The sequence below is a fragment of the Poeciliopsis prolifica genome, unplaced genomic scaffold (genome assembly GCF_027474105.1).
Source record: "Poeciliopsis prolifica strain line A6 unplaced genomic scaffold, Auburn_PproV2 SCAFFOLD026, whole genome shotgun sequence".
Taxonomy (NCBI): domain Eukaryota; kingdom Metazoa; phylum Chordata; class Actinopteri; order Cyprinodontiformes; family Poeciliidae; genus Poeciliopsis; species Poeciliopsis prolifica.
This window is the reverse complement of record NW_026562401.1, coordinates 1,777,873-2,016,837: the sequence shown is the minus strand read 5'-3', so window position 1 is coordinate 2,016,837 and position 238,965 is coordinate 1,777,873. Positions and strand designations below refer to the sequence as shown.

The 238,965-nt window shown below is 38.9% G+C and overlaps 13 protein-coding genes across 20 annotated transcripts; 4 read left to right on the top strand and 9 right to left on the bottom strand.

Annotated features, from left to right (window-relative positions):
- Positions 1–7,499: 7,499 nt before the first annotated feature.
- Positions 7,500–38,439, bottom strand: si:dkey-12j5.1 (uncharacterized). Its single transcript, XM_055048171.1, has 11 exons — positions 38,261–38,439; positions 38,027–38,136; positions 37,800–37,945; positions 37,526–37,676; positions 36,178–36,281; positions 35,931–36,054; positions 33,996–34,088; positions 32,136–32,204; positions 24,178–24,231; positions 17,766–17,918; positions 7,500–10,322 (listed from the first exon to the last, which is right to left on the bottom strand). Exons 1-11 carry the CDS (start codon positions 38,325–38,327, stop codon positions 10,152–10,154), a joined length of 1,242 nt encoding a protein of 413 aa, XP_054904146.1. The 5' UTR covers positions 38,328–38,439; the 3' UTR covers positions 7,500–10,151.
- A 724-nt stretch (positions 38,440–39,163) lies between these two features.
- On the top strand, positions 39,164–73,323 carry mindy3 (MINDY lysine 48 deubiquitinase 3). 4 transcript variants are annotated; one of them, XM_055048170.1, is made up of 18 exons: positions 39,164–39,321; positions 40,769–40,858; positions 40,945–41,078; positions 41,379–41,458; positions 41,597–41,657; positions 41,747–41,953; positions 42,073–42,124; positions 42,871–42,985; positions 43,214–43,287; positions 43,705–43,746; positions 44,087–44,166; positions 44,365–44,435; positions 46,498–46,578; positions 62,050–62,122; positions 65,896–65,968; positions 68,166–68,253; positions 70,182–70,253; positions 72,299–73,323. In XM_055048170.1, the coding sequence occupies exons 3-18, from the start codon at positions 40,985–40,987 to the stop codon at positions 72,446–72,448; spliced, it is 1,413 nt and encodes a 470-aa protein (XP_054904145.1). In that variant the 5' UTR covers positions 39,164–39,321; positions 40,769–40,858; positions 40,945–40,984; the 3' UTR covers positions 72,449–73,323. The 4 variants fall into 4 exon arrangements, with proteins under 4 accessions (XP_054904145.1, XP_054904143.1, XP_054904142.1 ...); XM_055048168.1 differs by having other exon boundaries at positions 40,804–41,078; positions 72,299–73,322; XM_055048167.1 differs by having other exon boundaries at positions 40,769–41,078; positions 72,299–73,322.
- A 2,720-nt stretch (positions 73,324–76,043) lies between these two features.
- Positions 76,044–124,136, top strand: itga8 (integrin, alpha 8). Its single transcript, XM_055048166.1, has 30 exons — positions 76,044–76,410; positions 76,629–76,759; positions 79,114–79,214; positions 79,295–79,418; positions 82,503–82,564; positions 82,955–83,000; positions 85,328–85,453; positions 85,587–85,631; positions 88,215–88,258; positions 91,584–91,640; positions 91,754–91,806; positions 91,901–92,106; positions 97,776–97,973; positions 102,825–102,870; positions 102,961–103,068; positions 107,460–107,515; positions 108,593–108,750; positions 108,866–108,997; positions 110,292–110,359; positions 110,827–110,974; positions 112,319–112,411; positions 114,520–114,599; positions 115,748–115,828; positions 117,027–117,132; positions 118,207–118,365; positions 120,611–120,727; positions 120,826–120,939; positions 121,026–121,127; positions 121,218–121,340; positions 122,914–124,136. The coding sequence occupies exons 1-30, from the start codon at positions 76,190–76,192 to the stop codon at positions 123,001–123,003; spliced, it is 3,195 nt and encodes a 1,064-aa protein (XP_054904141.1). The 5' UTR covers positions 76,044–76,189; the 3' UTR covers positions 123,004–124,136.
- Positions 124,137–125,310: 1,174 nt separating this feature from the next.
- Positions 125,311–140,000, bottom strand: LOC129371243 (ataxin-1-like). Its single transcript, XM_055047740.1, has 3 exons — positions 139,689–140,000; positions 133,556–135,592; positions 125,311–133,360 (listed from the first exon to the last, which is right to left on the bottom strand). Exons 2-3 carry the CDS (start codon positions 135,344–135,346, stop codon positions 132,677–132,679), a joined length of 2,475 nt encoding a protein of 824 aa, XP_054903715.1. The 5' UTR covers positions 135,347–135,592; positions 139,689–140,000; the 3' UTR covers positions 125,311–132,676.
- Positions 140,001–152,015: 12,015 nt separating this feature from the next.
- On the bottom strand, positions 152,016–157,048 carry LOC129371541 (protein FAM8A1-like). The gene is made up of 5 exons (XM_055048162.1): positions 155,554–157,048; positions 154,670–154,790; positions 153,981–154,104; positions 153,742–153,881; positions 152,016–153,643 (listed from the first exon to the last, which is right to left on the bottom strand). The coding sequence occupies exons 1-5, from the start codon at positions 156,020–156,022 to the stop codon at positions 153,499–153,501; spliced, it is 999 nt and encodes a 332-aa protein (XP_054904137.1). The 5' UTR covers positions 156,023–157,048; the 3' UTR covers positions 152,016–153,498.
- Positions 157,049–157,630: 582 nt separating this feature from the next.
- fabp4b (fatty acid binding protein 4b) lies at positions 157,631–158,688 on the bottom strand. Its single transcript, XM_055047829.1, has 4 exons — positions 158,408–158,688; positions 158,131–158,306; positions 157,947–158,048; positions 157,631–157,752 (listed from the first exon to the last, which is right to left on the bottom strand). Exons 1-4 carry the CDS (start codon positions 158,478–158,480, stop codon positions 157,699–157,701), a joined length of 405 nt encoding a protein of 134 aa, XP_054903804.1. The 5' UTR covers positions 158,481–158,688; the 3' UTR covers positions 157,631–157,698.
- A 9,702-nt stretch (positions 158,689–168,390) lies between these two features.
- LOC129371306 (hairy/enhancer-of-split related with YRPW motif protein 1-like) lies at positions 168,391–171,056 on the top strand. Its single transcript, XM_055047853.1, has 5 exons — positions 168,391–168,555; positions 168,748–168,823; positions 168,996–169,079; positions 169,208–169,289; positions 169,392–171,056. The coding sequence occupies exons 1-5, from the start codon at positions 168,470–168,472 to the stop codon at positions 170,000–170,002; spliced, it is 939 nt and encodes a 312-aa protein (XP_054903828.1). The 5' UTR covers positions 168,391–168,469; the 3' UTR covers positions 170,003–171,056.
- A 1,291-nt stretch (positions 171,057–172,347) lies between these two features.
- stmn2a (stathmin 2a) lies at positions 172,348–177,837 on the bottom strand. Its single transcript, XM_055047855.1, has 5 exons — positions 177,694–177,837; positions 174,622–174,717; positions 174,301–174,473; positions 174,032–174,223; positions 172,348–173,923 (listed from the first exon to the last, which is right to left on the bottom strand). The coding sequence occupies exons 1-5, from the start codon at positions 177,710–177,712 to the stop codon at positions 173,861–173,863; spliced, it is 543 nt and encodes a 180-aa protein (XP_054903830.1). The 5' UTR covers positions 177,713–177,837; the 3' UTR covers positions 172,348–173,860.
- A 743-nt stretch (positions 177,838–178,580) lies between these two features.
- Positions 178,581–182,878, bottom strand: upp1 (uridine phosphorylase 1). Its single transcript, XM_055047854.1, has 8 exons — positions 182,532–182,878; positions 182,187–182,267; positions 181,278–181,389; positions 180,847–181,005; positions 180,622–180,736; positions 179,920–180,129; positions 179,664–179,810; positions 178,581–179,545 (listed from the first exon to the last, which is right to left on the bottom strand). The coding sequence occupies exons 2-8, from the start codon at positions 182,222–182,224 to the stop codon at positions 179,394–179,396; spliced, it is 933 nt and encodes a 310-aa protein (XP_054903829.1). The 5' UTR covers positions 182,225–182,267; positions 182,532–182,878; the 3' UTR covers positions 178,581–179,393.
- Positions 182,879–183,422: 544 nt separating this feature from the next.
- gra (granulito) lies at positions 183,423–188,517 on the bottom strand. Its single transcript, XM_055047559.1, has 7 exons — positions 187,497–188,517; positions 186,175–186,257; positions 186,054–186,103; positions 185,779–185,836; positions 185,558–185,667; positions 185,409–185,471; positions 183,423–183,795 (listed from the first exon to the last, which is right to left on the bottom strand). Exons 2-6 carry the CDS (start codon positions 186,254–186,256, stop codon positions 185,409–185,411), a joined length of 363 nt encoding a protein of 120 aa, XP_054903534.1. The 5' UTR covers position 186,257; positions 187,497–188,517; the 3' UTR covers positions 183,423–183,795.
- A 99-nt stretch (positions 188,518–188,616) lies between these two features.
- Positions 188,617–193,399, bottom strand: rbm12bb (RNA binding motif protein 12Bb). Of its 2 annotated transcripts, none has more exons than XM_055047558.1 (2): positions 193,281–193,399; positions 188,617–190,818 (listed from the first exon to the last, which is right to left on the bottom strand). In XM_055047558.1, exon 2 carries the CDS (start codon positions 190,794–190,796, stop codon positions 188,889–188,891), a length of 1,908 nt encoding a protein of 635 aa, XP_054903533.1. In that variant the 5' UTR covers positions 190,797–190,818; positions 193,281–193,399; the 3' UTR covers positions 188,617–188,888. The 2 variants fall into 2 exon arrangements, with proteins under 2 accessions (XP_054903533.1, XP_054903532.1); XM_055047557.1 differs by lacking the exon at positions 193,281–193,399 and adding an exon at positions 191,660–192,041.
- A 2,171-nt stretch (positions 193,400–195,570) lies between these two features.
- Positions 195,571–218,512, top strand: setd2 (SET domain containing 2, histone lysine methyltransferase). 4 transcript variants are annotated; one of them, XM_055047555.1, is made up of 23 exons: positions 195,571–195,850; positions 198,681–198,796; positions 199,807–199,895; positions 200,739–200,760; positions 200,868–204,775; positions 204,881–205,012; positions 205,624–205,752; positions 205,885–206,008; positions 206,085–206,162; positions 206,255–206,352; positions 206,469–206,601; positions 206,751–206,885; positions 206,967–207,095; positions 207,965–208,990; positions 209,083–209,131; positions 209,214–209,496; positions 209,979–210,708; positions 211,659–211,784; positions 212,750–212,886; positions 213,054–213,165; positions 214,961–215,035; positions 215,132–215,233; positions 216,677–218,512. In XM_055047555.1, exons 5-23 carry the CDS (start codon positions 200,925–200,927, stop codon positions 216,836–216,838), a joined length of 7,611 nt encoding a protein of 2,536 aa, XP_054903530.1. In that variant the 5' UTR covers positions 195,571–195,850; positions 198,681–198,796; positions 199,807–199,895; positions 200,739–200,760; positions 200,868–200,924; the 3' UTR covers positions 216,839–218,512. The 4 variants fall into 4 exon arrangements, with proteins under 4 accessions (XP_054903530.1, XP_054903531.1, XP_054903527.1 ...); XM_055047556.1 differs by having other exon boundaries at positions 200,739–200,773; XM_055047552.1 differs by lacking the exon at positions 199,807–199,895.
- A 2,949-nt stretch (positions 218,513–221,461) lies between these two features.
- Positions 221,462–235,329, bottom strand: nradd (neurotrophin receptor associated death domain). The gene is made up of 6 exons (XM_055048197.1): positions 234,662–235,329; positions 227,688–227,820; positions 226,977–227,330; positions 225,604–225,820; positions 225,374–225,516; positions 221,462–223,466 (listed from the first exon to the last, which is right to left on the bottom strand). Exons 1-6 carry the CDS (start codon positions 234,698–234,700, stop codon positions 223,153–223,155), a joined length of 1,200 nt encoding a protein of 399 aa, XP_054904172.1. The 5' UTR covers positions 234,701–235,329; the 3' UTR covers positions 221,462–223,152.
- Positions 235,330–238,965: the final 3,636 nt, after the last annotated feature.

Sequence of the window (238,965 nt, the reverse complement as noted above, 5' to 3'; positions counted from 1 at the left end):
CATATTATAAATCAATATGACGGCTGGGTTTTAGTTTTCAGATAGAATCCACCTGAGTGTTAGAATCCATTTCAACAAGGTTTCAAGGTCCTTTGGAAGAAAAACATGCCCAAAACACAACAAATCCTCAATCGTATTTTACAAGCCTTTTTATATCCCAAGCACAAAAGACTTCATGGATTACAAATTAGAAATTTGAAGCATACGGCTTAGCCATGTTACCCATCAACCTTGGATGGGCTGAGGTTGAAGAGTAAATTTCATTCTTTCAATGTGTGACTCTGCGACGTAGAAAAGATGAGACGTGTTGAGATTTCTTTTGCATCTAACAGGAAGATTTATTCGTCTTCTTCACAATGAAAATAATCAATATACAATACTTCATGTATCAAATACTTCAGGCATCACTGAGTAACTCCAACAGATAACTATTTGATTCAGTACATCACAAATGACTATAATATCCCTTTAGACCAAACAAGGTTTCTTTTAACATGCTCCATTTAACGTTATGAATTTTATGAAATGACAAAATCTATTCACAAATGGCTTTTAATTCTCTAAACTATATTAGCTTTTTTAGTTAGTGCTTTAACTCTAATACTCTCAGAATTTTTGCTATTTTTAATATATAAATTTACTTAACCATGTTAAATAGCTTTTACAGCTTTTATTTTGCACAAATAAAACATATTTTAACATTTAAGCATTTTAGCTTTTAATTGTATTCATTGCTTTAAAACAATAACAGTGTGTTATTTCTCACACAAAAACAACTCTTTAACCACAAAAGTAAATACTCAGAAAATAGGTCAAAGCACTTGTAAAAAATGTTATATTTTGGTGCCAATGAATCATAAAGTTTCAATTAAGAAAGTTGTGAAACCCATTTTTTAAATTTAAACGCAAAGGACAACTCTGCCCTTTACAAGTTAACACATTTTGTATATGGAATGCATCTTATTGCCAAACATTAAAGTGATTTTGTCTAATGACAGATTTTTCCGGCCTCATTTCAAGCTGCTTTCGAACAGCAGAAAATACATTAAATGGTAGAAAAAACCCAACCTTTTGCATCATTAATAAAATAGATGAGTTTAATTCTTGTATCTCTTGCCAAGGGTTATGGATGATGGTAACTGTTGCCATGCATTCAAGCCTGGTAATAAAGCTGCTTGCCAAATAGTTGATAGCTGCAGCGGCCGGCTCCCAGGGAACAGAACGCAGACAAGAACAGAGCGGCATCCAGATGGCGTACGGACTCAGACTACCCAGAGTGCTTTGAGAAATTGAATTGATTTTCCCTCCATGATTTCACTGAGCACAGCCTTGCACACAGTTTTAGGGGTGGGTATAGGAGAGAGAGCGATATTAATGCAAAGAAAAAGACAAGGCACAAAATATGTTCTCCCTGCCTGGAGGTGGTGGCAAAAAGTATTGGAGAGATTCTGTAATTAGAGCCTAAGTCTGTTTTCTCCTCCTTGTGACCCTTTAAGTTTCATTTAGAGATACCAGATTTGTGCTGCAACATTCTCTGTGCTCTCAAACTGATAATAAGAAAGATGATACAAAATCAACTGAATGTTTCTTTTCCCCCTCTTCTCTACACTTCATTGGAATTCAAATCACTGCAGCAATCTAAGAGCAAATGCTGAAAAAATTACACATTAGCCAAAAAAGGGTTCTTCAGAAGAAAATAATAAGGTGGCGCCGAGAACTTTTATTATAGAAGAAGAAATCCAACTCTCTTACACTCTCGCAATGCGGTCATGTGGAAATTAGTAATCACAATATCAGTGTACTTCCTGTCAGTGACTGATTAAACCATTACCTAAGCCCCAAGATTTGCCCCCTGGTGAGTTCATGTTTTGCTGCTGCGTGTGCACGCTCCCAGAGAGCAGGTTGATTTATGACGGAGAGGAAGCAGTTTGCTCAATCAATCAGCTTCTGAGAACTAATGAGGAATAAAAACTAAATCTGGCACTCAGTCAGACACATCAGCAGCCCCAAAGAGCTCTCTGCTTGGGCAGAAATTTTTTTTATTGGCACCACATCTGACTCTTAGTGTGCAGTGTGGAACGCCACGGATTGTAATCAGGAAAAAGTGCCCCTCACTGCGACTGAGGCTATCAGCTTATCCAAACTTTCAATGTTAAACGTGGTAAAAACATATTTTGAATCCTTTATACAGTTTTGATTTTATGAAATGGACCAAACGTTGCAGCAGCCAGACAGAACAGTGAATTTGAGGATCATTTTTTTCTTCTTTTTTTTTAATATCATTTTTCTATAGCACACATCAGACCCAATGTGCGCTTGAGTGGTTTTATATAAGAGCATAAATCATACAACTTACTGGGAGAATTTTGTTGTAACATAGAAATTTTTCCTCTTCCAAATTTTCCCTTGAAATTGTCTTCAACCTAAAAATGATTTCATTTTATGAGCTATGAAAGTGATTGCATTTTTGATAACCAATGAACCTGGTTGACTTTTAGACATGAAAGTCATGTGAGGTAGCTGATAGTTGTTTCAGTGCCACGACAATGTTTCACCATTGTGATGGCAACTTCATGGAGAAGTCCAGTGTTTACATTTAGGGCAAAATATTCACATTTAAGCAGACCCCATATATATAGCATGCTTGCTGAGTCCCCTATGAATCTCAAAGGCAAATTTTTTTATGGTTTTTGTATGACAAAAGTTTTATAGAGGTCAATTACTATGGTAGGTACTGTATTTGAGGTTGTGTAAGATCTCTAAGTTACTTCCTCTCTTTATTTTCCATGGTTTGAATCTGACCCTCTTAGGCCACGTCAGCAGGACTCCCACTGTGTTCTTTGGCTGTGCAAAAGAAAAGGAACCATCATCCCTTCAATCCAACTCATTCAAAACTGTTTGAATGCTGTTTTTACTGTATGGTCTTGCAAAGCATATACAACATTATCACTTTTCAAAAAAAGCAATTTTTCTCCCACAGTGGCATTCATTAAAAGTTTCATTTAGTTTTGATGCACAGAAAACACGCTTTTCAATTTAAATGTATCCCCGTTTTAATGAATGTCTGCAGCTGCACCAATAAATGAGAATAAAAGTTCAAAAGAACCCGAATGACAGGGTTAAAGCTGAAATTCTGGTCTCCATTACCTAAACAGTCTGTGACCTCTTAGTTGGGTCGTTATTTTGAGATGCTTTCTGCATATCCCATGATTTCTTTTTCATGCATCACCTTGTTAACTCTTCCTGAGCTTTTGAACTTCCCCTAAAAGTACAGTTCAAAGAGTAATCTGCCACCACTGATGTGTCAAGAGACATTGCTCTGCCTGCAGGTGCGATATGTGGAGCGATAATTGGATGCTGACTGGTTAGAGCATTTACTTCAAAACAATGCATCACTATGCATAATTCAGAGCCAGAAAAAGCTCTGAATTATACCCTTATCCAACAGAACACCACCTCATTTTTTATCCAATCGCTGTTTACTCGGCTCTGCCACTGAGCCAAAACATGATTCTGCAAGACTTTTCTCTACAGCAGAAAGCGGTTATGTTGCCAAAGTTGAGACACTTGTCTATACACACAAATTGAGTTTAATAATATCCCTTTCTTAAATGTTTGATACAATGTTGGCTCAACAACCTTTAAAACCTCCAGCTCCAAGATGTTTGTGGACATATTTTGTCATTTTGTCAGCAGAGTATTTGTGACCTGCTGCTCAACTCAAGTAAGGTTAAAACTCCACACAAATTACTTCATAGCAAACATGTCCAACTATGTCCATGTTCAATTGTTTTTCCCCGTTTTCATGACAGACTGAGCACATGGAAGCAAAGTTTGGAGGTGAAAGTGTCTATAGTATGGGTATTATTTTTTCTTTCTGACTGGCGTAACACAGACACACCATATCTGAATTTTGTTCCAATGATAACGAAAATATTCATTATTCTCAAAGTAACGAATGCTGTGGTACTTTGGTGGTCAGTGTTTGGTTGTCTTTTTTGATTTAAACTTGGTCTTATTCATTTATATTCAATAGCTCTTGGCCTATTACAATAATTTCTCTGTGTTCAGAAGTGTTAGAAACCTGTTGCCATATAGATTAAATCCTTTTCGTTAGGTTTCTTTGTTCTGTTCTTTGTTCTCATGTATTCTCATAGATTTGTGTGAGAATACACACATATCTCATAATGTTTGAAAAGAAAACAAACAAAAAAACTAATTTATGAATGTGTGAATTCATAAATTTGAATACACACATATTCAAATCTGTGAATATTTGTGTACTAAGGGATACCAAGTCTGTATCCCTTGTATGTAGTTTCTTTTTTAGTCATGTTGTTTCCCTCTCCCTATTTTCCTGCTTTCCCTCTACCATACCGTCTCCACATCTTTTATGATTAGTTAATCTAGTTCCTTTGTTATTTTCCATCCATGCCTCAGTAATTCAGTTTTTTGTCTTTGCTGGATTCTTCTTTCACTCTGGGTGTGTTCAAGAATCTACTTTTTTCTGGGATCCTCCATAAATTCACCTTGTCTTTCTAGCTGAAAGAACTCTGTTGCCACATCTCTATACTTGGATCTTTAACAAAGCCCCAATGTGACAGAGTTTGTCGAAAATGTCTTTATACGTCACAGAAAATCAATTGTTTTCACCAAGCCTTGGGGGCAAACCCCAAAACTGAAAAAAAGTCTATCACAACCCCTTATTGCAAGACAGGAATGTTTAATGCTAACTTCAGTAACAACTGAGCATTATTTAAGCACTGCAGCCTTCCTTACTATTGTTTCTTATCATGTCCATAGAATTATAACTGCATGGTTCTCTACTTCCAGCAGGATAATTCACCATGTCACAAAGCTGCACTCATCTCAAACTGTTTTCTTCAACACAAGAATGAGCTGACTGTGCTATAATGGTCTCCGCAATCTCCAGATCTCCATTCAGTAAAGCACCTTTAGGATTTGGCATAATGACATATTTGTATCACAGATGTGCAGTTGAGAAATGTGCAGCAAATGCATGATGCTATCATGTCAATATTGATCAAAATGTGAGGAATGTTTCCTGCGCCTTGTAGAATCTAAATCAAGGTTCTGTGGCCAAAACTCAGAGTCCAGTCCAGGTGTTCGCATGTGAACCTAATAAACCGACTAGTGAGTGGAGTGTCCACATTGCATTTACAGATTAGATGTAGCATGCTTGGTATGGTATTATTCTTAAACTTGGCATGGACCTATCCCCAAGGACCCAACACTGTCAGCACATTGCTTCCACTCATCTGCACAAACACAGAGGTGTAACAGAGGAGAATTAAGGAGGCTGTAATAGTGAGATGTGATGCTTGGTTGTAAGACAGCATGGCTAATTCCCTGGCTTGTGTTATCTCTGAAAGACAGATGTTTCCAGCCAAGATTACGGTGTGTGCACACATAAGACAAAGAAAAGAAAAAAAAAACTCACACACAAACTGGGAAGATGTATGAACATGGAGAAATGCAGTTTTGTCAATAAAATAATTTTATTGACAAAAAAACAGAGATCAATGATTAAGATAACATTTATGTGCTTCATTAAAGGACACAATGTATTTCTGCAGAGTAAACAAAATAGAAAAAACTATTATTCTTAAAGGAAGTTTTTCTGGCAGGACAATGATTCACAGCAGAGGATAAAGATCATTTGATACACGGCTTCCCCTGTGGCTGTCAACCTCCTGGGTGAGATAACCATCCATCCTATTATGCCATTAATTCAGTTAGAATGCATGGCCACATCCTAAAATACATCAATCTAGATGGATGAGACAAAGCTTCCTGTCAATGCACAGTCAGGGGTGTCAATTTCATCCTCTGCATCCTCTTGTCCCGCTTGTCTAAATTTCTGTCTCCTTTCCAGGCTCTTTGTCACATCTGAGAATATTCATAAACTGCTCCTGCAACCAGGCACAGTATCCATGATTCACAGAGCAGCCTTAACAGCCTCATTGAAAGGTTCAACAAATTGTTTATAGGCATTGAAGCAAACGCGAGTGGATGAGTGTGACTTCAAGGAGGCTTTTTCCACAAATGAACATATGAAAGTATGTACAAACATTAGAGCTGCCTCTCGTATTCCTTTATTGTCCTCTCAGCTCAGCTCTCCCTCCTGTTTCCGTTTAAACGGCTTCAGCCTTAAGTCTCCATATTCAGATAATTTCCTCCTTAATCCCTTCAGAGGAGCTCCTCGCTTAACTTTCTAGTTAAGTCAGTGAGACACACTAATACAGGATAAACAGCACACACACACACACATACATTTAGCAAATTTCACTTATCTGATGCAAGTACAACTGTTGGTTGCTTTGTTCAGCTGGTGTGTGTTTGAGTATGCTCATTGGCTGTATTAGGGAATTTTAATGATTAGGGTCCAATCAAGTTGTTGTTTTCAAACACGTGCCTTTTAAAGCTGTTAATCCAGGATTATTTCCCCTCCCCTCATTTTATTACTGTCGATTACAAAGAGGGGAAAAAAAAAGTCACATACACGAACACACACACACAAACAAACACTAATTAAGGTTTGGTTTCCCCAGAGAATGAGCATGAGCATACTGCTGAGGTCTCTAAACATAGCTCCACATAGCCTTGAGGTTGAAAAAGACAAATTTGGTTTATGTATGACTACACACAAGGAATTAGCTAGCACTGCAAGATGATGTATGTCTTTTAGTCGGTTCAGATATTTACTTTGTATCCAGTTATTGCCAGGTACTTTATTTTTTACAATGCACAAATACAGGTTTATGGTATTTCTGGGCATTGAGAACCATTTTAACCTTTAGGCTAAGATAGGTTTCTGACACTTTTCATTTAAAAGCAAATCCATTGATTTTGAGATGGATGTATGTATGTATGGATGGACAAACAGGTAAACATGGATGTTCCGTATTCCTTTTAAAAACATCCCATTTATCACTTGTTGCATACTGCCTCCAGAAATAGGCCTATTCAGGAAATGTTCAGAGATTTTCAGAACATGCAACAATCTGGATTTTCAGAAAACATTTTTTAGTAATTCACAATGTTCACATGACGATGCATATCTAGAAAAACAAATATTATTTCTTATTCCATTTTCTTTTACTTATCAGAGTAAAAAAAATTACCCCAAATTTCATAACTGGAAAGAACCCTGGAGAAACAGATGCCAACCAGTGCTGGCAAAACATCCTAGAAAAGAATGTGCAGTCTTTCCCTAGTGACCTCTAAGCAAGTGAAAATACCCCAGCAGTTCTAAAGCTGATGTACAGGTGAGATTATGTGGAAGGATTTTTAGATCACCTGAGGCTTTGTTTGTCCACAGAGGCCCCTCTCATACTGGGTCAGCTTAGAATGATCAGACATGGCTGACCGCCTGAGTTCACTCACCCCCACAGGAGTCATTAATCAGACGTTGTTGCGGATGAGCCGTCCAGACACATGCCACAACACACAGGCGAAACCACAAAAATGCACAGACGTATTAGAGCCTGCTTTAATTAGAAAAAAAAATGGTGGATGACAGAATGGCTTCAGGTAGTCGTTCTTCAAGGCCTGCAGAGGTGCATCCTTGCACACTAACCACAGCAGACATGGATATGGGAGAAAAAAGTCCAGTCCACAAATAAAGCATCTCATAAATCTGCAAAACTTTTACAACATGGACACCTACACACACAGAAAACGTTATATCGACAATTTTTTACCTCCTGGGGTATATTTAATGCTCCATAAATAAATAATAATAATAAAAAAACTGAATCACATCAGGGTATCAAACAGCTGCCAGGCCTCTCAGCTTGCAGCAGGGTCACTATCTGCAACAGGATCTCTGATAACGCTCTTTTTATATATATTTTTTCAGGGTTGGGATTTTTCAAAGACACCACGCTGCTGTGGATGTTCCTGGTGTGTTGTGTCTATTAACAGAGACGGGACATGGATAGATACCTAACTAAACAAACAAAAATTTACAAACACTCATCATCATCATCACGTTGCTATATCTGAGCCTTTTAATGATTTATTTTTGCAGTTCTTTAGTCAACTTTGGAGAATTTTAAAAACAAGTTAATTTAAATTTATAGCAGACTTTCTCTATTCCAAGAGGAAAACTAAAACATTTATGCACCCCGGTACTATTTGGTGAAATGTCCCTCAGCAAGGGTCAGAGAACCAGGTGTCTTCTAACAACTTCCAACATAATACACACTGAATATCAGAAATGGTAATGAGTTAAACATGAATGCTTTGCTGATGCAGACAGTGCTTTTAGGAAAAGTTTCCAAATGTTTTGCTTGTGTATGGTATGGACAATTGCAGAAGCATTTTTTCTACCTGATCCATCCGTTCCAAAAACATTCACTTAAGAAACATATCACTTCTGTCTACATTTAAAACATTTATATTGAGGCTCTACGTTTTTTCATACCCTTAAATGAGATATCTATCTCTCAATACATAATAAAGCAATATAAAGGAGCATCTTTTTTTGTTAAATTGTCTTTCATTAAAAAAAAATGGATTAAAAAAGTAATTCATTTACCTCTGTCTCAAAGATCCATGGAAAAATCTTTAGTAGTATTTTAGGGTATATCAATTAAGTTAAACATTTAATAGACAAAAAAAAAATCAAGAAAATATTTATTATTCCAAAGGATCACAAACTGAATTGGTTTCTCACTCTGTTTAGAAGTGATAAAATAAATCTGGTTTATTTGTCTATAACTATTAAATAACCACTTTTTTGCCAGAGTCATCAGTGCACTGAACTATAATGTCCAAGAACATTTTAAGTGGATCAGTTTCATCAATCTTGACACATTTTATAGTTTGCATTTTAATACTTTTATGAATCTGCTTTCATAGCCTTTTAACAGGTTTATGTGAGCAGTGTCTCATGTTACCCTACGGTTCTTTTGGCATTCTGAAGCTGTAGCACCAGTAACCAAATACACACAGCACCTAAGAAATGTTTCTCCATTCTGTTTGTCACATCACAACTTCAAACCTTGTTTGGAAATGTTTTCTTGCACCAGATTTGAATTATTAGTACAAAATAGTTAAGACAAGAATTGTATCAAAATCTAATCTAGTCTTGTTAAATTTGAGTTTGAACAGATACTAATTAAACTGTGCAGCAAAGGCAATTGTTCTCATTTATCTTTTAGATTTGAAGCCAGAAGTGGCTGTACAGCTTATAGTAGAGATTTGAAAACATTTCAGACTCGAGTAAATTGGTACACAGTCAATACTTGCTTTAGAGCTGCTGGCGCCAAAGACATTCTCAAACGCCCTTGGCCACAAACGGCAAACATATTTATAGGACTAAGCCTTTATTTGGTGCTGCACTACATATTTCATACATTGTAGGAAATAATTGTATGTCACAATGTACAGACCCAGGCTTTTATGTCGTTAACACTGCGACTATTAAAAGGACGTGATGTGAAGTCTTGTGTTAAAAAGCCAGTTGCTCGTTTCTCGGTTATGCAAGTCACTTTGAAAACCCGAGCAGCAACAGAGTGAGCGAGAGTTGTACTCTGCATGAGTTCATGTCAGATTCACTCTATTGTCTTAAGTTACTGAGTCTAACCCCCCAAAAATGAAAAAAAAAAAGACGCAAGAACCATAAACTGAATTCCATAAAAATTCAAGCATTTACATAAACACTAGGCATTAAAATCACAGCGCATGTAAAAATAGCGTGAAGTGTTAATAACTGGGCTTCTCTGACAATGCTTAGAGGGAAAAGCAGCTTGTTTTGCTGAGGAAAAAGGAATAGAGTAATTAACATGCTTCTTTTGTGTTTTTGTGTTATGTTCGTGCGGTACATTCCCGCTCATTCAAAACTGTGTGGGTGTGCAGTGAAGGTAAAGCATTCAAGGGCTGCTGGTGAGAATTAAACCTCTGAAAACTAATTTCTGTCATCGGCATCTGTCGATAAGATTAGGGAAGCATTACTCAAGTATGCACTTATTTCGACAAAAGCATTTAGCAACTTAACTGAAAGAGATTGAGTAGATTTTTTTATACCTCTCTGTTTGTGCAAATCAATTTAATCTTTGAAAAGCCAGTACAAAAAGGCACTTTGAAGAGGGCACAAAAACTCAAGGAAAACATGATGGGTGCAGTCAGTGCTCCATGGGGGCCTCGGCTTCCTCTTCATCGTCACTGCAAGGTTCGTAGTCGTCATCCTCGGCTGGGTCTTCATCTTCTTCCTCGATTTCTCCTCCCAGTTCACCCAGCAGCTGTTCTGCATGCTCCAGCATCGGCTGGTCGTCGCATCGCAGCTTATTGTACAGCTGCAAGGAGACAAAAGCAGATAATGCGAGTGCTTGAAGGATGGAAATTTCTGTGGAGCAGAAAAAGGGAATGTTTTCATACAGCTGCGTCTAATGAGTCAATTTATCTCAGCAGCCTTGTGGTCATGTTTGTAACTGAGAAGTGGCTCTCAAAGTGTTTACCTGGATAAATCAAGGCTAAATAAAAAATGCAGAAATACTGAAGTGAAGCGACGAGTCATTTTCTGGTATGAAGTTCTTCTATGATATGCTAAAAATATACCACGGTTTCCCTAGAGGGAAACCGTGGTATATTTTTATTTTATTAAAATGAGGTTTTAATAGTAATGATAATATCAGTTTTAGTAACAATAAACCAAACATTGCATAACAACATTGAGATGTAACCTCAAACCGACCTCTGAGGTAACTGGAACACAGCATGAAACTTTACATCCAGTGAGGCTAAGGCAGCAGTATTGCAAAAGTACGAAATACTGACACCTGCAAGTGGGAATAGGCAGTGGTGATCTGCTGATTTTGTGTGAGAAACTGGAGGGACCGGTTTATGAAATAGCCTCATTGGACAAATCTTGACCAGCAGCTGAAAGCTTACAGAAGCAGCCCTAATCACTGACCCATGGACCTACAACTGAAGGGGGGCCAGGAAGTATGCATTACAGGTCAGTCGTATGGGCTTCTTTTATAATTGAAATGGACAAACTAGTGTACCAAACCGTACTGGCCTGTGCTGTACCGCTAAGTCGTTAGACTTAAGCATTTCAGCATCAGGCTGCTGTGAAATTCCCAGTCAAATCTGTGATCTGTCAGTGGCTACCTCAGCTTTGCCAAAGCCTTTTTGTCCTTCATTTGTCAAATTAACACATTTGGATACACAGTTTAGCAGCACAAGAGACAAAAGAAATCTCCCATTTTTCTTCCTCTTGCTGTTGTGAGATGCTTGCACTCCTGTAGGCACACAAAGACAGTTAAATGTGATTTGAAAAAACAAAACTAAACAAAAATGTAGAGCTGTTCAAAACTGCCGGCAGATTTAGCTCTGTAAAATAACCTTCTTGTGTGGAATTACTGAACTCGGAAAAAGGGGCTGGATGATGAGATTGTGGTTTTGTACGCACATTCAGAGTATGGAAAAATAATGCAGCCATTTAAATTTAACTACCGTTTCTAGAAACATGGAAAAAGCATGATGATTGTGTTCAATGCAGAGAATCTTATTTAGTTTTAAAAATGTGTAGCATAGAGCACACACTCACGTAAGCTCATGGACAATACCCAGCAGAGCGCCATCATTCTTAGTAAAAGTGTAACGAGGCCAGGGGAGTGAGTGAATGTGACTGCTTTGCCCCAGGACCAGTCTCTAAGCAACAGCAGGTCCTGACAGGAGACACGCAGTCCTATGGGAACTCATTTGGAGTGGTAAAATGTGTGCTCTGTGTGTGTGTGTGTAAATTTAAGCGGATGCTGTCTCTGCAGATCGGCGCTCCGGGGATGCAGAGCGTGACCCAGGTCCAGGCACAGAAACAGATACCAGGGGGGAGAGGTGACCCTGCCAGACTCTTTCAGAACACCACTGCTGCACACATACACAGCCACACAAACCAAGGGATTTTCATTACAGCGATGTCACTTTCAAATGCCTAGAGATGTATACCTGCAAAAAGGGAGGCTTGCTTTACAATGGGTTTGGCAATAGTCTTGGCTCAGAGCAGAGAATACTCACATGTTGCAGCCTAGGGCAAAAAAAAAGAGTGGCGTATTTCACATGAGCTTCATTTGAGCAATAATGAAATACATGAGGCAAACATTTGCAAACTTTGTCTGCTTTCTAAGCCACTAGATGCTCCCTGGAAATTCTATCTGCAGGTAGTAGATATTTTCTGCAAATCAATAGCACATTGTGTCTACGGGACGGGACGCGATTATTCTTTGTGAAGGTTTGAGAGAGGAAAACAAACAGGAGCTATTCTTTACGCATCCCACAATGAGTGCTGCTTAGATCAGCATGGCTGTCGCTAAAAAAACCCCGAAAAGACAAAACACAGGCATTTCTCATTTAGAGCAGCCAGGGTTTTTTTTTCTCTTCTCACTTTCACGGCCCAGAGAGCTGCCTACAGAGGGAGAGTGTGTGCGGGTGTGTGATCGTATAACTTTTTCATGCTTTTTCTTGCTCCACTTTAAAGTCATGGACCAAAGCGCACCTGACCACTACTATAACTGCTCGCATGTTTCATGCAGTTGTACAGGTAGGAATGCACGAACACAACCACTGTCGATATGTGCTCCTGCATTTTGAAGTGACTTTGGCTTTAACAAGTCGCTGCTATTGCCTTAGGTTACAGTTCTTGTCAGTTTTGGGCTTTGATTTAATGCTTTTGAGTCATTTTTTCCAGGGTAGGATGATTATGTAACATAACTTCAATTACTTTTTTAGGGAAGAAAAATCGATGAACAAGTCTGAATTTATCTCTTATCCACACAAGGTTGAAATTATAGATACAAGATTAAAAGCAGAGTGGCATTTCTCTCATATGCTCTCACTAATATCAGTCCCATAAAGCTCTCGAGAAGTGGTTGAATTGATATAAATTTGAATTGATCAAAAAATTATTTTTTGGAACCCCACTTTTGTGGATTGCGTTGAATTACAATAGCTTGTAGCCTGATTTTCTTATTCGGAAACCAGTTTTGTTGTGTTTTGGACCATTTTAGTGTTGGAAAACACAGCTGTGTTCAACTTTCAAAAGTGAGCTAAGTAATTTTGAAGAAATCATTTTTCTTTGTCGAAGTTTGTAGAAAATTAGGTGCACAATGTAACCTCTGTAGGTAGACGGTGGGTTAGAATGCCCTTGCAGTCACTTTCTTCTTATTCTTAAAATTAAAACAGATTTTACCATAAAATACGAGTGAATAATATGTTTTTAATTATCTCCCCTTTTTATAAGATGTAGTATAAATGATCTGTATTGTATCTGTATTATAACCCGGTATGAAGAAGACAAATGTGTAAAAGCTACACACCATTCGACCCTGTGTCCAACAATGTACTCTTTTCCTTCCACTGCCTGGTAGGCAATTTCTTTAAATTGCCTACCAGGCATATGGTAGATAAAAGACAGGCTGATTATGTGGTAAAAGCCTAATCATTCCATCATTGTTCGGCCTCTGCTCTACACCTATGCTTAACTTCCACTTTCATTTCACCTTTTCTTTTATTTCATTTGCTAATACCGCTGCATTTCTCTTGTCCACTTTTTTTTCCTTTTCAGCTTTGCACACTTACACTCCCCTTAGACGACCTTGCAGTCAAGGAGACGGATGTCTCTGCTCGCTCTCATCTATATATTCGTACAAAGAGCACACAATCGTCTTCCATTTTGGCAGAATAGTGCCAAGTCCTCTCAATGAACTCCTTAAGGTCTGAATATTTCTTCATTAGACCATCTTTTAGTTCCTCCCAACTTATCTGCTGGATCTCACTGTTTTATGAACACTTCTACCCTGGCAAGGGTGTGACAGTGGGTGAGATTAGAGCTTCTGGAGTGTGAACAGGGCATGTCGCTAAAAATCTCCAGAGAGTTGACTGCAAAACTCACACTCACATAACTTAACACCCCAGGTCCTCCAGTCACATCCTTGTAAGGGAAAAGCATTAAAATTACACGACTAGCCCCCTGCCCACAATCTGTGCTCGTGGGATACCCTTTCAACCACTTCAAATGGCTAAGCTTTTGACCTCTCTTTGCCCTAGCTTCCTTTGCTGCACACACACATCCCACGCCTTCACACAATCATACATAACACTGTCCCTGTGTGCATACACCGCAGATCCCTCCTCAAATCGCACCCTATCTCGAATTCCATTTCACGTCCGGTTTACTATTGATTTTACCCAGACCCACTATTCACACCCCCTGCCTCAACACACACCAAGTCTAATTCATTCCCTTTCCCGGTCCCCCCCTCTCTTCTTTTGCTCTCCAACTCACTCTGCTGGTCATCTCCTACTCTTTTTTTCCAATCAATTTTCCCCCATTGTTCTCTTTTGCAAAGCACTTTGCACCTGATGCATTTGGCAAAAAACCCACAGATATCATATAATACACACAATTCAGCAAAGTTGAGCATACATGAAGAAATAGTGCTTTTTTCTCATTTTATCATTTACAATTACAAACTTCCATATATTGTCCTGACATTGCATGTAATGGAGATTATTGTATAATTGTACAAAAAAGACTTCCTTTTACTTCTGTTTACTTCATAAACAAAAACCTGAAAAGTATTAAAATGAATTTGTACTTAGACATTGTGAGTTAATCATTTGTAGAGCCACCATTTGCTTCACTTCCATCAGCAAATACATGTCTCTACCAGCTTTGCCTGATCAAACATTTTTTGACCATCACTTGCAAAATAGATAAACCAACATAACATTGGATAGAAAACAGACGTGAACAACATTTTAGGTTGCACCACACGTGCTTGGCTGGACTTAGGGTCTACTTTGTGGTATTCTAAAACATAAATATGCTTTGGTCTAAACCATGGATGCTCAATACGTCGATTCGGAAGGTTTTGAGTCGATCTTGGCAGTAGGTGACAAACTGAATGCCACCGGGACGCTGAGACCAGCACTTCCTCTTCTGACAGGCTTATCAAAATATTCACTAAGATCCTAAATGTTTATGTCTTCATTAAAGAATAATAATTTTAAAAAAATCAATGGAACATGTTAAAATTAATAATCTCAGTAATTATTGTTTCAACACGGTGTTGTGCAATTCAGTGTGTTTCGATTCCATTTACAAAAAAAAAGGCGACTCAAAGACCGACTGACAGGCAGAGCAAGAGTTTAAATTAGCTACTCAACCACCGCTGTGTTCATGAGAGGCTTATTAATAATCGCAAAATAAATATCAAGCCTGAAAATCTAATATTGTAACGGACTGAATGTTATGCTTTTAACATAATCTCTGCTCGGCTCGAGGGGCGCAGGCGGCTGCCAGGGCAACAGGTGTGCAAAAACGACAGAGAGAGAGAGTAAAAAGGTACGAGTGGTTTTGAGTTGATCACCTGTTTGGGTTGTTTCACCTTTGTTTACCTTTGCTGTGGCACATCAGAGCCGCTGAAGTTTCCGAACGTTCAATAACCGCCAAACTTGGACTAATTACCTCGTTTGTTTGTGAGTATTCACAACAAACATCAAATAGAACAAATATATTTCATTAAGTTTTAACAAACAAATGGCTACTACTGCAATAATTATGTGAAATGAAATTACTTAGGTGACACTTTATTTGATGGGTTGTGGATAACACTGTCATGAAACCATCATAAACATGACATAACACTTGTCATGAAGTCTTCATGAATATTTATGACTCTTGTCATAAAGTGTCATTCAGTAAATCATGACACTTTTAATGCAAAGTTGACATCATTCAAAATGTCTTTGTTCTGACAACTTCTCATTAACCAAGAAATCCTGATCTGACATAAATTTGTTATAAAAGTATCACTGGTTAAACTTTAGTTTTAATAATATAAAGCCACATCATTTTAAAAGTTTAGCTTTAATAACATAATGCTGCCTAATTTTTAAAGTCTCCTTGGTCAACTTGTCAATCTAGGTGATCGTCATGTATTTGGGGGTATGCATTAGATTGTTTTTAGATGATGGATTTAGGTGTCTTCTTAAAACCTTGGGGCACCAAATGTTATTTAGTAATTAATACGAAGTCGTACCACACTTTCAAGATTTTTCTGTGTAATATTTTTAAAAAGAAATCAATCACCTCCTTCCATTTGATAAACACATGATAATCTCATAAAACTGCAATTAAAGACTTTAGCTATAACAAGACAAAACCTGGAAATGTTCAGTATGTATGAGTACCTTTGCGAGACTCTGCATGTGCATGTGCCTGTCTCACACAACGCCCCCCTGCACACTTAACTTACCAGGGTCATAAAGTATGCAGAGGAGAAGTGGACTGGTGCCAAATCCAGCCGCTGGGCTTTGTGGGCCTCATTTCCAAGTTGGAACCCATTTTAACTAGCAGAGAAACTTATCGTCAATAATTAAAACTCAAGCTGAGGCTTCGAAATAAAGCTCAGGTTCAATCTAGATCGCATCTAAACAATGGACGGATGTGCACACATGCAATGCTACAGAATTGAATGTGCTGTGAGGGAGCCGGAACACAATCCAACTCACCTTTCCAAGGTCTTTGTGCTTTACCGTTCACATTATTCTTATGCTCGACTCGCCCTGGAGAGAAACTGCTATGCTGTTTATCCGTCACGCTCCGACATCTCGCTCAGTTCTTTCACAAGACTTTCATCTCATTTTATTTGCCTTCTTTCTCGTCAAGCAACCCATCTAAGTACTTAATTTATCCCTTTTCTTGTTGCATTTTTCCAATTGTCTCATACTCCCCATTGCTAGCAACTATGATCAATATGTACAAGATTCCCATGCTCTCTCTCTGTTGTCTGTTGCAAACTTACTGCCTCTCTGTCTCAGTTGAAGACGAATGTCTTAAGATGCTTAGGAAACAGTCAAGTCAATATACCGCCAGTCCAGAAAGAACAAACATCAATGTATTGTCACTAACCTGCTGCTACTCATTTCTAAGAGCACATTTTGGTGTGGCACATGGGTAGAGAAGATGCATAGCAGGAGGCAATGGGGGTGGAGGGAGTCAGAGAAAAAAATAGTAGGTGGGGCCTGCCATCCTTTAGCCCAGGCTGCCTGATTTACAAGGCTATTGGATTTTAGACTAACATGAATCACTGCTCCACAGAGGTATTACTCCCTGACAGAATGACAGAATAAATGAGACACATCACTTGGTCTGTGTGTGTCTGTTTGTGGGAAAGAGGGAGGGGGGCGAAGGGAGCTGGGTGAAAACTTTAACATCTTTGAGATTCTGCACAGCTATTTCTGATGCAACAATGAAGCTTAGTAAGAATGGGCTCATGTTCATGGTGCTGCATAAGCTATTTCTCTGACAAGAACCAAGTCATCGGAGAATAACCTATTGTGGCAGCTTACTGGACGTTAACTATCTGCACTCACTGTTGATGCACATAATAGAGGGAGAAACTGCACTCTGTTCATAATAATGTTGGAGCACCATGCAGACTTATAGGGAAGTCTATAAGTACATTTTTAAGAATAAACATGGTACAAAAAGTTATTAATTTTTATATTTTATATTTTGGAGAAATTTTTTATTGATATCTTAAGTGTTCAATGAGTGTGAATTATTATTTGTTTGGTTTTGGATCTGCTGGTTTTTCTCCTACAAGCATGTTTACATTGAGTTAACATAGCCTATTAACTCAAAACCTTAAGATACAAAACATTGACATATTACTTTATTAAAATTGAACAAAGAGAATGATATTGCTTATTTTTGTTTTTAACAAAATTACCTTTTTAGCATTAGTCAGGTACGACCTTGCAGCATCCTGTAAAGCCTTCCACTCCTCCTTATTCTCCTCCGATGCCTCACTTCCTTCTCTTTCTTGGTGTTGTTTTGCCTTGTCCCACTGGAGGTAGCACACCCAGCCAGACAGATACCAAACCTAAGAGATACAGATCGAGAAGGGTAAGCTGGAGAGACCTCAGTTGCAAAAAGCAAGCGCTCCTAATTTCAGTTAGATTTCTGCATTAAGAGAGAGGGATTTCAGAATTGATGATACATGACAGGAAGGATACTTTATTGGTTGTATGTACACCATTATCAGACTGAAAGCTGCAGCTGCAGCAACAAAGGCTCTTTGTGCCAGGGAACTTTCTTAAAATATGTTACTGTACAATCATTCCTCTTCTTATCTTATAGGAGATGAACCTGGAGTCACCTTCTGCTGCTGCTGCTATTGTTCCAGGTGTTCAGAGATGATATTAAACAAACTTAGGTTTGTTTAACAAAGGGTTATTTGAGCTAAGGATGGACATTTTATCAGTAAAGGGGGAGAAATGCAATATTAGTTTTGCAAACCTAAAAATAAAATAGTATGGCATTGAGCAGGTGAATCTAATAAAGTACATACTGATTGTACATGTCATTTGTATCCCAGTAAAAAAAGCTGTTGATTTGGGTATTTTTGTCCTCAAATATTTAACTGACACAGAGGCAGAAACAAGCAGGAGATGCCAAAACAACATGAGCAGATGCCGTTTTTTTTATTTTCCTCGGAAATCAGATTTTGAAGCTTAGAATATGTATCACTGTGTGTTCACTGTTGCACTTGCTGACCACCCCAAATATCAGTTGGTAGAGATAAAAAACAAGGGAAAAAAATTAATGCTATTAATCAACAAAGTTCACACAGAGGTAGAATATTTTAACTCTAAGTACCTGCTCAGAAATCATCTAGTTTTCTTTACTTCCAATAATCATGCTTCTTAACTCTGGATAATCACATCAACAGAGCTGCACCAAGCCTCCCACCTTTAAAAACAATCACATCTAACTCACTCCAAACTCAGAGGTGTGTGCGCCTCTCATCTGAGGCCGAAGATCACCCACCCACTGTTCTTCAAGCACCAAGAAACAAATATTAGCTTTATTCATTATTCATTGAGGGTAGCGGCAGTGGGAGACCCAGCACCTTTGACAAATCAACCATTTAGCTAACAAACACATCGTGGCATAGCACGCTGAATCCAGAATTGTCACCCAGCAGGCTGAGTAGGAGGCTGCCCCCACCCCCTGCAGCTGTGCTTATCACAACAGCAGCAATGATACAGAAATAGTACTCTGGTGTTGTTCCTCATTGTGGCATTTACTTAGAATGCAAATCAGCAAAAAGCGTGAGAATATCATTGGAATAAATGATGTTTGAATTAAATTCAAACATTAGTTATCTTAAAAAATGTGAAATTTTCACATTTTTTATGACAGACTGTCCAACACGTGACACATGGAGGACACAAAAATGACTGAACATCTATATAAAAAATTGTTAAAAAGTGAGCTAATTAAGAACTTAGAGAAATCTATTCCACTCAGCTACAACTTCACACAAAATCACACATATTAGAAGGAATTCTGTGTGTCAATCAAATCGCAGGCTCTGTTATAATTTTAAAGTCAAGTCGCATCTTAGCTCCCATATGGCGCCACTGAGGGAAGAACAAAGCGATCATGAATCAAGCGAATACCTTTGAAACAAGATTGGCAAAGAACCAGCTCAGTTGTTTGTGCAGACTTAATGTTATGTAAGTAGGGTTCCAAGCTTTGAGATGCAAGAGTGCAAGCAGGCAGATGTGAGAGCTCAACACTTATCAGCTGCACAGAGGAGGAATTGACACAAGGAAGGAAGCGCAAGGACAAGGGGAGTGAGTTACTGCCATGCTTAAATATGTTTCCCTTATGCATTTCTTGTCTTGTCATTTCTTGTCTGTAAAATGAACAGAAAAAGAAAATTTACCATTTAGACCAGTTTTTTGTTTGTTTGTTTGTGTGACTTGGTGGAGGTCCGCTCAAATCAACTGTCTCAGGAGTGAGTTTAAAAGTTCAGCTCCCCAAAGGCTGCTCTCAACCCGGCTATGGAGGGGTTTGTGTGGGAGGATGAGCCTGAGGGTGGAGTGCAGGGGGAAAAAAATAGAGAAAGGAAGAGTGCTCTTCTGTGTAACGCTAAGCGACAAACTCCCATTTTCTGCTACTGACGGGATTTTTTAGAGCAGATTGGCACATACTTTTTACTGAACCAAGAATACAGCTATTTAGTCCACCATGGAATAGGTTCAGTGCCAAGTCCAATATAAGAATGCTTTCGGTCTTGGTTATAAATTGGCACACCTAAATTATGGACTGTTATTCGCTGTATGTATAAAAATTAACACACGTTATTGCCAGTCCATCAAAGAGCAACACAGAAACAAACAGCCATGCACACACACACACGCACACACACACACCTAAGGAGAATTTAGAGACCAATTAATCTGACATTCATGTTTTTGGTCTGTGGGAAGAAGCCGGAGTACCCGGAGAGAACCCATGCATGATAAACTCCATGTAGAAAAACTCAAGACCCAGGAATCAAACCCAGGACCTTCTTGCTGCAAGGCAACAATGCCACCAACTTCTCCACTGTGCAGCCCCCATTGTCATTATGAATGACGCTAACTAGAACCATAAATCAAGTCCTTTTTCTTTTTGTCAATTTTTTTAATAGAAACTTTTCTTCATTTTTTTACAAGTTTCAATCAGTTTGCAGCAATTTTTCTGTATCTGTGTGTGCATATTGCTCACATCAGATGACCTCAATTCCAGTCACTGATTGGCTCAGATAAATCAACAGTTTCAAAAAGATAGAGCTTTACTATTTTCCTTTAAAATTCCACTCATAACTGATAAGCGGCCTATTTTAGTTTATTTCTATTTCAATCTGATCATTTTCAGCATTATAAATTGAATCTCAATCTTGGGAAAGTGAAACACTCAAAATTAATCTTCGATACATAAGGGTCTAATACCAGTGTTCTGGATACACATTTGCCAGTGTTCTTTCACCCTTATATGGCCATAATTTATTATAACAAGGCGTGACATTAATACCTGCTTATATTTCTGTTTTTCAATAAAACCAATCAGACCTTGATTTATATTTTTGTTCATACATTTCCTGCAAGCTATGATATGGTATGAACCTAATTTCTAAATCTAATCAGAATTATTTTCATTTTTTATCAGATCAGTAATTGCAATAATCCTGTGCCTGTCAAGAAATCCACTAACATTCAGAAAAAAATATATATACCCAGACCCTGCCTGTCATAGCCTGCTCTTGGTTTGTACGATTTATCTTCTATTGATCCTTTGAAGTTTAAAGTTGGCATTTTCCCCCCTACAATGGTAAATGAGGCCTCATAGTTGGATACTATATAACAAGCTGCTCCTTTTCCACTGTCCCTTTGTGCAGTAACATGTATGATTGGGTCCTGCTTTTATGCCTCTTTGAAAGAGCCTGGAACTTCATCTGAGACCTAGTTTTCAGACACGGGGGCACAAATTGTTCTAAATTGTAGTGTAATTGTCTGTCCTTATCATACTTATCATACCTTTGATACATTCAGTTCCTCCACTTGAACCAGCAATGAGTTGGGCAGTATAGGAAAAATTTCCACAACTTTGATGGTCTTTTGCTTTAAAGCTGCAGAAGGTAACTTTTATAAAACTTGCTAAAACTGTCAGTATATTCTGACAGTACAGTGTGAGACAGATGCACAATAAAAAAAATATATATATATATAAATCATGAAGCTTCTTTGCCTCCTCCCTGTAGAGAAATACACCACACCTGGTTATAAAGAAAACAATCAGTCAGGAGGAGGGTCTTAGCAATGTTCAATATGCTTGTGTACATGCTTCAACAGTAACAAAATCGGCCTTCTATCACCTGAAGAACATCTCCAGGATTAGAGGACTAATGTCTCAGCCAGATCTAGAGAAACTCATTCATGCGTTTGTCTTTAGTCGCATTGATTATTGCAACAGCATCTTCACAGGCCTGTCCAACAAATTAATCAAACAGCTGCAACTGATCCAGAATGCTGCTGCTCGCGTTCTCACTAGAACCAGGAAGATAGAGCACATAACACCAGTTTTAAAGTCCCTCCACTGGCTCCCTGTAGCTCAAAGAATAGACTTTAAAATACTGTTGTTAGTTTACAAATCACTGAATGGTTTAGCACCACAATACAGCAAAGAGCTGCTGTTGTTGTATCAACCTTCCAGACCTCTCAGGTCTTCTGGTTCTGGTCTGCTCTGCATCCCCAGAACCAGAACCAAGAGAGGAGAAGCAGCTTTCAGCATCTATGGACCAAAAATTTGGAACAAACTTCCAGAAAACTGTAAAACAGCGGAAACCCTGACTTCCTTCAAATCTCAAGTAAAAACGCACCTGTTTAGAGTTGCATTTGAATGTAATATGTATGGATTTGATTTTGTGGATATGTATGTAATTTTTTATTTTTTTAAAAAATTTTTCCTGTTGTGGGCAACGGGGCCCGGCGAATACCCGTGGTTAAACGGACGGCGGAGTCCGGCGGTAACAGGCGCTTAAATTCCGTGTCAAAGGGAAGGGGGAAGAAAGGGAAAAAAGAGGGAAAAAACAAAACAAAAAAAAAAAACCTTGGTATTTTATTCTATGTTGCATGCCTTTGTGTTTTGTGTTTATGATGTAAAGCACTTTGAAATGCCTTGTAGCTGAAATGTGCTATACAAATAAAATTTGATTGATTGATTGATTGCCAGTTCGCTGCAGCTGTGCTAACGGCAGAGAAAAAACATACTGTTACAGGAAAATTGTTGATCCTTTGTCATTGGTGGCCATGTTCACAACACTGTAAGGAAGGAGCTGTGGTAGCTGAGAGCAAAGGAAGGATGTGAGCAGTGTGTACATGTGCATGATTGACAATGCCAATGGCTCTAATTCATTTTCTATAAACAAACTGAAGCACCACATTCTCATAAATATACACCGACCATTATTACCTAGGAATCTTCTGGATATGGATCCTTATCCAATTTGGTGAAAAACCATGTTTTTTAAGAAAGTTGGAGAACTGCATCACAAAGCAAAAGTCATAACTAAGTGGCCCAAGGATCCAGACAAGGACATTTCAGGTTAATGGCAAGACAATTGTATAGATCTTAATTCCAATAAAAGCCTACAGTCATTTCTCAAACAGTGAATGGACCCAAAAAAAAGCAATTTCAAGTACTTATGGAGCAAGAATAGTTCACCATGTGCCAAGATTTGGCCCAGAGGTTTTCATCTAAACTGGCATTATGGATGAATTGTAGAAATCTTTAAAAAGAATTGCTGATATTGTAAATACAGAAGCTTTGCTTAAAACTGATGTGTTTATCAATAAAAGTGGATGAAACTTAAAAAGATTTATTATTAAATGGCCATATACCCTAGAAGCAAATCTAAGACTAAGACTGGGTAATAATGAAGCAGCAACATTTCTCAGAAACTGAAGTAATTGTCACTTTCAAAATATTTGGCAATGGCCAACTTAAGATAGCATTACTGGATACTGAAGTATCTCCTTTAAGTTCCCAGTGTTAAGCAAACAGAAATACAACTAGTACATTAGTAGAGTGTAAGCCACTATTAATGTAAAATCCCCCTGTGTCTCCCCATTTTTAATCCTCCCATATGTCCCATATTAAATCCACCTATATGTCCCATATTAAGTCCACCTATATGTCCTATATTAAATCCACTTATATGTCCCATATTAAATCCACCTATATTCTTTAAATCTGACAAAAGCTTTGACTGGGGTTAGCTCTTGCAGCTCATTAAATCATAGCAAACTATGGACTGTGAAGTCTTTTTTGTGGGCTTGATGATTATTCTTAGCATACCTGGTGTTTGTCTTGCAGGCTGAATAATAGGTGGCACTTGAGAACATAAAGTCAATTCATTTTGACAATGTGAAAGTTCCAAAATATCTGATTTGAAATAGCTTCTTTTGTGAAGTTGTCAGAGTTTTTTTGTGTCTGAATGATTCCTAGGTTGGAGTAATTTAGCCTAACAAAAAAAAAAATACCAGTGGAAAAACCAAGTGAAAGAAGAGGCTAAAGTAAAAGGTAAATTAAGTCTTTATGATCACAAGTCTATGAATTTAAAGATAGAAACTGCAAAAACACCAGCAACAGGAAAATGGATAGAACACCTTAAGAAAGTCTTGCAACTTGCAAAAAAACTATATAGATGATACTTGACAACGCAAGACCTTTACACAGTAATATAAATGTCTCAAATTCCCTTAAGCATGTTTTATTTATTTATTTCATAAAGTCAATGCATTATTTACCTGAACAACTTCATCATCTTCTTCCAGAAGACCCTCCAAGACATCTACCGCCATCTAATAAAGAAAGAGAAAATAAGATAATGAAACAGAATTAAAAAAAAGAACATACAACTGCTCATTCAATAGTGAAATAAGCAAAATGTAGTGTGAGCAATGGCTTTCAACAAATTTTCAGTAACCAGTAACATTGTTGTTGGCGCTGTTGTGCATCTTCAAGGCAGCTCAATCAATGACAGTGATCAGAGGGTCTGATAAGCATCAAGGGGGTCAGCGTCCCCATTCACAATGTCATCAATACCAACAAGACAACAGATACGGCAGTCAATATACACACTCATGAGTGCTTATCGCACAGTCAATAATCACTGCAGACACTGTTTCCGATGGCCCTTTTAATCATTTTACTGACAAACTACTCATACCCTCCCTTCACCTCATAGAGCAAGAGGCCCAAATAAATCTAAAGATCAACTTGACACATTATCCACATTCCCCCCCACTTTCAGGGTGTTTGTCTGAGTCACTCTCTGTAGTGTCGTGGAGAGGCGGTTTGAGGTCTCAAAGGAGCCAAATGTTAGCTGACCTTTGTTGGAGCGTTGTCTGTGGGAAGTTTCCATTACAGAAATCAGAGCTCAACTAAAGTAGGCAGCGTGTTTGTTTAGCTCCGACTCTCTCCATGTGGAATCTGTGGTTTGTGCTACCTTTGTGAGTCTCTTTGTGTGTGTGTAAGGCCCCAGGTGATGATATATTGATTTTTGTCAACTTCAGGTTGAAGGCGACCGCTAGCCAATCACCCGTGGTGAAGGGCAAGAATAAAAGACATACACGCACCCTCGCAATTGCACACATACACACACCGACAGCAAAAGCTCAACAAAAATGTGACTTCAACAAGCTGCACTTGTTTTTTTTTTTTTTTTTTTTTTTTGCTAAGGCAAAATTATTAGCTGGAGAACTTCCTAGTTTTTTTTTTTTTTTTTCTCCTACTGCTCTATGGAGTTTCTTTTCATTAAGGCAACATGGTTCCGGTGATGATAAAGAGGCCCGCCGCCTGCACAGACTGAGTGAGTCGGGTTAATTGAGAGTATCTCGTTAAGACTGCTCAAACGTGCATGTCAGAGAGTCAGATGATTGATTGCTAGACCAATTATGAGCAGAGAACCTATTGTCCTAAATTAATTAATGACTGATTAAAAACACACAAAACAAAAACACCCAATCTTCACCGATGAGGGATGGATTTATGCCAAGCACCACAATTATCTCCTCTACTGTCATTGTCTCACTGCAGCACGAGCACAAAGATAAAGTGCCAAACGATAAATATTTAGTGTTTCCATTCTGTGAATAGTTCGCAATCTGTTATGCGACAAACATAAACTTTCATGAATGTGATTGAGCTTATATGTCACACACAAATTGAAAGAAGTGCTTGTGAACTCAGTGAACTATTTAGATTTTCAAAACCTCTTTTTCCAAACCGTCCGTATTCGCATTCAGCATTCACATACTTAGAGGCATGTGAATTGTCATCCCTCTAAGTAATATCTAGTGAAACCAAATACCTGACAAGTCATTTAGTGAGAACATGGAGTCCACTGGGGTGTAAATTTTTCTCAGTATAAATCAAGATGTTCTACGAAGGCCTAAGCGGTTTGTTAGAGAGCATTATGAGCAACGCATCATGAAGACAAAAAATCACACCAAACAGGTCAGGAGTAACATGTGGAGAGGTTTAAGTGAGGATTGGTTTGTGGAACACTATCCCAAACCTAAAAACCTACCAAAATATTTTAGTCGTCCTAAATAAGTCGGATATGGAAAGCATTAATTACAGAAGCAGCTCTTTGCATCTCTGGAGAATCTACAGGGGTTGGTGCTGGTGAGAAAATGTGTAAACAGGATCTATTAGAGGTTATAAAACAACTGAGATTGGAACTGAGGATCAACTTCCAGCACGACAATGAACATAAAACCACATTCACATGTATGCCCAGATACACATTAATATTTTAATGATCTGAGATGCTTTCTGTCCATTCTGACTAAGCTTAAACTATTTTGTAATAAGAATAAGCAAATATCCTGGCCACTTAATAGCAGAAAACGGTAGTTCTACAAAGTACAAAGTAGCATTCATTTGATTCACACATATTTGCAACTATTTGCTACTTCGCGTTACTCTGCCAAATAAAATCTCAATAAAAAAACATTGAAGTTTGTTGTTGTGACATGACAAAATGTGGTAAAGTTCATTCTACTAGATGGGACAAAAGAGCTGCTGGAGTATTAAACAACAGTTAGAACAGGCAGTTTTAGAGCAGCAAAAATAGAACAAGAGATATATCTGGAAGCGAGGACAAGTGAGCAATGATAACCATTATATCGTCTCCAACTTCTTAACTACACTGGTCAGCCCAGGGGCAAGTGATTAAAGATTCAGAGTTTTTTAAGCTGCTTCACGCTCTAAACAACAACAAGATTAATATTCCTGTGAAGATAAGAGAAAAATAGGGAGTGATGCAAATTAAAAGAGGGATAAAGTTGGAAAGGAGAGGCAAAAAAAAAAAAACAAGATGCACATAAACACTAAAAACAATAAAAACAATACAATCATGCTGTCCTCTTTATTTCAAGACTTCTATAACAAAAAAAAAAAGCAGGACTCTGGGGAGGAACTCATTTATAATGTTCACCGTGCTCAAGTGCAGTTTGTGTGTTTGTGTGTCGTCTTCAGGCAATGCTGTTTAACAGAATCATTTTACTGGAGCGTGCAGCAGAGACTGGAGAAAGACAAATCACTTTACAAGTGAGGGCGCGCCATAGCTCACACACATGCAGACACACAAACAGGGATAGCTACAGCGAAGTAAATTAATCTAGGAGAAGTCTATGCAAACTGCTCGTGAGCAATATGGGAGACACAAGCAACACGAGAGTCTAAATTTAATGACAGAAGCGTTTAGTAAATAAATAAATGTGAACACAAGTGACAAGGTGAGAAGGTACGATACTATCCACCAGCTTGTGTGACAACTGCACTGAAAGATGCCTTAATGGCTGTCAGGAGAAGGTAGCTGTCCGTTTCCCCGTCTGCTGTGTGACAAGTAAATCAGCAGCAATGATGGATGATGATGATGACATTTGTGTTTGTGAGAGTGTGTCAATGTAAGTGAGAAAGAAGGGAACTCTGCAGGACACTTATAAAAACAGAGAAACAAAACTTTTTTTTTTTTCCCCAATTAAAACAAATAGCTTAAATGCAGGTCAGTTGGTCCTTCACAATGCATGATACAGTACTGTATTGCAATAGAACTGGATTTGCCTTGAACTTGTATTTATATCAGTATATATATATATATATTATCTTGGCTTTATTCTGTATATTGATTGTGTCTTTGGGGTGAAAGTTATGCACTTTTTCAGTTGGATGTCTTGACATTTTCATGTTTTTTTCCTTCAAAACTAATTTATTGTTTATAAAATAATAGAATAGATTTTGAAGTGAAAAATATACAGTAAAACTATATTTCCACAGATTTATCCATGAAAATTTCACACAGTTTTATTACTTTGAATCCAGGGTTTAAAATGCTCTAAATGTATTATTCTTTAAATTCTACACTTATAGACGAAAAGCAAATGACTGAACCTAAAATGTAAACATTTAAAAATATATAGTTTAAAACAATTATGAAAACAGCCACTTTTTTACTTTATAAAGATGGACTATTGCACTATCCAGTCTTTGTCACACATGGCAAAGATGCAAAACATGCCTTAAAATCGACGTTCTTTGCAATAGCACGGCTAATGCAACTTCCTTAACATTTCCCGTGTCCAACCTGTTTTTTTCACAGTTTTGCTCACTGTAAACTCTAATCATTGCTTTAACTCTACATAAAGGCTGACTGGGAAAATAACCTATTTTCTTGTTGCCACATCTTATTTATGAAGACCACCATACCTTTTGCCTTATTTGAATGATATGTTTTATAGTCTTTATGATTTTAAACAGTGCCTATAAGAAATAGGCTTTGTCATTCAATTTTTAAATTTTCAAAAAATTCTGTAAATTTTTGAACAAACAACAAAAATGAACAAACAACAAAAATGCTTTAGTTTGAATTATTCCACAGGAGTTTGTAGTGGTGAAAATAAATGTGGCAACTGTTATTTTGTTTGAAAAATATATTTCTTGGCATGTTTGTTTCTTTTGATAATATGCTTAATTGAAATGTTTGATTTGTTTAAAATGATCAGTGTGAAATTACATGCTACTGCAATAAAATTTATTTTATGGCTTTTAACACATTTTTAGCAGGGGCACTAATAAATGTAGAGGGCTCTGTAATTATCTTTGAGCTCATATTCCATTAGCACTGTGAAAGATGACATTTCTAGTATGCATTCATGTTGTGAAATGAATCAAAAGGGGGGGACGGATTTGAAGAAGTATTTTTGGCTCATTTTCTTTCCCAAATTAAGTAGCAAAGACCATAAAATGTGAAATCCACTCATGTGGGAAAACTTTTTTCTTGTTCTTTTTTCCAAGCCACATTTTTGGAAAAACTAATTTTGAGGTCCAGCCATCATTCAAATCCCTTGTTTAGAAGCTTTTTACAATTTTTAGGGAGTTTTAATGTGTTGTCAACAAAATTAAGTAAAAGCTCCATCTTAAAATATATTTTTAAACCACCTTAGAAATTCTGTTTCACACTTCCTGGCCAAAAAAGGAGGAACAAAAATCTTTTTGCATTGCATTTAACATTAGTTTTATGAAACACACCAATTTTTATGTCTATAGCCGAATTAACTTTTTGTCTGGCTCTGGTATTTATGAGGATAGAGTCAGTGTGCTGTGAGGAGTCTTCAGTAGATCTTAAATCTTCTTAATGGGGTTGAAGCAAGAGATCTTGGGTGGCCAATCAATGACTGAAAATTATGTTTTATCCTCCCTAAATGACTCTATAGATGTTTCAGCCAGTTGAATACTGGCATTAAATCATGCTCCTCTCTCAGTAAAATTTGCTTAGTTTATATGTCTGCTTGATAGACGAGAACATTTTGAGCTCAGCAGAAAAGTAATTTTTTTTATATATATGAATATCAGAAATACAAGATGTGTATCTTAATGTTGCTTTTCAGGAATACGGTGCAACTCATATCAATCATGTCAAAGAGCACTTCAATAAATTAAAATGTTGAAAAGTTGGGTGCCATGTAACCTGTCCAGGGTGTACCTTAGTGGCTGCTGGATATAGGTATCGGGAAGATCTCAAAAGAAAGTTGAGTGGAAGGAAAATGTGTACAAGCTAAACCAGGACTTCATCTGGAGTCGGCACGTTAAGAACCACCACATAGAGACATACCTAGGACAAGTATTGCATACAGTATGTCGCCCTCCTTGTGTTAAGCCACGCCTGAACACCAGAGTTGAAAGTGTCTTACTGGAGGCAAGGAGAAAGAAAGTGTGAATTGTTGCTCAGTGTACCAAAATCCTGTTTTAAGACAGTCATTTTTGATTTTGACAATCAAGGTACCAGAGAAAAGTGGAGAGGTACAGAATTCAAGCTGATTGATGTCCACCGTGAAGCTTCAAGTTCGGGATAATTTTGGGAACCATGTCATCTGCTTATGTTGGTCCATTGGACTTTATGTCAGGATACTGGCCTGGCCTAAGCCCTCTAGAGTCTATAAGACATAGGACAGATGATGAGAGGGAGAATTCCCAAAAATGCAGATGAGATGAAGGTTGGTATTACAGTAACTTATGCTCAACATCTCAGCAGAGCCAGATGGACCATCTCAATGGCATATTTCATGCAAAAAGAGCCAAGACCACATACTGAGTGTATTACTGTAAATTACATAATTGCACTTTTTAATTGCTCTGACATTTCTGCAATAGGAATCATTTTTTAAGGTATAATGTCATATTCAAATTTTCTGAGAATTAAAATTTAGGGTGTTAATTAGCTCTAAACAATAATCATAAAAAGAAGCATATAAGGGCTTGAAATATGTCACGCTTTAGTGAGTGTATGCATCACACAAGTTGCACATTTTATTTAAATTGTAGAATTGGACCAAAGCACTTGTATTATAAGAAGGACTTTTTACCTATTTGGTGGATTGTTTTCTGTTTTTTTTTTTCTGTTTAGATCCCTGCTGACGAGACAGTGTCAACGGGGTAATGGGAGCAGAGGTGTTATTTTACTGAGCCAAAGGTCGTGGTGTGTTAGCTTCTTGTTTAAACTGTCATCCACTGAAGAGTTCACAGCTGATGAAGTGCTGTCTGACACCAACACAGAAGGGGGAAAAAAATCATTTTTGGAGATTGAATCTGTCACCCGCATGCAATACAGAAACACATTTCTCCCCTAACTTACTAACAAGAAAATATATTGCACAGGCAAAGACGATGTGGCACAAGCCATAACATGCAGGGTTTTTTTTTTGAAACAACATAAATGAGAATGTACAAAGTTAAAGTCTATTATGAGCCAAAAAAGTGAGAGTAAGACATAATTTTTAGATTAAACATCAGTACTATTGAGCCTAAGCCAAAAGACTGTTGCAGCTTATTTGCATTTAAAGAAGAAACTTAGATTTAGGTCTTCATCACTAAGTCAACAGATTGGAGAACAAATCAGATTTTATACCAGAAGGAAACAGTTATTACAGACTGAAAAAAAAAAAAACTGAAAAAAACAAAGTTATAATATAAGTGGGTAGATAACATGCAGATGGATTAAATAGACCAACAAATAGAACAAGGGGTGGATGGAGGAATGGACAAGCAGATCTAACTGAACTGACAGATAAGATGGTTGGACACGGATGGGATTAAAACAGAGAAAAACAGATATACAAAGGTAAATGGAAATACAAACATTTTTTATACTTAAAGTAAACTCTATACTTTTCCAGATTGTGTATGAACCTTTTAAATAAAGCATATCTACATGTTACACAGTAAAACATGAAGCAATGAGAAACAGTGTTCCCTCCTAATTCGTCTAAAACGAGTCTGGGACTTGACTCCAGGAAAAACATAAAGCTCAACTTGCATCAAAAAATTTCAGACTTCTAATTTGACTGAACAATACATTCTCTTGGGATACATACCCATGTTGGTATATATGGTAAATTATGTGACATTATAAAGCTCTGAGCACAGCCGAGGTTCAGGTTTCAGGCTTGATGACACCAACAGGAGGATGAAGACAAATGACATGTCAGAAACTATGGACTGAAACGCTGTCATTTCACTGATGCACCTGACAGCACATCTCCCACTCCCACTTCCACTCCCACATACACACACACACATACAAAAAGATGCAACTGCCGCTGAGCTGTGTGGGTGGAAGAGTAAAAAAACTTTGAAAAGGGACACTGCTCATTTCCTGTCAGTAATAACCATAAACCACCCAACAAGATTGACTAGAAATTAATCATTGGATCACAACAGAAAATTGCTACACTGCTGTTGGTGGCAGTAATCATAGAAAATGACTTCAAGCGTTAATGATTGTTAGGAGGTTCAGTACCGAACTGAAGGCAGCGAGCCACTGAAATTGAGGCCATTTAAACTGGAAATTGATGAGTGATTTAGCAGATGAGTGTGCCGTTTCAAAGATATGGCAGCAATTCATCAAAACAGAGGTTCATTGTGATTTTTTTCCCCCTCCATTTTTCCTCCTCCATCTCCTCGCTTCTGCAGCCCCCCATCCCACCTCAGCCCGTCTCTGTAAATACCACTCTTCAATTATTGACACTAAACTCTGAAGGGCATAAAGACCAGGCATGGCCTTCCCACCTCCAGCGCTATTCAGCAGAAAGAAAAGCACACATACACACATAAAGAAATGCCAGGCCGGCCTCCTGCCGCGAATCACGCACTGACTGGCCAAAACAGAGCGTGCAAGCACAACAACCTGCAAACACATTACCTCATACTCCTCTGACTCGATAAGCAGTTTGGCTGTGGTGATGCGAGACTCGTACGGAGGGATTTCATTCTGGAGGAAGTGGGGAGAAAAAAAACAGAAAATAACAATAAAGGACGATGTGACCACCTTTGGAGGAGTGTTTACACGAGAAAAATCAAACAGAGTTCTTCCTTCCTTTGTCTGATAATAACACGATCCAATTTCAGGCTGCAAAATGCTCCACAGCTGCATGGCTGTTAATCTCAGTCAAAGTGTCAGCAGGCTGAGTTCGGATCAACCTGCAGGTGAAGATAAGAGTCATAACTGTGGAGTCACAGGGGGTTTGTTCTACCAAATCATCACAAACCCTTTCCTGTATCACATTTTTCTTTTTTAAAATGAACCCTGATGTAATTTATTTGGTGATATTAAAATCTAGCACTGCAGCCATTATTTTTCCCCATTAGTGTGACTCCTGGTGCTGCCTTTCATATCAGTTTTTTTCACGCACTTTGACTTAACAGCACACGTTTGTGAAGGGCTTGTCTCATCTTTTTTTTTTTTTTAATGTTCGCCAGTTCATTATCTCTTACTTCTTTTTTTTCTGTCTTTGCTGATGTCCTTAACGTCCGCTGCAAAGCACACTTTGACAGCCAGTATAGTTTAAAAAGGCTTTTTGAAATAAACCTGAATAAAGATGCACCAATAAAATTGGATGGTGACATAATACCACCAGTTTTCCAGCTTAACCAGCGAATCAGGAGCTCAGTTAAGACACCACCCTGAGGCTCCAAGGACAAACAAAAATCATTTTTAATACTTTAGAGACATCTATATGTCTGGATTTGTTTTTAAAAATTAAGTGAAGACAAAGCAGTTTGTGATCATCTTATGGTGTCTGTAAGATACAAAAAAGTGCTTAAGCATACTTTGCATTCAGTATATTTATCACCAAACCATCACTTCATGAGAATAACAATTTTTCTTGTTATTCTCATGAATTCAATTGAATTCCTATGTAAACTTTAAAACTTTGAAAAATCCCCAGAGTGAAAGCAAAAAAAGCAAAAGAGGCTATCAGAAGATTTATGTTGTCTTATAGAAATAATAATTAGAGCCATCGCAATACAATAATGATGCAGAACGTAGATTTCCTTACACCGCTGCCAACAGCAACACTTTTCAGTGTGGCTGATGATAGTAAAGTTCAGAGGAACATGGAGCTTATTAAGACAGGTTTGAAGAGGTTAAGAGTGAAGCAAAATTCCTCTAATTTATTATTTTGAGCTTTTAAACTTCTGATGCTATTGAAGACATTGGATTTGAAAAGTTTATGCTTTGGGACATCTTACAGTTAAGCTAAGTAGCTACATTGTCCAGGGAATAAAGTTGTGTTTCTGTAAGGCTAAGTTTGCTAAGTGATGCTGTTGTCCTTTCGGCACTTCTCTCTGACGGATTGCCACAATACAGCACCTGCCTCCATACGAATTTGGCAGATTTTTTAAAGACCAAACGCCATTCCCTATGCAAACCCCTGATTATCCCCAGGTAGGAACAGGATTCGAATGGGGAGCCTCGAGGGCCATGGCCACCTGCTCCACTACCTGAGTCACTGCTGCCTGCCAAGGGGCCCAAAAGTTCTGGCTGCTAAAAAAGAGTAAAGATGCTAAAGTTACATTAAAAGTTACATGGCCTCTGTGATAATGCTTTCTTTTTTGTCTTCTTCTTTTTTTAAAGGCTGTTAATCCTAACACTTAATATGTTAAAATTAACATCAAAGCCAGAGATCTGAACTTGGCCACAAAATTCTGATCAGTGCATTTCTTAACCTGATTATTATTTGTGGCAGTGAGAGAAACAGCTACCAGACAACAAGCTTACTTGTGTTTCTTCTTCTGTTGTAGAGGAAGCTGCACTTTGCTTCTGCACAGGTAACCACATCCCAACACTTTTCAACAGGTATTCCTTCCCTTCCTAAAAACAAAAGAAAGATCCATGTGATGATCAATTTGTGTAAAATCTTTCAGATATGTCTTTTACGAACATGAAGAAATGTAAATATTCTTGTATTACACATTGGTTAATTGATTCTCCACAGAGATTAATGACCAATTATTATGATTTAATTTAATTATTGTAAATAATAATCAAAGCAGCTTGGCTGAAAAAAATACACAAAAAAATTCATGTTGGTCTGAGGATGTATGGATAGCTAAAAAAAAACTGGGGCAAGCCTGATCCCTAAAGGCTTCATCAGGTACTGCATTGGTTGAACTCTTGACTACTTCCCAACAATTTAAAGATTTGAGATATTGTTGAAAACGTACTCAAACCTGTTGAATCTCGATCATATTTGAAGCTCAAGGCTGTTTCCTGCTCTCGACACGGCTAAGTGGAACAACATAGCGAAAAAGCTACGTGAGCTATAATTAAAATGTTACTTTCATGCTTCGTTAAAACTTCATTAACTCACAGGAATCCATTGACATAGATGGAAGATATAATGTAAATGCTCCTCTTTAATCTTTATTGTTAATTTTAACCCATGATAACCCACAGTGATAACTAATCAACCTCCTGCTGCGGTCAAGAGTTTGTGATTTCAAAACATTAACGAAATGAGAATGTGCCTCGCCAGGGGTGGCGGCGAGACTGTTTTCTGTAACTAAAGATACATTTTTATTCATGTAAAAGCTACAACACATGAAAGAGAAATATGTAGTTCCTCTAGCATGTGTTGTAGCTTTCAGTTTCTCTAGAGTAAGAAAAATAAATGTTTTGTCACCTACATCCAACTCAGTGTAAAATAATTATGGATTATTCCTCACAATATAACAAAAAATAAAGAGTTTGATTTAGAATGTTTTAGTTTCTATTTATAAGATCAATATGTTAACACACTGAAATAGTAAAAAGACATCAAAGTAATCAGATTTGTTTTTCTTTTTATTCACAGCAGGCATCTAAATTAATAGCTAATTAATAATTAACAATTTTTGGTTTATGATCAAATCAAAAGCAGAAAATATACCCCAGAAAGTTTAAGGTTGCATACTCTGATAGATTCTTTTTAATTTACAAAAGGTAGAAAAAGTGACTTGGACCACGTTTTTGTTTCTCTTTGTTGCAAAACTATCTTTTGAAACTAAAACTAGACAGGGTACATTACACTTCAAAGAAAATCAGAAATTGTCACTAAATAGGAAAACGTGAGCAGTGCATATCAACAAGAGTTATTGCACTTGTAAATTTTTAGTAAAAAAAAAATATAAAACTACACTTTCAAGAGATATTATTTCAGCTATGTAACACAATATTTTCATGTATGAATAGAGAAATATTCAGTCACAAATGGCATTGTTTCAATAATATATATTCACAATCAAGTAATTTACAACACTGATTAATGAATAAATAATAATTTATTAAATACCTCACATTGCATTAGGTGGGGTGATGGATTTATGACTATATTATTTTTAATAAATATAATTAAGGGTCCATTTAGTTTACACAAATCCTCTATGTTCTTCCAGGATAAAACTGTAAGGTTGATGCAGCAGTTTTCTCGGAAACTGAGTCCAACATGCTTCCTCGTCTCTTTCAATTTATCAGATGACTACATGACCTCAATGATCTGCCCAGTAATTAACATTCCTATTGGCTTTACCCATCTGTGTGTGCGTGTTAATGTAAGTGTCCATCTGCTGATTAATGGCATACAATTCAATCTGCTCAGAATAATTAACTCGGCAGATTCCTGCTTTAATGTGGCGATAATTCATCTGGAGTCCCTGTGTGAGTGCGTGGACTGACCTGGTTTCTCTCTGTACTAAACAGGTAACTGGCCATAAGCTGGAGAGCCTCTGGGTTCTCATGGTGATACTGTAAAGCTTTTTCAATGAACTCTCGGCACTTGTCTGCAGCTCCCTCCTCCATGCTACGATCAGAGGAGCAGAAAGAACCAAATGTGGAGTTATCAGAAATTACTAAAATGTGAGAGTGAATTTCTAGTTGTCAGCAGTGCAGGTTGTCAGCAGTGCAGGTTGTTCTGCTGCGGTACCAGAGGTCTGTTAAGTAGATCTCAGCCAGGGAGCAGTAGGCCACGCTGACATCCTTCCCTGAAGGGACCTCGTTGTTCTCTTCCGTTGTTCCAGCGGCACCAGCCTGAGCAGGACAAGACAGACTTCCTGACTTAGAAATTATCATATAAACTATTTAAACTGAAAACATAACAGGAAAGTATTTTTACATTAATAGTTACATAATGTTAGAAAACACTTGTCTATGCTCCCAGAGGAACTTCAGTTGAATAGGCCATTTATGTTGAAAACATGGTTGTGTCAAGCAGAAAAAAATCTGAGTTATAAATGAGTAACTAACAAAAAAGCCTCAAATGTCCTCTTCTTGTTCAGTGAGCGTATACACATTCTGCAGAATGACTTATTTCAACACAGAGATTGTTTTTTTTCTGTTAGTTCATCAGTCTTAATAGAGACATCTGTACTTTACTGAAGAAAGACATAAACACCCAAATATTTTCAGAACCAATTTACATGTAAAATTAGTTTTGAACATTTTAGTCTCATTAAAAAAAATGTACATGAAATTATCAAATACTCTTTTTTTCAGCATTTATTTGATCTGCTTTTAAGATTTAAAAAAAGACACTTTTCTGTCACACTGTTTAGGATTTTTCAAGTGACTCCAGAACATTTTAGTTAATTGTATCAAAAATCAAACACATATGTCCACACTATTGTTCTGGCTTTTTATTCCGAACAAGACATCTAGTTTATTTTATAAGAAATAACACACATTTTTTACTAAACACAGGTAAACATTCTTGGTGAAAGAAACAACGCCTCGGCTTCTTAAAGAAGATGATCACATGAAGACCCTTCATCATCATGTAACTTGTTTATAGAACCTATTCTTAATGGGAGGGGTAGTCTAGACCACAGTACCCTCTTGTGGACAAAGCATAAATTGTCTTAAATCACAACTAGAATGAAATTTTTAGAACATTCATCTTAAAAATACACACACAAGATGCATCATTATAGGGCATATTTAGATACATTGAAGATATTCACATTTTACTTCACACATGTGGTCAGACCCCACTTGTTTTACATCAAGGAATATCCATCTGTTAGAAAGGTTGAGTCAGAGACAGACCTAACTGTAATTGAGAAACTGGAAAGACATGAACATTGTTTAGTGTATTAGTATGAGCTTTCTTGTGAGGATGAATTTGCAAAAATGTTAGTCTTGAGCTGTGCAAAGCTGGTAGACGTATACACAGAAGAGTGACAGCTGTTACTGCAGGAAAAGATTTTTCTGCAGTCATCAATCAGAATGGTTGAAATGTGGATATGTTCAAAGGGTATGAAGTTGTTCTCACTAACCTCTGTTTCCTGTTTCTCTAGAACCGACAGAAGAACTTGTATTCCTCTTGTGTAGTAGTCCACAGCCTCCTGGCCGGTGTGAATTTGTCCCAGATACATGTATTTGCTATGACCAACATCCGGGCTCAGTTCTATTGCCCTGAGAAACACTTGGGTGTTGGTAAAGGAAGCCCAAACCATTCCCATTTCATGACAGAGTGAACAAAATACACAATGCTTTAGTGACTAATCAGTAGATAATGTATAAAGAAAATAAAGTCACAAAAAGGATATTGATTTAGCTTTCTGCATGTCTCCTAATTCAGAGCAAATGTGTCCCAGCATGTCAAGAGCTTGTAGGTTGTTGGAGTCCACATCCAAAGCTCTCTGACAGAAAAGGCCAGCCATCTCAAAGTCAAAACTGTCCATGTAATCCTGAGTCTGAACACACAAGATAAATAAATGTACAGATTACATTTACTAGCCACTTTCTACTGTGATATGTTTCATTTTTAAAGGCACCTTCTCTAGTAGTTGCTGTACTGAGTACTTTTCAGCTGTCTTCTTCTTGGCTTTCTCATGCATTCTTACTTTCATCCTTTCTTGAGGTGACAAATCAACAAATCCCCCATCTGTGGAGATGAAACATAGGCGCGAATGAAAAGTTGCTCGTGTCTCATTTACTGATAAATGGGACGAACAAATTTCACACTGGATATAGCAAAAAAACATAAGTAGAATAACTGCACAGCTGACCCCTGTTTTGACGGTTGTCCTTCCTCTTGGGTTTATTTTTCTTCTTGTTCTTAGCCTGACCTCCCATACTGATAAATAACGTTCGTTGCTCGTTGCAATAAATGTTTCCCCTTAATCAAAAAGCTTTTCCCAAATTACGCGTGCTAAAGAACTCCGAACAGCAGGCGGCATGCAACACGCATGCGGTAAGTGCTGAAGCTGGGTGCGCCCCATTTGCGACTTGACGAGGCAGTAGGGACGCCGTGCTGGAGGGGTTTGTACACAGTCGGTCTCAAACAGTGCATCTGTCGTGACATATCCATATCTCAACCGCCATGCTCGACCTACCCCTCTTTCACTGTCATTGATATTTAAGCATATTTCTAAATAAAGTTATTTGATCTGCAGATTTTGATTCCCACTCGGCTGTTTATGCGTCGGGAGGTGAGGTATGTATGTAATTTATGCTTTTTGTCAACGGCTGTTGATATTATAATCCAGGATCGGTTTGACAGGTTGCCTCTAACCTTCTTCAGCTAACACAAATATTCATAATTTTCCCTATATTAGAAAGGAAAATACTCTTCTCATTGCGATCATTTTCACCCAGATTATTCACCGGCTGATTGTTAAGAAACGCATCCAAAGCCACAGCTACGGAGACAGATGATGAACAAAATACCAAATATACTGAATCCATTTTCAAAACTTAGCAAGTAGAAACGTAAAATATTTCAGATCTAGTGTTATGTTTGTTGTTGCGGAAATATTCTGAAAGCTATGATAAAAAAAATTAAGTCATAAACTTTGTTTTAAATTTACCGATCCATTTTTGAGGATGCGCTACACTTGATCGACAAGGTGATGAGCCAATCAGACAATACGTCGAGACAACGCCTAGTGACGCATCTGGAACTTTCTCGATTTCAACCAATGGTATAATACGTCAAATGGACGCAGTATTTTTTTCTTCATTTTACAATTTGTTGTAAATAAACGAATGACAGAATTGCGGTTGGCGTTGAAATTGCTCAACAAAATACAGCCTACACAGACCTCCTAATACTCGAGTCTATTTTGAGGTAAGTGTAGAATATTTACGTCGAAATAATGACAAACTACAGCCTCTCACGACCGTTATATCTGCCGCCGCCCTGGAGTGACAAGAAATGTAATGATAAAGCAATGTAAGGTTAGCTGAAAGGTGTTAATGCTAATGCTTGATGGTGCCACACCAAGTTGTCTAATATTTTAACTTTTGCTTCGCCATACTGCAATAACAACGAGCTCTTCGCTCGTTGTTAAATATTTTGTTGTTTATTATCCGTTATAACCACCTGACGTTAACGAAGCCGCTAGCCTTTTAGCTTGGCTGCAGAGCAAGCAAGTGTTCAAATAACTATTATCGCCAGGTTATGTAAATACTTAAAATGTGATTTGTACGATCATTGTGTATATAATGCAGCTTGCAATTTTTAAGTTTCATTAGAAATGTAATTCAAGAACACTTGCCGAGCTAAATTGTGTAGTACAATTAGTAAACGCCCAAAAATCTTTCTGAAATTTTCTTCTTAATGTATCACTTCTCATAGCTCAAAAGTTTTGCTTTTTCTTCAACAGCAACATAGGAAGCAGAATCCCAGAGAATACTTTGTGATGGCAAAGTAATCTTTGTGTCTTTATGTTGTCTTTAAATGTTAAATATCGAAGAGCTGTATATGAAAAGAAGTAACTTAATTTCAAAAGCCAATAAAATATATTTTAAGCAATACAATCATTAATACAGGATAAATAATGAGGAAGCTACATTATTATTTATTATTAATAAATAATTAAGATGAAACTATTGGATACTTTACATATGGCCAGTTTAAAAATCCAGTTATACAGAAATGTAAAATCCTTACTTAATTAAAAACAAAACAGAAATTATGATTTTGAACAAACGGTCTTTCAAGTATATACTTTTTCAGTGTTCAATGGGTACAGTCGCATTTCTTGCTGTAGAATAAATTTCCAAAATTAAAATCCGTGACAGAGAATATGATTTCACAAAACAAGTTTATGCAATGCTTTTTTATATTTTATTAAAAAAACTAAAAAAAAATATTCTATGAATTAACTATAACTTGAAAACTGAAGAAAACAACTAGATCTCATCAGAAAGTGACAATAAAATGTGCCTCTTTTGTGGAACATTTTGTATTCCCATGTATGGTGGAAGATTATTTTTGGAAAAAACATTGAAAGCTACTTTTTTGCAGACATGCAGAAAAGTCATCAAGACAGAAGATGACTTTTCTGGCTTAAAAAAAAGACTTTTTTTTTTTCAGAAAGCTTTTTTCCCTTAGATGGTCAGTTTTGTTAATTTAAATTACTGAATTAAAATAACATATACATAGGTGACTATGATGGATATTAGAAAAAATATATATCTGTTACTAAATATAACAGTTGTTTAGTCTGTTCTTGAACTCACCTTAACAGAAGGCAAATCTGGATTTGTGTTTGTGTGCTGTTGCCTGGTAGATTGATGTCATACCTACGCTTCATTTTGCTGCCAGTCCCTGAGCTCAGACGAAGTTGGACCACAGAGAGAAGTTGTGGCTAATGCCACAGGTACAGACTGCCCTGGGAAGTGGAGTGTTGCCATTTGGAAAAGACTGCATTAAGAACAAACAGTCTCTCTTGTCCCTGCATGAAAGTCGGACAGAAGAGGGCGTTACTAAGGATTTGAAGCCCATCATGTCAGAGTTGAATAAGGAGGTGGTTGATTTGGTTTGGGGAAAACCATCGGGGGGAGGAGTTTCCACTTCGATCTTCCGAAGATGGTCTCAAGGTAAGGCTTTTGTTGTGATAACCGCGATGAGTTCATGTCCATGTTTTCAGTTGTTTAGAAATTGGCAAACATTTGATATTTTATTGGAAGAATATCTCTTTCTGCCAGGCTAGATAGGCTAGAGTATATCAAAGTATGTTGAACATTTTAAATCTTCCTCTTTTATTTTTTATGTATATGTCTGTTGTCAATCCTTGTTTTACTAAAGATCCAGACAAAATGTTGTTTATTGTGTGCTTAAATATGTATACAGGATGAATTATTGGCTCACTATTGAATGTAGGCTTCCCTTTTTTACAGGATTTGTTTTTAGTGACCATGAGCAAACGGCTCTGAAGCAGTTTGAAGGAGGACCATGTGCTGTGATTGCACCTGTTCAGGTACGTTTCTCATTGCACAACAGCCTGAATATTAGTTCATTCAGTGGCAACAAGGTAAGCTCACTGAATATTAGATAAGGGGCGAACATGACATGTTACTAAAATTCCAGTTTCTGTAAATTGAGTTTTTCTTTACAGGCTTTTCTCCTAAAGAACATTCTTTTTAACAGAGAAAATTCCACATGGAGACAAATGTCAGGTAGCTTCCCCCCAAAAAAATGTATTGGTTTTACTGTTTTTCTTATGTCTAACCAAAACAATTGATATTTTCATGTTTGTCTCTGTTAGAGGAAGAGCAGAAGATGGCCCTGTGTTCAACACTGAGTGAAATCCTTGAGTCTGCCTGTGCCAGCCCCTCCACAGGGTTCTGTTTTGTGACCTGGGCCAAGGGACAGAGCCCATGTAGTAGCACGCTTTCTAAGACCCAGACACAGTCTCAAACACAGGACATGCCAAGACCAGAGAGCAGTCAGTCGCCACAGGAACAGCAGCCAAGTTAGTCTCGTATCATCACCCGCTCACTGACTGCATCTTTGGCTGCCCAACTAAACACATTTTACTGAAGTTTGACAGACTAACTCTATCAGTCTGTGATTGTGTTTTCTTGTGTCTAGCTGCTTTGGCTGCTGAGGACCTTGGCTTTGAACAATTTCACAGCATACTTCAGTAAGTGAAGATTATTATTTTTTTTTATCAAATATCATACTCATCATAAATACCTCTTTGAATATAGTCTGGTAAAATGATGAATATTGTGGAGGGAAGGATTTAAAACAAACAATGAGGTTTGACATTGCTAAAGTGCAAGATTTTTATAGTCTGCTGCATTTTTCTCAGAAGCATGAGGAGCATAAAAAGGAGGTCTCAATTTATCTGTCTTGGCTTTTAAAGTGAACTTTCAATTTCACTCTCCTTACAATATGCCAGCTCTCTGCTTTTATTGATTACCTTGTTGAAAGAACGCTTACACATAAGATGTCTGTTAAAGACACACCAGCAAATTAAATATATGCACGGTTGAACTTGCTGTGAGAAACATTGAAATTTCATCACATAGCTCCCTGACAGCTTAGACTACAGTCAGCAAAACGCAAAGCTTGCTCAAAGCAATGAGGTGCATGCTAAATAAGACAGACAGCTTCACTGGTATTTTTTTAATGAGCAGTAGGATGGGAAGCATGCATGCTAATCCCTTGCAGTCTAATTTTTCTTTGTCCTGTTTTGTCTTGCGTCATATTTTTTTATCTTTACACAATAAGGACTGGCAAACACAATCCATGTCGTGTGACATTTTACAACCTGACACCCTTGGAATTAGCTTTATGTTGTTTCATTTTATTTTCTTATGATTTTTATATATGCATATATATATATATGTACATTTACTTTCCCACCTCCCCTTTATCCTGCAGCAAGCGAACTGTCCTGTCAGTGTCTGATCTCAGAGAAGAGGTGCTGTCTCTATACCAGTCCTGGAGGGGGTGCTGTGGGGTTTTGCTTTTCCTTTACTCTGTCATCCTCACTAAGGTAAGGTGAAAAATGTAGCAGAGAGAGAAAAATGGTAATTTCTAATACTGATGGCGGTGATATGATTTCTGAGATTAAGGGGATTTTAAAAAACAAAGTTAATTAGGTACAAATCGAATATTAGATACTTATTAAAAAATATGTAATGTTCAAACAAAAAATGTAATGTAGAGGTTCCAAAGATTTCTAAATCTTGAACAAATGTTCTCTTTTGCTCTTTTTTTGCAGGGCATAGAGAATATTAGAAATGAAATCCAGGACCCAACAGAGCCCCTCATAGACCCTATACATGGTCACGGAAGGTATACAAATCCATCTTTTTATTAAGCATTAAGGTGACTTAAAATGATTTGCTGTTTAGTTTACATTATAAAAACAAGTAATACAAAGTAGATTTTTGTTTTTATTAAAATTTTATTGCTAATTAAAGACTTTGCTGTTCTTTTATCTATAATTCTCTTTATGATGGTGAGAGCCCAAAATTAGAAGTGATGGAATGCCTTAAGCTGAATTTTTCATCCTGTTTATTGCCGTTTAATACATTGGGGTCTTTTGTCAGCAAAATGTAAAGGATTTTGTTATCTTAACACTTTTCCATTCATTTCTTGTAAAGCACATTTCGTTTGTGTAAACCACATATATGACTGGTTTCATACAAATACATTATCCTTGCCTACTGCACCTCTAAACCCGCTGCTGGTGTCTCTCCCTGCCTGCAGCATATTCCCACATATTGACAAGATAAAAGGGATGCAGAACAAGTGAGAATAATATCTCTGTTTTCATGATCATAGCATGAGCCTTAAGTTTAATTTGGGCTAAATGTTGATCATTGTCTCTATGGGAACTTCTGTGACTCTCAGCTGCACAAAATCAGTTTAAGTTTTAGTTTATGGATGCGAGGGAGAGCTGAACACATCGTGTACATGACCAGCATTGTGAAGTTCAAAGTTTCTATCAGAAATGTTAGTGGCTCTTAAGAACATATTTATTTTAATATTTTATGCAGAGCTCTCCCTATTTTCTTCACAAAGCACAAATGTGCACAGTAGATTTTGTTTCTTATATAAACATTGTTTTTCTTGTCCCTTTCTCGTTCAGTCAGAGCCTGGTGAACCTCCTTATAACCGGCCACGCCGTCTCTAATGTATGGGATGGAGACAGGGAATGCTCTGGCATGAGTAAGAGCTGGCACTGATGTTGAAAAATAAATCTCATTAACACATAGAACAAGTAGTAATCCTAGATTTAACCATACTTTTCTGAGATGAGTCACTGGTTTAATTTCATATCTTCACATATTAACAGTAAATGACTCAATCTTCCATCAGTAATATCAATTTTCACCTCTCTTTTTAATTCTGTTTAATTTCTTGTAGAGTTGCATGGAATTCATAAACAAGCATCTGTTGGTTTCCTCACGCTTATGGAGTCACTGCGCTACTGCAAGGTACAAACACATGCAGAAGATAAATGAGAAGTATAAGCAAACTGTCAAGCTCTTGCTAAGTGTGCTGAAAACTTGTTTTTTTTTTGTTTTTAAACTACAGTTTACTTTGATCGAGAATTCAAGATGAACACAATTGAGTTTAGCAAAAAAACTTACGAGTAAATAGACATTTGATTCATGTTACGTTTAACTCTTAGATCTGGTAAGTTTCCAGTAAATGTAACAAACTACAACACTTTTGAAAAGATTTAGAAGTAAACTGTTCAAACAAATCAAAAGGACACAATATACTTTCTCACTTAAATTTTCTGCTTTTATGTGAAACATAGATAAGTACCTAAAACCTAATTGCTATTTGAACTAAAACACTAGATAGACATCACTCTTAATGCACAATTTCCATCTTGAAACATGGGAGCAACATCACACTTTGGGGAAGCTTCCCTTAAGTGGAAAGACTTAAGGGACGAACATAGTCAGAGAAATGAGAACATAGTCAGAGAAATGAGAAGGTAGATGAAGCTAAATATTGTTGTGCTGGCAGAAAACTTGCAGGAGGCTGCAAAAGACTTGTGACTGTAGCAGAGGTTCACCTTCCAGCTGGAGAGAAAAGAAAACATTCAGCCAGAGCTGGAGATGGTGATGAAAGCAAATTTATACCTTAAAAGTGTAAAACTTAAATACAATTAAGGAGGTGGGGGATATATTGCAATCAAGCAACTGTGTTACCTTCAGTTGTTATGAAAATGTTGTATATATTGAAACAACCTTAGAAATTTGACTTTACACCCAGTAGTTGTATCTGACTCCTTAAAATTGGCTTCTGTCTTTTTAAGAACTTCCTATGCTCTCCAACACTTGACCTTCAGCATGTCATCACAACAATGCTTCTCCATACGATCCATTGATGCCATTTGTAACTTTCCTTAGAAGTGTCGCGATTTGTATAATAAGTTCATCAGATGTGCAGTTCCACCAGGGTTTTGCTGATTGTTGCTGCCGCTAGTATGATAGAGCTGTGTGGAGGAGGACCGGGGGATGGGTGCTTTGCTTAGGCGACTGAAGCTCCAAGGCAAAGCTTTGGGTAAATGAGTGCTGTATTGCAGGAACAGGCATTGAGGCACCCCCAAATTACCGCCCTGGGGTGTTCAAGAATTTCTCTAACATGCATGAAGGGATTAAAGCAATAGTCTGGATATGTATTTGATAAGGAAATAATATCTTAACATGATATAAAGCCAAAAAAGTGGATTTTGTATGACATCTTAAGAATGTGTTTGCCTTCAGTCACCTAAGCAAAGACTTGAAAAATGTTAAAACCATCTCCATCCAAACTGATTTGCAGGTGAAAAAATGTAGAGACTTGCTTTCAAAGATTTACAACTCAAACTGGAACTGAACTGGATCTTGAGTTTTGACTCGGAGGGAATGAATACATGTTCATTCCACACTGTTCAGAGTTTCATTTGCAAAAAGTAATTTTCCCTGTTCCTTTCTCTTCATGTTGGTTTGTCGCATAACATTCTAAAAAAAATACATTTAGTGTGGGAGGGAATCGTGTTCAAAATGTAAGAAATATTTAGGGCACTTAGACATCTATATATTTAAGCTTTTTGATTGAGGCAAATTCAATTTACACAAAATAAGTAAGCTATTTTCTAAAACAATTGTGAGATCATAAATCTTGGGATTTTAACATACTGTTGCAACTTTGTAACTCTTTGCAACTAAAGTTACAAAGAGTTAAAATTTTAAAATCAAGCTGTCACACAAATATGGAAGTCAGTCTTCAAATTGAGATAATGAACCTGTTTACAATGTGCACATGTTCCCATACATACACAACATGCACGTTCTCCTAACAAGAGGAAAGATGATTTTGGTGAATATGAGTTTTTAATTTAATCCTGATGGTGTTTGGAGAGTTTATTTTTTCTGTTCAGTTAGTCAGTTCATTTTTCTACCGAAAAAGACATGTTTGATTGGAAGCAAATGTTAAATCATAGTGGTACTTGCCAAAAATAGATTCTCTCCTCTTATAATCTATTCTTTTTTTTTTTAGGTCGGGACATTCCTCAAATCTCCAAAGTTCCCTATTTGGATTCTTGGCAGTGAAACGCATCTCTCTGTATTTTTCACCAAGGCAAGTTGAGTGCACTCATCCAGCACATATTTCACACACCGACACAGAGTGTGCAACAGAGGCTGATATTTCTGAGCAGGTTAGAAAAACAAAAATAAGGAATGTGCTCAAGTTTTAGTTTTGTGTAGATCAAATATCAGTGCGTGTGGAAAAACAGGTGAGGCAGAGAAGGAGGGAGAAGGAATGTGAACACTGGAGATTGTCTTATATGGCAGGTGCTGTATGTTGGGTTGTCACCAATCTAGTATCAAGTGGGGATGAAGAGAGTTAAATAGTACATTTGTTATATTGTACGATGTAAAAGTCTGCTTGGCTTCAGTAAAAGACACCAGGTTTACCTTTGCTGTCAGGTCAATGATAACAATGTGGATTAATGTTCCAGATTTTTTTTTTTTTTCTTAGAAGAGTTCAGTCTCAGACTCTCTCAGCATTCATATTTGACTAAATAGATAATCAAGAATGAGACAATTATGTAAGTTGAATCAATTATTTTGTGCTATGAGAGTGTGGCTATTAGTGTAGTGTGAATCACAAACTTGCTGCAAATGCAAACAAAGATATTTAACTTTACAAAACTTTTCTGCTGTGTTTGCACCCTTTCTCCACATGCAAACATGTTTTTCATGGAAAATAAATATTTTAATAAGGCAATTTAAAAAATGCAGATTAAAAATAAAATGGATATTTGTATGCACTTTATATCTGGAAATAATTGATTGTGACGATTATGTCTGAAATAATAATTATCACAAATTGTGCTAGAAGCTACAATAGTAGAACGTTTTATGTTTTGTTTAGTATTTTCTGTGGATGCGTGTGTGTGTGTGTTTATGCTTATTTTTTTCCTCTCTCTTTGTCTAGTTTTTTATTTTCTTTTTTCCTTGCGTTGGCTTACTTTGTCCTGCCTGTTTTGGCAAAACAGAGAAAGCTGAGAGGCTAAAAGGTTCCAAAGAAAATACAAGGCTCTTTAGTCTGCCACAGCTTTAGTAATGCTCAGAATCTCCTTAAATGTTGGTGTCATTTACACCTCCTGTCTGGTCAGCATTATGCATTACAGTGATTTTGACCTCAATCCTATAGTGTGTACCACTAAAATTTGTTTTTACATCCTTTTTTACAAGATTTAGGTTTGTAAACCTAATAAATGTGAGAGATGAGATGCAGCCAAAATGGTTTCTGTTGAATCTCAGTTTTACAGGAGCAATGGACAGAAACATAGTCTTGTTGTGAAAATAACATGCTAAAATGCTGCGGTTTTCATGCTAAAATGCTGCGGTTTTCAGTAATAAAACTAACCAATAATTCTGTTGTAGCAATTATGCTTATTAACTTGCGAAATCATTACTTACTTACCGAGTTAATGTTGTACGACATTAACAAACTTTGCTGCGCCTGTTGTAATTTTACAGCTTTTAATCTCTTTCTGGACTGCATTGTTGCAAGAGCAGAGCTCTGTGTTCTTGGTTCACAAAACTCCAGCTGGTTGAAAAAACACAAGACTTTTTCTGACCTTTTCTACTCAGTGTTCCAGAAATGTTGTAACTGGTTAAGCCCATATTACAGTTGAAACAATGTTAGGGCCTGGTACAGAAACCTGAGGAGAGTGCTGTCATGTGTGTTTTCTCATACAGGTGTGTGTGAATGCATTCACCTTTTACTAAACCAGGTTATCACGCTCATCAGTGAGACAGTAACTATATACAGCAAAAGATTGAGAATTAAATCATGGGTCTAAGATGTCATCTCTATTATTACAACACACCCTAAATATAAAATTGATTAAAAGCTCTATTACATGACTAAAGCTCCACCCGCCAGTCCTAGTGTATCAAATGTTGGATCTGTGATGAACCAATCATGTATGTGCTAATGAGTCACCGATTGATACAACTCCCCGAGGCTGCCGATATGTTTGTATTACATTCACATTGCAGAGCAGAAGAAATTTAACCCTGATTAGTGTTAGTAGTGTGTGCATGTGGTAGGTGTATTCCAAGGAATTTGATTCTAAAGTTCCATTAGATCCATTAAGCACACAAAAACTGGTTAAGATACACAGATAGAGCTACGTTTTGATGTTTGTCATCTGCTTCACAAGCTAAAGACCAACTGGAGAGAAAAGTAGACTTGTTGGAGATGCTTTGAAAAAGTTTTCCTTTTAAAGAAAGTCCAAATGAAATTTGTCAGGTTTACAAACTAATTTGAAACTTATTTTCTATTTTTTTGTTAAACAAAACAAAATCATACCTAATTATGATGCTTTTAACTCCAGCAAACCCTCTCATGGTTGTTACCCTGAACAATTGTCAGTGTATGACCATTGCTTTTAAATTGTCATCTTAATTGCATTTTTGTTTTTATTTAATTTGCCTACACAAAATAAATATTGCCATTTCTCTTTCACATTTCCTGTATTAAGGTTTGTCTGTGTGCTAGAAAAAGTCATAGTGACTGTATATTGGATTGTAATAAGGTGTACACTGATTTATCAGCCAGTAAATTTATTGGCACTTCTTTTCTTAATTTTGGCAAAGCAGTGATTGACCAATACTTGCATATGAAGCCAATTGCATCCTCTGATTGTATCTACCTCAGAAAATGTCTAAAAATCAACCACCAGCTGTCCTCTTCTGCTCTTCCATGAGAGAGGTTTTATAGATAGACTGGCCCACCAGGTCATGCCTGTACATTTGGAGTTAACAATAGTGACCCCACTGTTGCCAACTCAGTGACTTTCTTGCTGTAATTTGTAACATTTCAAACAAAAAAAATGGTATTGGCCAAATTGAGATTCAGCAGGTCCAGTCTTTTTAAAGATTTGTATTTAGTGACTGGAGAATGAAGTTGACTGGAGTTTTTAGTATGCAAGTAGAGGAGAAAGATAAAAAACAGTCATATTCCAGATAATCAGTCTACTTTTTTAAGTTTCTTTCCATTCCAGTTTTTAGTGACAAGGCTGCCCAACTGAAGCATTATCCTGCAAATCTTATTCTTTACCTTTGTAGTCCCTCATGGGATGAAAAGGGAAGGGAAGGAAGTTGAGAGGAAGGATGCACTTAAAAAGGGCACTGCAGTGGTCACTCAGGAAAGGGGCTTAGGGGAGGGGGATCCTCTTGTGACATTTCTCATCAGTCTTTACTCTACTTTCACTGAGTGATGAGGTTCACAGGCTGTATCCAAACTTCTCCTGGGACTTGCATGTGTGTGTTTGTGTGACTGTGTGTACAGTAGTTGTGCTCAGGGTCAGTGATTTACTTGAAGAGGTAACGGCCGCTATGGCGCTCTCTGTCTTCTAAGACTTCCACCTCTGTCTGCACACAAGACGTCTTAACGGCTAGTAAAAAAGAAGAAAGTGGGCTGACAGAGAAGAAATAAATCTCCCTTGAAAATGATTGAATGATATGCTGCCATGCACAACCAACTTGTATTCATTTATGAAGGAAACTCAATAGATTTAGGCAATTGAAACGTGGAACTATCTACTTCCTGGAGACTGGGCAACTTCCCTCCATTGTCACAATGTAACCACTGGAAGAAAAGTCGGACCCAGGGACATAGTCATATGTTCAAATTTTTAGGATTTTGGACCATCTGAAATTGGGACAAATCTGGTTACACAACTGTTTTATAGACATTCTTTAAAACCTGGTTTCATTTTATGGAACCTTTTTCTATTTAAAACGAGAATATAAATGTATTGCTTGCAGAATAAGAGGCTTTTCTACGATGCCATTATTGCCAGTACTGCTGCTGACCCATTAAATCATTCCTAAAAGATGCAATAAAAAGATAAGAGTAAGATTTCTATAGAACACCACAGGCACATTTAAGGATCTTTTTTCCTCTAAACCGGATTGCTCTCTTGTTCATTTGATCAGTGGGTGCAGGTCATATGTAAACACAAAACAACAAAGCGGTGTACATTAACAGTCATTAATAACCTTTGACGGGTCAGACCAAAGGTCATTGTAATGGGATAAAGGATTGTCATCGGAAGTGTGTATGTGCTGCATTATTCTTCGTCCACCCTTAGGGGTTTGTCAATGTTATAGGAGCCATCAGTGTGTTATACAACTACTCACTGGTGTCTCATCTCTTTTCACAGAGACGCACTTTTGGTTATCGAAGACGGCTTCATAAATCATTGTTTTGTTCTGTCTGTCACACTTGAGGCTCATGCTCATACCCACAGACTTCCAGCAGAAACTGCACTCTCATTATGTGACAGGAGAAAAGCTTTCCTTTGTTTCATGTGATTTCCTGTGATGTCTTGAGTCATATGCTTTTATATGACCCACGTTTTTAGATTAACTAAAAACTATAAAGCGCAAACACAGTAATGACACATTTACATAACAATCTCTTGCATGTTGACCTTCTCCTAAATGTGTCTTGTAGTAAGGCTATCTGTACCTGCTCTGAACAAGATTGGAGACATTATCCAAGACCTGTGCTTTGTTTTGAAACTGAGACCTTTAAATATACTCCATGTCCACTCACAGTCTCTCAGCACACACAATACCTCTTTAGGAGAACAGGAGGGAAAGAAAGTGTAATTCTAGTAAAAGGCTATGTCTACCTGTCTTACCTGAAGTAGCTACCTTGATGTGGAGATAAAGTCTGAAAGGAAGAAGGAAGAATGAACAAAAAGTGGAGGGCAGAAAGAGGGGAAATACTACAAAACTGGAGTACCTACTTATCCCAGGAAAAGGTAGGCAACAAGGGCAAGAGACAAAGTGAAAGGGGAAACTAGATGAGTGAGAGATCTTCTCTGCTTGAAGAACCCCCAGAAATGCTGTTGAAGGTTTTGCCCATTCAAATACATTCCATGAAGTGACACAAGTGCTGAAAGGGTCAAATTACTTTCAGACAAGCTTTTGTGCTTTATCTAGCAGACCATGATGCAGGAAACCCAACCAGATTATAACAAAGAAAGATAACAGTCAACAGCACTTCAGATCTATTGTAGGCCAGTCGAGATCTCTTGGTTAATAAATAAGGTTCTTATACAATCTCAAAAGTTGCTTAAGGTTTTTGAAGCGTATTTATATTTCCAAACTGTAGCCTGTGTCATTATTTTAAAAGTTTTATATAGTCCACCATTCATCTGTCCTTGCATCCATCCAGGTATTCTCTGGTATAGCTTCACATACAGCATGCCTGTCCATTTACTGTCCTAAAAAACAATCCATATTTCCACTATTTTTTACATTTCCTCGTTTGCCCTTCTATCATCCATTTACAATACTTTGGCAATATTTTTTCAAAGCACAGGCTCTTTCTAGTTTAATGCAAAAATAGGATTAATATGCAAGGCTAAGTAGAGGACAATTGAACCCTTCTTTATAAAATTATATAATTTAAGTGTCACTTCACTGTTTGGTCTGGCAGTAAACATGATAACGCTTTGTAAGTTGTAATATCCTTTTTGAAGTGTGTACCATTTTGATTCAATTGTGTGCATGTTTCACCTTTAATATTGCTTGTCATTAGTTTACCAGTGTGTGCTTGCATTTGCCTGTCAATTTAATGTTAGTACAAATTGATTTTACTACTCTGGAAGAGTCACGCTATACTAAAATAACCTGACTGAAAACAGACCTATATCTAGTTCATGCAAAACCTATTACAAGCATAAACAAGATCCAATAAAATGTATTCAGCAAAAAAAAAAGACCAGTACAATTTCTGTCTTTCTGGTCACTGAAGAATATTTTCTTGGGTGACTAAATACAGCATGGTTGGTCGCTGTGGCTCCTACTGCGTTTTCTTGTCAGGTACCACCATATCACCATAACCTTTATTGTTATCACCCATATTGTCTCCAATGTCTTTACAACTAAATGCAAGGGAAACACTGGTTTGTTTTGTGGCTTGAGTAATTGGTAGTCTACCAAGCCATGTGCTGATTAACATCTTCCGGTATTAACTCATACCACAGTAGAACAGAGTGTTACGTGCAGAACTGGTGGGCCACCAGTTCTCCAGCAGATGCCCTGGAAACGCTTAAGATTTTTTTTTTTGTCTTGACTGTCCACATCAGAGGAGAAAATACCTCATAACAACACTTTTATGTTTCCATTGTCAGCTTAAGAAGGTTGCATATGTTGTTGTTGTTTGTTTTTTGGGGAAAATACCCTCGCCATGTTGGAATTTACAACTTCTAATAAGCCTCCCATTGTTTTGGTAGGTGTGCGCCTGTTTTGGGAGGGGACTGAGTGTCTCTGCTTTTGCAGCTTTTCTAAGAGAACTGCCATAATTTGGGCAAATTAGAGAACAAATTAATTCTGTTTTTTTTTTTTTCTTTTTAAATAATTTTTTGTTTTGATATATCAACTATTTTGACGGCCCTATTTGTATTTTCCCTGTCTATCCGTTTGCCCTCCGTCTATCAAATCAATAGTCTGGTTTCCATCTTCCTGTTTCTTTTCCTTCTCTCTGTCTCTGTTGACTCCCCTTTTATTCTTCCATTTGCCCATAATCTTTATCCAACATCCATCTATCCATCTGTTTTCCTTATGCCTTCATCTATCCATTTTGACTAGTTTAATTCCTATCCACCCATTTATATGAATTTATTATTCCATCCTTCTGTTTGTCCTTCTTATTTCCTCTTTAAAAATTGTCTACAGCTTTTATTCTGGAAAAGTATAGAATTTAAATGTGAAAAAATTGGAAACTAACTACTCAAAAACGCACTCACTCTTCATCCTGCATTAAGCAATTAAATAAGTTCATAAATACAATCTTTTTTTAATCCCGTTTACTTCTACTTTGAATTGGAGAAAATAATCCCACAGTATAATTTGTTTTCTTAATCAGTTGGGAAGTGTGTATCTGTATGTTCATCTTTTAGTTATCTGGGGTATATTGTTGTTGCGTTGTCATGCAGGTCAAGGGTTTGTGCATAAAAGGTCAAATTGCAGAGTTTGGAATGTGCTCCTTGATTTCATTAGCCACACTTAAAGAGAGTTGGCCTTAGTGCTGCAGTCTGTGTCTCTGTGTTGTTTTGTGTGTTTTTGTAGGAGCTCTAAGCAGAAAAAGAATTCAATGCTCCCGTATAAGCAAACATTGGGTATCATGGGATGCAGTGTGTTTATTGCTCAGATCCTGTCTTACTAACATGTTCATGGTGGAGAAAGAAGAAACACCAAGTAGACAGGCGCACACTTCCAAACCTCCCTGCAGAGAGTGTTAGCTCCGTGACTTGTTTTCCAACTCAGCAGCATTTTCCTGAGGCCTCTAATAAAACACAGATCAAAGACAAGCAAGCAGACATGTCATCGTATACAGAGACAGACACAGTTCTGTCATTTCTGCAGCTGTTATTAGTGCCTGTACTTATCTGCACAATCTTTTGTAACAATGAGTCACAGTGGTCTCTGTTCCTTTCAACATGCTCATTTTGGTGGGTTTAAAAAAAACACCATAAAGGCTTGTCCCTCTTAGTTCCCTGATGACCAATTTATAATGTTTTTCCTCTGATAAAGCCAGTATCATGTTGCAATTGTTAGTAAACATGATTTACATAAAAACTGTTTCAGTTCACGAACTTTGAGCATGAAGTTTTTTACTTTGGGAAGAACTTATTTTATTTGTTAGGGAATATAGTATAAAGTGGCATGTAAAAGTATTCATACTCTATACTTTCCCAGATTTTGTCACATTAGATCCACAAATTACAATGTGTTTCAAATGTATTTCTTCTGCAAATGAAAATGGCCAATTTTCATTTGCAGGAATGTTTTTCTTCTTGCTTTGCATATCAGGCAACTACAACTACAGTCAATTCCACGTGATGAAGTAACTCAAGCACTCAACTTGAACAGAGAAGATCTGTGAACATAATTTTTTTAAGGCTTGACACAGAATTTCGATTGGGTTTATGTCTGGACTTTGACTAGACCATTCCAAAAACTACATCATGTTTTAGTATTGTTTGTTCGAAAGTGAATCTCTGTTCTGTACCCTGCAACAAATTGTCTTCCAATGTATCCCTGCATTTCGCTTAGGGCTGCACAATAAATCGCTATTCACTGTACGCAATATCAACAGAACAAATAACTGTTTGGACTAAAATAAATATTAGCTTATGAATACAACAGAGTCAGGTTGTCAATGCTAGTAGTGTGCTCGGTTCTGTTTGCAGAAAATATTTTAGGAGAACATAAAGATATTCTCGTAAAGTCTAAGAAGCTTCAATTGAATTGTTTCTTTGCCAAAAAAGCAGATGGAGCCAGATGCAACTTTTAAACCATGTTGTTTAGATAAAAATTAGGAAAAACAATTTTTTTTTTTTTTTTTCCCAATTGATGGCTGCATTACACACAATCGTGGGCCTTTATGTTTGCAATAAACTTTAAGCACAAAGAAACCCAGTATTTTGGTTACATGTTTGTTTATCTTCCACAAGCTATGATGTCATCTGAACATGCAACACCATTACCAGATATCTTTTTTCTCGTAATCTAGCTCCATCCATCTTCCCCTGAACTCAGTTTCCTGATTCTTCCACTTCTGTTTCAATATTGGGAATGTTTTTCTCCACGCAAAGTATTGCGCTTGTATGCTGCTATGCTGTATGTGAACCCTACAAAATATTGTAATATTTAAAGTTGTAATATAGAAACAACTTTCTTTCAGCAACAACTTTCTCTGTGCCTTTCTTCCTTTGCAGTTCAGATACGGTGAATAAATTGGATACAAATGGACTCCATGGACCAGCTAGTTTTCTTGTCAAGGGAGTTGAACAGGATATCGGAGTAAAAAGAACTGAATACAAATTGGTTTATCTATTTAAATTCCAATTTGCCATAATATGTGGCAAATAGTATGTGGTTGTAGAAAAACAAAATTATAAATTTTTCAAAGGGTATGATTACTTTTGCAGGTCATTGAACTTAAAGGTAGACTGATTTGTTTGTTTTTAGATACTAAAGAGCTTTTCATCACTTTTTCTCCTGCAAACCATTGTTCACAATCATCAGTGCAACACTGACATATTCTGCTTATGACAAAAATGCTGTCGGCTTTATGGAGCCTGTAATGTTAACATGTCTGCTCCTTTGCGATAGTTTGTGTGACAGAACGGTATGTGAGCATATATTCTCTGGCGTGTGAGTGTTTTTCTTTACATTTGAAGAGCCAGCAGCTGGGAGTCATCTCTTCTTGATGTGTCTGCTTGAACACCCCTCTCACGCTGAGTAAGCCCCGAATACAGTAATAAGTGGACTGTGAAACCCAAGCAGGCTGTGTGGATCTGAGGCTCTAGGTTTAATAAAGAGGCCAGCTAAAAGGAGATGAGCAGGGTTCATTTGTTCTCTCAAAACATTATGTGTTTGTCCAGCGATTTGTTGTCATAAATACTTGCCCTCCCACACTCAAGTAAGAACAGGGAGACCCTTTCTGCTTTCGTCTACAATTTTGGACATGTTTTAGCTGGAATTTAAAAAATGGCATATTTTTCAAAATGTTTAAAAGTTTATTCTCTTAATTTTCCGCTCTTCTTATCATGTTTTTAGGTTTTTATTTTTAATCTGGTGGCCTCCTATGCTTTAAAAAAAAAAGTTTTTTCTTGCAAGAACTCATTAGTTCTTTTTTGTCAGGTTTCTGATAATCTTTCAAGCAAATTGGAGTCTTAAGTTTTTTTTTAAATAACTTCAAATTTTTTATGAAAAATAAGACTTAAGCTTAAGAAATCGTGTTGTACAAGTTAAGTTATGAGTTTAAAGCCTTCAGAATAGAACTACCAAGAATAGAATGTTATCAAGGCTTTAAAAAAGGTTTTTTTACTTTAGTGTTTTGTTCTGTTGCAGCTGAATTTTATTTTTATGTATGTTTGGAGGATTTTTATGTGCTAGATCTGCACAGGATGCAGTTTTATTTTACATCGTATTCAGTCCGCTTTTGAAAAATTAATACATGTTGGAAACCATTTTCTGTGTAATTTCTCTGTAATTTGTCTAACCCATCTGCATATGTCGCTACAAGCTTTGCATATCTTGTAGCGACATATGCAAATCTACCATAATAGATTTACCATAATAGATTTGGGTAGATGAGGATCCCTGTGTAACTCTTGCTGAATGTGTTGTTTTGTTTGAAAATGTGAACCAGCTCTCAATTTTTTTGTCAGCCTCCACTTTTTCCCTGCCGAATAAAAATCATCGCCACAGCGTGATGCATGTTTCACCATAGGGATACTCTGTTCAGTGAAACACTAAGTATCATTTTTCTGCCCCATACAGAGTTTTGCATGTATCACAGATTTCAAATTTTGTCTTGTTGGACTCAAAATATGCATTCTTTTTCCACTTCAGTTATTTAAGATTTTTTGCTTTTCTATCATTTGAAGTCCCAATGAGAAATATTGACGTTTTCTCTGTATAACTTGGATTATGTACACTTCCCGAAGGCAAATATGTACTGTAGATTGTAGGCCTGTTATTGAAGGCATCAAAATGTGTAGCTCAACAAACACATTTCACTTGTGAAGTGCACAATTCAGAGACTGAGATCCAGACAAAAGTCAGGGAGCAAAAACAATCTTTAATACATCTGCAGACGGAGAGCAAGAAATACACTGCATTAGGCACAAATTAGGATCCGCTCTGAGGAACCCAGAGTTGCATAGTTACTTTATTCATCTCTCTTTACTACCGAGGCGGAGACTCGATCTTCGAAGACCAAACAAAAGAAACAAAGGAAAACATACGAAACCTTGTATGCTCATTCACTGTAGTGTTTACGGGAGGTGAAAACTAAACACTCTGTCTCCATAGAGGGAAGGTCAAACAGCGAGTTCCCAAATAACTGTCTGAGGAAGTTCAGCAACTCTGGAAACTTGCTTCAGTAGACACATCTTGGTTCATTAGTTTGTACACCGTTTCCAGCTGCACAGAAAAACACCTTGACTATGATTCAAAAAACATTACATTTATATGACACATAAAGGAACATCATTTAATACGAATAAAACCTCTTCACAATTTCACCCTTTTTTTTTTTTTTTTTTTTTTTTTTTTTTTTTTTGGGAGCAAAAAACAATCAAGTGAATGAAATCCATAAATGATAAAATGTCTTGAATGGTAAAATGAAGCAACTGATAAAATGATAAAATGAATTTAATATAAAATGAGTATAAATTGTAATAATAATGGAGTAATGCAACAAAACAGGTTGAAACACAAAACATCAGGTCACCTTTGCCATCAAGTAATGGTTGCAAATATGAACATCATAGGAGTGTTTCAGCAAGTATTTTGACCTCTTGTGACATTAAGCAAAGCAAAAACCTGGAAGCAAAAATTTCACATTAAAGATAAAAATCAAAAGAAAGTGTCAATTTACTTGTACTTGGGATAATGAGAAAATCTTGGTCGCTAGAGAAAACAAATTCAACCTCAACATCAGGCGAGTTAGGAGGCCCATGGAACTGGGCCACAGTTGTAGTCAACAAAGCATTTGAGACAGAATCAGAAACGGACGACTGCACAGGATTATTATCCAACCGGGCATAAGTATGCACAGTTTTTTGCAAGGGGGTGTTGAGAATATAAGTCTAGTTAGCATAACTATAGAGATAGTAAACCTTTAGACGTATGAAATATTAGATATAGCATGAACATTTAGAGTAGATTCCAAGTTAGGGAAACTTAGATAAAGATCCAAACTAATATAACTGGTGTCTCTCGGAACTTACATAAATTTCTAAGGAGGGTTTTTTTGTTGTACGTTGCCAGTTAGATAAGAGAAACTGGAAAACGGTCCAGACCATTAGTCGCATCTTTAACCTGCATCCTATAAATAGAAACTGGTAACAAGAGTGTTACGAGTGCACACAGACCAGCTGAGTTTTTTGGTAACCCATCAAATAATCTGTAATAATCATCACACCACCACCAAACATCGCTTCTGGAAATGGTTTAAAATCTGCTGGCACCCGAATTATATTTGAACAATTTTGTGAATAGAGATTTCCTAATTTAAGAGTTCTGGTCATAATAATGCATGTGAAATTAGCTTTTGCTAGTTTTTGAAAACACCGGTTTTCTAAGATCAGTTTTAGTGAGAGGGTAAACACTGCCCCACTGGTTACAATGGGAAGATGGATTAGTTTTAGACATGACATCGAGAAAGAAAGAAGAAAAGAAAGAAGGGCCGGGATTATCCTAAGCACAGGACGTGGTCCCATGCAGACAACACAGATTAGTATTAGATACATTCACAGCACTTTCAGCCAATAATAACCAATTATTTGTAGAAAATGATATACTTGTCGTTACTCTGAACCAGTCATCAGCCGTGAGTTTGTCTAAAACAGTAATACCTGTGGGAGAATAGGTGAGACAACAGTAACATCCCCCCTCACAAAGAACAAAAAGAAATTGTGGATCCTTTCCTGATGAATGAGTATAGATAAAACCTCCAACAGTTAGATAATATGGGCAAAGATGAGGGTGGTATGATTGAACCTTTCACTGTGTTTACCGTGATGTGTAGTCTTTGCGTCGTTTTACCCATCGTAAAAAGTTTCATATGTTGTCTGGCGTAGGGAGTTGTTCCCCATTTCGGCGTCCAGATGTTTCCCTCATCTGCTACGAGTGCAGACGTGATCCTAACCTCATTCGTCATGTACCACTTACATTTTTTGTAGTTCTGTCCGTTACCTGATCCAGTATGGTGTTCAAGGCTGACCAGGGAATCATGAGGCCAACTGAAGAATCAAAGGGCACACACACCTGAAGGCCCCCTTTGAAGCCTGCTTTTGTTCACACAATTGTATCTCACGGTTGGTAGAGCGTCTGCTCCTGTTGAGTTCTGCTGGGCCTATTGGAACTGCATGCATGTGATCAGCATAGTATGGCATCCTTAATCCACGTCGGTGTTCTGTGACGCTGCCTCGGCCGATCCATGTTCTTAATGCTGCCTCAGCTAGGCGTGGTCCAACCTACTGAGTGAGCTGTGTTGGCAACTCTATTTTTTCAGAGGTGCTTGGTGGAGCCTCGTTCTCTAGGCTCTGGACTGGTCCCGCAGGATGTGACGATGGAACCCGCAGGATGTGAACTTCTTACAGTGGCTGGTGTGAACCAGATCGACCCCCTCCGCGACCTTAAGAGTGGTGTGTGTCGTCAAAAGCACTTGAAACGGTTCCAGCCAGCTGTGGGAACGCCGGTTCTTCCTCCTGAAATTTTTAGTAAACAAAAATCTCCAGGCTGGACATTATGTAATGGTTTGCTCGCTGGCCCAAGTCATCCTCCTTGGGCCTGTCGTCTTTAATCGATCTGTTAGAGAAATTCAGTAGTTAATCATGTTGTCATTACATGTTATTAAAACAATTCCAGGTTTCATCAGCGGTCCCATTCCGGTGTTTGAGAAATCCTGCAAATAAGATTGTGTTTTTATCTTCTTCGCATGCGCATATTAGTTCAATGTTTATTAAACACAGAACATGTAGACAAACATTACATGTAAACAAACATTCACTCCAACATGAAACAGACACAAACAAACGTTGGACGCCATCAGAAGTCAGTCAGTCAGTTTTGCATTACAGTCAAATACTTACAGTCAGTGCTCATTTTATGTACATATTTTCTTAAATTGAAATGGCCAAATTTACATGAAGCTTCAAATAGAAAAAAAAAGTACTTTTAACATATATCAATGTTTAAATTCAACTCTAATGTACAGGATCCCGTTTTAAAATTCAGCTTTGTGTACACATACAGAAGAGATCTCAATATAATATAGAATTGCAGTACCTAATTTATCATGTTTCTGCTGAAGCACTTCATTAATAAAAAAAAAAACTGTTTTGTTATAACTGATAGTTCCTGGACAACGAAAGGTATTTTAATCTGTCTAAGTTCAAATTTATCACAGCTGTATGTTATAGGAATTTCCCTCTGTTCAATTGAAATGTAACCAAAATATAATATGGTATACCAACGCGTATATAACGCAGCCTATCTGACAGCAGATAGGTGCTCAAAATTAGTGTGACATCGTAGGAAGCGTACAAAATCAGATTAGAATACCCACGATGTCTGGAGATGCCATAACAGCCCTTTCTGCACTTGCCACTGCGCGCAAACTTTGTAGCAATGCGGCTGCTACAGAATCTAATTTGGAAAATAGGTGACCAATTTCAATTTATCACCATGTTTTGGAGCAAAACAAAAATCCCTCTTCTCATCTAACCATCTTTATGAAACATTCAGGAAAGATCGGGAAAAATCCCAGAGTTTGAGGTGTCTGCAGGTGTTTTTTTCAGCGCTTTGAATGACGTCAAACCAACTTCAAATCACATTTTACTTCAATCCTATGTAAAATGTGTGAGCTCATTAATAATCCAAATCCCTTGTCATGACATACTTCTCTCAGAGGTTTCTCAATCTCAGCATAACCCGGTATGAAATGCCTACAATAGCCACAGAGTCCTAAAAAGGACATCAGTTGTTTCTTCGTTTGAGGGAGAGTATGTTCACAATCGCTTCAATGCGGTTGCTGGAGATAGCTCTGCCTTCGGAGGAAATCACATGACCCAGAAAAGACACAGAAGGCTGCACAAACTGCAATTTGCTTCTTTTAACTTTATGACCATTTTCTGCTAGAAATGAAGTAATTTCATGCTTTCAGAAACACAGATTTTGATTGGGAGCCGCCAATAATAAATCATCAACATACTGCAAAAGAGCTGTCTGTGGTGCGAGTGTCAAATGTGAAAGATTGTCATTTAATGCTTGGTGAAAAATGGTTGGACTCTCACAGTAGCCCTGACAAAGTCTTGTGAATGTGTAAAGTTTATCATTAAACTGAAAAGTGAACCAGAACTGGCTTTCTGTTCATTCCCTTCCATCACTGCTTTACTTTAAAGTCAACAAACAGTAAAGTAAAAATCAGTAAAGTTTATCACAGAACATGGTCTATATGTGTAAGGCTTGATTTCCTGATTGAGTGTTTGGACTGAAAACAAGTTGTCTAAGTTTATCAGCGTATCAGTCAATTACCCAGTACTCTCTGCTGATTGCTTCAGCCCGTCTCACTGCACAGATTTAGTCTCACATCAAATACATGTTTAACATACATTACTGGTGCACCACAAAGTCACGAGTGACTGACAAAATATGCTGACCTCATGTAAAATTTATGTGTAGTACTTTGGTTATATTTTCTTCCTTAACCTTGGAAATCCTAATTGTATATTTTAATGTTCTGCCATGTTTTCTCTCTTTGTTGTAGTACTCCCTCTGTACAATTGTTGAAGTTCTTTTCTTTGAAAAACCAATTTAAAATCTGCTCCATTTTTTGAGATTTGTCCCTCTCTCTCCTCTTATTTGTTAAAAATCTTATACATTTCCTCCAGTTTGTTATCCAGAGCTTGTTTTTTTTTTAACTTTTGCTATTCTTCTCTCCCTGTTTTTCTTTCTTTTCTCTTCCTCTTTTGGCTATTTGGCTGTTTCCCAATAGGAACTGTCGTTGGTAGGTCCAGAATCTCCATCAGAACAAGCAAGAAGGGTTTTCCAGTCATTTGATCCGGAAGGTAAATAAGCAACAAGTGTTTGCATCATTTGCTCTGCACATGTGATCATAATCTTGCATCCCACTCCTTATGGGCTTTCTTTTTTCCCAATGTTTCAGATTAATTGAAAACTTCCCCTGCCCGTCTCTCCCTTCTTAGTCACTCTTTCCTTTTCTTCAACATGGGGAACAAGATGGCTCTCTGATCTCTGCTGTTATTGTTGAAGTTAGTCAGATCAGCCTCTAACAGCTGAGTCAACCATCCTGCCTCTTTCTTCTTTTCCCCTTTTTCTCTCCATTATTGCTGCGTCCAGCTGATGGGGGTAAAAGGCAGTGGGAAGGACATGACTGGTTTCTTTTATCTGCATTTTGAAGTTGAAAGTTTTTTGTTTGTTTTTTTTCATCTGGCGTTAATTTGTATAAGATGCGACTAAAATGTCCTATTTAGAGGACATATTATTTACAAACAGCTGTTTCTGCTTAAAAAGAAGAGAACATGTCTAGAAAGGCAGCCAAAAAGACATGAAGGAGCAATCAGCCATAGGTCCTTTTCTTACTTTTCACTTAGCCAGCACATCTTGTTTTGTTTGCATCTTCTGCCCAGAGGATTTTTCCACATCTACTTTGTTTATTACAGCCATGCACTATGTACCACACCGGTGTGGCATTCACAGTACGAACCTAAACAGCCTATTTATTTTCAAAGACCGGTTAATTTATTTCTGTCAAATACAGCTTACCTTTGTAAAAAGGATTGTTTTTTATAATTACAAGCACAAATCAGGAAGAAAAGGTTCTGTAATTAAAAAAAGTTTTGTTTTTTTTATATTATTATTTAAGTTGTTTGAACATGTCCAACAAAGTTTGATCTGGTCTAAGCTGAATTTGATGCTTAACGATGACTTTCAACTTTAAAATGTAGCTTGAAATTTATCCAATTATTTTTACTCTGTTCATAAAAACACAAAAGGAAGCTTTTTATTTTTTTCTTCTTTTTTGTGCTTTTGTATTAGGACTTGTGGGCACACACTGCACAATATTTGCAGTTGTATTCAGCTCCAGCTCAAACTGACTACATTGCAGAGTTTAGTATACTAATCATGTTCTCTCACTGTACAACCAGAAGCTCAAGTGTGAGTTGATTGCTCAAGCTGTACGTCGAAGCAACACGTGAGAATCTTGAATCTGTAGTTTCAAAGAGAGTATACTGCGTGATGCACGATGCAATTAAGCTGAAACTCTGCCCAATCCCATAACTTGTCACACGAATGATAAAATCAATTCAAAATGGGTCAGAAATTGCAGCAGTCATATTCAGATTGACAAACATGAAAACACCACTTTGATCAGTGCTATCCTTCACTTAATGAAGAGTCTTTAAAATAGCGTTTTTGGTTTGTAAAACCTACACATTTTATGTGATTTCAAGTCTGTAACATCACAATTTTGAAGGACTGTTTGGATCCAATATATATTAAAATATTATTTTTCAAGTATTATGTTTTCACAGTTGGATGTGCCTTCACCATAAACTCCTGTGTAATTATTTTTATTACATCAGGAATTAATTATTGTTTAATAATCAAACAAGAACATGAAAATTATTATTATTATTTTTTGTTTTGGTTTTATGAGCCCAATGTCGTATATTGTCTCATTGAATAGTCCAGACACAGCCCATAGATGAAACTTTTTTTGTTCATATACAGTTGTTAAATAAAGCGTGCCATTCTCAGCTGCGTTAAGCAGCCCTGTAGACTTTTGTGGTCCTTTGGAACACGTTCTGATTTGTGGACCATATTCTGAATGTAATTCTAGGACGGGTCGGCAACCCGCTGCTCTTTAGCGCCGCCCTAGTGGCTCTTTGGAGCTTCATCAAAAATGTTTGAAAATGGGACAAGATGGGTGTGGGAAATATATTTTTTGTTTTAATATGGTTTCTGTAGGAGTACAAACACGACACAATCATTCTTAACGTTTTCCAATGCTATAAAAATATCTAGAAGAAATATTGCCTGAATGTTTGCGCTGTAGCGACAAGTTGTCAAATGACTAAAAGAGTACCGTACTTTGGAGCACACCTTAATAAAAGCCGAACCTACAGATTTTTTGGAAAAAAATTAAAAACTGAAAACATACATAAATAAGCGATATAGTAATTTTCATCAGTATACATTTAGAATGACACTTAGCGATATTATTTTGTGTCGTTGCTCAGGTCGGGTTGCTCATGGCTGTGTGTCAGAAGAGAAGAGGAAGCTGCTATGTGTTACTAATGCACTGCCTTACTTTGCATTTGCACAGAAATTGAACTTAAACTCTATTAATTTAATTTTATATACTTTACGTTTTCAAAAGGCTGCCGTTTTATTACACTCCGTTTGTTGTTTTTTTGATCACACGATTAACGGTGATTATTCACAAAGAGCGATCGTCGTTATCCAAACTGCATTTGGGGGCAGATTTTCCGTGTTCCAAAAGGGGGGAAAAATAACACTTTCCCTGTCGCTCTTCATAATAAAAATGATGTCAAAAATCTGATTTCTTTATTGCGTTTCTTTAATTTTGTAAATAATTCATATTGTAACAGAAGGTTAACTTAAAGCACCATCGTATAACAGAAGAGTCACGTGGTGCGTCATTCCTTCCATCATGATTATTAATTATGTGTACACTTAGTCATTTTGATAATACGCTAATATAAACACCTAGAGCCTGTTTTGCCTTATATAAAAGCCTTAAATAAGGCTTTTACTTTTTTCAAAAGTAAAGTGGCTCCAAACAGATTTGTTTTTCGTTTTTTGGGTCCAATATGGCTCTTTCAACATGATGGGTTGCCGACCTCTGTTCTAGGATAATGCTGAGATTAACCCTTACAGCCAGAAACCTTCCACTATAGATCTATAAACATAACTGTCATTTGTTCTTACTTAGTCATCATTTGTTCCTTCCTGTTGCACAGTACAGCAGTGCCGCTGTCATCTGCCAGCAGGTTCTGCATACCATATGGTCTGCTCTCATGCACACGCGCACATGCTTTGTCTACTGTCGGTGAACCCACACACTTAACGGCATATGCACACATGAAAGGAGAATACTGTACACAACACGCATATCCATGCAGTGTACAGTTAAGCGCTGCGGTAAGGGATGTAAAACTGTCTGTCACATGTAGAGTCAGCACAGCTCCTTTTGTTATGGAAAAAGCTCTGCCACACACAATCACCCACAATACCACTGACTCATAAGTTGTCTCAGAAATTCCCCGTCTCTGTCGCAGTTGAATATTAGCATGTCATGTCCCCACACTGCGTTGTTTGTGTGTGCCTGCATCCTCTTACTTCACAGCCAATATCAGTTGTCGCTGTGGGAGCGACATCTGGTTTTGGACTGAGAAGAAAAAAGCGGCTTGTGAGAGAGCAAGCTCCGCAATCGTCAATTAATCCCCACAACACAGTTGGGGAATATGCAGGCGTCTGAACAAGATAACCCACTAGCTCTCAGTGACATAAACCTATAAGTATCCAGCCAGAGAAAATGGGCAAAAACACATGTTTGCATTTAAAGTTACTGCTTTCAGGTAACACAATCACGCAGTTCCAATCAGAGCGAAAGGACCAAGGGTTTTATATGAGAGTTGTCAGATGACTTCATTGCACAAGATCTGTAACTTGATGTGCCAATGTGTGCGTGTGTGTGTGTGTTTCTAAAAGCTTTGCCCTGTCCCAACTTCATGTGTTATTTGTCTGATGTACCAATGTCTTCTTATGCCTCCTTTTGTTTGCCTCTTTCTAGATAATGGCTTCATACCAGAGTCTCTTTTGGAGGATGTAATGAAAGCTCTTGACCTTGTCTCAGAGCCTGAATAGTAAGTCCTCGCCCGTTCAAGGCTTAATATAAGATTGTGTGTGTGTGTCAGGAGAGCGTTAGCTTGTGTGGTTGAACGTCGCACCTGTGGACCTTCTAAAGTTCTACCTCCTGAGTCAAGGCCAGGCCATGTCAGTGACCCTGCACTCAGGTTTCACTACCAAGCTGCCGTAAAGTAAAGCAAGAGAGAGTGTCGCTATAAAAGCTTAGGAGTAAGGAGGAAAAAGTCAGAAACTGGCTTAGAGGGAGATCTTTAACAGCAGGAACAAAGACAAAGAGATCGAAGAAATGCTTAAAAGCGCCGCTTGAAACAGAAGCATGTTTTCTCTCTCTGAGGAACAGTAAGCCGAATCCTGCAGTCGGGGAGCTTTGCCAAATACTGGACCACCAATCAGGTCTGCAGACCCCCAGATGGCCAATAGATCACAACAAACGTAGCAAACAGGAGGGAAACTCCCAGTGCAAATTCTCACAAATAAAGAGTTTGTCCATTGATTCCTACAGTTAAAAAAAAGGAGCAGGGTAAATAATTTAACAGGATCATCTAGATTGTTTTTCTTAATTATAAAGACTGAGGGAGGATACTGTTTTTAAAGGAATCTGGAAATAACTTTTGACTGTCTAAGTTTCAAACCAACTTTGTTGAGAGATTTATTCACAGTCACAGAACCTTTTATTTGTTTGTCTACTGCACCTTGAACACTTATAAGCAACCCTGGTGGAGATGCTGCAAGACACTTAGAAGATATGCTTTAAGATGCATTTTTTATCAGCCTTCTAGACCACTCAGATCTTTCTGGTTCTGATCTGCTCTGCATCCCCAGAACCAGAACCAAACATGGAAAAGCAGCATTCTGCTTCTTTGCACCATAAATCTAGAATAAACTTCAAACAAATTAATCTTACACTAAAAATTTCCTAATTGTCTACTTTTTTTAGTCTATTTCATTAGGGTTAAAGGGATTATAAAAGGATGTTGTTGAACAATGTCTTTGTTGATTTGGTCATATGTTTTAATAATTATTGTGTTTAGCCATCCAGTAATGGCTCGATTTTTATTTTTTCATTTTTTTTTTTTTTTATGAAGTTATTTATTAAAGATCTCCTGGTGACATCCTCCACTCAATCTTAGAATTGGCCTGAGGTTGTTTTTAGATTTTTATCTTTTGTATCTCATCTAGCCAACTTTGCTGGTTTTCTAAGAAAAAAATAAATACAAATCTGGTCTGAAGTGCCCAAAACACAAGATTCCAGGTGAAGTCATGGTGAGGGTTTTTGTGCAGTCTGGTGGCCAATTGCTTTAAGAAATAAGACCATGTATCCAACTATGGATTTAATGAGTGGAGCTTCCTGTTACTCTTATCAACTAATTTTGCCTGCGGTATCTTATGCTACTATTGGAAAAGGTTAATTTATTTGTAGGTTTTCTTGCACATGTTTACTGGAGGTGCCAATAAATGTGGCCTGCTGTGTTATATCAGTCAGTGTTTTGATTCTATAAATATCATCTGACTGCATTTAAGAACAAATCAATAATCATTAAAAATGTAAATGGTCCTGAGAGTTTTTTTTTTTTATTGTGTGTATTTATATATAGATAAATAAACTACAAATACTTTTCAAACTTTTCACAACCATGTTTTTTTAATAAATATATATAATTATAATTTTTGTGGTTGTTTTGTTTGCTACTGTTAATACATTGGTAAACTATTGTAATTCAATTACATAACATAGTGTAAAGATTTAAGAGCCTCCGTTGCTCTGTAGCAGCTTCTGCAGTAGTTTGAGGAATCATGTCTCTGCTGTGTGTCTGAGTAAAACCCTCTCTTCCCTCTTTTCTCCCTTAAAAGGACAATCTGTTCAATTTTTTATCGTAGTGGATAATAATAACACTGATCCAACACAGGAATGTCTGGAAAAGAGGTATATTTAGTTGTACCACAGTATTTGTGAAAAACAGGCGCACACTGACCAAAACATGCATCTCAAGTCCACACTGAGTGATGAGGTGATTGTAAGTTTGGCTCAGTTGTCATATACAAAGCTTGTTATTTTGTGCTGCACTGATGCATTCTTCCCACTGCCTCCTCCTGTTTTTTTTTTTTTATATGCTTGTTTCATTTTCCTGTTTCTGTTTTGTCTGCTGAGTTTTTGTTGATTTCACGTCTCTGTTCTCCATGTCTGTACCTTCTCAGCGTCAGCCTGGTGAAGAGTAAGCTTGATCCAGAAAGCTTGGGCATAATTCTTCTGGGCCCTTTTCTCTTGGAGTTTTTCCCAGATCAGGTATGTGTGTGTGAGAGAGTGTCTGGAAATCAGCTTTCACTTCAAAAGATACTGTGTATGACGCATGCCTTCCACATATCACATGATCCAAATCATGGCTAAAACATATTGAGAGAGGTCTGCGTTTACAGCACGTTGCCAAGGAGCTTTTCTTTTTTAAAACTTTGTGACACATTTTCAAGTTAGAACCACAAACTCTGGGAGGTTTACTGCTTTGCTGTGTTTTATTGGAAATTGGTTATATAGAGGGAGAAGGAAGCTTGAGTACACAGTTAATTTCTACTTTTAAAGCAGTTTGCTTCATGACACTTGCACATCCACATATCCTGTGCAAACCTGTTCAGATTAGAAGGTTGAATTTTGAAGTCCTGCCATAGATTTTGGATTTAGGTCTGTACTTTGACTGGGTCACCATGGATATGTTTTTATTGCTTTTAAGAGGCTTTATTCATTTGACCCGCTTTCAAAGTCTAATGGCCTTGTCTTCCTCCTGAAGAAAAGTGTCCTTTTAACATGATGCAGCCTCCAAAGTGTTTGCCCATTGGAATAATGTGTTTGTAATGTGTAAATTTAAGACTTTATTAATCCTATGTATCTATTATATCATTATATTTAAATGCATAAATTTAAATAGCTAACATATCAATACAGGAATGTCAAGAAGCAGACATTGTAATTTTTTTTTTGTTGTCAAATGATAATTGTCTCAAGTACATCGGTCTTGACATAAATGTTATTTGTGCACATAAACCTTAGTATACATATGCATTTAAAGGGATCTGGAAATTAGTTATGGCTTTCCTACCCTATGTTGATCTACCCTTAGATCAACGTACAAAATTGTGCATGTTGATGTAAGTAGCATTTTGGTCTCATCTGATTAGAGCTTTTTAATCAATTTTTGGCTCCATTTAATGTTCTCCCTGCCTTCCCTATCAGATTAAACACAGGTTGACTTAATTTACTAATTAGAAGAGTTGTAATTAGAACAGACTTTGTTGAACTGAATGTTGTTATAATAGATGGGGCTTAATAGAAATGCAATGAAAATATATAAAGTCTGGCCACTTAAGAGTTCTATTTTTTTTGAAAACCATATACAACTTTTCTTAGATTTTACAATTATGCACTACTTTGATTATGTACTTCTTTGTTTTATTTGAAAATCAAAATCACAATAAAATACATTGAAATTTAGTATCTGAATGTAAGCAAATGTGAAAAAGCTCTGGGAGGTTTACTACTTTTGGACAGACTGTGCACACATGGATGGCACAAACGTTCTTGTTGCCAAGCATAAGCATAGTGCTGTTTCAAACATTCCTGTGGCGTCTCATATGAAACGTGTGTGTGTTCACAATCATCTGAGATTACTTTTTGAGGAGCTTAGAAAATGGAGTAAGATGCTTTTATGAGGCAGAACTGGTAAAGAAGACGGAGTAGAAGAGATGGAGGGGAACTGTGTTAAAGTGATCAGGGCTTTAGGGAATCACCAGAGGAATGGTTCAGAGCCGCAAAGAAATTACGCTACCATTAGCCAACTGGACCCACACACACTCAGACACACGTGGGATTGTTGCAAGGGTTAGGGTTTCATATATAGGCATACAAACACGAGAAGCTGGACAACACACCCTGTTAGTCCTCTCTGCGCCTTCAAAAAAATTGAATGCGAAGTGTCTTTACTTGCAGTCATTGTTTAAGCTTTTGGAGTTAGTGGAGTTGAGCTTCACAGTGCACAAATAAACACACAATAGGTTTAACACATGGGATTTACTATAAATCCTATTGCAGGCAATGGATGTCACTGTTTGACTTTTTGCTTTATGAATGTTATGCCACTGCCAGTCTTCACCTCCATGTCTGTGAGAACAGACTGCTTAGAGCCTCATTTGACAACCAAGCATGTTTTTTACTCTTTGTTTCAGGATTCAGGAATCCCAGACTCGTTTCCCATCTACCACTACAATGGACTTAAACAGTCCAACCACAAAGAGAGGGTAAGCCACTCTTTCATATGGTTTTTTCCATTATAAGTAATGATGGTGGTTCCTTTTAATATTCCCAGTCTCTCTCCCAATTACCTCTCTTCTTTTCCTGTCATCATTCATACACACTCACACTCGTGCATATACACAGCCGGAGGCAGCAAGCCACTCCAGAATAAACAGTAGCTGTTGCTAGTCTAATGGCCTGTCCATCTATTCGAAGGCCCAGCTAAACCCTCCTATTTATTCGAATCGGTTCAGTGCGAAGGCGACCGTCAGCAGACTTGCCTTGAAAAATGGTGGAACACAAACTTATTAAGCAGCCTCAATTTGATGGATGATTGTCAGTGGACGTAGTTGGTGGCTTTGCATAAAATTCGTATTCAGGAATATTAGTTTTCCCTTCCATCAACACTGCCATGTCTCTGGAAGTTCTCCTTTTCTACCCTGCTACCTGAAGTTGAAGAAATGGCACATTTTGTGTGCTCCCACAAAACTGCACACATACACACACATGCAGTAGCAAGGCGCCTATAAGATGAGGATGTTAAAACCATTCCCAAAGCTCAAGATGGAAACAGCAGACCCTCTGACAGCCGTCTCCTACACATGTCTCTTTGAGAGGACCCGCTGTATATGTTTATGCATCCCTCTGACCCCTCCAGTCAGAGGGATGCAGATGAAGTGTCTGCTATGAGATGAAGTGAATAGCTTTATCTGTTTTGTGTGTGCAGATTGACCGTGAATAAAAAGTATTTCAAAAACTTGAGATCAAGCAGGTTAAAACTGAATTCTGCCACGTTCATAGTTCAGCCTCTAAGTATTCTGAACTACGGTCACAGCCCCAACATAACTAATTATAACCCCTTTTCAAGGTAAATATAAATATATAAAGTAGAACAAATTAGCAATAATGTCATCCTGCAACAATTGGCATACTGAATGTGTCATTGACTCTCATTGCAGTTGTACCTTTACCAGCTTCTTTAAGACAATTTGAGAGAGTTGGCCAAACCTAATCCTGTTTAACTCGTTCTTGTTCCATTTGCTCACTTAAGCTGTATCTTACCTTAATAATAGCGTTTCCTTTACAGACTTTTCTGTTTGCATTTTCAATTGACTAATTATGTCTGAAAAGTGACACTTCAAGAATACATTTCAGGCCACATTGTCGTCAACCAGAGATGTCCCTACAGCCATGTTTTGTTTGTGGTCTTCAGAGAGAATAACTCAAGGGAAGAGAGAAGAAAGATGTTTGGTTTGGGAATCTCAGGTTCTTATCTATGTTTTGGGGGTTTTTTTGGTTTTGTTTTTTTATATTGTCTGATCTGTTCACATCTTCAAGCCATGAATTGACACGTGTTGTGAATTGTTTCTATATAAATAACTTTAATGACACTCAATTCATAGTGCAGAATGAAATACCTCTTCTCCAAGTTTGAATCTTCTAATGGTATAGAGTTCTCCTTACAGACAATCAAACAGGAGTTTATGTATCTTTATGTCATGTTCACAAGTAATTGTGGGATGGAGCAAGAGATGGATAGTTTTCGAGCCTCTGGGGTAAGGCAGGAGCTGCTCTGGCCTATTGTGTTAAAACAAGAGCTGATTCAAAAACTAACTATGGTGATGACTAAAAGAACAAGATCCTGCATACAAGTAGCTACATAAAGTCCTGTGGGGTAGTTTGCACTCATTCTTGTAAAGCTTTCAGCTCATATCAAGTTTAAAGTGGGAGGAGAAGTACATCGTCAGTAGCACATGCCCACAAAGCTAGATGTCTTGTCTTTCTAACGACCTGAACTTCAAACACACAGCAGTCACCATATTCTTACCTTCAGGGGTAAATGTTGCAATGTTGTTGTGTACATGGTTGCTAATCTTTGTCCTGTGACTTTCATTGTTTGTCTCGTTTTGTTTAAATAGTATGTCACCTGAGAAAGTTGTGCTCACTTACGTTTTGACATAGAAAACTCAGCATCAGTAGATTAAAGTTATCTAAAAACAGAAACACATTTTTGATTCTGCTCCTGAACACCCCTGACTCTTTCTTCTAGGTTGAATATGTGGAGGGGACAGCTCTGGTGCTTGGTTTCGAAGACCCGATGGTCCGGACCGACGACACACCAGTGAAGCGCTGCCTGCAGACCAAGTGGCCCTACATTGAGCTCCTGTGGACCACCAACCTCTCACCGTCAATGAACTAGCACTGAAACATTTGGTGTGTCTTCGCATGTGGTCGGACCACTGCTGCCCCTGCCACATGGCCCTCCTCAGCTTCCCCTGTGCACACTGACCACAGAAGGTCAGCAGACCTCAGAGACTTACACACATGCAACAGAGACCTATAACAACTAAAGAAACCCAATGCACACAGGGGACAAACATGTTAATGGAAAAAGCACTCAAGCCTGAGATCCATTTCTTACATCTACATTCACACATTCCACATAAATGCAGACTCTGCTGTGCAGTCACCATTGATTGTATTTAAGACACAGGATGTTTGTGATGAGATCATCTTGAAAAAGAAAAGAATGATTTCCGTAACAGCACTGTGCTGTGGTGATAACTTCTGTTACAGTTTAGCAGCAGACATGTAAACACTGTTTAGAAATCCAAATTTGGTTCAACAAGCGTGTTGTTAAATGTCACACTGAACCACATGTAGAGCCAGTCGACTGTGAAACCCTAATCTTACACCAGAGCTACAGAACTGTTCAAACTTACCAAAGCTTCCTCTAATGAGAACACAAACTCACACGCCCGCCAACAGCCACTTCCACTGCTCGGAGTTTACAGCATTAAAAGGGACCAACCCCGAAGGAGAGATCCTAACTGGAGGTTTTCTGCATTTCAACCAAGTTCAAATTGGTTTAGGTGCTCTGTGGGAGCTTTATGCATTATTGCATGGTGGTTAAGTGCTTGTATTTATTATCACGCTCAAAAGTTCTGGAATAAACACTGTTTTTTTCTTTTGTTCAAATGTTGTGTGATTTTTTTTTTGTTTAAGCTTTAAACAACTTCCTCCTTGATACCTGGCCATCCATTTGCCCATCATATTTTCTTCCATTTGTTTGAACGTCATCATTCATTTATCCATCCATCAATTTCTCAATCATTTCTCAAATTGCTTACCTATCATAAATCTATTTGTTCTTCAGAGATTTGTAGATCCATCTGTTTCATTTGTCCATTATCCTTCTGTTCGTTCATCCATCCATTCTGTTGCCTGTTGTATATCCATGACCTTTATGACCTTTATTACTATCAATCCATCTGTCCAAATATACAGTTTCTTCATTTCTGTGATGTTTGCAGGTTGCAGAGCTCAACGGCTGGAGAAGTATGAAATTTTAAACATGGAAAAACACCAAAGAACCCTGTATAAATTTGTCATGACCCAACAGGAGATGACCTCTGGTTTCAAATGTCTAAGCTCCTTTTTGTAGCTTTGGTAGTAAATCAGCACAAACCTATGTTGTGCGTCCCAGAGAGAATCTAAATCAGTATCTTAATAAATCCCCAAGACACTAATGGCGACTTAAGTGGTTCTCTGTAAACAGAAAGTAATCCCATTCAGACAGAAGATGGTGTTTATCGAGCACCAAAACTTCCATAAAAAAAGACTAATCAAACTACACTTTTACTTCCAACACAATGCCACACTGTTGGCTCGTATGAAACACAGGCATAATTTGCATTTTCAACAATTGTAGGTTGCAGATTAGTTTAATTAAACTTAGCTTATTAATGTATTAATTTGCAGGGAACTGTTCTCCCACTCTGTCCATACACATTAGTGTTGTAGTCTAGTCCGCATGTTTTTTAATAAAGAAAAAATGCAATTCAATGAGTTTATAAAGATGGAAAAGGAGTAAGGGCTTGATGTGAAAGAAGTAGACCACAACTGTTGCTGTGCTGCAATCACCGGCAGTAAATCTGATCAGAGCACACCGGCAGACTGACAGCATACAGCCTGATCAACGAGTTTGTATTCCTGGTAATGCTGTACTGGGAGATTCTGCTAGACTTGAAGACAGATGTTAAAGTCTGCACCAACACACTTCTACACTAGACACCTGATAAATGGCATTGTGTCATGATTGCCTTAAAGTGAAACCATTGTTTTCACATTTGATCATCCTCCTCATCTCTCTTTTATTTTTCTAATGGTCACAGGGAAAAGAAATAAAAAATAAAAACATCTGCAGCTGATCCCATTGTTCATGTTGTGCAGTTCTTTTTCTCCTCTCTGTTCATTTAGATTTTCAAAGAAACACCTGAGATAGACCAGACCCTCTTCTGTTGCTTGTTCTCTCTCTTTAGTCTGACACCCTCTTTATTGCTCTGAGGGAGATAAACCAAGCCTATGTTAAATTTAAAAAAATGGAGGACGGAGTGAATGGACTGGTGTGAAACATTTTGGGTCACATGAAGGTCTCCGCTTGGCAGGTAGGAGTTTCACTTCTGTTCTGGCCACACTTTCCTGATTTTTATTTTGCTTAAAGTGTTAATTTATTACTTGAACCTGGGCTGACTCAAGGTATAGGCAGACCTTGAACTCAACAATGGCTCCCTGGAGGACTAAGGGGAATTTGAATTCACAAAAACCAAGGCAAACCTTTATCCATGAACGTGTTTGCACCCTGTTAATACTTGCAGGGTGATAAGGTGTCTATTTTGAGTGGTAACCAGTTCGGAAAATGTTATTGTTTAAAGATTAGGTCAAAGAGCGCTGGATATGTGATTTGGTGACTCCAGGGCCACATCCTCACCTTTTGCAGATGATCATTGTGCTGATGTCCTCAGGTTCAGCACACACTGGAACAGTTGATGGGTGGGATGAAAGTCAGTGCCATAGTCTTCATTGGCCAAATGGAAACTATAAAATGGGTTTTACATGCTGAATTGAAAATAATCAAGCCTAGATAACCTAAACGGTGTTTAGTTGCCTTAATAGTTGCAGGCTTAACTAGAGGCGTGCTCCAAAATCAAATTCTACTCAAGACCCCATACAACATTGGACCACTAATGTAAATTAGCCCCTCCTGCGTTTATAAAGGGGGCGCAACAGTTTTCTCGTCAGCATACCAAAGATTTTACAAGACAAAGGCTCCTAAGTGTGCAAAACTAAATATACAGAGCCAGTCTGGTGTGGCCTGTCATCTCTAGACGGCTTTTCACTGGAGGATATTATTTCCAACATGAAGGAAGTTTGTTACCTCAGCGGTCAAAGGGAGGGTAAAAATCGCCTGGTGTTGAGTGAAACGGTGATGCGGAGGTGTGATGGGGTCACACCAGACTGCTTCAAAACGTCCTATAACTTGAGAGATTTCTGCTGTGAGCCGACCTAATAATTAGCGACATAATTACAAGAGATTATTCTCAACGGAAGGAAACGCGGCCCAGTTTTAGGGGTATGGATGGCTTGTTAAAAAGGAGGACTGACTGAAAGGTGTTTCAATTCACTAATTATGCGCGTGCGCGCCCACTATTTGCGCGTGCTCTGTGCGCAGGCATGGTTAACCGGAGTATTACATAAATGTTGCTTTAATACAATAAATTACTTCGGGATGGGGTTTATAAATTAGCTGTGCTGTAAAATGAGCGGTGAAGCGCCAACCTCCCTTTGCGCGCTTGGATGTGGTTTGTGCCTGGTGTGTGTGCGTGCGTGCGTGCGTGGGCGTGTGTGCGTGTGTGTGCGTGTCTGTCTGTGTGTGTGTGCTGGAGGGGTGAGGGGGGGTTAACGTTTTGTGCAGAGGGTGGGAGCCCGGCGGTGCAGTCTTGTGTAGCGGAGGCTCTGGCTGGATCTGGTGGTTTACGGGTGTCAAGAGGCAGATCTGACTGAGCGCAGCAGTGCGATCTTCACATTCTGGACAAACGCGTAAACTTCTCCCTCACCTGCACACAGGGAGCCCTCTGTATTTCTCCTCCTTTTCTGGGGAATGCCGCGCAGCCTGCTGTCCTTCAGGATGGAGCGTGTGTGGGATTGTGCCTCCTCCGCTGGGATGTTTATGCTGGGGGTGCTTTCTGTGCTGTGGCCGGCGCCAAACCGCGTTTGGAGTTTTAACCTTTACGCAGAGCATCCCACGGTTTACAGCGGACCCGACGGGAGTTATTTCGGATATTCTGTTGACTTCTATCAAGCAAGCACCGAGAGGAACACGTGAGTGACCAAGTCAGCTCCAGTAGACTCCTTAAAAGTTTGTTTTCTTTTTTTTTTTTTTTTTCAATTATTCATTATAAAATGGTTAAATTGGAAAATGTGAGGTGGATAGTGTTTGTATTATCCCCCTATACTCATCATGTTAAATGATCAATTAGCTGTTTCTGTCTTGTATCTGCCTTGTCCCCTTTCTTCTCCTCCCCCCTTGTGCCCACCAGGATTAGTGTGCTGGTGGGGGCTCCTAAAGCGAACACCTCCCAGCCGGGCATCGTGGAGGCTGGAGCCGTCTATTACTGTCCCTGGCCAGGACAGCCCGATAGCTGCACACAGATTCCCTTTGATAATTCCAGTGAGTCACCTGGTGCATTTTCAAACTTTTTATTTCTTTCGAATCACAACAGGAAAAACTTTGACAGACTTTGAATAATGCTGTGTTCCAGGGACTGCGACTGTTTATCCACCAAATTCTCCCTCCAAAAGAATTTGGTGGACAGACATGTTTATTAGAAATCCACCAATGAGGCTTTATTTGACCAGTATTGACTACAACTTTCTCTGAGGTCTGAACTCCTCAGAAATTTTGATCGGTTTAGATTTTTCATTATTTTAAGATCTTTAATATAAAAGACTAAAAAAATAAGGGGGGTTTGCTTTTTTGAATAGAGACTGTTGTTTTTAGTCAATCAGAAAATAAAGCAATTGCTCACTTTTGATTCAATGCAAATGTCTATTCTTTATTTAATATTTAGTTCAATTTAAACGCCATCCAAAGTGCACAGTGTTGATTGATGTCTCTGAAACTTATGGGAGGGTTCTTAGCTTTAAAACATTTTATGAACGGAGGGATGAATATTCCCTCTTTTGTCTTTGACCTGCTCATCAGGTTGGTCTATTTTAATATTTCAATTGCTTGCTTCTAATCTTCATGAGTTATCAACATATGTTGCTGCATTTTAAATAAAGGACATAAAATATGTGGGTCTCATGAATTTCTCCTGGCAAAAAAAAAAATCACTCCACAAATCTGCTGCATCGTGTTCATACTGCTATCCAATATATTATCATCAGTGTGCAATCTATGTCTCTGACGCACTGAGTAGTAAAGTGTGTGTTCATGAACTGGAGGGAAAGAATAAGGGGGGTGACATGGAGGGGGCTAAACTGTAAGCACATGGGAATTTGGTTCCCAGTCGAAAGACTGGGGGATTGGGTGAGGTCTGCTTTTTATTAGATCTTGAAAATGTACGCCTGTGTCTTTTCCACGCCCCTTGTCCCGCTCTGATTCTCCATCAGTCTGTCCCTCTCCTTCATGGTTTTTGAGATCACAAGAAAAGCTGCAGATTAAACTGAATGATAAAAGCAGTGGTTACTTCTTTTTAAGGAGAAATCACTTGTTTTATAAATTCAAGAAAAGATGCAAAACGACACAGCATGTTGGACAGAAGGCAGAATTTAAATCTTTGACTTTTAAGGAGATAAGCTTCAGACGGGTGGAAACTGAAACTGTGGGTTGTCGTCCTGGTGTTAGGTTAGAGAGAATATGAAACTACATATGCCAAAAATGGAAAACGAGCCATCCATTCAGGTTGGCTCGTTTTATTAGACTTGGACATGTTTAGAGATGGACATGGTTAAAAAAACAACACCCAAAGCTCCTGGTAACTCTGGAGGAGCTGCAGAGAACCATCCATCCAACAATCCATATTCTTACACTCTTGTCCCTTGTTGGGTTTTGAGTGCTGCAGCCTGTCTCCAGCGAGACGCTGCAGAGATCCATATTGAAGAATCTGTGAATACAATTCACAGGTTGTGCATTTTACACACATTACGTTTCCTACTTTTATGGCAGATTAGCTAGTAGAAAGCATCTTCTTGAAAGAAAGCTATAAGAAACCTACACTTGAAATAAGAAGAGACCAAAACTGAACATAGTTAGAGTTGAAACGATGTTAATTTCTTTCTACTTCAGTTATGCATCACTTTGTGTGTTGGTCTCTCTTCTGTCTCTCCCAATGAAATGCATTGCAATTAAAATTTTTATCTTATTTGTCTTGACAATTATCATGAGAAATGATGTGTTCAGAAAGAAGTTTTCAATGTGAATCAGCTCTTTTCTTACTAATTGAAGATGAAAGAAGACAAAAGCCTAATAGTGTCAAATCAAGCATGCACTGTACACCTGTTTGTCTGAAACCACTGTATTCCTGTAAATCACTGTATGTGTGCGTGCACACATGTGCTAAAGCAGAGTGCTTAATGAGGAGGGGGCTCTATGGGTCTGATGAGACCCAGCTGGTCTTTAAAAAAGTGTTTGAAAATATCTTCATCAACTAAAACTCATGCACCAAATAGGAAATTTTATAGAGATTTCCAGAGTGGAATCTAAACCGTCATCCTTGTGATCTTGTCTCCATCTGAGTCAGTTTCTTGAGTTACTTGTTTATGAGAGAGCTTTAACAGAAAAAAAAGCCACCGTATCCTGTCAAAGTTAGTCTGTGTGTCTGGTGTTTTTTCTGTGTGTGTTATAGGCCTGTTTAGGAGTTTGCTGTTTGTGCTTGCTCATTAAGGACAAATGATCACAGACCACATTACCAGGGTCTACGTCAACTTTTACAGCAAGCTCTTTGAAATCTCTGTTTTGTTGGCTTTGTTGTGTTTATGCCTTTTCCATCCTCCCATCTGTCCATCTACCTCTTCTACTAGATAACAGAATGATTAAAGTAAACGGCACCAGAGAGCCTCTAGAGTTTAAATCCCACCAGTGGTTTGGAGCATCAGTCAGGACGCACAAAGGAAAAGTGGTGGTGAGTGGACATGATCTCGACGTTACTCTTGAAGTTGGGAGGTATTGATAAAATGAAACTCAGAGATTTACTCTTTGCAGGCCTGTGCGCCTCTCTACCACTGGCGGACGGTAAAGAGAGACGGGGAGAAGGACCCCGTGGGAACCTGCTATGTTGCTGTCCAGAACTTCAGTGCTTATGCAGAGTACTCACCCTGCAGAACCAGTAAGTAAATCTGCAGTTTCACCTGCAAAAGCCTTCATCTACATGTTGTGCTTTTAGGTGTTTAGATTATGTTCAACCTTGTTTTGAAAAGCAAATTGCCACAGAAATTGATAACATTATATTTTGCTGTTCTTTTGTTTTAGTGGACATCAGAATTATTATTCATGAGTTAAAGAGACACATTCCAACCATAGTTTTAACATTGGTGAAGAATTAGACCAGAAACTGAATGAAACATAGAATTGTACAGAAACTTATAATTTAATTGTAGATTAAATGTACACATAATCTCCCACTGATATTTGGCAATGTTGACATTTAGGCACAGTCTACAAATTTCTAGCAGGTGGACAGGACTTTTCCAGAAGCTTATTGCTGCCCGGTATTTCTTCTTTACCCAGATTTGAGATACTTGTCCTGTTGGAACACCCAGCTTCAAGATAAGATTTGCAGTCGTTTTGCACATGCTTTTAGATAGGAGTGAAGAGGATAGAAAAATTGATATTTCAATTTCAGGGTCTATCTTTTCTGATAGAGAGAACTATTTTGCTTGTTGGGAACCTTTTTATAATCTTCACACAACTGTACACACTGATATTAGCTGGTTGGTTAGGCAGATCTTGCAATTGTCAGACGTACAGTCGTACCATTTGTATGCCTACTGCATTTTTACAACAGCGTAAACTTATAAAAAGTTCTTAAATTTCTGTGCCTCAAGGTGTCAAGATGTTAGTTCTTTGTGATGTCATCATTTTAAATAGCTGCGTATTTGTTGTTAGCATAAAATTACGCAAAATCCTTATACATGCAAGCTTTAAAAATAGTTTTTAGTGTTTGCAAAACATTTGATATTAAAAATCTAATTAATTAACAAAGACTCCCAGAACCTTTCCACTTGCCCTTAGGATATAAAAGTTAATCCCAGTCAATCTGTGTGATTTGCATCACAACCAAATTGTGATGTTTGTTTTTCTAAAGCACAAGAAAAAAGTGTCAGAGACTCTTTTCATCCAGCTGACAAGCAGTGCATATCAGTAGGTTGGGTTGGAGAAGTTGCATGCTCCTTTTTGGGTCAAACAGCACCGTCTCTGACTTTATAAGACACAGGAACTGCATGGCAGTAAGTTTTAGCCGTCCAGAGACCATAACCTTTGAAACCTGAGTAATACCTAATGCCTGTACCCATGCCAGTGCTCACACTAGTGATTATTTTCTCTCGTGAGATCACAGCTAAGACATATTGTATTTATTCTTTTCAAAGTTTAATGAGATACATGTGAGATGCTGGAAACAGAAATAAATCAGCATGACCAGACAGAAACTACAGGGCAATTTCTGTCTCTTCTTTCCCCATAACAAATCACCCAGCCCAATCTTTTATAAGCCCCCATGGAAACCTAAAAATAATCTCTTCATCAGTTAATCAGCCTCTCTCCTCAGCCCTCTTCCCTCTGTCATCACAACTGTACGTTAGATTTATGGCACCCCTAGCACTCCCCACCTTTTACCTACACATCTTCTTTTCATACATCCAACTCTTTTCCGTGTCTTTCACAGTCTCCATGTGAGTTTCTAAATCCTGCAAGTAAATACGGCACACTGCCAAGATGTCATGATCTGAAGAAATGAAGGCTAGCAGGTGGTACAAAGTAAACAGCAGATAAAATCTTGCCCTTGGTGTGCCCTCCATCATGCTCACGCTTTTATACAACACATCCTCTCTTTGGTAACTGGCTCAGTGTTAAAGATTTCAGTTTATGTTATTTATGTCTATGCTGACTAATCAAGACATGAATAATTGCACTGTAAACTCAACAGTTCCCATAGGGGAATATTTTGAAGAGCTTTCAGGACTGGGCAACTTGAGTCTGAATTGTGTGCTAGAGGCAGCGTTTTCTGCCACCAGCTGTTTTTTTTCCTTCATATTAACATATTTTGGCGGCCGCTCAGACCTCGGCTGTAACTGACTTATTGTTTACTCTGCAAATGCACTTGTGTAGTCACGCATCATTAAGTTTCACCTCAGGCTGCCAGGAAAATGAAGACAAATTTATGATGCACACGGTAAGTTTGGTGTGTTTATGTGCAGTTAGATTGTGTCATTTAGAACAGACAAAAAGATGATTAGTTTTAGTTTTTTTTCTTATGTGAGATTCAAGTTGTTCTTATTGTTGGGATGAAACATCCTGTGTAACATTAAAACTGTCTAAAAAGTCGAGCCAAGGACATCCAGCAGATTTACCAATTACACTGATTTTGTTTCACATTTTTATGTCAATACTTGCTCGCTTCACAGAAGATTTAGAAAAAGTGGTAAAAATTCTAGTGGTTTCAGTAAATTATGTTGTAGATGAGAAGTCCCTTTAAAAAACCATCATATTCAGTGAGCTTTCCACATTTTTCTCACCCTAAAACCACAAACTTCAATCTTTTTTGTTGGGATGTTTTGTAAAGCCACCACAATGTAACATAATTCTTAAAGGTGCATGTTTTCAAAATGTTTTGTAAATGAAAATCAAACCACAATGTCCTATGCATTTAACCCCTTGAGTCAATACTCTGAAGAACCTTTCTGTTCAGCTGCCAGTGTTTTGTTGGGTGTCGATTATTCTTTCTCAGCTACATACTGAAATTATTTCAGCTTCTAACAAGTCTAGTTCCAGAATATCCAAGTATTTATCTCTCTTTTTATCAAATTCCCTATCATCTCTGTCTTCCCTACAGCATGATACTGCCACCACTGTACGCCACAGTTGTGATGGTGTGACTTGTCTAGTATTTGTTGATCTTTGTGAATGGTATTTATTGAACTCCTCTTTCTGATTAGGTGACTCCAGTTGCACTAGATTTTATTTAGTGGTGTAAAAAGAAAAGGGGCTGCACATCAATACTTTTTCAAGATATTATACTAAAAAATAGCTGATCATCTGCAACTAGAAGAAGGGATATTTTGTTGGTTCTTGACCTTGTTGCCAAAATCTGGGTATGCATTAGATTTGATGTTCATGCAAAGCAATCAGATCCCTTAAAAAAATCTTTAGTGAATCTTCCATGCATTTTGCATTTGTTTTCTGTTACTTTCAGATGATCCAGATCCAGAGGGACAGGGATTCTGCCAGGCTGGTTTCAGTGTAGATTTCACTAAGGTAAAAACCTGCAGGATGCTTCACAAGTTTTCATCGGTATGATGTCCTGGAATATCAAATTGAAGACCTTCAGAGATTTATAGACGATGAGGCAGCTCTCTTTCGTGGAGAAGCCCCGCCTCCCAAACATGCATTTACATGCACACATTCTTTCACTGTAAAATCAGTGTGAACCTTGACCTCTGCCTCATGGTCCAACTCTACCCTGCTGTACAGGAAGCTGTCATTCTCTGCAGGATGTCAACAGGCATGACAGCAGAGAACATGTGTGCACACACACAGCTAAAGCCTCCATGACAAAGCTAAACAGTGTAACTCCTCTGTTTGCACAAAGCTGTGCAGATTACTTCATAACTTATGGCAAACTGATAATTTTTTTTATCATTGCAGGAGGGAAGGCTTGTACTAGGAGGACCTGGAAGCTTTTACTGGCAAGGTAACTAAAACAGCAGTGTTGAAATGATAGAAAATGAGCTGTGTGAGATCTAGCAGTGAAGCCCAAATATGCACACTAATGCACTTGCTGAATCTTTTCTTTAAAAGGTTGAAATAGTTTCTCCCTCTGCCGCCTTTTTTCCCGCTTTTTCCTCCCTTGCCCCTTTGCTTAATGCCTCTCCCTGGCTGCAGTCGAACAGGAAGTGGGTGTTTAGGTGCTGTAATGAGCTGATCGGGGGTGAAATGGAGTGTGGAGGAGCTGCCCCTCTGCTCAGAGATATAACACAGGGTGGTTAGGGAAAGCTTCAGAGAAAGGGGAATAAAATAGGAGAGTGCACAGTGAGGAGAGAGAGAGTAGTTAGAAACGAGCTTTACTGTGATTGTGACAGATACGTGGTTCTTCAGAGAGAAAGATGAGAAGTTAGGGAGTGTTCAGATAGTAAGACAGAGGGAAAAAAGACATGCATGGTTGACTAAAGCAGAGGGATAAAGTGTCTTAATAGGTGTAGCTGGAGTGTGACAGAGAAGCTGTTGGAGTGTGTCTGTACTCCTCCAGCTCCAGGTGTTTAAAGGTGTTTAGGAATGTGTATGGCAGCCAGAAATAGAAAAGATGTGCACCTGTTTCTCAGGAACATGGAGACTGTTATTGATCACTTGCACACACTCCTTTCTGTGTTCTTTGTTATCAAATCCCAAAACTTACTGCTAATTCCTTTGAGCTAGAGATGTACCAGACTTCATTTTCTAGCTTGATTTACAGTGTTGTTAAAACTCACTTACTGATCCCAAATTTGGGCATTTTTTTCTCTCTGATTGTTGTTAAATGAACTGTAGATTTTACACAAAATTCTAAAACAGCATCAGGTCACAGTACTTTCTCTATCTATTGGACGGATATTAATACAGCTAAGATTGAATTGAAATATAAGAACTTGACTATGAGCTGCTTATAAGCTCTTTACAATTTTATCTGTTATTTTCCCATCGAAGCTCAAAACTGCAATGTAATAATAAGAAATTATAATAAATTGTTTTGAGAAATTTACCAAAAGGTATAGCATCAAAGTACAACATCAAACTGTCACTGTTTTAGGGAATCACAGCAAAAACAAAAGTTATTTGTTCTGCTCAATTCAGCTGTAATCATGACATCAACAGCATGTGTTGTTATTTTGGCACATAGATTCAAATAGAAGTATAGAATGCACACCTTATAACTTTAGCAGTAGTTTTCATTTGTGCATTGTGAAAATGATTAAACCCCCTTTTATATTTTTGCCATTAAACTAAACTGATATGATTCGGTTAATTCACACTACATGCTCTAGGATCTATCCCTTTAAAAAGCAAATATATTGTGATATACTTCTATCTATGTTGTTCCTGATAAATAAAATATTCAAATGCATTATCAAAATCCCCAAATCAATAAAGTATTTTTGCAGATGGTGAGTATATGTAAACCTCTGACATGTGCTGTAGTATTGGTGCTGTCGCTGCTGCCAGATGTTAAATAATGAATGGTCCGACATACAAGACCCGTATTACACACGCAACATAAAAAGCTTAATGGATGGTTCCCTCTCTGTCTGCAGCGTAGCAAGGCAGGCTGCCTCCTGTTAAAACACTTCCTACAAATGTTTATAAAAGCACTCAGCCTGGATTTTTATGGCCTCTAATATACACTGATTATCTTTAGCCTTCGGCCTGATTCATCATAAAATAAGACTTATATACAACCTTGTTATCGCCAGGTGTGAAGAACGTCTCAAATCAGCAGCAGTGACTCATGCATCTGTGTTAACAGTTTGTCTCATTAATCTGAGGGAGGGTTAATATTGACTGGACGTGTTGGCTTGAGAGATAAACTCAAAGCACGGTGGGAGAGGAACGGGTGAGAGGGTTAAGAGGGCACATTTCCCTTCCCAACAGTTCACTCATATGTAAAGGAGGATTTATGGAAGGTAGAGGACGACCACAGATAAAATCATTTGTTTGTCTAACCTCTTGTTGAACAGCAGAGGAAGGGTGTTGTTTGAGTGCACACCTATCATTTATAATCCTCTCTGCAGAGAGAAGTAGAGGATTTGTGATTTATTTTTATTTTTTTCCAGAGAAACATGGGGGTATTTTTTCTGCTCTTTCTTTACCAGGAGTGTGTAACTTTTACTCTGGGAATGGTTCACATGGAGTGGGCAGCAGGGCTCCCCTACTCAGCTCCCACGCGGTTAAAAGCACTGTCCATGAGCAGATGTCTCAAGGACTCTCTCATTTCTGTTTGTTTTTTCTCCAACAAGTTTGTGTGTGTTTATGTGTGTGTGAGTGCAGGTCAGGTGATGACAGCAGGGATAGCAGAGATACTGAATGGCTACTCTTTAAAGGCAGTCCTGAGACGGGTTCCAGGAGAGAAACAAACCGGAGCTGCTGAAGACTCAAATGACGACAGTTATCTTGGTAACACTCGGGAATGCACTCATGCATGAATGATAAGCTTAATGATAACTAGCTTAATTATCAAGAATGAACAGCATTATATGCCAAAAGCATCATTTTTAAAAATGAACACCAGCTTCGTGTGTCTCTTCAGGTTACTCTGTGGCAGTGGGAGAGTTTACAGGAGACTCAGAACAAGGTGAGCAGACTTATAACCACCTGCAGAGAAAACTCAATGAAAAAAAAAAACATGTTTGACATTGATCAGAATTTCTAGGAATTTTTAGCAATCAATGATTTTGAAACCTAACACAGTGGACTGTTTCTCCTTTGCACGGGCTAAAAAAAGTTTGTCGATTAAAAAAAACAAAAAACAACCAGAAATGCCATAAGAAATGGTTAATTCAGTGATAGATAAGGAGTGGACAATGCTGTCTTGACTCAGAAGCAGTAACAAGGTCCCACCTAGGTCGTGACCTAGGTGGGACAAGACTTTAGGAACCCCTGATAAAGGGATTTCCTGTCCACCGTTCTGAGTGGTTAAGATGATTGCTGGCAGACTTCACAAACCTTTCCAGGTCAAGAGCTGATCCTGGCTTTCATCTGGAGGTGATGAAATATGGGATGCAAAGAGATACAGGCATACACCGAAACAACAGAAAAGAGAGGTCTTGTTTCTGTGCTCAAAGACACAATCAGAGAGGTCCTCCAGGAAGAGACACGTGGTTTTTTAGGTGGGAGTTTCAGCCTGGGATATCTGTTGTTTGGTACTGTTTGCTTAAAATCATCTGGCTCCAATCTAACATTATTCCAAAGAAGCTTTCCGGTCTCTGTTTGGCTCCAACTCATACACAAACATAGATTTTACGGTGGTAGCTCCGAGAAGTTGTTTCTAGGAGAGCAAACAGTTTTTTTTAACCTAAAATTTGTATATTGATAAAATGTTAGACAGGTGTACCAATATTTAAAGTAGATGGTTAGCATCTTACAGCTTAAAGAATAAAGAATTTTTTTTTTTTATTGAATTCTGATTCTGAGTTTGAACTTCTTAGGAATCTAAAATGTAAAAAGGTTTTACACAGCCTTGTAAAAGTTTTCAGATTCATTTAAGCTTTTTATGCTGTCACTCTGCAGTCACAAATTTTAATGCTATTTATTTAGATTTTATATCAAGTAGGCAACTGCGAAGTGGAAGAAGAGAGACAGACGGTGAAAATACTTTTTTACAAACAAAAAAGTGGGAGGTACGTTTGTACTTTGCCCTCCTGAGTAAATACAACGTAGACACAAACAGCCCCTGTATTTAGTCATATGGGGTACATGTCTACTAGTTTCGTACATCTTGAAATTACTCGTTTGCAGCTTCTCAAAGGTTTTTGTGGTCGAAGGCTTGTTACAGGTTTGTTTTCGTCAGTGTTCTGTTCAATCTCTGACCAGCTTTCCTCTCCTTGCTGAAGTAAAGCAATTTCTCAGCATGATTCTGGCAATTCCACATTTTACTGTAGGGATGGTCTGTTCAGGGTGACGGGTTTCAACAGATCCTTCCACCTGAGCTAAGGATCTCTGCTGCTTCTTCAGAGTTACCTTTAAATCTGTCAGGTTTAAATGGACAGTAGGTTTGCAGTTGTACTTTACTGTTTATATTTTAAATGTTTGGCAAAGCATTTTTCTGTGTGATATTTAGATTTTGGGATTTTGTTTCATCACTTAACCTGCATTAAACCTCACTGCAACTTTATCCCCAACTTGTGACTTCTATGTAGGCTTATTGGACAGGATTTTATTTCTGGGTTTCGGAGTGGAGAGGAGTGAATACAAAAGTGATATATTTCAGTCTTTCATTTCCAAAACCTTTGAAAATTGTATAGTTCTTCTTGCACATAATGAGTTATGGGAATTATTATTTTTTTCTGTGCATTGGAGTCTATGGTTCCAAAGTGACAAAATGTGAAAAAGCTCCTGGGATATAATTTTTTTTTTTTCAAAGTTCTGTACACAGGAATGTGCAAACTGCTTTGCTCTTCTTCTTTCAACCATTTAGGTTTCAACTTAAAGTTCTAAAGTTCATTACTTTTTTTTCTGCAGCCCAAATAAAAAGCACAAGGAATTTTAGCACAAAAGCGGCTCTTTTTTTCTTAAAGACAAAACAGACGGAACACCACAATCATGATATTTTACACACAATTTATAGCTTTCTCTTCAAAGAGCGTCACCACACAGTCTGTCAAAAATTTAAGAGATTTCTCAGCCATTTTTACCAATCAGCATTCAGTGGAAACTCTGTGGGACAGCTCTTTATTTGCATGCCCTCATACCAACCCTGCAAAGCCTCTGAACAACCCTCAAGCACAACACATGTCACAGAGTCTTAAAGTGAGTCTAAAGAGGCAACACATGCTCACTGATGCGCTGTGTTGTGGTACAAAGCTCCTTGTGGTCGTGTTCTTTAAATCACTGTCAGACTGGAGAACTGGTTGTAACCGGGAGTTGAGAGCAAAGATGGAGCGGGGAATTAGTCTGGCGGTCGAGTTTGCTGGGTTCAGACCCACAAGGCAGGAAGTTGAGCTCTATCTGCTCTCTTTGGGTGGGACCCTCTGATCGAACTCATAAGTTCAGAGCGCTGCACTCATCAATCACCGTTAGAGAAGAGTCTGAATGCCCAATCGGTGGGGTTTGGCTGTGGGACCGAAGGGAGGGTGGTGGCCTCCCAGATAACCTTTTATCAGGATGTTTTCATGTCTGTGCATCATTTTTACACATAAATATGTCTTTACTTTCCTAGAGCTTATCACTGGAGTCCCAAGAGGAGCACAAAACTTTGGATATGTAAGTATGGACAGCAGAAGGCATTGTGGCAAGTAATTCAGTTAGTACAATGTTATCTAAATCAGATTATTCACAGTTCACAAATATCAAACTGTCATTTTACACCAAACTAAAACACTCCATTGTATTGATCTTGTGCATTAGTAGTTATTCAGAACCCATTATAAACACATACAGCTTCATATTGGCAGGCAATAATTGGTTTGAAATTGTTTTCATATGATAGAGTTTTAATTTGTTTATTTGTATTGTAGCCCCAGATATGTTATTTGATATGATTTTAATTTTTATTTAAAAAAATATAAGCAAATGTTAAAAATCATTCAGCTATTTTCAGTTTTCTCTACCTGCTTTAGGGGACTTGCTACTCTTAAAGTGACTTTTCTGTTTGTTTTAATAATGGATTGTTCTGACATTTTGTCATAAGTCATTGTCCTGTTGGGACAACAGAGGCCTCTAAAAACAAATATATTCTCAATAGTATTCATTCACAGAAAACGAAATTCAGTATCTTAGAAAATTCCATTATTACATAAAACTAAGGAAAAATGGTTTTAATACATTAATGCCTACTGGAAAGTTTGTCCCTGTAGTCTAGGTCAAGGCTGCTTCTTTCTATGAAGTTCTGCATCGATGGAGCGGAGAGTGGATGAGATCATCCAGTGGTTCAGCTGAATGATCTTAAAGACGCCCCAGTTGTTTTAATGGCAGCCTTCAGCCCATCTATACTGCTGGCGATGGTGTTTCTGAGCTTTCTGGAAAGTACCCTACAGATTGTCTGTGAGGGTTTAGTTCAGACCTGCTTGCTGACCAGTCAAGCACAGTGATACCTTCACTCTTCTTTTGGTACCGTGAGCAGTGTGCCAAGTCCTGCTGGAAACTGAAATCAATATCTCCATCGTTACCTATATTGACTTTGAATTTAAAAACCCAATGGATCAACACCAGCAGATGACGTGACTCCCATATTATCCTTGGACCTCAAACAGCTTGTATTCTGTGCTTCTTCACAATTCCACCGAAGCTTGGGATCTTGAAATGCAAACTTCACTTCCAACAGAAAAAAGGACTTTGGACCACAACAGTACAGTCATTTTCTTCACCGTTCAGGTAAAATTTTCCTGCTATTTCTTGTCCAGGAGGGGCCTATTACAAAGACTAAACCAATAGTAGCACATGACCTGGGTACATCTATGTGTGGTGACCCTTGGAGGTCTGACTCCAGCTCTAGTCCGTGCTTTGTGCTTCTTCTGAAGTCTTTTGAACAGACTGTGCTTGACAGTCCTTTAAACCTGTGTTAGTACAGTTTTCCTTCATACCTTTTTCTTCCTCTCAACTTTCTATTACCATGCTTGGACAAAGGACTCTTATAAAAGCTTGTAGTTAACCTTCTTTTAGAGGGCGTCAGAAATTGTCTGCTGGACAACTTTCCTCACTATTTTTCTCTAGACAATAACATAACCAAAACAGAGAACTTTTAATTTTAATTTCCTTATTTAGTGAGAAACTGAATTTTGGGTTTTTGTTTCCTGTAGCCCATGATATTCCCAAAGTTACAAATATAAATGCTTTAAAAAACTGACTGTCTCTAAAATGAATCTCTTGGGTTTTTTAAACTGAATTACTAAAGAAAAATTACTTCTTCAATGATATTCAAATTTATTGTGATGTGTGCAAATGGGAAGATTTAACTTATTAGAAACATGGCAAGGACTTCTTAAAAATTGACTGACAGTTTGGACACATTTTGTTAAAAACATTAAAATACTTTAAGTTGTCACATAGTTATTTTTATATCAATGTATTCCCCCAAAATGATGTTTGTCCAAATGAATGTAGTCCTGAGTGTCACTACGTGTTAAATGGCTACACCAGTTCTGTTTGTGCATCTTCATTTTACAATATTTGTTTTCTTATGGGAACATGTCCCGAGGGCTAACTGTGTCAATCCTCCTTAATGACATAGAGCTTCCGCTTTATTTAGAGGGCACTGACCCCACCTAACCTTCCTAACCCTGTTCTGCACACACACTCACAGCCCCTTAACCTGCAGTGTAACCACAGGCCTCACCATAAACAGAATGCCAGAAGAATCTGCCCAGTACAAACATTTCTTTCTGAGCGCCCCAGCAGAGGCAGCTGTGTGTGAGCAGGTAAGCCATGTTAGAGGCTTGGCTCTGGAACGGCTGTCAGGCCTGATCAGGTTCCCTCTGTGACCAATCCGACAATTGGGACCAAAGGAAAGTTCATTTTCAAGCTATTGATCCAGTGTTTGTGTTTACACACCATCATCTGTCCGTAAATTTCCATAAGTCTACCCTTCGATAGATCCTTTCTGGGAGATCAGTGATTGAGTTAACATGCATCCTCCTGCACATGTGTGTGTCTGTATGTGTGCATAGCCTCTGGCTGTCTCCATGTGGTTGTTATTTTAGTTCTTATGAAGGAATTCTTAGCCTCCCCTTTCTGTCTTTCCCTGAAACTGGGGTTAGGATGGGGGTAGGAGAGAGAAACGGGGAGATGCAGGGGATGTGTTGCACAAAGAGAGGGAGAGAAGGGAGAAGAAACTTTCAGTTTTATAGAAGCTTTTTTATTACTTTTCTTGAATTAACGTCTGTAATGTGGTTTCTATGTGTGATCCTGAGGGGCAACAATGGTAAAGTCTGGTGTTTTTATGAGTCAAGTCAATGTTTTATATAACATCAATTCACTGCAAATATCTCTTGCTGACCATTTACAAAAAAAAGTTGGTTTAGTTCATAGACAGAAATATACAACAGGCCAAATAGAGCTGCACAATAAATGCAATGGCAGTCTTCATCAGCGTTCACAATATCACAACCACAAAGTCCTGTTTGAATATAATGTATGTTGGCTATTATATTCCTATTTGGAAAGCCTTGCTTGTGCTTGTTTTTCACACTTTATGTATGTTTTTAGTGACTAAAGATACTGATGCCAAGTTTGGAGGAGACATTTTGTTATGGTACAGAAAGAAAAACTCAGGGAAATATGTGTTAATTATGAATATTGTCATCAAAATGGCCAGTTGCTGTATCAAAATGATATATTTTCCTAATATTGTGCAGCTCTAATATAAATCCAAAACATTATACATAAAGATTGAAATTCAATCACATACATCCCAGTATAGATATAATACAATGCAGTCAAAAAGATTTTACAATGCCAATTTATAAAAAGTTTCTGCAGCAATTCCTCATCTTTCTTGCAGTGGGCGGTTGGTTGCATCAAGTGATTAGCTTTGCAGCTATATCTGATCCCATGCAAGCACCACAGATTGTCCCTGTTATGTCTGTTTCAGGTGGCAATGATCAACTCCACTAATCTCACCTTCATCCAGAACTTCACAGGCGAACAGGTGGGATCATCATCACATCCCCAGACCCAAGAACATGTTATTCTTCTCCTAGGATTATATTATTATAGGTTTTGGCCAAAAACTAAATATTTGTTTCCTTCTCTGTCTTTCAGATGGCCTCCTATTTTGGCTACTCGGTGGCCGTCACTGACTTGAACGGCGACGAGTAAGCAGAGAATTCCCTTGTCATTTGAAACAAAGGTAATTTCGCTGCCATCCTTGCCTCTGTTCTTGAAAGCATTTATTGTATTTCCACCCAGCACGGACGATATTCTGGTTGGAGCACCCCTCTACATGGAGAGGGAGATGGAGAGCAAACCGAGAGAGGTGGGAAGGATGTATCTATACCTGCAGCTGGCTCCGCTCGTGTTCTCTGAACCCATTGTTCTCAGTGGTACCTATACTTTTGGACGTTTTGGGACTGCGATAGCACCGCTGGGAGATGTCAACCAGGATGGATATAATGGTATGCAGAAAATATGATTTCTGATGATGAAAAAGTTAGAGAAATGTTAAAAAAAGCAATCTTATGAATATTTTCCATGTGCTGCTGCTACACATCACTATGTGCGGTTTACGTTTTACGGCAGTCTTTATAATGAGCACCAGGTTTTTTTCTGTGATCTTGTGACTTTCTGCCTGTTAGTTCTCTGACTGAGGAAATTCTGTCAGGCTCCTTAAATCCTTTCAGCCAATCAGGAAGTACGGCGACGAAAGGTTTTGCGTGTGTGAACCTTGCTTCAGCGTGTGATGACTTCGTTGAAGGCACATATGTTGCGTGTATTGGGGGCTATTTTTACCTCACCAGATGTGGCCTGAGATAGAATCATCTGGGATGTTTTTTGTACTGCAGCCCAGAGTTCATTCCTCGTGGAAGTGTTTGTTTTATTCTCACGTTAATTAGACAATGACTGACACGCACAAAGCCTGGAGCCCAAATGCTAAGACTTGTGGATCGTGCCATTAAAGATGAATGAAGGGATGCACATCTGGTCCTTGTATGACATCAGTCGTACTGATTTATTTTTAATATACTTGTGGGCAGAATGTGTTAAAGTGCACACCGTTCCTTTAAATCCCATTAACCAGCAGATCAATAATCGAGGGATCAATACTGACACTTTTCCTTGCTGCAAACATAAATCACATCTGCTGTCTGTCAGTCTGGGTCAGGAAGACTATGAGGATTTCTGGGAAACAGTTCAAATATGTGAATTTTATAGTTCGCATATCTGATTTTGGAGGATTTTGGAGTGAACCTGTCAGAGTGGTGATTTCTGAGATGTTTTTCTTTTCTTGCTATTGTTAAACTACTGTGTTCGTGTGCAGCGATTTTTCAAAAAACTATTCATTTTTAGACTTTAACCACCTTACAATTTAAACAGGGTTTGTCTGGATTTTGTCAGTCCGCAACTTAAATTCTGTATAAATCCAGATATTCTGCAACAGCATCAAAGGTTTGTTAGAGAACATAAGTGAACAAACAGCATTATGAAGACCAAGGGATACAGCAGAAAAGTCAGGAATAAAGATATTGAGAGGTAAAAAGCAGGTTAAATTGTAAAACAATGTTTCAAGCTCACAAAGACTGTTCAACTCAAAGAGATAAAAAGTGGCACAACTTAAGAGATCTGCAGCTCAGGTGAAAGTCTAATAAAAGAACATTTTATCTGGCCAAAAAGATGGCCATTGTTGAAAGAGAGACATAAAAAGTTATGTGAAAGACACAGCATGTTCTCCAGGCAGATGAGACCAAAATTTAACGCTTTGAAACACATGTGAAGAGAATATTCTTCTGAACAGAGCATCCTACTTTGAAACATAAAAGTAGCAGCAAAATGCTGTAAGGGATACTTTTCTTAAGCGATGATGGGGAAGCTGGTCACAGATGATGGATTGGTTAAGTATAGGGCAATACTGGGAGAACATCTATTAGTTGTGAATTTGATTCTAGCTTCCTGTATGAATATGTGCTCATTTGTGAGTATGTGACTGAAAATAGATATAAATTCAGACAATTGCACCATTTAAAGTCAGAATACTTCAGTTTGCATTCTGGTTGGACATTTAATACCAAGCAGCAGAAGTGGCACGGTGTAGATATTCATATGTTACAATGGCCTAGTCAAAGTCTAGACCTGAATCCAAAGATGACGTATAGCAAGACTGAAGTAAAATTGCAGTTCACTAACTTCATCCAATCTTACTGACCTTAAGCTGTTCTGGAAATAATGGCCAAAAACGTGATTCTCGAGTTGGTCACCACAGACATACTCCAAAAGAGTTGCTGCTTTGAATGCTACTAAAGGTGACTCTATGAAACATGAGACAACTATGTATACTTTTTTCCACTTTATGTTGGTCTATCACACAAAATGACAAAAAATACATTGAATCTTATGATTGTAATAAGTCAAAATGTGACAAAAGTTCAAAGGGTCATGAATGCTTTTGCAAGGCACCAGTAAACCTGCCCTCTGATTTGAACATAATCACAGACATTCTTTGTGAAATGACGCTGATCTCCCTCCATCTCCCACAGCAACCCCAAAATTCTTCTCAAAAACAGAACCATACCCGTTCGCCGTCATATTTACGACATTTTTCCCCAAGTGTCAGCTGGTAAGCCTTTACAATTTAGCTAATGTAATTTGCCATGTGGCTCCGCTTGTTTATAATTTTCATCCGACAACACCAGCTTTTCCTGTCACCATTGGGTACAGTATATCAGCTTGTTTCAGTCTGTGAGTAAGAGTCTCCTATAGTTTTGGTTTCAGTGATCGCAGTGGGTGTTCTGCTGGATTGTCTGCATTGTGTGGGACGCTGTTGAGCAATACCAATGAGTGACTTTCACATTATTTGAAGACTTTTTTTTTTAAAGGAGCTTATTATTTTTGTACAGCTATTCAATTATGTGCACAATGGCTCGCATAGACATACAGACTCAGAACACATGAACACACATAGGTTCATTTATACACTTGCATACACACATGGTTGCATTTATCTTCTCTCTACCCCACAATCTGCTTCATGTGGAACCAGTTGTTTAGGCTACAAGAGAGGGGGTCCAGAGACAAACAGGATGTCTAGAGGGATTTTGGACAGTTACAGGACTGATGGGTATTAAAATGTAGGACAGTGCGAAGGAATGGACATCAACAGGTTAAAGAATATATCCCAAATCTGCTTGTATCCTAAAAAATTATTTTTATCTGAAACAGGTACTTTCTTTTTTCAACAATCAACATTTGGACAGGATTTTATTTTCCTTATTTTAGATAACATCACAGTAATATAATATTGATGTTAATACTTTACACTTAAAGAACAGACTATCATCTTTACTTTGACTTTTAAGTCCAGGTTAGATGAAGAATGTCTTTCTTCAATATGTAGGCCTCCTATATTGTGGGCTCAAATTTATATTCAAATCAAACCTGCTTTATCTGAAGTGTTGAGTATTTCTGCATTATTTTTGTTTTTGGTTCATAAAGTTAAAAGATTTAGAGCTGATTAAAGCATGTCTCAGTGCAAGTTAAATATGGAACTCCAGGTAAATTTTTGAGTGATACATCCACTTTGTACCAACACTTTCATTTTTATCCTGTAGCCAAAACATTTTATTGCCCAAGTTCTTAGACGTAGAGTACATTGCAGTGTTCCAGTTTATATTTCTAGTTTGTTTTTTAATCAATTCTGGACAGAAAGTTACTGAAGTTTATGTAAAATGTTTGTTTTTTGCAATTTAAAAAGGCCACAGATAAAAACACATCAGAATTTAAATTAATTAACATGAACTAAAATGAAAGCAGACAATTCAAAAAGATTACAATATCAGGCCAAATATAAATGCCAAAGAATAAAAATGAGTTTTAAGGAGTGTTTTGAAACGTTCAAGACTGTGGGCAGATCTAATGTGAAGGGAAAGTTGTTCCATCAATTAGCAGCAGTGACAGCAAATGCCCAGTCATTTTGGGGTCATTTTGACAGCATTGTAATTATATTTTCTTACAGAAGACCGTGAGTAAATTACGGAAAAGTACTTTAACTTATCTGTTGTCAAAGCAGGTAGGAAATATCCACCAAGCCAGTACAGATAAATCTATGATGGGTAACAAAACAAAGTGATAAAGTCTGAGTCAAATAAACCATGAGCTCGAAAATAAAAATCTATCCTCTGAGGTCTACAGCCAAAGACAGAAAGATCATCATATCTGTAAGATAGACATATTATCGATGTTTCGAAACTGCAAATTCCAGTATTTGTTAGATAAAAAGCCCATCCATTTCAACAGCAGCATTCCCTAGACACGAAAATAAGATCAGCCTGTGCCTGTGTTATGGAAAGGCAAAAGTATGCAGATCTCAGGAATCAGAACGTGATCTGAAGCAGCATCATCTGTAGAACATGTGTAGGCTTTGTGCCACATAGCATGCTTGGCTTTCCATGGCGTGGGGTCACTATTGCTTTTTAACGATTTCAGGGGGAACGGTAGGTTGAATTCTGCAGTTTGCAGCTTATAGTGAGCTCAGATTGAGCCAAATACTGAACATTTGACTGGCGGTTGCTTCACAGTTCAGCCTGACCCAAAGCATGCTGTGAAAGTAAAGCTGTGGTTTTTGAAGGTGAAGATGCATTAATAAATCACCAGGTTGGATTGCAGTCTGTCTGTTGAGAGGAAAAAAGACCAAAACACACAGAAACTAACAGCTGAAACATGAAATAAAGGCTTGGCACCTCTTCACAAAGGGAAATAGATCTTGTTTATGGCTCCAGAGAGTCACTACTGACAAAAACTTAGAACTCAGTGTTCAAGATGAACATTTAATTGTTGGATTTGAATTTCTTTCTAAAACCATCCCTCAATTTTTCGGGAAGGCTCTTAAGAATCCATTAGAGGTAATCTTGTTGAATGTGTTTAAAGTTGAGAAGCTGCATTTGAAAGCCGTATCAACTTCTAACCATTTGGATGTCAAACATTTCTCTGCGTACAAATATCACAGACCTTCCCTGAAACTGATATGTAATACTAAAATCAACTATTACAGCAATGGCAAAGACATTGTTTCTTTTTAATATTTGGGGTCCCTCTCAGCTTTGCTCATCTAGAGACTTTTTTGCCTATTATTCTTTCCAAAATGGTTCAAGCTCAATCAGGTTACATGGACAGAATCTTCTATATATTCATTTTAAGAGATTGGGTGTAGGTCTTAACTTTGACTGAGCCATTTTAATACTTAATCTAAATCCAGTTGTATCTTTAATGTCGATGTCTTGTTGCGATGCAAATCTTGATCCCACAGAAAACGGACCCTACAAAGCAATTTCCAACATGGTTTTCTGTGGTGATAGCATCTTCAGTGTGAATTGTCTTTTTCTGTCATGCACAGGGTTTGCACAGAGGTCAGAAAGTTCAGTTTTGATCAAAGCATATTTTCCCATCTGCTTTCTTGTGTCTCTGTCATGGTTTGTAGTAAACTGGAAACAGGACTTTCTTCTGACTAGCCAACTTTCTTTTTCATAAATCTCTAAAAAGGCCATCTTTGTGGAGGGCATGAATAGTTATGCTGTCAACAGATTCTGCTACCTGAACTGAGGATTTCTCCATCTCCACTGGAGCTACATTTCCTTTTTGTTCAATAACAACCCTCTAAGATCTTGACCGGACAGCTGTATTTACACAGAGATTAAATTACACGCACACCCTGTAAGTAATATTAGGTGTAAGTATAATAGGTGACTTCAGAAGGAATTTGGTTGCACTGAACAGTTTTAATTCAATTTTTATTTATGAAAATAAATGAAGCTATAATTTTCAGATTTTTGTTTGTAATAATTTTCAAAAATGTTTCTTCTTTCTATTTTCATGTATCAGTTACGCTCATAAACGAATAGCAAATCAGCCTCTGGTTAGATGTGAAAGATCCGAGCAAAGAATTTAATAATAGACAAAGCAAATAAACATTTGGTGAAGTAACTAAGTAGCCATTCCAAAGTTTGAAAGGTCAAGCTTTTTTGTTTTCTTCTTTCCTTTTTCCTTTTCCTCCAACCTGAATGTTTTTGTCTTGTCTCGGAGGAGCTCTTAAAAGCCGTTGATGTCAAAAACATACGTGCATGTGTGTATTCCTCAGACGTGGCAGTGGGCTGTCCGTTCGGAGGTGAGGACCGCGGAGGCAGAGTGTTGATCTTTAACGGTAATAGAGACGTATCCACACAAGGCCTGACCCTGAGCCAGGAGCTGCAAGCCACCAGGACGCCCAGCAGCAGCCTGCCAGGGTATGGCTTCACTCTGAGAGGAGGCCAAGATCTGGACGGCAACGAGTATCCTGGTAAACTTTCAACAATTCAATCCATCTTCTTCCAATCAAAATTCCTTCTTCAGCTCACATTCTTTCACAGTTTAATCTTCCTGACCTTCACATTTCATCCACCTCTCCTCTACCATGTCCGTGTTCTCCATGTTCTCCCACTTCTATCTGCTAAAGTAATCAGAAGGGGGTACAGAGACGTTTGCCATGAGTTGCATCCCTTCTGTAGGGATTCACGGTACTCAAGAAGGAGAGAAAGTAGAACAATACATTATCTGCATGTTCTATCTGCCTGACATGAATCTGTGTGCAGAAAAGGCTGAATGCAGCAAATCCTTGCTTTATATGCCACCCACATCTTCACCTTCACAAAGTTACAGCCGATTTATAAAACTAACTAAGAAGTAGGTCATTTTCCCCAGCTATTTGTGTCCATGAGTTGAAGGCTCACAATAAAAGTTATTCAAATAAAGCAGATCTGTAAAAATCAGCTTTGCTACATTATTTTCCACCTAATTTGGAGTCATTCTTCTCTCAGCATTACTTAAACTGTGTGAGTCCCACTTTAATCCAATTTAGGCTGAAATGAAGAATTTGTTTAGTTTTTTCCCCTTTTCCTTTTCATTGCCCCCCACTCTCCTTCCTCCTTTTCCTTCCCATTCGCCTATGAAAACAGATTTTCTTTTCTCCACAAACAGGATATTGGGGAGAAAACACACACACACACACACACGCACACAAGTATCGTTGGACTCACACGAGCGTTGAGCGTGTGCCAGGCACCAGGTCCCAGTCAAACCTGCACAGACCCATTGCAAATCAGATTCAAACTTTTGCTGGTGGAAACCCACTGGGAGGAATAAGTTGAAACTTAGTTTTGGGCCAACACACACACACACACACACACACACACACACACACACACACACACACACACACACACACACCATCACGCACTGCATGCTCCGTCTGTCATTAGATAGACATTTAAAGGAAGTGCGACACATCCACTCTTTGTGATGCTTGCAGGAGAGTAAAGTCACACACATGTTCAAAGGAGCTCAGGGCGTTTGATCAGCGTCACAAGAGGCCTGCACAGGCGTCTGGGAGGCCTGCACGAGCCACCATATGCTCCCATCAACATTAAATGTCATTAGTTTACTGGAGAAGGAGACGGAACTTGATGACTAAGCTCCACTTTTAGCTTTAATGGGCTATGAATCCCTAAATTACATCATGCCTTTGAACTTGCACCAAAAAAAAGTGATCTGGAAGAAAAGGTAGCAGTGCTTTAATGTACACAGTGCATTAAAAGTACACTGACTAATATGAAGCCTAATTACTAACTAAGATGAGTGTTGAGTTGAATGTTGGCAGGGTCGTGCTTCTTAGGTTCTAGATAAAAGGTCAAAAACAGGCAGAGTTTCACCTGCCAATCTCAAGAGTTTTTGGAAAAGGGAACAGATGCTCAGTCAGACCAGATCATTTTTCATTTGATGACTATGGAGACCAAAGGGTAATTCAGCTGGCTGTTCAATTAGCTGCAAAAGTATTCACACCCTTTTTTTAAAAATAAAAATCAAAATCAAGACAAATCAACAAACTCCACTGTTGCATTTTGGCTTTATGTGTTCACCCTCCTAAAATAATGGCCTATGTCATTTTTTGTCAAAAGGGAGTTAGGAAAAAAATTAAAAAGATATTTTAGACAAAAAAAATTACTTTTGGCTAAATTGACTTAGGCTATTATTTTAGCCCAAGTCAGATATATTATTTCCTACATTTGTGATCAGTCCCAAAGCCACTTTGTGCAAGCAGCTGTCAGCAGTGGAAGCTCAGCCAAATGAAGTGGACAATATCTGTGAGCAGCTCTAAGGGAACGGGAACCCCAGTTTTAGGTTTTTCCTCCAAGATTAATGAGTATTTAGCTCCATCCATCTTTGCTGCAGAAGAAAAACTTTTCCACCAAGTTTCAAAGCAAGGCTTTTACTTTATTCATTCATTATACAGTAATATACCATATGGTTGCATCATTAGCCTGTGTATTTTAGCTTTCCAGACAAAACAATCTTAACTAAACCAGCCATATAGTATTACCCCGCTGTATGGTTTGTATCCTGCTTTTGAGACTGAAATAGGTATAAGCGACCAAAATATTTGAAAGGTTCGCAAATCCAAGAATAAAGACATCATTAACTTCTCTTTTTTAACCACTAAGGGCCATCGGCCCTCAGACTTCCCTCACCAAGGCCGGTCTTCCTGCAGGCAAAGAGGCAGTTGAAGCAGACATTCAGTGGCAGCTTGACAGTCTGTCTAAACTCAGAGAGGAAGATGTGTTTTTCTTCAACCCAGGAAGGACACCATCAGCTAAAGCAGTTTAGTTATCCAGAATAATCCAGTACCTGTCAGTTCTATAAAGGTGCTGCATGTCTGCATGTGGAATATAAACTCAGTCAAAGCGTTCATAGGAACCAAAAAAAACAAAACAAAAAACAACAGCATTTGGAAGAGCTTTCCTCTGTGCAAGGAAGCAGGATTTATAAAAAAATAAATAAAAAAAAACATGGAATTTGAGTTGATTTAGCTTTTCAATCATCCATGCACACACTTATGTTCTCTCACACACACTTAACCCCGAAATCAGTTTCATGTCATGCAGACTTACATGAGCAAACATGAGAGTTAGATCAGGAAGAAAATATATCGGTCAAGCTGACATATTTGTGGCAGGAGTTGAGCTACATGGTTTCAGAAATACAAGGGTAAAATGGACTGAGGTATTTGGACGATGAGGTGGTCTTCTTCCACACCTTACCTCTGATGACTTTTGCAGATTGTGGTTTTAAGGCAGAGTTTCGCTTTTGTTTTCCCGTCATTCCGCCCTCCTTCTCCTTCTGCTCTGTTACTCCCAATTTTCTGAAAGCGCTGTAAAACGGAAAAAACTCAAGCAAAACTTTAGATTCTTAAAGCTGCTGTTCTAATTTTTTATAACATTTAGTGCTGGTTTCAGATTAAGGAGATGCAAGTTTTCTGATTCCTCTCTGAACATTTGTTAGGTTGTACGGGTCAGCCATGGTCCATCCCAGAGTGGAAAACAGCCATGATCCAACATTTATATCTTACTTATATACCTTAAAATTATGTCAAACAAACTTAAACATAGTGTGTTATTCTCTGATAATTTAATTAAATGCAAAAACAATTATATTAATCACAGCAGGAGATTAAATTTAGTTTTATTTTCCAAGTGTCTTCAAAGAGTTGTTGTAAATGGTGGTAGCTGTCAGGAGGAAGGATCACCTGTAGCAGTCCATATTGCAGCTCCTTTAAATAAGCCTCTGACTTTAGACAGTGTTGCACAACAGTCTCAACATTCTCTTTAATTTTCGTCATTTGATGACTCTCCAAAGATTCCCGAAGCAGTCTGCGTTAAAAAAGCCAAACATGGTTTGGCTTTTTTATTTCACTGGCTCTGATGCTGCACGATGATGTAGTGGCTTTTTAAGCCTAAAAATAGGCTAGGATAAAAAAAAAAATTAAACAAAACATAGCCGCACAGTTTGTCGTGATAGTAGCTGACATAAAGTTGGCCACAGTGGATCAACAGCATGTATCGGAAGCGGAGATGCTCAGGGTCTTTCTGACCCTGATCAGATAATGTCGATCAGACCAGAGCATTCCTGGCTCTAACACACATACACACACACACACACACCACACACACACACACCACACACACACACCCACACACACACACACACAGACACACGCAGTCACAGAACAACTTACATAGAACATAGTGCACTCCAGAGGGATAAGGACAAGGCCTGAATGTTTAATGTTGTGGTTTCAGGGGGACTCATTGACTTTAGCCAAAGGCAGAAACAGATGTGCTTCCCTTAAATTCAATTAGTCTTGTTCCTTATAAATGCACAAAGGGAGAAGTGACACTGATTTCCAAGCACGGTCTGCAAGAGTACACTTCAACGCTTGCGTCCATCCTCCTGAGGAGGGTTGCTGAGAGGTTTTATACTAAGAGTGTACAGATTTTAAATAATGAAATCACAAATATATGGCTAACGATTTTTTTTTTCCAATAGAGGCAGTTCTAAAATATAAGAAACTATTTGGTAACAAAATCACAGATGACTTCTCCCGTGCAGCACAAAGTTACTGTGTTTTTCTCAGGATCACACAGCTTAACTTCCTGTTGCATCTGGCAGCGATGGCTTGCATCCATTAAGTGGCTCTTTTCTAGTTTCACATTGTTTTAATCAGTACTTGTGTGTGTGTGCGTGTGTGTTTGGCTTACATTGGTATGTGTCCCCTGACCACATTCATTAAATGCCGTCTCTATTTTAAACTTTGGGAGCCAATTAAAATCATGTGTTCATCACAAAGCCCATGAAAACAAATAAAAAATCACACATAGATGAGATCTGGTGCTGCTTACAATTTGGAGTCCTCGATGCGCAGGATGTTGGGAAATGTTGTTGTTTAGCAAACTGTGATTGGGGCAAGTGAACTTGGGCCTGGTATGCAACGTGTGGCCCACGCATGTCTCGAAATGAGTTGTATGCTCACTATTAAAATAAAAAAAAAAAATACGTGAGAATTTTTTTGTTTCATTATTGAGCTCTGTTTTTAAAAAAAGGGACCAAGAATGAGAGAACATGCAAAACGATATCAGAGGGTCAGCTCTGCATGTCAGTTGGAGTATGTATGTGTGTTTAAATGTGTTTATTACGTGCTGTGTCTGTGTTTGATGAAGATTGCTGGAGACCTTAGAATTAGTCCCATCTGTTGCATTCTTTGAAGCTTACTGTTCCCCCCCTCCCTCTTCTTTCCTTGTTTCCCCGTGTGTCTATGAAGATCTGATCGTAGGGGCATTTGGCGCTGGAGAAGTCTCAGTCTACAGGTACAGGTTTCAAAAACAAAAATGCTAGTTTGTCACATTTGTGCTTCTTATTTCATCCTGCTGAAAATCTTTTGCTCTGCCTGTGTTCAGGTCTCGAGCTGTAGTGTCTGTGGAAGCTGCAATGAGCCTAACGCCCAGAATCCTGAATCCTGATGACCGGCAGTGTCTCCTGCCTCAGACAAATAACATGGTTACCTGGTAAAATCACCTTCTGTATTTCTATTTTATCATTTCACTAACAGATTTTTCTTTAATTGTCTGTGCCTGTGTAAATATATATACAAAAGGTATTCAGACTTTTTCACATTTGTTAGATTGCAACCATAAACTTCCAAAATCTGAAGTTAAAGGGGTAAGTTACCGTTGTAAGACTCTGGATTTTTAATTTTAATCACATTAAGTGTCATTTTACTTGTAGAATAAAATGTGAGGTTTCTCAGAATCTATCTTCATGAAAGACTTAATAGTTTTTAGATAAACAAAAAATTATCATCCATATTCATGCATTCGAAGGCGTCCCAAAACTTTATTTTATACCAGAAAAAGAAACTAAAATTAAAATGCAGCAAAGAGCACCAGGAAATGGGGGTTCTGAGTTGTCATGCATTAAATGAACATGAAAAAAATATAAAATTTTCTGTACCTTTGATCGCAACTTATTTTTATTTGTGGAATTATTTCCTTATTCCTCTTCTGAATTGGCAATCAGCCACACTTTAAGTTTATTCTCATTCCTGTTTTGTTTTAAATTGTTCCTTGTTATTTTGCACTCAGTTTCATCCAACTGTATTTTTGATGTACTTTGGCAAAAAAAACTATCTTTGGTTGGTATTAGTAACACTGAGGGGGTGCTGGACTCTCAGGAGAGACTAACAATATAGAAACACACGTCTTACCAGACAGAGTTGCCAAACTTCAGTGTTGTGTGTAAATACTAAACGTTTGTTCAGTTCTTCAAGTTTACTTTGGCACGGATTAGAATTTCAGGTTCACCCTTTTGATCGGATAAGTTAAAATAGCTTTTCAAGGCCAGAGAGCTTGACAGATTGAATACCTTTTTATTTTTGAATATCTATTTATAAAGGTCTGTCCTTTTCTAAATACACCCCTCTGACAACTTCCTCTGGTTCTGTGAACAAAACATTTGATGTTATTTTTGGGTTGCTCTTTCTTGACAAATACATTCTGTTCCGATCGACCTTTTCACATTGTTTAAAACAAGATTACCAAGAAGGAACTCCATATCAGTGTCGCAATGCGGAAATACACAAATGTTGGTCATAACAGAATGCTTTTCTCTTGGAGGAAATCAAAGCAAAGCAATTGCCCAGTGGTGCAGACAGGAAACCTCTGTTGTATTGCTTTGCAGGCTCTACTGCACTCAGGTGGGGACGTAGTCAATTTACAACCGCTTAATGGACAAAACAGCAGCAAACAAAATGGTTGTTGTGCTGCAGCACAGCAACCATTTTTATGCTGATGAGGATTTTCTACTAGAGAAGGTCACTCAGTTGGAGTCTTATGGGTTTTTTTTTAAACAAAGTCTTTTTTCCCCCAGTTTCTGTACTACAAGAGACACAATGGACTACCTAATTAGGTTAAATATCCAGTTTTAATACCCTCTTAAGCTAATCATGTGTGTGCATGTAAAAGAAAGCAAAAAGAGTTCATATCCTAAAACATAAAACTAATGAGCCCTACTGCTGCACTGAAACTCATATCTGTAGCAGAAATTGTTCTGCTCACACTGCATCCTAAAATGGTATGCAGTATAAAATATACTCTTTCAAAAATCACACTCCCATTGACAGATGTAAGAAATATTTCACCCCTGGGCACTAAACGTCTGCCATCAGCCAACGACTGTTTGTCTAATTCTCCAATGCAATAACAAGGCAGCCCTCTGGAGGAAGCAGACTCATATATCCTGAAAACTCAGATTTATAGGCCTCTGCAATTATTTTGAGACTGCATAATTCTGTTTTGAATATATCATTGTTCGTGTGGGTGGCATACTGGCTTTGAACACCCTTGGCCTGAGTTTAGATGAAGGGAACCAGTCGAAATGTTCCCGCTGTTTGGCCACTGCCTGATGTTGGTCCTGAAGGAGTGTTTGGACGAGAGACGTTGGGCTTGGCTAGCTGCCGTAGTGGTTTTTCTGTGGTGCTGTGTGAGTATTGGCAGCGAGTGGGAAAGGAACTGGGTTTGAGTTGGATCAACAAAAAGCGCTAAACTGTGTAAATTTTGTCAAAATGAAATTGAGTCTCTTTAAATAAATGGCTATAGAATTTTAGATCAGTAGCAACGATTGAGACATTCAGAAACTTGGGGACATTTCCGAGAACTTGAAGCCGCACAGTAAGAAATCTCTGTCACATTGTAAAGGAAGTTATTAAAACAATGCTGGCTGCTCTTATGTATCTGTCAATGGACTTCTAAGGTTCGTTTAACCATTTTTCTCATTTTGCTTTTTCTAAATTAAATAGCAAAATGAGAAATTTTTTTCCCCAGGCAAAGTCTGGCATTTTCCAGATAACTTACGTCCTTTTATAGATGTATGGAAGCCATTGAAATGTTTTCTTCTTTCCAATAGCAGGAGCATAACTTCAAAACTAAAAACATCAGATTTGTTAGTTCCATACAGTCATGTGGACGGCCTATAATACAGCTTTACAAACTGTGCACTTGAAAATACGCCCTTATTTTTATCACTCCTGTTGATAGAAAGCGTCCATTGGACTGACTGGTTTCTGGACCTGACAGGATGTGGGACACGGCCGTTGTATGACTGTGACATCTACCAAGTTCCTCCTGATCGTCTGTGGGAGGGTTGAAAAAGCCCACTCAGGCTGTGGCTAGCTGGCTGAGGCTGCAGCTGACAGCACACCAGCATTTGTTGAGTTTACTCAGTGACTCTGGCGCTGCTCATTAATTAGGACTCTAACAGTTTATTGGGAACATTTAAATCATTTTACAAGTATCATGTCAAGCTGTTTTTCTGAAAAATATTGTGCTTTCCTGAAACACTGCCTAACATTTCCAGACAGTAATCTTGTGTTTTTCTTTTCCACGGCCCAGATTCAAACGCAAGATTTTAGCAAGTTCTCTACCAAAAAATACGTATTTGTAACACCAGCTTGAGAAGTGATGATATTTTTTCTTCTCCTTTGTTTCAGAAAAATATGTTGAGTTTCAAATGACACTTTTTACAAAACTTTTTCCCTTCGAGGACAATGCTTAGCTCAGTGATCTCAGCATAACAGTTTGACATGAGACCTGCACCTGGAGCTAAATAGAAAGATAAAAGTGGGCCAGCGAAAAGGGAAATTGTTAAGTGAGTAATTACTTGAATTAGAGCCAGTTAAACTGGAAAAGAAATTGTTTGGTGCAACGCATTGTCTGGGTTCCTTAAGTATGAAAAGTGCATACACCTGCCAAATAACTGCACCCAGGGCCAAAGGAAATGCTGGACCTAATAAAGAGTGAGAGAGTCACAAAGCAAGCAAAAGCACTCTGAGAGAAAAAAAACAACAACAACAAAATTTTAACCAAATCCGTCTATATCTTTATTGGCTAATGCAGCAACAATACATCCTCATCTGAGGAAAAAAATAGCACTGTAATCCGATTTCATAATGATAAATGTATGTAGCTGTGTGGGATGTCTGGAGCAGACTTGGCACTGCAGAAAAGGGTTTACTGTAAAGACTGAGAGCCATCTCAAATCGTGTAGGATGGTGAAGCGCGGATGCATTTCGGGGAAAATTGCATACAGTAATGACTAACCTGGGGGTCATTTTTTTGTGCAACATGCACTTAAATGTGACACATAGCCTTTATTAGAGTCACACACTCCCACAACTGAAACACACACATTCATTTAGATAACATATGTTAAACAAAACGCAACCACATGGAAAGTTATTCTTTTAGAGCCAATTTGATGTTTAGTCACATTAACTCTCATTCACAACAAACTCATATTAACAACTGATTGTCATTATTATCGAATGGAAATCCTAAATATCAGCAAAGGCACTCATATCCACAACATCTGCAACCTGGTTGTTCGACACTGAAACACACTGTCAGGTGCCAGTTCTGAAACAAAACCTGCATGAGGTCATCTGCTTCATTGCAGTAAGTTACACCCTTGAGATCCTCCAGATTACGGCATATTAGCAGTGTAGATCTCCCCCTGTGGGAGGCACTTTCCTGTTGTTGATTAAGGAGGTGATAATGCACAAAAACACACTTACACATGGCTTAATAAACATTAGAAGAGGAAATGCAAAAATGTTTCCCAGTCTCCCATGTCTGCGTGTCTAATAGTAGGGCCTCCACGGTAATTCCTATTGAACCCTGGAGAAAGAAAGGAACCACTGCTTTGTTTAGAAACAGTTTATTTACTCAGTGTGTTGCTTTTTCAATTCACCTTATGTTAGATACTTAAGAAATAAATTGAAGCTCTTGATTTGCTGAGCTCAGAGCACAGTGCACCTGCACTTGTAGAAAAGTTAGTTCTGATTTGAATAACTTAGAAGATTTCCTTAATTCATTCAAAACACGTTTTTCTCTTTTTCCTCCAGCCTTACGGTGGATGTGTGTGCAGCAGTAAGTGGAATGGGGATTCCCAGCAGTGTAGGTAAGCATCTGTACAGAAGACTAAACTTTTACAGTGAAGAAGAGCACTTATCAGATCCGTTTTAACAAAGCAACTGCATCCATCCCAGTATGATGAAGAAAAAGGCAAAATGGAAATAAGAGACACCCAAGACCACTCACTGATGTCGTAGTAATGTATGATCTATCAAAAAAAAAAAAAAACTGCTGTGTTTTGAAAATAGTTTCATTAACTTAGATTTACTTACTTACTTACTTACATTTTGTCGCTTTGCACACACAATTTTTAGTGTGTTTTAATTTGGACTTCCTGTGACAGACCAACACAAAGCTGTGCCTAATTGTAAAATGGAAAAATACACTGTTTAGAAATTGTTTAACTATATATTTTGTGTACAGATTTTTCACTGAAACCAATTACTATGAGAAATACCCTAATTGGCACTGAATCAAGTGCAGTCATTCAATCTCAGTATAAATGCAGCTGGGAGGTTTGTTAGAGGTCATTAGTGAGTAAAACACTATGCAGATGATCCTGAATCCATATTCATATATTTATAAAAGGTGATGGGAATATCATGCCATGCAAAACTTTTTCTTTTTCAGGATCAGAGAAGCTTGTCAGAGTTCATTGAAAGAAGAAGAAACAGACTCTATACAACAAAACCTCAGTGGGACAGTTTCACAGATTTCACACAGATGCAAATCTGAAAGAGGTGTTCTCTGAAAAAATTGTATTTGTGGTTACAGTAAAACTGTAGAGCTATAATTTATTGTTTAGAAGAACTGTGCACACTGCGCTTTTCAGGTTCTAATGTTGAAAACCATCTTTCAATAACATGCACTACTTTGTTTTGGTCTGTTATATAAAAATCCACTGACGTTTGTGGGTGTAACATGACAAAATGTGCAAAAGTTGACAGGGATCCAACACTTTTGCAGGCCACATAACAAAGTATAACACATTGACAGTGAAGAGGCATGTTTCTTTAATTGTAATAACACATTTTTTGCACTGCTGTTGTTGTGGTGTTGCTGTCCTTAAGTCCAGTTATCTGAGATCTGAATCCTTTCTTTTCTGTTGCCATCATCTGTTCAGATCTGAAAGCGGAGCTGCATCTGGATTGGCTGAAAGGCACAAGGGGCGGGGTTAAGAGAGTCCTCTTCTTAGACACCCAGCAGGCTCAGCACTCAGGGCTCCTTCGGCTCGGTCAAAGTCGCCCGCGTGGATGTCTGACCTACAAGATTTATCTGAAGGTGAGCAAATCCCACAGCAGCACACACATACAGTGTCACAGAATATTAAATTGGCTAGTTTAACCACTTCAATGATAATTAAGTTCATATTATTTATAATTCCATTGCTTCACAGGAGGAGGACGAGTTCAGGGACAAGCTGACCCCCATTGCACTGGCCCTGAACTACAGCCTGGCCCCACCTTCGAGTGACAAAACTCTCCCTCCTATTCTCAACCAGTATAGCAGCACCTTCCTCCAGGAACATGTGGGTAAAGAATCTGTGGAGAAGTGCAACTGAAGGCTTTAGTTCCAGGAAAAAGCTTACTGCTCTGTGGCCCACCAATTAAACTGGTGGGCCACAGAGCCCACCAGTTTTCTAAACTGGTGGTTAGAAAACCATTACCAGATGATCATATGATTTTGAAATCAGATGATCTGCTGGACTACTAGGGCGTCCACATAATCATCTAGTCAGTGCTGACATGCAAATGATGATGTTAAAATCATTTAGATTATAAAAACCCTGATGTGTCTGTTTTATATATTCTAAGTTCCAGCCTGACATGCAACACATAAAAGTATATGCATGCACATAAAAAAGCTGCCATAATTACATTTCAACCAACTTTACATTTTATAAAGGCTCAACCACATTACCCATAAAATCTAAGACAATTAAGGAAATGATAAAGACATGGCCTGCTGTACAACAAAACCAACAGAAGAAAATTTTAGACATGCAACTGATGAAATGTAAGCCCTCCTTTGATTGCTCCGTAACAAACTGGTCATGTTCAAATAAACACTGAGAGCTTCTAAATTTTCCCGGGCTGAGGTTTGGCGAGCTGATTTGATTGAACTTCTAAAGAATATTCATCCACCTGTTGATTACTTAATCTTAATTATTTGAAAAACACAGATTTCTCTTTTTGTAGGTTGACTATAATTTGCAAGACACCACTATCAATTATGTCTCGACTTTTTTCATTTTTCCAGCACCCACTGATTAAAGTTACAAAGACTTTCTTAGCTTTTACGAAAAAGTTAGTCAGATTGTCAGGTTAAAAGATAATCAGAGAACTCAACATGTACATGTTCAGACAGATCTCCAGCTTTCTTGAGGGCCCCAGTGATGATTTTGTCTACTTTTGTTTCATGATAAAATCTAAAGCAACAGTTCTCAGACTTGATGAAGTACCGGGCATGTGTTTAAAAAAAGAAAGTACCCATGAACTGTTCTTACAGTGTCTATTATGTTCTGCCATATTGGATAGAGGTCAAGGTTGAAGAAACCTCCAACAATATTTCACTTTGATCAGGGGAAATTTCTGTTAACCTTTTCATCTTTAAACTTGGAAATTTGAGAGAAAAATTAAAGTTACTCTAAATACCACTAAGCATGTGCCAAGAGACTAATACCGTTTTTTTTAAACACAGTTTTATCTCTGTTAGCACATATTTGTCAGTAAGGTGATGCTTGACAAAAGTTGGTGAGAAAAGTTTGAGAATCACATGTCTCGAGTTACCTGAAACATTTTCCCATAACCTCTTCTTCCCAGGCTTACATCCTGCTGGACTGTGGTGATGACAACATATGCATCCCCGACCTGCAGCTCTCCGCCAGCATGTAAGACTTAACAGTCACGCCCTTTGACCCCAACCTGCAAATGCTCAACAGTTAGACATCCTAACAGGCACACAAGAAAGAAAAGCTAAAGCAAAGACAGAATATCTGCTATTCCTCAACCAATGAACAAAGTTTACATTGAACCTGCTCACATTTTGGTCCTTTTTAACCTGTGAGAGATTTTGCGTGCACACATGTATGTGAAACAGCCTTCTCTGTATAGTGTTTCCAGCTGTACGGCATCTCCATGGCAGCCTTATATAAATATCCTCTCACCGGCCAGTGACTAACATATACAGGCTCACGCACTGTTGGGGTGGGTGTGGGTGTGGGGGAGGAGGGGTGTTGCATTCCTTTGCAGCTGATTGCACATTAACTCCAGTCCTGAAAATGATAAATGCAGTAATTTGCTTCTTTTTGTCCATTTTTGTCTCTGTGTGTGCTGTTGTCTCATCACACAAATCCAGCGATCGCTCCGAATTGGTGATTGGAGACGACAATCTGATCATGCTGACCATCACCGCAATGAACCGCGGGGAGGGGGCCTACGAGAGCGAGCTGCACACACTGATACCACCAGAGGCCGACTACATTGGAGTGGAGCGCAGGGTGGAGGTAGGGACTCAGGATCAGAAGCTCACATACGCTCATCGCAGACATGATGTTTTAATTTTGACCTGGGGTGCACAAGTGAACACACACTTCTACTGGCTTAAATTTCCCAAAGCACATTTCAGAGAAGCCAGAAACTTTTTTTTAGCAATCACCAAGTTTCTGGCGTGTTTCAGGCTTGATCTTTGACCCGTCTTGTAAGCGTCCAGTTCTTGGTTCAGATCTAGCTCTTAAATATTCTCCATAAATTGCTAATTGTTAAATTGAGTTCAGTTGGATGTTGCGTTAACCTGCTTTCAGTTCTGATGTTTGTTTGGTATACTTATGTAACATCCAGTTGTTTCCATGTTTTGAACATTTAACTGTTCATCTGAGGCAGCGTTGAAGAATTTGGAGGTCGTGAAACAAACCCCCAGCATGATCCTACCGTCACCATGCTTGCTGTTGGAATTTTCTTCGGTTTAAAAATCTCAATCTCAATCATGTTTTTGCTATGCTGGCTATAGACCTTCATATTTGTCTCATCTGACTCTAAAACCTTTTTCCAGAAGATAATCTAAAATAAAAGTTGGTTCCACATCAAGAAACAAAAAAATATATATAAAATAAAATAATGAACTCTTCTCTCAAGAAGTTGGCTATGAAAAGTGTTTGACTTCTCATGAACTTGCTAGTCTATATATTGAAAGGACTTGTGTGAATATTTCTGAGCCACTATGTATGGTTTTAAAACTATGACACAATCAGAACTAAAATGGAACTTGTGCATCCAGTTTTTCTTCTGAATATTCTCTGAATTAATCTTATCTCTCCTTTCTACTTCAAACATAATAATAATGGTCCAAATTCATCCCTAAAAAATCTAATTTACCATGACATTCATGCTGATAGAGAGTGTATGTAGACTAATACAGTTTTCCTATTGAGGCTCAGCCAAATATGAGTTAAGGAAGTGTGCTATTTGAGGCTGAAGTTAAGGTGCAGCATCACTTCCTGTTGTGTCATTAAGTCATGCATTTGGCCTAATTACTGCGGGGTTATCAGCAGGATATGCTTTACTGGCATCAGCCCAAAAGCCCCTATTATGATTAACAGGCTGCATTAGGAACCATGGTAATGGATAGGGTCAGCTTGTGCGCATGTGTGTGTGTTTGCGTGCCCACGTGTGTGTATTTGTGCTAATGAGTGTGTAATGGAGCTATTTGATTGATTATATTGTTAGTGTCAGAGTATCCATCACTCTTCCTCGCCCATCTCCCCCTTCCTCTTGACTCTGATCTGATGGTCTCTCTTTCTTCCTTCTCTCTTTCCTAACATTCTCAGTCTCATCTGTTTTTCTTCCTGCAGTCTCTCTCCCAGCTGAACTGCGAGTACAAGACAATCAATGAGTCCAGAATGGTGGTTTGTGACCTCGGGAACCCAATGGTGACAGGAACGGAGGTGAGTTGTGACTCCTCAAAAAGGATAAACACAGACTCAGGCGCTTTAGTAAAACATCCATGCTAAGAAATCCTCGCCTCCCCTTCAAGCCTAATTTGACTGATGGTTTCCAAAGTTTACCGATCATCACCTTGACCCTCATTCTTCACCCTCTGGCTCCCATGGTTGTGCTTGCGTCACGCTCAACTTGTGCATGCGTGCCACGGTAATAATCCATTAAGCTCCTGCGCGGCCGACACATGCAGGAAGCTGAGGCTTTGTAAGATAAAGAGCGGTCTCTACCGACATGAAATTCTAGCACCCTGTTGCACACGGACTCGGCTAAAAAAAGAGCATGTCGCATGAGGCTTTCTTTCAAAGATGTCAAGGCTGGCAGAGAGGTGCGTCAGCTCTTGGGAGTTGACACGGGGCATTCTGATAAATCAATTATGCGGTCATGTTTCACAGTTTGGAGGAGGGGGGCCTTGTGTGTTTGTGTGCTTGACAGCTGGCCAGATGTTTCCCCTTATTCAACTTTTCCCCTTGCCCTGTTGGACGCTCGGGAATCCATCAACTTATGCAGAACATACCTTTACGCACACTCCATATGAGCTCTCTAAGCACTAGAGCTCATTGTTTGGGCCACATGACAGCTGTGGAGATCTAGAGCAGAGTGATTGGTGTCCATTTCTGAAAAAATGCAGATTTCTACTCACTGGTCTGACGCTATGCTTGAATATTCTCTTTCTTTATTTGAAATAATTTAGTTTATTAAACATCTACCAAGTTTCAGTGGAACTCCACTGCTATGTTATCTAATATATGATGTACAATGAACAGAAGAACATTCTTGTAATCTAATAAGGTGTTTTCTTTAATGGTTAATTGCAGATTGTCATGTTTTTAATTACACTTGTTTTTGCATTTATTTGGTTTTGTTACTCATTTTGTGTCAGTGTTTACCCACCAATAGCTTAAAATTGTGGACTCACCCGCATCACATTTAATGAGTTTGTGAAGAAATCAACATCAGCATATCTTATGTTGACATGTGACATTCATAACAAACTACACAAAAAACTTTTTTATTTGCAATGCTGCAAACGTGGACTGACGGAAGTACCAAAATAACCTCAAAGAAGTTCTCAAACCACTGCCCGAAACCACTTTTCCCAATGTTGCTGTGAAGAACCATTGTTTTTCTGCATTATAGCTAAACCTAATGAGCCAAAGCTGAGCAGCCCCAGGACCACTATACCCAAATGCAGAAGAAGTTTATTTATTTCACCTAAATGAGTTTTGGACACACAGACGATTCAGATTGACATGACAACTGCAAGCTTTTTGGGAAAGTTAAAATGGGTGTCAGCTTCTTTTACATATATTCTTCACAAAGAAGACACATAATCAATTCTTTCAACAAACAGACAAGAAAACTTTTGGAAACTCCCAGGTTTTTCAGGTTTTCAAACAACAGACCAGTAGCAGAGTTAACTGTGTCCTCCTTGAGATTCCCTGTCACCCATCCTCTTCTTTTAGCTGATGGAGGCTCGTTCCACATTTGTAGATCTTCCCCCGCCTGGTTTTTCCCTTCCAAGTTCCCTGACGTGTCCCGTAAAGATAGCTTGACTTTGTCGCCCCTCACCCCCTGGAGACATGGCTCTTGAAGTTTTTAATACAAGTCTGCATGCTGTCATTTCCCCCACTCTGCATCGGAGGCTCGTCCTGTTTTTCAGCAAAAGATCACATGTGCGTGTAAATACACACGCGCCACAGCAGTCGATGGCGTACCAAAGCCTCCACGTGTTTTGCGTTAGCCTGGAGGACAGGGAGATTTAAACAGAGGAGAGACGAGGAACTTGACTGTGGTTTCTAAATATGTGTCTGTTGTCTGGCTTTTGTCAGATTTAGGAAACTTGCTGTTATCAACACATGCATACACAATCCAGATATTGTGACTATGAAATAAGGGGTGGGGGGATACGGTTACATGGATTTTACTGTCTGCCTTTGATGTACACATGCATCTAATTCCTCATCATCTTCCTATAGGGTCCCTCCTCATTCTGTCGTCGCATGATTTTAATACATTTTCTCTGTTTCTTGGGTTTGTTGATGTTCCTGAACAGTTGTCCGTTGGTTTGAGGTTTTCAGTCCAAAGGCTGGAAGACTCCGGTCCGAAAATCAGCTTTGCGCTACAGATCCACAGGTGACACAATCATGAGCTCACACACACAACACGCACAAAGGGATTTGTTTGTCTTCCCTCTGCTCTGTGTACATGTGTCCCGAGTCCATGCTGATAGCACCGCTGTCTGCGGTCTCATGTGGCTGGCCACAGGGACGGAGAGAGCCAGGGACAGGAGGAACACAATGCAAACTGTTTCTTTTAATGCACCATTTGTCATTTTGTACATGCAGCTATTCACAAAGCAAACCTTTCAAGGAGTCAGCTGAATATCATACTATTTTCATGATGGCCATCTTTGAGTTTTGTGAGGTCTAGTAAAACAGCAGCTCTTTGTTATAAATGAGATGAACGCCTGAATTGAAAGACACACAGTTCGGGTGAAAACGTCACATGCACTCATCATAAACAAAAAAAACATTTCACATTCGTTTTGAGATTTTACTGATTTATTTGAACTTTTCTTTCTCCTCCACTGTACAATGATAACACAACAAGAAACTTCAATATGTTCTATAAATACGAACATGAGTCTAAACTTTGAATTCACTGTTTTTGTTTTTTTTTTTTTTGGAGGGAAGCGGTGTCCTTATAGTATCAATATTATACATGCATGCTAAGAAATATGCACACACTCCCACTTATATTAGTTGCTTGTTGCTTCCAACCAAGTTGTTTTTACAGCCATCAATAAGCCTCTGGCATAATTCTGACTGAATATTTGTCTGGACATCTTGGCAAAATTCACAGAGCTCTTTTAAACTGACTGACTTTAAAGGACAGCCCATCATTCCCAAATGGACTGAGGTCAGCGCCGTTTTGAAGCTTATGTTAGCATTTATACCAAAATCACTTCAAATGTGTTTTTGAGATCATTGCTGGAACTCATTATCTCTTTTGATTAGAAAAGCCGCGTCCTCAGTTGTGAAACGGTTATTACATCATAGCAGATGGATGCTTATAATTGTCGTTTCTGACTTTGTTTTCACCCTTTTGTTGGGTCGTTCTTTCAAATACTCATCTTGTTTTCATTTTATCATATGACAGACATGCAGCTCTTTGAAAGGTTATTTTTGTTTGTTTTTTAAGTTTAGTTAGTGGATTTAAAAATAGATTTTAAGGCATTTTTAAGTAGTTTTGCTTATTGTGTTTGTGATTTTTCTCTACAGCTCCAACAAGGACAACTCTGAAAGTAACATGGTCAGTCTGAATTTGACTGTTGCTGCTAAAGCTCAGCTTGATTTACGCGGGTGAGTCCAGCATGTCTACAAGTTTTTGTTTTTTTGTAGGAAATGATGCTTGGATTCCTATACAACAGCACATATTTATTGAAGGATTAAAACCAAACTATATACATACAGGGTTATTTGTCAGCTCCTCCACACTAATGCATACACAAAGGCTCTCACAAACACTTCAAAGCCCGGTGCCTGACATGCTGTTGTTTAGGTGTGGTCAGTTGAGCACACAAGCGAAGAAGCAAGGGGGACAAATATTACATTTTAGTTGTATTTAAAGTACTGTTGTTGCAAAACATGATTTTACTCTCAAGTTGAAATGAGATAATTAGCCTTGATCATGGGGTGAAGCTTAAATAGTTTGACTGCACGTCCATGCAGCTTGCAAACACCACACCGCTAACTGGAAACCTAGACATCTTTCTTTCCCACTGAAATTAATTCATTATAAAACTCTACAAAAGGTATCATGACAGTGATGAGATCAAAGATCAACATATGTATCTGACACTGATTGTATACAATATATTTTTTTTTCTTTGTAGGAGATTTCAAAGTTGCACATGGACTTTCTGTTAATCTGGCGAACCATGATTAAATCTGTTTGCAAAATAGTAAAAGTTTCCAAATGTTCTGCAGATTAAAAGTAGCCCCCATGGCTGGAAATGGTACATTTGCCAATCTTCATAAAAGCAGAAAAAGCCACTGCATAAGAATGAGCAACATTTATATCATTGCCTTGACTTTAAGACAATGATACGAACACTGTTGAAATGTTTGAATTGAGACAATATAAACAAAACTTTATGAGCATTTTTGTGATGCTCATGAAGTTTTGGACATGCATTTAAATTACCTGGAGGTCAAACTATTTATGCACTGCAATTTCAAGAGCATTGAAAGGCGATGATGTAAGAAGATTTACTGAAGACCAGAAACATAATCCTTCCTCTAAAATAAAATTAAAAAAAGCTCTGCATGGACTTTGCAAGTTCTCCACAAGCATGCCTGGGTTCATCTTTTTCTCTCAGTCCAGAATCATGTTTATCATGTTAATTGGCTTCTCTTAAGTTGCTCTAAGGTATGAGTGTGTGTCCATTCATGTTTGTTTGGACACACACTAACACCTTATTTTTCTTTTCTGTTTTTTGCTCTGTGTGAGTTTTGAGATAAAACTTTGTGTTTACATTCAATCAATTTGCCCTTGCAGGGTGTCTCATCCCTCTCAGGTTGTGCTTCCGTTCCCAAACTGGGAACCCAAAAAGAAACCTGTTAAGGAGGATGACGTTGGTCCACAAGTAACTCACATATATGAGGTACATTTCAGATGCATATATGTCAAAATTGAAAGCAATTAGCTCTAATAGACAGAAAGATCAACTGAAAACTACTTAGCCAGTTTTCTATTAAATTAAGTGGAGAGCTATGGAGTGGGAAGCGGGGGGTATCAAACTCTGCTGCTCTTGTCCTTACTTTTGGTGATAAAGAAGAAAAAATGAGGGGATAAAATAGGTGTTTAAGTCAGGCTAAGAGGAGAGCTCTTCGGGATAAAGTAAACAGCAACACTAAAACACAGTCACAGTAAAACCAGAGGCTCTATAAAGAATTAGGATGTGGCTCATCAAAGGTTTCCAGCTCAGCAGTAATTACTGCTGTGAGGGTAGAAAGGCCTTAGAAGGAAGAAAAACAGAAGGGAATAAGGAGTTAAGTAATGAAGGAGGGAGGACAGACGCACGGAAATGTGTAATAAATGAGTGTTGCAAATTAACATTTTAAGATAACGACAAAAAAGGCAGAAGGAGTGAGAACTGCAGACGGCCATTGTCAGTCTGCACTGATTTCTTTTTGCTTTAAATGGCGGGCAGCTTCATTGAACCTGAGTGCAGCATTGTCTGCCCTGTCCTGCAGCTGATAATGATTTTCATTCATGGTACTTTTCCCAGTGGGCAGCTGCTTCTAGTTAGAGGACTGAGGGTTTTTTTTTTTTCCTCTTCTTTTTTTAATTCTTGCCCTGCAGCACCAGGATAGGATCATGTCCTGTCTGAATGACTTGCTTCAATGTATTATAGGTAGGGGGTGATGGGAGATCTGCATCGGGGTGAGACGAAGACGGCAAAAAGACGATTTATTAAATTGAGGGTCAATTTAGCCTCATAACTTATTCCCTCTAGTTTTGACAATGAACCTGATGAAGTTTTTACTTGTCTTGCCTTTCAATCCCCAGAGACTGAAGGCTGCATTAGCATTATCTTCATGAAAACACAGGTGGCCTGACTCATCGTACCACAGTTATGATAACCTGATTACAGCCCTGGTCACATGAGACCTGCTAATAGGGCAGAAGAGGGTAAAACCTTGACAGCTCTCTGTTTTTGCTTTTCTCTCTCCAGCTCCATAACGCCGGTCCCAGTAGTATTGGGCAGGCTGAGCTTCAGGTCGGCTGGCCTGCCCGTTTCCGTGATGAGAACCTGCTGTACGCCATGGAGATTCAAACTGACGGCCCAATTAGCTGCCGGACAAACACCAGCCTCAACCCACAAGGCCTCCAGGTGTTTTACAAGCTCGTGCATTTGGACACGTATTCCAAAACCAAAACGTTTGAACTCATAGATGTACCTGCTGTAATGGAAATCAATAAATATACATAAACCTGAAATATACATATGTCCCAAACCTTTGCAATTTAAAAATACCCTCTGTTTGATTCATTTGACAAGTTTAAAATATTATTTTAACAAAATCATGGGTGCAACACTGACTGCCCCCCGTGTGACAAGTCTTACTAAACAAATGGAGCTGAAGCATTTTTGTAGTTTAACCTTCAATTTTCAATTTTAGGTTAACATGCCATGACACAGCGGCTTCTTTCTGGGTAAAATACTCATCACTCTTTAAAATGAGCAAGACTGGAGGACTTGTCATTCAAGTAAGGCAGACATGTGTTGATCATTGCAAGTCAGCATATGGCTATAAAAATTTGCAACCCACCTTAAATTGTTCACATCTATAAAAGTTGACTTTTTAACAATGGTAACTGTGGCAAAAGCAAAGCTGAACGAGAACCACTCACAGTGAGTACGGTGGGCGATGGGCTTACAACAAATTGTCAGAGCTTGATTCAGCAAAGGTTGGTATCAAGTGATCACCAAGTTTCCAGAGCGACCCTTTAATTTATTTGCTAAAGTATGTAAAGGGAAATACTTCTTTGTCATACCCACACAAACGTAAACATGTAGAGTTTTCTAAATGCTTCTCCGACTTTATTAACTGAAATGAACGATCTGCTTCGGTCACAGGAGGTCAACTTTGAACTTTTTAGAAAACCAGTTCTAGCAAAACTGAGTTTGCCATGAAATCAATGATGAATTATAGTAGAATATTTCTCAAAACCACTGTTCTGTGCGATGGAGGATCTGTGAAGCTGTTTGTCTATGAATGATTCTAAGGTGAACAGCATCATGTACTCAGATTTTAAGAAATCTGACAGTATCTACCAGAAAATGAATTGTCATTGAAATAAAAAAAATGTATAAATAATGATAATGATCAGAAAAGGTTCACCAAGCACAAACTCAACTTTCTCCAATAACCATGTAACCATGTTAGAACCTTTAGGTTGAACTGATTTGTTTTCTGTGTAAAGCAATGCACTCAATATAAAACACTTACATTTTTCAGTGTGAAAGTGTACTCCTACCATAAATGTTTATTTTTAAGGCTGTCTACAGTGGCGTCAATAAATGTGAAAGACAAATATATCCTATTTTATATAAAATTATCTCCTGCATACAGTTCCTACTGCTACTCCAACAAGCTCCTAAAATAAGGAGGAAGGACCGGCGTTATTTCAGACGTTGGAAGAGTTTCCAGTAGCAGTGATCCCATCTTCCTTTTAACTTTAATAAGAAAATATTAGCTTCTTTGTGTACACTGGTTTGATTACAGCAGATTCTTCTTAAACTGATGTTTTTGAGATAACACTGTAGAATCAGTCATTTAATCAATCGGCCAACTGTGGCATAAAATGTCCTTATTTATTTGCTAAAAATTCTGTGGTTCTGTTTCTAATCACAGGGCTGGAGGAGAGGAAGAAAACAAATGGCATTGTGGTTCCAAAAATAGTTGGTCTGAGAAGACAAAATAATCAATGTGCGCTCAGCGTGCTGGCTTTTTCAAATATTTAAATTAAAATATTAAATCAAGCTGTTCCCTCTGGCCTCCCTCCAAAGCTGAGCTTCCAGAGCAGAAACAATAAAATCTATCTGTGTTATCTGAAACTTGAGGACATGTGGGTTATTTTCTCCTGTCTATATTTTTTTTTTCATTGTCAATGTGACGGTGTAACCGGGAAATTAAATCTCCTTAAATCCAACTTTATACCAGACATTCTTTGATCAGATTTTACACTTGTTTCTGCAGCTGGATGTTTTGTGGGATTATATTACGTCTTCCAAATCTTTGGGCTTTACTTTTCAGCGTTTAGTAAGGTCATATTATGAGTCTCCCAGACGCTGACAAAATAAGCAATATGTGGCGATCATTGAGTTTCACGTTCTGAAGAATTGTCTTCAGAAAGCCCAAATATATGCCAAAGATATTTGAACATTGTTTTTTATTGCTTCCTCCTCTGCTTATTTGAGATGGTTACATGCACCTTGTAGACCCCTAAAACAAGGCAGAGATATGTCTGTACTGTAACATTGAAACTCTTCTTTGATAAGTATCATGTTTGAAGTTTGGATCCACCATTTCTAAATCCCAGACTAATGTTCTGTCACCGTCTCCTTGTGTCAGATCTCCTCTCTGCAGGACACTCCAGAGCTGTTGGGTTTCCTGAGGAACACCACTGATCCTCCTCACCGCCACAAAAGATCTGTCAGCACAGCTGAAAGTTATAGCAGCAAGACCTTGGTGAGTGCCCCCGGCTTCTCTCAAGAAAACAAGCTAGAAAAACATTCATTAGTGATTCACAGGTGCTTCATGTCTGTCTTCCTACTTTCCACATTCAGAACTGCACCAACATCTCCTGTCTGAGGATTACGTGTGTGGTTGGTCGGTTGGATCGAGGCCAGAGTGCTGTGCTTAAGATTAGATCGAGACTGTGGGCACACACATTTCTACAGGTAGTAATTCTTAAATTTTATAAATTATTTAAATATTGCGCTTTGAGTATTTTCACACCCATTAAGTTGTGTGTTTTATCTTAAAGCGGCGTAACGACCCATACATCCTCAACTCAACGGTATCCTTCGTGGTCATATCTGTGCCTTATCGTGTCCAGCCCCCTGCTCTGCCTCAACACAGAATATCAGTAAGAAAGAAACAGTAAACAATCACTTTGCATGTATATTCTCAGGTGGGAAAAATAAATCTGGCATCATTTGCATCTCTTTTTCTCCAGATGGGGACCCTCGTGTTATGGGGGACTCCTGATGTGTCGTTTGCTGTTCCACTATGGGTCATCATTCTGGCCATACTGCTAGGCCTGCTGGTGCTGGCCATGCTGACATTAGCTATGTGGAAGGTAAATAAGCACAAGTAGTTTTCACAGTGCAACACTCTTGTTCTAATTCTGATTTTTAAAGATTTTGGTTCTGAAAAGGAAGAACATTCTTCTGGTTTGTGGCACTCAACAGTTCCTGAGGCTACCATAAGCTTTTGAAAGTTTTTAATTGGACTTTTCTTCTTTTCTGACATTTTCTATTTAGTCCTTATACCTCACTATGTCAACATAACATGCAGATATTTTCTGTGTTTTTATAGTTCTAAGACAAACTAGAATAATTCAGGGGTTATTTTGTAAAGTTTTTAAGGATGTGACCAAAGATTCAGGTAAAAATGTTTTTTTTTTCATCACTCTTAGATAAGCTCACTGAGAGTTGCTATAGACTGCTGCTCACCCTGTCACCCTTTCCTCTTCTCATCACTAAATACAGTGGCAGGATGTCTTATTGTTTGGTCACAATATTTAGCACTTTCAATATCTGGCCAGAGGACATAACTCCTTTTGTTCAACTTACATGCACAGTTTGGAGGTGTGTGCCCTACTCCTTAGAATCAGACACCAGTGCAAAACAGCTGTCTGCTGATAGCACAAATCTATCAGCAGACCTGAATTCAAGGCGACTGATTATAGCACTATATGTATTGCCATGATGTTCTAGGATTGCCCATTTTAGCTGCTTGCTGAGATCCTTCAGGATGCTGCCAGAGCAGAGGCAGGGCATCCTGAAGCACCGCTAAGAACAGTATGATAAATTACGAGAAGCCACCTGCCCACTGTGGAGTGGATTTTCTGGATAATATTCTAGCTGTGGCATAAGGCCCGAGGAGACATGAGAAGGTCATGCTGGTAGATGAAGGCTATACCTCACTAATAAGCAGCCTTCATGGTCATCAGGTTCCTCTTTGCAGTTGGAAACAGATAAAGCTTCATATGTCCACTACCGGTTCATAGGTCCACTACCGGTTCATATGTCCACTACCGGTTCATAGGTCCACTACCGGTTCATAGGTCCACTACCGGTTCGAAATAACAACAAAAAATATGTTCTTACTCTCCTCAACCAGTTTTGAAGCTATGAAGGAATAATAAAGCAGCTATTATCAGATATTACCGCAATAAACTGCAATAGGCATTCACCATATTTTAAATTGGAAAGGCTAAGGCCAGTTTAGGTGCAATATTTCATATGCTCTTCAGCCAACTAATTTCTTTGCCCAGTTGAATACACTTTCACTCTGCTTAATATCCAGAAGGTATACATTTCAGTCGCTAAAGCTTACAGAAAGTGTTGGAGAAACTGTGAGGACAGAAAACAAGAGTGAGGGAAAACATAGATTGGACAGAACAATTCTGAACTATGATTTCAAACTTATTTGATTTTCCAGAGTCTCAGTCCTAGAGTGGAAACTGACATAAAACCAGAAAAAGTCCAAAGAAAAACTTTGAAAGATCTTAAAGTGCAACCATTAATCAAGACCTATTGACTCAGAACTTGAAACTTTGGCACAGTTTTCTAATACAGTTTCTTTAATATGTCTTTGACAGCATTTTTGTTCTGTTGCATATTGACTTCTGAATGTGATTCCCTCAGTGTGGTTTCTTCGATCGAGCACGGCCGCCAGCAGATGATGATGTCTCTGACCAGGAGAAGTTAACGTCTGATCAAACTGGGGATGCCTGAAGAAAATGAATGACAGCACTTGATTAAAAGCTTGTGGTTTGGGAGGAAGCTGCACCTTCTGAATGACCTAAATCAGATCTGAGATCTGTAATATCTGGAAGCTCCAGTCCCTGTTTTGGATGTCTTCTACCTCCTTTTGTTTAAACAAAAACTGACTAAAAGCAAAAAACTGCAGTGCCACAAACTCTGGGACCAGAACAAGTGAGGTCACAGCACACAAAGTGGGACAAAACAACACACAAGTCAGGCTAAATTACCCACACATGTCAGCTGTTTATACATTGCAATGAAGCACCACAACTGAAGTCCGAGTGGATTATGTTGAGAGGACAAAAACTTGTTGTTTTTGTGCAACATACAAAAACGACAGATCAATGCACAAGTGCATTTAACGAGTTTCAGTAAGTGTGTATTAGTTCCTGCAAATCTGTCTGTAAGAAGTGTAGCTTATGGATTTATAATCCACAGAACTTAATCTCTCCCTGTTTCCTTCAAACCAAGCTGAATACCTTGCAGTTTACATTTACATTCACTAAACACGCTACCACATGCATACGTTATAGAAAAGGGGCACAAAGTCAAAGTGTATATTTATAAATGTACGTGCAATATTTGGGTGTTGTGTGATTCTGAAGCTTGTTGTTACACTGGCACTACTTTTTTAGAGCTTCATGTCTTCATTGTATGTGTATATACTGTAAGATTGGTTGGTTGTTGTGTTAGATAAGTATTATTTCTAAAAGCAACACATTAGACAAGTACCAACATGATGAAACTGTTACAAAATAAATAACTTATTGTCTCGTTGCAGCTCTGGGGTTGTATGTTTAAAGAAAAAGAGCACAACTCAAGCTTCACACTGCTTGCTTAAGTTTGCAAACCGTTGAGTTTTTTTCTCTGGAGAAGATGAGACTTTATGAACGACACATAGCAGTAAAAGAAATAATATTGTTGACATTCACACATCAGATTGCATGTTTATTCAGGTGTTTTTAGTGTGAATAAACATCAGTCAGAAAGTATCCGGTTGTCAGCAACGCTGTAATTTAAAAATGTTAAGTTTAAGGTTTAAGCAAGCTTTCGTTTTGGCATAAATTGTGAAGGTTTATCGAAATAAAACTTTGGTTATTAAAGGATTTTGGTGGTTTGCTTTAAATGCGCAGGTAAGTCTCACAGTGTTACTGCTGGGTTTCTTTACTTCAGAGGGAAGGACTCTTGCTCCCCCAAACGGTGCATTGAAAAATGCTGACTTTCTTTCTGGCCATGCAGAAAACAAGTGACAACAAAAGCAGAACAGTGCCACCATGTGGCTTTTAGCTGAATAACGTTTCATGGTGGTTTCTGCTGACAAGAACAGTTAAGCGAGGAACTGTCTCTCCAGCTTGAAAGTCATTTAAACACTTTTCTTATACCTGTTTTCTGTTTCTATTTAGACTCTTTTTCATTCAGAACATTTTCAGTACAGCAGCAGCTTGAAACAATACAAGCCGGGTTCTCTTTGAAAGAGAACGCATCCATTAATTGTGGTTATGTTTTTATTTCAATTGAAACTAATCAACCTATCAAAACTTCATTGTAACTGTACATCTGAGTTTGAATCAAAACACAAAGTGGTATTTATTAGGTTGTAAAAAAAAAAAAAAAAACGTGATTACTGTCCATATACAATAAGTCAGTTATTAAGGAGATTTAAGGTCATAAACTTTATGAAACATATGCATTAGGACTTTTGAATTCATCATTGGAACATGATTTTGTATTTTAGTTCAGTTTTAGCCACTGCGAATTATCATAATTTGTTTTATTTGCTAAAACAAAACCTTCAAATTAAAATTTGCATGATCTGAAGCCCTAAATTTATCTAAGATGTTTGATATGGCACTGACTTTTGGTGTGTGTTACTCTGGAATTGGAAAGTTTACTCTAGAAAATATAAACACAAGAGGAAAAGTGAAGATATTTTCAGGTCCAACTGAATTAAAACATTTGTCAATATCACTGCTGGCAAACCACATAGTACATTCAAAATATTGCCAAAGCACATTGTATCTTTCACCTTTCCAAAACAACAAGCTCTCTCTATGCCAGACTTTAATGTTGGTGTAAATTTAACTCCTTGAAGAAGATTTTATACCTATTGAACTTTATGAAGTGTAATATTCAAGCCCTGCTATTAAAAAGCATTTTAAGTTGCTGGTGTAATTGGACAAATTGTGTAAATGTTTAAGTGGTGCAAATACTTTGCATGACATCATTTGAACCTTAGTATGAATTATTATTGAGGAAAAACCACATCCTGCATTTTTTTCTTGAGACTCTTTATTTCCTTGAATATACGTGATAAAAATTCAAATCAAACATTTGAAGTAAGAATTTTAACAACAAATATCAACACCATCAAAATAAAGAAACATTGGTACTTACTACATACTGTATTGATAGGACACACTGTATCTTATACAGAAATTCATCCAAACAGACTCCAGTTACAAAAGATTTTTTAAAGTCTTTGACTCCCACTGTTTCCTGGGTTGTTTAAGCTGGTGCAAAAGAAAACATCTTAGGTGAAGCAACATCTTGTGTGTTATTCAACTGAACAGTGACAATTTAAATTGTTTTATAGGTCTGTACAAGGCGATGAGAGTTACTTCTCTTCAGTGGGAATAAGAACAGACCGACATTATAATGGAAGACTTTGGCTATTTACAAATTGTCAAGATGTCTAACAAACAAACTGGTATTTTTCTAAGAGAGATTGTTTGTTGCTTCTATGCATTTGTCACACCGACATCCTCACTCTAATACACCGATATGTCAAAGTGCAGTTTCAAAGATCACCACTTTTATGCCATTCTTAACATTGCACAGACAAACTGTGAAATTACTCATTTACAGGCGCCATCTGTAACCAAAATGGTTCCTTTTTCCATATTAAACCTTCAGATTAATGCTGGTGTCTGTTTTAAAGCCTCTTCACATCTGTGGCACCTGTACTCCAACTTCTGAAGTGACTTTCTTGCGTCTTGTTTTACTCTACAGACTCTACACCTGCTCATTTTTACTGCTCTGTTTAACTCACAGCTCAGCATATGTGAAATTGTCTGCATCAGCAAGGTTCTTACAAATCAGCCTGGAGATAAGGTCCTCTTACTGACAGCACATCCCATCAGAAGACAGCAAGCATTTCTTTTATGTTGGTTGCTGTAAAATGCTGATGGGCCCCGCATCTTCCCGCCCCTGGTACAGATGGGTAAAAAGTCTGAAATAAACGCATATTTTTATTCCCACAACATAATCTCACACCGAAACATAAGTCCAACTTTTAATACTATTCAGTTCGGTGGGAAAAAACATCCAAATGAATAAAAAAATGTTTTAATAAACTTACCAATGACACATTTATTAGAACCACTAACTATATAAGCAGAATTAATATTTCTCTCTTTTTAATTTGATGAGTGCATCCTGGAACTTTGACATGTAATTTCATTGATTACATGTCATGATTAAGATGCATATATTTTCTAATCCATCTTCAAAATTGCAAAGATGAGAGAATGTGCCACTACACCAAATCAGAGTGTTTATCTTCATTAGTAAGTCATTTTCGTAATGAAAGTTATTTCTGACTAAAATCAGCTTATTTCAACAGTAATAGCAACAATTAAGTTTTAAGCAATGGGAAATGTTACAAACAAGAATGGATGATGACACAAATTTAGCTTATTACCAAATCTGTGTATTAATAATTGCCATTTGGGTTTACCAAGTCTCTAAAAGGACCATTAATTTCCAGGCTTTTCCACACATATTTAACAGGGGAGCCAATAATTGTGGAGGGTTTTGTAGGTCTCTAATGAATAAGCAATTTTAAACACAGTGTATAGTTGATTCCAAAATTAATCATACCTCTGGCAGATTCAACCTTAAGGTAATCTTTTAATTTAGCCTGCATGATTGTTTCAACCAGAAGCTGAAATAGTCTGGGTTTCTGTCTTTTACCTCATAAAGACTCTATGAAAGTAGCTAAACATTTCAGTGATTGCAAGGAGGATTTCAAACCTGAAATACTGCAAAGATAAATTGAATGTGTCTGAAAACCAAAATATTTCAACTTTAAGCATAGTGTAGAGTTTGCTGTAGAGTTTTTGCAATTTTTTCAAAACAATAAAATCTGTAAACAGTTTATAAATATTTGTATTACAGTTTAATGCAGGCGACAGCATGACGTATGGATTTGTTGGCCATAAGAAAACTTTCAGTTACCACAGACCATGTAAAAGGTGAATGTAGCATCTTGATCCACAAACCTATGGAAACACAGATGGGGGAGGGAAAAAAGCTCTGACAACTGTGGCATTTTACTGTAAACCTGCAATAATGAAATAAAAAAGCAGAATTTTTTATATATAAAATACAGAAGATTTTTTACATAAGTCATTTTGAGCGTACTGGCTATGTCAAACCCTTATTATTAGTGCAATTAATTCAGAATACTATAAAGTTTCTTGAAGGAGAAATAAGGCAGAAACATCTTTGCTTTTCCAGAATGAATAAAAAAAGAATAAAACTGCTTTTTGTTTTCAGTCTGAAATATTTGCCAGTATTTGCTTCAATATGTAATGATTCTAAAGAGCAGATTTCATTACTAGTACATATTTTCTAAACAAGCAACATGTTCAATTTACTTTGACGTTGAAGTATTGATAATATAAATAGCAAATGAACAAACCGGTGAACTAGCTTTTTTCTTTTTGTGTGTGAAATTTGAATGTGACATCCAATAATTAGATAATTTTTTTCAGATTAAAATATATTCGTTTTCCAACTTAGAGTGTCTGCACTTTTAAACAGAAGTTTAAAATGTATATTAGACAGACATCGGTGTGTTTTAACTTTTCTCCTATTAGTTTTGATATAATTTGTTCTGATTTAATTAATCAATTCGCCAAGTCCTTTAGGGTTTTTTACCTATTGTAGCAAAATTACATTTAGTTTTATTTGATCTTATGTCCAAGAAATAATAGGAACCATTAGCATCTCATAACCAGAATCGCAGCAGCTCGGCGTCCGCTCTGGTATTCACATTAGACTAGAAAATAAATATTCAAAAATGGGCCCGGTGCCAAATTCAAAGATGCAGAAATAAACAACAGAACATTAATTTCCATGATGCTACATCCACTTCCTTTACATCAGTCTATGACCATAACATTTCAATCAGAAATCAACTCAACATTTCATTAGTTGGTCTGTCTCATAACATGTCAGCACAATATTTGAAAAACAATTCACTTTGGAAAACTACAAACATGAGCCAAGTGAGGAGAAAGAAAATACCTATTAAGACAAACAGTAGTTATACTTTGTAACAGTGAAGGATATAAGACCACATCATTGAAGGAGAACAGTCAGAGGGCAGTGTTTTTTTTTTTTTTTGTTGTTGTTGCTCTTGTTTCATTTTTTTCTTTTTTAATAGCCTGAGCAGTCGCACGCAAACAGAACAGTCTGATTTCTGGGTATACAATAAACACCTCTAAGGAGTTTAATGGCTATTAGAATAAACTGCAGTCCATTTTTCACACAAACTAAACTTTGAGGAGCCTCAGCAACGACGGTGTTCCCAAAAGAGACCTAGCACATTCATGAACATTTGATCAACACCAGAGTCGAAACAAACAATAGCAGAACTTGTTGGTGTTGGTGAGTCAATGGAATGATTGAAGAAGGAGGCTTTGTGGCACATACAGTACATTAAAAGGTTAGATTACACTCTGTACACTCTCTAAGATACAATTTCACTGTACATGATCAGCACTAGGTGGCTAGTTAGCTCCGCATCTCTTTCTTTCTCTGAATAGTAGCTTTATAAATCCTCAGAAAAATAAAATTTGCTTCATGTCCATTTACATTCTATATTGGTGTCTCTCATTGACAAACCTGCAAAACATGTAAAGTGATAAGAAAAAGTCTCTTTTATTGTTATATCTAAAAACTGCAAGGGAGGTTCAACATTGCTAACAAGCTCCAACTGGACGCTCCATCAAAGTGCTGCTTTTCAACACACACACATACACACATTTGACTAATGACATGGGAATGCTATCTCAGGTCTTCCCACATACACACACACACACACACACACACACCACAACAAATACCATCTGTTCCCTACACTTTCTTCCTGAGAATGAACTGTAGAAGGTCTCCTTTTTCTAAAACAGCAACACAAAGATTTTGGTGTTTTAATCTGAACACCTTCACTCTAATATATCAGGAACTGACCTGAGAGAGACGAACCAATGTTAAGGTTTCAATGTAAAACCCGATGTACTGCTGTAAACTTGATGCATGCGAAATATCAAGGCCTTGGTGTTTGTAAAATATGCAAAGTAGCAACAATGAGACCAGTCGCCCATTAACCTGAACCCTTTGCCATTATTTGCAGACAGAAAGACAACTTTTCTTAGCCGGGCCTTTAGGTCAATTCTGGTGGAAAATCTTATGAAACAAATTGTGGCAGCAGCATTTTGTATGCAATTAAAATCAGCAAAAGATGTACATTTTAACTTTTTACAGCTCAAGAGGGATACTAACCACCACTAATAAAGCAATATTCTCAACTCACTTGATAAAATATTCATCTGGTTATGTAGTTTCCACACGGCATGTAAATAAGGAAAGATGAACTCGCCTTAATTATCATCGGGAGTTTTGAACTGAATTTCAGTTGTAGCGAATTAGGCTCAATCTCAATGCTTTTTGTTTTGTTGTTTTGTACTTTTTTCAAACTTTTTTTAAAATCAAAAGCCAGAAAAAAATTGATTGAGCCACATCTAAAAGTCAAAATTATGACTTGAGAAGTGAAGTTTACCACCAAACCTCTCCAAAATTCCAATATAGCTGCCATTTACATGTCTTGAGTAAAACTTTGCACATATTAGTTACTCACAAGTTACATCACAACCTCTGCTATTAAACAGGTAGCTATAGTGACTAAATAAAACAAAAGTTGGTGAAAATGCATTGTCTGAGTTGTGCTTCTTTTGGTAATTAGGTTGTTCACTGATCTGCACAAGTTTTCTGACTAGCAACAAAATATTAGGAGTGACTTTTGCAAACCCAACTAACAAGATCCCAGCACATTTATAAAAATAAAATAGCCTTTTTTTTTTTGCTGGAGTCCTGACCCACAGCTCACCATACCTTTGATGTAATAACACCATTTGGAAGTTTCACACCTGCTTTTTCTAAATTTCTATAGCAGTTTGACTCTTCAGTCAGATTTTTCTAGTTGCATGTTGGAAAAACTACAGAGATATTTAAGCTTGCAGGTAGGATGTGGTGATGTTGGTGCACCTGTATCCTCAGATCCAAGTTTGCAGCTTAACGCTATCTAGCATGTAAACAGGAAGTAAAGAGTCAAGCAAGTTGTGTGTTTTTCTGAACTTGTGTATATTAATACAAACGATTTTTGAGTATGGGTATTTATAAATAATACAGTATTTTTGCAGTTGCTTAATTTTTTAGGAGTAAATCTTCTGTTGACTAAAACTGCTGTTTCCCTGAGCAGCTATGGGAAGCTTAGGGGTCAGGAAGTAAATAGTAGAGTGATTGATTGCTGTCCCCAGTTTCAAGACTCAAGCTGGTTTTATGTTTTTCTTTGAAAAGAGTTTCTATCGTTAGTGGAGGTTTGACTGCATATTCTAAGGGCAAATGTTTTGTATTAAAGACCCAACATATTGTGAGTATTTTTTTATTTTATTAGAGAGTGACTTAAAGCCTGTTGTGTTATCTGAATCTTGAGACTCTTTAGTGCTAGACTTGTCTGTGTACTAAGGTTAAGATTCATGGGACATCATCTATTTAAGGGGTGGTAAAGTGTGAATTTTGCAGGCACATAGCGCCATTTTATAGCTCATTCAAGTAACTATGTTACTGTAAAACTTGTGGGTGTCCAGACATTGATCGTTCTTTGTAGAATAATCCACAGAATTAATCAGCTGTCACCAACTCAGCTGTCCCACACTCCTGAACGTTCACCCCCCTTTGCCCCATCGAGGGAGCCTTTCAAAATAAAACATTTCCAAAACATTTTACATTTTCAAAACCCCAAATTTCAGTCTTACATTACCTTTAATTGTAAAAAAAAAATAAAAATGCTGCATATGTGAACATATTTGAAATTAATTTGTTTTTGCAATTTGATGCCTTGAAATTAGGCCTCTGTCTCTTTAAAAAGTGCCTGCTCTTTCCAATCCTCCCCTTTCAGCATGTCTTCACAACAATACTCCTCCATTGTACTACTATTTGTAGGAGCACTGAGCTGCAAAAATGCAAATTCGCATTTCTACCAGGTGTTTGCTAAATGCTGCTGCCGCTATTCTGGTGGAGCGGAGCGAGGAAGGAGCAGCTCTCAGCTGCGGACTGAAGAACCAAGGAAGAAATTTGTGAAAAGTGACGGCGCATTGTATGAGCAACGCTTAGATACCTTTAAGCTGAGCCATTGGAGATCTAAGGAGTTCTCAATTATGCATGAAAGAATCATAGCAACACTGCAGGTATGATAAATATCAGGGCAGAAATATTGGTGAAGCGACCACTCCTCACATATATTACTTCAGTCCTGTTTTATTCTCCTGTTACATAGTTGCAATTTATTAGTTTTTGCTCTCAATAATAAACCAATACAAATGCACTGACACAGTTTGTGTGTGTCCAACAAAAATAAGTTGAGTTAGTAGCCATATTTAATATCGTAGAAGGGCTAGCTCTGACAGAACTCAGTTATTAACATTTTATTGAAATGTTAACTTTTAATAATCTCTGTGTTAAAAAAACTAATAAGCATAAGCCACGAATAATGTACCCTGAAACATGCATTCCTTTAAGGAAAGTTTCAGAGTAGTGAACCAAGAAATACCATCATGGGACGAGCCGGTTTCAACAGCATTGCATCAGACTCTAAGCCACATTCTCATTTTACACATCAGGCTGGTAACAAACAGCACATGCATGACTTGATGAGTCACTACCAACAGAATTATTACATTCAAGCCTTCTTAGTCATCATTTCCACGACTTGGACCGAGTTCGCAGCTAACAGTATCGCCTCATATCCTTTGCTCCATTTGACAGCCACAGCAAAAAAAAAAGCATACACACCAACAACCAAACACAAACATTCGCACAGAGGAACGAGGCCTCTCACGACAACTCAGGCAGTCATGATGGTGTGAAAGTTATAATAGTACAAAAGTCAATTCAGAACAGTGAGACAGAAAAGCTCTCAGCCAACCCAATCAATCACCGTCCTAAAAACACCAAATGTCTCTTACTCAACCTTCCACTCACACACTTCTTCAAACATGTCGACAGTGTCTGTGCTTCATTGTGTTAATAGAAAAATCATTCTCGTCCCACATAAATCCCTCTTATAACAGACTTCCACCATTCATGATCAACATTCACTTTGCATTCATTGTTGCTTTCAGCATTGATTGCACTGATCTTGTGTGTTACCACTTGTCAAGGTGCTCTACGTTACTTCTTCCTTGTGTGAAAGAAAACATGTATATCCTGCAAAATCTCAGGCTATATTACAGTAGTCATGATTGAGCGAAAAGAGAGAGAAGCTAAACACAAAGCTGACAATGGGTATTTTAAAATTCTCTTAACAGTCAACTCTTTTCTTTAAGAATCTTTCGCCCCCAGCGCTTGAGTGGCCCTCTATGCTGATTTTGACTTCCTGGGGTAGAAAGGAGGGCTTAGGCAGAGTCACAGGTGGCTCTTCTTCAGCTTTCTCAGTCTGGTCTCGCTCTGGAGCTGACCAGCGTCTCTTGCGAACAAAAGGTCTCTCTGGATCAGAACAAAGGGCAGATATGTCTGTTTTCAGTGGTTCCTGTCTTACTTCTGCCCCCCCAGAGACTGCCAGCATTGGTCCACCTCTGAACATCCTCTCTGCTTGTTCTGGAGATGGTGATGTTACGAACCCACCGGTTTGTCCTGCTCCAAGACCAGAAACATGAAGTTTCTCCATCCTGTTGGCAGTGGAAGCCTTCATGAGGAGACTACCGTTACTGCCAGGAGGGTTGGGATTGATATTGTTCGTCACATTAGGATCCACGCAGTGGGACAGGTCAGAGAGTGAACCCATCTTCAGTTTGGTCCCCAATGCTTGACTATCTGCCAAGGAACCATTCCTCAAACTGCGGAGGGTCAGTGACACACACACATCACCGACACACAGCTTGGCACATGACAACTCAAACAATTGCGTGGTCCGGTCAGGACAGCAAGATGACCAGCCCTGGCCGAAAACAAAGAATGGATACTCCACCAGCACCTCTACACACACCTAGACGGGAGTATAAACACAAGAGACACATATTATTAAGACTTTTTTATTTTGTCTTTGAGTGTGAAAGACAAATCTTTGTGTATAACAACAAGATTTCTGTTTTACACAAAGGTTTGAGTTCTTCAAATTTTTAAATATTTTTTTTAGAAACAACATGGATCACCCTAAAGATATTATACAGAAATAATTTACCTGGGCTTTGAGCTCCCCCACAGAAAACTGAATGAGCACTGCATTAGGACTTTGCCCACAGTCTATGCGCTCCACAGTGCTGGAGTCAATCTTCAGCTCACTGCTGATCTCAGCACTCTGGATGAAGTCTTCTGTTTTGAGGTCCTCCACACGCTTTAGCTCCCCATCAGCCAGCTGGATGATAGAGCCTCGCATAAAGAAAGGAGGGAGGGCTACAGGAGAAGATGGGGAAGAGACGGAGGGAGAGGCTTGGACAGAGGAGGGAGAAAGAGTGGGCACAGGAGTGGGAGCTTGGGATGGAGCAGCCACCACTGCAGGAACTGGGTTTGAGGGCAATGCGGGCAAGGCTGCAGCCTGTGGTGGGGCAGAGGGTGGTTGATTTCCATCTGGGCCAAGAGCTTCACATTTAGATAGAGCTGTAGCCAGGTAGGCATGTGGCATGGCGGTGGATATTTGAGGGGTAGTAGCAGTAATGGCACTGACAGTGCGATTGACCTCTATTTCTGTGCCATTGTTGGCACTGCTGACTGGTATGAGAAGGGATTGGCCACTTGGGATGACCAGGTGCTGTGGCAGTGCTGCATGGTAGCTGACAGTATGTTGGTTCGCACTGGTGATGTAGCCAATGATGGGAGGCTGTGTGGAGGAGTAGAGACTGACTGGCAGTTCTTCAGGAGGCAGACTGGTTTGGATGACAGTATGAGGAACCGACTTGACCACTTCTGAAGAAGAAAGCGAAGTGAATGAAGAGGCTCTGGATACAGGCTTTCCTAAACAAATGCTTCCTTTCTCAGTCTGGACCAGGGAAATTTTATTTGAGCCGGGATCATGTTCCACTCCATGGTTTGGCTGGGCAACAAGGACCAAAGACGTCTGCAAACCTGCAGGGTTTTGGCCATAGTCAGCAGGTAGGAGAATATGCCTGGCCTCATAGCTCTGGACAGGCTGATGGTTGGCCCCAGAGACTTTGGCTTGTTTGACCACTTCCACTTCCCCATTCAGCACACTCTTTGCATGGGCTTCAGGTTTCTTTCCAGCTGAACCATCTGCATACTGAACCACAAGCTGTGATGGGGCAAGTGTAAGTGTTTGTGGGAGAACTGCTGCATGAGGGTGGAGCTGAAGGTGAGCAGGTGATGCTACAGCATTTCCACTCACAGTTAAAGGTGTTCTATTGTCCAGATGGATGTATTGATTGGTTACTTGGGGAGAACTTGGAAGTGTGACAGGAGCCAACTCTGAAGGGGAGAGTCCAATTTGAAACTGCTGCTCCCCTTTGGTGCTGGGTGATATAAGGGCAGTGGTGTAACCATCTATCTGGGCGCGTTGTCCTACTAATGCTGAGCTATTAGGCGCAGAAGTAGCATTAGTTGGAATGATATGAGAGGAGATGTACCCAGCATAGGGCCCAGAACTGATGAATTGCACATTGGGTCCCAGCTGGGTAAACTGGATTGTTCCAGCCTGTTGGGGAAGGGCTGCTGGATAAACTGCAGGCAGAGAGGCCAAGGGCACTGCAGAAAGGGTAGTTGCGGGGGAAGGGATAGATGTGGTAGGAGAAGAAGAAGATGTTGAGGGAACAGGACATCTTGGACTTTCTGTCTCTCTGGACTTGCAGCGTTCACTGGCCACACTTGCAAGCCAGGCCAGGTTTTCTGTGTGGGGACTGTCTGTAGGTACTGCAACAGGAGGTGTAGTTGCAGCTACTACAACTGGCCTCTGCTCCAGAGCCAGGATTTCTCGCTTCTTCGGAGGCAGGCATCCATTACTGCGCTCTTGATTGGCTTTCATGGTGCCCAGGATGTCTTAATGCTCCTTTGTACTACTTCTCTTCACCTATGAGAATATTTTCTCTGTGGTATTGTTCAGGGCCCTCTGTGTGCTCTCTTTGGCTTTGACTCGTTGTGTTCACTGATGGAGAACTCCAGCTGCCACACCAGAGAAGATGGAGTCATTCCAGCTCAAAAAATGAGCTAAACAAACTTCATGAGGAATCATATTTGACCAGTCCGCCTCTTCCACAATGTTGACAAAACTCTGAAAGTAAAGTAGACTTAAATTAATATGTACATGCATCAATACATACATTATTTTCATAACACTATTTTATTGCTATAGTCAAAAACAGTACACCCTTTTCACCATATATATAACAGATGTGAAAATGTTGCAAATATTTTCATATATATATATATATATATATAAATATTTTGTAATATCAAAATATTACTGTTTCCCAGTTAGTTCTTTAGCCAGTTAATTCTTTGCTCTGCCACTTGGTGGCACCAAGCATAAAGACAACATTTGACTCTATTTTTTTCATGCACCAGAATAAAGCTGTCGTTGTCCGAGAGTACCCTATGGAGATTCCACCCCCAGGATCTACAAGAACTTGTACTACAACAAAATCTTTTCCTTAAGGTGTTAATGCATAAGGACCAAACAGCAAAGAACAGTTTTGTGCATATTTAGCAGCACTTTGCTGAAAAGGTTACATTCAGTGGCTTCCTTAAGCAGTTTTCGGCTGTGATTTTTGCATTCAGTGTCGTTGATCGTACATAGCCATGGTCATTTTCCAGGGTCTGATTTTCTACAATGCCACAGTTTTCTTAAAACATTTGTAGAATTCCCTTCTTGTAATATTTGTCTTTTGCAGTCTCAAAATGTGTGTTGAGTCTTGAAATATGTAAGCATCACACTCATCCCCATAAAGGCACTCTGGGTCAGTAAGAACTGAAAAAACAACTTACAGGTGTAAAAAATTTGATTTTAAAGAATCCAGCCAGATCCATAAATGTTTTTTTTTCTTTCTGCAAATATTTTATTTTTTCTGAGCAGCTTTTGAAAGTATAAAGGAATACAGAATTTACAGCAAAAAATGAATGAGAGCATTTTGGAGTTTAGCTTAATGACAAGAAGACTAAATGAAAAGCAAGTTCTTGGCACATCTGGGTAATTAAATCCACTGACACACAGAGGACATATTAAAGTACTAGTTTACAATTGTTGCAAAAATGTTATTCTGTTAAAAAAATGTGAGCACTTAATATGTGCAGAAGATAACTATTTAGGTGTTCTGTTTAGTGTAAAGCCAGAGTAGTTGGAAGAATTAAAGTAACATTCCAAGATCAATGTAACCTACCATCTTAAATAACTCTGATCTTGAAAACATAATTGTGGTTTATGCCAACATTAGTTTATGAACTAACAATTATGTTTGAATTAGGTAGATATTTCCAATGAAGTTGAAAAATATTTAGAAAAGCAATGAAGATAGCAAGTTTTGGACCACCAATTATCCTCCAGCATGAAACGTGTATGCCTAAGTGTCAGGCTAGGGCAATTCTGTGATGCACAAGAACAGAGGTGTAAGAAGTGAAAATGTCGAGTTGATGCTGTTTTGTTACGTTTTACCCTGCTTTATTCCATTAGTAGTCAGCTGATCTGACTGGAAAAACTTTGCATGTTCTGTTTTCATGTTCTCATGCGCAAGTTTCAGAGAGGCTCATTGTCTCCTACATCTATTTTCCCTGTAAATAATCATCAACCTCCGTGCTAATCTCCTGAATGCAAAATGTTTAAAACACAGCCCTTTGCATAAACCGCTGAGATGTTTTTCAGATTATAGCTAAGGCAGCCTGCTTTGGCCTTAAAGCCTTGGACTAAGCTTTAGAAAGAGACCAAGTAACTTGTATTTATTTAAAAAGCAAAAAGAAAGACACCAAAGTGTTATCTACTGCAGGTGATATATTAACAGCTTATAACAGTTTATAACTTTTCAACATGTTGTACTGTCCCTGTACAACTTAATTATTCTCATCAACACCTGTCTTCCTTTTTTAAAATTAAATTCAAACATTTATTTACAATTTTTCATTAGCTTTTCTTTCACCATTTTTTTTTTTTTTTTTTTTGCCAGAGTTTCAGTTGCTTCCGCCAGGCTTATCTGTGAGTAAATCCACTGGACTCAAAGTTGTTCATTAGCCAGGAGCTCCACTGAAATGAACTCTCCATATATAGTACAGAAATACACATTCATTTTTCTTCCTGTGCATTCAGTTTAGAGGACCTTGACTTTACTATTCAACCACACCAGAGTGTTTTTATGTCAGTGGCTCACTACAAAAGACAACCACAGACATGTTACATAAAGACGGAGGGTGGAGAGGAAAAAAACGTAAACAGAAGGCAACTTTGGTCCTCTTTTATTTGGAAGCATCTACCTTTAGTGTTGGTTTCGACAAGGTCACTGCATCCACAAGCAGCGAGAACCTCCACACTGTTTACAGCGGAGAAGATTCGGCAGATGTAACAAAGGAGGGGAGCAGCAGAGATGGAGCGAAACGGCGACAAAAAGAGGAGAGCAAATAGAAAGAAGAGGGAAAAAGAGGCAAAAGATGCAGAGCTCAGTGGAAGGGTGGGGGGGAGAACAAGACAAAGGTGATAAGAAATGGGGAGGACATAGAGGAGAAGATATGAGTTCTGCTTTTCCCTGACCCACATTGAGCAGCGCCTGCAGCATCTAGAGCGCCATTGCCCCCCTCCCAGCCCTCCTCCTTGGCGAGAGATCCCCGATCAGCAACGCAGCCGCCGCTACAGTCTGTCTGAGCTACACTGTGCAGCACCGCTCTGCACTTTGGCAACAACCCCACCTCAGCAACACCGTGTCAACACTGTAATGACATCACATCTGAAGCACAGGCATCTCCTGTCTTCAAACCAGTGCTGGCAGACAAAGCCAGCTGACACACCAACAGTTTGAATGGACTGATCGGCACACACAAAGCTCAGCAGTCAAAAAGCCTCTCCAGATTTTCCTGTGTCAGCCTATAATTAGAGCAGTGACACCAACACACATAAGGCTTAGATGTTACTATGGAGAACAAAGGCGAGCCTTCAAGACTGTGAGCCACGCAGCATGGGAACCTTGACTCAGGACTGACACATCTGAGATGAGTGTACAGAGGGATGACAACACAGTGGAGTGGAGGGGACAGGACGTGCTCTGTTCAGCTCATCAATCAGACAGAGAAATGGACCACCATCCCCAATGTGTGGTCCCTTTTCTCCATACCAGAATGGTGCATGAACCTCCAAGATGGGTTTGCGTGGCTGAACCCGTTGTCTGTGTTGTCTCCAGGTGAGAGTCTCCCTAGCAGGGTTGTATCTCTTCACTTATGCTGCAGTTCCCAGTTCCTCCAACACCACCCACCCACCCCCACCTCTTTCTTCTCTGCCACAGCCATGAGTCTTCTCTCATGCTCCCACTGAGTGTTTACTCCTTGCATTGATCCGTTGCTTCATAGCAATAACATTTCTCTGCAGGAGGGATTATGCAGTGGTGCATCGAGAAAGAAAACCACATCTTTCTTGACGGTTTACTGAGATGTTGGAAAAGTGAGAGCAGACCAAAGGTCCCTGGGAGGGACATGCCATCTATACGATATTTGCCACCAGTCATAGAAACACAGTGATTACCCTGTCCAGCGAAAGGCTATATATAGAAAACAAAAACATCATTATCAATCTGAGCTCTGGCATGAAACAGAGAGGGGAGGTACTATGTAGGACAATATGTACAAGTGTTTTAACAGTCAATTGCTGCATATAGACAAGACGTCACCTTCTCTGGAGTGCAAACAAATCAGCTTTCAATGCCACAAAGCAGATCTGTAAAATGTAACGCTTTTTTCTAATATTTCAAACAGACATTTCCCTGTCTGGCTGTGCAACAGTGCCGCCTGCACCTTTAAGAGGCGGACCGTCCGTGTGGCAGCGACAGTAAGAAAAAGCAGTGGGGTTCAGGCTGTTTTGTCTTCACAATGACTCCAGAGTTCTGCATCACTGCTTGGCACACTCCAATCGCACCGTGCAACAAGCAAAGGACGTGCGCACACACACGCATGCAGGCAGGCAGGCAGCAAACGTAAACAGGGTCAAATCCAACACTAGGGACTTTGGACAGATCAGAGGACAGATACTGGGACTCCAGCCTCTGGGGGCTTAACAGTGAGAGCGCATGAGTGGAGTAGCAGGACAGAATTACTACTATGCCACAAATCAGGAAGAAAAAACACCCCCCCCCCCCCCCTCCCCTCCCCCTCCCCGAGTAATAGTACTAAGAATAGCTCACCAGTCTGTCCACAGCCACTGCCTGCAGATCATGTCCAGTGATTCTTCCTGTCAGTGTCAGTTTGTGTCTAAGTATCCCAGGATTCTTCTTCCTGATTCTGTCCTTTGTGCAGCTGTCTCCGTGGATTCCAGTTCGTAGGCTTACCTGCCCTTTGCAACGAGGGCCAGTGGTAAAAGGAAGTTCCCCAGTGCTGCAGACCCCACCAAGACCTGCGTGCAAGCTTGCTCCACTGAGTGTTATGCAAGGCCACCAGTCCGCCAGCTCCCTCTCTCCCTCTCTCTGCCTGGTTGCTTTTCTGTCTCCTGCTCTCTGTGTGAGTGAGTGTTTCTGCCTCCCTTCCTTTCCCTCCCCGTTTCCCTCCCTCCATCCCTCCCTCCTCCTGCTACTTTCTCTCTCAGTACTCCACTGACACAGCTCCTCCCCCAGCCAGCCTCATCAGCCGCATCAGGTATTCATTCAAAAAAACACACTCCACTTGGCTCGGCGCCCAGACTACGCTCACACTGAGAAGGAAGGGGTGGAGGGAGCAACAGACTGTGAGAGGAGGGAGAGACTGAGAGCTGGAGACTGAAATGCTTTGCTCAGACAGACGGGCTGCATGAATGTCAGCTACTGTGGGAGATTCGCATTGACATGTGCAAGCCCAGACAGTACACATGCATGTACTGCAAACCAGCATGGGATTAAAATGTTCTAAGTGTAATGCTCACGCGAATCCTTCTTTCAAATATATTTTTTCCCACTGAGGCAAATCTCTCTGTAATCTTCCATGTACAAGTGTGCCCTACCAAAGCTTTTTTTCCTCAGCTACAGAGGGTTTCAAAGAACCACCCAATGTCTTAAAGCTACAGGAATCTTTTCCCCAAAGGTATTTCCTTCAGCATATGGAGAAAATAGTGGTTACACCTCTCCCCTCCCAATCCAGTGCCTTTCTACTTGATTATCCCAAGCTACTCACACAGCAAGGTCTTGCATGGGCACCTCACCAATTGTCATCCTACTACATTGACATCCTACTTATGTTTCTCATACTCCTGAAAGAAAACATTGACAGAAGAACCAACTGCAAATAGATTTATGAAAACTGTTCTTGCATTAGTAATTTATACATGGTTCTTTGCCTTCTGTGTCTGTGTCTTGTCCTGTGATTGACTGGCAACCTATCTAGGGTAACCCACCGTGTGTTGCCCATTCACTGTCTCCAGTGACATTCACTGGAGACAGGAAGAAGCCCCCGCAGGGATAGAAAATGATTTAATGGATTACATCAGGAAACTCAAACTCCAGCCTCTGAAGGTTGGATTCATGCAACTTTTAGATGTGTTTCTGCCATTAAAATACTTGACAAAAATTCTCAGTTCATCGACAGATAGAAGACAACATGCTTAGGAGGCAAGTTAACCAAAAAACTCTTCTTTTAGCCACCGCCCTGTTCTAGTTTTCACCGAGCATGCTTTCTCTGGCTACTCACTGGGTCCTTGGTATTTCCCCATTGTCTCATATTCCTTTCTCCTTATGTTTCTTTGTTTGGTATAGCCATGTTGATCCCAAAGACTGTACTCTGCCGCTTATCATCAGTGGTTACAATGTCCAGTTGGATGGCCATTATCATTTTGTTAGTTTGTCTCTCGAAGTCACGCGGCGTCTCAGCTCGGTTATTTTTCACTACTTTGGTCGTAATTCCTACTTTGGATTAGGAGTCTCTAGTTGGTATTGTAGGCAGATGTCTCTGTATTCCATTCCAGCTCCTTGTGTATGGTCCTTTAATAGCTATAGAAATACTTAATATTTTTATATTCAGCTGGGAATTGTATTGTTGCAGTTGGCTTAGCAGTGAGATATTATCCAATGTTTTGTTTCTTTCCTAAATGATCCAACGTCAGTTTGCACATCATTCATTTGGAGACAAAATCATATGGTTATTACTATGTAGCTGCTATACAGAGCTCCTTTTCTTGATAAAATATAGTTGAAAGCCTCAATCTGTAGCTCATATACCGGTTTGTTTTCACTCTTCATCACACAAAATAAAATCAGTTAATGGGACTCAGACCAGGGATCAATAATAAAGTCTGAAAGGGACTATTCTAAGTCAAATATGATGTAATTTGCTTTTGTAACTCGAATCAGAGTTTAAAACAGTTCAAAGAGTTTACAATCCTCTAAATGGTGCTGTTATCCCTGTTGCTTGTGCTACCAATTTTATTCTTCCACTCAACTTTTTACAGCATTCTGCCAACAGCCAGCTTCTTATTTTAATGACCTTTTGTTGTCAGTGACAACCTGTCATGTCAATAGTTTCCCCTATGATTGTATGTCATAACATGGCCAAAACGTAATATTTCTGTATTAAAATTCCTAAATTCATTGGTCTTATGAAATATTCTTTTTTTTTTTTTTCCAAAAAACTGGGGGTTTTCATTTAGTTTAAGCCATAACCAGTAAAAATCAGCAGACGTAAATATTTGAAGCAATTAATCTACATACTATATTAGTTTGACATTGTAAACTGAATTACTGAAATAAATTAAGTTTTGTAAGGTATTCTAAGTTTATGTGTTGCAAATGTGTAAAGCAACTGTTTTGCAGGAGCTGCTCGGAGGTGAAACACAAATGTCCACAGTACTGGCACACAGATGTAGGCCCTCATAATAATTGCTCATACTGTGTTTCCTCAGCTGTTCAACTTGACAAAAAATGTCCAGGGTGTTTTCACTGCCAAGCAGCTGCAGCTTCATTTTCTCCTGTGACTCATATTTCTTCAAGGAAAAAAAGCTGCCAAGTCACTTTTAAACAAACAGACTATAAAGAGCTATACCCAATATTCAAAGAATTGAAAGCACCACCATGTCACTCTCAAGTGTCTCAAATAACACATTGTAAGTGGACATAAATGTAATTTGGTGTGAGCAGAGGAGAGCCAAAACACCTAGTTTGCGTTGAAGGCAGCAAAGAGTTGAAGATGAGCAGTGGACCTGAATGGAGGACAAAATTCTGTGGCTTGAAGCTCAATCATATACTTCAGCACAGAGAAAAACGTCCATGCTTACACTTATAGTGTTTACTGTCGTCCAACCAGCTGAATGTATTCTTTTTATTTTGAGCACAGTCAACTGCAGACTTTCCAGCGAGTGCTACATTCCACATTGTGGTGCAAACAAAATGAGAGGGCCGTGGAAATTCATAACAAGATTTGTGTCATCTTACAAATAGTATACAAAAGCAAGCCTGAACAGTGCTGGGCTAGTAAGAAAGACTAAGAGGGAAGAAGAAGTGGAGTTTTTCAACAATTAAATGTCTAATTAAGCTGCCATTTAATATAACAAAAGTGGCTATGTAAGTGTAATCTTTATCCTTTCACATTTTTATGTGTTTGGAAAGTTGCTGTGAAAAAAATAAAAATCAATAATGAAAACTAAAATGACTTCTAGCTACAGCAGTTTATGTCACTACAAGATTGCAACCGGAAACACAAGTTCATAATAGTTGTAAAGAGTCACAGAAAATTATGAATAATATGAATCCAAAGATATGGAGAATATTACCTTGAAATCACTGTGAGTCACACCGACAGTTATCCAACCATATATTCTACCTCTGTGCTCCTCTTCCTTACCACCACTAACACAAAATAAATTGGGCCACCAAGACTGCAGGAGACATGTCCAGACATGAAACACTGATCCACATGGGACAGGAGAGCATGTGCAATGGCTGTTTCAGAAAGATAGGCTTCTTTTGCAGGAACAAAACAAAGTTTTTCAAACTCAGTTCGTGATGTCTTTGCATAGATTTCGGCCGAAGTGTCATATTAAGAATGACTCAGCTGATGTATTTTAGATAAAGAAAAAACACAGATGTTCGTTTGTTTAAGCATAATAAAATATATGATATATATTAAATTGTTTTAACTAGGATTTTCTTTTTAACTATTTATGACAGAAAGTTATGTAAATAACTCATTTATTTAGAAACAAATGAGCCATTTAGTTCAATTTTTTTCAATGAAACTAGAGCCTTGATTACAGAAGGCTTCGCAGGGAAGCACACACCTCATACTTGTAGGTATTAGCCAGGCTATTTTTTTCATATGTTGGGAATTTTCCCCTGGTGCACAGTTTTTATTCTAATCCTTATTTTAATTTTAATTTTGTTATAAACACGCATGCTCCCGCTTGCCTTAACTTGGTGCTGTGACACCTGAATTTCCCCAATAAACTGTGGAAAAAAACTGTGCGACAATATGATACTTCTTCTATATTCTGAAATTATAGTGGATTGGCATATTTTCAGAGGTAGATCAAAGTAAATTTAGGTGCTTTTAAAGCATACTGCATTTTTTTTGTATTACAATAAAATAATATGTTTTAGTAAATAAACAAGTTTGATCAAAATCAGCTGAGTGCTTCTTGTGACCATAGTGGCATATTGTTCTTTTTGGTCCAAATGTGGTGCCTATGTATTTATAATTAGCTATCAAGTAAACTTGAAAGCTATGCAGTTTGTGAGAAAAAAAAACTACTTCTGATGTGTGAAAATGGCACTTTAGAACAAACTTCTAGGCAAAAGAGCACCCAGGGAGAGACACGCATCTATAAAAATGATAATAGAAAGTTTGGTGTGTGTTGTAGGCTTACGGGGGGCCTGTGGTGGAGGATCCGAGGGGTAAATAACCCCAGCTCGCTCCTGTCTGAGTGCAGGTCCATCTCTGCCACTGCATACTCCACACTATGTGGGGAGAATGTGAAAGCAGTTACTGCCATGGAAACAAGAGGCAGCTCCACAGCCTCCAGTCCCCATTAGGAAGGATGGGCGGCAACGTGGCTGCAGCTCAATGGTGGTGTAGCATGACACTCTGAAAGAACCTATTGAAAGCCAGTGAATTCAGTAGTTAATGAAAAGAGCAAAGGGACAGCAAATCCTGTACGCAGGTGATACAGAAATCACCGTCCTTTGTAACATTGTGCTCCAATTATATTCATAAAAACCAAATCTATTTTTAACAGTTTCAAACAAATAGAAAGTTTGTTTGCAAACTTTAGTTTTTGTGTACTTTTGTGAAAACTTGTGATGTCAAGAAGCAATCTAACACATGTAAGAGAGTGTGTAGCTTTTTTTATATATATAAATAAGCAGTAGTTTTGTCAGTATTCTCTGTTGATTTCAAGAAGTTGTCGCACTTACTAAGGCCTTAAAAATGATGTAACCTTCACATAATGATGTATTTCTTACCTCAGGGACTCAATCTGGCAAAAACATGTTTTAGTGCAAAAATGATTCATTCTGTAGTTGAGCTAATAAAGTGGAGGAGTGGATCTGCAGTATTCTAATGAACCTTTAACAGGAGAATGACTATTAGTCCTTTTATTGTTTTCTGTGAATGAACCACAGGAAAACGCCAGCACACCACAAACCTTGACATTTGGACATTGTAAAGTTTTTTTTAAGTAATGATTCCCAGTCAAATAGTAGCTGTGGTTTTACACTAGGATACCATTAGACTGGCTTCTTTAACTCTATTTTATGTACTCTCCAAGTGACGAGAGCCAAATTCAGCAGAACAAAACAGATTTCATCCTGAGTGCCAAGACTCTTTTCATTCAGCTGAAAATAGCAAGCCACTGCTTACGCACATCTCCAGAACATAGTTTAGGCAACTAAAGGATCGGGTGGGAGTGATTTGTGGAGGAGGAACACAGCCGCTGAAGGAACTCATAGGGTTGGTTTGAGCACATGAACCAAATGAATCAGACACGCACCAGATTGTGCAAAAGAAAAAAAAAAAAAAAAAAAAGAGCAGAATGAGGAGCCAGGAAGCAAAGTTATTGTTGGCTTTTAATCATAGTTCTCAGAGATGTGCACATGAGATTTGGAAGATGGGTTATAGGAAAACATTTTCAGTAAACACGTTCTGTTTTTATTCGGTAACATTATGTCATGACAGAGAACTCAGCTTGTAATGAGGTTACGCGTTGTATCCGCTGTTACAAATGCCACGTTTAGAGTTAGGAGCTGAGTTTTACCATGACTGACTGAAATGGCCTCTGCAACCTTGGCCCAACCCTATTTTCCTTCTCTCACCCACCAGCTTCCATATGGTCTCAACAGAGGCTACTTTTCTCTCTCCTGTTAGAGATTGGCCGCAGCTCGTACATGCTTAATAATGTGGGTGTTATTCCTTTTTTTTTTTAAGTGGCCCTTATTTGATAGTGAATTGACAAGGAAGTGGATAATGAGAGAAGGGGAAAGACATGCCTCCATATGTGGGTTGTGCTTAACCACTGTGCCACCAAAGCACCCCATATTCTGGGCTGAATATGGGATTATTCCTAAATACTCTAACTGCAAGTCAGACTTTATTTACAGTTAATCAGATTCACTATAACTAGAAGGGTGAATGCTAAAACTGAGCCAAAAACATTCTTCAGAAAAGGACTGCTCAGTTTCTCAGATGAGTTTTACAGAATAAATGGGAAAATGTTTTGACATTATTTATCATTGCACGGCCACTACAAAATAAATACAATTGTAAACGCTGAAAAAATGTTGCATTAAAATTTCACTACATCAAAGGTTTTTTAGGGTTTTTTTTTTTTTTTAATCAGAAAAGAGTGGTGCGCATTTGTATTCAGTAAGCCTGAGGTAATAGTTTTCTAAGTGACGTTTTGCTACAATTTCAGTTGCAAGCCTTTCTGGGTGTCTTTTTGCACCTTGCTCATGTAGAGATGGAAGTTTTTGCCCATTTGTCTTTGAAAACCTAGGTTGCATCTCAACTCCAGAAATATGATCGTTAGGGTAATTGGTCTCTGTGTTGCCTTGTGGTAGGCCATTGACCTGTCCAGCGTGTATCACACATCCTTCCCAATGACCGCTTGAAATGGGTAACAGCCCCCATTTGTCCCTCCAAGGACAATAAGGTAAAAACAATATATCATTATGTAGCAGTGGTGTCCAAAGTCAGAGCTCAAGGGCAGGTACTGTGCATGTTTGAGTTTTCACCCTGGTTCACCACACTTGAATTAAGTCATGGTTCATTAGCAAGCATGTGCAGAACCTTGACAGGCTAAGATGAGGTGGATTAGAGGTACCTACCAATAACTGATGGTGTCATCCAGGATACAACACATCCAGGTGACATAAATTTTTTTCTGCTTCCTGGACATTGAGTTGTTTGTATGAGACTGTTATACAACAATGGTATTCAGTCACACATTTGGGCACACTCAATTTGTATGTAAAACTAATAATTATGTTGGTGACATTCAAACATAACATCATCCTGAAACGCCTTTTGGCAAACTGAAAGAAGGTCTTCAACACAAATGGTGTTGCTCTAAAATGTGTTTCAGTATGTGAGAATGAACTATTACATCATTTAATCTTAAAAAAAATAAATTAATTAATTGAAATGGTAGAGGTGACTGTGGCAGCCATCTTCCTCTTTTGTCACATATTTTTTAACAACTTGGGTTAGTTTCCCTAAGAAAATCTGCACTTTTGTGAGTCCAACTGAAAGAATGAAACGATAATGAAAAGCACAGTGACCAGTATGAAGCCAACCTGTTTACCATTTATGTGGGGAATAATTACATCAAAAGAAAAGTGTACTCCTGTCATCACAACCCCACATGAAAAGAAAGTAAGCTGTGAACATTTAACATGAAAGTTCTCATGGATCATAATTACAGAGGAAGCCCTAAGACTGATTCCAGCTTGATGAATGTGAAGGAGTTTTGTGAAGCCACCGCTGCAGAGCTTCTTCGGAAGTTGCAGGAGGTGATGCTAATACGTGTGGAAAAATGCCTCGTGAAAAGGTTGGCAACAAAGAAGCTTCTTCTGTCCAGGAAAAACACAGATGGACGACAGAGTGATCCTGCAGGAACTACAGTGGAGGAATCACAGGAGACTGATGCAGAGTTATTTTTACTGATGGATCCTCCTTTTGATTCCTTTGAACATCTGGAAAATAATTTGACTGGAGGGGAAGCAGTGAATATTCTCAAGAGAGGAGCATCCTGTCAGCATGCAAGAAGCAAGAAACTACTTACATTTTTACAGAGAGCACTGCCATGCATACAAAAATTAGATCAATACATTCCCCAAAGACTAACTTTTTTTAGCTACAAAAGAATAAAAACACTTCTGAAGTGAGCACTTTAATTTCCCCTTAAAGTTTGATTTAAAACTGGACTTTTGGAATTTTTAGAGCAATAGAAAAAACTTGAGAGTTTTCTCTCAATCAGAAGCAAAGAGCACTCTGGTTACATCAGTCATTTTAGATTTCACGAGCACTCTGCTCATTTCTGTTAGGAATATTTAAGAAGTGTTTAAGTGGAAACACATCTGTGTGGTCTTGATGAGGAGAGGTAACATTTATCTCTTAAATGTAGCCAAGTGCATTTTTATATCCTCTATAAATCGCAATTTGGATCAAACGTACACCAACGTCTGCTTTTGGCTGTGCCTCTTAAAACTAAAATAATAGCCCATAAAGAGTAATTGTTGGATATCTCCACCGCTAATGCAGCATCCATGGTTGTCTTGACAACTCACACTAGTCACGGCCTCAAAGAGAAAATTTACTGTACACATAACCAGCCAGAAACCCATTGTCATGGCATGGGAAATGGTGTAAATGCGCGGCCGCACTTCAACGCCTTCACTCAGTCTCTCTTTGTGCCTTTGCACCATTCATCTAGAGTTTGCACTCACCTCGTATTCGCATCTATTTTTGTAACAACAAAATGAACAGGAGTGCAGGCAATGTTGTTCTATATAATAAAAATTTAATGGCTCTTCTTTTGCCACAAATGAAATGAAAGCTATTTTATTCATTATGTATTGCCATATAAAGGGGTGGAAAATTTTGGGGATTGTCTATATTTTTAGCAAGTACTTGGAAATTAGCTCAAGAATTTAGTAATTATGAAATCTTTTGATTAGGAATAAATGACAAAACAAAAAAATGTGTTTTTTGCAAAGGTATTAATATCCCTTCTTCTGTTTTCCACATTTTGTTTCATCATACGCACACACTTCAAAGTATCTAACTGGAATAGAAGAATACCTTCTCAATGCTCCCACCACCAAAGCCTCATGACAATAGCCACAGAGATATTTGGTTACACGCAGCTGGCTGCGCAATTCAATTTCAAGCAGACCGGTAGAAATTTGTGAGCCAGCTATATTAGTCTGCTATCACCGCACAGCAACCTGTTAGTGTAAACCTCACAGGTTTTACTTTCTACTTTGTGAAAAGTATCAGGACGACAGATTTACTGAGGCAGACATTTCTACAGATAAGAACCTACACATCAATGTTCTTTGAAAACCACTACTTGTTACTTTCCTTTGCTCACAAACCACAAGGCTCTGGAGGCTTGGTGCCTTGTTTATATCTTGCTAACATTTTTGGATGGATGACACTGCCTCGTGAGACACCCAAGCAAATATACATGTACATTTGTTTATTTATTTAGCTTTTCTCTTGATTGAACTTGATTGAACATGATTATCAGGGGTAGATGATAGAATGGCCATGGCCGTCCTGATCTCACCTTGTGGGTGGGACTGCATAAAAACTCCCAAAATTAAACCATATTTGCTGGTCATGACATGACCAAATGTCCGAGTACGCAGGTCTCCTCTTTATCAACAGCTCTCTCCTCTCCAGCAGGACTCAGCCAGCCTGTCATTAGCAGCTCCACTTGAGAGGAATACCAACAGGCGCAGACACACCGAGTGAGCAACAAGCAGCAACAACAACAACCACAGGCAGTGTTTCCACCCACGTCACCTTTCCACCACTTCAAAAACACCTGGATCCTGCCGCTGCTGCTGGGAGGAAAAGCAACACCCACCTGTTAATTCTGGAAAAACCTGATCAAAAAAATATCATCTCTAATGAGGGAAATCATCATCTCTCACAGAGAATATTTCGGGGCCAGACTGTTTCTCTCATCCCCCTGTGTCCCACACATGATTGTCAGAGGAAGCTGTGAGCCCTCCATGCTGCTGGTGGATGACTCCGCTTGTTAAAAAAGAGGCAGAAAGCATGGCAGGAGCTCAAGCTGGACACCGCATCAGCTCCACACCGTATGGCAGGCCATGTGGCAGCAAGCTAGTGGGATTTTCAAGCAAAGCACCAGACAAAGAATGACATATAGAAGATGTTGGTGAATTATACCAACGCTTGCACAAACTTGTAGCTCCCCATCTTTTCTTCTTTGTGACCTCATAATAACTTATGACAAAGGAATTTTATTTGTTGGACTCTAGATTGTTTTAAAAAATGAGCCCCCGATACCTCATCTGGATGCAAAACAGATTATTAACAAAGACAGTTTGCAAGTTTGTTTCAGATTAAATTCTCCATCAATTCCTAGCTGTGGTTTAACCACATTTCTCTGTCATCAGGAAGGAGCTTCTGGTCTTTCCCTGTGGCATGATGGCTGCCAGGGAGGGGGGTCACTGTAATCTGGCAGCACCATCTGTGGCTGTCATCTGAAGCTGCCACTTAGAGAACCTAACACAGTCCTTATGTCAACACTCGCCACCAGCTCAACCTCCAGTAGGATATGCAACACCTCAGAAAACTCTGAAATATGAAGGAAATTATTAACCCTGCTGAAATGTGGTTTAAAGAAAACTGATGTCATGTTATCATATTTTTCCCCCAGATGAAAAGTGAAACCTTCTATTTCAGCCCAAACTGGAACACAGAAGCTGCAGAGAACTTAACTTTTTTCCCTGAAATATGCCAACACAAGTAATGTCCATGTAAATGGTAAATGTACACTAGATGGAGCCAAACGCTGGGACAATGAAAATAATAACTAGCAGTTCTTTCTTTAATCTCGATGTAGAAAGAAATACATGCACGAGTGCTGAAATTATGCAGTAAGTCATCCAGTTGCAACGCATTCACCTGATTTTAAAAAAGAAACGCAGAATACACCAAAATCACTGAGGTAAATGTGACCATGAGCCACAAAACTTTAAAAATGACAAACTATTTTACTAGAAACTTTCCTAGAAAAACCCAACAAAACAAACCATCTGCAAATTCATGTAGCTGTATATCAAAAATAATAATAATAATAATTACTCCCAAAGTTGCTTTATTTAAAGAAACTTATTGAATTTCCCGGAGTATTTTTTGAGTCAGTTATTTTCTGTTTTAAACATTTTTTTCTGTCTATTCCCAACAACAACTGAAGGATGTGGGTCATCTTTTTCTTCCACAGTATTTGTTGTGTTTAGCTGAGGTTAATTAATTGGATGCAACCAAATGCCTTTGAGTAAAGCTTGGTGGATGTTTCTCATTCTATGTATTAAATAAGAAATTTAATCAGTAAAAGATTATTACTATGTATTTTACATATCATTTTCCATCTTAAAAAGATTCTAATGTGTAGCTATTTGTGCAGGTGACTTCCACTCTGCTCATTTTCTGTCTGCAAACTGCGAACAGAAAACACAAGTGACAAAAATATTTCTGAAAGTCAAACTGCAATTTATGACCCAATAAGACTTGTTGGCATATACATAGATCAACTGAACAATAGACTATCGCTCATGTCTTCTCTAAGTTTTACTGAAGTGCTTTTTTCTCATTTCCCTGAGTGAGTCCTGATTTACTTTACTTTGCTTTACATTTAACTATGTTCTTCAAAAGATGTAAGTTTTGTTAAGTTTGTTTGGCAGGTAAAATAAAATTTAAAAAATGTAATGTGCTTGGCAGTGTCAAGAAAGCCAATTCTGGGAAGAGTTTGGTTTAAAAGTATGATCTAAGAGTGATAAGAGGCCAAAAAAACACCCTGTTTGATTCTTTAACTGTTTATATGTGGAGTCTTGGAAACCCATGAAAACATTTCACAAGTTTGAATAAAATTTGAGTTTAGATGTGAAAATTCTTTTTCAGAAATATTTTTTTCTCTTCCTTTTAAATAATAGACAAGGAATTCTGGAAATGTAAATATTTTTGCAAAAAGAATTTTTTTTTCATACTGGTCTAGACTTGGAAAAGCTTACAAGCAAGTTCTAGACTGAAAATAAAACAATGCACAAGTTATATTTAGTGTTCAGAACACTAGTTGTTGCCGGTGATTCTGCAACTAAACAAAAAAGAACCCTAATCTTTTTTTCTCCCCCTTTAATAAACAAATATTTGATCATCTGTGTGAGCCACTGCAATAAAAGACGAATTTATATCAAGGTTTGTTTTTTTGCACATCTTTGCGAGAAGATGTCAAAAATTGTTGTCAATTTTTTACCTGCAGTTACTTAGAAAACAAAAAGCAAAACAAAGGCTTCACAGAAACACAATGAACTTTGGGTGATTTCATTTAATTTTCATATATGCAAAAACAAGATCGAAGTCACACCTCAGCTTCTTCATTGTGTACATGCTGCTGAAGCAAAGATTGCTCAGGTGAACAAAGGTGAAGGTTTACATTTTCATTCAATACATCTTGTGACGTTAAACCTTTTGTAATTGTACAGTAAGCACAGCGCATCACTCCCACAGTGTGAATCATCGTTTGAAAGGTCTGATCACAGAGCTGCTGAAGTAAATCTGTGGAATGAGACATTATGTAATATATGAATACAGAATAAGACATTTATTAGTTTATAACACGTTTAAATACAACCCAAAATGGGTGCTGAGTTGTCACACAACCCATGCATGGAGGCCTTAGTCCTCAACGTGGCCGTCACAGGTTTGAGTCCCAGCCTGGTGACTTCTGGTGACACTTGTCTTCTCCCTCTCATTTCGCACTTTCCTGTCTGTCCATTCTCTAAAGGCAAATACAACCCAAAGCTTTTGTAGGTTTAAGAACTAGTTTTCTGTCTGAAATCTACAGATTAGATTTCAATGGTGCATTCCGACTTAAAAGTAATCTGAATATGCAAAAAAACACACAAAAAAATGTTGGAAATTCATACTGAGAAGCCCTAAGGAGGCACTGAATTACACATTTGATACTTCAGTAGAAATTACTTCATCACCTTAAAACACTTCCAAAACCTCTTCTGGTATAAACTGATAAGTGGTCAGGAGAAAAAGTGGCCATGTAGGAAACTATTAAAGCTCAAACTCATCATCTGGGAAATGCAACTTTTGAATAAATCATAATGACAATACTAAGTGTTTAGAGCTGTTCAGCAACACTCTCAAATGCAATAAAATACCAGAGCAGTGAGATGCAGAAATAAAAATCCTGCCTGCTCCATTTTTAAATACAATCAGAATAAATTTTTTCAAATCAAAAATGTAAAAAAAAAATAAAAAAAAACAACATTTATAACAATACTTTTTCAATTAATTAAAGATTTTAAATTAGGTTTTTTTATTTTTTTATTTACATTTTAAGAAGTCTCACTACTGGCTTTTGGAAACAGAGCTGTGACACAACGAGATACTGAGGAGTACAATGACAACGTCATCATGACATAAATGCATAATTCACAATTCAAACACTGATCCATACATGGCATTTACCCTTAATAGGGGGGCAATTACAAACAAGGCAAAATTGTTTTAACAAGAAAATAATGCATTTACCGTCATCCCTCCTGTGTATAGAGCAGCAAACAGACACTGGATGCAGAAATACACCAAACAGTGAACCTAAATAGTTCATTCTGAAGAGTTTCACTCAGCACCGGTCCGAAATCTCATCTCTTCACAGCAGTGTCACAAGTTTTTTCTTTATTTTTAAAAGATGTCATCTTGTTCCTGTTCAGTCATTTTACTCCTGCACTCTCATTATGTATATATATGTATGTATATATGTTATTTTTTCTGTCATCTAATTCTGGAGCGCTTGACAACTATCGTACCAGCAACCATGTCGTAGACAGTCCTGTTGTGCTGAAAGAAGAGGAGCGTGATGAATGCTGGGAAAAAGAAGGCAATGGAGAAGTTTTTGTTCAGGGCTCGGACCGTTGACCTGCAGAGGAAGACATAAGGACAGGGTCAAGATTTGAGGAACAGTTGGGATAGATTTAAGAAGAAAAAATATAAAAGATATAGAAATAAGTTGCTTACGCGGATAGGGAAACATTTGTTGCCGGCACTACCAGCACCCTATTGGGCTGAATCAGAACTGACGAATCGCACGCAACAACTCTGAGTCCAATGAGAAATTTCCCTGGAGTGGCACCGCCAGCTCCCCAAATGCATACAATCTGAATGCAGAAGGGAGAAATCCACCTTCGTCACTTCATGTCTGCAGCTATGTGCAGCTGGCGCTGAGGAAACTGCGAAATACCATTAAAGCTTCTCACCTCATAAAAACAAACTAATATCCGATACACAAGGGCAACGAGCATCATTTTCTGCAACTCCTCCATCGATGTGTCTTCATCGATTTCCTCCACTATAAAATGCATGGCAAACTTGGAAACATCTCTGAGAAGCAAAACAGATCCAGATGCAAACAGTTGAGGTTTTTCCCCTTAAGAGTGGCTTTTCCATGTCATTTGTTGGAGCACAAATGCTACATAAACTTCAGCATAGTTTATGCAATAAACTAAAACAAACTAACTTCCTGGAAGGTGAAGCTCTGCCCCAGTTCCACATGTTTTGATAGGTTTTCTTCAAAAGTTGCCCTGTATTTATCTCCATTCATCTTCTCATCAACCCTAACCAGATTCATTATCTCTCAAAAAGTCTCCACAGCATGACCCTACCACCACTATGGTAGGAATAGGTCTATTTCATGTAGGGGTATAAGACCAGAAGAGTTGAATAATTAAAAAAACAACCAACACATTTCAGTTTTATGTGTAAAACAATAAAATAAATGAAAATTAAGTATTCAGTTCCTTTTACCACATAATTATAAACTACTTTGTGCAGGTCTGGCGCATAAAATCCTAAATAGCTTTGCAAGGCAGTGTATACATTTAACTTTCCAAATAGGACAATCCAAAAAATCTGCCACCTTACTCCCAGATTAACAAAATCAACTCACTTAATTCCACTTAGGTGCATGATACTGATGATTATGGTTGCTTTGATGAAAAACAATATGAAGAAATCCACCATCTCTGCCATAAGTCTTTGGAGAGGTGAAGGAATACTGTACTCTCGACCTGGTGAGAACAAGTATGAAAATTAAAGGTTTGCAGCTGTATTTCAAAAAACATAACCTTTAAATCCACAGTATTCAAATGAAACAAACTCATTTGCAAGTTTTATGACTTCCTTCTGTACCTGAAAAATTGAAGATCTCAACAAATACTTAAATTTTCTAGAAAGTTGTTGAGTTTTACAGGACTGCTAAAGGCTTAAAGGAACTTTCCAACCAAGGATTATGCACATTCTGCAACTCTAATAATGCAATAATGTCAGTAGCAAAAAACATTCCCTAATTAATGCTTTGTCATATCTGGAAGTATAGAATACAATAATAGCACCAGAGACACATCTGGTGCTATTAAAATTTACAGTAAATGCCAAACTGTGTCAAAATATGTTGGGTAATTAATACAGAAGCTCAAGCAACTTTTGAAAAAGCACATTTTAAATAGTACAGCCTGCTTAGCCCACAAAAGTTGCACAGACCAGCAAAAACACACATACACATTTTATTAATTTTGGCTGTAGTTGAGGGGGGGGGGATTATTTTGCAGCCTAAAATACGTTTTTAACCATAATTGTTTTACTATCCTTACAAAGTATTGGGGATTCTGTATTTCTGTGGCATTTTGATCAAGAGTTCTGTTAAAGTTGTGTTACAGAAATAACCACTAAAAACGTTTCTCTTCAGTGTCAGGTGAGATGAAGGAGAGGCCATGGTTTCGTTCATGCAGCTGAATGTGTGTAAACCTCGGCGGTCAGGTCGGCAGCCTTTACCCTGTCTCTGAGCATTCCCATGATCCCGCTGCGGCTGCTGCTGCTGCGGCTGAGCGGCCGCTGGGGCCCCGACAGCCGCTTCCCCCGCTCGGCTGCTCGGGGAATGGACCTCGGGTGGATAAGGCAACAGCGGGAGGCCAAAGGAAGCATTCTGCCAGTTCTGCGGATCAAAAACAAGCGCAGGGGACGTTCCGCTGGGTGGCTGTAAACAGGGCGGGACGATCATAGTTGAAGCTAGCAGCCAGCTTTGCCAGTTCACGTATCCAGTGTAGTACTGCCACATCCATGCCTGGAGCTTCTCGCAGTACTCCGCAGTCGAACAGCTTTCGACGGACTTGCTGCTAGTCTTTGGACTCTTCTGCTTGTCTGTTCTGCGGGTAACGTCGTCAAGCAGCGCCTTAACTTGCTCAACGAAAGGCTCTTTCTTCCTCTTGTCCACTTCCATGACAGTGTTTTCTTGGTCTGCCATGTTTACAGGCGGACCATGACGTAAGGACGTAAGGTTGGATTAGTTCAACCGGAAGAAGTCAAATAGTTATGGGGACATTTTTTCAACATTACGGCTGAGAAACTAATGTTGCACATAGTTTTGCCTTCAGTTACATTATATATTCACAAACTAATTTCTAACTAAGAGCAGAATGTGGCCCCCCTTCTCAATGCAGTAGTACCGTCCAATATTTACCTGCTATTGCAAGAATCAGTCGATAGATGTCAGTTTTTCTTCAAGACAGAAACTCTGATAAAGACCCTTAAAAAAAAATCTCTATAGTATTAATGTATGCTCACACAGAATTGGTTTGATAATTTAACTTTCAATACAAGTTCCTTCACCCGTCCACTTTAAAAATTATTTTCATTAAAAAAAAAGAAAAAAGAAAAACACTGGGGCTACCAGTTTATGGGAAGATGGATGGAGCTACACTCAAGGCACACTTAGAAAAAAAAACAAAACAAAACAAAAAAAAACTGTCAAAGGAACTTATCACAACAATGACTAAAGATTGAGTAAATAGTTTCATTATGTGGAAGAAAGGTTTAGACTTTGACTAAACACAATTACAACGTTTTCTACAACACATTCTTTAGCCTTTGCTTGGTGTAGCCTATGCTTTTGTAGCCCAACTTCTTTCTTCAAGCCTTTTGCTACTTGCTGAAAACCAGACTTTACAACTTAAAAAAAAAAAAAAAATTGACTTTGATATCCATTATGAGCCATAAATTACTATGGCCAAACCTATTCAGAAGAGTTAACATTTACCAGGAGCTCATAAGTAGATTTAGAACAATACATAAATTCAGCAGCCAATAGTATGATTGTGTTTAAGAGAGTAAAGCCAATTCAAAGTAGTCCGCTTCCTAAAACATCCACACACACCCCCACACACACACAAAGCTTAATCCAGACTAATCGGTTTAAAAGAAAAAAAAAAGTTTCAGTAAAATGTTCAATGGAAATGCACTTGACAAAATATGCTCATGTTCCGTATTATTGTTGGACTCAAGCCAATTCAAGCATTCAGCTGCAGCCTTTGTGGATTCCTGAGTCGACCCAGATTCAGAGACCCCTCCTCCCCCAATTAAACAATTTGGGTGCTTGTTTCACCTCCTCACCCCCCATCTGTGCAAGATAAGAGGCCTTCAGCACACCGAGAGGGATCCCACTACCAACCGAAGCAGAGATTTGGCCTGCCAAATCCATGTCATAAGGAATGCAATGTTTCTCATCCTTCATATTTAGGCATCCCAGCAAACTAATGCTTTTTCCATTAAATCCAGTTGAATTACTTTTATTCAACAGTTGATAGGCATGGTGCCAAGTCCATGAAGCAATAAGAGTCATTAGAGTCTCAAAGCTATGATTAGTCTTGGAAATCATCCCAGTTCAATCAGTCTTGTGCTGATAAGTAGCTTTAAAAGCTCAGAATTAAATACTTGCACAGAGGGGGCAGAATAAAAGCTCCACCCACAATTGTACTGCAGATTTACAGAGACCATTACATTTTAAGCCATAGGGAAAAAAAAGCATTAAAAAAAGTTTAGAGCTGGTTTTCATTAACCACAACCACACAGAAAGTAGGATCACAGGTTTTATTTAGAGCTTCAAAAACCTCAACCATTTGCATCCGGTCCATCACAGGAAGGTTATGCTGCCTTTTCATAAGTCCTAACTGCAACAACATCATCCATGACACATTTCTGTTGAGACAAAGACCAACCATTTATCATTTTAAAATGGTTCATTTAGAAGCTTACTAAAGACAGTATAGCTGTGATTGTTTTCCCCTGAACATAACATTTTTACACTGGTTTAGTTTCATTAGAAGGAGTGAACAACATTTTAAAGAATAAGTGTGATGTTGGAGCCATTTAAAGTTTAATATTTCACTCACAGCTGTAAGTTTTCCATCTTGAACCTCTCTCTCCAGGGTTGTAGTCTTTCCTTCCCAGGATTGTTTCTGCACAAGTTTTCCATTCTCAAAGGTGAAGATGGACTAATGAGGGATAAGAAGGGAAGGGGGGGAAATAAATAAAGTTAACATGGAGGAGTTTGGACAGCAAGACAGAATGACCCACCTTTGCGTCGCGACCGTCTGCAGTAGTCTCATTAAACTCTTCATTCAGCTTGAACTGGATCGCGGTCGTCTTCAAAGTGCTCTCAGCCTTTATTGAAATGACCCCGTCATCCCCCACACTGATGACCAGGTTGGGTTTGGCCAGATTCCCCATCTGGCGTGTGGCAAAGCTCATACCTATAGACACATTTTAAAACATACTAATAATTTGTATGCAACTAAAAACTCATCAGATCCATTTAAAGAATAATAATATTGATAATAATAAAGACTCTTACCGACTGCCTTCATATATTCATCAAAGTTGTCGCTGGAAACTAGAGTCCACTTTCCTACAAACTGCTCGACCATGATGCCAGAGAAAATCAGAACCGCGAAACACTTCACAATCCCAAAGCCGGCACGGGCAATGTGACAAACTCCCCTATTTCAAGCGGGTTTCTAATTCCCAACCACCAATCATCAGCAGGTGCCCCGTTGCTTTGGAAATGGCCAGATTAGGGGGCGTGGTCTCGACTAATTAAAAAAATAATAATAAAAGCCATAATTGAATCATGTGATGATCGCTTTCGGTTTTGGCTCCGGGTTTACTGACTTCAGCATTGTTTAAAGCGAGCAGATAATCGTGTAATAGGATCACCTGATGTCTGCCTGACTGCATAAAGGGAACAATATGCAGGCTTTCTGTGCTTTCCCTACAGACTTTTTCTTTTTAATCATTTGTTTGTAACTTCATACACACACAGTGCTTTTTATCTCTATAAACCTATTCTCGTCATCATAAAATAACACATTAAGTATTATTAGTTATATTGTATTCCGTTTTGTTTGTGCTTATCCTTGAGGATGAGTTCCTCTGTTTCAGAAGGCCATTCGGGCAAACATACACTATAAAACTGCCAAACTCAAACGTATGTGAACAATCAATGCATTTGTTTTTATATCCATTTTACATTAAAATGCTGAAAAAATGTTGAACGTTTAAATCTTTGAAACTTGTGGTAATTTAGATGTGAACCAGCAGATGGCGCCCTTTGTAAAGCAATTGCTTTACAAAGGTGTAAAGCAAAAGGAAGTGACTTCAAATTATTTGAATAGAAGGGCACTTGGATAGAAGTGTGCCCATAATTCTCTGACAAGGAGAAACATTTATTTCTAATATCTGTTTTCTGTTTCAGGACAGGGGAAACTTCTATTCTTAAAGATTTTGTGAATATACTGCCATAACTTTCAAGTCTTTTCCTTTATTTTCCGTTGATGAATATAACTTGGAAACATTAAGGTCCTACAATGCACTGTTGGAGAAAAAATAAATCAATAAATAAAAGAAAAATGTATTAAATAAATAAATAAAACACATTGACCTATAATAACAGATCTCTATGGGGAAGTTATACAGGATTTCTATGTTGATAAGATCATGCAAGGAAGGAACTCACCAACCTATGAGGACTTCATACACACACAGCAAATCAAAAAGGAAAAAAAAATCAAAACATGAGGTTGGTAATTTCATTCAACCAAAATATGCTACAGCAACTAAGTACCTAATCATTAGCTTGTAAGTCTGTCTGCTCTTAATAAGGAATTTGTTACTAAATTTCATCATCATTGTGGGGAAAGTATAATTACTGATTGATCAATTTAAAATGAATTATTCTGTGCTGCACAGAGATTATTTTATGTATTTCCAAAGATATGAGACCTTCATTCTGTTTGAGAAAAAAAAACATATTAATGTTCTTTTCCTAACATTGGGGTTATGTTAAATTTCTGTTCAATCAAATATTTTTATTGCTTGCCTCTGTTTGCACCCCAACCAACCTCAATATTCCTCTCTGTAGAAGCATAATTTACCTGGAGGGAGCTTCCTTGAGTCCAAGCAATTCCCTGAAGAGACACCTTTAACAATTTTGTGCCTTTACCTCCAAACAGGCTGGGTTTAGGTTACTGTCAGAGTCTTCCCATACTGGATGAGGCTAATCAAGCTCAGTGATTTGTAACTATACAGATTACCAAATCACTTTTACGCTAATCCCTCACCTGACAATTTTAGAGCCTTGGAAAACATAGGCCCAAGAATTAGACTCTCAACATCTCCATCACATTGAGGTCATTGTTATATGGAGAGATTGTTTCTTATGTTTTAATGGATTACTTGTCTTGGAATTACAATGGAAATATTAAAAAATAATTTTAAAAAAATTTCAATCTAAGCTTTTATGCTAAAGAGCATTGGTGTCAACACTTTGGAATTTTTCAAACACTTTCATAAGGAATTTTGAAAGATTTCCAACATTAAAAAAGAAAAAGAGTGAATATGAACAATGTGACACAACTTAAGGACTTAATTTAGTGTTTCCCATATATTACCTTCAATGACAGTCATGATGTAAAGGAGGCTTGGCTGCAATGTGTCTTGGGAGACTGTTTACCAATCCAGTAAGCTGATTACTTGTTGTTCTGTCAGCCGGGGTTTCTCTGTGTACATACAGGTGCCATCCAGCAGCCCCAGAGCCTGTCTAATGAACATGAACTCTTGCTGGCATCCACAGAGGAGTCCCTTCCTTGTGGTTTTCATCAACACTTTCAGACCCCATTGATGGGAGAACAGTGGCCAGGAACAAAAGCTGCGTATACTGTACAAACACAGCTCTGAGCGGACACACACTGACTCATTCTTCAGTGTGTGTGAGAACGGAGGGGGACCCCTTTCAGCCCCTTTGTGTCGGTGTCTGTCAACAGTGTAGTTGGAGGCAGAGCTCATTGTGGCGGCCAGTGTTGCGTATTGACACAGGGCCTCGTTTAGCTTGTTCCCAGGGTCCAACCTGAGCACTCATGAATAATGGAGAGAGGATCCTCAGGGCTAAGGAGGAGCTTTTAATGTCTGACTGAGCTTTTTGTAAACTGCAACTTTATGTGCCAGCAGGTAAAACTGGGTCATGGCTGATTATGCTTGGTACTGAACTTGGTGTGACATGGTGTGAATCTGGTTGGGGAGGCTGTGCATCAGAATAAAAAATAAATCAAACAGAAGCCAATACAAAACATCAAAGTTCAAATACACATGCATTTTAATCAGTTAGATTATCGTGAAAAAAAAAAAAAAACGTAGTTTACGTCTGTAGTTCAATTCTGAATAATATTTATCTGGCAATCAGGTAAAACAACATTGAGATCCAGATCTCTCCTGGGCAGAAATTATATAAACATATCATACACAGAGTGACATGCTTCAAGTGTTTCTTTCAGTTAATTCTGATGATAATGGCTTGCAGCTCATAAAAAAATATGCTTAGAAAAGGTCATTGTGTAATGTTATAAATTTCAGATTTTGAAGGGCAATAGTCTGAAATTACTTTAAAAAAAAAAAAAACTTTTTTTTCTATGACTTGACACCCCAAGTTATAGAAAGGCATCTGTTGATAGATTATCAGACTTTCTTCAGCCAGTACCTCTGACAAATTGTAACTAAACCATATTCTAGTTATGTGCAATCCTTCTTAAAGGGGAAGCATTATGTAAAATAGTTTTTTATGGCTTTGCATCATGTTAGAATGTTATTCTCTCATCAAAAACATACCTGAACTGTTGCTCTGGTTCTTTCATGCATGTCTGAGAACTCTTTTAATCTCCCATGGCAACCATTCAGTTATGCAAAAACAATTTTTAGTTGTGCAAAACGATTGTTAAGACTGGAGCTGCAATTTCCAATCTTACAAGGAGATTCAACTCCTTCTGACTAGCCAGCAGCAATTAGTAAACATCTAGTGGAACTGAACGTCTGCTGAGCTTATTGTGCAAGCTACCTCTAAGTGCATCGCTGGTACAAATGCTATTAAATGGTTAATATAGGAGCAATGTCCTGAAGGTGGAGTTCTTGGAAAGAGCAGCCTCAAAAGGAAGCCTAAACAGAGGCCTAAGTAATTTCAGGGCATTGAATTTCAGTCGTTTTTTTTAATGATGTATACAATATTTTTTATCACAACTGAAAATAAGATAGTTGACTGTGCTAATAGATGATGTTATGTGACTGGAAAACACATAATACTAACCCTTTAAGTGAAGAAAAATGTGACTTTCAAGTTTGATGAGTGGCATTGAACAGGTGTGCTGCAAGTCTGGCACCAGCAGGGGGCATTAGTTCAGGTCAGGTTCCCAGCAGTTCCAAACTACCATCAGAGAGGCTCACACGACCTGAACGACGTGCCCTCTTCTCTTTGCCTTTTTCTGCAGCTGCAGGGAGAAGCATAGGGGCAGGCGCCAGGCCATGCTGTGTAGTGTGTGTGTGTGTGTGTGTGTGCGTGTGTGCACGTACGCATGCATATGTGTGTGTGTGTTTGTGCCGAGGTCAGGGAGGTGCCTCTTTGCTTGTGTGCTTTGAGCTTTTTCATGCTTCCTGCTTTGATCTTCCCTCTCATCCCTTTATCCCACACGCTCCCTGAGCCTCGGGCTGCTGGTTTGCAGCACACCGACAGTGGGGCTGCGAAGGGAGAGTTGAAGGAAAAAGGGTGATGAGGGTCTCAGGGGGTCCCTTTCACAGTGAAGCTGCTTGTTCTGTCAATGAAGCAAGCTGTGTGGGGAGAGAGCTGTTCATGGGGTTCAGTCAGTGGGTGAGTGGGTGGGGGTCACCAGGAGCTAAACTGATGCACAAAGTACAGTTCTCTCGTCTTTTATCCATTCTCAGATCTCCAAACAGTGGGATGGAATTCCTCTGGCGCAGTGCTCAGAGGGTGGCCTCCTGACCTCTTACAATATGGGAAAGTGCACCCCTCAGCTGGTCGTTATATAAAGCCCACCAGAGTCATGAGAATCCTTGATAAATCGCTCGGCTTGAGGCCACTCGTGTCTTTCTGCAGCTCACAAGGAGTGATTATTTTCCACAGGTCCTAAATAGGCCCAGTTCAAAGTGACGCTACCTAATTGGTATGGCAAGAAGTTAGAGGATCATCATGTGAATATACAGTGTGTGAAGATGCATGCTTTTATCCTCCTCCCATGGCCTGGTAATCCTGGTGTAACCTTGCATGCACGCATTCACACACACCTGCTGGTTGCAGACTGAGAAGCATAGATGCACATGCGTGGAGCACAGCCCCCATAATTGAACACTAATTGGAAGGAGGGGAATGCACTTATCTTTATTTAGACATGTGGTAAGTGTTGGGCAGAGCAAAGCAAGTAAACCATCTCTGCAGCTGACTCCACTGAATATTTTATGACAAGCTCAGAGGGTGTGTTTGTGTCTGTCATGCAGCTATCCGGCTAAAGAAATAATGAAATTAGTCCCTTTAAATGAAACACCAAAACAGTGATGATACATTTTGTTTTAGGAATGAATCTCAAGAAAACACTTTACAAAAATGACATACAACACTTGGAGGTTTTTTTAACAATAAATATAGAGGTGTTTTTTTGTTTTTGTTTTTTTTTAGTAGGCTTCTTACAAACTTTACTCTTAGAAATGTTAAGAAATCAACTTAATAAATCTAACAGTGGGACTGGCTTGGATTCTGCTTCATGTTTGCATAAGAGTGAAGAGAAAAAGTAAAGAGGGCTGTGCTAACAGGGGCTTTCAGCAGATCACTGGCAGTTTGACTGCAGTGGAGAGTAATGGGGCTGGCAGGGCGGAATCAATTACTGGCCACAACAGATTTTCCCACAGGTCAGAGCTTGGGAAAGCACTACTTCACTGCAGAGCAGACAGCTGGCAGAGAGCATCCACTGGGAAAGAAGTCGGCTCTCTTTTAAAAAGAGAAAGCTTTTAATGTATGCATAATAATAAACTCATCGTACAGCAAACTGACCCTTTTTTCTTTATTTATTCTGCCTGCATTACAGTGACTTGCAAATTTTGAATGCTTTCGCATTTTGTCCCACAACAACAAATGTCAAAATATTGGATTGGTATTTTAAGTGGTGGATCAAAACAAAGTGAGGTTTTTCGGGTGGAGAAAAAAGGATTCATGTCTTTTCTAATATTACGAATAAAAATAATATTTTGTGTCATTATTCAACAGAATGGCTATTAGTCATGCATTCCACGAATCTGGCCTTTCTGGAAGTGGCAAAAAGACATTGTTGAAAAAAGGTCATAAAAAAGTGCCATTTAAAGTTTGCCACTAGTTCTCATAGAGGACTCACAAAACAAGCAGAAGAAGGCGTTCCAGTTAAATGAGTCTGTCATTGAATGTCTTGGTACAACGCTATGAGTGATAAAAAACACTAACACTGCACATTACCCTGAACATAACATCCCTGTTGTGAAATGCGGCGGTGGCAGCATCATGTTATCTAAATGCCTTCGTCTCCCAGCAAGAAACATACAAATACTTGCCACAGAGAAATGACTGAGATCATTTTTACACTCTAACCAGTCAAAAAGAGCTTGATCTATCTTGGAGAAAAAAATCTTTAAAATTTGCAGCTTCTTGACGAGCAAAGCTATATAAAAACACATATACCCTATTGATATTCCATTGATATGCAAACTATGTTCTTCCAGCGGGAACACAATGCACGGCCTTAAAAGTAAGCTGTCTTCTCTGCACTCCTTTCTCTGGACAGGCATCATGCGCTGTCTCCTGCTGCTCTTATTTAGAAATCAGTCTTGTGATCTGCCTTCCTACCATTGTGAGCTTGCAAAAAGCTGAATGGCACCAAGTAGCTAATTATAAGGCCTGTGTACCTTTGCGGGGTACAAAGACTGCCATCTCTTCCATTCAGCTATTCTTGTTTGTCAAAAAAAATAAGATTTTTTTTATCTTGTGACTTAAGCAGAGAGGTTAGTAGAAGTGCTCTAACCTGAGAGTTGACCATAGGAAAAAAAATAGCTGAATGAAACAAGAAACAAAACCCCATGCTAAACAAAGAAACAAGGAAGTCAACATATCCTTCTTGGCTTTACCTATCCAAAAAGCACAAATAGAAAGGATGCCAACAAAGGCAGGAAAGTAAAGAATGAGAAGGCGGGTGTATTGTGGTTGAACAGTGGGAATGGATCGCAGGCCTGGTCTGTTCTCTGCCCGATATAGAGTCTGGGTGCTGACTGGAATAAGAGGGGACAGGCAGGAAGCTGTGGTCCATAGGATAACATTGTTGAACAGAGGCTGTCTTGGAGACATTTCCCCAAGTCAGACGGCTTATTTAGGTCCAACTTGGGTGGCATTTTCCCTTCCTTACATAATATCATACCTCTTGCGTGCAACAAAGTTCAGGCTTTTTCCTTCGCCAACTCCCCTGCACCATTCCCCAGTTGAATAAAACATTAACAAGGAAATTATCTCACATGCTCAAGAGCCTTCCTGACGGCCTCCCTCCCCACAGCACCCACAAAACACAAACTCCACTGCAGCAGTTGTTGAGTGGCAGGTATAAGATGTCAAGATGGTGTGCACACAGGATGCAGGCCCGGCTGTGAGCGTCGCTGCTGCCGACTGCCACAACGGTTGACATAGTAAATCAATCCTGAAGGGAGGGTGTGTAGGACAAGGGGGAGGGAAGGGGAAGAGATGGGGGAAGCGAGGGCTAGACCTCCGTCAGACACACTCAGCCAGCCAGGGAGAGACTGTCGACGGGTGGGAGAACACTCGCCGGGAAGAGCTCACACGGAGATTGAGTTACCACGGAATTAGATCGGGGTTGTGGGAAACGGCACCTCCTGAACACGCCCACACACTCTCATTCACGCAAACACACACAAACACACGCAGGCGCACACTCGGGCCGCACTCTCCCACACACAAACAAAAAAAAAGAGTCACCCAGGGAAACCTGAGGGAAGATTGAGGAAGGCAGCTGGGCACACGCCAGTTTCAAACAAATGCTTGCTTATACCTTTTAGCTTCCTGGCACATGGCTGGTTTGAGAGCAGTTTCATCTACGAGCTGGTGCTAAATGAAGTGCAGCGGTCACCGGCCGCGCTGGCATGCGGCTGAGGTTGTTCAACTTAAAGATAAGCCAGAGAAATGTGGCAGTCATAAACAAATGAGCTGAAAGTGAACAGGTTCAAACAGAATTGGACCATTTTGTTCGCCCCCATCGTCCTGAAGAAAAAGTTTTGATGCCAGAACTGAAAGGTCAAGGTTTCGGCGAAGCTAAATCATAATTAGTAACCTTAAGGAGCCAAAGGAATGCTGGTGTAGAGGACCTTGACAGTGAGGTGTGAACGGTTTGAGTATGCATAATGGAAACCACCTGAAAAATCCTGTCACAGTGGAGACTCATTACTATAATAAGATGATAAACAATATTAAAGTGATTCAAAACATCTTTAAGTTGTTATCTGTCAGTCAACAAATCTCATGTACGTGAGATGATAAAAGATCTGATAAAAAGGGATATTTTGTCTAACTTGCTTTCTCAAACTCAACAAGGTCTTTGATGTTGAGTGCTACTTTATATATTTTATAAGTATAAAATATATCATTTTGAAGTATCTTCCAGTTAGGGTCAGTATGATTTATTATTATTTTTTTATTTTATTTCCAGAACTACTTTTTAAGTTGCCTGTCAATGTGACAAATGATTGAGCAACACCAACTTTTTTAAATGTGTCCATCCACCCATAAATCCACCCATCTAACCAGTGGGCAACAAAAATTTAGGCTGGTGGAAAAAAACATTATTAATTATTATAGTAATCATAGTAATAACATTTGTTGCATAAAAATGTGTAGAGCATTTCAATGTTAATAGACATAACCAATCCAAACATATGCTCGCCATTGTTACAGTTCTGAATCTGTCAACAGAAAAGTCCAGTTCATCTCCAAGACGAGGAACAAAATATTATGCGTCCAGTTTTTGGCTTTTCCTTTTCATTTTGCCTCTCCACTCATGTGAACTTAGTCCATAGAAATGCTCTAGCTAGTTTGCCATCTGTTGCCAAGTGACTGATGATGACATTGGTGGACGGCTTGTGACAAGCTTTACCCAGAATACACTTGGAGACAATATGGAACATCCATTTGTAATTTTGAGTGGCGTAAAGTTAAATGTAAGAGTGAAAATAAGGTCAGTCATGTAAGAACAACATTTTATTCAATAATTTACACCCACAATGTCACTAAAATCAGTTAAAGTTTTTAGCAACCATTAGTCAGTAATGACAACTATATAATCTACTGGGCCACCTTTCTATGTATTTCTACATACACCATAGCCAAAAGGAGAGGGCCCACCTTCTTTAGTTCTTATCAGACATGATGAATGCTTGAATCCCTGAAGTCATATTCAGTCTTCCACCTGGCTTGGGGCCCTGCACCCCCCATGCCCTCCTGAAGTTTCTCCCCTGTGTGCAACTGCATGACTTAAAACTAAAACAGCTTAAAACAAACAAAAAAAAACTATTATAGTGGTTCTGTTAATTACGATATGTAGTTTTCAGATATTTTCTCAAACAAAGTTTTTTATTTTTTAAAATAACAACTGTCATTCCATTATGCTATCTTCAAATGACATGAGAGATGTGCAATGTCCATCATCGCCCTGTCTTCATGTTGTACCTGACGTTATGGAAATATCCTATGACCTGCTGAGAGGAGGAATTGTTGGTCTTGCAGCAGTTGTTCACGGGAGTCAAGAGCTCGTGTGCACTTGTCTCGCCCCAGTGCATGAACTTAACAACTGACCTGATGGAGCAGAAACAGCTGTGTCTCAACAAGGTAGTGGTCTGTGAGACACTGGGGTGGAGGGTTGGGGGAGCAGGATGGGATTTCCACTGATGGGCCGAACAGTCATGTCAGGCTCAGAGCAGGAGCCCTGTAAGGACAATTTTTATTCTAATTATAATTGTATTACTGCTTCTGTTTGGAATAGAATAGAATAGAACAGCAAGTTCAAGTAAGTGAGAGCACACAAAAATAAAAAATGAAAATAATTAAAAAAAAATAACAGACTGTGCAGTAAGGACAAATTCACAAGAAAAATACTGCACAATTACTAAAATATACTCAGGTATATATACGCAACTGAACAGAATAATTTAAAGACACAAATGTGCTTGTTTTAAAAATGCAAAAAAAAAAAAAAAAATTAAAAAAAAAAAATTTTAAAAGCCATAAAGAAAAGAACAAATAAAAGCTTCAGCTTCAAACCTTTCCAGTCCCACATGGCATATATTTCTTACATGAACACGTCATGTCGGTGTCAGCTGAGTTCGAGCTGGCTGACGAGTCCAGTTCGGACCACTCCCACCTCAGTCGTCTGGCCCCGCCCCCTCCCCGCGGTGTGAAAGTCATCCCAGCAGAAGCAGATCCGACGTTCAAACTGTTGCTCAGACCCCGTGCAGCTGCAGCTCCCCGTGAAACTAGAACCACCGAGAGAGCCTGGACATCAGAATGAAGCGAAGCCTCAACTACAGCTCATCAGACAGCGAGCTGGATGACAATGTGGAGGTGGAGAAGGACAGTGGCGACGAAAATGGGTAGGATTTTTTTATCTGTTTGTTTGTTTTTTAAATAACTACATGATAGATTATGTTATATCTTAGAATTTACATTTTATATGTTATGTTTTGCATCCTTTCTTGGTTAAAGATATATTGTGCCTATGAGTTATGTCATGTTTTACAATCATTTAAAGAGATAAAGAAATAATTGAGACGTTTTCCTTTCAGTCAAGCTGACTCTCCAGGATCAATGTCACCCTCCACCACCACCACACAAGTTCAAGCAAGAAAAAGGCGCAGAGGAGTATGCAAACATTCAGCACTGACTTTTTTTTTAAAGCCACAGTTCTTCTCTTCCTTCCTCTAGTCACAATTATGATTGCATCTGTTTTTAATTCTTGTTATATCTTTCTATTTTCAATCTGTTTTCTGATGAAATATTTAATATGTCTTCATATTGAAATGTTTACAAATAGATAATCGAGAAAAGGAGACGTGACCGGATCAACAACAGCCTGTCAGAGCTGAGAAGACTGGTACCGAGTGCTTTTGAGAAGCAGGTAAATTACTCTTCCCCTCATTACATCCTGAACCCAAACAGATGGTGTTGCTTCTTTTTAATGCAGATTTCACCCAAATTCAGTTGAAATTTGTTTAGAGAAACAATATTCATCTTCCTGCTTCTCAGGGATCTGCTAAATTGGAAAAAGCAGAAATCCTCCAGATGACAGTGGACCACCTGAAGATGCTTCATGCATCTGGAGGAAAAGGTGAATAACCCTCTGACATTATAATGCAAACCAGAACTTTCTGCTTCAGGTTGGATATTCCTGTTGTCTTACCTGATAGGTTCCTGTTGTCTTGCCTCACAGGTTACTTTGAGGCTCATGCTCTTGCTAAGGATTACCGCAGTTTGGGCTTCAGGGAGTGTCTGGCAGAGACAGCCCGTTACCTGAGCATCATAGAGGGCCGGGACAGTACAGACTCCCTGCGGGTCCGCTTAGTGTCCCACCTCAGCAACTACGCCGCTCAGAGGGAGGTGCACACTGGACTGGAACACTTTGCTTGGGGCTCGGCGTATGGGACAGCCCCGTCCCCTCTCCCCCACCATCTTCTTCTACAGCACCCTCAGGGCAGGACACCTGCGCCCAGAACAAACAGCAGCCCACCCTCATCCTGCTCCTCTTCTTCTACTTCTTCATCCTCCTCATCCAGTGAGGTTTCAGGAACATCCAGACTCAGTATGCTGTCCCCCACAGAGTCTCTCAGGGTGCCTCCTAACGGCTCCTTACCCCTCAGTCTGCCTGTGCCGACATCTAAGTTGTCCCCACCTCTCGTCTCGTCTCTCTCCTCGCTTTCGGCCTTCCCCCTCTCCTTCGGGGCCTTTCCTCTCATCTCCCCAACAGCCATTGGTACAGTGAGTCCCACCTCCAGCATGTCGAAGCCTTACAGGCCGTGGGGCATGGAGATTGGGGCGTTCTGACGCTGAGCACTGGACTCAAGGCAACAGCTGAGCTGTGGCCACCATCACCGACAAATCCCGCTTCAACTGTTCACATGGCAATAAACTAAAGGAAAATTGATGAAAATAATTTTATTTTCCTTAGAAATAAGTTTGATAAGTTGCAGGTGGACATAATGCCCTTTTAGAATTTTATTTACTTAAAAGGTGAATATGTTTTTATTCACCATTTGATGAATAAAAAGCTTAATTTCTGTAGTCTTTTCACCTCCAGGTTGAGGACTAAGTAAGAATATGAATAAGCCATGATAGATTGACTGCAGAGGAAATGTACAAATATAATTTTAAAAATGTGTAAACTGGCGGCCGCCAAGGCCAGACATAGGAGGTTATGTGGCCCTGGGCTAGAGTTTTGGTGCCCACTCAATTTTCTTTTACCTATGCAAGTAAATATCACAAAAACTTTTTGTCCAAACCACTCAATAAAATGAAACTGAAGTTTAGTTTGAGCAAATAATAACGTTGTCATCTATTGGTAACAATGAGACAAAAACATTCTAACTATGCCAGTCCTCTCTGTGGCTTTTTAACCAAGTCACTGAAATGCACCAAAAACAAAGGAGGCACATGTGCTTAAGGTTTGCTGTTGTTGTACCTGAAGTGTTTTTGGTTAGATAGATTAAAAATGGGCCTTTGACATCATCATTTACAAATAGCTGTATGGGGATGTTGAACATGAAAATCTTGGCTTGTAAGTTTTCTTTGAATGCCTTGCGAAACATGTGTTTGCCTGATCTCCATTCATTGAAAAATAAAAATGTGATGTGAACAACGACTTAAGATACTGCCCTAGTTAGTCTGGGCCAGTTGACTACAGATGTCTACATTTTAAAGTTGTTTAATTTGTTCTGTTTCATTTAGCAATATTGCAACTATGTGCAAAAACTTAAATTCAATGTTGTATGGACTACATTTGGAAAACACCTGTCTTGAAACTTAAAAATTATTGTTAATGTATCTGTTATTTTTTTGTATTATTATTTCTTTTTTACAAATAAAGTGGGTTCAAAACACATTTCTGTGTTAAATTTTCTGTTTTATTTAATCCTCAACATTTTTGAACAAACTTATTCTTTTGACAAAATCTGATTATCTGATTATAGGCTTCTTCTCTAATCAGTATTTATGCTGCGGGTGCATTATAGCCACAGCACCATGGAAGTTCATCATAAGTTAATAAGATCCAGGTTATTAACTGGAAAGCAGGTCCATTGCCCTGTGCCAGGTTTGAGTAACAGAATCCAAAAGCATTGTTGCCCTTATGAATACCCAGGAAATCATTAAGAGCCAGAGGAAATCCTTTACAATGTTACCCTGACCTCACCAGCCTGGGCTGGTCTGGAACGGAGACAATAGTGTGAACAGGATGGGGACATTGGTGGAGAAAGAGTTATTAAGTATCACCAACGCAGAAGCAGATGGTCTCATAAATCACATCTTCGCACAAATGGGTTGTTTCTTGTTTGGTTTCTATAAATGAAGATTTTTAGAGGCTCGTTGTTTTAGTGAGGCTGTTTTATCCTAGAGCACCCAGGGGGGAAAATGTGTTCTTAATATGTTGTCTGCAGACCAAAGCCACACACTCATCTAAAATACAATAAATACAATAATTTACCATCTTCTGATGAGCAAATCTATAGGTTGAACACAAGGTCACAACGAAAGCCTAAGTGTTTATTGTTTCCTTCTTTTTTAAACAAAACAGTGACCTGCTTTGCAAATTGAGACTTAAGTCGGATGCTGCCACCTGTTGGTAGAACAGTAATAGATTTTGAGCAGGTGACACTTTTTGTGGAAACATGAAAAAGTTGTGCAAGCCAGGGCTGCTAGTTCAATGGTTTCAGGTTAACCTATTATTATTATTATTATTATTATTATTATTATTATTATTATTATCAAACAAAAAAAGTGTGTCTTTATCTTTCATTGATTGTTTTTCTGTATAATGTTACGTTTTTATTAGAATTAATTATAATATTCTTTATGTATGCGATAAAATGTGTTCAATATGAATGTTAGGAACTTATCATTCAGATCTATTTTGAGTTTTTTTTTTTTTTGGCTGTTTATAAAACCAATCAGATTAACAGAGTTTATCAGTGTCTTTTCTTGTGAAACCTTTAGAAATAAAAACTTGGTTTCTATAAATAGCAAACGCAAATTCCAAGCATGATTTACAGCTATATTGGTTTGTCCTCTCTGTTTATATTACCGTTGAAAACATTCATGTGTTTTACCTGAAATGTATTAGACTAAATGAAATTAAATGAAAAAGGTTTATTTTGCAGACTGCAGTTCTCAAGGTGTGTAGATAACTGGTTCTTTTATTTGGCAGTTTACAATTCCCCTTGTGTTTTATTACAGAAACGTAATAGATGGTGCATGCCATGGTCACAGAACTCCCAAACCTTTATTCGGCAAAGCTTTCACAGAGAAAAATATGAAGAGGAAAAAAACACAAGCAGCAGACTACGCAGGCAGATATCAGTGGTATTCTGAAGGTTAAAAAGAGACTACTTCAGTGTGCTGTATGTAAAGCTTCTTGCATCCATTATTTACCTAAACCTCTAAAGAGAAAAGATGCTAATGATGCCTAGTCGCCCACACAGACATACTTTAGGTTCACGCTATCAAATATCAAGATGGGAGCAACAGCACATTCCACTGTCCAAGACACTGTGTATGATACCAGTTTGGTCTCATAACATTCATTCATTTTGTGAGACTCATCTCCAGAGATCCTCGGAGAGCTATTTTATTTGGCAAATGACTGGTTGAAAAAAGGTGTGAATATGCAGATGTGTAGTTACTCCTTTTAGGCAAATACATTCCTAACAACAATACAATTCATCTCAGAGGAAGTGGTCTGAATCTGTCGGAGCTGAGAATGAGCAGGCAACATGGGGGAGATAACAGATGCGATATACCCGAACCAGATTTGCAGCATACATATCGACTGTCACTCTTCACGAAACACAAATATTTGATCAACATCATTGTCGTCATCGTCATGACATCATCAGAAAACACTGAGAATCCTCCATCTTCTTCCAACTCCCAACACTGAGGCCTTTCAAATGATAAGAGCTGTGGCGTAAAACTTGAAGAACATAAACAGTAACTGACAAAAAAACAGAGCGCTAGCTAAATAAATAAATAAAATGTTCGCTATTAAAAAGATTGATAACAAGCTTTCTACAGTATCTATTTATCTAACTAACTAGCTATATTGATAGAATGTTGGCAATCAAGAAATTTAGCTAACTAGTTTTCAGTCTATTTATCTAGCTAGCTAGCAAGACAGCAAAACACAGAGAGAGGGAAAGCGAGGCAAGAAGCTATCTGGCTAGCTAGCTAAACAGATAGCTAACCTGCCACCTATCTATCTAGTTCTAGATAGCTTGCCATGTAGCTTGCTTGCTAGATAGCTTGCTAGATAGATAGCTTGCTTGCTAGATAGATAGATAGATAGATAGATAGATAGATAGATAGATAGATAGATAGATAGATAGATAGATAGATAGATAGATAGATAGATAGATAGATAGATAGATAGATAGATTTACAAAATAAAAGTCAAATGGTTGCGCTTTCGCTAAATCATCAACAAATCTATTCGGTTGTAAAAGGAGTGTCATAGATGTCTGTATCATTGATAATACTGAGGATTGTGGATAGTTGTGACAAGGTGTGCAGTGCTGTGGTGGTGAGTTTCTTGAGCCTCTCAGCCTTCAGGGCAGAGTGTCTGTTTTGGAGGTTGAGGGCGGGCCAGGGATGGATGGATGGTTCGACAGACGGACCACAGGAATTGTGTGAAGCTCATGCTAGCTGCTCTTCCCTCAGCAGCTCTTTGTTCCTGCGCACAGCTGCGGCATGCTTCTCCTGAACATAGGGACATACATAGTGACAATTATTAGTTTGGAAATTCTAATACTCAGACTGCAACACTGATTCCCCGCTGATAAAGGCCTAAGTTTTCGCAACTCTGACCTTCTCCTGGAGGCGCTCCATCATGGCTGCCAGCTGGGCCTCGCGATTCTCCTTAATCTGTTCCATCTTCAGCTGGAGCTTTTCCTCAGCCATCTTGCTAAAGTTGCTGTTCTCCTCCATGGCCTTTAGCAACACGTCCCTTTCGTGCTCCCGCTTTTCCGCCAAAGCCTTCAGCACCTGAGACTCTTGGTACTATAAATACACATTCATGTCATTTTGAAAAGCCTCTGCTATTTAAAACAAAAAACTGTTTGTCAGAAAGAAAATACCTTCCTTCGCTCTTCAGCTGCCTCCAGTTTCTTCTCAATCTCCTCCAGGGAGAGATCCCTCTTTGGGGGAGAGGGAAGGTTGTGGGCAATGTCTGACACCGGAGACTGGGGCTTGAGAATGACCTCAAAGGCTTGCCCTGAGGCCCGTTTGTCTATAGGTTTAACTTCCATGTCTGTAAATCAGACAAATACAATGAGAGTGCTGAAAAAATCCATTAACATACCAGTTGATTAATGCCTCTACTTCCAGGGAAGAGAAAACATCCATTAGGGACCATTTGTTTGGCTGTAAAGAAAATCAATTTTTCAGATCCTTCATACCTTCAAACTCACAAACGAGCTTGTTGCGAGTCTCTGGGTAGAAGCAGGAACAGATGAGAGAGAGGACGGACAACTCCTTCATCTTCTCTTTGTATGCTGTTGGGAAATAATAAAAAAAAATCGAATCAGGTCAAACAATAAACAATTAAGGGGCTTTCTCAATAATTAAGTACTGAAATTAATTGCAGTCACAATATTTTAGCAGTCTCTCACAAATTTCATTCAAGGATGGGAAGAATGTATTTCGCTCCATCCATCTTCATACCAACTTTGATCAGCTCATCTTTTATTTCCAAAGAAAAAACTCCCCACAGCATGATGTCAACGCCACCATGTTTCAGCATTGGTGTACAGTCTTTAGGGTAGTCTGCATTGTTTTCATATTTGTTGGCTAAAAGTAATTATTAGTGCATTTTACTGGGATTCAATACAATATGATCATGAAGTGAAAGAAAAATGTCACATGATTTGACTTTCCTCTAGATCAGGGATGCCCAAAGTCGGTCCTGGAGGGCCTGCATCCTGCATGTTTTGGTTCTCTTCCTGGTTCAACGCACCTGGATCAAATGAAGGCTCATTAGAAGGTCTAAGAAGAACTTTGACCTGCTGAAAAGGTTGTTGGTGCTAACAGGGAGAGAACTGAAACGTGAAGGATGCTGGCCCTCGAGGACCGACTTTGGGCACCCCTGCTGGAGATGCTGACTGTGCCTTGGATGATTTTGTGGAAAACTGAAACAGGGATTTTATGCTAATAGGGCAGATTTGTTGAGTGCAGTGCAGTTGTACTGTCAATGGATTCTTCCACCAGAGCTCAGGATTTCAGCATCAGTTTTTTTCAATTAATCTTTACCTGACTTGTCAGTTTAGATGGACAGTAATATTTTGGCAGATTTGCATTTGTAACCTACCTTTTCTATTCTCTAGATGAGAAACTGAACGGTGCTGTTGAAGTTTAAGGTTTGGGTTATTGCTTTCTAACCTGAATCTACTTTAAACTTATTATCCATGTCATGTCCGCTGTATTCCTTCATCAGCATGATGTTACTGTTTACTAAAGTTCTCTAAAACAATCTCTGAATTCTTCACTAAACAGCTGAATTCATACTGACATTAAATAACATACAGGTGGACACCATTTCCTAATACAGTGATTTTCTTTTTATTACTATTAGTATAATTTCGGGCTATAAAATGAAAGGACATTGAACACAATTTCACAACACACTCTTAACATTTTTATTTGTCATAAAATGAGATGAAGTATTTGAAGTATTTATTTCACAATACTTCATGTTCCTCTATAATGTAAAACTGAAATGAGCAAATTAAAAATGAGTTCATAATGTGAGAGGATAGGTGAAAGTTCCAGGGGTATGAATAATTTTGCAAGGTAATTGCAAAATTTAATGCACCTGGATCAAATGAAGGCTCATTAGAAGGTCTAAGAAGAACTTTGACCTGCTGAAAAGTCTTCAGCATGCTGAAGACTTTGACATGTCTTTATGTCAAAGTCATGAAGACATGACTTTCGCATTATTGATAGTGAATCAATAACGTATTATTGATTCGCTATCACAGAATCAATAATGCATTTTAAGTTTTCAAGATATGGGAGCATTCTGTCCCTCCATAAATAATTGAAGAGTAATTGATTTATCCATTCTGATGTGGTCATCATACATTTCTTTTTTAAAAGAAACTTGTCATAAACACAAAATCACATTTGAATCTAACAAACGGGCCTGCGTGTAAGGTCATCCAGTTTCCTTGTTAAATCTTTGTGCCAAAGCCTCCCCGCAAGCTTATTTTATTATCGAACCGGCTGATTAGTGATCTGCACTCCATTTGTCTTCCTTCTTTACATTTTTGTGAAAGTGCCCACATAGGTCCTCAGAGAGGACAACAGGGCTGCTGAGCCTTCTGTTCCAAAGGCCGGTGTGTGAAGCGTCTCTTTTGCTGCAGGGCTGGCCTGCCTCCCACCTTAAAATACACTCTCCATATACCATCAGGATGCAAACACACACAAAACAATCAAAATGGGATGATTAAACCAGGGTATTGTTTTAATATTGTGTCATTCTAGATGTATTTGTTCATCACCTTATATGCCTCTATGAAGGTTTAATCTGTTTGCCTTACTGTGTATTGCTTAATGTGTAGATTATGTAATCTGAACATTCACACTCTGATGTAAAACAAAAATTGCTGAGCAAACTAATGTAGTGGGAACTATAGCCTATATCCAATAATAAAAGCTGTTTTAGTGTTTTTACTTTAAATCCCCAACTATTATCGTTGATGAACATATAAATAGTTCCTTTCCTGCTAGATGAATTCCAAAACATGCCACAGCTGGAGATCCATTCTGGATTTTGAGGAAATATGACAAGCTAAAGAATGAAAAGACTCACTTCTCATCATGTTTAAAAAAAAAAAATAAAAAATAAATGAATAAATAATAATACCTACATAAACGCAACACTTAAGGATTAGCATCTCTATGCAAGCTTGGTCATAGTAAAAGTCAGGCAGAAAGAAGCCAGTGCGGGATAAATATGATTGTTTTGCTGTCGGCTCAATGATCGGCCGCTTAGCATCTTGGGTGGGGTCCGTCTGCATTATGCTGCATGTTGGGGGGCCGCTGTGGCATGAAGCGGCGCAGGGGCAGCACTGCGAACAAAGCTGCTTTAACAATTCCGATCAGATGATCTCCATCATGCTGCGTTATGTGAAATGAAAATATTAACGAAGCAGCAGTCAAATAAACGTTTCAGACAATGAAGAAGGATTCTGGCCTTGTAAGCCCCATTCTTGCATTTTGCAGTTTTCAGCTGAGACAACACGCTCGCGTTCAGTAGAAGAGATCGGTGCCTAAAATGTTCTTTATTTTATTTTATTAATCTTTCACAATACAACGCCAAACGATGCGCTGCACCTTTCTGTTAACGGAAAGGATGCACCTGTCATGAGTCTGTCCATCCATCCATGCGTCCATCCATCCATCCATCCATCCATCCATCCATCCATGCATCCATCCATCTTTTCAGAAAGGAACAGTCTTAACACACTTACCGGTTACAGTTTTAGCCATGGCTGATGTATTTCTCTGCAGAGGATGCTGAAGCTCTGTTCCGATGAACCGTGATGCTACTTAAGGCACTGAGTCAGCGAATAGACCAGGCTTGGACTGGGAAGAGGGGAGCAAGAGGAACGCGCGCAGGAACGCGCATCCAGACCCTCCTCTTGCCTGTGACGCGCACGGCGGGTACCAGCATCCACCCTGAGCTGCAGCTGCAGCCTTCATCCTAACAAGCTTGAGTCAATGAACCAAGAACGAGGTGATTCAAAACCTGATCCAAATTGGGAAGTTTGCAGATGTGAATATCTCTTCATTTTTCAAATAATGGATTGATTAGCTGTTTTAATATTGATTTATCACATGAAATCAAGATGCAATGAAATTTGAGTTTTATGAGAAAAAGATTTTTCACAGCTCTTTAAATGGAAGTAAATGACGAACGACTTACACTCCTCTTTTAAGCCAAGCTCGATATATGCTTAATTTTTATAACAGCTAAAAAAAATTTAACACACTAATTAGAAGTAAATTAAGAGCATAGACTTACTGAGGCAGAATGTTTCTCAGCAGTGATCACATCATTTCTACTGTTGGAAACTGCATTCAATGTGTATAAGACTACCCAATTAATCTTAAATGGCAAGACACACTGACGTCTCTCCAAAAGCCCTGGGAATAATTTACATAAAGTGGGCGATCTTCAAAAATAAGATGTATTTTGAGTGATATAAAGGAAAAATGCCAACAATATGATAAAATCATGCTCTGAAGCACTAATCTTTCATTACCTGCCAATATTTTTAACTGATCAAATACATCAAACATATTATGACACATATCAAGAGCACACAAGTACTGACACACTGCAAGGACAACCGTTTTAATTTATATACACATGTATATGTATATAATATTTATATATCGCATGCAGTTTTTTAGCACCAGTAGTTATTTCAAGTCATAAAAGTTATATATATTTATGGAGTTCAAGTTTTAAGGATCAGGAACTTAAATACACAAAAGTGCCTTAAATCAAAGATCATTAAAACTTTAACATGTAAATTCATACAATGTTCAGTGAAATTGAAAAGTAAGACAAAGGGTAAAAAGTAAGAGTGCATGTTTGTCCCTGAATACCAAACCACCAACAATGTGTTAATACAAGGCATAATTTAAAAGGGACTGTATGATGTATAACTCGATATTGAGCTTTATTTCCATAATGTTATCATCAAAAATAAACCATCAGTGTTGCTTTGATTCTTTCATACATGTTTGAGAAATCCTTGACTGGCAGCCATTTGGGGTCTCTGGAAGATGCTGAGTTCATCAGAAAAACTACTTCTGAGTGAAACACCAGTAAAACCTTTGTTAAAGTCTTAATGGGGAGAAGTTGTCATGACGTGCTGAAGGCAGAAAGCGGAAAGAGTAGAACCTTCTCTTAAAAGAGAGAATTTCAAGGTGTTAATTTGCGAAGTCAAATTTCTTTTAAGCCATGCTTGACATATACATAATTTGTAACTGAGGATTGGTGGTGATATGAAATGGCCCATAGTGGAAAATACATAATATTACCCCTATGTGAAGACATATCAACTACAACAGCAGCTTAAATCTACTGTTGTAGATCATTTTCAGTGCTTGGTCATTTATAACCTATATAATGCTCAGACAAAATGTTCACTCTTAACATTCATCTGTTCTCCGCTTTGGCCTTTAGCTGCTGCTTAATGTAGGAGCCAACCAGTATTTGAGGACGAAGCTGATAATCGTTAAGAACTTCATGAGAGCTGCTTAGCTGATCTCCTTTCAGCCGATCCAACAGTGTGACGCAGACAACAGCCGCTGCACAAAAAAATACGAGAACATGCAAGACAGTTAACAGCGGATCACATAAAATATTGCTTTGAGTCAGTGACACTTTTGGCAGTTATGTTATGAAAGTATTGTCATGCGTTTTTACCTCGCAGACCACTCAGTTTGCACATAGCAGCAAAAACGGATGATTCCATCTCAATGTTGTAGACTCCTGCCTCTTTGGCCTTTAGGAGATATTCCTGTTTATCTGCCTCTGAGTAGGAGCAGAAGGCGCCATCCAGGCGGGCTTGACCTTTGGATTTTATGTGACAGAGACAAGGGAAAGAAAAGAAATGCAAAATACCGTAAGTGTGCTGCAATGGAAAGAATATGCTAAACCATCACTACATGAGAGTACACACCTTCATAAAAATCCAGCGTGCACATGGTGTTACCGATGACTGTCTCAAACTGGTTGAGCCCTTGGCTGCACTGCAACAGCTCCTGGGCCAGGCTTTGGTCCAGATCAGTGCTGCGCACCACCGTCTTTCCCAGGATCACCTGCTCAAACTTAGGCAGGAATGTGGGATCAACTGACTGTTTGGTAACAACAACCGTGCCAGGCTCAAATCCTGAAAAACAAAACAAATTTACAAGTGAGAAAAATAAACTGCTACTTAATCTGTCTGTCTGCTGACCTTTAACATCCAGTGGTCTAAAATATGGAATATATTTTGAATGATTGTATGGTTTTGATTCCGATCTACTCTATAACAACCGGACACTGCACTTAAGTTGAACTCATCCTGACCTCTTTTGTTAAATGCGTTGATCTTCCTCAAAACAAAACAAGTATCTCCCTTTTTAAATACTATACACTTAGAACAATTTGTCAGCAAATGTGTCCATACCTAATCATCTTATATTCAACATTGTAGGTAATTATTACAAAATCTTTTTATATCATCAGCTTTGAAAACAATCAGAACACAAAAAGGGTTGAAATTGTGAGACTAAAGTTTAAAAATGAAAATTTTTTTCTTCTATTTTAGCCACTGCTTAACGTTCTTGTATTGTTGGTAAAGTTATTAAGAGGTCACATTAAAAAAAGACAACTAATGTACCTATTCCTCCAGATGTCCCTATGCGTATGATAGTAACATCAGTGCAATGGGCATGATGAAGCAGTTTTATGAGTTCGTGCAACATGATCGCAATAGATGGAATCCCCATTCCATGCTGTGAAAGTCGAGCACAAACATGTCACACAAAAGTTAGTTAAACATGAACTAGACAGACGACAGAAACCTTAAAGGAAACGAGTTTAGCTGAGCCGTGTTTGTACATACACTGACAGAGAGAACAGGGCCGACTTTGTACATGGCGTAACGATCTGTCCCAGCACAGATGTTAGGATACTCAGATTTGGGGTCTTCCATTGTGAGCTCTGCTGCAATGAACTCAGTGAATGACTTCATCCTCCACGGACTCCCTCCGACACACACAAACTAAAAGACGCATTTACACACAAAAGATTTTTGACAAAAATCAAACGTTATCGTCAGATAATCATAATACTGTAATTTAAAAATGAGCTCATTTACCAAAAACAAAACACTGGTTTACACCTCAACGGTCACAGTGAATCATAATTACACTGACCATGTCTGAGAAACCGACTTTATTTCAGTGTAGAGGAAAAGTTTAAACCACTGCAAACATAAAATTAAGTCATGTGAATAACACTTTTCCCCATAAAAAAGGTATTAAAATTCTTTACTTTGACGTCACCAAACATGGCTGGTAGGTTATGACTTCCAGTTCCTAGACTGAAGTGATAGAGGATGTCATCTTTCAGAGCATCCAGATGAGGGTTGTGCACATAAACAGGACTATATGAGGGAGAGAGGGCAGATATTAAACATTCAGTTTATTCAAATCAGACTAAACCAATATCACTTTCAGATTTAAATTAAATCTGTTCTTTAACTCTAAATTATATACGTGGATAAAGACTTAAAGCCATCAACGCATTTTAAATGGGCACAGCAGTTTGTCTTTTTCCATTTATTGTTACTAAAGAAGATCTGTGGCTAACACGTTGCTGCAAGACACAATGGCAGCCACAACACCCACACAGTATTGTTGATCAGTATTCCCGATCGAGGTTAGTCTGTAAGTATTACTCATTCTTGGTTCAAAATCTGTGCGTGGTAATCTTGAAATGTTCACCACTGCATTTCTCTTTTGAGTAGTATCTGAAGGAAACGTAAATGTGCTCATCCACATTTGAGGATATTTGTTTTCCCATTTATAGTTCAGACCAAAACTACTCTAGAGCAAAAGGAAGTGAATGTACCACAGCTTCACCACTAATGTTAAATTGTAATTTCTAAGCAATGGATCATGAAGGTGAAAATGTAAAACAGTCTAACTTTGTTGTTAGAAGAGCTTCATTAGACTCAAAATGAGCAGAGGAGTTAATCTGTGTGAATGTGCTTATGGTGCAATTAAACTACTGTCTATTACAGTAGCACTCACTAAAAAGAGAGAAAAGGTCATACTACTTATATCCTGTCACACCCAGCAGTTTCCTAACTTACAGTATGATTTTTTTTTTCCAATGAGCTTCTGCTTAAACCATAATGAAAAAAATAATTGTTTGCGAATATTAAGGGTAAATTCTCACCTGCTGCACTTTTGCTTTTCCTTTTTATCCATGTCCATGGGAAGAAAAGAAAAAAAGCTGAGTTCACGCAGGAATGTTCAGCTACCGGCAGGGAAGAAAAAAAAAACAAAGACACCTTAGTTCAACAACACCTGTCAGGAACTGGTTATAAGTTCGAACCAGCTGCTCGTTTTAAATTAAAAACGTCGCCGGGGGCGGCGGAAGTCACAGCAGGTTGGTTGCGGAGGGTTGTATATTTTCATAACAAAACAAAACAAAACCCGTCCTTGCAGTAAAGATTAGACATCCCGCACACACAGCAATTCATCGCAGAGGGTGAAAAGAATGAATAAAATCCATATTTACCTTCCGGGTGAACTCACTGAACGGTTGGACGACGACGACAAGTGCCAAATAATCAACAATTAGGTATTGGACCTTGAACGGGTTGTCTTCACAGCTGGTTTCCTCCGAAATTTGGAAATTGGAAATCTCTGGACATCTGACGCCGCCGCAGCAGACATGAAATACCGGCGATGACGTACGAGATACGTCACCCTAAGCCTTAGCGCTCTCATTGGCTGGGAGGTACTGGCTCTGTGTCACGTACAGAAGTGACTAACTACAGATGTGCAATATCTCTATTACAGGAATCTGAAAAGTGGAAAAGCCCCAAACAAAACTGTAAGACTTCCAGTGAGCATGTGAAATTGTTTACAATTAGCAAACACATTTTGTGCTGCAAGTTAATTTGTGTTTTTGAGAAATAAAACAAAAAACTTGTTTTGTTATGGAGAAATTATTTCTGTGAGAAATTATGACACTGAATAATAAAATTTGGTCAAATATAATTAAAGATGATGGAAATACAAACATAGGAGTAACTTGGTTAAACCAAATACCTCAGCTTTAGATTCTTTTCAGTTCAGGAAGTTTTTTTGTTTTTTGTTGCTCCAAGAGGAAACAGCTGAATAAACATCCCACAATCAAAGGGATTCCTATATATTTCGATGAGACTGTGTAATAATGTCCCTAAACAAAATATTTATATTCACTATCAGCCATCTTTGAAGAATCAGTTATTCAACTTGCCTCACGATTGTTTTGCTTCAAAGATTATATTACACACAAAAACTTCAGAGAGCAGTCTATTATTATTTCAAAAGCAAAAGGAAAAAGCTTTGATGCATGTAAATTATTGATGTACAAAACTGAAGTCAGATGGGACAAATAATTGATTCTGCACGCTTTAGGGGATTGTTTTTTTGTTCTTTAATGCAAACAACAGTATTTTTGCATGTGTCGTACATATAGACAATATCAACGAATTACTCAATCCAATATTTTCTGCTGAATTACATGAAGTTCAAAAGTTACACTTTACATCAGGTCAGAAAGAAATATTGGCAAATTTGCCTTGCTGTTTAGAGCCTTTTTTGAAACAGACAAGATAAAACAAACATTTCACACAGCAAAAAGGCGTCAAAAAAACTTGAAAGTAACATGCAAACAGTAATGTTATAGGTTAAAATAAATTAAAGCAGAGAAGCAATCAACACAGTGCAAAACCTATTTGCTGTAAACATCACTTGTGCAAGTTTCTCAAGATGTGGAAGGCCTTGCTGGCATCCTAACAAAAGAGAAATTTGAAAAGTATTTTTAATCACTGCACAGGAAGATAATAAAAAAAAGTGCTGGCCTAACTCTAAAATAGTGGTGCAATAATTATCTGCGAACCCAATTGGTTCCTCACAGAATCTAAGCCTAATGGGGAAAGCACATTTATTTAACCCCTCGTCTTTCAGACATCTGCAAAAGCTTCTGTTCTTTCTCTAAATTTAGATCAATTTTGTCCAAATTATCCACCGCCCCTTTAAAAGCTTCTACTTCAATGTGTAGCATTGCTCCTTTCATGACAGAAAGTCATGAAAAAAAAAACTAATGGGAGGACTCAGATTTGAGTGTGGCGTAGCTTATCTTAAAAAACTAATAGAGCAATTATTTTTGCTGCTCTTCCAGATGAAAGCAAATAGTGCCCCTTCTGGAGGTGATAAGAACTGCATCTCTATTATATTCCAAATAAATGGGACATATAGAATGCTGATCAGGTACATGTTAATGTAACAGTGACTGAGCACATAATTCAAGTTTGATTAAGGCTTTAACTTCATATTTGAATGAGCAACTATGTGCTTTTCTGGATGAGAATCTCCCAACATTTCTACGCTGTACTCAAAACAGAAAGCTCTCAAGTCATAACCAGGCACAGAGCATGTTGACAATATTCCAGACTGTGCCCAGAATATTGCACTATTTTTAGAAAACCTTGCAATTTGCAAAATGATAGGCATTGCAATAAATCACAGCCAACAAACATTCCAATATTAGTGTTACCCATGCTGATTTTATAACAATGACATATCAGTAAATTGGTCGCCTGAACTACATTTGATGTGACATATCTGCACAATGCAGTACGTAACTGAGAAAATGATCGGATTGGAGGGAGATTTTGTTTTTCATTTATTGAGACTTCAGATTCGCCCACCTGAGATATGAATCTCCTTGGCAACGTCGCAAGCAGCAAGGTGCCTTTTCACTACTTCTCTGATTAATGCTCTCCTTGCCAAACCGGCTAGCTTATAAAGAACAGCCATGTCCTCGCAGGGTTAGAGTTGTGCCGTCCTCTTTTGATGTAGAGATAATGGATTTAACATCGCTTTGTTAGATGTATTAAACTCGCAATATTGATTCACATCCTAGCTTTTCTTTATACGTCTCCACAACATTATCCCTGTTCTCTTCCTTGGTCTTCATGATGATGGTTGTTTACTAGTGTTCCCTAGAAAACCTCAGAGGCCTTCCCAGAGCAGTGACATTTATGTTGAAGTTACATTACACACACAAAGACACCATTTACTAACTGGTGACTTTTTACTTATAACTAGTGCCATATAAAACAATCAACCTAGAGGTTGTTTGTTTTAGTAATACTTATGCACTACTTTGTGCATCAAATAAAATCCAAATAAATACATTGCAACTTCAGGTGATAATGTATTTAAACATTAAGAGGTCCGAATATTTTTGCAAAGCACTTAATGTTGCACCCTGTAATTCCATGAAATGGTTTTGTGTCACCGTCTTGGCTGCTTTCGTGAGACCAATTTACATTCAGTGAAAATTTGCCATCAAAATTAATCTAAACATTATCCATATTCTAATCCTCCAACTCTTACTTACTCATACATCTTCTTTTACACCATTCCATTGTGTTACTCCCAGCTCTTGCTGGCCTGGATCCCTCTGTCAAAATAATGTACAAAAGATCTAAAACTTGCGATTAACGACAGGACAAGAATCAAGCTTTAAACTCGAGTTCGTCAACTTACTGCCTCGGGTAACACAATGGGGTGGTCCGGTAGGTATTCTGGCCTCTTCTTGGCTTCAGGGCAGCCGGCCAAACCAATTAAAAAGTCTCTTGTGTAAGATATTCTTTCTACTGAGACAAAAGAAAACCAAATCTAATATTCAGACAGCTTCTCAAATAAATGTCAGAGCAGGAGGGTGGCACTGTGTGAGAGCTGAAATGCAGCAACGCTTTGTTTCTTACCTTTTTTCTGTTTGTGAAGATTGAAAATCTTCAAAAACTGCTCTATGCCAACAGTACTCTGTCAAGTGCAAAGGTTAGGGAGTCAAGAGAATTTTTTATTTTAATGACTAAACAGTGTCTATTAGGAATACATTTGAAATGTCACGTAGAACATCGATAAGTGACAAAAATAGTAAAAAAAAAAAAAAAGGAACAACTTTTATGTGCATTTTAACACATTCTAGTTTTGCATCAACCCTGACATATGTTGCAATATTACACAATGATTGTCTCACCTCCTGCTCCATCAAGGGCTGTTCACCTGCTGCAGCATTTATTTGTGGCTCTATAAATAAAGTGACAACCCGTAAATTAAGGCAAACGCTCCGATTTTCAGGTTGGCACCTTAAAACTCACCAACATTAACATGGACGCAGCGGCGCAGAGGCCTCGCTGGCTCCAGGTGCCTCAGTAGGACTCTTCGACTTGATACCTCCATTCTGGTGTCAGTAAGTTTCAGATGTTTAAAACTTTCTACGTTAAAAATAACTTGTTTATAATTAATGCACTGAGAAGCACAAAAATAGGTTAAAGAAATATATTTAAGACTATTCACCTTTTGTAAATAAGAGAAAAGCCGTCCAGGCCAAGTTGGATAGAAAATTTTCTTAAACATTTTACAATGTTTTTGTGGCCGCTGTGAGATGGACATTTTTGTTTCCTTTCCCCCCCACACTTTTTTAATATCTCTAAATCACAGCATGATGTGTTGGTTTTTCAGTTTTCTTCATTTTACATGTATAGGCAGTGATGGGTGACTTTTACTTTGGCCTCACAAAAAATGAGGTTTTTCCACACAGGTCTGAATAGCAATTTGCCCCCTATTAACTTATATCTTCTAATTATCTGCTGATCTGAATTATGCAAATATCACAAAGACAAAATACATTGTTGGGGGGTGGGATTGCATGGTGCATTTTAATGGTTATCATAAAATAATCGAAACAATCAAAATATCTAGGATTATTTTAGATTTGTTTTATTGCATGACCATTTGAAAACTGTCAAAACATGCATAAGATTTGTGAATTAAAACTGTTGTAAGAACTTTATTTTAAAACATTTCAACACTGGCAATGAGAGAACAGATGTGTTTTAAAATATCTGTAAACTGTTGTAAGCTCACACAAATCCTCTGCTGAACAAGGCTGTTGTGATGGTCATCATGAGTAATGTGCATTTTTCCAGCTATTTTAGTACATATTGTGGAGTTTGCAACGTGTGCTTAAATGCAACATAAAGTTACTGCAAACTTCTGCATACACGACGGAACGATGAACCCATGTGTTGGAAATAAAAGCAAAACAGTGGATATCAAAGTGAAATAATTTCTAGAAACAACTATTATCACAGTTTGGCATGACAGAAACACGCTTAAAAAACTGGATCAGTGACAGCAAAAATAACGGCAAAACGTCCCTGCTAGCAGTTGACTTCAACGTTTGGGCATCGATGCGAATTTAACGGTCAAACTCGGGATTGTTTCAAATGGAGAAAAGCAAATTGTTTCATTGGCTGGAAAGTTTGTAACTCGGTTCTTGTTACATGATTTCAGGATTTCGGATTAGTTTCGTAGATTTTCTTTTTTTTAATTAAGAAACCGGACTGCACTAGAAAAGACCTCAAATAAGAACTGGCTATTTTTGCACTATAAACAAGATGTCACTTCAAATATTTACCTCTAGCGTTGTGGATCTTTCCTGGCGTGGCTTTCCTCTTTCCTCTCTACGGTTTAAAGTGCCTACTCAGCTCACCGGCGTCATGCCTCCATGCTACTCAGGGGCAAATTGCACTTCCGGTTTTCTGACTTTCGCAATAAAAGCTTAACGTCTGGTGCGTTCGAGGTGTTTTTTAAAATCGAAATTTCATACAGCCGAGAAACAAAAAAAGTTGACAGAACGCGCTGACCCGGGTTCCGAGTTGGAACAATAGTCACTGGTGTTTTAGTTCAAGTCGTGAAAGTAGGAGAAATAGATTTGTTTTTCTGAGGTTTTCACTGTCACTAAATAATTAGCAGATATAGTGTATGTTTTGGTGACAATGATAATCCCATGTTTACTTAAATGTACTACAATTCATCCGTAATCGGTAGCTCTCAAGAATATTTTCAACATTTAATAGGTCAGATATTAACAAGGTTTGCTCTCTAAAGAGCACTACAACAAACGTTTCTATGTGTTCATAGAAAGTAAACATTTACCTTCACAACATAACATTTTCCACTTTAAGTTCAAGACCATATTTGTAAAGAAAAAAAGACAAGCAGCCGCTTCCAACATATCCCTAGACCCATTTCAGTTATTTTCAACATTTGGGCCCCTAAAGACTGTTTAAAAGAATGAAAGAAAATTCTGATTTTGGATTTTTTTTAAATTCTTTTGTTAAAAAGTGTCATGTCCAACTTTTTAAATTTTTCTTTGCATCATAAATTATATTTTCATATTACATTTTTCCACCCATCCAATTGTAATCTTAATAGTTTATCTATTTATCCATGTTTTTTTTTTCCTTGAGAAAATGCACTTATGCAATACATTTACTCAACTCAGGCAGTTTGAGACCAACTTGGCTAGAAATAAGTGACTCTTAGAACTATCCAAAAAAGATACATTAAAGTGATGTGAAGGAGACTGCAGAAGACAATGCCCTCATTCAACTAACACCAAAATAGATATTCTCACCTGATCTAATTGGTCCATTACCAAACTAGAGAAAAGCAATCTTAAATTTGTCATTGAGCTATCTCTTGGTAACATTTATTTAGATTTTTACCTTCAGGAACACAGATTTGGAAGAAAATGACAACTGAATCAATTGTTTTTTAATTTTAAAAACAATATACATGTTCCAAATTGTATTCCAGAATTCACTGAAGTACTTTTTGAAAAGAAAAACACCAAGCATTGAATAGAAAACCCAAAATAAACTCCAACAAATTCTTCCTTGTAAGCATAAAATTGCACTTAAGAAAAAGAAATCATACAAGAGCCATATACCATATTCCCAGCTTTCCAAATAAACTAAAAGTTGTGCCTGTTACTTTGTCTTAAATGTGAACCCACAGATATATTTCAAACAAGTAAAAGCTGTATTTTTCTTGGACCAATCGGCCTCCCGTTCAGTTCCTCAATTGCAGTTAAAGCTTCCTGACGAGACTCGAACACCAAAGTGGCCGAGCCTTTTGGTTTTCCGCTGGGCTCATACTGAAGTGAGACAGATCCAGGTATGATGCGATATCCATAACAGAAATCATACACTTCCTCACTTCTAATTTGGAATGGTAAGTTTATCAACTGCACACAGGTGGGACCATCATAGCGTTGACCAGGTGGACCAAACCTCCCATGTCCTCCATTGCCCCTATCCCGCGGAGAACGAGGTCTTACCCCACGATATCCATAGTCCTGACCTCCATGGATACGTTCCTCTTTAATAGGCACATTACCATCCCTGGGTTTCCTTGTATCAAAGAAGAAAGCGTCACCACTAGGTCCACGGAAAGGCTCATTGTTCCTGCCTGAGAAGTGCCCCTCTTTCGGCAAGACCTCTTGCATTGATGGTGGCTCAGCAGTCAACTGATCCATCTGAGCACGTGTAACACACTTCACTCCAACTTCAGACCCCAGAAACCGCCGTCCATTGAGAGAAAGTGCCTCCATGGCCTCTGCCTCAGACCCAAAGAGAACCAGAGCCTGTCCGACCCCATTACCTTTTTGATCATGCAGAACCCATACTCTGTCCTCTGTGACATTAAACCCATGAAAAAAGTCAATAATCTCAACCTTTCTCACATCAAATGGTAGATTTCTCACAAATGCACAGATTTTCTCAGATTCATAAGAATCTGTTGAGAAAGACGAGGCTCTTTCCTGATGCCTTTCAGAGTTTCCCGGAGGCCCAGTAGGATCATTCTTAGATTCCAGAAGCCTGAGCATGTTCTCTCTTGAGATAGGCCGGATATGAATCCATCGGTTGAGAAAATGTCTTTTCTCCTGACTTATAGCATCACAATAGTCACGTATGTTCTTGAAGAGTACAAAGGCCGACCTGGTTCTTCTGCCATAATCATCAGTTAGAAACAGAATCTGGTCATTCTCAAGCTTTGAGTTCTCAAAAATGGTCTTCAAGCTACCTTTTTCCACTGAAAAAGACAGATTGTCCAACAGCACACAGTATTCTTCATCTGTAGGAGCAACAGCTCTCTGGGGCACAGGTGATCGAGACCTCGTATCATACTGTGGGTTTCTCTGACTGCGGACAGGTGTTCTTCCCCTTTCAAAGTTGTCAATCGTCTCGACAGGTGCTGGCATGCTACCACCAGCTCGTATCCAATAATTGGCTGTTGTTGTGCGAACATCAATATACCTTGATCCAATATAGTTCCCATCCCTCTTTAAGGCTTCCAATGCATCCTCCTTTGTTGCAAATCTGGCAAAGCCTTTTCCATTGTTTTGCCCTGTATCTTTCTTACATACAACAATTTCATCAATGAGTAAACCATGAAAAAATTCACGTATTTCTCTCTCAGTCACAGAGAAAGGCAAACCGTTGAGAAACACAACATAGGGGTCATCTGTGTCTGCCGGTTGTTGGTGATGGGGAGGAGGGCTATAACCAGATCGGCTACTTGATCTTCTGCCCACCTCAGGTTCCATGGATCTTTGAGCAGTTCTTCCATTGCTTTCAGACCGCATAATCTCATCCAGCTCCACCTTTTGCGCTGTTCTTTCAAGTACATTCTGCATCTCTTGCTTGCTGCTTAGGAGTAATCTTACAGGTGACCCATTTATGAATCCCCCTGACCGTGCCATGGCTCTTCTGGCATCTTCATCTGAACCAAAGATAATGAAAGCTTCATCTAGGTCTCCACCAATTATATGCACACCTCCATCTGGAATATGAAGGCCCGTGAAGAACCTGCGAATATCCACAGAACCTGCCGTGACACTCAGTCCCTGTAAACGGATGACGACCGCCATGATGAAGCACAAACAACGGCACCTGTAGACAAAGGGGTACAGAATATCATTACTGCCTTCAGAGCCTCACCAACTCTGCAAAAATATCCCCACATTCAGTTGATCATAAAGGATAAATAAATATGGAAAGAAATGTACGAGTTGAAAAAAATTTTTTTTTCCTTATGCCCACAAAAGCCTCCTGAAAAACAAACATGGCTGAAAAATGAAGGGTTGAAGTGATCCACATGAAATACTTTACATATGTCACTGAGTACTTTTCCTTACATGACCAAAAAATTGACTCAACAGAGGGAACTTCCACACTGACACTCTTTGTTCCATTATAGGTCCAGTCCCAAAATTCTGCATGGGTTTCAAATACATTGTATTTCATCAGTTATTACATTAGGTGGTCATCCACAAGAGCTCCAGAGGAAAAACTTCATCTAATCCTTTAGGCACTCAAAAGACGCCATCTCCACCAAACCAAACAAACACGCTATACCATTCTCTCACAGTTCCATTGTAGCTCAGAAAAAAGGCTTTTGTAATAGTGGTCAATCTGAAAACTAGCCTCTCTTCATTCAGGTAAACAAAAACATAGCCAAAACTCCAAAGCATAACACTAAACATGCACCAATTTGGTCGACCAGGCCTTTTGTCCCAAACCAACTGTTTTTGGTAAAGCAACATTTAACCCAATACTTTTTTCTTCCAAATTTTAAACTTCATCATGACAAAATTTTCTCTTACAAATATATAAAATCCTAAAAGCTAAATCCTTACTTTCTAAAACAGATCAACAGAAGTGAAAGAACTTTGTTGTCTTAAAATGACTGCAATCACAATGACTCTGAAAATGTATTTTTAGCTTTACCTACTTTATCTCACAGACTGCAGACATTACTTTATAGATTCCATGTGAGCTCTCGCCAGCATTATTTTCCCAGAGAGGTGTAGTACAATGCAAGTTCAACAGGCCAGTCTCTCTTTGTTTCAGCGGGTTTGACACAACAAAAAAGGTCCATTCAGAGACCACGTGCTATTACAGTGATTAGGAAGGTCATTATGTCAGGCTTTTATGTACAAGATCTAAATGGGCATAAAAACAGGGTGTCTAAGGCATCCTGGCTGTTTCACACAAAATGCGGAAAGCATCCAGAAAATATTATGCATGCTATATTAAAAATCACTCGTCACTGATTAAATCATTTTAATACTGCCTCAGATCTAAACATGGACAAAAATTTACAATTAGAAAAAAATTGAAGCAGAACTGCTTGAACAATTTTTGTGGTCCTGATTCAACTGACTAATTTTAAACAAAGTTGCGGTTGCTAAAAATAACTCGCATCCATCCGAGACATGCCAATTCGTGTAGCAGTCGAATAATCGGTGCATGTTTATACAACTTACTGGATCTCCAGTGAGTAACGTTATTGCATAGTTTATTATGTAATATCCCATGCCATAGGCTAAATAATTCAGCCATCCAATTATTTTTTAATCAGATAATTGTTGGTTTATAAGCAGGTAATTAACGCTTTGCAGTTGTGATTTCTGGTATTTCCATGGTGTACATTCCGCTCCCTCTGATTCCAATTTCATTTACCAGAGATTTCTTTCAAGTCAATAAAAGAATAATCTATCCATTTTCCAGGCTCCTCCATTCCCTTGCTTTAGATTTATCTCCAGTGGTATCAAAGTTCTCCATTCGCCAACAAGAAATGTTGCAGGACTCCCAGAATATTCCATGTATCCAAGATCTTACTCATCTTTAGTGTAAACATATTGATAACGAAAGGTTTTATGAAACTCGCCACAAACTGAACCATTGTGGGTGTTTCAAATTAAAGCAAGTTACATCAATTTTATTCAGAAGAGCAGGTGCATCATCTTTAAATGGTTATTCAATAAAGTTGCAAACATGAACGATTCAAATTAATGGTTCAAAACCCAGATATTAGAAAAGCCACATCAACACAGAAGCTACAGCTAGCGAGCCACCGCGTCATCATTCATCTAACAATGTGCACGTTCGGGTTGCACCGTGCGGAAGGACGTATACGGCCACTTCATGGTCCAATATTACAAGGAAACTTGAGAATAGCACATTTCACTCTGTAGTGTGAAAAAGTGCGCCTCGCTCATCAACCATTACCGACACACGAAACCAGATGCCACATCTCCATATGTTGGGTATCCGTCATACGGAAGCTGTACGGAAGAAAGCCCGCAGAACAAGACAGAGAAAGAAGTCAAATGTACGCCGTACCCGGACGTATCAGAACAAGACGACGATAAAACAATCCGTGAACGGTGTCACACTCTAAAAAGCCCGAGGAGGAACTGAAAGTTGAGGAAAATAAGAAAGTACGCTAACGTTAGCTCGCTTCTTAGCTCGGCCTGACTGCCTCTGCAGCTTCAGCTCTGCTGACTGATTGCGCCATACCAATGTCGAAAACATACCACAAAACCAGCTTAAACAGCGGTTAAACTTACACAAATAACAACCACAACCCTCACAAAACCGAGAGTCAAGAGAATATGGTAGATATATTAAGGTGGATCGTCGGCCTAAGGTCGCTCGCCTTGCTCCGAGAAATGTGGAAGCTTTCTCTTTTGTCCTGGACAAAGAGGGAGGCGAATGTAAGAGCATTGAAAATGACACAGCGCCACCTGTTGTACCGGCATGCAAAGTGTCACGACCTCAGATGGAGGTCAGTTAAATTATTAAAGCTGAGCGCCTTCGCACAGGCCCGGTCCAAGGCACGAGCAAACTAAGCGGCCGCTTGCTTTTAAAAAAAATATATATATATATTTATTTATTTTTAGTAATAATTTCTATATCAGTATAATATCAAAAACACACAATTTCACTATGAAGTGGTTTGTTTTTACAATAACAAACCATATATATATATATATATATATATATATATATATATATATATATATATATATATATATATGTATATATATATATATATATATATATATATATATATATATATATATATATATATATATATATATATATATTATATATTGATTAAAAGTAAATTGCTCTTGGGGAACCCTGGTGACCACAGTCGGTATCGCACGCTTCACCAGCAACATGAGCTGCAATGTGCAGCGTGCGTCTAAAACTCCAAAGCTCCAGTCAGAAGTTAAGTAAGCAAAACAATGTCTCAAAATGAACTTATCCTTCAGGGAGAGAGAAATGAAAGAAAAAGAATTAAAAACAAAAAAACAATTTAAAGGTTTGTTTTGTGCCTTGGTAATGTAATGTAAAAGATTTGTGAAGCTGCCAGCTTTGTGTTTGTGTGAAACTGAGTTTAAACTTTAAATGAGTTGATTCTCCTGCTTGGCTCTGTATATAACAGGTATTTTTGGCTTCAAAATGCCATGTTTCATAATGTTTGATAAGAATAATTAAAACTTCTCAATGTTTGACATTGTCTAGCAAAATGTTTTTGCGTCAGGCTGCATCTGCTACATCGATGAGCTGCTCTATATTGTAGCTGGAGATTTGTTGTTTGCTGCTGAGCTTAATCATTTTGTGGCTAAAACAAACATTATTTTTACATCAACTTCTGAGATATGTGAAACTTCTGTTAAAATCATTTGAAGGCTCAGAATCAGTCCAAATGTACCAATCCACATTTTCAGGGGAGACAGACTCACTTGATATAAATTTAATTTTTAGCTATTGGAGTGACGCTTCAGGAAAATTTATTTCATTAAAGAATGTCATGAATATGTGTGTAGGGCTGCACGATTGTAGTTTTCTAGTCGATCCCTGGTTACTGATCTTTAAAACCCTTTTTTGGTCTGAAATGTTGCTAAATATAGCAAGAAAGTCACTGAGTTTTTCACATGGGGAGAATATTGTTAACTGTAAACATTCAGACATGACCTGGTAGGCTGGTCTGTCGGTCAAACCTCTCAATAAGAGCACAAGAGGACAGAGACTGATTTTTAATCCTTTGGTGACGAAGATAAGATTAGGGGATAAGATGGGCTTCACATGTAAATATCGGTCAATCATGATCCCCCAAAATTAAGGAAATCGGCGCCCAGAAATCAACTGGTCGATAAATCAGTTGGCCAAAAAATATATCCTATTGTACATGTATATAATGTAAACAGCACTGCCAGAGATGCAATAACTTTATAGCAGGTATGTGAATGACCTAATGCACTGCCTTTGCATACTTAGAAACTTTTAAAGGTACTTTAAAGAAGATGCTGTTTGAAACTAATGCTGAAGGAGCAGCATGTTAATGTCAATGACGTATCACCAGTTGCATTTAATCAAAACAAGCTTTTTATCTGTGCGCTATTATGGCGGGTCATTTAGCATTTTTAGAGTCAGACACCCCCTGTCTTTTATTTATTTTTTATTAAACTCCACCCATTCCGTTCGTCGCTTGAGTACGTCGGTGTGTAAATGGTGCCGACTTAATAGCAAATCTTATTCATCTAGTTTGTGGTAATTCTGCCTAATTTTAGCTGCTTTTCTGTGCAATAGAGAGAGTGAGAGCGAGCAAGAGGCCCGCTAACTTGCAACCTGTCAAAAGGACGTTACTATGCTTGGTTTCAGAAAAGACAAAAAAATGTTTGGTATCGTCTCCGGTCTCCGTTTTCTCCTGGATTCGCGCCCCACTTCTAATCATGTGACATTAAAGGCATCAGCCAGAGTCTGCGAACATCTGTGAGGAACGGTTTTCTTAATAAAAAAAAACGACAGAAACGCATTTAAGGTCACCCTGATGAATCTGTATGAAAACATGAATAACCAAAATGAAACCGTTGCGCTTGTGCATTTCCTCATTCGACTCAGACAACTATGTAGCTATCCGAGCACATGCTAGCTCGATTGAACCAACATTCTGCTCTGCTGAAGCTGGGGCGCAGCAGCAGCAGCGTAGGAGCCTCTGATCCGACGATCATTTCCGACAACCCCGTATGGATTTAACGCCTGCATGCGTTGCTGCTTGATGCTTCGCGAGGGGGTGATCAATTATTTTGAGGATGGGGGAACCTTGTGACCGTACACACTTCGAGAAGTGAGTATCTCATGATCCATGTTAAGTTTAGTTTAGGTTCATTTCGATCAAACTGTGGATACACAACAAAACATCCGTGGTTAGCATGTGAGCTAAGCCGGGTGAACATTCATATAAGGGTCGGTTATACATTTATATTAAAATGTCCAAATGCAACTTCACACTGTGTATGCTATGATTTTGCAGTGAGTGAGAAAAAGTACACTTGCTGGTTCATAATATGACCATTTAATTTCAAATATCGACGAAAACGACGCAAAACGGTCTGTTAGCGCACACTGAGTGCTAATGCTATTCGCAGTGCTAGATCTAGCCAGCGTTGCTAGTGTTAGCCTCTGGTGCGAGGAGATGTCGTCGAGCTGCGCTTCTGGTGAATGTTTACAGATTCAGCAGATCTGAGTGAGTGAACCTCCCGCCCAATTTGTTTACAACTACATAATCGTTGATATGGAAGTATGATCACGATGCTTGATAATAAAGGGGTCACAACATGCACTAACAAATTCTTCAAACATGGCTCCCGTGAGGCTGCTAGGCTATTTTACTAAAGCTAGCCAAGCTTGTTTAGATGTCTTTATTTAAATCCAGTCACACGTTAATAGCCAACGTAATAATATGTCTATACTATAACTACCATGTATATCATTTAGGAAGGCTAGAAACTGGCTTCTGACATAACTAATTATTTAGCAGCTCGTTGTCTCATCGGAAACGTCTCTCCTTTTAAAGGCCATGTTTTGGCTGGATCCACTCCTGCTGTCCAGGCCATGTTGCCATCAGAGTTCAAGTTTTGTTTTAAAGCATTTTTTTTTTTTTGTGGAGTGGGATATGAATGTAGTGGATACATTTTATAAGGAATAAATCTAACCGTGTGAAGCCACTTGCTTGTTTTCGGGAGTTCTGGTGATAAAACGCACGTTTATCAACCAACGTTTTTTGTGTATCGTCACTATTTTTTTTAAAGATAAACGTGCATTCAGCCCCTCATCTGATTTGTGTTGTGTACTACGGCACCGGAGACTATTGGCCCAGCATGCTGAAACAGTGAGCACTTGCTGATAAACTTCCACACATGCAGAGAAATGGCAGAAAGGGGAGTGCATCCTGTTAGTTTTCCATTGCACATATTTAAATATTCGTACACTGCATAATTTTTATGTAAGATTTATTTTTCTATTTTTTTTCTATTATTTTTCTAACAAGTGGGTCAAAAAATGATCAAATGTTCATATTATAAAGAAGAGACTTCTATGTTCCAAAACTGCATAGTATGATCTGTTGCTTAAAGACATTACTGCCTCTGAATAACATTAATTGATGACATGAAAGAAGTAGTTATTTTTAAAGGGACTCCTCAATTGGAACAATATTAACTCTTGCAGGAACAATCTGGTTCTTCCTGGGGTTTTTTAAAATCCTGCAGTTAGGATTTTCTGCAGAATTGAAAAAGGTTAGGCTCCACCTCTATGGGGACTTTTTTTTCTCCTCTATAACTGGTTGTCATTTTTGAAAACACCTGGATCTACACTCAACCGTTTTCACAAATAATTATATCTGTACATAGAACTGACCAAATATTAGACATGTGCAAAAACCCTCCACATGAGATTAGTAAATAATGCAACAAGAAAACAAGAATGGCGAACAATAAAACGAGTGTGGAGCCGTTTGTAGAACGTTTCCAGCTGCTGCTGGAGTATTGGGTCATAGGTCAGGTTAGAGGTTAGGCTAATTTGTCAGCATTTTTTAAATATATTATTATTTTATTATTTTTATTCTGGAACCCATTTAAACTCCCCTGAAACTTTGTCTCCATTCCAGTTTTTGGATAAATGCGTTATTGTGTGGACCAGCCTTTGGGCAATTTCTATAAGCAGCTGTTTGAGAAGCAATCAAGAAACCTTTTATCAGAACAAGGCTTTCTTAGGAATTCATAGAAACTGCTTACCTGCCTAGTAAAAGCTTCAGCAATGAGCGAGCAACAACCTGATATTCTTCTCTTTATTTGATCATATGTAGAAGAAAGTGGAAGAAGAGAATCCAGCCCTGCGAGGACTTTTGTAATGTCAACAGCCCCATTAGATAGAAATCTTCTGGTAATTAGTGAGAAGAGGAACTTCACTTTTTCTATTTTTCTGAGATTTTCAAATGTTTGTATGTCATTTTGTGTTTCTTGTTATTACCAAGAAAAGAGGGGACACATACAGTAAGGTAATTTCTTGAAGCTTTGCTTAATCGTTCAGTATAAATGTATATTTCTCGTAACCAGATTGTACCTCGACATTCAAGGGTGAGTTAGAACATTTTATTGCATAATATTGCAAGAGTAAGATGATACTTGTCTTAGGGCTGACGTTGTAACCATTTCAACTACTGATATAACTTTCCTGTTTCATTCACAGTTTTCATTCCACTCTGTATTTTTTTTATTTTCAAGTAGCTATGAGGTACAAAAGCAAAAACTCTACCAGATGCTCAACAGGTTGTTGCTAGGTAACCAAAGAGCAAGTTAGTTAGTTGATGCCACCCGTCTTGCTTTGCTGACTATGAGAGGTTTAGCAGCTAAAGCCTTTCCTCTGTCTAGATCCTCCACGATGCGTTTCTGGGGGTTCATTGAAATTATTGAAAATTCTATCGTTATACCTTCTGTTGATATTGATCACTGGTCCATTGCAATATAGTAATTGTTTTGTTGTCCAGCGCTAGTGGGTTTAAATATTGTCATTTCACCAGAATTATTTTTCTTTTTCTTCTTTTTTCAGCAAATAGCTTCTGGCTGTTATGACCAGTGAAGCTTATTTCATTTCAAAATTATGTTTCTTCTTGTCAGATGTGGCGTCACTTTGGCGGTTCTCTGATTTGGACTATTGTCAGCCAGCAGCCTCTTCGGGCCTACTAACCATAGGCGTGTTTCTCCATGGACACTCTTCTGAAGTCAGAGCTCAGGTATAACACAGGAGCAACTGTTATTTCAGTGTATATTTGTGTTATAGTTTACGTATGTTCCCTTTTGCAACATGGTAAAATGTTCACCTCAACGTCTGTGAAGGTGCAAGATTTTGCTATAATTTCAAATACTCTGGGCAGTTCATCATGTCTTTGCCCAAGTGTGATATTTTGCTTTGTAGGTGGTACTCCTCCGTATTTCGGTTTGACTTCCAAATAAGCCGAGGTGATGTTAAGAAAGCACTGCAAGCTACCGATTGGTCAGACACATTTCTCTCCCTATAGACACAACAACAAAGGAGTTTACAAGTTATGAATGAAGCCCTTGGGCAATAGTTTGTTCTTGAAGGAAGCACATACTGCAGGTCCTCTATCCTCAATCAATGGGAGTTGAAAACCGTCAACAAACAGTTTTAGCTATTTTGTTTACTTGAAACAAAAATGATTTATGTCGAAGATAATGTTGTAACTGCATAAGATTCAATCTGCTGTTAGTTTGACTGAATCCTTCTTGTTATAACTCTTTTACTGTAACAGATTGTCCCTGCAGAAACATCCCATTTTAAAGGTCAGAGTGAGGGGGGAAAAAAAGGAAAAGGAAAACTCAAGGGAATAAACGACCCAAATATTACTCAGTATTCATAAGCCCAGTCTAAGAAAAGCACACACCTAATGTAACAAAAATCACATATTTACATTGGCTGCTTAGGAATATCAGTTGCTAGTCTCAGCATTTCACAATTAGCTATGGTAATATGTTAGATTGGTGTTTTTATTTCCATAAAACCTTACAAATACATAGAGTCACATCCCCAAGCTTCAAACTGGGCTTATTAGCGTATAAGTGAAAAGAAGTTCAGGATTTACACTCTTTCAGCCCATTTGGTGGAAAAGTATTTGGACAATTAATTTAAACAATTAACCTGGGAGCTCCTTGTTTTGTTTCATTATTAGGTCTTTGTTCTTCATGAATGAATTTTAAAGTGTATTATTATATACTGTCTGCTCAGATTAATCCAAATTCAGCGAAATTGAAGACAGTGCTTCACTGCAGATGAACAATGGCCTAACTGAAAAAGCAGTCTTGGAGCTTTCGAAGGTAAAGAGCTGAGATGTTCTGCATTGGCTTTCTTAATAATCAGATCTGACCCAGTGGAAATTAACTTTCTGAAGGCAACAATCACACACAGAAAGACACACTAACACTTAATTAAAGGCAGTCGACGTTGGTGAAAGCTTGCAAAGCAAATTTCAGTGTTCTTTCGCAATTTGGAATTTATGTGCCATGCAGACCTGGGAAAGCAGAGAACAGTATTTGTTCTTCCAGACTTCATTTCAAAGCCATCCATCCAGTTTTCATGTTTAAAACCTGATCATTTTACAAATTTATTCTGTAAAAATTGTCTGAATGAACTTAGAAAATTGTACTTTTTGTTATTAAAATAGATATCCGAACCCTGAAATTGCTGTTAAGCTTTCAACATGAAGTGCTTCAGTTTCTCTTCTGGTCTGGTATTCTGACTTCAGTGTTGAAAGAGGAATTAAATGTGTTGACTTGAAGTTAACTAAAGCATGAAGCCCAAACTGCACTGGGCTGAAAGCTGCTCTATATGTGCTTTTCTTTGTGAATAGAAATATAGAGATTGGGTTGAAAAAATTTATTTTTGTGTATTTTTGAAACCTGTTCTCCGAAACTAATTATTAATGTAATATACTTATAGATAAAGAAGTGATATTATGTTTGAAATTTAAAATGTTTTAGTGAAAAAAGCAGTTTATGCTAAAATTTGTTCAGATGCATATTGCCATTAGTTGGATTATCTTGTAAAATGGTACAATCACTGTGGACCACATAACATTTTTATGCACAAGGTTTAACAAGGAATCTGTAAAACCACTTTTGCCTTTTCTCTTGTTTCTTTATGTTCTCAATGAAACACAGACAGGAAGGGAGTGCTGCTTCTGTAAGTTAAACTGGTAATACTCTACAGTTTTGGGAATTTCTGCAACTTGATTATTGATTTTTTTATTTTTTATTTTATTTTATTTTTGTGCATTCTTTTCCCTATAGGTGAAGGTGGAGGGTCTGTCCACGTCCGCTCTGATTAAAAGCTTGTCTCCCCGAGTCATGCTGTCCAATCATCTTTTACCAAAAGGGACCAAGATGAGGGTCAACCTGGAAGATCAGGGTCGTCAGAAAGTGTCCTTTAGCTTCTCGCAGACTAAAAAGCCGCTGCAAAATTCATTCTTCATATCTGCCAATCCTGATACGACTGTCACTGAACCTCACAGTGCCTCATCTCAGTCTATCTTGGACAAAGTGGGAAAGAATGCAGAAAACAAAACGGAGCAAAAGCAGACAGTCTTGGTGACGTCATCTACACCAGAGAAACGTTCTCAAACGTCACCCTTGCCCTCAACTCAACTCCCAAAAAACTTAGGAAAGATGCATTTTAAGAAGCAAATTATTAGCGTTTCTGTTACTGAAGAGAATCTGAAGCCTGTTACATCTGAGGAGATACATGTCTCTGAATCAGAGGTTAACTCTCAGAGTGACACTGAAGTTCCACCGCCCCCTCCTGAAAACATCATTAATGACAGCTCCCCTAAAAATGTAACCACTGAATCCTCTGAGACAAAAGAAGATTCTAACTTCAAGAAATCAGCTTCTTCGTCCGGAAAAGATGGTGATAGTTCCAGTTGTACTGATCGGGATTCTAATGTGTACAAAAGGAAAACCAGGTCACAGTCAGACAGCGCTCCTCCTTGCTCTGAAACTGATGGAGACTTGACGCACGCGTCTTCCAGCCGCAAATCAGAAGATTCAAAAAGCAAAACGAGCTCTGATAGCCGGATCAAAGAGGCAAAAAGGTCTTCCTCTAATTCACTTGCAGGGGAGAAGGAGAAAAGTTCCTCCAAGCGGACAGAGACTCAAGAACGATCTTCTAGTTACTCCAAATCTGATCGTGATTCCAGGATGCCTTCCTCTCGTTCATCTCGTTCGGACAAGGATCGCAGGAGATCTAGGACTAGATCACGTTCTAGATCAAGAGGTTCTCGGACAAGTTTGTCTCACTCCAGATCCGAGAGGTCCAGGTGTGACAGAGCTTCTCGCTCGGAAAGATCGTACTATCATGAATCTGATTGGCGATCCCACAGGAGTTCTCCACGCAGGGAGAAAAGACGCTCCCGCTCTCGGACCGAAAGAACTCGGTACAGTTCTGACTCTGAAGACGACCACAGGAAAGCGAGAACGAGAACATCTGGATCCAGCAGGTCATCTAATTATTCAAGCTCGCATAAAGCATCACAATCATCTTCCTACTTGAGATCCGAGAAATCTTCGAAATCTTTAGAGTCTCTCCACTCCTCAGAGACTGACAAAAGGACACAGTCTTCAAAGTCTGAAAGGACTTCAAAGCGTTCCTCAGACTCTGATTCTCAACATAGGTGCTCTCCTGATTTGGACTCCAGTTCCCGGATGTCTCGCAGTCATCACAGGTCTGACACCAGTACCAAATCATCTTCTTCCAGTACTCATAGCAAGTCCCAATCACATGACAAGAACAGAAAAAGCAGCTCCGGTGATTCAGAGGGAGAACACAAAACAAAAACTCAGTCTTCTGAAATAAATACAAGTTTCTTGGAGAACAGTAGAGATTCTCAAGAGAAAAGTAGTAGACCAGATTCAAAGCAAATAACTCCCTCTAGATCCTCCGTAAAATCCCCTAGACATCACAGACAGCCAGATGACATATTTCATAGTCCTGCCAAAGCGTCATCATGTGAAACCACAGCAGAATGTAGTCCTCAGGTGGAAAGAGAAAAATCAGATTCAGAACCAGGTGAGGATGCACAGGGCAGTCAGGGTGATACGGACATGGTTTTATCTACTGAAAAGACTTTGCAAGGATGTTTAGGAAAGACAGAGCACGTAACAAAACCAGTACTTGAACTAGAACCTGAAAACGCCTCAGCTACAGCTCCGAGCGAAAACCTAAAGCTTATAGACATCACTCTAGAAAACGTGTGCAATGTGAAGGCTAGTGAGCCGGACGTGAGCTTAACTCCAGCTGTTTTAAATTCAGGTGAAAGCGAAGATTTTATCGGTGAAATAGATGGCAAAGTGCCAAAACCCTCTCTCGATGCTACAGAAACAAACATCACAGATGAGATCCAGCAAAACACTAAGATGGAGATTGTTGAACCAAATGACGTTTTGGCAGCCGAAAATGAATATGACTCACAAAAATCTGCTATGTCCTGTCTAGAAGCTGAAAGTCAGCTTTTAGAAGGACAGCAAAGTAAAGATGCCACCAAAAAGAGTACCTGCACTACCAGAAAGTCTCGTTGGGACATTGTTGGGCAAGACTCATGTGAAAATGATAATTCAAACAGGGCTGTTTGTGCAGAAAGTAATCTCAGCCCTAAAAAAGTTTTATCTGTCAAAAGAATTGAATTTTCTAATGACGGTACTCAACATGACCTGGACAGTAAAGGTAACATTCAGTCCAGAGATGCTAAACATTCCAACTGGGAGCAGGATGTCTCTTTAGTGACCTTTAAACATGAAGACCAAAGTCAGCCTTCGCAAGCAAGCACCAGCATTGACCGCTGTGATTTCAGTCGTACTACTTATACACCATACAGAGATGAGCCTTCACACATGAACGATCAGTTATCCCAGATTCACTTAGCCACGTTAGGAGACATCCAGAGTACAGATGCCTGTAAGAGTAAATTAAAGGAGAGCACACATAGAAATAAGTCCAGTAAAAGAACAGCCATCAATCAGGATATGCTTGCAACGGCCAGTGATGCCAGTGACAGCGACAACTCCGCGTATGACTCGGATTGTGACGATGCCATAAAGCAGTTTCACTCTGTGGTAGTAGTCCCCAAGCATTCCTCCCTGACAAAAGATGTAGAGGATGGACAAGCCTCTTCATGTACCCCTTTACATATTTCAGAACAGCCCAGCACCCATTCGGGAAAAACGAACCAAGTTAACGCACAGCAAACACAAACCACAACAACTAGCTTTGTTGAGTCGGCTCATATTGGCGTGCTTTGTCAGTCCCAGAGCAACATGATTGATAGTACCAGTCACTCAGAAGGTTCCAGCGCCATCAGTGGTCAGCTTTTTGGAGCCGATCATGACGGTGTCCAACGAAGTGCAACAGATTCAACCCCTTTGCTTGACAATTCCAGACAATGTGAGCAAAGTTTGAAGCAACATGAGATAAGCAGTCAAGGCGAGCAGGTGCATTTGCAGTACCAACCTAATACCCTCTCCGACAATATCAACAACAAGATGAGTTTCAGCTTGAGTTGGGACTTGTCTCAACCAGAGCAGCCTACCAGCACATGCCAGCAACCCGATAGCAGCCACGGACCACAGTTAAACACTAAAGCAACAGCAACCAATTCCAAGGAGCCAGAGCAAAGTATTCACTCCGGTATGCACCAGTCAGAAAACATGCAAACTATCAAACGACCTTACCTCCATACACATGAACATTATCAGGAACCTTCGAGTGAAATCCACCCGGACTCGCTCACAAATGACCATGATGACTACAGAGCAGAAAAGTCATCAAGTCATAATAAAGCACTAAACACTCCAGGGTCAGCAAGCTCAGTGCAAGGTCCTGAAATTAGCAGCAACAGCAGGGGCCCTGCTTTACCTGAGCCACCCAGAGAGGACAATCATAGACCCCACAGAAGTAGAGGACCGCCCAAGAAAAGGCGTCCGGAAATTGAGTCGGATTCGGACAACGAGGCAGAAGCTGGACCATCTGGAAAAAGGGAGCGTCAAGAAGATGTTGCAGTTTTGACGGAAGTAAGAGCCGAAGTAAACCGACCATCACTCACTCTACGCAACTTTCAAGATGGCAGCAGATGGAAAGACTTGGCCAAGATTAAAAAGATGCCCCCTTACTTTGACTTAATTGAGGAGAACAAGTACCTGACTGAAAGGTAAACAGTTGTCCAGAAAGCTTTTATATTGTCAAAGCATAATTTTTTAAAAAAATTTGGTTCTTTAGAGTTTGACTGATGGACTTTTTTAAACACATCTTATAGAAAGAAAAGCAAATCTCATCGAGATATCAAGAGGATGCAATGTGAGTGTCCAGTGTTGTCAAGAGAGGACCGTGCAAAAGGAGTGATGGCATGTGGAGAAGACTGTTTAAATCGGCTCCTCATGATTGAATGGTAGGTCATAAAGAAACTGTTTGCAGTTAAAAGAACTTTGCTTTAGAAGTGAACGTTTTGTAAACCTTGAAATCCTGAGAAAGAAGTGAGTTGCTGAGGAAATGGATCAGTACTGTTTAAACACAGGACGTCTCATATTTAACATCCTTAAACAATTTCAAATTTCTGTTTTGCTTCCAGTGAGTCAAAATTAGTTGTATATATATTTTTTAAATATCTTGAGGAAAAGATTTTGAGGATTTCTGGAAATCTCTCAATTTTGATTGAATTATTGAATTATTTTTGGACTGGTTTCAGTCCTCAATATTTTTAGGTAATTTGGTTTTATTGTAATTGTTCAACTACATAGTGTTGTGGATGCTAATACAGCTAAACTAGTGGAAATCATACTAAATTAAATAATTCTTTTATGAAATATGTGTTTTTTTTCTCAATTAAAAAGAAAAAGTAAATCTTCTAGCTGAAGGTCTTTGCACTGAATTGTAGTTAAATTTGCATTTGTATGTCGTTTTGGATAAAAGTGGCTGCCTAATGCATAAGCAACAACCCAACATATGTAATGTGCATATTTTCATATCACTTTTATTGTTTTTTTTTTTTTTTCTTCACAGCTCGTCACGGTGCTTGAATGGAGCATATTGCTCTAACCGTCGCTTTCAGATGAAGCAGCACGCGGACTTCGAGGTCATCCTCACTGAAGACAAAGGCTGGGGACTGCGTGCTGCTAGGGACTTGGCTCCGTAAGAGTTTTAGCTGTTGTCTTTGTTTGACATTGTGATTTTTTTTCTTAGCTCTGTCTCATTTTGCGTAGTATCAAAAAAGGTCGTAGTTAAGAGCAGAACTATAACGTTCTGGGCTTTTTGTAATCTCAGAAACACATTTGTCCTGGAGTACTGTGGCGAGGTGTTGGACCACAAAGGGTTCAAATCAAGGGTGAAAGAATACGCTCGCAACAAGAACATCCACTACTACTTCATGGCACTAAAGAACAATGAGGTGAGCTAGGCTGTAATAGATTTTAAATGACCACTTAAATGAGTAACCTTCCTGTTGCCGTGTTGCGTCTCTGCAGATTATCGATGCAACGTTGAAGGGTAACTGCTCGCGATTCATGAACCACAGCTGTGAGCCGAACTGTGAGACCCAAAAGGTACTGAAGCAAAAGCAAAAACAACTCTTAAGCAATTTATTTTGGAAAGTTCTGGTGTCTGAAATGTATTCATTTTAAAAATGTTTCTCTAGTGGACTGTCAATGGCCAGCTCAGAGTTGGGTTCTTCACCACCACGGCTGTCACTGCTGGAACTGAACTGACTTTCGATTACCAGTTTCAGAGATATGGGTAAGATTTTCCTCCAGTTGTCTTTTATCCTGAATTGCATTTGTGGCAGATTTTAAGTCATCATGATAGAGAGAATATTTAAGAGGACTTCACCTTTGCTTTTTCTTGCTGTGCAGGAAAGAAGCACAGAAATGTTTCTGTGGAGCCCCTAGCTGCAGAGGCTTCCTCGGTGGTGAGAACAGAGTTAGTGTTCGAGCGGCTGGAGGGAAAATGAAGAAAGACCGCAGCCGAAAGAACGCTCTCACCACGGTCGGTCTTAAGAGCGCCATGACTATTTTTGCATGCAACAGTGGCATTTCTCCAATTATACCCTATTAGTACCTTTTGGAGATATGTTTGTTCACTCCAGGAAAAATCTTTTAGCAATAGTTCAGTGGAACCACGTTTTTTTTCCACAGGTGGATGAGGAGCTGGAGGCGTTACTGGAGAATGGAGAAGGCCTGTATGACGAGAAGCAGGTGGTGTCTCTGTGCAGACTGATGGTCCGAGTGGAAACCATGGAGCAGAAGCTCCTCTGCCTTAAGCTCATACAAGTACGAACCATCAATGCTGCTTCATTGGTGCCCATCCCTGATTTCCTTCCAGTGTGTTTCATGTATTTTGTTGCTGCGCAGGACACCCAGAATCCTTCGTGCCTGAAGCAGTTCTTGGATCATCATGGCTTGTCCTTGTTGTGGATCTTTATGGTGGAGCTCTCTGAAGCTAAAGGCAACAGCGCTAATAACAACAAACTGCAGTTAGAGGTGAGATTTATTTTACTTTTTTGTTAAGGTTTTTGTAACCTGCAAAAGTGTTTTGTACACCAAAGCATTTACTCATTTTCTCATATTAACATATCAACTTTAATGTGTTTTATTGTGAAATAGTGAATATTTTTGAAGTGAATGTAAAAAAGAATAAATGGTCCTCAAAATGTTTTACAAAAAAAACCCTGAAAGGGTGGTGTACATTTTATTCAGCCCCAACTTCCGCTAGTCTCCAAATTTGTAAACAGAGAACACGTTGGTGTAAAGGATCCATTGTGACTAGCAGTTGCATAATATTTCAAATGAATGTCAACAGAGAATTAAGTCAGCAATGGGCCAGTTGCGTTCTGGGATTTGTAGTATTTGCTCTGCATGTTTTGCCCACCTTCAGGCCAGCTCTTATAGACATTTGGAATATTTTGCATATATTCAATTACACACCGGCCCCAATTTGGCCTAAGTTTGACCCATATGGTTAATGTAGGTTTACGTCCAATTGAAGATCAGAAGCTGAATATGAAAAATCACAGATGCTGTCCATCCAGCCTGATGGCATTTCAATCTGTATGTGCACAAAGCTTTTTGCTGTAACTGCAGCAAGATTTTCTTCATAGTATGGACTCAGAGGGATTGGAACCACCCATCACATTTTTTTTGTAAAAATAGTTAAGAGCCATATTTCTCCCTTTACCGTACTAAGCACAATGTTTGATTTTTCTACAACAACAAAAAAAAATAATTAAGACACATAAAAGCTTTATATTGTCAGAAAATAACATAAATACTTTTGCAATTCATCATAAATGGTGACCAGTCATTAACTCCTTGCTGTATCTAAACTGCATGCCTTTAATCTCTTCTTGCAGATCATGAAGACCCTGGCTGTGCTCCCCATCTCGACGAAGAATATGCTTGAAGAGAGCAAAGTCCTGACCCTCATCCAGCGGTGGGCTCAGATCAAAACCCTCCCTCAGCAGGCTGAGATGGATGGCTACTCCAGCGAGAACACGTCCCGGGCCCAAACCCCTCTCAACACTCCCGATGGCTCCTCTGCCAAAATGGCTCCGGAGCTGGACGGCGACACGTCCAAACCTGCCGTTTACAGGCGGCTCAAGATCATCAGTGAGAATAGTCTGGACAGCGCTCTGTCTGACGGTAGCAAGGCATCCGATGGGAAGGAGGATGAAGAGGAGGAGGAGGAAGCTGAAAACCTCAACGCCGACCCTCCGGACGGAGCAAGCTTGAAGGAAGAACACTTGAGCGAAGGTGTGGAGCCGACAAAAGAATCCGTGGAGGGGTTTGGGAAAGAGTTGTCAAGACAGGATGAGTCGGAAATGAGCTCAAGCAGTCAGCAGCAGCAGGCCCCGGATGTGGACGTGAAAGATGAAACCGAGTTAGATTGGAAGATTAAGGAGACAAAAGAGAGCCTGACAGATGAAGCTGAGACTCCAAACGTTCCATGTGAGGCGCAGGCGAGTGCAGAAAATCCAGAAAGCGAAAAAGTGCCAGAAAATGTGGAATCAGAAGGAGACCCGTCCTCTGTTAAAGTGGAGGAGCCAGAGAGTCAGTCCATCCAAACGGTTCCTGTAGATGTTCCAACCGAACAGTTGCCAGAGACGGAGGAGACGCGAAAGGAAGCGGAGGAGGAGGCGAGCAGCAAGCCCGGTGAATCCGCCGCAGAAGCTCCACCGAACTCTGAGACCCCAGAGGCTCCTGTCAGTGCCGAGGGGACAGCGGTGCAGGTTGAACCGTCAGTGATAGGAACGCCGTCTCAGGATGAGGAGGAAGGCGTGTCGGACGTGGAGAGCGAGAGGAGTCAGGAGCCCCACCTCAGTGTTTTGGACATCAGTGGCATGGCGGCCAGACTTCTTGAGAGCTGGAAGGATCTGAAGGTTAGTGAAGGCCGAATCCCTTTCAAAGGTTGAGCTGGTCAACTTGATGTAAATGTTTTAAATGTTGCATCAAAATGAACTTGTCTGTTCAGGAGGTCTACAGGATACCGAAGAAAACTCAAGTGGAAAAGGAAGCAAGAGGTAGGAGATAGTGCAGTATGTTTCTGGCTTGTTGGCACTGAAATTCTGAGTTTGATTTAATACATAAAAAATTTCCTTGCAGATCGCAGCCGGGATCGTGACTTGGCTTTGACGCCACGCGCCACTTCTGGCAGTCGAGAACGGGAAAGAGAGCGAGAGAAGGAAAGGGAGCGCGACAGAGAGAGAGACTACGACAGAGACAGAGACAGGGATCGAGACAGGGACCGGGACCGAGAGCGGAGCCGAGACCGGGACCGGGATCGAACCGCAGACAAAACTCCTCGCAACTCTGAGCGACGGAGAAGACGCTCGCAGTCTCCACCCCCTTTACCGTACGAGAGGAGCAGCCGGCGCAATGAAGAGCGGTAAACCATTATGCTCATTTTTCTTTTTTTTTATTATTGTGAATATGGAAATGATATCTAGCTGCCTACTTATTGCATTTCACAGCATCAAATAAAAATTAACAAAGCACAATAACTACAGAACACTATAAGCAGAGAAAATAGCTGGCGTATTCAAAAACAACATTTGTGATGGTGTAGATCAAGGATGTCAAACGGACTGAGGACTTTGCAGTGTTCTGCTAAAAAGATTAAAGATCTTTCTCCATTAATACTTAGTAATACTCCTAAGTATGAGAAACAGAATGTAGTGTTTTCATTAGCTGTGAGCCATAGTCCTCAAGATTTCAAGACATAAATGCTTGAACTACATCACTATATGTGTAATAAGTTTCTTTTCTGTAGAAGTTCCACTTTACAGAAGTAAATTGAATAATTTTACAACAGTATTCTGTTTTATTGAGATGCACCTTTACAGGATCTGTTTTCCTTGAATTTTTAAGGTTTGACACCCCGAGCAGCAAGACACAGAGAGGAGCTGGAGGAAAGGAGCGCAACAAACTGTCCACAGAGGAGCGCAGAAAGTTGTTTGAACAGGAAGTTGCTCAGCAGGAAGCTCAGAAGCAACAGCAACTTCAGCAGCAGCAGCAACAACAGCAGCAGCAGCAGCAGCTCCAGACTCTGACTTATGACCCGCTAGTCTATGCCTCCAGCCCCGGCTTCATCACCTACCCCCCCGGGTACCCTATGCAGACCTTTGTGGATCCCACCAACCCCAATGCTGGCAAAGTCCTCCTGCCCACCCCTGCTGTTGACCCGGGCCTCAGCTACGAACAGACTCCTGCCTCAGACCTCAGCCTTCCCTCTCCTTCCTCCACATCCCAGGCCCCTCCGGTCTCCAACGTCTCCCAGCACATCACCACCACCAACCTCACCACAGCGAACCCACAGCAGTACACGCAGCCAGCCGTAGCAACTCAGGAGGGAGGGGTCGCTGTGCTTTCTGTGCCGGCCCCCCAGGCTCCTCAGGCGCAGAGTCAGCAGAGCTACGCCACCCTGTGGGACCCCGCCACCCAGCAGGCAGTGACGGTGCAAACGCAGCCGGCACAGCAATACGCTGCGGCTCCAGTGCCTCAGCAGACGCAGACGGCCATCTATTACCAGGGCCAGCCGTGCCAGACCATCTACAGCATCCCCACCGCCTACCCTCAGGCCAACGCTCCAGTCATACAGGTACAACTCCGAATGCTGAGCCTGTTCTGATCAGGCCTTCACTGAGATTTTCTGATAAATAAAAATATATTTTCTTATCCCAAAATGTATAAATCTGCAATAAATAACTATGTTACAAAGGTGCTTTTCTTTTTTAGAACTGCAGCTTGAAAATATTCTAAGCTTCTTAGCTTAGTTTTGTAATCCTTTTGTTTGTTGAGATGCTAATATATTTATTTAACTAACAATTATTTTAGTTTATCATTCTGAGGTTTAACTGGATAAAAAATTGGCACAGTTTGCACGTTTTTATTTAACTACTTCAGCCTATTTATACGAGATTAGAAAAACAAAAAATAAAAATAAGTAATCAATTCCTTTTTAATATAATAAACATGTTATTGGCTAAAATGCAACAGAACAACAGTCATTTAGTGAACGCTTGATCATTTGTAGGAAAGGACGCATTCTGCTAATTGAAAAAAAACATCTATCATCAACATGTGAAAAGCTTTTGACTTAGCATCAAGATGATCAGGCTAATCTGTTGAGTAATGTTTAGATCAACTCATTGGATAGCAAAATTTACTAAGGAGATTTTTTTTTACACAATTGGAACCAGGTGAAGCTAAAACTGACACTTGAGGAAGTCTGGGTAAAACATTTACAAATGTTTTTTCAGCTTGAATGCAAAATGTATACATTTTTTTGTACATTTTTGAAGCAAGTCCTGCTCTGAATGCGTCTTTTAGCAAATGACCTTTTTCTTAATCTGTATACGATAACAATTCATGGATTACTAAATTATTTGACCATTATTTCAATCATCAATTCCTCACAGTTAATGAAAAAAATGGTTTAAGCCCTGAATATGTTGCAGTGCTCGGGTTTAGTTTTAGTTGATCGACTTCAGTCCACCTAGTTTAATATGTCGCCAGTGTCAGTGGAGTCAGACTGCTTTGTGTCTCCAGGCGTACACCGAGCCCACAGCCAGCTACCTGCACAGCCAGCCGGTGTATCCGGGCCATCAGCAGGGCGTGGTGGTGCAGCAAGGAGGCACAGTCACCACCATCGTCACATCCCAAACTGTTCAGCAGGTAACCACCAGACACTACCAACAGGCTGAGCAAGCTTTCTGCAATGTCACTCAATTATAAAACTAAACATTCACATATTTAGAAATGTACATTTTTTATACTTTCAGTGTGTTATGCTATGATATTCAGACCATTTGAAGATAATTGTGGCTTCTAAGAGCAAGCATATATTTTAGGCCAACTTACTTCATGTCCCTTTCAATCTAAAAATTATTACCAAGTGCGTGCTTTGTTTGTTTCATTTCCATAGAATGAATGTAATAAATAAATTAATGTTACCTTCTCAATTGTAAAAGTAAAACAAATTACTCATTATTTTAAATGAAATTGATCAGCTTCTCTTTTTAGTGTCTAGTATAGCCACATGGGGGCGGTATATAATCAACCATTCCTTTTCAATGAGATCATGCAAAAATATTAAGCTTTTTATTTTATTTGAATTATATTTTTCATGTGTCCATTGAACGGCTGCGGTGTATTATTAAACTGTGCTTGACATTAATAACACACAAATAAAAATACATTATTTTCTCCTATAGTAGAAATAGAGCTGTGAGACAAGATCTGTGGCCGAGATCTGACCCGGTCATTTAGTTGTTTAAATAAAAGGTTCCTCTGATTCGGCTGTTGTTATGGCCCTTCAGTAAACAGAACAAGGAGAAAGACAAAGAGCTGTGTGAGGAGAAAAGAATGAAAACAGTTGTCTGCTTTGTAAAAACTGGAAGAGACCACCTCGAGGCAGTAATTTGCTTGTCAATGCTGGCAGGTTGAAAGACCCTCAACAATGTAAATAAGGTTTCAAATCTTGTCCATATGAGAAACATTCTCACGTTCTGAACCTTACATAGAAATCCCACTAAACTGATAATATATATTTTTTTAATTGAAGCAGCATCCATTTATTGAGCCTTTAGAGAGATCTTGGCGAAGCATTTCTCCTCATATGTATTTGTTCTGTTCACCAGGAGATGATTGTACCCAACAATGTGATAGACCTGCCTCCCCCGTCTCCCCCGAAACCCAAAACAATCGTCCTACCTCCAAACTGGAAAGCAGCCCGGGACCCTGAAGGCAAGATCTATTACTACCACATTGTCACAAGGTAGGTGTAGCGGTTTGTGTGTGTGTGTGTGTGTGTGTGTGTGTGTGTGTGTGTGTGTGTGTGTGTGTGTGTGTGTGTGTGTGTGTGTGTGTGTGTGTGTGTCACAACTGTGTTACTTGAGGAAAGTCCCATCACACATCTTAATCTTGAGGTTATTTTGCCTTCAGGCAAACACAGTGGGATCCCCCCACCTGGGAAGGCAGCAGCGACAACACAAGTGTTGACCATGAATCTGAGATGGACCTGGGAACACCGACCTACGACGAGAACCCCTCTAAGGTATTTTGTGAGCTTCAGAGTAAATCTGCCGCATTTCCTGTGACAACACTGCTTCACGTTTCCGTTTGGGTCTCAGGAACTTTCTGCTCAAGTGCCACAGAGCATGATTATAGTGTTTGTGATTAAAGATGCAGCGCCAGTGATTACTTTCAGCTGTTTCTCTCCAGGAAGAGGGGGAAAAAAAATCCTTCTGCACCACATCATTCCCAGTTGACTGTTATAAACTTGCTGATGAGTTTCCCCTCACATCAGAACCAACATGGAGACTGAATTTCCAAGTGTGCCCACTCACTCCACCCCCTGACCCCTTACCCTGAAGGCCGACCGGGGAGCGAAGGGGGTCGGCTGAGCTTATCTCCTCTTCCGCTACACCGTTTGTTTTCCCTCTTTGTTTTCATTCCGTCTCCAGCAGTAGTGGAAACCATCTGGAAAGTCTCGCTCTCATTTATTTACGGCCTCTTGCTTTATAGTTTGGAGGAAGCACGCTGCCGCCGTGTCCTTTTTGTCTCGTTTGAAATGGCACAGTAAGAAATTGAGGAAAACAGCAGAGCATAATGAAAACATAAACAGCATCTCATGCAGAGGTCGCGCATTTTTATTTAATGAGGTCCGTCATTTTTTAATGCTGACCAAAAACATAAAAAAAAAATCGGTCATGTACTATTTTTACCCCTCAAATTATAATTGTATTATCATAGGCTATGTTGCTACATTTTTCAGAGGTCCACCTCATATTCACCTACTTGAGCCATGAATCGACATCCCATCACACATAAAGCAGATGAACGCATCTAACTTTTTCTGATTAGTGACAAAACCCTCTGCCCCAATAACTTTTAATACATAAAATTAATCGACTCCATTACCAGCACTTCACCTGCTGGGGTCTGAACGCACAACCTCACAAATTCCTCCTGGTCACATCGACAGAGAAATCTGCTTTGGTTCGTCGGTCAGTTGGATCTGTCTGATCCAAACCGATCAGCTGAACTCTGCAAGTTTTTTACCCGTTCGTGAGCTTTTACGACAATTTTTTTGCGTGGTTCCGCCTCCCAGAAACAGATAGATGCTATGTCTGCCGAGCGTCTGAGCGCCGCTCTCCTTCTCGGTGCGGGAGGGTATTGTCTTCATCTCCCATTTGTTAAAACCGCTGGATGAGTTGAGTTTAATTCTTCGCACCGGTGGAGCCACGTCCGCATTGGTTGTGCAGTGAACTGCGCATGTTACGGTCTAATTAATTTTCGCACCTTTATTTATTTCCTCAAGACAAACTCCCGGCTCCTCTGTTTAGGCGATAAATGGATTAACACAACATTGCATTCTCTTTAGTTTTCTCTGTTCTGTTTGCACTGGAGACTTGAATTAAACACACCATTTCAACCAAAGGTTGAGAATGGGCTTCCGAACCAGATGCTCCAAAGCGTCTTGTCCATAACTTTTCAACACGCCGTCAGCTCCTGGTCAGAAAGATGCATTTAGTTCAGAGTCTGTGAGATGATATTCAGAAAGGATTTTTTATTGATTTTATGTCTATGATTTTAGTTGCCTCTACAATGAGCTCTTTGCATAAAGTCTATCATTAAAGGCTGGAGCCACAGATGGTTCATTGTGAAAGGACATCCTTGATCTAAAATAGCTGTTGAAAGAACTTTGATTTATAAATGGTGCTAAACAGTTGTTTGGTTTGCCTTATTAAACACTGAACATATATTCTAGATTAATATAGATATGCAATGAAATGTGACAAACTCCAGTTTTGTTATTTCACCAACCTCCTTGATTGTGATTGCCACAGTTCTCCACAAAGACGGCCGAAGCAGATACTTCCAGTGAATTGGCTAAAAGAAGTAAAGAGACGTTTCGCAAAGAGGTGAGTCCAAGTCTCAGTTTCCTTGCTAACACTCTCGTCATTACCGCTACAGAGGTTCCGTCAGATGTTCTTAGATTCCTTTTGTGTGTTAACCAGATGTCCCAGTTCATTGTGCAATGCCTGAATCCGTACCGGAAGCCGGACTGCAAATCTGGACGCATCAGCAACACAGAGGATTTCAAACACCTGGCTAGAAAGGTAAGCAGAAGCAAACCAAAGTTTTGGCAGTCTGGAAAGTTTGAATTGTTTCTGAGGTCTGAATAGGTTAAAAAAAAGTGTGTAAAACCCTGATATGTTGTCTAAAAGTTTTATCCATCTATTAGGATTTTTATGATTTTTTTTTCTTTATTCATAATAGGGCTGGATGATAAAGTTTGGGTTTTTGAGGATTATATTTTTGGAAAATCTGGATTTTTTTCTGTTTTGTTTTTCACCAATGCATTCGTTGGGTTTTCATCGTTCAGGGTGATGTCACCACGCCCGGGGCCGCCGTCTTGTTTGACAAGCGTAAACTTTGAAATCAGGTCATCTGTAAGACGAAGTATTAGGGTCTGGCTGAGACGTTATTTCAAAATATGAGAATAAAGTATTAATATTGGGAAAATTAAGTAATTTATTTATTTTTTTGAGAAATCCAATGCAAGATGTTCAAATGAGGAACATTGAGTAACTTGTGAAGTTATACTTTGGTATAAGTTTTACATGTAATAATATACATCTGCATCAAATTATTATCAGTAACAGGACTTTGAAACAATCCCACAAACAGCTGTGTGTACGTCACACGACCTGATCTGGTCATATCAGACAACTAATCTCTTTTTACTCATTAAAACAACTTTTTCTCTTCTAATGTTAAGGCAATTTTTTCTGGTAAAAATGCATCTTTTTGTGCTAATATCTCTGTATAATATAGAATTAAACAAATATGCTCACAGCCTGGCCTGAAAACTCTCTGTAAACATGTCAAAGAAGGGGTGGATGACTGAAATAAACCACTTTTTGAATATTTGATTTATTTTTGAGAAAAGAAACTAACATAAAGAAAATAATTTAAATTGGGGAAATAATTGTCTCTTATTTTCCATATAGCCCAGCAATAATTTATACTTGCATAAACTGTCTCATAATGCTTTAGAATGGTTTAATCCTGAAAAGTAATATGTTTCTGTGCTGTCAGTGTTAGCCTCTGTTTAGTCACAACATGATTAAAGTTAAAAGCTTCTAGTAACATTTCCCAAGTCGTCTTTCCTGATTCACAGTTTAATAGCTGACCTCTCTCGTTGTCACGTCCTTGAGAGAAGCCATTCCACATGTAAAACATGTTGCCATTTTGTATCTCTGAACTCTCTTAAAGGGCTCTTATCACTCATTTCCTCAAATAGTTGCGTGGCTCCTTGTGGTCACATGGATCGGCCACTCACACATACCAGCACTCTGAGGATACGCTTGGATAAGTTTGGCTTCTCCAAAAGGAATGTGGTCTTCTCAAATTATAAAAGAGCAAACTATCGACAAGGAGATTAACTATCAAACCGCTTTACCATGGTGCATAATAATTATGTGTCATAATTGCGTGATTTCCTCCATCCCGGTTTCAGAAGACATCCGTAACGATTCTATCTCTACTTTGTGTCTCAGCTAACTCACGGAGTCATGAACAAGGAGCTGAAAGCTTGCAAGAACCCCGAGGACCTCGAGTGCAATGAGAATGTGAAGCACAAGACTAAGGAGTACATCAAAAAGTACATGCAGAGGTTCGGCTCCGTGTACCGGCCCAAAGAGGACACGGACGTGTACTGACTGGACCGAGCCGCGGATCTTCCTGTTTGCCTCTGCGCTCGCTCACACTGGAGAAGCACAGTTTTGCCTTCCCTTTCACTCCTTTGTGTATGTCCTGGACAGTGAAGTAGTTTGGTTTCTTTTTTTTTTTAATTTTTTTTAATTTATGTCAAAGAATTTGCACTGTTGCCCAAGAATCTCTCCTGGCTTTGTGAAACGCACAGAAGGCTTCACGATTCAAGGCTTTTCAGGTGCTCGCTTGAGCGCGATGACACAGAGGGGTGCTACAGAGACTAATGTGTTCACTGACTGCCTCACTTTTAGCTTTTTGTTGTTTTTGTTTTTGTTTCCCCCCCCCATTATTAAATGTTCCTGAGATGATCCCTCTCTTTTTAAAGTCTTTCGGCCCTCAATCTGAAGTATTTAGCGAGATAAAAAGAGTCAGTGGAGTTTCCCGCAGTTTGAACATGGATCAGTGAAAGAGCAGCCCTGACTCTTTTCTTGCCAGCCCCACTTCCACTGACTAAATATCTGGTGCTGCTTTTATCTGGGCTGCCGAGGTCCAAGCTCTCACTGTCCGGCTCACTTCACCAGAAAAGCCTGCAGCTTCCTTTTTGTTTTAAGAATGCGCCAATAGGCCGAGCTCCGAGTGGCGTCCTCACGGAAATTCCTAGCAATGTGCCCTCACTGGGAAATGAACTTTTACTTTCAGTCCACTGAGGGATCGGCCAAGGACGAGCAGGTTGGGGAAGGGGTTGGAGCTCGGGAGTTACTTGATCTTTTATCAATTGAAAACCCGAAACAGGGTTGAAAGTCGTTGATTGGTGTGCTGTTTAAACTGAGGAATAGTTTTTATTTCCCCATCTTCATCCAGCTCCTTCCCCAACCGTCTTCTTACAGGAATACTAAAAAATGAAGTTTGTAGCATTGCAGTTTTAACATTTGCTAAAAATGTTGTGTGCTTTGGGTATTTTTAATAGATAGTTCTCATACTGAAGACCCTTGGTTTGGTCGACTTTGCTCCATGAACTCATTAATTTCCCTTTTTGTGTTTTTTTTTAATTTTTTTTTGTTTTACTGTTGACAGTAAAAGTTTGTTCTCTTAGCATTAGATCACGATTTTCTCACAGCCCATTAAATTGCATTAAACAACGTTCCAACATATGTACATTGCTTTATATGTGAATATATTGAATAATAGTTTTTGGGAATGTTTAAATGAGCAAACACTTTGTAAAAGGACTATCATTTCTTGAATAAAGTGTAAATAATGTGTAAAAAATAATTACCAAAGCTGTAAGCAGGAGTAAAGGGCCCAGGAGCACAGTGAGCCCGCCCATCCTCACCAGCTCAGTCCTCCTGATGCAGTTCCCACTTCAGCCCGTCTAACTCAGTTGTTCTTTCTTTTTTTATTTTTTCACTGGCCAGGGAGGTAAACATGTTTTCTGTTTGTTGATGGTGGTGTTTTTTTTTTTTTTTTTTTGGTCATTTTTCTATGTACAAAAATTCCACCGTACTCTACTGTAAGTATTGTGTAAGCACATTGTCATACCGAGTGTACAAACATTTTAAAAGACAATAAACCTTTTTTTTTTGTAAGATGATGCCTATTTTTTGTGTTGTAAAAAATTGTAGCTTGCAAATGGTAAAATCTTTAGTTTTCACAATTAAAAATCTGAAAAGTGTGACATGCAAGTGCATTCAGAATGTGCAGAACATTCTTTTCTGGAGGTAGAGCTGCCTGTATTTTTTTTTAAGCATATCTACCAGATCTGCGCGTGCAGAGGTAAAACTAGTTCAGTAATAACAGACGGAGAGCATCTGTAAGCATCTCTTTTTGCCATTGTTACTGATGAACAATGGTTGATGTAATTACAGCGCGACTCTGACTGGATGCTCCATCTAGTGCCGTCAATCTCCGCCTCAGTCGCAAATCTTTGGATAACCAGTCAAGTTTACATTTTCTTAACCCTCATGCAATCTTACTCCCCTTGTCCTTTGGGTCAAAAATGACCTGCCCTAACAAAAGCCCCAAAATAAAGCAAATTAATTGGATTGTAAATCCCAAATCTATTTTGCATGTTGAAACAAGCTGACATTTATCACTTCAACTCAATTCAATTAACTGACCAGGGTTGGAAAAAAAATCATTTGTATTATGCCATTTAAATATCAAATTGTTCTCACACTGATGATGGCAAGCTACTGGATTGTAGCTACTGTGAGACTGCAGTTTTGCACCATCAGCCCTTCTGACCAATACCAGCAGGCGAGGCGGGCGGACCGAGAGTCGAACCGGAGAACTCCTACCGCCATCGCCCACATCAACTTACATGGTTTGCTGCAAACTGGAGAGATGAAATCAAGTCTGCTGCCGTCCTGCAACTTTGAAAAGCATCCCTCCTCCAACACACTGGATGGCTGGTTACCAGGCCTGTTCAGAGGTGAATGACTGCTGGTGAGAAAATTCAGCCATTTGATCCCTTTGGAGTAAGGAAGCGTCTAAAAGTTGCCGGATGGTAGATCTAGGTGAGTCCTGAAGTCGTTTGTTTGCACTGGATGTTGACACAATCTACTGCTATTTTGTGTCGCTCTGTTGCACAAAACCCCAGTAAAACAAACACACGTTTGTGGTTATTTTTGTGAAAGGTTTCAGCAGCTATGAATATTTTTGCAAGGTATTTCCGCTAAGTATCAAATTGCGTAAAAGTTTTTACTTATTTTTTTTTTTTAAGTACCACAACTTGCTGCATGATTTACATCTCAGCGCTCACCCAGTCCTGCTTTAAATTGCCTTAAGGCCTGTGGTGCACATGGCATGAATACAACTCTGGCACGTTTTGCACAGTCTTTGGCCAGATGTTTGGCCCCTGCAAAGGGAAACAAAGTGATCAAGTGCCTTCATTAGAGATATCTGCTTGCTCTAAACACAGAGACCTGTTGATGAGTGGAGAAAGCTGTTTGCAGTGCTTTACTTCTCTTCCTCAATCCCATCCCCCTCTTTTTTTTTTTTTTTTAAGTGTGTGCACATTCCACACGCCCCAATGCCTGTGTGCTCCAGACCGCAGTTAAGCAGTCCCTTCTGGAGTGTGTGATGGCATGTAACGCTGCCTCGGGCCATGCGAGATGCCTGCTCCCACTTAGAACCGAAGGCTGAGACATCATTAACAGAGCTGAGTTCAGTGAGACTGAGCCTCGGTGAAGGCTTGACCAAAGCTGTTCTTTTGAATTCACACTCAAATGATTAAAAAAAAAAAAAAAGTATTTCCCTCAAGGTTTTTTTCAGGAAGTGTTTTAATACTGTAAATCCTTTGATAAAGACGTATTGCATTCCAAGCAGGTCCAAATTTCCTCATCTAAATCCCAACAAGTGGGAAACAGGAATTGGTAAACAATCGCAGTTCAAAAGCAGAAAGGAGGATTATGAGTTCAGTAAAGTCACAAAAAGTAATATTATATTTGGTGCCAAACAACAGCAGGTTGATGTCATCGGTAAACCTGCCAAACTGAGCCTGTGTAATTAAGGCTTTAACAAATACCTAAAATAACATTACATGGGCAAATTGTTGTACTTGAGGAGAGGTTTAAGAACTACTATTCTTGATTTTAATGTGGGTTTTTAAATAAGCTGCTATGAATATTAATTAAAACTATCTCTCAGTAGATTTTGAAGCAGTTTTAACAGTTTGCTAATTACTAAGGTTTGCTAAGGTAGCTTGGACGCTACATATTTGCTGCAACAACCATGTTTCAAAGTGAAGATGATGTAATCAGGGCAATGTATAACATTACAATTATGAAATGCAATTGTATACATATAAATTAAATTCTTTTTTACATGCAGCACATTTGAGATCTTTATTTGGTGAAAGTTTTTTTTTTTTTTTTAATCAATATCGTTTTTTCCCCCCACTTTATATTTAAATCAAATCCAAATGAAATACACTGAAGTCTGTGCTTCTAATTGGACCAAATATAAAAACTCCAACAAACCAATTTTTTATCACTTAATTATTTGTGAAATAAATAAATGTTAGTAGGACATTTTTGATACACTTCATTTATTTGTTTTCTATGCTGGCTTTAGTGGTGCTGAAGCCTGCACATCTTAAAGCTTTTAGAAAGTAAAATCCAAATGGCAAGTCTATCACAGGATTAATGTAAGCAACCACAGGAAATCCAGCACACTGGAAAAACCATAAAAAACACCTAAATTTACCCATACTACATAAACATTTAGAAGTTTCTGGGAGGCAAATTAGAGACTATAAAGGCTCCCTATGTTTTTCGGGGGGAGGAGGGGTTGTGTGTGGAAAAAGTTTAGCCTGGCAATAAAATTGTTGGATAAAGTGACCTCGCTCAGCGAAAAGTGTAGAAAAGGCTTTGATAAATCTACATTACTGTTGCACGATATCCTTGAAATAAGCTAAAAAAAAAAAAATTAAAAAAAAACAAAGAAAGACGAAAAGAAATAAAGATTCTCAGAGACAGGCAGCTGTGGCAGAAAGAACGCAAAATACGCCCCAAAAAAAAAAAAGAGTTTGTTGTCTAATAAAAAAGATGCAGATGTGATCCGGCCAGGTAAAGAAAGTATTTTTCCAATTGTCTCAAAACCTTTTGGCAGTCAACTGCAGTACAGACATAATTATTTAAAAAGTACTTTATTTTAAAAAAATTTTTTAAAAAAGTATCCAAAGAAGAAACACGTTGAGCTACGGAGTTCAATATAAACAACTTTACATAGAAATATTCCTTTTTTATGTAAAAGGTGAGATTTGATTTTTGTTCAAAAATACACATTTCACTACATACTGCACATCATTTTGCTTGTGAACTGGATATTTACAGTGTTTGTGTGTCTATTCTAAATGGTTTTGTTCTTAACATATAAAGTTTATCGGTGACATTGTCGTTAAGTATGAAAGGATTGAATTCCTTTGTCGCTGCACTGTGGGTGGAAGCAGTTATTAATGGGAACAAATCTGTCTGACACAACATGGTTCTATGACATTGTATGATTTCCCAATTGAATTAAATATGACTAGAAACATTTTTGGGTCAATTTCAGCAGAAACACGAAGGTCTGATTCGTGTTGTCAGGTTCCTACTAAAAAGGAACCTGACAACACGAAGAAGGCCAAAAGATCAAGAAAAACCACACAAACCAATGATTGAAATAACATTTAAGAATAGATGAGGAACATCTATTGTGTGACATATTTCAGTCATAAAACCTCTTACCATTTAAAACCATAAAGTCATTTTAAGGCATCGAATCTCCAGTGGGTGAACCAAACTGAACAATAACGAACCTTCACAGGAGTGGCTGACCGGCCATAATTCTTGAGAGAAAACATGTCCGAGTCATCCAACCGAATACCTCTAAACAGTCTCTGAAGCACTTCAGGCTTCACTTTCTAACCTCAACGGAAGAGTTTCAGCACCAAATGGAAAAATATTCTGTGGTCTTATGAGAAAAAGAAAAATAATAATTTTTGCAAGTTGTGTATCCCGCTACCTCTGGTGTAAACTGACTCAGCATTTCTGACAGACATTAGTCAGGCATGGAGGGTGATAGTGTGATAGTCTGGGCCTACTTTGCCCCAGACTTGCAGAAATGAATAGAGCCAATAAGCCGCCCCACTTATGAACAAAAAACCTGCTTGACCTTGAACAGGCTTCGTGTGCTCAAACACACTCCAGTGTAGCTGAATTCTGCAAAAGAATAAAAAAATTCCTCCACACTGATACAAAAATAAAAACTGAAAAACGTAACTTCAAGCTGCAGCACAGACTTGAGGTTGTTGCACCCAAGATAGAGCAAACTGACAAATTTATGGTGCCAATTTCATTTTCTCAAAGGGAAAAGTTAGATTTAAATATTTCCTCTTAATTAATAAAATCAACTTTTTAAAAGGGCTTCTTGCAGTTACTTAGGTTGCCATTCTCTGATATAAACATTTTCTTTGTGATCCGAAACATGTAAATGTGATGTAAAAAACAACAACAACAACGACAAAACACAAAAAAACAAAACACTAGAAAACTTCCAGGGGAAATATTTTGTACGGCTCTGTATATTCAGTCCAATAATCCCTGCACTGGCAGACAGACAAATCAGTTACCATTCGACATCATAACCTTTCAAACAGTTCAAAGAAGCCACAAGTAATATATTTTTATAGTATTGATGGTATTTTAGTGAAAAAAAAAGGTCTATAAACAAAGTAATTTAAGAATGGCTCCTTCAACCATAACAGAAGAGCTGAAAGCTGAGCGCCTCGCCGATCCCTCACTTGAGTCTGTGATTGTCGCTCGAGGGTCTGGCGAGTTGGTCACACCACAGAAACGCCCTGCTGTGTGCTGTTAAGGGCCGTCACCACATCGGGTCTCTCGATGCGGTTTAGCGCCGAGCTCAGCAGTCCCAGAGTGGAGCCCTCTCTCTGGGCCCAGTTAGACAGGAGCGTGTGCGCGGGGGCCTCGCCGCGTCCGAACAGGTCCAGCTGTTCGGGTTCGTAGCCCAGCGCCGCACCCAGGTGCCTCCATCCACGGCCGCTTGCCTCCTGCAGGAGGCGCTCCACCTCCTCCTGTTTGTGCGGCGGCAAGTTGACGTACAGACGGTTGTCGAGCTTGCTGTCTCTCTTGGTACCTGTTTGGAAAACAAGCTTAATGAGCTCAAGGCTTGGTGGGACTCAAGAGCTGGCTGACGTCATGATGTTTGTTCCATGTTTAGAGTTCACTTTGAAACGTATATCACTGAGAGCCATGCATTAGCCCACGGCTGTGTTCTTTTTCTGCCCACCAGTGTTTATTCTTGTGCAGAAACTAATGTCATTCCCGCTTGTTTACGGCAGTCTGTCTGCTGATGTTTCCCTGATTTCTGCTTGTTTAGCTACACTTTGGTTGGATTTTGTTCCAGGGCTCATTACTCCTTAGTGCGTTTTGAGAGAGGTCACATTGTTTAATCGTCACCATGACAGACCTTGGACTTGAGGACTGCATTTATTGGCGGCCCTTGTAAAACAAACAAAAAAAGGAAAGATATATATATATATTTTTTTGTTTTTACTTTTAACAAAGCACCATAACTTCAAACGAGAAGTTTTAAGTTAAGCTGATCTAAATTTTTCATCTGGGCTTTGGATACACAGAGGTTGGTTTCTCCATATCACCGTTTAAAATAGGAAATACCCAAAAACATGCCACTTAAACAAGTCAGACGCCGTGAAGCATATATGACTCGTGCAGGTCAAGGGTCAGAAAAAGGGCAAGTGACATTTCTTCATGGTCTCTGACTGTAATTCAGTCTAGGCTTAAAAATGTCTGCAGTTGTAATTTCTGCTTTGTGTTTATTAGATAATATCTTACTATAATTCTTCAAAGCTATTATTACATTTGTTTCTTTCAATAGTAACATGAGAATTGGTGTGAAAAAGGCCAGTAATGTGTTACGTTACAGCAGTAATTAGAGGATGTGTGGTAGATCCTGCTCAACATGGGACAACAGTGACACATTTCTCTTGGAGGGAGTTGGACGCCCGAGACAATGGCACAACTTAGCTGAGGAATGTGATGCTAACAGCGTAAAGAGGAATCTGATAATCGTTTCCTCACCAGTAAATCATCTTTAACGCATGACCCAGTCAACCACTGAGTTCTCCAGCAATCATTACTGGAATGGTGTTTATAGTCCAGACCCATCCATAAAACTGACAAACTTTATGGAGAGTAGAAGAGTGAAACTTTTCTTTAGTTTGCCAAAAAAAAAAAAAAAAAAAAAAAGAAAAAGACTTCAAGATGCTTTTAATATATTCTGATCAATGAGAAACCAAACCTTTAGTCTAGTGGAAAACATAGTAGATAATGTTATACTTCAACAAAGACTTTATTGCATAGACAAAATATCTAAATAGATAATGTTTCCACAGTTAATCCCCAATATTCAGATTTAAATGAAGTTTTAAATGTATAACATGTTTGAATTTGATATTTAAAGTGCAAGTAGAACCTGGAATTCCACTAAACAACAACTTAAGTGATGACCTATAAAATAAACCTGCATGAACCTAACGGATTTCAGCCGACACACACAAATTCAGCACAGCTTTCGTTGGATTTAACACAATAGGCTGTTCAGCAAAGCACCAAAATAGTTTAAAAGTTGGTTTCGTAAACTCACTTATCAAAAATAATGTTTAGGCATTACATGGTCAGAAATTATGATTATTTTGACTTATTTTTAAATATATTTTGCTGTCTGTCATTGTGCCTAGAAAATTTCGTTCTCCATGAAAACTTTAGAGCGAACAGCTATCCTGGCCTTGGAATAAATATGGCACATTGACACTTGCCACATGTTGTACCTCCATTAACCACTAGAGCGCAGAAGACTCGTGTGGCATTTGATAGGGCAGGTTTTTAAGGAAAGATCTATTGCCACAGCAGATAGCTTGGAAGTGTATCCCACTAGGACTTTTCAGTAAGAGCTCAGAAGGAAGTGTATAAAAAATGTAAGCATTTGCAATTGTAGAATTACAATCTGTGTGTCTTCCTTGCCTTTACTGGGCTGGTTGTCCTGCAGGCTGTAAGAGTCCAGAAACACACCGCTGTCACTTTGGAGCTTTTCTCCTTCTGGAGACGTTGCCAGCTCTGCCACACGGGCCTTGGAGAGGGCCTTCTTCTGTTTGCACGACCTCCAACTGAGAAGAGTCCATGAAAGCAGTTTAAGTGTGCACATGCCCAACATGCTCACGTTAATACAGGACATGGACGCAGTACAAACTCACCATTTATAAGCCACATAAACCAACAAGCCCAGCACCACAGCAGCCAGGACAGACACGTAAACGAGAATGTTGTTGCTGCCGCCCTCATCCAGCGGTGTAAACTTGGACGGTCCCGGTGCGGGGCTGCCGCCTTCCTCCTCATTTTCCTCCATCACCGCCCCGTTGGGAATATTCACGACCCCATCGGTACCAGCAGGGCCGATGTGCAGCTTCTTATCTATCAGACATAAAGACGTCTCAAGAAGGAGCTGCACACATGCTCATCAGAACATATTTAGACCAGATGTGAAGATAACTTCTGTCACTCTGCTCCCCTGGGGATTTTAACCTTCCGTTGCCCCTATTTTTTAGCCGCCCTGCACTTTTACCTTTTTGGGATCAAACAGCACAAGATAAGGCACCGACCTGTGCAGGGTCAAAAGGGTCATGACAAATGGACTCTCAATGAGTACAGATGACCTTTGTCTTAGGGAGCAAGTGTAGCCCTTTGAGGGCAAGATCACTAGCAGTCAGGGTCAGCTGCCTCACTTTGCCTTCAGCAGCAGTTAACCTAAAGACCTGTCAACCTTTAATCAATTGGACGACAACACTAAAGTGAGCTTTTGGACTTCTCGTGTTTCTTTGTGTTGAGAAACTATGGAATCAGGTGCTGCCCACATGTTCAGAGACTCTGGTCCTGCAAATTCAATTTTAGGGAACTTGCACAACTAATGGTAACCCCGTTAAGTATGGGTAGTAAGTAAATATTTTTTTTCATTGGAGTCTTATGTTTTAGGTGACACAACTGTAGCTCAAATTGTCTCCAGTGAATCCTTCTGTCCTTTCATAAACTGGTCTGTTTTTGGGGATTTCATGTCAAATAGAAAAAAGTGGATTTCATCTCGTGATTTAATTATTCGCTTCCAGATATCAATCATTACTTAAAAGAAACTTAACTTTGCAATTCAGAGCCGTGAAATTGACCTCTGTCTCTCTAAGAAGTTCCTGCTCTTTCTGACACTCTGCCTCCAGCACATCAGCACAACAATGTTTCTCCATTATGTAATTTTCAATTGTTCTTAGGAGCGTTGGACTTGCAAATAGTTTGTATGAAGAGCTCTCTGGCCTCACAGTTCCACCAGGTGTTTTGGGAAAGTGTGAGGTAGGTTGGGGGGGTGGGGCTGCCTCACAAAGGAAAAATATCCCCTCTGCCATCTAAATAGCTTCACATGGCCAAGCGTTTATTCACCCCCGAATGGCTGCCAGGATTCTGTGATTTTACTGAGTGAATAACATTATGCCCAGATTCTTCCTTCAAAAGCTGTTTGCAAAACTACCAAATATATTAGATTTGTGTTTCAATAAGGAGAGTGTATTTGCATGAAAGCACTCACCCATGCAGAGTGTGTCAACGTTGTGCATACAGGATTGGATCTCCACTTCTTCATCAGAGCACTGACTGCAAGCCTGGCAGGGTTTGGTGTTGAGGTCCTCCTCTGAGAAGGTTCCCGGGCCACACTTCTGGCAAAGCGTGTCTCCTTGAGGACTGCACTCCCGGACGACCCCATGACCTAGCCTGCACTTAGAACAGGGTGCGCATAGAGCCAAGCCGCTCAGAAAGTAGAAGCCAGTGTCGCACTCGCATTGCGTGTCCTGGGTTGTCGAACAGGACGCCAGCGTGGGCACACCAAACGGACAGGGGCTGCATGGCAGGCAAGAGTTGAGGCCTTCGGATGGTGAAAATGTTCCTGGGAAAAGAGGTTTGAATGGATAATTAAGTGCATTCCAATTTTAAATACTGAAATGTTGCCATAAAATACAAAATAAGTTAATTTTAACTTCTTTCATTAAGTACTGTACATGCAGATGTTTGGGGGAAATAATATCATAGCAGGACAGCATTACTGATTCTTAGCAATTTTTTCTTTATGCATAAAGTCCAGGAAACCATTCTTTTTCTCCTTAGCTACACAAAAATTTTACGTTTCCAGTGCATATCTCAAAATATCTCTGCTTGGTGGATATGTGAAATTTTGGAAAAAAATGTTAATATCAGGTAATAAACAAGAAGCATCCTGTTGTACAAACAAATTGTCAGTGCTTACCTGGCAGACATGGTTGACATTTGGTATTTTCCTTCCCACACATTTTCTCCAATCCATAACCAGCTGGACACAAATTGCAACAATGTCCCGACTCGGTGTACTTCCCACTAGCACAACCCTTTCCAAGAGCAACCTAGAGAAAACATGAAGTGTAAAGATAAACTCACTGCTCTTCAGGAAAGAGCTACATATATTTCTTTACATGTTTTTGCCTATTAACTTTTGATCAAATCACAGAAACCCTGCATAATTTTTTCCTTCACAGGAAAACACGATTTCGTCATCTTTTTGCAAGCAAATCCCACTCTTCCCACCCTTTTGTGATCAAAGACACATGGAAAACGTCAAGCCTTTTTTTCGTTGTTCTTTTTGCAATCTTTCCATCTGACTCAGTTCACTCTCCAAGTGCTCTGACTTCTTATCTGTAAGTGGGTACTGGAGCGGCCCGGCTTATGATGTGACACAAACACAACAGTTTAGATGTTCTTCACAGCTTTCACAGAAGAGATTGCATCTGAGAGGATTGTTGAGTTTTACATTATTGCAGAAAAAAAATTACAAACATAGATATTACGGTGCCCTGTCAAAGTAGTCACACGCTGAAACATATCAACGATTCATCTTGTTATAAACTCAAACTTCAGTGTTTTATTTAAGTGTTTTTATGTAACAGACCAATGTGAAGTAGAGCCCATTGTGAAATTAAAGGAAATGGATGCAAGGTTTTCACAATGTTGTGTGAACAAAACTCAGAACAGTGTGTTACACATTTCTATTCAGCCAGACTAAGACAATACCTTGGCAAACCAAACTGGTCTACAATTGCAGCTGAACATTTCACAAGCGTCTTGCAAATTATCCAACAGATCATTTTAGATAATTCAAATGGCAAATATCTGTGAATAAGGATTTTGCTTTCCTGGGACAGATATTCAATGCAAAACTATTGTTCTGCATGTAGGATACTAGAAATGGTAGACACCTTGCTCCACACATTTGATGGCTTGTGATAAACTAAGTAGAACTTCATAATGCTTCTTTTCAATAAGGTATTTCTAACTGACACTCATTGCAGTCTGAGCTGTGGATTTCTGCATTTCCTCCATAGTTATGATCCTCCAGGTCTTTCTAATACTCCCCTCACTGCAAAAACACAAAATCCGACCACATTTGTCTTCCTAGTGCAAATATGAACACATGAATTAGTTAGTTAAGACAAAACTAAGTTAGTTAAGACAAAACTAAATTACAAGGAAAGAGTAGTGGCTCTTTAAAAGCAAATAATTCCTCAATATTGATGACAGGTAGTATCACTGGCAGGTTATTTCACTTATAAAATTTTAAATATGTCTTGCTCTAAGTGAAACAATCTGCCAGTGGAAGTAATACTTTTTAAATCAGTACTATAGAATTATTGACTTACAACAAGCTCCTGTATCTTGCTGAAAAGTTACTTGTAACTTAGTTTATTTCAAGTGTACTAAGATATTTGCCCCAGAAACTAGACCAAAATACCTGGTAGAATCTCATGCTGGCCATTAATTGGTAGTGAGTTAAGTCTTAACTCATAACGTCACAAAATCTATTACATCAATACCTTTGCAAAGCACTAAAGGTAATAGAAGCTAACAAATCAAGAGGAGCTTCTATTCTGTTTCCACTCAATCCAAATCCAAAGTGAAGGACACTTTTCACAGCCAGCGCATGTGAAAGGGGTGAGGGGGACGGGCCCAGCCTTTGCCAAGGGTGTCAGTGAACCAAAGCCACCCAGCATGAAAGTGTTCAGAGACACCTTTGAAGTCACCAAGCCCTCCAGGTGTGTCTGTGAAGATCAGCGTTTCACCAATAACCCCCCCGCCTCTGCAGCCTCAATGCAACGGCATCTTAAATATGCACAAGGCGACTGGCCTTCTCCGCCCAGGGGCCTGACAAGAACAAACCGAGCAAACAGATGTCTAACAACTAACCTCCTGCTAAGGGGAAAAGCAACATCTAAACTGCCCGATGATGATTTCTTTCTTTGTCTCTGAAGTCTGCCAAGAAGCTCAAGGGGAGCATGTGTGGACCTGTAGGGCCTCCATTAAAACCCCACCAGCAACGCCCCCCCCCCACACACACAGAGTGCTTTGCTCCCAGTCAGAAAACACTCAAATGTTCCATGCTGATACTACAGCTTTGAATCTGGGCTCACATCGTTCCAACAACAGTCAGTCAGACTGCGGTGCTTTATGGTGGAGCCGATGATATCTGAACGCCAGCCGCAGGGCCCAGATCAGAGGAATTATGGTATCAGGACGGTTGGACCCAGCAGGAATAAACCAGTCTGGAGTTAGCACACACAGTGGACTTACAGCAAACCTAAAAAAGCATCACAGCTGGTCCTCTTTTATGTGACAGATGAGGCTATTCTCCAAACACTAGTCAACCTCTTTAGAGCCTAAACTTTGCTTTGGTAAATATTTGATGATGGTGGCCCTGCTTTATTTTTACCTACAGCTTGGATTTCTAATTTTACAGTCGTTCCGAACCTGAGCCGGTTCACCTCTGCCAGCCGGGGCTGTAAAACGGGACAGCAACTCAGCTGAAAACTGGAAAATTTGACACTTCTCAAAGAGAGGCTCTGGGTGCAATGGCAGATTCAATCCATGACACACTGGAGGGGAGTGACAGAATCTGTCATCTTCACAAGGCTAAGCATTACTATGTAGGGACAATATTTAAGATACATGAGAAATTATCAGAGGCATGCAATAAAACTGGCAGTCGCAAAAACCTGGTTCAGCCTTGCTTTAAAAATTCTTGTGAAATGACCCTAAAAGGGCAACAAAAACAGCCCTGAGTTCATGTCCTTGCAGAAATATGAAGCTTTATCTCATTTTTCTTTCTTTAATAAATTATCGCTGGATGCCGAGAGAAATTTCAACATTTTACCATAAACCAGGAAGCCGCCTGAACACCAATACATATGAGTCATTTATCCTCCATTTATGAATACAGCAACATGGATATGTAAGTCATGTGAGGAGTGTGAGGGGATCTACTGGTGACATAAACTATTATTCCTTCAGAAGAGCATGCAATGTTCTCTAGCATGCAATCACAGCTTCCAGCTTCAATAGTCACACCTACTGAGACACTGATGAGTAAAGCTCCTATTACAGAGCTGCAAATATAATTCCTGTCACATGAACAACTTGCAATTTTTGTGCAATTGTCAGAAAATATTGAGTTCCAGAAACATTTTTTGGAACTCAAAGCAAATTTCCAGACAGACAAGCAAATAAAGAGCTCAACAAATGACATTAAATAGTAGTCTTAATAATTAAAGATATGAATATATGAGAAAAATATTTTTCTCAATGTAGTATGTATCATACTACAACTTCCTTTCAGAGTACCAGACTTTATTCAAAGCTTCTGAAGGTCTTTCAAAGTCTCTCAGTGGCCTTTTCACTCATTTTCAGTCCGAAATCCAAAAAAAAAAAACTTTCACAGGAATATTTTCCCTCATTTCTCAGGCTTCCCAGCTCTAACCAGTAAAACAGAGCAGTGGGTGCTTCATGAAAATCAGTTAAAATGGATGTTAACATTCGTCAAAGTACAAAAGCAGCTGGTTATGTTATTATAGACAACTTCCATGTCTTCTCAATTTTTCAAATTCTATCCTTAATTTTTTTATTTTTATTTAAAAGTATAGGAGGCTGCAGTTATTTTCAAACAGGCATTTCAAATTAAGGAACCTATTTGAAATTATACCGAAAGTGGATTATTTGTCATATTTCTCCACGACATGATTTGCAGATATTGTTTATCTGTTCATTGTTTGTTGTAACTTTGACTCTTCTTCTCATGTTCTTCACATGTTCCCTTTGTAATTTTTCAAGCACATGCCTTCCAGGTCAGGTACGAAATATGTGCAAAGGTTATGTGAAAAAAGTAGCAAAAACTCTTCGAGGAACTTTTTTCTCAAAGCATTTTTAATATCTGCCTTTGGGGAAGTATATGGTAAAATATGAAAGCAACTTACTTTTAGGGGACAGGCTTACTGTGTCGCTACAAGACTTTGTCATTATCTTCATAAATTAACTGGTCACGACCCCTCAGAGGATTTTTTTCTCTTATCTGCTGAATCTGGGCTCTAAAATCTGAAGGAAAGGGAGCCGCAGTTGCTTCTGCCATTAAGGCAGTAAGCTTCAATCTGACGGGATTCCCCAGTGAGACCAGACGGACCACCATGGAGAGCTGCTTTCAATGGGCCTCTCAACTCCACGGCTGCCCGAGTCACTCAGTCAACGCGGATCAGACGCACACACTAACACACACACACATCGCCTTCTTAGTGCGTTAAAAATGTCCTGAACCCTTTCTGAAGCGAGAAGGCCCGGAGTCTCAACATCTAATCTGATCCGCGGAAAAACAGAGTCACAAAAGGATGCTCTCCCCCTTGTGAAAACGTTGATCCATAAGAATTTAAAATCCGACTGAAGGTTTGGGAGCCAAGACAGCGTGGGCCGAGGCAGACTTCAGCAAATCTGCACGGGTTTCTCTCAGGATTTACATTTTTTTATCTTGGAAAAGAAATCACAGACGACCAAAGGCAGCATCGATAACAAACATGACTGTTAATTACAAGCTTCAACTATATTGAGAGACTCTATGAGTTAAAATGATGTTTATTCCTCCCAGCTGTATGAAAAAACCCAGGTTGACATTAGAGACTTTCATTTCCCGCTTTTTCTTTCACATTTTCACTTGGAATAGCCGTAATCCGCGGATGCAACGAGACGATTTAATCCAACAACTTTCTGCATCTGCGCTAAGTCGTCTAATGGGGAAAGAGAGCATCATGTGACAAGATGTGCATTTTCCAGATGAGAAGCAACATCTTAGATTTCACACATGCTCTTTGTTGACACCTTCCCCTCAAATCTCAGAGATATCCATCGTCTTAAAAAGGTGAGGTGTTATCTAAATACTTAGATCTAACAAAAGTTCTGTGACTGTGAAGAGCAAGTCTAGACAGGATCTCCAGCGCTGTGAGGCTTGGACGAAAATGAGAGTCAGACTATTGTCTGCTGCAGCAAAGGAAGGGGCTTTCTATTCACCATGATCCTGGTTTTTTAATAAGCCATCAAAACAACACCCAAACTATAATTTCTTCATAAAACAGATCATTTACTTTGTTTGTGGTGGATAATCTTGGAAAAGTGCCCTTGTGTTTTGGCTTTTAGTGCCTCAGCACAATGGCGGCCTCTGGGTTGGAAATGATAACCATCGTCCCAATTCAAACACACAACATCGATAAAAAGATTTTCACACGTTTGCAGGATGATCTCTAACCATAGGGCTCTCCAGATTCTGAGGCGTTGCATTAGCAAACTAAGCAGGCGCTTAAAGCCTGGAAACCCACAGGGGGCGCTCTAGAGCAGCAGAATTTAAGATTTTGTTTTATCCCCAGTGAAAAATCAGCAGAGGGCTCTTTTCTTCCCACCCTTCTCTAATTTGAACTTTTCCCATTTCATTTGGTTTCTAACCAGATGTTTCTGGGTACAACATGGAGCCATCTACCATGAGTCATTTCCTACAGACTGAGTGTACATTTCAGACATGCTTTGACAACCAACGATTTAAAGTAACTTCATATAATCTGCTCATAGTCTGGTAAAGGAAATGTGGTTTTCAGACTCACAAATCACATCGACCAGCAAGGCGGTTGCTCAGGGTTACAGTAATTTGGAATGCATGGAAACACAAAGTTTTCAGAAAACAATATTAAAATAAATTAGATTTGATGCTTATCTCAACCAAAAAAAAAATGAACATAAAACTGATATGCAAAGGCTTGAATTCATGATTTGCTTAATGCAAATGCAAATAAGAGCGAACAAATGATAAATAGGCACAAAGTAGAGGAACGATATTGCAAAAGGGAAAACTGACCTGAAACCACCAGCTGTTATCATGCAAAATAAACAGTGTCGCCTGTAAGGACTTTCCCCTGCTAAATATTTTCTTTTAGAATAAATAAATATTTTAGAAGTATCCCAGTCTGTACCTCGACAATGCACTACATATGTCTACATTGCTGAAGAGAAATTGCTACTGCAATAGTTATGCAAAAATGATCGTGATTTAACATTTAGAGATGTATGACGCAACAGGAGATTTTAGCTGAGCTGTGGTGACTGGAAGAGACCAAAATCAAATTCCTCCTATAGTCCAAAAGAATTTTAGTAACTAGCCTCTGAAATAAGGTATAAATTAATGAAATAAAAGCAGCTGCTTAACACCTCAAAACCTTTAGGGGGCATCCAAGAGTAAAAGTCAGTTTTGCAAAGGCATAATTGCTTTAGGAGTGGTGATAGATCAATGGTGGGGGCTAACTTTGGTCTTTCACTTATTGCTTACTTTTGCATTGTCACATTAGTCTGGCAAGATAATCTGACTTTATATATATATATATATATATATATATATATATATATATAATATATATATATATATATATATATATATATATATATATATACACACAGATTGTTAAATGAGTTGCACAATGCATAAACACATAAACATGGATGATGTTGATAAAGACTCCAGCCAAGCTGTGGTGAAGTTAGGGAGAAAATGTTTGGGGGCCTTAAAGAATCTTGGACCGGCTCTGCATGCAGATGTGAAGCATGTTGCACTTGAACCCCTGCAGGGAACCAAACACACCATATGACGTTCATCTTTCTATTAATATTTGGCAACAATAGCGCAACATACAGAGCCTGTGCCATCCATATGGCTCTGCGGCGTGAAACAGAAACCCTGTGGGAACAATGGTGCGCTCCAATCTGGGTGGGATCGCTTTACAAAAACGCCTCAGGTTTATATCAGGATAATATTCTCATTACGAATCAGAAGAGAGACACACACCAAAAAATCTTTGTCAAAGAAGAACATGCAGATTTATTTGGTCTTTTGCTTACTTTCAGCAGCAGAACCGCAGAGATGACGATCAATCTCATGTTTCCAGTCTCCGCAGGTCTCTTCGTCTCCGATCACCGCGGCGCGTCTCCGCGTCGCACCAGAGCTGCTTTCTGCCTCCGGCGCTCAACGAGCGGCTCGAAGCGGCCAGAAACCTCCGCAGCGCAAGAACTGATTAAAACACAACACGAACGAGCCGGTTCCGCCTCTCCGTCATGGACCTGCAAAAGTTTGCTCTCACGCACAAAGAAAAAAAAAGAGAAAGAAATAGCGACTTCCAGATGCGTAAAAAAAAGAAAAAGAAAAAGAAAGAAAGCAAAAACCCGTAGATGTAATCCAGGGGAAACAGAGAGAGGTTTCTTTCAGCTCATTCCTCCGTGGCAACAGAGTCTCTCTGTCTCGGGCTGCGGGATGTGCGTTTGCAGCTTTCTTCTCTCCTGCAGCTTTGCAACAGATGAGGCAGAGGGGCAAAAGAAGAAGAAGAAAGAAAGAAAGAAAAAAACTGCACCAGGACTTTTCTCCTCCCATCTCCTCAGCTTTCAGCCGCGCTCCCTGATTGGCTGCATCACTGAGACGCGGCGAAGGGACTCCTCGGATCTCATTAACTTTAACAGCACAGGATGTCTGACTCTTGTCAATTGTTGGATTGAAGGCCAATTGTTAAATGCGTGCATCCCCGGCGGAAGTAAATTGAATAAATATGAGGTAAATTTTACCCAATTTCTTTAAGTATTTTATATATTTTTTGTTCAGTGACATTATACTCGATATATGGAATTGAATATACCCCAAAAGAGTCAATGCAAATTGTTACCTCAGATTTATTAGGTCAATTCTATAGATTAGTTTTTACAGTGTGGACTCTTTTACTTACAGCCATGCTTTGGGGAGCTGCAGATGATTTCACAAGTCTGTGGGCGATCTTGTAGTGTTCCACACTGCACAATGTAAAATGCTCTTTCATTATTTTTTACTTTGTATGTCCTGTCAAGTTACAACTTCAGGACAAAATTCCCTTGGATGTGATGTTGCAGGTTAAAGCAAAGCAAAGGAACGGAGGAACTGAACAGGATTTTCCACATTTTTACCCTCGGCTGCTCCCAAAACTGGGAAACTTTCACCACGAGCTTGTATTTAACCACCTTATCCATGAAGCCAACAGTTTCATAAATACAGTTCAACTGTGTGCAATTTAATCTCAATAAATGTGAATCTGCAATTGTAAATAGAAAACAATAAGATACACAAACACGTGGAAGAAATTGCTCTGGTCAAGTTAATAATTGGACGTTTATGTAAAAACTGCGCGTGGTGGAAACGCAGCACTGTGAGTGCAGCGATGGCAGCATCCTGCTGTGGGGATGTTTGAGCACAGCTAGTGTAAAGATGGATGTAAATACAACTCATGAAGAAATCCTGTTAGTAGCTGCAAAAGAAACTTACAGCCAGAGTGGTCATGGATAAGTTTAGACGAAACCGTCTTCATGTGCTGGGATAGTTCAGTCAAATCATAATTTTTGAAAAGCGAGACATTTTTGCTGCATTTTTGCAGTGAAACTTGGTTCTGCAGATTAATAACTTCGAGGGGATGTCATTAGTAAGAACATTTTGAAATCCGTTAATTACTTACTTTCTGCTTTACCTTTGACTTGTAAAAACTACTATAACCCTCTAATTCCCAAAATATCCTCTACTAAAAAGCATGCTTCCCTTCCATATTTTCAGGATTTAAGCTTCGCAGTAAATGTCCGTCTTCTGGTAAAACCTCTCATTGGTTGGAGGGGTTGGGTCATTGCTTTACAACCCCTACAGGCGTTCTTACACACAGCTGTGACCTGCTGTTATCTCACACAAAGAGGAACACGTGAATAACACAAGATGCTCCCGGGGACCGCAGCAATGTTTGATCTTAGCAATTCAAAAGATTAGAAAGCAACGCAGGATGAATTACACACCTTGTAAATTCTGGTGAGTGCATCCCAGGGGGTCAGAAGGACTTCAGAGAAAAAAAACAAATGTGGGGGAAGATCTCTCAGACACAATATGACCAAAGCTTCAAAGCGAACTCATGGAAGAGAAGAGAGCAAGAGGATGTTTCCGCTTGCATAAGAACGCTGAGGGGAGTTGAACTCACATCAACGGGAGCTGGTTTCTTCAACACAACAGGTGAATTTAGCTTTTCTTAAAACGTGTGCTGAGAAGTGAAGATTTCTGCAACGCATCCAAGGTTGAAACTTTTAATACCATGGCTTATCCAAAAAAACTTTAAAAAACGCAAAGATAAAGACAATATCCAGAGGGGATGTGATGCAACGGCAGACTTTTTTTTTGAGTGATCCTGTTGACTTCAGGAAAGCAGAATGGGGAAAAAAAGCCCAACATACAGACTCTGGTGTATTTCCATGAGGCAACAGACCTCAAACTGAAAAAAGGTCGCAGGGTTCAGCAAAGCCAATCTGGACATTTTTCTCAAGTTGAATAGAAAATAAAAATCTCGAGGTAAAACCTGAGAAAGATTTAACTCAGATGAGACGTGAAATCCTAACTTGTGAACCGTGTTCTATGATTGTCTAAATAAAAATGAAATTTAATGTATTTTAACCCTTTCCTTTTCCAAGTACCCAAACTTTAACTGGGCCTTCATCAGTATTTCTGTAAGATTTTTCTGGCTGCTTTTAATTTAACCTACACACCCTGACATATGAGGCTTTGAAGAAAAGATAGCAAAACTTAAGGCCTGTCACAAAGTTACAATTTATATTCTAAAAAAGCATATTTTAGCACCATCAACATCATCAGAAGGATGATGCACCTCCCAGGTCTTTAACTGTAAATAAAGAAGTGAAAAAGTTACAAGACCATTTTGGGCTTTCAAGAAATGAAAAATGTTTAGCACAGCTCTTTGTGTTTGAAAAGTAGAACTTAAGATGACTCTCACTGTCACATTTAAAGAAATGATCCAGTTCTCAAGAATCTAATTTTACTCTGAAACCACAGGAAAACAAACAAGCAATTGACAATCAGAAATTCACATAAATAAGCAATTCCTGTCTTTATCATCTAATGTCGTATATGTGTGTGTGAGCTGATAAGATTGTTGCGAGAAGAAAAAAAAACAAACAATTTCAACCGTGACCGACTAAAGACCAAGAGACTAAATAATGATATTTAACTGGAGCTCCTAACTGGAGTTATCTGATGAACTAAAGTCCTTGATAGAAAAACAACCTCACCATAATAAAGGTCAAAACAGTGATAAAGTGAAAATGTCTGTAAAAACGCTTAAAATGTTTATTTAAGAATCACAACTTTTCACGTAAGTACATTTATACTGTCCACTTCATAAACAATGATTGCACAACTGGCTCTGTATTTACAGATGCTAACTATAAAATTTTTTGATCAGTAATCTGTTGCCTCAGGTTTTCTGGGGATATACATATGATATTTGACACACGGCTGATTTCTTTAACTAAATGTTCCAAATAGGAAGGACAAAAAAACAACAACACGCCATTTCAACGAGAGCATGTCTGCGCTGATCATCGCAAGTCAGGAAATGATTTCCTATTTCTAAAGTCAGGACTGTGACAAACAAGACTGGTTGAGGACCCAAGTTTATCTTACCAAAGGTGAAAAACGCCTCTAAATTTCACTGCGTCAAAGAATCACATGTGTGTTTTAGGGTCGCCAGGCGCTGTCTGCCCAAACTATCACTCACTTAACCCTGTAGAGTTTGATAAATGCAACTGGAAAATTTCACGACACTGCATCCTTTAGTATTTTATTACATTCATCCCCTCAGCCTGCCCTCTGGTCTGGAGCAGCGGGCCGGGTGGGAGAGGGGAAGGCTGCTGGATCAAAGAAAAACATGGGACTGAGAGAGAGGTGTCAATCCGTCCCCCTCCTCTGTCAGGGTGAGCACACAGACCCTCCTAATGCTTGACAGGGGGTCTAGTTTTACCACCCACTTCTGCTCCCCCATCCCGCCCTCCCCCCACTGCAAATTGTTCCCCCACGGAGGCGTTTATGGGAAGGCCGACAGGATGTTCGGCCCATCAGGAGATCAAAGCCCCCCACTTCCACTCGGTGCACTGCTCCCCGTGACCTTTTCAACTCCAGCAAGGCTTACAAAAATCACAGACACATGCAAAGCTGTGATTACAGTAGAGAAGCTGGATGATCTGTGATTGTGGCAGCGGGATCAGTTTCCTCGTCCTCATGTAGCTCAAATAAAGGCTCAATTTGGAGTAACAGCAGTCTTCCTCAGGCAATCCGCAGAAGAGTGGTATTAAGTATCAATGCC

Bases quoted from the DNA above. Each gene is read 5' to 3' on its own strand.
- upp1 (XM_055047854.1), bottom strand. From the start codon at position 182,224: ATGGACATGGATAAAAAGGAAAAGCAAAAGTGCAGCAG. The intron at 180,130-180,621 runs GTACATTAGTTG...TTTGTTTTTCAG, and splicing joins AGGGACATCTGGAGGAATAG to GATTTGAGCCTGGCACGGTT. The intron at 179,811-179,919 runs GTGTGTACTCTC...TAAAATCCAAAG, and splicing joins CACGCTGGATTTTTATGAAG to GTCAAGCCCGCCTGGATGGC.
- mindy3 (XM_055048168.1), top strand. From the start codon at position 40,850: ATGCCACAGGTACAGACTGCCCTGGGAAGTGGAGTGTTGCCATTTGGA. The intron at 46,579-62,049 runs GCAAGTTGAGTG...GTTTCCCAATAG, and splicing joins TCTCTGTATTTTTCACCAAG to GAACTGTCGTTGGTAGGTCC. The intron at 70,254-72,298 runs GTAAGCCACTCT...TCTTTCTTCTAG, and splicing joins AGTCCAACCACAAAGAGAGG to GTTGAATATGTGGAGGGGAC.
- itga8 (XM_055048166.1), top strand. From the start codon at position 76,190: ATGCCGCGCAGCCTGCTGTCCTTCAGGATGGAGCGTGTGTGGGATTGT. The intron at 79,419-82,502 runs GTAAGTAAATCT...TGTTACTTTCAG, and splicing joins GTACTCACCCTGCAGAACCA to ATGATCCAGATCCAGAGGGA. The intron at 120,728-120,825 runs GTGAGTGCCCCC...TTCCACATTCAG, and splicing joins GTTATAGCAGCAAGACCTTG to AACTGCACCAACATCTCCTG.
- si:dkey-12j5.1 (XM_055048171.1), bottom strand. From the start codon at position 38,327: ATGGGAGGTCAGGCTAAGAACAAGAAGAAAAATAAACCCAAGAGGAAG. The intron at 36,055-36,177 runs GTACCGCAGCAG...CTCTGATCGTAG, and splicing joins ATCTACTTAACAGACCTCTG to CATGGAGGAGGGAGCTGCAG. The intron at 24,232-32,135 runs GTAATGTGTTTG...TTTCTTTATTAG, and splicing joins TCGAGTCAGAGGAGTATGAG to ATGGCGGTAGATGTCTTGGA.
- setd2 (XM_055047552.1), top strand. From the start codon at position 198,768: ATGGACACTCTTCTGAAGTCAGAGCTCAG. The intron at 204,776-204,880 runs GTAAACAGTTGT...CACATCTTATAG, and splicing joins AACAAGTACCTGACTGAAAG to AAAGAAAAGCAAATCTCATC. The intron at 215,036-215,131 runs GTGAGTCCAAGT...TGTGTTAACCAG, and splicing joins AAGAGACGTTTCGCAAAGAG to ATGTCCCAGTTCATTGTGCA.
- nradd (XM_055048197.1), bottom strand. From the start codon at position 234,700: ATGAGATTGATCGTCATCTCTGCGGTTCTGCTGCTGAAA. The intron at 225,821-226,976 runs GTGAGTGCTTTC...TATGTCTGATAG, and splicing joins CGTTGACACACTCTGCATGG to ATAAGAAGCTGCACATCGGC. The intron at 223,467-225,373 runs GCAAGGAAGACA...TTTTCCAAACAG, and splicing joins GGACAACCAGCCCAGTAAAG to GTACCAAGAGAGACAGCAAG.
- fabp4b (XM_055047829.1), bottom strand. From the start codon at position 158,480: ATGGTCGAGCAGTTTGTAGGAAAGTGGACTCTAGTTTCCAGCGACAAC. The intron at 158,307-158,407 runs GTAAGAGTCTTT...ATGTGTCTATAG, and splicing joins TGAATATATGAAGGCAGTCG to GTATGAGCTTTGCCACACGC. The intron at 158,049-158,130 runs GTGGGTCATTCT...ATCCCTCATTAG, and splicing joins CAGACGGTCGCGACGCAAAG to TCCATCTTCACCTTTGAGAA.
- LOC129371306 (XM_055047853.1), top strand. From the start codon at position 168,470: ATGAAGCGAAGCCTCAACTACAGCTCATCAGACAGCGAGCTGGATGAC. The intron at 168,556-168,747 runs GTAGGATTTTTT...TTTTCCTTTCAG, and splicing joins GACAGTGGCGACGAAAATGG to TCAAGCTGACTCTCCAGGAT. The intron at 169,290-169,391 runs GTGAATAACCCT...CTTGCCTCACAG, and splicing joins TCATGCATCTGGAGGAAAAG to GTTACTTTGAGGCTCATGCT.
- gra (XM_055047559.1), bottom strand. From the start codon at position 186,256: ATGGAGGTATCAAGTCGAAGAGTCCTACTGAGGCACCTGGAGCCAGCG. The intron at 185,837-186,053 runs GTGAGACAATCA...TGCACTTGACAG, and splicing joins AGCCCTTGATGGAGCAGGAG to AGTACTGTTGGCATAGAGCA. The intron at 185,668-185,778 runs GTAAGAAACAAA...CTTTTGTCTCAG, and splicing joins TCTTCACAAACAGAAAAAAG to TAGAAAGAATATCTTACACA.
- LOC129371243 (XM_055047740.1), bottom strand. From the start codon at position 135,346: ATGAAAGCCAATCAAGAGCGCAGTAATGGATGCCTGCCTCCGAAGAAG. The intron at 133,361-133,555 runs GTAAATTATTTC...ACTCCCGTCTAG, and splicing joins TGGGGGAGCTCAAAGCCCAG to GTGTGTGTAGAGGTGCTGGT.
- stmn2a (XM_055047855.1), bottom strand. The intron at 174,224-174,300 runs GTATTTTCTTTC...GTGTATTTATAG, and splicing joins CAGCTGAAGAGCGAAGGAAG to TACCAAGAGTCTCAGGTGCT. The intron at 173,924-174,031 runs GTCAGAGTTGCG...CCCTATGTTCAG, and splicing joins TGGAGCGCCTCCAGGAGAAG to GAGAAGCATGCCGCAGCTGT.
- LOC129371541 (XM_055048162.1), bottom strand. From the start codon at position 156,022: ATGGCAGACCAAGAAAACACTGTCATGGAAGTGGACAAGAGGAAGAAA. The intron at 154,791-155,553 runs GTAAAGGCTGCC...TGTTCTCACCAG, and splicing joins TGGGAATGCTCAGAGACAGG to GTCGAGAGTACAGTATTCCT. The intron at 153,882-153,980 runs GTGAGAAGCTTT...TTCTGCATTCAG, and splicing joins TATTAGTTTGTTTTTATGAG to ATTGTATGCATTTGGGGAGC.
- rbm12bb (XM_055047557.1), bottom strand. From the start codon at position 191,682: ATGTCTGCAGTCTGTGAGATAAA. The intron at 190,819-191,659 runs GTAGGTAAAGCT...CTTTGTCTACAG, and splicing joins TCTGCAGTCTGTGAGATAAA to GTGCCGTTGTTTGTGCTTCA.